The 288,358-nt window shown below is 39.0% G+C and overlaps 2 protein-coding genes across 2 annotated transcripts; one reads left to right on the top strand and one right to left on the bottom strand.

Moving 5' to 3' along the window:
* Nucleotides 1-106,383: 106,383 nt before the first annotated feature.
* On the top strand, nt 106,384-108,557 carry LOC140816611 (probable WRKY transcription factor 53). The gene is given in 4 exon segments (XM_073175994.1): nt 106,384-106,857; nt 107,206-107,322; nt 107,886-108,183; nt 108,185-108,557. Coding segments are annotated over 4 exon segments (813 nt in total). The 5' UTR covers nt 106,384-106,525; the 3' UTR covers nt 108,251-108,557.
* Nucleotides 108,558-213,318: 104,761 nt separating this feature from the next.
* Nucleotides 213,319-216,019, bottom strand: LOC140816125 (transcription factor SPEECHLESS-like). The gene is made up of 3 exons (XM_073175192.1): nt 215,270-216,019; nt 214,204-214,737; nt 213,319-213,384 (listed from the first exon to the last, which is right to left on the bottom strand). The coding sequence occupies exons 1-3, from the start codon at nt 215,660-215,662 to the stop codon at nt 213,319-213,321; spliced, it is 993 nt and encodes a 330-aa protein (XP_073031293.1). The 5' UTR covers nt 215,663-216,019.
* Nucleotides 216,020-288,358: the final 72,339 nt, after the last annotated feature.

The following is a 288,358-nucleotide window of genomic DNA, read 5'->3' as shown; positions in this document are numbered from 1 at the left end:
TTTGGATTGACAGGGTTGTATTCCTTGGTCATGTCATTTCCAGCGAGGGAGTTTCAGTTGACCCGAGCAAGGTGGAAGCGGTATTGAACTGGTCGCGTCCGACGACAGTAGCCGAGATCCGCAGTTTTCTGGGATTGGCTGGGTATTATCGCCGTTTCATTGCCAACTTCTCTCAGATTGCTAAGCCACTCACTCAGCTCACTCGGAAAGATGTTTCATTTGAGTGGACATCAGAATGCGAAGAGAGTTTCTGGGAACTTCGCAGACGTCTGACATCTGCGCCTGTTTTGGCTTTACCGTCTGGATCTGGTGGTTTCAGTGTTTACACCGATGCCTCTTTGCAGGGACTAGGGTGTGTTCTGATGCAGAATGAGCATGTGATTGCTTATGCGTCGAGGCAGTTGAAGCCTCATGAGGAAAACTATCCTGTTCATGATCTGGAATTAGCAGCGATCGTTTTTGCTTTGAAAATCTGGCGCCATTATCTATATGGTGAGCGATTTGAGATCTTCACTGATCATAAGAGTTTGAAGTATCTGTTCACTCAGGCTGAGTTGAACATGCGTCAGCGTCGTTGGATGGATCTACTCAAGGATTACGATTGTGAGATCAAGTATCATCCAGGATCTGCGAATCTCACGGCCGATGCTCTTAGTCACAAGGTGAGGTTATCTGCTCTTCAGACTTGTGCTGTATCTGGGATTATTCAGGATTTCTGTTCGATGGGATTCAATTGTAAGCATCGGAAGGGAACAGAGAGTATCCATATAGCTACTATTTTGTCCGAGCCAGTTTTGTATTCTCGGATTAGAGATGCTCAGATGTCTGATTCTAAGGTTCAGAAATTAGCTCGGTTGGCTGATGGAGATAATACTTCTGGATTCCACTATCAGTCCGAGGGTCTTTTGTGCTTATCTGGTCGTGTTGTTGTACCGGAAGATGACACTTTGAGGGAGGAGATTTTGTCCCAGGCTCATCGTAGCAAGTTGAGTGTTCATCCAGGGAGCAACAAGATGTATAAAGATTTGAGGACTTGATTTTGGTGGAAGGGTATGAAACGTAATGTTTATCAATATGTCTCCAAGTGCCTAGTCTGTCAGCAGGTGAAGGCTGAGTATCGACGACCCGGAGGTTTGTTACAGAATCTTCCTATTCCGGAGTGGAAGTGGGAGCATATCACGATGGACTTCGTGACTCACTTGCCTATGTCTGTGGGGAATAGAGATGCTATCTGGGTGGTAGTGGATCGTCTTACTAAGTCTGCCCATTTTCTTCCGTATAACAGAGATTTCACTTTCGATCGGATGGCACGGTTGTACATTCAGGAGATTGTACGGTTTCATGGTGTGCCCGTGAGTATCGTTAGTGACAGAGATCCTCGATTTACATCTAGATTTTGGGGCAGCTTTCAGCAAGCTTTGGGCACTACCTTGAGTTTGAGTACTGCATATCACCCAGAGACTGACGGTCAGTCAGAGAGGACTATTCGTACTCTTGAGGATATGTTGAGATCTTGTGTGATGGATTTCGGGCCAGCTTGGCAGGATCATCTGCCACTGATAGAGTTTGCATACAACAACAGTTTTCATAGGAGTATTGGTATGTCTCCGTTTGAAGCATTGTATGGTCGACGTTGTCGTACTCCTCTGTTCTGGGAAGAAGTCGGAGAACGACAGGTCGAGGGTCCAGAATTGATTCAGCAGGCCATGGACAAAGTTCTTGTGATCAAACAGCGGATTAAGACTGCTCAGGATCGACAAGCAAGTTATGCGAACACCAAGCGCAGACCTCTTCATTTTGATGCAGGCGAGAAAGTGTTTCTCAAGGTATCACCTTTTCGGAGGATTCTGAGATTTGGACTCAAGGGTAAGCTATCTCCGAGATTCATTGGTCCTTTTGAGATCTTAGAATGTGTGGGAGATTTGGCCTACAGATTAGCTTTGCCACCGTATCTGTCTAGTGTTCACAATGTGTTTCATGTGTCCTTGCTGAGACGATACGTAGCGGATGAGTCTCATGTTTTGCATCCAACAGAAGTTCAGCTGAATCCGGATTTGTCTTTTGTGGAAAGACCGGTTTCGATCTTAGACCGGAAGGATAAGGTACTGCGGAATAAGACTATTCCTCTTGTCTTAGTGCAGTGGCAGCGCCGAGGTACTGAAGAAGCTACTTGGGAACTAGAGAGTCGCATGCGGTCAGAGCATCCAGAGTTGTTCTAGTTGTAGTATTTTCAGTTATGATTGTAATTTCAGTTGTACTTTCAGTTGTAATTCATTCTTAAGTTGAATGTATTGTTGTTCAGAATTGTTATTCTTCAGACTCGATTTCGCGGACGAAATCCTTTTTAGAGGGGGAGAATGTAGTATCCCGATGCCTAATTTGAGTTAATTATTGGATTAATTGTATTTCGGTGGGATCGGAAGGACCGAACCGGGTTCGGATCGTCCGAAGTTGGTTCGGATCGTCCGAAGTGGGTTCGGATGGACCGTTCTGTTCGGAGTCAGACGAGTCATGTCATGTCAGAGTTCGGATCGTCCGATCAGGGTACGGATCGTCCGAAGACAGGTGGCTGGACACGTGGAAGACATGCAGAGTTCGGATCTTCCGAAGTGGATCGGATCTTCCGATCGTTGTCTATAAATAGAAGCGCGAGGCTTCACTTTTCACTCGCCAATTCCGAGAGTTCCAGAGCGTTTTAGTCGTTTCTGATGGGTTTCTAGTCTTTTCCCGAGGTTCGGGCACTAGCGGGGAGCTACTGGTTTTGTAGCGGAGCTGTGCTCTAGTTGGGGGCTAGCGGCATCAGTGGGCTGACTACGGACGCAGGTATAGTTCTGGGTTCCCTTTGAGATTTGGGAGTATCTATTAGTCTAGTTAAGGCTTTTAGATGTGGTTTAGTGATATGGTATCACTTGGATTGTAGGCTTGATTCTAGGGCTGATTGCTAGGATCTACTGGTTTGAGGTACGAAAGTACTATCCGAGATAGCAGGATTGAGTATGCTTTACTATGTGTTGCATGTTTATATGTTGCATTATTATCTGTCATATGATGCATGGTTTATTATGCGGCATTTGCATAATCATGTTGAGCCTGATTATCTTTGAGATAGCCTGTTGAGAGGGTGCTCAGCCCTCGTTTGTTGTGGATGGTTGGACCCCGTTGGCCGACGGTGGTCAGGTCACCGGTATATCCACAGGTTTATTTTGGTATGGGAGCCACCTCCTGGTGCGACGGCGCAGAGTGCTACATACCTTGACGTCATTTACCTGAGCAGTATTTCGATATACCCAGATCCTGGTATCCAGTACATTTTGCATACATGCATGTCATAGTCTTGTATACTCATGCTTTCGGTGCTGAGCGTTTTATGCTCACGTCCTCGGTTTATCTCTGTTTTGGACACCCTATTCGATGGGGCAGGTCTCAGGTTGGGCGGTCCAGGAGGGAGTGGACAGGGAGCTGGCAGAGGTTGACCTGTAGTTGTTGGTATTTGTTCTTGGTATTTAGTTCGATCTGGTTGTTTAAGTATTTTGTACTTACATATTCGATTGGGTTGTATTACTGTTTTTCCGCTGTTTACCTGATTCAGTTTTAAATGTTAATTTTGCATGCTTAAGTTCTGATTAGTAGGTGATTCTGGAACGGGTCACTACATGCATCACAATATACAACGAAATCACCAGTACCTGAAGGTATCGTCAACACTGGAGCACTGGTCAGTCGTTTCTTTAACTTCACAAAGCTAGACTTACCGGCTTTAGATCACACATATGGCGCATTATTTTGAGCTAGCTGTGTAACCGGTTTCGCTATACTGGAGAAATCTTTAATAAATCGTCTATAGTACCCTGCCAAACCCATGAAACTGCGTATTTCTGGTACAGAAGTCGGTCTAGGCCAACTGATCACGGCCTCGACTTTTCTCGGGTCAACAGATATACCGTTTCCATATATGATATGCGATTTGGGTTTCTATCACAAACCAAATCGCACCGCAACCCCGGGATGATCGTGGTAACTTCGTAACGAAATCCATGGAAATGTGATCCCATTTCCATTCAGGAATAGATAAACTCTGAAGTAAACCTCCGGCTTTCTTCCTCTCGGCCTTCACCTGTTGGCAATTCAAGCACTTAGACACAAACTCTGCGATATCTGACTTCATCTGTTTCCACCAGAATTGTGTCTTCAGATCGTGGTACATCTTCCTGCCACAAGGATGAATACTGAACCGACTACAGTGCGCTTCTGACAATATCTGTTGTTTCAAATCTGAAACATCTGGCACTACAAGACGGTTATTTACATACAAAACATGATCATGTACCTGATACTCTGAATTATGCCCTGATCTGACCATCTCAACCGACTTCTGAATATTTTGATCAGTTCTTTGTGCTTCTTTAATGCTCAAAATCAAATCTGGCTCAACTTGAATTGTAGCAAGTCGTAGTGGTCTACTATCTGTATCAAATGATAATCCAGACAAACAACAGTCTTTTATCATATTCGAAACACCTATCGTCGATAAGGATAGGTAACATACCTTTCGACTCAAGGCGTCCGCTGCTGCATTAGACTTTCCTGGATAGTACTTGATCTCGCAATCGAAATCCTTCAATAAATCGATCCATCTACGATGTCTCATGTTCAACTCTGACTGAGAAAACAAATATTTCAGGCTTTTGTGATCAGAGTAGATTTCAAACTTCTCGCCATAGAGATAGTGTCACCAAATCTTTAGTGCAAATACGATGGCCGCCAATTCAAGATCATGAATTGGGTAACGAGACTCGTGTGGCTTCAACTGTCTCGAGGCATAAGCAATGACATGTCCTCGCTGCATCAGAACACATCCTAATCCCCTATGAGATGCATCACAATATACAACGAAATCACCAGTACCTGAAGGTATCGTCAACACTGGAGCATTGGTCAGTCGTTTCTTTAACTTCACAAAGCTAGACTCACAGGCTTTAGATCACACAAATGGCGCATTCTTTTGAGTTAGCTGCGTAACCGGTTTTGCTATACTGGAGAAATCTTTAATAAATCGTCGATAGTACCCTGCCAAACCCATGAAACTGCGTATTTCTGGTACAGAAGTCGGTCTAGGCCAACTGATCACGGCCTCGACTTTGCTCGGGTCAACAGATATACCGTTGCCAAATATGATATGCGATTTGGGTTTCTATCACCACCCAAATCGCATCGCAACCCCGAGATGATCGTGGTAACTTCGTAACAAAATCCATGGAAATGTGATCCCATTTCCATTCAGGAATAGATAAACTCTGAAGTAAACCTCCGGGTTTCTTCCTCTCGGCCTTCACATGTTGGCAATTCAAGCACTTAGACACAAACTCTGCGATATCTGACTTCATCTGTTTCCACCAGAATTGTGTCTTCAGATCGTTGTACATCTTCCTGCCACCAGGATGAATACTGAACCGACTACAGTGCGCTTCTGACATTATCTGTTGTTTCAAATCTGAAACATCTGGCACTACAAGACGGTTATTTACATACAAAACATGATCATGTACCTGATACTCTGAATTATACCCTAATCTGACCATCTCAACTGACTTCTGAATATTTTGATAAGTTCTTTGTGCTTCTTTAATTCTCAAAATCAAATCTGGCTCAACTTGAATTGTAGCAAGTCGTAGTGGTTTACTATCTGTATCAAATACTAATCCAGACAAACAACAATCTTTAATCATATTTGAAACACCTATCGTCGATAAGGATAGGGAACATACCTTTCGACACAAGGCGTCCGCTGCTGCATTAGATTTTCCTGGATAGTACTTGATCTCGCAATCGAAATCCTTCAATAAATCGATCCATCTACGATGTCTCATGTTCAACTCTGACTGAGAAAACAAATATTTCAGGCTTTTGTGATCAGAGTAGATTTCAAACTTCTCGCCATAGAGATAGTGTCACCAAATCTTTAGTGCAAATACGATGGCCGCCAATTCAAGATCATGAATTGGGTAACGAGACTCGTGTGGCTTCAACTGTCTCGAGGCATAAGCAATGACATGTCCTCGATGCATCAGAACACATCCTAATCCCCTATGAGATGCATCACAATATACAACGAAATCACCAGTACCTGAAGGTATCGTCAACACTGGAGCATTGGTCAGTCGTTTCTTTAACTTCACAAAGCTAGACTCACAGGCTTTAGATCACACAAATGGCGCATTCTTTTGAGTTAGCTGCGTAACCGGTTTTGCTATACTGGAGAAATCTTTAATAAATCGTCGATAGTACCCTGCCAAACCCATGAAACTGCGTATTTCTGGTACAGAAGTCGGTCTAGGCCAACTGATCACGGCCTCGACTTTGCTCGGGTCAACAGATATACCGTTGCCAAATATGATATGCGATTTGGGTTTCTATCACCACCCAAATCGCATCGCAACCCCGAGATGATCGTGGTAACTTCGTAACAAAATCCATGGAAATGTGATCCCATTTCCATTCAGGAATAGATAAACTCTGAAGTAAACCTCCGGGTTTCTTCCTCTCGGCCTTCACATGTTGGCAATTCAAGCACTTAGACACAAACTCTGCGATATCTGACTTCATCTGTTTCCACCAGAATTGTGTCTTCAGATCGTTGTACATCTTCCTGCCACCAGGATGAATACTGAACCGACTACAGTGCGCTTCTGACATTATCTGTTGTTTCAAATCTGAAACATCTGGCACTACAAGACGGTTATTTACATACAAAACATGATCATGTACCTGATACTCTGAATTATACCCTAATCTGACCATCTCAACTGACTTCTGAATATTTTGATAAGTTCTTTGTGCTTCTTTAATTCTCAAAATCAAATCTGGCTCAACTTGAATTGTAGCAAGTCGTAGTGGTTTACTATCTGTATCAAATACTAATCCAGACAAACAGCAATCTTTAATCATATTTGAAACACCTATCGTCGATAAGGATAGGGAACATACCTTTCGACACAAGGCGTCCGCTGCTGCATTAGATTTTCCTGGATAGTACTTGATCTCGCAATCGAAATCCTTCAATAAATCGATCCATCTACGATGTCTCATGTTCAACTCTGACTGAGAAAACAAATATTTCAGGCTTTTGTGATCAGAGTAGATTTCAAACTTCTCGCCATAGAGATAGTGTCACCAAATCTTTAGTGCAAATACGATGGCCGCCAATTCAAGATCATGAATTGGGTAACGAGACTCGTGTGGCTTCAACTGTCTCGAGGCATAAGCAATGACATGTCCTCGCTGCATCAGAAAACATAATAATCCCCTGTGAGATGCATCACAATATACAACGAAATCACCAGTACCTGAAAGTATCGTCAACACTGGAGCATTGGTCAGTCGTTTCTTTAACTCCACAAAGCTAAACTCACAGGCTTCAGACCACACAAATGGCGCATTCTTTTGAGTTAGCTGCGTAATCGGTTTCTCTATACTGGAGAAATCTTTAATAAATCGTCGATAGTACCCTGCCAAACCCATGAAACTGCGTATTTATGGTACATAAGTCGGTCTAGGCCAACTGATCATGGCCTCGACTTTTCTCGGGTCAACAGATATACCGTCTCCAGATATGATATGCCCCAAAAAGACAACATGTCTTAGCCAAAACTCACTTTTTACAATTTAGCATACAGTTTCTCATTTCTTAACGTCTGCAACACAATTCTTAAATGTTCGGCATGCTCGATCATACTCTTAGAATATACCAGAATATCATCAATAAAAACAATAACAAACTCATCCAAATACCTCTGAAAGACACGGTTCATAAGTCCCATAAACACCGCTGGAGCATTCGTTAAACCAAAAGGCATGACAATAAATTCGTAATGTCCATACCTAGTTCGGAACGCTGTCTTCGGTATATCAACATCTCGGACTCTCAGCTGGTGATATCTAGATCTCAAATCAATATTTGAATAGACAGACGAACCCTGCAACTGATCAAATAAATCGTCGATACGAGGCAAGGGATACTTGTTCTTTACCGTTGCCTTGTTCAGTTGCCGGTAATCAATACACAATCTCATCGAACCGTCCTTTCTTTCGCACAAATAGTACCGGAGCAACCCAAGGAGATACACTTGGTCTGATGTAACCCTTGGCCAACAAATCTTCGAGCTGTTCTTTCAATTCTTTTAATTCAATAGGCGCCATTCTATAGGGAGCTCGAGATATAGAAACAGTACCTGGAATGAGATCGATGCTAAAATCTACCTCTCGTATTGGAGGTAATCCTGGAATCTCGTCTGGGAATACATCAGCAAATTTGCATACTACTGGCAGATCTGCAAATGCTGGGCTTGATTTCAGTAGATCTACTGAATATACAAGGAACCCCTCTGCTTCTTTCTGCAATAATCTAGTCATCGTCAAAACAGATACTAAGGGAATCCGAGATCTGGAACCCTTATCATAGAATTTCCACTCATCAGCCATTTCTGGTCTGAATCTGACAATCTTCAGGAAACAATCTACAGTGGCTCTGTACTTGGTTAACATGTCGATACCGACAATACAATCAAAATCAGCTAACCCAAGCACAATACAATCTAAATCAATCTCTTGACCCTCGAACTGTAGTATACAATGTCTAACTGAAGTCACAGATATAAGACCACTTCCCAAAGGAGAAGAAATAGACACTACGGCAGATAATGACTCGACAGGCAATGAATGCAACAATGCAAAGAGCTCAGATATAAAAGTATGAGATGCACCCGTATCAATCAATACATAGGCAGGATAACCGCAAAGAAAACAGTTACCTGCTATCACATCATCTGGCGCATCTTGGGCCTGTTCTTCTGTCAGTGCAAATACTCGAGCCTGCTGTCTGGGAGGTTGGCTCATTGTCTGGCTACCTCTGGCTCTGGGCTGTGTCTGTGTAGGAGTGGGCTGAAAGGAATGAACAGATGAAGCTTGCCTCTCAGGCTGAGCTACTGAACCAGATGCTCCTACACTCTGAGCTTGCTGTACCCCTTTCTGTGGACATACTCTGGCGAAATGTCCCTGCTTTCTGCAAATGTTGCATCGCCCCATCACACCCTGACACTACTCGGTGGCATGTCTGCCCCCACATGAACTGCAATACACCCCTGTATACTCTGTACTCTAGCCCGGACCTCTCTGTCGTGATCCGCTGGAACTCGACGAACTGCTCCCTGATCTCTTGAACTGTTTGCCCTTTGCTTTCAACTGATCTTTCCTCCCGCTGCTACTACCACCACTCTCGAATCTGGGAGGGGGTTGAGCTGAAGGTTGTGGCGGTCTCGGAGTCGGAGCAACATAAGAAGTGCTTCGTTTCCTAATAAATCCATCTTCTGCCCCCTTGGCACGGTTCAAGGCCTCTGAAAAGCTGTTCGGTCTACCGGTATTTACCAAGGTAAAGATTTCTGGATTCAGGCCATTGATAAACTGATCCGCAATGGCCTCGTCACTCTCTGCAATGTGAGGAGCAAATTGGAGCAATGACGAAAACTTTGCCACATATTCCTCGATGTTCAGTTGTCCCTGTCTCAAATTGACAAATTCAGCACCTTTATCCTTTCGGCAGGACACGGGAAAGAATCGCTGATAGAACTCCGCTTTAAAGGCTTTCCAAGTGATCTCTGTGCCACGATGCTCCAATGCTCTCTTCATGGTCAGCCACCAGTTCTTTGCCACTTCTTGCAGTTGATGTCCAACCAATTTCACTCGTCGTTCATTAGTGTACTCAAGGGAATCAAATAGCATTTTGATGTCATCGAGCCAGCTTTCACACTCAACTGCACTTTCGGTGCCCTTCAGTGTTGGTGGTCGAAACGACTGAAACCTTTTCAGCAAAGTCTCCATCGGAGTAGCGGTCACATCCATTGGATAATTGGAAGTACTGCCCTGTTCTGGTGCTCGACCTGCTACTGGTTGCGGTACTCGTCGAGGAGGCATCTCTAATTATCAAACGGATTAGTACACAATCTATACAATCTGTCTTAGCCCTCCTCTGATCATATACCTCTGATCCAGAATCGGTTCTGATTCAGTCTTTCCAAATACATGCTGTAATCAACTCAGATAACAAAACAACATGTAATATTGAAAGCAATAAATCATGCTAGCACAAGAAAAGCAAGAAAGAGAATTCAATCTACCCCCGCTCATTCTATTCTCTCTCAGTCTAAAGGATCTATCACTCTGATACCACCTGTTGTGGGGACCCGGGCTCTAACTCAATTCTCTTTGGGATTAATCGGATCTTTGCTAGAAAATGTGGGTCAAAATTTTGCTTTTTACATTAAATCAAATGTATATAAATCATACACAAGATCTTTCGCTATTTTATTTCAACAAACATAAATACATGTCTTGTCTCAGTACATTCATACAAACTAGTGTTCAATACAACTACAGATAATGTGTAAAATCACTAGAAATCTTCTACGCCCGAAATCACCACGCTATCTCGATCTCTCATCCTCGTCAAGTTCTTCTGGACCCTGATCCTGTCCCCCATGTTGTTATGCACACATACAGACACAACAACAGCCGGAAACTCCGGTGAGAACAAATCTCAGTATAAAACATGTGTACATGCATGTCATGTGATTAAATACAACATCATAATACATGAATCAGTAAGTATGACACACTAGTGAATATTGATAAAACAATCATGAATATAATCAATAGTAATACGTCCCATAGTCTATGAAACGTAATCAATATAATTCAAACTCATGTCTTTGGCTCAACTCATACCTAAATCTAGGGATTCCGGTGTGAATAAGACATAACAAGTCTCCCACCTACTCTCCCAATCGTGGTGGCGGTACGTCTTACCCCTAGAATTCGGCCCTGTCTGTATAGAATGTCTACAATCGGAGTCGATCTTCTCCTATGCCTCGATACCACCGAACATCTAGAACTTGGCAAATCTGCCAATGACTCTCCTATCTCACTGCTTGTATATAAATCAATATATAGCACAAACATAGCAAGGTATAGAAATCTAGTATGTGATTTAGGGAAACTCGAATCAAATCTAATTCGAGTTGTATCTTCCCGAATCAACATGAATTATACCTTTCGTCGTACAATCTTTGTCGAGATCGAAGTCTATATCTGTCGAAGCTTGTCTATACCAATCTGAAATAGAAATGTTGAGATATACAATATCAATCTACAACTCAAGCCAATACATATACTAATCAATAATCAATCTCGATACATTTTAACGGCATAACGGCGTAGTTTCTCGATACCGATCAACTCAAATAACATCAAACAATAACAATAATTCACATATCCATCTTAACAAGTCAAAATCCCCAAGAATACAATGTACCATGCTGAAATTTGTATATTCTCAATCACAATACATGCTGAAAATAATAATAACCGCATAACGTATCCGTTTCTTGATCCTGTTGCGAATACAAGTTCTCACTCATCATAAGAACATATAATAGGAATCAAAATCTGATTTCCCCAACATCTCAACTTCAAATCATGCTGAAATGTAACAATACTTACATCCTTAGATAGCCCTTGATGAGAGGAGCAAGAATCTATCCTTGGATTGAAAATCTAATGGATGGATCTTGCAAAAGTAAATTTTTAAGCTTGAAAGACTTTGAAGGAATTCTGAAGCTTTTCCCTTCTTTTCTCTCGGTGATGACCATCTGAAAATGAAGAATCACACCTCAAGTATGCATGTTAAGGACACATGTTTCAATCTTTGTTCAACACGCAAGACCGCGGGTGCACTATCTCAGGGACTGCGGGTGCGCTAAGCTCACGGCATCCTATCCAAAATTTCAGAATAACGACCGCGGGTGCGCTAGCTCTTGCACCGTGGGCGGTCTTGTCTCGGTGCATCCACCGCATGTGCGATCATGTTCTTACCACGGGTGCGATCATGCTACTGTAATTCTTCAACACTTCACGAGAAACGATCGTGGGTGCACTGTTTTTTGGGACCGCGGTGCACTGTCTTTGCTGCCCTAACAATATACTTTGCAACGTCGCTTCTCCTTGTTTGTTCTTCCATTCCCTTATTCACAGTACGTAATAACTCAAAAGTATCAAACTAAAATCGTGGGCATTACACAAAAGCATCTGTATGATCAAAGGTACAATAATGGACGTTGCAGCAAAAATTAAAGCCGAGAGCTTCCTGGAGGCATGTCAGAAAAGTCGAGACACATTTATCAAGGAACGCATTCAAGCTGCAACGATCACATGTGATGAGTCTTGAAGTACGGCCTCAATGCCTCTATAAATACAATCTCAAAACCATCAGCATACTTGCAACACAAGCGTGTGGAAAAAGAAAGGGCACGCTTATTTTCTTACCAGCTTTCAGAAGCAAATAGCCCATAGGGAATACTCAAGTCATATCAGCTTAGTTTAGAATCTTACTTCCCTCAATGTGTGAGAACACCTTCGTGGTGCATTCTTCGTTCAGTTCTCACACACGCACACATACCACCACTCAAATATAGTCTTGCACAAAGACCTTAAACTTGTGAATGTAGACTTTGACACGTAAACGTTAAAGAAGTGTTGGCTGAAAGGTACTGCCTTCAATCTAGGCTAGGAGTTCAGATTAGCCAGTAGTGTATGTCCTAAGCTGACAGGGTTTGTACAAGGTGTTGTATAGATCAAAGTCTTCTACTGGATCCTACTCGAGGTGGTAGAAGGGGTGACGTATGAGCATTTGAAGTCTCCGAACATCCATAAACATATCTTGTGTGCTTAACTGATTAACTGTTGTTTTCAAACTGATTTGATCAGTTCGAGATGTTACCAGTTCAGTTCTTACCATAACTGAACCGATACATCTGAGAACTGATCATATGCTTTCCAGTTATTCAGTTTACATAAGTTAAAATGTTTTCAAATATAACAGCTTTTTCACGAAGGATTAATTCGAGTTTCTTCCGTTTGGTTTAAAACCAAACTTCATTTAATTCATTGGTGTTAACATTCTTAGAACACGAGCTATTACAACTCATTGGAGAATATTTTGTTTGATGCACCTCAAGATACCCAGCAAACGATCCTTCAGTTGGCATCAGAGCTAGTTGTTCTAAGAAGAACATTTGAAGAAAATTGTGTTTTAAATGCTATTTAAAAGTACTTTATATTATTTTCAAAACTATTTGAAAATCTTTATATATCGCACGTGGTTGAGAGGATTGACTCTGCAACTAACATTGTTGCCACTTCTCTCGATTCCGAGCTTTGGGGTTTTAATCAGCCTGCAGGGCTCTAAGCTTTACCTGTTGACCGACGATTTCGGGTTGGGAATAAATCTAGCAAGCGAACTACGTCAAGTTATAGTAAATGGATGATGAGTCCAAGTATCGATCTCACAGAGACTAATATTTAATTACTAGAATTTTTATCACTTAAATTAAGCTAGACAAAATAAATAAAAAGATGATATGTGGATTATTAATCTACAATATTAAAGAAATAATATCAATTAAAACGACGGATTCAGATATCAAGGATGGATTCAAATTCAAATAAATAACTAAGACACACAATGGTACCAAAATCTACTATGTTGACACCTGTTAAAATCCAATTAATTATTTAATTCTTGACAATCATGGTGAAATCTCCAATTTTAGTTTTTAAACGATTCCTAGAGTTAATAAACCTATTTAATTCTAACAGTCCAAGTATTTCTAATTTTGAATTTAATTAGATCTAAATGCATTAAATCTTCGTGCAATTTCAGTTTTCACCTAAACCGCACACTGAAACTGAATATTATTTCTAGTCAGTTTAACCATGTGTTGATGACTTCTTTGTTGCTATATTTAACCAATCATTTTCCGATTCGTGATTAATTAACAGACATGTAAATAGTTGATCAGGCTATTAACAAGAAATATTAAACTAACATAAATCAATAATTAAAATCAAGAAAAATAATATATTGAAAATAAACCAAATATCAAACAAAATATTTTTTGGCCCTATTGTGTTCTTAGCTTAAAGAAAATTATTCCATGAATTCAAAATAGAAGTGAAACGTCATATTTAAGTTCATAGAAGAAAACAAAATTAAGGATGAGTGAAAGGAATTCTCAGTGATTTGTGGCATGTGCTGAGGAATTCCTCATGCTTCTGTCTCTTTCTTTCTCCATGTTGATATATTCATTGTAGTATTATGTTCTCTTCCTTTCTCTCTCCTCTGCCTCCATTTCTGTACGCTTCTCTCATCTGCCTCTCTCTTCTCCTTTCTCCTTTCTCCTTTCTCCTTTCTTCTTTCTTTTCTTCTCTCTCCTCCTCAGTACAACTTCTTTGCCTCCTTCTCTTCCTCCTTTTTCCCTTCACTACTATTCACTTCCGCGCTGATTTTTTTTTCTCTGTTTGCGTCTCCCTTTCACGTCTCTGCCTTTTCTCCTTTTATCCCTACTCAATGGGCTTAATCCTCTAATTCCTTGAAGCACATGTCAATTTCAAAAATTGTAAATATTATTGTAGAGATTTTATTTTTCAAGATCTGGAAAGATTTTCTTCCAAAACTTCAATATTATCAAGAAATAAAAAAAAATATTTTATTTCCTTTCTTTTGATATTTTTTCCTTTGAAATTTTGTAAAATCATCTTCTCTCCTAATTTAGGCATTTTTTCTTCTTCTATTCAAATCTACAATCATTACAAAATTAGGGATGATAATCCTAGATAAGCACAAATATTATAAAATAAAATCCCTAAATTCTATATAAGATTTGGGCTAATCACCTGTCAAGATGCACAACTAAATTGTTCAGTGAACAAGATTTTAGTTGCAAGCCTACCAGTTTAGCTGACAAACAAACGAAGCTTAGCTATGCTGGGATGTTGGATGACTAAAAAGAAGCTTAATCATCTTCAATATACCGCCGCTCCATTGACATATCAGATCAATGTGGTTCAGCATCAGTTGAGTTAATTTGAGTCAGCTCGACCAGTTAGTCGGCAAAGAGATCAAGTTCAAGGCAAATTAGCTGTTCTTCTGGAAAAGAAACTCACGATCACTGCAGCATTTCAAGTGGTGAAGGCAACCGGTTGTTCTCATATCCAGTTCTATCATGCACAAACTGAATGATAACTGATGTTATTTAAAATACTATTGTAGTAGCAATTTTCCTTACAACCGATTGTACTTAAATGTAAAATAAAAGGAAGTTTATTTGATTAAATAAACATCATGTTCATCCAGTTGAGTTTTGGTGTGACTAAATTGATATCTCCAGACTTATTACCTACACTACTTATATTATTAAAATTTGTCCATTCATCTTGAGTTTATTTAAATGTTGCTTTCAAATGAGGTTTTTAATTTGGTTATTGATGGGGAGTTTTCTTTTACCCTCAAACTGAAAATTGTTTTTTTTAAACCCGTTTTTTTAAATTAAGTTCTTGAAGATGAGCTTTTAACGATGTTTAAATATATTATCCCTCGAACCGAAAATATCTTTTATCGTTTTAATTGTTCAAGTTTTGTGATCATCAAAAAGAGGGAGATTGTTGGAACATTTCATGTTCGCAATCTTGTTTTTGATGTTAACAAAACTTGTTACCTTGTTTCTAATGATTTACCCAAGTGCGTAGGAAGCTGGAACTGATCAGGATTCGAATTGATCAGTTAAACGAGCCAAAACGGAAGCTATCAAGACGTAAACTGAAAACACCAACTGATCGGCCAAACTGAATCAGTTCAACTGATTTATCAAAGAACAGTTCAACTGATTGTCTAGAGGATAGGTGGTTCAGCAGTAGAACTTCAGAAGCCCGGCCAGCTGATGAAGAGCCCAGCTGACCAGTTCAACTGAAAGAGTGAAATCAGTTCATCTGACGAGTCAACTGATTTCACCAGCCTAACTCAAGATCAGTTCAGATGACCAGTTAATAGAATCAGTTAGGAATCAATCAGTTGCAAATCAAGACAAGCTTATTTAAATGGATTCTAGTTACGCACCAAAGATACAAAAGCATATCTTATATGCTTAACTGATTAACTGTTATTTTCAAATTGATTTGATCAGTTCGAGGTGTTATCGGTTCAGTTTTTACCATAACTTAACTGATACATCGAGAACTGATTCTATGCTTTTCAGTTATTCAGTTTACATAAGTTAAAATGCTTTCAAATATAACAACTTTCTTCACGGAGGATTACTTCAAGTTTCTTCCGTTTGATTTTAAAACCAAACTCGATTTAATTCATCGGTGTTACCATTCTTAGAACACGAGCTATTGCAGCTCATTGGAGAATATTTTGTTTGATGCACCTCAATGTGCCCAGCAAAATCCTTCACATGTCATTTGTAAATTGTTTTTATTGACAATCACTACAAATTTTAGTTATGAATACTCATTATTTTGCATAATAACAAAAGACACATTGGGAGCAAAACATTCATCGATAATTTTATCATTTTGTTTCCAAAATTTATGAGATAAAACATGTTAAAATATCATCTAATATACTTGTTATTCTTATTGAATAAAATCATCCAAATTGGATTCATTGGATTAATTGGTCAATCACCCTTCTAACTTCTTGTATATTTATTAAAAGTATAATATGATATGATTATACAAAATAGCGATTTTTTTAGAATGACCTACATTTATTAATATTGACATTGAGATATTCTCTCGTTTTCGGGATTATTTGTCGCTTAAAATTAATTGTATAAATTGTTCATCAAGAACATTAATGAAGCTGAACAGTATAACAATCTTATACACATGATCAATATATTTTGAGAATTAAACTTTTAACTTCATGTTCATTTCATAACACTTGGGTCGATCTCAAAATTATTTTTTTAGCTTCTACTTTTTCCCTTCAATGTTATAAACATTGTTTACAAGAATACAAATTGTATCATAAAATCACATTCCTCAAAATAATTGATCATAAGATTCAAATGATTTCCAACATGTTCACAATCTGTTCAAGAGATTCATTGTAGTACATTTGTTTCACGATTATTAACTTTCAGGACATAAAGTTTTGTCTCCAAAACAAAAATCAATATTAAATGAAATCATTCATTATAATCTGCAGACATAATATTTTCATGTCATCCCAAAAATATGATGTATTTATTCTAAAAATCAATGGTTTTAATAGTTGATTGGAGGTAAATTTGACCTTATGATGGTGGTAAAAACTTGATAGGACATAAATAATAATAACAATCTTCTAGATCTTTGATTAAAAAAATCTTCTTATTTATCGATACAATAAATTCTAGCTTCATGGTTAACATTTTTGTGCAATATCAATTGTTTGTCAATTATTTATATAATTTGAACACTCAAGCCAATTGAGTATGACAAACTATAAAATTATTTGTATAAATTATACTTTTGGAGCTCTTCAGCTCTTTTATAAATATTGATTTATAATAAACTATATATATCAAATCAATATTGGCATTGGATTCACAAATCCATATATATCAATATTTATCACTATTTTATTATATTAAATATATATAATCTTTTTTATCGTCAATCAAATGATCTTCTAGACCCTTAATACATCCGTAGCAACATATGATGAAAATATAATTTGGTAGACATCAACGGTGACACTCACTGAAAATTTAGAGTCTGATTTCAGCAAGTGACACTAGTGCAGACGCATGCTTTGAATTTGCCCTGAGCTTGGAATCACAAAGAAGACCTTTAGAAAGAGGTCGGGAGGGTGTCCCGGCGTAGTCCTCCGACGCTCAAGTCAGAGAATGAGGATATAAGTTGAGAGCAGCTAAGGATGCTGCTGAAAAATAATATATAGTGAATATGAATGAGTTGGATGCTCAAACCTGATATTTATAGGAGCGTACATGGGCCTGTCATGGTGTAGTGCCCAAAAATTCAGTACACGTATAACCTATGCATTTATTTAATTATTAGATCAATTATTTACTTTTAAATGAGTTTTGGTCATGCATAATTTATTTAAATGCATTATTATAAATTATTTACGTTTATGGGATGCACGTTAAAATGTCTTTCGAGTTTCATGTTTCAGGCGATTATTCGAGGCGGGATTGAGGAAAAGACCCGGGGACGATTTTTGGCAATTTAAAAGAAGGTATTTTATTTTAAGTTGAGAGTGGGGGTATTTTAAATAATCTAGTGAGTTTTATCATTTTTGAGCCTAAATATTTAATTAGTAATTTTAAGACCTTTAAACTTTCAAAGTCTAGTTTGGTGTGTTATATTTTAATTAAAGAGTTTTATTTAAAAGTTAAGTGTGGGTTAATGTTTTGATTAGTAGACTACTATTTTAATTAAACAAAAGTTAGTTTCCTAATTTATTTAATACACACGCACACACACAAACCCACTTTTACACACACCTGTAACACGCCTAAACACACACACACTCTAGCATTTAAGTTTTATTATTATTTTTGAGAGAGAAGTTAGGGTTCTTGAGAGCATAGGCAGCCGCCCCTTTCCCCCATCATTTCCAGCAATTTCGTTGCATTTTATTCAAGAAAAACGGTGCCACGTTCGTCCCGGATCAAGCCTCTCTCCATCTCCGCTTCGATGTCGTCTTTCGGTAACGTTATCGTCATAAAGGCACGTATAATCTGTTCTTGCTGTGTCGATCAAGTCATATATTGTATTGCGTTGTTTTTATGCATAAAAGTTATGTATGATGCTAGTAGTTTGAGCGGATCATGAATCGGATCAATTTCGAAGGAAAATTGTTAGATCTAAAACCCGTTTTTACTGTTCATGTCAAAACTGCGATTTTTCTGTTCATATTTTTGGAAAACTTTCAACGGCAAAAACGTAGAACTTTTTGATACCTTCGATTTGATATATGGTTCGAAATTTTTGGACAAATATTGAGTGAGTTATGGCGTTTTTCGTGGGACTGCTCAAACTGCGTTTCAGAAAAGTTATGATATTGATAATTCTTGAAGTTTCAGTGTTGCAGGCTTCGTTGGAAACCGACGGGCGATCGTTGCTGCGTATAAGCATGTTAGTATTGAGGTTTGGTGTATTTTTAAGGTTTTGATGTACGTTGTTAGGCATTTGAATTAGTTAAAGTTGTAGGAAAGTGATTGATGCTAATTGCATAATTGGTGTTGCATTGTGTAGTATAGTGCACGTTGTGTTTGAGGTGTTTGGATAAGTTTTGATGCAATATTATGGTGTCCTAAGAAGGGTCATAAGGTGTTAAACTTTGTGCCATTGAGTTGCAATTGGGAGGATAGGCACGTGCATAAGTTTTCTCGCAGGTATCAACATACAGTAGGCACACGGACCCTAACACGGACCCGGGCACGGGGTCCGTGCATTTGTTATTCCTTCAGTGTCAATTTTGCGAGACAGCACGGACCCTTACACGGATGAGGGCACGAGGTCCGTGCCTTTGGGTTTCACCTAGTGTATTTTTCCTCAGTGCCTACACGGATGTCCACCCGGACCCTGACACGGTGTCCGTGCCCCTCCTCCCTTTCAATGTCTTTCTCCAGAGTCTACCCGGACCCCTATACGGACCTCAGCACGGGGTCCGTGTCTCCCCTTTTCTGCACGCACATTTTACAGTACCTACACGGACCCCGAGCCGGACCTGGGCACGGGGTCCGTGTCCTTCATATTTTGGGAAAAATATTATAACACGTTTGAGGTTTGGGGTTATGGTTTAGTGCAAGGATTATCCAGGGTCGTGTTATGGGAAATGTTAGAACGTCCTAAGTATTGATTTGGACTTGAGAGTAAGTATGATTCATACGTTTAAGTTATGCAAATTCATGTTAGTTGGTGCAGCAACGGCCCCGATCGAGGTCCAACGAATCCCTCAACGCCAAGTAAGTATGTTGACGTGCAAAGAAAATATGTCAAGTTTTTGAGGTATGCTAAATGTCTTGTGACCAAATTATGTTAGGATTGGAAAGCGTTAAATTATGAACGGGGACCAATCCGCCCGTTAAATTATGAACGGGTTAGATCATGGTTGGAAAGCGTTAAATTATGAACGGGGAGCAACCAGCCCGTTAAATTATGAACGGGGATTTTATGTATGTGGCAGTGGATACGTCCCTAACAGCCCAGTACTGTGGTGTGTCTGATCAGGCGTTTATTATGTTATGGGTCACTTGCTTTGAAACATGCCTCTACGCAAAATGATGAAGTTATGTATGTTTACGTATGCAGTATGTTTAGGAAAGTTTATGTTGATGGCACGTCTAGTTTTGTATGTACGTATGTTCAAGCTTCAAATTATGTATGTCCTATTTTAAAGTGCATGTGATTTTTATTATGTAGTACTCGTTATTCCAGTTTATACGTGTTGAGTCTTTAGACTCACTAGACTTGATCGATGCAGGTGAGTACGATGAGCAGGAGACAGGAGGTGGCGACCAAGGGGCAGGCTTGGGCTGAGCGGCAGGCTAAACCCGAGGACCGCAAGTTTATGTTTATGCAAACTTTTAAAATACTCTGATGTTTTGATTTGAATGTGAGACGTTTTGAGACAGCGTTCTTTTAGCAAACTCTTATTTGGTGATGGATTATTTTAAAGATATTTTATGTATGTTGGGTGACGACCGTACGGATGTTTTATTTGATTAAAATTTTTAATTTTCCGCAAATTTTAAGTATGAAAAGTACGGTTCGTTACAGTTGGTATCAGAGCGGTGTTCTTGTAAAGGGTTACGCCTACTGCCAGTCGCAAGAAGCTCTCGAAGTCACACCTCAAGTCCGTAAGTTTTAAAGTTTTGAGTTATGCTATGTACTATGCAATAGGTCATGATTTCAGCATGTTTATGTTTTAAAGTTCAAAATTTCGTGCACCTTATGATGTTGGCATTATATTCATGCATGTTGGGTTTACGTGTTGGGCAATTTATTGGAACAGTATACCTCCTAGACGTGTGATCGACCGTGAAACAAGGGATGAGAACAGAGAGCACCGAGTAGAGGACAGGGAACATCGAGATGAGGAGAGGGCCAATCCTCCACACCTCCACCACCAGATATGCAGGCACAGATGCTTGCTGGCATGACGCAATTCTTCGCACAATTTGCGAGGAACCAGACTGTTGCAGGCCCCGAGGAGAGGCCTAGACCGGAGGCAGTATATGAGAGGTTCCGGAGGATGAGCCCGAAGGAGTTTTCGGGTACTACTGACCCGATGGTGGCTGAGGGATGGATCAAGTCCATCGAGGTGATATTTGACTTCATGGAGCTGACGGACGCTGACAGGGTCAGATGTGCTATATTCTTGCTGACAGGGGACGCTAGACTATGGTGGGAGAGCGCGTCAGTGGCAGTCAATCTGCAAGTGCTGCCTTGGAATGGATTCAAAGAAGTTTTCTACTCAAAGTACTTCACTGAGGAAGTACGCTCCCGCCTGACCAGGGAGTTTATGACACTGAGGCAAGGGGATAGCAGCGTGGCAGACTTTGTCAGAAAGTTTGAGAGGGGGTGTTACTTCGTACCCCTCATTTCGAATGATTCCCAGGCAAAGCTGAGGCATTTTATGGACGGTTTGCGGCCGATCTTGCGCCAGGATGTGAGGGTAGCTGGTCCTACTACGTATGCAGTCGCCGTGTCCAGAGCTTTGGCGGCAGAACAGGACCAGCGAGATATAGAGGCGGATAGACAGGGCAAGAGGCCCTACCAGGCACCGCCGTAGCACCACCAGCAGCAGAATCAGAGGCCCCAGTTTAAGAGGCCGTTTCAAGGGCCGCCAGCTAAGAAGCCTTTACATGGACCACCAAGGGGCAAGGGTCCAGTACAGCAGCAAGGGGCGCCTCAGAAACCCGTTAACTTTCCGGTGTGCCCTAAGTGCAACCGTCAGCACTCGGGGCAGTGCTTATATGGATCGGGCAAGTGCTTCAAGTGTGGAGCTAGCGACCACATGCTGAAAGAGTGCCCGCAATGGAAGCAGCCAACCCAGGGCAGGGTATTCGCCATGCACGCACAGGAGGCGGATCCAGACACCACCTTACTGACTGGTAAACTTTCCTACCTAAGCAGTATTATTTTTGCTTTGCATGTGGAATTTTCATTTGGGATTATTAGTGTGCTAGTGTTAGTTTGCATGACTTTAGATATTGAGTTCTGTTGTGTTTTAAGTTACTGTTTGCATGTTGGGGATATAAGTTGGTATTGTGCTAACGCATCTCAGGAAACATTTTTATTAAGAGACTATCCACAACTGCACTGGTAGACTCAGGAGCCACTCACTCTTTCATATCGGAGACGTTTGCTAATCATTTGGACCTCAAGTCCATAGGCCTAGACGGGAACTTTTCAGTGACAGTCCCGTCAGGGGAAGAGCTGTTGGCTACCAATGTGATCAGAGATATCGATCTAGAACTCCATGGCCACCTGGTATATGCAGATTTAATCCTATTGCCGATGCCAGAATTCGACATTATCTTGGGCATGGACTGGCTGACTAAGAATAGAGTTCTGATAGATTTTCAGAAGAGGTCAGTTTTGGTTAGACCGCCGGGCATGGAGCAATTTCTTTTTGAGCCAGCCAGATGGAGAAGCTTTCCTCGCATGATTTCGTGCATGCATGTGAAGAGGTTGATCTCCAAGGGATGTCAGGCCTTCTTGGCTAGTATTATTTCAGCGCCTGACGTGCCCACTCCATCCTTATCAGAGGTGCCAGTAGTCAAAGAATTTCCAGACGTCTTTCTTGATGACGTCACCGGCCTTCCACCAGAGAGAGAGGTGGAGTTTGCAATCGAGCTCGTGCCGGGCATAGCGTCAATCTCCAAGGCGCCATACAGATTAGCTCCAGTTGAGATGTTAGAGCTCAAACAGCAGATTCAGGAGCTCCTCGACAAAGGATTTATCCGCCCTAGTTTCTCACCGTGGGGCGCACCAGTGCTCTTTGTAAAGAAGAAAGATGGGAGCATGAGGCTGTGCATCGATTACCGTGAGCTGAACAAGGTAACGATCAAGAACAAATACCTTTTGCCTAGAATCGAAGACTTGTTCGACCAATTGCAGGGAGCCACCGTGTTCTCTAAGGTAGATCTTCGATCAGGGTACCATCAGCTGAAAGTGAAGGATGCAGATGTCCACAAGACAGCTTTCAGGACCAGATATGGGCATTACGAGTTCTTGGTGATGCCATTTGGATTGACAAATGCTCCAGCGATTTTCATGGATCTCATGAACCAAGTATTTCAGCCGTTCCTCGATCACTTCGTCATAGTATTCATTGACGACATTCTTATATACTCGAAGAGCCATGAGGAGCACAACCAGCACTTGAGGACAGTATTACAGACATTGCAGAGTCGCAAGTTATTTGTGAAATTCAGTAAGTGTGAATTTTGGTTAGAAAATGTAGCATTTTTGGGGCATATAGTATCTAGCAGTGGAATCGAGGTGGATCCAGCGAAAGTAGCGGCTGTCAAGGAATGGGTTGAGCCGAAGAATGCATCTGAAATCCGCAGCTTTTTGGGTTTAGCAGGCTACTACCGTAAGTTTATTAAGGGATTTTCATCCATAGCGGTGCCACTCACTTCCCTCACCAAGAAGAATGCTAAATTCGTGTGGAGTGATGAATGTCAGAAGAGCTTTGATACTCTGAAGCAAGCTCTTATTTCAGCGCCAGTGCTAGCCATGCCGACAGGGCAAGGTGAGTTTGTGCTTTATACCGATGCATCTAAGCTCGGATTAGGCGCAGTGTTGATGCAGCAAGGTCGGGCCATAGCTTATGCTTCCAGACAGTTAAAGGTGCACGAGAAGAACTACCCGACGCACGACCTTGAATTAGCCGCCGTTGTCTTTGCATTGAAGATTTGGAGACATTACTTATACGGTGAGAAATGTCAGATCTTCACCGACCACAAGAGTCTCAAATACTTCTTCACGCAGAAAGAGCTGAATATGAGACAAAGACGATGGTTAGAACTTGTGAAAGATTACGACTGCGAAATTAGCTACCATCCGGGAAAGGCTAATGTTGTCGCAGATGCCTTGAGCAGGAAGGTGGCAGTTGTAGCTCAGTTGTCAGTGCAGAAACCCCTTCAATCTGAGATTCAGAAGTTTGGTCTAGAGATTTATCGTGAGGGCAGAGCTCCTAGACTGTCTAATCTGACAGTCAAATCTGATTTGCTAGACCGAATCCGAGCGGATCAGTTTTCAGATGAGCAGTTACAGAAATGGAGACTGAAAGATGAGGCCAAGGGCAGTGTTCTTTATACAGTGTCAGATGGGATTGTGAGATACAGAGGTAGAATGTGGGTGCCTAGTGTTGGTTCGATCAGACAGGATATTTTGACAGAGGCGCACGCATCTCCGTATTCTATCCACCCGGGAGGTACCAAGATGTATAAGGACCTCCAGATTCTGTATTGGTGGCCAGGAATGAAGCGAGACATCCGTAGATTTGTATCAGAATGTCTCACTTGCCAGCAAGTAAAAGCTGAACATCAGAGGCCAGCAGGATTGGTTAAGCCACTTCCCATTCCCGAGTAGAAGTGGGCGAACATTACTATGGATTTTGTGGTCGGGTTACCGAGATCAGTCAGAGGATCGAACTCCATTTGGGTTATAGTGGACCGACTCACTAAGTCAGCGCATTTTCTGCCAGTGAAGACGACTTTCTCCATGACGCAGTATGCGGATCTTTATATCCGGGAGATCGTCCGGTTGCATGGTTTCCCAGTCTCTATTGTGTCCGACAGGGACCCGAGGTTTACATCGTCCTTCTGGAAGAGCTTACATGCAGCTATGGGGACGAAATTGTTTTTTAGTACAGCTTTTCACGCGCAGACAGATGGCCAGTCTGAGCGAGTGATTCAGATTTTAGAGGACTTGCTAAGAGCATGCATGATTGATTTTCAGGGAGCTTGGGAGTCTAGACTACCTCTAGTGGAGTTCACATACAACAACAGCTTCCAAGCATCTATTGGTATGGCCCCCTATGAGGCACTGTATGGGAGAAAGTGCAGATCACCAGTTCAGTGGGATGAGGTTGGTGAGAGATTAGAGCTTGGGCCAGAAATAGTTCAGCAGACTGCGGACGTGGTGGTCAAGATTCGTGAGAGAATGAAGACTACCCAAAGCCGTCAGAAGAGTTATGCAGATAAGAGGAGGGGAGATCTCGAATTTTCAGTGGGTGATCACGTTTTCGTCAAGATAGCACCCATGAAGGGTGTGATGAGATTTGGAAAAAGAGGCAAGTTGAGTCCGAGGTTTATTGGACCGTTCGAGGTTTTGGACAGAGTTGGGACACTAGCTTATCGTGTAGCCCTTCCGCCGAATCTGGCCGGGGTGCACAATGTGTTCCATATCTCAATGCTGAGAAAATATTTGGCTAATCCTTCTCATGTTCTGAGTTATGAGTCGTTACAGTTGACTCCAGACCTGTCTTATGAGGAGAAACCAGTCCAAATCCTAGACAGACAAGAGCGCAGACTTCGGAACAAGACGACTAAGTTGGTCAAGGTTCAGTGGCTGAATCAATCAGTGGAGGAAGCCACTTGGGAGTCAGAGGCCGACATGAGACTTCGCTACCCGGAGTTGTTCGGTAAGACTTAATTTCGAGGACGAAATTTTTATAAGTGGGGGAGGAACTGTAGTGCCCAAAAATTCAGTACACGTATAACCTATGCATTTATTTAATTATTAGATCAATTATTTACTTTTAAATGAGTTTTGGTCATGCATAATTTATTTAAATGCATTATTTTAAATTATTTACGTTTATGGGATGCACGTTAAAATGTCTTTCGAGTTTCATGTTTCAGGCGATTATTCGAGGCGGGATTGAGGAAAAGACCCGGGGACGATTTTTGGCAATTTAAAAGAAGGTATTTTATTTTAAGTTGAGAGTGGGGGTATTTTAAATAATTTAGTGAGTTTTAGCATTTTTGAGCCTAAATATTTAATTAGTAATTTTAAGACCTTTAAACTTTCAAAGTCTAGTTTGGTGTGTTATATTTTAATTAAAGAGTTTTATTTAAAAGTTAAGTGTGGGTTAATGTTTTGATTAGTAGACTACTATTTTAATTAAACGAAAGTTAGTCTCCTAATTTATTTAATACACACGCACACACACAAACCCACTTTTACACACACCTGTAACACGCCTAAACACACACACACTCTAGCATTCAAGTTTTATTATTATTTTTGAGAGGGCAGTTAGGGTTCTTGAGAGCATAGGCAGCCGCCCCCTTCCCCCATCATTTCCAGCAATTTCGTTGCATTTTATTCAAGAAAAACGGTGCCACGTTCGTCCCGGATCAAGCCTCTCTCCATCTCCGCTTCGGTGTCGTCCTTCGGTAACGTTATCGTCATAAAGGCACGTATAATCTGTTCTTGCTGTGTCGATCAAGTCATATATTGTATTGCATTTTTTTATGCGTAAAGGTTATGTATGATGCTAGTAGTTTGAGCGGATCATGAATCAGATCAATTTCGAAGGAAAATTGTTAGATCTAAAACCCGTTTTTACTGTTCATGTCAAAACTGCGATTTTTCTGTTCATATTTTGGAAAACTTTCAACGGCAAAAACGTAGAACTTTTTGATACCTTCGATTTGATATATGGTTCGAAATTTTTGGACAAATATTGAGTGAGTTATGGCGTTTTTCGTGGGACTGCTCAAACTGCGTTTCAGAAAAGTTACGATATTGATAATTCTTGAAGTTTCAGTGTTGCAGGCTTCGTTGGAAACCGACGGGCGATCGTTGCTGCGTATAAGCATGTTAGTATTGAGGTTTGGTGTATTTTTAAGGTTTTGATGTACGTTGTTAGGCGTTTGAATTAGTTAAAGTTGTAGGAAAGTGATTGATGCTAATTGCATAATTGGTGTTGCATTGTGTAGTATAGTGCACGTTGTGTTTGAGGTGTTTGGATAAGTTTTGATGCAATATTATGGTGTCCTAAGAAGGGTCATAAGGTGTTAAACTTTGTGCCATTGAGTTGCAATTGGGAGGATAGGCACGTGCATAAGTTTTCTCGCAGGTATCAACATACAGTAGGCACACGGACCCTAACACGGACCCGGGCACGGGGTCCGTGCATTTGTTATTCCTTCAGTGTCAATTTTGCGAGACAGCACGGACCCTTACACGGATGAGGGCACGAGGTCCGTGCCTTTGGGTTTCACCTAGTGTATTTTTCCAGTGCCTACACGGATGTCCACCCGGACCCTGACACGGGGTCCGTGCCCCTCCTCCCTTTCAATGTCTTTCTCCAGAGTCTACTCGGACCCCTACACGGACCTCAGCACGGGGTCCGTGTCTCCCCTTTTCTGCACGCACATTTTACAGTACCTACACGGACCCCGAGCCGGACCTGGGCACGGGGTCCGTGTCCTTCATATTTTGGGAAAAATATTATAACACGCTTGAGGTTTGGGGTTATGGTTTAGTGCAAGGATTATCCAGGGTCGTGTTATGGGAAATGTTAGAACGTCCTAAGTATTGATTTGGACTTGAGAGTAAGTATGATTCCTACGTTTAAGTTATGCAAATTCATGTTAGTTGGTGCAGCAACGGCCCCGATCGAGGTCCAACGAATCCCTCAACGCCAAGTAAGTATGTTGACGTGCAAAGAAAATATGTCAAGTTTTTGAGGTATGCTAAATGTCTTGTGACCAAATTATGTTAGGATTGGAAAGCGTTAAATTATGAACGGGGACCAATCCGCCCGTTAAATTATGAACGGGTTAGATCATGGTTGGAAAGCGTTAAATTATGAACGGGGAGCAACCAGCCCGTTAAATTATGAACGGGGATTTTATGTATGTGGCAGTGGATACGTCCCTAACAGCCCAGTACTGTGGTGTGTCTGATCAGGCCTTTATTATGTTATGGGTCACTTGCTTTGAAACATGCCTCTACGCAAAATGATGAAGTTATGTATGTTTACGTATGCAGTATGTTTAGGAAAGTTTATGTTGATGGCACGTCTAGTTTTGTATGTACGTATGTTCAAGCTTCAAATTATGTATGTCCTATTTTAAAGTGCATGTGATTTTTATTATGTAGTACTCGTTATTCCAGTTTATACGTGTTGAGTCTTTAGACTCACTAGACTTGATCGATGCAGGTGAGTACGATGAGCAGGAGACAGGAGGTGGCGACCAAGGGGCAGGCTTGGGCTGAGCGGCAGGCTAAACCCGAGGACCGCAAGTTTATGTTTATGCAAACTTTTAAAATACTCTGATGTTTTGATTTGAATGTGAGACGTTTTGAGACAGCGTTCTTTTAGCAAACTCTTATTTGGTGATGGATTATTTTAAAGATATTTTATATATGTTGGGTGACGACCGTACGGATGTTTTATTTGATTAAAATTTTTAATTTTCCGCAAATTTTAAGTATGAAAAGTACGGTTCGTTACACATGGGCCTTCCATTTGGGCTAGGGATGGGCCGAGGGTTTGAGCCCGATTTTGAGGGTGCCATTTATGGGGTATCACCAGTCTCCCCCTTCCAAGTAAAACTGAATCGTATGTTCAAAGTTTGATTAATTGTGTTGTTACCGATTTACAACATGTGAATTGTGTGTTCTTTCCATGTTGCTCATTAGTCTCCAAAAATTCGGAAGCAAATTAAATAATCTTTCCATTCTGAAGTGCCAGATTTGCGCAGGGCCACTTTTTCCTCATTTTCCCAACACAGAATTTTCTTCGTGCCTCATTCGCTGATACTCACTCACCTACACTTCACCCTCACTTGCTCCCCGGTCTCACCTTTGCAGCAACCCGCGAACAGCCCCTCGCCCTTTGCACAACCTCGCCTCTCCTCACCAGCTGCCGCCCCTCGCACCATTTTCCTGCCTGTGTTCGCCCACGCACGTCCTTGCACACCCTCGCCAGCCGTATCCAACACCAGCCTCGCCGTAGCCTTCCTCGAGTGCCTGCCCTCGCCAGTCCTCACCCTCGCCAATGCCCGTGTCTCGCTCGCGCCACATCTACACGCCGACCCTAGTCTCGCCCACGCAGAGTCCTCTCGCCATCCCCGCCGCCAAAGCCCTTGCCCTTGCCCTCGCCTTCGCAGCACACCTGCGCATCACCCTCCACTCTCCATGTTACCTCTCATCCTCGCCCACTGCCTCGCAAAATCCCTGCGCCAGCACCTTGGATTCGCTCTTGCACCGCGCACATGCGCCCTTGCCATCGCCCATCAGCATCTCGTCGTCACCTCTCCTCGCAACAATCTCCCTCGCCCCTCATTAGCCCTAGCCGCCTCGCACATCCTCCCTCGCCCTTGCCCTCGCCCTCGCCCATATGAGCCTCGTCTCCACACATCATCGCCTCTCCTCGCCTGCCATCGCCTCGCCCCACGTCCTTGGCAGTCCCTCTCCGCGCTCGCTAAGTCATCACGCTCGCCCCTTGAGTGTCTGGCCAGCACGCCTTCGTGTTCTCCCAGCCGCCACGCTCGCTCCCTGCGCACTCGCCTCATACACCATGCTCGTACTCGTCATTCCAGCCTCGCTCTCCGCCAGCACATCCTCAATTGATAGAAAACTCAAAACTATTGTATAAAATCAATGATAATCTGAATTGTGTTAAAAAATTCATCCATATATTGTTACAAAAATAAGAAAGATATGCCAATCTAATTACCTGAACAATTAAGACTCTAAAATAGGAAGGGAATATTTTTCTCGCAGCCAGGCGCGCTCGGGCGCGAGATTCTACCGCTCGAGCGCGGGGTCTTCTGGACAGGTCGCACTCGGGCGGTAAGATATTACCGCTCGGGCGCTGAGTGTTCTGGAAATTACTTCTTGGACAATATGGTTGGCACTCAGGCGGTAGGATTTTACCGCTCGAGCGCGACATGTCCTGCCTTCCTCTTCATTTAACACTCGCACAACAATCCTATGGCCCCCAAGCTCATTTCCATGCATCTTCGAGGCTTGGATCCTTGCTTGCAAGCTCTTCTCGATTGATCATGAGTTGATGCGATGTTTCCTTGAACCTCCGTCCAATCATTTGCACGCCATGCCCGACCAGATTCATATCATACTCCCCGTCTTCAAAAAGAATTGTCCTCAAATCTTGTCTACCAACGAAAAAATGAATCACGTCAAAAATAAAAAGAATCAAATTATCAACGTGCTTACCTTTCAACTCAGTTTTGTAGGTGCTATCATTTGCTCGCTCCATCAACACTGGCAATCCCAACATCACCGTTGCCTTTCCTATTAACTCATGAACCTCATCACATACCAAATAACAAATGACACCAAATAATAACAACAAGATATCATTAAGTATCGCAAAATCAGATTTCTCCCCTTCTTAGACCTAGTTAACACACAAATGAAATCCATACACGTGTACGACCATAGATTACTAGGAATAAGATCTACTTCATGCATCACATAAGAATCTAGCTTATATGTCCTTTTCCATTATGCAATGCACCCTTCACTACACCACTTAACATGCCTCTTCATAAGCAACCAACACATATAATCATGAATTATATAAACGATCAAGCCACAGTTATGTGTCTCAAGAATGCGTCGATCATGAAATGAATATAGACCATATAATTTATTCTCTTTAACCCAATATTTATCATGATAATAGAAATCATTATAACCAACCATGTAATCATCACGACCATCACCAATCAAATATATCTCATGCAAATAGGACACTCTAAATGTACTACCCATGTAATCATTTAACTCATCACATGAATTTAATTCTAATGCACACAAGTCATTGCCAAGCAGGGGCGGATCTAGGATTTTGGCATTGGGGGGGCCACCTTTGCGACGGTTTTCTCTAAAACCGTCGCAATATGGCGACGGTTATAATAAACCGTCGCGGAATTTGCGACGGTTTTTGTAAAACCGTCGCTAAACCGCGACAGTTTCTATATAACCGTCGCTAAAATTTTTTTTTTAAATATTTTGGGGGGCCGTGGTCGCCATATAGCGACGGTTTCCGTCACAACCGTCGCTAAAAAATTTTTTTAAATTTTTTTGGGGGGGCCGTGGCCCCCGTTCGCCCTACACTAAATCCGCCCCTGTTGCCAAGACAAAGTCTCATCAAATATGACAATCTTTGAACACTCAAAATCAATAACATTTGAATTTAATTCATGCAATATATCATCATTCTCAATTTTTTGACACTTAGGCAACAAGGTCAAACAACAGTCATACCTCCTAAATATCACATTTTCAACCCGTTCTCCAAACTCTTGAAAACAAAACAACAAGGACTTATGGTAAGGAAGCAAATCATACCTCACGGTTGTTGCGTTGGCAACTAACCTTACCTCATCACGATTGCACTTGTATTCTCGCGGCTCAAACCTTTGGGTTCTCCCTTCAACAAAACTCGTTTTTATTATCGTCATGACAACTCCAAAATCCTGCAAATAAGTAATAGCAATGCTCGGGATTGAACCAGTTATATCATCACAATGAAAATAAACCACTTTGTACAAAGGTACATGAAATAGTTTATGCAAAAACAAACAACTCTCGACTTCACTCTTTTGGGCCATTAAATTATTTCTCTTTTTCTTTTCTTTGGCCTCTTTTTATTTTTCTTTCCTCTCTTCATTTTTTTCTCTTTTTCTTTCTATAGTCATCTCATTCTTTTGTTCACTATTTCTTTCGACCATATCTTTTCATTTTTCAAAGGCCATTTCACTTTTTAAACGCTCTTTTTCTCGGCCTCATCTCTTTTTCTTTTCGTTAATTGTTCCTCCAATATTTGTTTTGGGGACAATGGAAGTAATACAATCGGTACTTTGTTTAGGACAAATGAGTACCTATTCTTGAAACCATCATGCGTCACTTTCCTATTGTATTGCCAAGGTCTACCCAACAAGATATGACAAGCATGAATTGGCATCACATTACACAATACCTCATCAACATACTTACCAATCGAAAAACGTACCAAAACTTGCTTGTTCACATTCACTTCCGCACAATCATTCAACCATTGTAGCCTATATGGTTGAGGATGTTTTAAAGTAGGTAAATTCAACTTATCCACCATCTCACAACTAGCTACATTGATACAACTTCATTCATATATAATAACATTGCAAATCTTTTAGTTTACAAAGCATCTAGTATGGAACAAGTTACCCCCTCTGATTGGTCTCCTCTTCCTCGGCTTGGGCACTCATGATACACCTAGTCACCAATGCCTCACCTACAACCACCTCATATCCCTCATCAGGATGCTCCAACTCGGGCATCTTATCATCATCTCCATCACTTTGAGATTCATAACCCCCATAGCCATTCGATATAATTACCCTCTTATTAGGACATTGACTAGCAATATGATCAGCCCCTTGACACCTAAAACATTTAATATCTCTAGAACGATTAAGAGGAGTTTCAGATTTACCTTGCACTCCTTGTTTGGGTGCCTCCTGCTTAATGTCTACTTTGGACTTGGCCACCACTTTCCCTTCTTCGCGTTTGACACGTTGGAACGCCAAGATGTTGATGCAATCCCCATTTGAGTGGTGCGGCCAAATCCTCGCCTCTTGAGTGGTTGCTCCATCTTTATTGCCATTTGCACCATCTCATCGAGATTCAAGTAGTGTCTAAGCTCCACTTGATCTTGAATCTCTCTGTTCAAACCACAAAGAAAACGTGTCATCGTCGCCTCACTATCCTTCTCTATATTTGCCCTAATCATGACTACTTTTATCTCTTTATAGTAGTTATCGACACTCTTTACTCCTTGCCTCAAAGTTTGTAGCATCTTAAACATCTCCCTATAGTAGTGATTATGCACAAACCTCTTCCTCATGACCCTTTTCATCTCATCCCAAGTCTCCACGGGTCTATCATTATATCTCATACTAATGGTCACTAGTTGATCCCACCAAATGAGAGCGTAGTCTATAAATTCAACCATCACCAACCTGACCTTCTTTTGTTCGGAGGAGTGGTGACATTCGAACAAAACTCTACCCTCTTTTCCGACTCCAAATATGACTCCGGATCAGATTTCCCATGGAACGATGGAATCTTCATCTTAATACTACCCATGTTACCATCTTTCCTATCATCGTATCTACCCCGTACGGCTCCTCTTCTTCCTCTACCAAATCCTCTACCTCGTCCGTTCCTACACCAATTTTCATTTTGGCTCTCCTCGTCTCCTCCCAAATCATACTCTTCCTCTTCCTCTTCTTCTCCACTACCCAAATCTTTAGCCTTTTAATCTCCACTAGTACTAACTTCAAGCCTACTCATTCTCTCATGTTACGGCTCCAACTCAACCCTTATCATCCTAGTGAAATGTCCAAACAACGCCTCCATTTTAACCTTAGAAAACCCCTGGTTCGAACTATCTCCTACCTCCCTCTCCATTTTCCTTTCATATTTTGTACCTGCAAGAAACATTAGTAGAAAACCAAATATTCCTCACTCAAATTCTCATGGTCACTCCAAAGAAAATTCGCTCGTCTTTCCTCTCTTTTTTTTTTGTCTCACTACAAATACTCACTGGTCATTTCAAAGAAAATTCATTCGCACTCAAGTATGTTCACTTGAATTCAAGAATTACCTCAAAGGTGCTCAAGCTTTGTATCGGTGTATATCAAACAATCATGCTCAACTTGTGAGCAATTGTGATAGACTTACTTTGGACTGCGTAGACAAGAAATTTGAAACAAATAATTTTTTTTTTATTGTGAGAGACACTTGAATATGACTCACAATAGAGAATAAAACAAAATGATGGTGAAATTTCGGAATTTTTGTATTTTTTTTTCAAGGCTAGGTAAAACTCGAAAATCCCAACAAAAAAATTAACTAAAATTCCAGAAATTGACGATGAATGTTAGAACAAAAACTGATCTGAAAAAGAAACGAAAGAATAATAGAACGAAAGATAAATTTACTTGAATTCAATGAGCCAAAGCTCTGATAACAAATTATATGAATCCTCGTACAAAGAAAAGCAAACACGATTAAATATGAATTGCATCCTCAATTCAATAACGAACAAGGATCGTTGTTATGATCTCCCAATCTTTTGATTCAAGCAATGCACGATCTTCACCCCTAAACTACGTGGTTTAGTAATAAACGATCACAAAGAAACAACCGAAACTCAATCGAACCTTCAAAGAACTCGTCTTTGACAATCCGCGTAACTTTGATAAGTTTGATTTTGATTACAAAGCAAAAGCCTTGAAAAAGTTGAGATAAAACTCAAAACCATTGTATAAAATGAATGATAATCTGATTTGTGTTCAAAAATTCGACCATATATTGTTACAAAAATAAAAAAGATACGCCAATCTAATTACCTAAACAATTAGGACTCTAAAATAGGAAGGGAATATTTTTCTCGTAGCAGGGCGTGCTCGGGCGAGAGATTCTCCGCTCGAGCACGGGTCTTCTGTACAGGTCGCGCTCGGGCGGTAAGATGTTGCTGCTCGGGCGCCAAGTGTTTTGGAAAGCACTTCTTGGACAATATGTTTGGTGCTCGGGCGGTAGGATTTCACCGCTCGAGCGCGACGTGTTCTGCCTTCCTCTTCATTTAACACTCACACAATGATCCTATAGCCCCCAAACTCATTTCCATGCATCTTCGAGGCTTGGAACCTTTCTTGTAGGCTCTTCTCGATTGCTCATGAGTTGACGCGATGCTTTCTTGAACCTCCGTCCAATCATTTGCACGCCATGTCCGGCCATATTCATATCATCCTCACCCAGTACGTTGAGAATTTACCTTGCGAATGATTGTGTGGTTTCTGAAGAGCTTTTGGTGGTAAACATTGTTCTTTATTGACAAACTAAATAATTATGAAAATTTTTCTAACACAGTATGACATCGTACCCGTGCTCACTAGCACGCCCTCGTGCTTCGCTCGCCACTCCAGCCCCACACCTCCTCACGCCACAGCTCGCCCTCCTCGCCCCCATCTTCAAGATCCTCTACTATGCTTTAGATAGAAGAAACGAGTACTTCACACAACTTCCATACGTCAAACACTTCACTCTCTTCACTTCAATCTCTTAACTCTCACCACCTCAAACTCATCTACTAGGATCCAACCTTCACCCTCATCACATCAAGCTCTTCTACTAGGCGTCAGCCTTAGTAATAAAACGCTCACCCACTCCTCATCTCGTAACTCCTCTGTTATGCCGGGTCTTAGCCGGAAAAATGAAATATATTTACCACATTGTCTCCCCACATAACTCCTCTGTTTGATATGCATTAGCAGGAAAATAAAAGTTTCACCTCCTCACCCTTGACTCATCTGCTAGGCGATTCCTTAACAGAAAAATAAAACTTCCACCTCCGCAACCTTTGCTCCTCTGCCAGGCGATACCTTAGCAGAAAAATTTAATTTTTCTCATCCCCAATTCTTCTTCGCTACTAGGCGAAGCCCGAATAATATGTAGGCCCCTTAACGCCTAATCGTGATTACTATTCGATTTGATTAGGGTTGATTAATTACAGCGAAAAATGGATAAAATTTGTGAGATCCAACCATCCTCTCAGTACTACTAATCATAGCATTTTCATTTGTGGGATCCATATACAAAATATAGTATGCATATCACAAATAAATCTTAATTACACATCATCATATCAAATCATCAATCTCACCACAACTTACTCAAACTACATCAAGCAAGAGCAAGTAATACAAGTAAATCAACCACACACACACAATTCATTTGTGCCTATTCAAGTGTATAAAAAACTCAATCAAGCATTCCGAGCTATGCTCTGATACCGTACATTGTTGGGCCGTTAACGCCTAATCGTGATTACAATGCAATTTGATTAGGCTTGATTAATTAGAGCGGAGAACATGTAAAGTTTTTCTTTACAAAAATCACAAAACATGTCAAATTTAATTATGATACTCAAAACAATATATAATTAAGTCTCTTCTAAACATATCATATCATAAAATATGCCCACAAATAATCAAAGTCAACTACATACAACAACTCATATCTTCGGGACATGCTCCGGTATATAGATACATATATACACTGGGATAAACAATAAAACCTCAAACATCAACTGTCTCCCTCTTGAAATACCATCTCCGGTCTCCTGATAATTTGGAGTACCTGCCATTGTCCAGACATAAAGACAACAACAGCCCCCATTGGGGATGAGCAAAAGCTCTTTATGAAACAAACATAAATATATACAACATGTATCTACACAATGATATATGATATACAATGCATGTATGTCATGAGGATATCAGGTCAATTGCCCATCCATTGAGCATATATCAGAACCAATCGAATCGCCATCAACTCAATACTTGAGCTGGCACACCGGCCTGAATCAAGTATAAGGGATATCATATGAAAATGTTGGCAAAGCGTCATCTAATCTCAATTCTCAATCAATCAATCATCAATCGGGCCCACAAATGACTATGTTTTAAGGACCACATAATGCCAAACATAGCATCGTGCTCACAAATCGAAGAATCAAACCCAACAATATAAAGGTATCAAAGGATCATAGCTCAACGTGCATGTTATGTATCGATGTATGCATAAAATTATGTGTATTAACAAAAAATTTATTTTATACATCGAATGTTACTCGATAGCAATATACCTTAATTCTTTGTCTCCAGTCAATGTAGCTTTAAGATTTTAGTATAGAATATCAATCTACATCATCAAAATATTCATTCCATTCAATAACTTCATCTAGAATTAACGTTTTAAGTTTCAATTATCTTTTGAAAATTTGCAAATTCATATCAAATTGAAATCATAACATAATTCAATTCTGACTTTGAAAATTAATTTCTTGTCGGTTATTGTATCGCAAATATTGGAATCAAATTCAAAACATGCTATTTCATCAAATTAATATATAAAATTTCTGAAACCAGATGAAACTTACCTCAAAAGAATACTCTCGTCGCGAGGATTCCAAATATATAACTTGTTTCACATTTCAACAATGTTTCGAGGTAGATTCGGACGCTAGAACTCGATTTCCAAACTTTTCTTTCGAAACTTCAAAGAAAAGAACGTTGCTTGTCTGAAATTTCGTCATCATCAAAATTTATATATTGGTATGCGCGCTGGGGCGGTCGAGTAATGGCGGCCCAGTGCGCCAAGCTCTACCCGGATAAATTCAATCGCACCGCGCTTGGGTGGTCAAGAAGTCATGCCCTAGCGCGCCATGCTCTGTCCAACACTGTTGACAACACCATGCTGGGGCGGTAATGAAATCGCGCCCTAGCGCGTCGGGTTCTGTTAAACACACTTGATGTTGCCGTGCTAGGGCGATCAAGAAGTGGCGCCCTAGCACGCCATGTTCTGTCCAGAACGCTAGGTTTCGATTTAGAAAAGGTGGTCGACATGAAAATTGTCGATCTATTGAAAATAGTTTCATTCCATTTGGACTCATACTCATATCATTATACTAAAAACCGAAACACGTGTCTTCTTTCTATTGAAGTTTAGCATATTCTTCTAACACAATTCAATTACTACTACAATCATTCATTATCAACACATAATTCTCTAATCATATAACAATCTCATGAATTATCAATAATAAAGGTATGATTTATGATAATACGATACCCGGTCCTTACATAATATAAGTTCCCCCTCCTCACCTCATGACTACTCCATTAGGCGATGCCTTAGCAGGAAAATAAAACTTCCACCTCCTCACTCTCTGACTCCTCTAATAGGCGATACCTTAGCATGAAAATAAGGGTCTTAGCAGGAAAATTAAACTCTCACCTCATCATCTCATAACTCCTCTTCTAAGCCGGGCCTAAGCAGGAAAAATAAAACTTCAATCCCCTCACCCTCTAACTCCTCTACTAGGCGATGCCTTAGATGAAAAATAAAACTCTCACCTCATCATCACGTAACTCCTCTGCTAAGCTGGGCCTTAGCAGGAAAAATCAAACCTCAACCTCCTCACCCTCTAACTCCTCTGCTAGGCGATGCCTTAGCAAGAAAATAAAACTCCCACCTCATCATCTCGTAACTCCTCTTCTAAACCGGGCCTTAGCAGGAAAAATCAAACTTCAACCTCCTAACCCTCTAACTCCTTTTCTAGACGATGCCTTAGTAGGAAAATAAAACTCTCACCTCATCCTCTCGTAACTCCTCTTCTAAGTCGGGTCTTAGCAGGAAAAAACAAACATCAACCTCCTCACCCTCTAACTCCTCTGCTAGGCTATGCCTTATGAGGAAAATAAAACTCTCACCTCATCATCTTGTAACTCTTCTGCTAAGCTGGTCCGTAGCAGGAAAATGAAACTCTCACCACATCATCTGATAACTCATCTGCTAACCCGGGCCTTAGCAGGAAAAATCAAACCTCAACCTCGTCACCCTCTAACTCCTCTACTAGGCGATTCCTTAGCAGGAAAATAAAACTCTCAACCTCCTCACCCTCTGATTTCTTTGATAGGCGATGCCTTAGCAAGAAAGTAAAACTCTCACCTCATCATCTTGTAACTTTTCTACTAAGCCGAGTCTTAGTAGGAAAAATCAAACTTCAACCTCATCACCCTCTAACTCCTCTACTAAGCCGGTCCATCTTTCACCTCAGCTCTTCTCATAACTTCCTCAGGACCAAGTCACCTACTTCTTTCTTTCGTAATCATGTTAACCTCTACACGCGCTCTTTTTTCCCTCCTTCCTCACTACCCCTTCCTAACACCAACGCGAGTTTTTGGTCCCCACGCAAGACTCTAACTCTTTTTCCCATAGGAAACTTAAGCTTTTGATGACAGGTGGAAGCTACGGCTCTAAAATCCTTTAGAGCTGGCCGTCCCAAGATTCCATTATACGATGATTAAGTTTCTACCACCGCAAAGGTTATCATCTTGGTTACCCACCGAGGATCACTCCCCACGGATGAGGGAAGAACAATTTGACCCAATGGCTAAATGGCCTATCCCGCGAACCCATACAGAGGGTAAGAGACCGGCTCAAACTCAAATCCTTCTACTTTCATTTGATCCAACTTTATCATGAACAAAATATTCACGGAGTTCCATTCTCAATAAAGATCATTGCCACGTCGTAATTGGCAATGGTGGTTGTCACCATCAAGGCATCATTGTGTGGGGCCACAACGACTTGGAGGTCTTCCGGCCCAGAACTGATTATGGGATCTTGTGTTAAGTCCGTATCCCTATATATCTCAAAGTTCCCCAACCTTCTTCCGTGCGCTTTTCGAGCTCACTCGGAGTCTCCATCAGTAGCACCCCTCAAGATCATATGAATCATTCCTCTCGTAGGAGTTTGTCTTCATTTTTCCTCATCGGATCGATAGGCTCAAGAGGGACATCTTGATCTCGTCCTTCTTTTTTTTGTTCCCCGACCCTCTGATCTATCCATGGAGGGCATCAACCTTGCCTAGGGGACGGGCGAGACTTCGGTTGACTCCTGGATGAGGATCATTCTTGTCGTCTAGCAGAGGCAATCTAGCACTGCTCTAAACCCTCTGCGACTTCTCCCACATCTCCTTTGATTCCCTCACCTACATCACCTTGCCACGACTCCTACTCAGAGGAACATGGGACGAGAATTGTCCTTTGCCCCTAGACTTTTCATCCTCTCTCTCTCTCACCCCAGCCTCTCTTCCTACCTCCTCTTTCCGTTCCTTCAACTCTATTTCCCCCAGGCTGCTGCTCCATCCTCTTGTGACGTTCGGCATCTTCTAGATTTACATACTTTTCTGCCCGAGCCAAAAGATAATCATAACTCGATTGAGGTTTCTTGACCAATGATTTGAACAATTCCCCTCCTCTTAGTCCTTGTGTAAATGCACTTATCATGATGTCAGGAGTTGTTGTTGTATCTCCAACACTGCATCATTGAAACGCTGGATAAATTCTCGCAAGGTTTCAGCTTCTTGTTGTTACATCATGAACAAGATCATGTAAATTTTCTGGTGCCTCTTGCTGCTAGAAAATCAGTGCAAGAAAGCCGTGGAAAAATCTTTGAAAGACCGTATAGAGTTGGGTTGTAGCGTATTAACCATTGCAGGGTTGATCTCACCAAAGTGCCCAAAAACACCCTGAACCTAACTCCATTTGGGTACTGATGTAACAAAGCCGCATTCTCGAATATTCCCAAGTGTTATTCTGGGTCAGTACGCCCGTCATACTCTCCCACATTTGATTGTCGAAAACTTGGGTGAAGCCCTTCCTCCAAAATTGCAGGGGAAAAAAGACTCTCTTTCTTGGGTGCTGGAGCTCTGTTTCACAATTGTTATCTCAACATTCTTATCACCTCCACACTTCCCCCATCTCCAGATTCTCCCCAATTGTGAGGGGCCGCGTCTCTTCAACTCTGCTCTGATGGCCCTCAACATTCTCCTCTCGCTTCTGGTGAGTGGCTTGTCCTTCAATAAACATGGACTCTTGGTTCTTCTTCATGGCTTCTTCTACTATCCTGGTGATGAACTGGCCCAATTGTTCCAGAGTCAAGTTCCCTTACATTCTCATCGGGACGAAGCTGTTCGGCCCTCGCTCTAGGACGAGGTTGTTCTGCTCTCGTCTTAGGGCAAGGTTGTTCACGTATCGTCTCCTCAAGAAGAGGCTGCTCGGGTCTTATCGGAGGACATGATGACACTGAATTAGTGCTTATGCTCTCTCTCCGGCCTACCATCTCTACGTCTTAACTCAAATCTTCCCACAGATGGCGCCAAGTGATATTCACTGAAAATTTAGGATCCGATTTCAGCAAGTGACACTAGCCCAGACGCAGTCTTCGAATTTGCCCTGAGCCTGAAATCACGTTGAAGACCGTTATAAGGGGGTCGGGAGGGTGTTCCAACGTAGCTCCTCCGACGCTCAAGTCAGAGACGGAGGATATAAGTGGAGAGCAGCTAAGAGTGCTGCTGAAAAATAATATATAGTGAGTATGAATGAGTTGGACGCTCAAACCTGATATTTATAAAAGTGTACATGGGCCTGTCATGGGCCTTCCATCTGGACTAGGGATGGGTCGGGGGTTTGGGCCTGATCTTGAGGGGCCCATTTGTGGGGTATCAAACGGTCTGCAAAAATTTTATATCTAGCTTGATATATATCAACAAAATCAATTGCGTACTTCATGTATGATATTATAAAAATAGTGATAAGAGAGACCGATTTACATTTAGTACAATAATTAATTAATATGTATATCTCAATATTTCGTGTCAATCTTAGAATTCATATATCACTTCAAATGAGATAATATATTCTTCTTCTTTGAAGAATTAATTGACCAGAGTATATCAACTGTATTCATCGACATTGTCATGTTCATTTTAGAGAATGGATCCCATTAATTAGACAATTTTCAATGTTTGTCTCTGTAAGAAATAACTAATGGGTTAACGGGTCGCCCATGAGGGCTAACCCGACCCGACCCAAATAATTCAAATGTTTGATTTTGAATTATAGGAGGGAGTAGTTATTTTGGTTGGATAATTTTTTCTTAACCTCCACTACACAAATGAAAATGTATTAACTTTTTGGTTCTCGGATAGAATACAAGAGCCGAGACATTTTCATCTTAAAAGCACACAAAAATCATATCACAATTATTAAGCATTTGGATTGTGAAATATCGATTCCTTTCCGTTCGTGATCGGCATCGTGACATTGAAGTGTATTAATATCTCCGGACAAGGTTAGTAATTCAACTACAAAGATCCTAAATTAATGTATGGATTTATTCGATAATCATATACGAGATTCGAGTGTATGATTTCCGTCATTGGTATCATAGCATGTGTTAGTTGATATTCTAACATCATGTGTTTAATATTTTTCCGGTGAACTCATTTGATCCGAGAGTTTTTTTTGTTCATGTTGATTAAATGTGAAAACTGTATGTGAAAATTGATCCGCAAGTTTTTTGTTGGAATTCTGAATTGATTTCCATGAAACGTTGCATGCGGTAGAAATTATAATATATGGGTTACGTTTTTTCTCTCAAAGGATGAAAAAAACAAAATGGAATATTAGTAAAAAAATAAATAAATAAATAAAAAATAAAAATAAACTCACAATTATTTGGCCAAGCGGTGGGTTTGATTTTTTTTAAAGTATGCTGTTGAATTAACTTCATTGCCCAATTCAAGTAATCACCGCATGCACCAAATGACCGCCACGTTTTTTCTAAAATGAAGAAATGGGCTACGTGTGCATGGTAGAATTAATTAGAATAAATGACAACAATCAGTATTGTTTTTCCTTCTCATAAATGAAGAAATGGGCTACATGTCCATGCAGTAGAATGAATTAAAGCAAATGTTTGTTTTTCTTCCCTCAAATGAAGAATGGAAATCATGTCTATCTACATGAGGTCCGAAATAAGAGTATCATGTGTTTAAAAAGATAGTTTGTCAATAATATTGAGAATGAGATATTGTTATGATGAATGAAAATTTTTCATCTTGAATCTTAAATATTAAGATTGGTTTTGTGTCCGATTTAATATTTGCTCTCATCTTATAGATATGGCAAGAATTAAACATACTCTTAGTATCCTTCGGGGAGAAGCTAAAGTTCAAAGAGCCCCGGAACGAATAGCAAAGTTTCACATGTTTAAACATTACAAAATGGATTCCACTCACACCCTTCCTCAACATATTAAAGTTTGGGATAACAAACGATTATATCTTATGCATTTGGGTCATCATTTTGAACATGATGTAATAGTTGGACTATTAAAAGATTCTCTAACTGGACGTTGGAAGAGCATAATCGATGATATACTTAACCAAAGGGGATCAATGATCTTTCTTGATGAGTTGAAGTCATCATTGATTAAAAGATGGGAGAAAGAGGTTGAACTTGAGATGAAGAAGACATTATCTTTACAGATAAATTCTGGAGTTCGTCTTTTGAAGTTCGCTCCATCAGATATGCTCTCGAAGGGAATGACCAAAATGATATCCCGCATGTGTAACCATAAAAAAAAAAAAATAAATTAGATTTTTCTTTAGAAAGATGACTTGTTATTAATGTATGTTTATTTCAATCTTTAATATTTGAGCATGTTATGTGACATATGTAATGTAGTGTGTGTTTTGTCTATGTTTAAATAGAAGTATGCATGTATTGTAAACTTTGATGTTAGTTTATTTTAATACATGTTTATCTACATATGTTTATTTGGAATTTATTGAGATTTTCCAAATTAAGTGGGAGTTTTTAGGTTGGAAGATTTTGAGTTATTCTCACCTAAAATCAATTGATATTTTTTTTGTTACTTAGAAATTAAATTTATAATGATGCAACATTAAGATTGTAGATGATGATTGGGAACTTAGTGAACTTTCGAGTCTATGCCTTATGTTAAATCATTATAGATGTTAATTTTAAGTACAAAACTAAAGTGTACATTTAATGAGCATTAACATGTGTTATCACCTCTAAAATAAACAGACCATGGCATCAAAATCTATCATTGCTGATCTCAACAAGGGTGACAAACTGAATGGTGACAACTATGATACTTGGCGCCATAAGATTGGGTATGTGCTTGATGAGCAAGATGCCTTAGAGGGTATCAACCAAGTCATGGAGGATCCCGGTGTGGGGAACACTGCTCAGCAGAGGAGAGATCAGGAAGCTTACCAGGCATGGAAAAAGAAAGATTCCACTGCTCGTGCTATACTGGTTAGTTCTGTGATTGATGATCTCATCCATGAATGTGAACAACATCTCACTGCTCATGACATTTGGGTGTACTTGAGAGAGAAATATGGAGGTACTACTGTCACTCGTCTGAGGCAATTGACTATCAAGTTTGACACTTACAAGAAACAAGCTGGTCACAGCATCAAACAACATTTGAGAACTATGTCAAACATGATACGTGAATTGACTTCAGCTGGCCATATCCTTTCTGATGAGCAACAGGTTCAAGCTTTGATCCGATCTCTTCCTGAGAAGTGGGAGCATCTGAAAGTCAATCTGACTCACAATGATAGCATTAAGACTTTCTCTGATGCTGCTCGACATGTTGAGCTTGAGGATGAGCGGCTTGGTGCTGCTAAGTCCATAGCAAGTGCTTTTGTGGCTGAATCTAGTTCCAAGAAAGCTCCGGGCTTTAAACGCTTTAAGAACTGGAAGAAAAACTGGAAAGGGAAGAATGTTGTGGAAGGGTCTAAGAAGAACAACTTCAAGCCAAACCAAAAGAACAAGCGTAAGAGGTTTGGGAAGAAGAAAGATAAGAGCAAAATGAAGTGCTTCAATTGCCAAGCATTTGGTCATTTCGCTCGTGAGTGCCCTGAGCCTAAAAAGGTAGCACTTACTAACGCTTTTGTGAGTACTATATGTGTCTCTAGTACTGTTTTACTAACTGAATCTTATCCTGTGTGGATTGTAAACTCAGGAGCAACAGACCATGTAACTAGAGATCGTGAAGCGTTTGTAGATTTTCGTCGAGTTCCTTGTGGCACGAGATGGATATATGTAGGAAATAATGCGAAAGTTGAAGTTAGAGGCATCGGTACTTGCAAACTCGAGTTGCATGGTGGCCGGACTCTTATCTTACATGATGTCCTCTATGCACCAGAGATTCGACGAAATCTAGTATCTGTTGTTGTTCTTTTAAGACTAGGATTCAGTTTGAACTTTAGTTGTGTTCTTGTTCGTATCTACTATGGTAATATGTATTATGGTTGTGGACATCTTAGGAATGGTTTTATCGTGTTGGATTGCGACAGACAAATGTTTAACTATTATGTTGATCGTTGTGTTTCGTTAAATGTTTGTTCATCTAGTAATGCAAATGTGGATGCTTACACTTGGCATGCTAGATTAGGTCACATTGGAAAAGACAGGATGAATCGACTAATCAAATTAGAACTGTTAGGTTCTATGTCCAAACTTGATTTGTTGGATTGTGAACACTGTCTTGCTGGTAAAATGACACGAAAACCATTTGGAAAAGCAATTAGGGCAGAATTTCCATTGAAATTGATTCATTCAGACATATGTGGTCCAATGAATGTGAAGGCTAGACATGGAGCTTCTTACTTTATTACATTTATAGACGATTTCACTCGTTATGGTCATGTCTATTTGATTTCACATAAATCTGAAGCATTGGAATGTTTTAGACGTTATGCAAATGTAGTAGAAAATCAAATGGATAAGACAATAAAGGCCTTGAGAACTGACAGAGGCCGTGAATATCTGTCTGATCAATTCAAGGATCTATGTAATGAAAAAGGAATAATTAGACAATTGACAATTCCTTACACACCTCAGCAAAATGGTGTTGCTGAAAGAAGGAATAGAACATTGTTAGACATGACAAGGTCCATGATGGCACAAGCTAATTTGCCTATTTCCTTTTGGGGAGATGCTTTATTAACTGCTGCCTATATACTAAACAAGGTGCCTTCAAAGTCAGTTCCTTCCACGCCATATGAACTATGGACTGGTAGGAAACCAGACCTAAGTAACCTTATACCTTGGGGGTCAGCTGCATATATTTATGACTCAACAAGTAAATATGGAAAATTGGGTCCTCGAGGAAAGAAATGTATTTTTGTAAGATACTCTGAGCATTCTAAGGGTTACGTGTTCATTGGTGAACAAGAAGACGGAAGCATTACTGAGATTGAATCACGAAATGTAAAATTTCTGGAGAATGACTTTCCTAAGAAAGGTGAAATAAAGGGGAATGAACCTTTATTTGAGTTATCTAATTCAGATAATGAGTTGTTGCCAAATGAATCATCAAAAGCTCAAGTTGATGAATTATTGTTTGATTCCAATGGGAGAAATCCTAATAACAATGATTCATTTGATCCGAGTGGGATTAATTCCAATGGGAACAATCATGATCACAATGGTTCATGTGATCCTAGTGGGAGCAATCCTGATCATTTTGATTCATCTGATCCCCAACTTCGAAAGAGTAATAGGAAAGGTATGCCCAAACGTCACTATGAGATTGAAGGGCATGCTTATGTCATATCCGCAATAGATGATGAAGAGCCTAAAAACATAGGTGAGGCTTTATCTTGTCCTTCAAGGGACAAATGGATGAATGCAATGGATGAAGAAATGGATTCAATGAAATCAAACCAAGTTTGGGAACGAGTTGAACTTCCAAAGGGACGTAAAGCTATTGGGAACAAATGGGTTCTCAAAATTAAACGAAAGTCTGATGGAAGTATAGAGAGGTATAAGGCTCGACTAGTGGCAAAAGGTTATACTCAACAAGAGGGTATTGATTACGAAGAAACCTTTTCACCAGTGGTGAGATTTACTTCTATTCGTTTATTATTGGCCATAGTTGCTAATTTGGATTTAGAATTATATCAAATGGATGTAAAGACCGCTTTCCTCAACGGAGAACTTGAGGAAGAAATCTACATGGAACAACCAGTAGGTTTCGTTGTTAAAGGTCAAGAAAACAAAGTTTGTAAATTGAATAGATCAATTTATGGCCTTAAGCAGTTTTCTAGACAATGGTATTTGAGATTTCACAGAGCAATAATCTCATATAACTTCATTATGATAGATGAAGACCATTGTGTATATGTGAAAAGATCCAATAAAAGGTTTGTGATTCTATCTCTTTATGTCGATGACATATTGTTAGCTGGGAATGACAAGGAGTATATAGAAACCATTAAGAAATGGTTGTCCTCAAATTTTGAGATGAAGGATATGGGTGAGGCAGATTACATCCTAGGTGTTAAAATTCACAGAGATCGTTCTAAGAGACTTCTTGCACTGTCTCAAGAATCTTACATTAAAAAGATTCTAGAACGATTTAGAATGTCAAATTGCAAACCCATTGACACTCCTGTGGCCAAAGGTGAAAGCTTAAGTCGTGAAATGTGCCCAAACACTTCTGAAGAAATCCATGAGATGTCTAAAGTGCCATATTCTAGTGCTGTTGGGAGTTTAATGTATGCAATGATGTGTACTCGTCCCGATATTTGTTATGCCGTGGTTCTGGTCAGCAGGTATCAATCTAATCCAGGAAGAAGACACTGGAGTGCAGTTAAAAGGATTCTAAGATACCTAAAAGGCACTACAGATTACTTCCTTTGTTATCAATGAAAAGATTTAACATTGAAAGGATACACAGATGCTGATTGGGGTGGTGATTTAGATGAACGTAAATCAACTTCTGGTTATGCTTTCTTGCTAAATGATGGATGCATCTCATGGAGAAGCAAGAAACAAACTTGTGTATCACTATCCACGATGGAAGCAGAATTTGTGGCATGTGCTTTTGCAGTGCAAGAAAGTGTTTGGTTAAAGAGATTCCTATGTCATTTGGGTATCGTAAGCAGTCCAGTGGGAGCTTTAACGATTTATTGTGATAGTCAATCGGCAATTGCTTACACAAAAGACCCCAAATACCATGGAAAAACCAAACACATTGACACGAAGTACAACTTTATCAGAGATATAGTTGAAAAGAAAGAAGTGATTTTGAAATATATTCCTACACGCATGATGGTGGCTGATCCATTTACTAAGCCAATACCAAGAGACATATTTATAGATCATATTAGATCTCTTGGACTACGTAGGATATGATTGTAACAAAACACATGTATTTAAGACATTGAACTCATTATTATAATGATGTTTTCATTATGTGTAATGTGTACACTTTATGAATTGTTAATCTGAAAATTGAACGTATGTCTGACAAGTTGAGATTGGCTCTCTCACACGAGCAATCACCTCTGGTGTTGAGAAACATGCAGAGATGAGACGATATTGGTTTTGTTGAGAACAAATCCATACATATGTTGCCTTGGTATAAATTACCAAGATGAGATTACTTATAAAGATTTTATTGTAATCGAAATGGATATTCCCACAATCCATTTAACTTGTCTTATAGCCAGATTAGAGTTTTCTTTATATTGATACATGTTGGAGGATAAGTAAAAAGAAAACTCAAGTTAAGTGTTGAGATGCACTTGAACTAAGATCTGTACGATGCGAATATTTTTTTTGTGACATACATTTTAAAGAGGAAGAAACGTATCGTAGCACGTGTTTCATACCGCGTGTGCTGGAGTGACCATTTGGATAATGATTATTCGAGTCCCAGATCATTGTGTGAGATCCATAGGTTTATTTATATATATAAACCTAAACTTATACCCTTAAGACTTTCAACTGTCTCTTTAATATTATTTTAGTGATGCTACTTTAGCATGATACCAATAGCTATGGATGATTCGGTAATGCGGTACATGTCTAAGAAAGCAGCTAAAATAAAAATTGAAAGATTCTAGTGGGAAAGGAAGATTTATTTTGACACTTATTTTGTATTCACAAGCCGGCTAATTATGTTTAACTTAGTTGTTAGAACATAATTGTGAATGCATACAGATATGAATAATTTTGAATCAAGTATGCTCTTTTAAATATTATTTTGGGACAAGAGATACGTTGATTAGTGTAATAAAATAAATCTGAGGTATAACGAGTAAAATGTCCTCATAAATATGTTTTGAATTGAGCTGCTATATGTCCTTAACCGGTGTATGGCTCTGAGCTCTTATTTAATATGCTCGTTGGTCACACGATCCATTTGCTTGTATGAAATTGGTGATATATGAATGTGATAAGTCTAGGCAAGACGTCTAGCCCTCATGTGCGAGTGGGAGATGTAAGAAATAACTAATGGGTTAACGGGTCGCCCATGAGGGCTAACCCGACCCGACCCAAATAATTCAAATGTTTGATTTTGAATTATAGGAGGGAGTAGTTATTTTGGTTGGATAATTTTTTCTTAACCTCCACTACACAAATGAAAATGTATTAACTTTTTGGTTCTCGGATAGAATACAAGAGCCGAGACATTTTCATCTTAAAAGCACACAAAAATCATATCACAATTATTAAGCATTTGGATTGTGAAATATCGATTCCTTTCCGTTCGTGATCGGCATCGTGACATTGAAGTGTATTAATATCTCCGGACAAGGTTAGTAATTCAACTACAAAGATCCTAAATTAATGTATGGATTTATTCGATAATCATATACGAGATTCGAGTGTATGATTTCCGTCAGTCTCTCTAAAATAAGAAAAACTATTATCGAATTACATATTCAATTAATGCAATACTTCATGCAATGTATTGATTTGTTAGATTTACAAAAGTTATAAATTATTGTTTGGCATAAAAAAATTATGTGAATCAACCCATGCCAAATTTCTAAATTTAATTGAATCTATCAATTCATTATAAAATTCAAGGCATGTTGGAGAAGTAAACAAGAAAGCCGAGAATAATCCAAAAAAATTATTTTAATAATTAAATAAATAAAATGAATCAAAATCATCATAAATCAACACACTGCTATCATCGTTAGTAAGCTACCTTCATTGCGTTTCTCAATATAAACGATAATATCAATTCATTGTGTTTATCATTTTTTTCAGTTGATGGCATTACGGGCATACTACCGCACATTCATAGTTCTCCATCAGTAGCCTGTGCAGTTCCATATTGAACGTTAAGTCACTATGAATAAAAATATTGATAAATAATATATCATGCTTCGAGCATTAATAAAAAAAAAATATATTTTTTGAATCAATTTCAATTCAATATTCTTTGATATATCTTAGATCTTTAATCACTTTATTTAAGAATGTACACAATTTTAGATCTTATATTGATACTCTCTAAAAAAATTGTGATAAATTTCTCAATTCATAAGATAGTCAAAAAATCATTCAACGAAAAGAACGTTAAATTAATTTTACTAAAGAATATTACCAAATTTTGGATCTTATCTTAATATTCTTCATGAATAGTAACAAATAATTTTCTTTGATAAATAATTTTTTTATAAATACAGATACAAATTGACATAAATCTATCTCTTTCAATAATATTAATTGATATTACATCTTATATCATATTTCAATCATGAATATATTCAGTTTCTCGATATGCTAAATCACATATATTTATCATGGATATATTTAATTCTCAATATATTAAATCATAATTATGAATCTTTTTAAATTCTCATATATTTGATCTTATATCAATTTTTAATCATGAATTTCTATCAACATAAATATTCTGCTACTTTATAGCATCAACACCATGTTATTTCATCAACACCAATGTATCAATAATTATCACTGTATTACTTCTAGAGCATTGTTGGGTACAATAATTGTTTTTGCTCGGTAGAGCGATCGAACTGTGATTCTTGTGTTGTTGTGAGATTTAAAATATTTGAGTTACACCACTATCACCAATATAGCCTTTGGTAAAGCGGCAAGCGCTCGGTCCTATAATTAGTATCAGAGCCAAGGTAACGGGTTAGATTCCCATTGATTGCAAAGAGTGCAATTATAGGGAGGGAGATTATTGGGTGCAATAATTTTTCTTTCTTGGTAGAGCGATCGAATCGTGGTACTTGTGCTGTTGTGCGGTTTAAAAGATTTGAGTTGTCCTATTATCACCAGCTATAGCTTTTGGTAAAACGACAAGCGCTCGATCCTACAATCATCTAAGAATATCTTATAAAATTGAGAATTGACAACACGTTATTCTATTCCAATATCATCAATAGAATGAGAATTATTTTCATTTTCATTTTCTTACAGCATCGTGCAGATAACATTTTATAAACTATAAGAGAATCATAAAAGAATAGAGAGAAAAGTAGAAAAAATTCATGAGATAAGATTGCATGAGTCCATATTTGGGTGCCTATTTTCATTGAACTCAATCACTCTATAAATAGAGAAAAATTTAAAAATAAAATTTTTTACAGATATTTTTTTATCATATTTATCTAGAGCACAGATCTAATTAAACAACAATAATCAACTATAAAAAAAAGTATTTTATAACATTGCTTTGCATTTTTATCCTAATATTTTACATTACTACCGCTAATGATTACTTTCTTTTTGTCATTTTGATTCATCCTCAAATTTATATTTTTGCATAATCTATTATCATTATTATTATTATTATTATTATTATTATTATTATTATTAGAATCCATAAATATGTTTATTTTGTATAAACATGTTTATTATGTATAATAAATAATAATTTACTTGACTTTAATTTTGGATATATTTTTATATTTCATCTCGAGAATTGTAGGAATAAGAGCATTTCACGTCAAAATAGCGCAGCTCCAATTCCCTCAGTGCCATATTTGGCGCAGCTGGAATCCCTGGGCCAATTTGGCGCAGGAAAAGTTAATTTTTTTAATATGTTTTTTTGTTTTTTTAATTATAAATATTTATATTACAAATTATAAATATTATTTAAATAATAATAGATGTTATTATTATATTAATTTAATAATTAGATATATTTAAATAATATTTATTCTATTATTTTAATAATTAGATATTTAATAATAAAAATTAAATATTAAATTATATAAATTTATAAATATATTTTAAAATATATTATAATTAAACATCTAACACACAAATTTATTGAATAATATTTAAACATTCAAGTACATAGTTAAAATAAAGAGTGAGTCTCATATGAGACCCTCTCATATGAGACCGTCTCATGGATCATAATCTGTGAGACGGGTCAACCCTATCCATATTCCCAATAAAAAGTAATACTCTTATCATAAAAAGTAATACTTTTTATGGGTGACCCAAATAAGAGATCCGTTTCACAAATACGACCCGTGAAACCGTCTCACACAAGTTTTTGCCTAAAATAAAAAGACGAATTCGAATCAGATAATTTAAATACAAATATAATAAAAGATAAACAAACTAAATCATCAATAATTTAAAAATCGGATTCGGGTCTGTATCCATATCTCCAAAATTACCAAAATATTTTCCAAATGTAATATTATCGCAATTATTAAAAATATAATATTAAATATATCCAATATAAAATGTAATTAAAATTATATCACTATATTTAAAAAATATACATTTAATAACTGTAATGCCCGGAAATTTAATCCTAGTAATTATATAATTATTGATATATAATTTGATATGATTATGAAAGGATTAATCGGGACACGAAAATAAGACTACATGTCAAATTCGAGGAAGTTGGGCAGAGAGTGTGGCGCCCGAGCGGTGGTTTTTGACCGCCCGAGCGCCAATGTTCAACAGAAATGTGTCTCGGGCAGAAGATGTGGCGCCCGAGCGGTAGAATATTACCGCCCGAGCGCCAAGGGTGCAAGTGAAAATGCTTGGGCAGAAACTTCCGCGCTCGAGCGGTAGTTTCTTACCGCCCGAGCGCGAGTCATGCAAAATGTAGGATTGCCACTTGGGTTGTATGAGCGACGTGTGTGTATATATATATATATATATATATATATATATATATATATATATACATATCAGAATTTCTTCTTAGAAAGGAAAGAGGAAAGAACGAGAGCTTCCGGAAAAGTTACGCTCAATTTGATTTGGTGGAAAATCCGTCCGTCTGATTTTGAATCCGACTTCAGTACTGTATTCCTATCAACGTAGGCTACAACTGGACGTAAGTTTTTCTACGTTTTGACATGTTTTGAAATTAGACTATTGTCAGAATTGAATAGGATTCATATATGATGTTCTTGTCATGTTAGACATCATAGAATCGAAGTCAGATTGAGAAACAGACTGATTATGGAATTGTTATGATTTTTGGATTCGATTTGACTGAGAATTCATATCATAATTGTGTTGTTATTGAAATTATGACTGGTATCGACATTGATTATGAGTTCTGGTATTATATCTGTGATGTTTGAATTGACGGGGTTATCGAGACTGTGTTATTATACCGTCGAAACATCAGTTGATTGATATTGAACAGATTCGGTAGTGATTTTGATTATATCGTTATATCGTCGATATGGATTAGATTGTATCTCAAGTGTCATCGATCAGATTATGTGTTTTGATTTGAGTATTGATCAGAACAGGTTCTGAATTGAATTGTTTATTGATATTATATCTGTTCGATATTGTGATTACCAGATTGAGAATGGACCGAGATAGAGTCGGGACTTCTTCTTCTTCTGAGCGAGAAGATAAAGGTATAAATTAATGTTGAGTTGGGATTGCACAACTCGAGTGAGGTTTGACTCGAGTTTCCCTAAATCACATACTTTACTTATTGCATTGATATTTGCATTGAGTTGATTGATATTCTTGTTCTCTTGAATTATAGATAACAGGTGTTAGACGAGTAATCTTGTAACAGAAGTGCCTGATAGTGGTAGGATTACCACGGGCACATTGCACGATGTCATGAGATATTGTATTGGCGGAAGTGCCATAGTCTGTCAATGGATAATTGGCTATCGATGTGGATAGAATTATAACTCCTTCTATTACTGGTGATCAGTATTGTATCGATGTGGATAGAATTATAATTTCTTCTATTACTGTTGATCGATGTTATATCGATGTGGATAGAATTGGAGTTCTTCTATTACTGGTGATCGATACTCTACTGATGTGGATAGAAACAGAGTTTCTTCTATTACTGGTGATCGATACTATATCGACGTGGATAGAACTGGAGTCTTTTCTATTACTGTTGGTCGATATGGAATGCCAATGTCTGGAAACAGGGATCCCTAGGCTAGGATTGAGTCTAGTCTAAAACGTAGAGTCACGAGTTTGAGTGACAGTTATATCGATTGATATTGATGGATGTTGAATTATGTTCCTGATGTTGGTACATGCTTAGAATGGAATTTATTCTTGATATTGAATTATGTTCCGGAGTAGGGGACATGTATAGAATATGATTTATTCTTGTTATGGATTTATATCATGATTTTGATATATGATATGATTTTTGATATATGCTTTTATATTGTTTATATGATAGCATGTATACATGATTTATACTGGGATATTTATATCTCACCGGAGTTATCCGGCTGTTGTCTTGTTTTGTATGTGTGCATGGCAACAGGTGGGCTAGGATCAGGGTCAAGAAGAGAACGAGGCTGGACTAGATAGCGTGGAGATCCGGGTTTTAAAGCAACTTAGGATTCAGCACTGACTTGTAGTTGAACCTAGTCAGGATTATTGTAGATTATACAATAATTGTATGTTATGTTTAATATGTAATTTGAATTTAATTACATTACGTTTCCGCTGTATAATTTAAGAAAAAAAAATTTAGACCCTGTTTATACTAATTGATTAATTAGTCGTATTTATGATTTAGAACGTGATTAGCGTCCGGGTCCCCACAACAGGTGGTATTAGAGCATTAGGTTTCAGAGCTGTAGGTCCTTGAACTATAGGTTCATTAGCACTGAGATAGAGAAGAGTGAGCGGGGTAGAATGAGTTTTCTTTCCTTACATGTGATTGCTAGCATGTGATTGATTATAATGTGGAATTACATTGTGTATGCTAGCATGATATTATGTTTTACTGCCTGGACTTATATGGCATATGATTGAATATAATGTTGGAACTACATTGTATATGTTATGATTTCAGTATGTTTTTACTGGATATTAAGCTACATGTTACCTGAATATCTGAGTTGATTTGGTAATATGTATTACTTGAAACTGGAACAGAACCAATTCTTAATCATAGGTAAGCTGATCAGGATTGGGATTGAGACGGATTTGTCTCTTGTTACTACTAACGTCTGTGATTATCAGATATTCCTCCTAGAAGGATTCCAGAAAGGGGTAGTACATCGTATGATCAGATGGATGTGTCTGAAACTCTGATGGAAACACAGATGATAAGGTTTCAGTCGTTTCAAACCCCGATTTTGAGGGGTGTTGAGGCACCAGCTGATTGTGAGACTTGGCTGGAGGAGATTGAAATGCTGTTTGAATTTCTGGGATTCACAGATGAGTGCAGAATTAAATTGGTTGGGAATCAAATACGGGAAGTCGCTAGGAGTTGGTGGCTGATAACCCGGGAAGCCATAGCACAGCGTGGTTTCACGATTACGTGGAAACTTTTCAAAGTGGAATTTTATCAAAGGTTTGTACCTCTATCATATCGAGAGGACAAAAGTGCAGAATTTGCAAATTTGAGGCAGGGTCCATTGAAGATTGATGAATATTTGGCCCATTTCTTTACCTTGTTAAAGTTTGGTCCGCAAGTGGCTAGAAATGATACAGCTGTAGCTGATCAGTTTATCAAGGGCTTGAATCCAGAAATACGCACCTTGGTAAATGTGAAACAACCGAGTAATTTTACTGATACTCTGAATCGAGCCAGAAGAGCAGAAACCGTTCTAATGAGACAAAAGGAAGCTTCATATGTTCTTCCAACACCGATACCACAACAACTGCCTTCCAGAATCGAGATTGGCAATAGCAGTGGTGGAAAGAAAGAGATGTTGAAAGTTCAAAAGAAGCAATTCAAGAAGTTTAGGAGCGGTTCATCTAGCTCTAGCGGTTCTAGTCCGAGTTATACTGGCATCTATTGCAGAAATTGCGGGGGAAGACATTCCACGGAGCAATGTCATGGGGTGACCAGTAGATGCCGTGTTTGTAAACAGCAAGGACATTTTGCTAGAGTGTATCCACGGAAAAGCTTCTGGAGATCTGATAGAGAAGAACCATCTGGTTGTAAGGACCAGGAGACAGACCCAGGACAGACTGGATGAGATTGTAACAGGTAACTGTTCTTTTATGATTATGTTGCATATGTATTGATGTATACTAATGCATTCTTTACGATTATCTTTGACTGAGGTGCATTGATATATGTTGTACCTGTTGGGTCTGTATTACTGTAGTATTGACTTTTATACCTTTTGGGGAAAAGAATTGATATTAGTGATATTCTGTGATATATCATATACTGCAGTAAGTTGAGAATAAGATTGAATTAGACTAACTTGTACTTGTATTGTCTGATGATGACTACGTGATTGATATTGATATATCGAGCAAGTACAGAGCTATTATAGAGTCTTGCCAGGAAATGGTAAGATTTGGACCTGAAATGGCCAAAGAATGAGTGATATACGGTAAGGATTCCTGATTTTGAATTACTTGAAATCCGTATTATATAACATTCGATGATTATCGAAAGGAATGGAGTAATTCCTTATGTATTCAGTTGATGACTAAAGATGAGCCTATCAGGGATTGATTTACTAGTAGCAGGAAGTTTGCTATAGGCTGGCAGATGAGATTTCAGGTTAGTCCTGTATCAGGGAGAGTGACTTCGGCCTTGATGTGATTCCAGGTATTGGTTTCATTTGAGAATTTCTTATAGACTGATATTGATTGAATTGAGAGAATTGAGATATCAGTTGAAAGAATTACTGCCTGAAAGTTAGAGTTACATCTAAGTATATGTTTCTCTGTAAAGTACTTCAGTTCCAATCATGGGTTGATAAATCCTGTGCTCGGAAGTGTTCTGATGATTTTATGCTCGTTTTATCTATGATCTTTTGATATATTCGTAGCATATGATTGATTGAATCGAACAGTTGACATTTATATTGAATATTCGGGGTACTGAGAGTGCTGTATACAGAATTGTTTGGATATGAATTGGGATGGTAACAGATTGTATTCAGAGTCTGTGATATCTGAAGATAGTATACTGATTGATTGTAGCACTGTGAGACCATGGTCAGTGGCTGAGAACGACATTGAATATAGCAGAATTTTCGAAATGTCAGAAATTGCATTCTATGCAGTTATTAAATCAGTATTGTGTATTGATATTCTGAATCTGATCTGATATTGTTATCATTCTGAATCCGTGTTTGATACCGATTGTTATGAACCGTTGAGCTTACATACAGTTCAGTCGAGTCAGAACTGATTTTGAAGATTAAAGCAGTTCAGAAGTTTGATCAGACTGTCCAGAATTTGTTTTGGATAGTCAGAACCGAATACCAGGTAGGTATTTTCTTTAATTTATATTATTAACTGATTTGTTTATGTCAGATGTTCGAATTAGAAATGACAGGTATTGTCAGATGCACACAATAGTAGATTCAATACTATTCTGGTAACAGAAAATGTGTGATAATTCGAATAGACAGTTTTGAAGTAAACAGATGAAAATCAGTTATGTCAGAATTTTTATTCAAATGTCTAAATCGTTGACAAATAAAGACAGACAGATAGAAGCTTTTAGATTACTGATCTTTATTATTGATTTCTAAATAGAAATGGGAGTACATTTCTATGGATTGTGTGATGACACTACTGAAATCTTGCCAAGATAGTAATTGTGATTGAACGATTGTTCAAATTTGTATAGGTTCTATTGTACAGGATGATGTACAAATATGACCAGACGACTGAGAGATATGTCAGAAAAGGGGTCAGATTGTATCGAATGCCAAAATTGATTATATCAGACCGTGATTTTCGTTTGATTTTATACTTTTGGCTGAGTGTATAACATGATTTTTCATCTATGATTTATAGATTGACGGATAGACGGAGTGAACTATCCTGATACTGGAGGATATCCAGGAAATGTAGTGCTGGACTATAGCACTAGTTGTCATGATTTGTTGTCACTTGTAAATCATTGTACAATAATAGCTATCAGATGAATATCTAAATAACTTTAGTCGAGGTATTGTACAACGAGAACTGCAGATTTCCTTCGTATGGGAATGATATGGCAGTGATGCCTAAGATTGGATTTGACAAGATCAGAAATCTGATAAGAAAGATGAAACTGATTCAGAAGAAATCGAGGATAGCTCAGAATACAGAGACTGAATATACCAACGTCGGATGATGACTGTTGGTATTTGAAGCCGAAGATGGAGTATGTCTGTGACAGGGATTAACAGATAATGAGATTGATTGTGTTGAGTTATCGATTGGTATACACGGATGTTGTATAGCCATGGTTCTGAGATTTATTTTATCACGAATGATGTTGTTGATATGAGCTTATTGCAGTTCTGTACATCTCCTTCCGGTATCTGATTTGAGATATGATCTGATTATCTGTATAACACGAGTTGAGTGTTTGTGATTTTGGAGACGAAATCATATCTTAGGAGGGGAGAAATGTAATGCCCGAAAATTTAATCCTAGTAATCTATAATTATTGATATATAATTTGATATGATTATGAAAGGATTAATCGGGACACGAAAATAAGACTACATGTCAAATTCGAGGAAGTTGGGCAGAGAGTGTGGCGCCCGAGCGGTGGTTTTTGACCGCCCGAGCGCCAATGTTCAACAGAAATGTGTCTCGGGCAGAAGATGTGGCGCCCGAGCGGTAGAATATTACCGCCCGAGCGCCAAGGGTGCAAGTGAAAATGCTTGGGCAGAAACTTCCGCGCTCGAGCGGTAGTTTCTTACCGCCCGAGCGCGAGTCATGCAAAATGTAGGATTGCCACTTGGGTTGTATGAGCGACGTGTGTGTGTGTGTATATATATATATATATATATATATATATATATGATTTGGTGGAAAATCCGTCCGTCTGATTTTGAATCCGACTTCAGTACTGTATTCCTATCAACGTAGGCTACAACTGGACGTAAGTTTTTCTACGTTTTGACATGTTTTGAAATTAGACTATTGTCAGAATTGAATAGGATTCATATTTGATGTTCTTGTCATGTTAGACATCATAGAATCGAAGTCAGATTGAGAAACAGACTGATTATAGAATTGTTATGATTTTTGGATTCGATTTGACTGAGAATTCATATCATAATTGTGTTGTTATTGAAATTATGACTGGTATCGACATTGATTATGAGTTCTGGTATTATATCTGTGATGTTTGAATTGACGGGGTTATCGAGACTGTGTTGTTATACCGTCGAAACATCAGTTGATTGATATTGAACAGATTCGGTAGTGATTTTTATTATATCGTGATATCGTCGATATGGATTAGATTTTATCTCAAGTGACATCGATCAGATTATGTGTTTTGATTTGAGTATTGATCAGAACAGGTTCTGAATTGAATTGTTTATTGATATTATATCTGTTCGATATTGTGATTACCAGATTGAGAATGGACCGAGATAGAGTCGGGACTTCTTCTTCTTCTGAGCGAGAAGATAAAGGTATAAATTAATGTTGAGTTGGGATTGCACAACTCGAGTGAGGTTTGACTCGAGTTTCCCTAAATCACATACTTTACTTGTAAGGCTCGAGAATTATCAGCTGTTATGGATGTGAGATTCACAAGTTGGAGAATGCATGACATTTAAATTGAAATTGTGAGGTTTGGGCCGAAGCCACACCGCACCCGCGGTGTTAGAGATACAGCACCCGCGGTACATTGAGAAGAAATTAGTGAAATTGTGCGAACAGACACCGCAGGTGTTAGCACGACCGCAACCGCGGTGTGAGACCGCACCCGCGGTCATGCAAGGACCGCACCCGCGGTCTAAGTGTTACACTTTAAAATGAATTTGCCGTGAGCACAGCGCACCCTCGCTCTTGAGTCACCGCACCCGCAGTTTGCATGCGAAAATGCCACCTTTGAATTTCGTGTTGACACATGGCTTGGGGTATATAAGCTTGCATTGGCACCTCATCTATTCTCCATTTCAGCAGCCGAGAAGCAAGAGCAAGTGGAGAGAGTTCACTTCTTTATAGTCTTTGCACTTGAGATTTTGAGTGGTTTTGTGTTCCGATTTTAATTTCGAGGCCGGATTCATGATCCTTGCAACGAGGGCTAGCTAAGGATGTAAGTTCTTATATTTCCAGCATGTTTCGAAATTCATATGCTGGGGAAATTATGTTTTGAGTTGAGAAATGTGCTCTTGGTATATCGAGCATCGTAGATTCGTTATCAGATTGATTTTCGGATATCGTATGCTATGGGTTCGATTTTCAAGCATGTGTGGATCGAGTAGATACAGATTTCAGCATGTATATTGATGTGTTGATGAGATTAGAAATGAATTATGATAGATTATCATTGTTTGAGTTGAGCGGTATCGAAGAATTACGCCATTAAGCCGTCGAATTATGTTGAAACCGATATCAGTCTTGTATATTGAATTGTTTGAGATGTATATTGATAGAGTACACATTGATTATGCCATTTCAGATTTATATTGGCTACTTGGTATTCGAGACTTCGACTACGACACAGACAGTGCGACGAAAGGTATAATTCATATGGTCACGGGATTGCACAACTCGATTCAGATTTGATACGAGTTTCCCTAAATCACATACTAGATTGTTATTACATTTGATTATGTAATGCCTTGTTTATTGATTTATATTCGAGTCCTGAGATAGGAGAGATTGGCAGACTTGCCAAAACTAGACGTTTCGGTGTATCGACGCATAGAAACAGATTTGCTATATGTGTAGACCCTCGATACAGAGTTGACCGAAGTCTAGGAATAAGACGTACCGTTGCCCCGAGTGGCTGGGTAGGTGACAGACCGTCTTATTCACACCGAGATCCCTAGATTAGAAAAGAGTCGAGTCAAGATTTGAATGTTGAATACAGATTTGTATTCTACTACATGTTTAGATTTATATTCATGTTACTTGATTTATGTTATGTATTTGTACATGATTTATGACATTGCATGCATCCATGTTTTATACTGGGATATGTTCTCACCGGAGTTATCCGGCTGTTGTCGTGTCTGTATGTGTGCATGGCAACAGGTGGGGCAGGATCGGGGTCACGAGCTAGATGAGAGATGATGATAGCGTGGAGATCTCGGGCATTGTAGATTACTAGTGTTTTCTTATGAAACCTGTACTACTTATGTTTGTAGTTGTCATTCGAACACTAGTGTATGTTTGTACGAACAGACTTGTATGTACATTACGTTGTTTAATTTCTATTGAGATATGTTATGCTTTAGTTAATACATTTAAATTAATGTTAAAAGCAAAATTTTGACCCACATTTTCGAACAAAGATCCAATTAAATCCCAAAAGAATACAGTTAGAGCCCGGGTCCCCACAACAGGTGGTATCAGAGCAGTAGGTTCTGTAGACTGAATCAGAACCGATTCTTGATCAGAGGTTATGATCAGAGGAGGGCTGAGACAGATGATATTGATTATGTACTAATCAGTTTGATAATCAGATTTATGCCGCCTAGACGAGTGCCACAGCCAGAGCAGGGTAGCACATCAGGTGTACAGATAGATGTTACCGCTACACCGATGGAGACTTTATTGAAGAGATTCCAGTCTTTCCATCCGCCTACCCTGAAGGGCACAGAGAGTGCAGTGGAGTGCGAGAGCTGGCTTGATGATATCGAGATGTTGTTTGAGTCTTTGGCATATACTGATGAGCGACGTGTGAAACTGATAGGGCATCAGATGCAGGAGGTTGCCAAGAGCTGGTGGTTGACTACGAAGAGAGCCTTGGAGCACCGAGGTATTGATATCACATGGAAAGTCTTCAAGGATGAATTCTATCAGCGCTTCTTTCCCGTCTCCTACAGGAAAGATAAAGGAGCTGAATTTGCGAATCTGAGGCAGGGACAGTGGAACATTGAGGAGTATGTGGCTAAATTTTCTGCATTGCTACGATTTGCACCGCATGTGGCCGGGAACGACGAGGCAGTGGCCGATCAGTTCATCAACGGGCTGAATCCCGATGTCTTTACTTTGGTGAACACGGGCCAGCCTAGTACTTTTTCAGAGGCACTGAACCGAGCGAAGGGAGCCGAGGCTGGCTTGATCAGGCAGCGAGGGGCTTCCTACGGTGTTCAGGGGCAGAGACCGCCACAGCCTACTACCGTACAGTTTCCACCACCTCCTCCTCGTTTTGACAGCGGAGCTAGTGGTAGTGGTAAGAAGGAATTTCTGAAGGCTAAAGGCAAACAGTTTAAGAAATCTGGGAGTAGTTCATCGAGTTCGAGTGGATCTCGACAGAGAGGTCAGGGGTCAGAGTATAGTGGCGCATACTGTGGTTCGTGCGGAGGGCGACATGCGACGGAGCAGTGTCAAGGAGTTCTGGGACGCTGCAACATCTGTAGGCAACAGGGACATTTCGCCAGAGTTTGTCCCCAGAGAGGTGCACAACGATTCCAGAGCACCGGATCATCAGCACCAGCGCCACAGATGGAGAGACAGGCATCTTTTGTGCACTCCTTCCAGCCACCCTCTACACAGACCCAGCAGAGACCAGGAGGTAGTCAGACGGTGAGTCAGCCTACCAGACAGCAGGCACGTGTTTTTGCCCTGACAGAGGAGCAGGCGCAGGAGGCGCCAGATGACGTCATTGAAGGTAACTATTTTCTTTGCGGTTATCCTGCATATGTGTTGATAGACACAGGGGCATCTCATACATTCATATCTGAACATTTTGCATTGAGACATTCATTGCCTGTTGAGTCGTTGTCGACAGTAGTGTCTATAGCTTCTCCGTTGGGAAGTGGTTTGATATCTGTGACTACTGTTAGACACTGTATGCTTCAGTTTGAAGGGCATGAGATCGATCTTGATTGTGTAGTACTTGGCTTAGCTGATTTTGATTGTATAGTTGGTATAGATATGTTGACCAAGTACAGGGCCACTGTAGATTGTTTCCACAAGATTGTCAGATTCAGACCCGATATGACAGATGAGTGGAAATTCTACGGCAAGGGTTCCAGATCTCGGATTCCCTTAGTATCTGCTCTGACTATGAGTAGATTGCTTCAGAGAGGAGCAGAGGGCTTTCTTGTATATTCAGTAGATTTACTGAAGTCGAGCCCAGCATTGGCAGATTTGCCAGTGGTTTGCGAGTTTGCAGATGTTTTTCCTGATGAGATTTCAGGGTTGCCTCCAGTTCGAGAGGTTGATTTCAGCATAGATCTTATGCCCGGTTCTGTTCCTATTTCGAGAGCTCCGTATAAGATGGCACCGATAGAGCTGAAAGAATTGAAAGCACAGTTGGAAGATCTCCTGTCCAAGGGATACATTAGACCGAGTGTATCACCTTGGGGTGCTCCGGTGCTATTTGTTCGAAAGAAAGATGGTTCGATGCGACTGTGTATTGATTATAGGCAGTTGAACAAGGCAACAGTGAAGAACAAGTATCCTCTGCCTCGCATCGACGATCTGTTTGATCAGTTACAGGGATCTTCTGTATACTCGAAGATTGATTTGAGATCAGGGTATCATCAGCTCAGAGTTCGAGATGTTGATATTCCGAAGACTGCATTCCGAACTAGGTATGGACATTACGAGTTTGTTGTTATGCCTTTCGGTTTGACGAATGCACCTGCGGTGTTTATGAGTTTGATGAACCGCATTTTTCAGAGATATTTAGATGAGTTTGTAATTGTGTTTATTGACGACATTTTGGTGTATTCGAAGAATTTGTCTTAGCATGCAGATCACCTGAGAATTGTATTGAAGACTTTAAGAAAAGAGCAGTTGTATGCCAAACTGTCCAAGTGTGAATTCTGGTTGCGACAGGTTGTCTTCTTGGGGCATATTATATCTGGAGAGGGTATTGCGGTAGATCTGAGTAAAGTTGAGGCTGTGATCAGTTGGTCGAGACCGACTTCTGTGCCTGAGATACGCAGTTTCATGGGTCTAGCCGGGTATTATCGACGTTTTATCCGAGATTTCTCCAGTATAGCGAAGCCTATCACTCAGTTGACCCAGAAGAATATGCCGTTTGTGTGGTCTGAAGATTGTGAAGCTAGTTTTGTAGAGCTGAAGAAGAGGCTGACTAGTGCGCCTGTCTTGACGATTCCTGCAGGTACAGGTGAGTTCGTTGTATACTGTGACGCGTCTCACAGAGGGTTAGGATGTGTTCTTATGCAGCGAGGGCACGTGATAGCATACGCCTCTAGACAGCTGAAGCCGCACGAGACTCGTTATCCGATTCATGATCTTGAATTGGCGGCGATTGTGTTTGCACTTAAGATCTGGCGTCATTATCTGTATGGCGAGAAATTTGAGATCTATTCCGATCATAAGAGCCTGAAATATCTCTTTTCTCAGTCAGAGTTGAACATGAGGCAGCGACGATGGCTTGATCTGCTGAAAGATTTTGATTGCGAGATCAAATACCATCCAGGGAAGTCGAATGCAGCGGCAGACGCCTTAAGTCGAAAGGTATGTTCTTTGTCCTTGTCGACTATAGGTGTATCGAATTTAGTGGAAGATTGTTGCTTGTCTGGATTGACATTTGATACAGAGAGTAGACCGCTGCAACTTGCTGCGATTCAGATTGAGCCAGATCTGATTTCGAGGATCAAAGAAGCACAGAGAACTGATCCGAGCGTGCAGAGATCGATTGATATGGTCAGAGCTGGTCATATATCAGAATATCAGGTTAGAGATTCTGTTCTGTATGTGAATAACCGCTTAGTAGTGCCAGAGATTTCAGATTTGAGACGACAGATCATGTCGGAGGCACACTGTAGTCGGTTCAGCATTCATCCTGGTGGCAGGAAGATGTATAACGACTTGAAGACACAATTCTGGTGGAAGCAGATGAAGACAGACATTGCAGAATTTGTGTCTAAGTGCCTGAATTGCCAGCAGGTGAAGGCAGAGAGAAAGAAGCCCGGAGGTTTACTTCAGAGTTTGTCTGTTCCTGAATGGAAATGGGACCACATTTCCATGGACTTCGTGACGAAGTTACCTCGATCTTCGCGGGGCTGTGACGCAATTTGGGTAGTGATAGACAGACTGACCAAATCAGCTTGCTTTATTCCGTACAGGATGACCTATCGACACGATCAGATGGCAGAGTTGTATGTCAGAGAGGTCGTCAGATTGCATGGTGTGCCGAAGTCGATCGTATCAGATCGGGATCCACGATTCACTTCTCACTTTTGGCACAGCCTGCAGCAGGCTTTGGGTACGACTTTACACCTGAGCACTGCTTATCATCCCCAGACGGACGGACAGTCAGAGCGGACTATCCAGACTTTAGAGGATATGCTGAGAGCTGTAGTACTAGACTTTGGTACTAGTTGGCAGGATTCATTGCCGTTGTGTGAGTTTTCATACAACAACAGCTATCAGACGAGCATAGAGATGGCACCGTTCGAAGCTTTATACGGAAAGAAGTGCAGATCTCCGTTGTACTGGGATGATATTTCTGAGGTACCAGAGTTGGGGCCTGATATGATTCGTGCGATGACTGAGAAAGTGAAGATCATTCAGAAGAGAATGAAGATGGCACAGGATAGACAAGCGAAGTACGCCAATATTAGACGCAGACCGTTAGTATTCGAACAGGGAGACAGAGTATTTCTGAAGATTTTACCTTTCAGAGGCGTTGTCAGATTTGGCAAGCGAGGAAAGTTGTCTCCTAGATACGTCGGTCCGTATGAGATTCTTGAGAAGATTGGCGATCGAGCTTACAGACTTGCTCTTCCTCCTTCATTGTCCGGTATACATGATGTTTTTCATGTATCGATGTTGCGCAAATATATGCCAGATGATTCTCATGTCATTCAACCTGACGAAGCCGAGCTGGATCAGACCTTGAGCTACGTTGAAAGACCGATACAGATTCTTGATCGGAAAGAAAAGAAGCTCAGGACGAAGACTATTCTGTTAGTGAAGATTCAATGGAGTCGTCATGGCATCGAGGAAGCAACTTGGGAGACAGAGTCTGAGATGAGACAGAGACATCCCGAGTTATTTTTATGATGTGAGTCTTTCTTCCCGTTGTGACTGTACAGTTTTGTATATACTTGCATTATTATTTGCTCATGAGTTCGAGGACGAACTCTCGTCTAAGAGGGGGAGAAATGTAAGGCTCGAGAATTATCAGCTGTTATGGATGTGAGATTCACAAGTTGGAGAATGCATGACATTTAAATTGAAATTGTGAGGTTTGGGCCGAAGCCACACCGCACCCGCGGTGTTAGAGATACAGCACCCGCGGTACATTGAGAAGAAATTAGTGAAATTGTGCGAACAGACACCGCACCCGCGGTGTTAGCACGACCGCAACCGCGGTGTGAGACCGCACCCGCGGTCATGCAAGGACCGAACCCGCGGTCTAAGTGTTACACTTTAAAATGAATTTGCCGTGAGCACAGCGCACCCTCGCTCTTGAGTCACCGCACCCGCGGTTTGCATGCGAAAATGCCACCTTTGAATTTCGTGTTGACACATGGCTTGGGGTATATAAGCTTGCATTGGCACCTCATTTATTCTCCATTTCAGCAGCCGAGAAGCAAGAGCAAGGGGAGAGAGTTCACTTCTTTATAGTCTTTGCACTTGAGATTTTGAGTGGTTTTGTGTTCCGATTTTAATTTCGAGGCCGGATTCATGATCCTTGCAACGAGGGCTAGCTAAGGATGTAAGTTCTTATATTTCCAGCATGTTTCGAAATTCATATGCTGGGGAAATTATGTTTTGAGTTGAGAAATGTGCTCTTGGTATATCGAGCATCGTAGATTCGTTATCAGATTGATTTTCGGATATCGTATGCTATGGGTTCGATTTTCCAGCATGTGTTGGATCGAGTAGATACAGATTTCAGCATGTATATTGATGTGTTGATGAGATTAGAAATGAATTATGATAGATTATCATTGTTTGAGTTGAGCGGTATCGAAGAATTACGCCATTAAGCCGTCGAATTATGTTGAAACCGATATCAGTCTTGTATATTGAATTGTTTGAGATGTATATTGATAGAGTACACATTGATTATGCCATTTCAGATTTATATTGGCTACTTGGTATTCGAGACTTCGACTACGACACAGACAGTGCGACGAAAGGTATAATTCATGTGGTCACGGGATTGCACAACTCGATTCAGATTTGATACGAGTTTCCCTAAATCACATACTAGATTGTTATTACATTTGATTATGTAATGCCTTGTTTATTGATTTATATTCGAGTCCTGAGATAGGAGAGATTGGCAGACTTGCCAAAACTAGACGTTTCGGTGTATCGACGCATAGAAACAGATTTGCTATATGTGTAGACCCTCGATACAGAGTTGACCGAAGTCTAGGAATAAGACGTACCGTTGCCCCGAGTGGCTGGGTAGGTGACAGACCGTCTTATTCACACCGGGATCCCTAGATTAGAAAAGAGTCGAGTCAAGATTTGAATGTTGAATACAGATTTGTATTCTACTACATGTTTAGATTTATATTCATGTTACTTGATTTATGTTATGCATTTGTACATGATTTATGACATTGCATGCATCCATGTTTTATACTGGGATATGTTCTCACCGGAGTTATCCGGCTGTTGTCGTGTCTGTATGTGTGCATGACAACAGGTGGGGCAGGATCGGGGTCACGAGCTAGATGAGAGATGATGATAGCGTCGAGATCTCGGGCATTGCAGATTACTAGTGTTTTCTTATGAAACCTGTACTACTTATGTTTGTAGTTGTCATTCGAACACTAGTGTATGTTTGTACGAACAGACTTGTATGTACATTACGTTGTTTAATTTCTATTGAGATATGTTATGCTTTAGTTAATACATTTAAATTAATGTTAAAAGCAAAATTTTGACCCACATTTTCGAACAAAGATCCAATTAAATCCCAAAAGAATAGAGTTAGAGCCCGGGTCCCCACATTACTTATTGCATTGATATTTGCATTGAGTTGATTGATATACTTGTTCTTTTGAATTATAGATAACAGGTGTTAGACGAGTAATCTTGTGACAGAAGTGCCTGATAGTGGTAGGATTACCACGGGCACATTGCACGATGTCATGAGATATTGTATTGGCGGAAGTACCATAGTCTGTCAATGGATAATTGGCTATCGATGTGGATAGAATTATAGCTCCTTCTATTACTGGTGATCAGTATTGTATCAATGTGGATAGAATTATAACTTCTTCTATTACTGTTGATCGATGTTATATTGATGTGGATAGAATTGGAGTTCTTCTATTACTGGTGATCGATACTCTACTGATGTGGATAGAAACAGAGCTTCTTCTATTACTGGTGATCGATACTATATCGACGTGGATAGAACTGGAGTCTTTTCTATTACTGTTGGTCGATATGGAATGCCAATGTCTGGAAACCGGGATCCCTAGGCTAGGATTGAGTCTAGTCTAAAACGTAGAGTCACGAGTTTGAGTGACAGTTATATCGATTGATATTGATGGATGTTGAATTATGTTCCTGATGTTGGTACATGCTTAGAATGAAATTTATTCTTGATATTGAATTATGTTCCGGAGTAGGGGACATGTATAGAATATGATTTATTCTTGTTATGGATTTATATCATGATTTTGATATATGATATGATTTTTGATTTATGCTTTTATATTGTTTATATGATAGCATGTATACATGATTTATACTGGGATATTTATATCTCACCGGAGTTATCCGGCTGTTGTCTTGTTTTGTATTTGTGCATGGCAACAGGTGGGCTAGGATCAGGGTCAAGAAGAGAACGAGGCTGGACTAGATAGCGTGGAGATCCGGGCTTTGAAGCAACTTAGGATTCAGCACTGACTTGTAGTTGAATCTAGTCGGATTATTGTAGATTATACAATAATTGTATGTTATGTTTAATATGTTATTTAAATTTAATTACATTACGTTTCCGCTGTATAATTTAAGAAAAAAAAAATTAGACCCTGTTTATACTAATTGATTAATTAGTCGTATTTATGATTTAGAACGTGATTAGCGTCCGGGTCCCCACAACAACTAATAAAAAAATTAAATAAATAAAATAATAAAGAATATTCCGATAATATTTTTTTTAGAGTAAGATTTGAAGTATATTGGTTGAGATTTAATATTGTATTTGGTGCAGAAATTACATTATTTATCAAAGTGTACAAACTTTGATAAAATATATAAATAAAACTATATATAATTTTGAATTTGTTATCTCGTTAAATTTATTATTTATTTGAGAAAATGTTATTTATTTTAAATCATTATATTTTTGTAAAGTAGAACTAAAAATAAATAAATTCAGAAAAATACTATATTTTTATTAGATTGATATTTCAAAAGAATTATTCAGTTATGTTGATATAAATTATATGAATAAATCATTAAAGTTTTGATATTTTTTGCAATAATATAAAGACAAACCATTCTTTATTGATATAGTGATACTGGAGTTAGTTTATGATTAAAAAAAAATTAGTTTGAATAATAGATTTTTAAGGGGAAAAAGTTGATAACTTTGTTGTGTATTTATTATATATAAAATTTGTATTGATAATTTATACCAACTCTAGTACCGAAAAACAAGAATACATATGTCGCATACATAATTTAATAAGTTAATTAATTTAAATAGATTAAATGATGTATCAACATGTTTAATTTATTTAAATATTTATTTTATGAGATTTAATTTTATTTCTCGAGCCGAGTTTTTCAGACGAATATTCGATGCTTAGCCGGGGATGGGAGATCAGAAACGATTAAAAGGATAAAATTAAATGTTATATTTTTATTTTAAGTCAAGAAATTAGTTAATCTAAATAATTTATGAATTTTAGCATTTTTAAATCAAATTTAAATTATTAAATGAATTAAAAGATTTTAAGGAACTTATTAGCAAATTTCAAAAATCGGGAGATTTAATTCTTGAGCATGATTTTTAATATTTTATTAATAATTTTATTTCTTAATTAATTTTTTTAGTTAGTATTTAATTAAATTGCAAAGATTTTTTTTTTTAAAAAAAAGGGTTAAAACTAATGCACACACACAAGAATTTTAGGGTTCTACGCTTCCAAGCAGCCACCACCCTTCCCCACGCCTACTTGCATATTTTGGTGATTTTTCGCAAGTTTTGACAAGGAAAATATTTAGCAATCGTTCTACTTTCATCTTTTACGTTCCCTCGCGCCGGTATTCGTTTATTCGAGCGTTTATATGCAAAGTATTGGAATATTTTATATTTGCAATCTTGATTTTGATAATAATAAAATTTTTATTTTGTTTCTAATGATTTATCTAAGTGCGCAGGAAGCTGGAACAGATCAGACGTCGAACTGAAAGCCGGAACAGATCAGACGTCTCACTGAAAGCTGGAACAGATCAGACGTCGAACTGATCAATTATCAAGCAAAAAATGAAGCTATCAAGACGCAAACTGAAAATGTCAACTGATCGACCAAACTGAATCAGTTCAACTTATATAGCAAAGAGCAGTTCAACTGATTGTCCATCTGATAGACAGTTCAGCAGAAGACCTTCAGGAGCCCGGCCAACTGATGAGTAGTTCAGCTGACTAGTTCAACTGAAGCAGCGAAATCAGTTCAGCTGACGAGCCAACTGATTTCACCGAACCAGTTCAAGATCAGTTCAACTGACCAGTTCTAGAACATTAGTTAGGACTCAATCAGTTTGCAGAACACGACAAGCTTATTCAATAGAATCCAGCTGTGCACACTGAGGAAAAGTTATTGTACGATCAAAGGTACAATAATGGACGTTGCAGCAAAGATTAAACACAAAATGATCCAGCGTAGATGTCGGAAAAGTCGAGACACAAATCTCAAGGAACACATTCAAGATGCAATGGATACAATTATTGAGTCTCACTGTACGATCGATTTTCCGTCTATAAACAGAAGATCAGTGAAAACCAATACATTATGAGGAGAACAAGTTTGTGAAGATACAAAAGAAAAAGGGCACACATATTGCTTATCAGCCCAGAGGGAACACTTCATCGTATTATCAGCTTAGATTAGAAGCACAATTCCCTCAGTGTTTGAGAACACCTTTCGGGTTGTTTTCAGATATCAGTTCTCACATACACACACCACCACCACCCAAAAATATAGTCTTGCACAAAGACAATAAACTTGTATATGTAGTCTTTGACACACAGACATTAAACAAGTGTTGACTGGAACGTGCTGTCTTCAGTCTATTCTAGGAGTTCAGTTAGGAAGTTGGGTAAGTCCTAAGCTGGGTGGGTTATTACACTTGTTGTAATAAATAAAAGTCTTCTAGTGTATCCTACCCGAGGAGGTAGAAGAGGTGACGTAGAAGCAGTTGAAGTCTCCGAACATCCATAAACATATCTTGTGTATTTAATTGTTTAACTAATGTTTACAAACTGATTTGATCAGTTAGAGTATCCGTAAGTTCAATTTTCACCATAACTGGACCGATATATGTCACAATTGATTCCCTTTATTTCAGTTATTCAGTTACACATGATATAAAATATATCAGCGTTTCTTAACGAAAGATTACTTCAAGTGTTTTTCTCTTGATTTTGTATCAAACTCGATTTAATTCATCGGTGTAAATATTCTTAGAACATGAGCTATTGCAGCAAATTGATTTATTGTGTTCAAAGCATCTCAAGGTGCCCAGCACATGATCCATCAATTGGTATCAGAGCAAGTTGTTCGAAGATGGACATTTGAAAACTGATATGTTAAAATATGTTTCAAAATGCTATTTATAATGGATTTCAAAATCCTCTTAAATATTTTATGTGCTTGCCATGAGAAGAGAGAAGGTTCTTGGCTCTTTCAGTAACGTTCTAGCCACTTCTCTCGACTCATTAATTTTAATGTTTTAGCAGCTTGCAGGGTTTTGAGTTCAACTGACAGCAGAACAACTAAACTGTTCTTTGGACAAGATTTCAGTTGCAATTCTACCAGTTCAACTGATCAACAGATGAAACCCAACTACCAGTCGAAACTGATGAGTTAAGTGGAGCTTAATCATCAGAAGTCGAACTGATCAATTATCAAGCAAAAAATGAAGCTATCAAGACGCAAACTGAAAATGTCAACTGATCGACCAAACTGAATCAGTTCAACTTATATAGCAAAGAGCAGTTCAACTGATTGTCCAGCTGATAGACAGTTCAGCAGAAAACCTTCAGGAGCCCGGCCAACTGATGAGTAGTTCAGCTGACTAGTTCAACTGAAGCAGCGAAATCAGTTCAGCTGACGAGTCAACTGATTTCACCGAACCAGTTCAAGATCAGTTCAACTGACCAGTTCTAGAACATTAGTTAGGACTCAATCAGTTTGCAGAACACGACAAGCTTATTCAATAGAATCCAGCTGTGCACACTGAGGAAAAGTTATTGTACGATCAAAGGTACAATAATGGACGTTGCTGCAAAGATTAAACACAAAATGATCCAGCGTAGATGTCGGAAAAGTCGAGACACAAATCTCAAGGAACACATTCAAGATGCAATGGATACAATTATTGAGTCTCACTGTACGATCGGTTTTCCGTCTATAAACAGAAGATCAGTGAAAACCAATACATTATGAGAAGAACAACTTTGTGAAGATACAAAAGAAAAAGGGCACACATATTGCTTATCAGCCCAGAGGGAACACTTCATCGTATTATCAGCTTAGATTAGAAGCACAATTCCCTCAGTGTTTGAGAACACCTTTCGGGTTGTTTTCAGATATCAGTTCTCACACACACACACCACCACCACCCAAAAATATAGTCTTGCACAAAGACAATAAACTTGTGTATGTAGTCTTTGACACACAGACATTAAACAAGTGTTGACTGGAACGTGCTGTCTTCAGTCTATTCTAGGAGTTCAGTTAGGAAGTTTACACTTGTTGTAATTAATAAAAGTCTTCTAGTGTATCCTACCCGAGGAGGTAGAAGAGGTGACGTAGAAGCAGTTGAAGTCTCCGAACATCCATAAACATATCTTGTGTATTTAATTGTTTGACTACTGTTTACAAACTGATTTGATCAGTTAGAGTATCCGTAAGTTCAATTTTCACCATAACTGGACCGATATATGTCACAATTGATTCCCTTTATTTCAGTTATTCAGTTACACATGATATAAAATATATCAGCGTTTCTTAACGAAAGATTACTTCAAGTGTTTTTCTCTTGATTTTATATCAAACTCGATTTAATTCATCGGTGTAAATATTCTTAGAACATGAGCTATTGCAGCAAATTGATTTATTGTGTTCAAAGCATCTCAAGGTGCCCAGCACATGATCCATCAATTGGTATCAGAGCAAGTTGTTCGAAGATGGACATTTGAAAACTGATATGTTAAAATATGTTTCAAAATGCTATTTATAATGGATTTCAAAATCCTCTTAAATATTTTATGTGCTTGCCATGAGAAGAGAGAAGGTTCTTGGCTCTTTCAGTAACGTTCTAGCCACTTCTCTCGACTCATTAATTTTAATGTTTTAGCAGCTTGCAGGGTTTTGAGTTCAACTGACAGCAGAACAACTAAACTGTTCTTTGGACAAGATTTCAGTTGCAATTCTACCAGTTCAACTGATCAACAGATGAAACCCAACTACCAGTCGAAACTGATGAGTTAAGTGGAGCTTAATCATCAGAAGTCGAACTGATCAATTATCAAGCAAAAAATGAAGCTATCAAGACGCAAACTGAAAATGTCAACTGATCGACCAAACTGAATCAGTTCAACTTATATAGCAAAGAGCAGTTCAACTGATTGTCCAGCTGATAGACAGTTCAGCAGAAAACCTTCAGGAGCCCGGCCAACTGATGAGTAGTTCAGCTGACTAGTTCAACTGAAGCAGCGAAATCAGTTCAGCTGACGAGTCAACTGATTTCACCGAACCAGTTCAAGATCAGTTCAACTGACCAGTTCTAGAACATTAGTTAGGACTCAATCAGTTTGCAGAACACGACAAGCTTATTCAATAGAATCCAGCTGTGCACACTGAGGAAAAGTTATTGTACGATCAAAGGTACAATAATGGACGTTGCTGCAAAGATTAAACACAAAATGATCCAGCGTAGATGTCGGAAAAGTCGAGACACAAATCTCAAGGAACACATTCAAGATGCAATGGATACAATTATTGAGTCTCACTGTACGATCGGTTTTCCGTCTATAAACAGAAGATCAGTGAAAACCAATACATTATGAGAAGAACAACTTTGTGAAGATACAAAAGAAAAAGGGCACACATATTGCTTATCAGCCCAGAGGGAACACTTCATCGTATTATCAGCTTAGATTAGAAGCACAATTCCCTCAGTGTTTGAGAACACCTTTCGGGTTGTTTTCAGATATCAGTTCTCACACACACACACCACCACCACCCAAAAATATAGTCTTGCACAAAGACAATAAACTTGTGTATGTAGTCTTTGACACACAGACATTAAACAAGTGTTGACTGGAACGTGCTGTCTTCAGTCTATTCTAGGAGTTCAGTTAGGAAGTTTACACTTGTTGTAATTAATAAAAGTCTTCTAGTGTATCCTACCCGAGGAGGTAGAAGAGGTGACGTAGAAGCAGTTGAAGTCTCCGAACATCCATAAACATATCTTGTGTATTTAATTGTTTGACTACTGTTTACAAACTGATTTGATCAGTTAGAGTATCCGTAAGTTCAATTTTCACCATAACTGGACCGATATATGTCACAATTGATTCCCTTTATTTCAGTTATTCAGTTACACATGATATAAAATATATCAGCGTTTCTTAACGAAAGATTACTTCAAGTGTTTTTCTCTTGATTTTATATCAAACTCGATTTAATTCATCGGTGTAAATATTCTTAGAACATGAGCTATTGCAGCAAATTGATTTATTGTGTTCAAAGCATCTCAAGGTGCCCAGCACATGATCCATCAATTGGTATCAGAGCAAGTTGTTCGAAGATGGACATTTGAAAACTGATATGTTAAAATATGTTTCAAAATGCTATTTATAATGGATTTCAAAATCCTCTTAAATATTTTATGTGCTTGCCATGAGAAGAGAGAAGGTTCTTGGCTCTTTCAGTAACGTTCTAGCCACTTCTCTCGACTCATTAATTTTAATGTTTTAGCAGCTTGCAGGGTTTTGAGTTCAACTGACAGCAGAACAACTAAACTGTTCTTTGGACAAGATTTCAGTTGCAATTCTACCAGTTCAACTGATCAACAGATGAAACCCAACTACCAGTCGAAACTGATGAGTTAAGTGGAGCTTAATCATCAGAAGTCGAACTGATCAATTATCAAGCAAAAAATGAAGCTATCAAGACGCAAACTGAAAATGTCAACTGATCGACCAAACTGAATCAGTTCAACTTATATAGCAAAGAGCAGTTCAACTGATTGTCCAGCTGATAGACAGTTCAGCAGAAAACCTTCAGGAGCCCGGCCAACTGATGAGTAGTTCAGCTGACTAGTTCAACTGAAGCAGCGAAATCAGTTCAGCTGACGAGTCAACTGATTTCACCGAACCAGTTCAAGATCAGTTCAACTGACCAGTTCTAGAACATTAGTTAGGACTCAATCAGTTTGCAGAACACGACAAGCTTATTCAATAGAATCCAGCTGTGCACACTGAGGAAAAGTTATTGTACGATCAAAGGTACAATAATGGACGTTGCTGCAAAGATTAAACACAAAATGATCCAGCGTAGATGTCGGAAAAGTCGAGACACAAATCTCAAGGAACACATTCAAGATGCAATGGATACAATTATTGAGTCTCACTGTACGATCGGTTTTCCGTCTATAAACAGAAGATCAGTGAAAACCAATACATTATGAGAAGAACAACTTTGTGAAGATACAAAAGAAAAAGGGCACACATATTGCTTATCAGCCCAGAGGGAACACTTCATCGTATTATCAGCTTAGATTAGAAGCACAATTCCCTCAGTGTTTGAGAACACCTTTCGGGTTGTTTTCAGATATCAGTTCTCACACACACACACCACCACCACCCAAAAATATAGTCTTGCACAAAGACAATAAACTTGTGTATGTAGTCTTTGACACACAGACATTAAACAAGTGTTGACTGGAACGTGCTGTCTTCAGTCTATTCTAGGAGTTCAGTTAGGAAGTTTACACTTGTTGTAATTAATAAAAGTCTTCTAGTGTATCCTACCCGAGGAGGTAGAAGAGGTGACGTAGAAGCAGTTGAAGTCTCCGAACATCCATAAACATATCTTGTGTATTTAATTGTTTGACTACTGTTTACAAACTGATTTGATCAGTTAGAGTATCCGTAAGTTCAATTTTCACCATAACTGGACCGATATATGTCACAATTGATTCCCTTTATTTCAGTTATTCAGTTACACATGATATAAAATATATCAGCGTTTCTTAACGAAAGATTACTTCAAGTGTTTTTCTCTTGATTTTATATCAAACTCGATTTAATTCATCGGTGTAAATATTCTTAGAACATGAGCTATTGCAGCAAATTGATTTATTGTGTTCAAAGCATCTCAAGGTGCCCAGCACATGATCCATCAATTGGTATCAGAGCAAGTTGTTCGAAGATGGACATTTGAAAACTGATATGTTAAAATATGTTTCAAAATGCTATTTATAATGGATTTCAAAATCCTCTTAAATATTTTATGTGCTTGCCATGAGAAGAGAGAAGGTTCTTGGCTCTTTCAGTAACGTTCTAGCCACTTCTCTCGACTCATTAATTTTAATGTTTTAGCAGCTTGCAGGGTTTTGAGTTCAACTGACAGCAGAACAACTAAACTGTTCTTTAGACAAGATTTCTGTAGTAGCCCGAATTCCAAATTGGGTAATTAACGGAGTATTGGTGATTAAGAAGGTTTAATGTGTAATTTTGACCGAGTCATGATCGGACGGACCGAAGATGGTTCGGAAGCACCGAAGAGGTCGGAAGGTCCGAAGTGAGTTCGGTGGATCCGATCATTAGGTGTCAAGAGTTGATCGACACGTGGGAGTTCGGACGTTCCGAAGTGTAGGTTCGGTGGATCCGATCATGAGGTGTCAAGAGCAGCTGGACACGTGCATGTTCGGACGGTCCGAAGTGTATGATCGGAGGATCCGATCATGAGCTGTCAAGAGCCAATGGACACGTAGCGTTCGGACGTTCCGAAGTGTTGTTCGGAGGATCCGAACATGGCCTATAAATAGTGCTCGAATTCCTCATTTTGGTATTGCCATTTCTTGAGATTGAGTCTTTAGTGAGAGATTTGGAAGGTTTCTAGGGTAGTTGTTGGTCGAGCGATAGCCAGGAGCTGCCAGGAGTGGTAGCGTAGCGGCGTCTGAGTTACGAGGCAATCGACATCAAAGGGCTGTCGACGGACGAAGGTAAACCCTAAACCTTTGGTAGTACTAGGGAGTACTGGTTTTGCTAGTCGAGCATAGTAGTATTGATTGAGTATGCTTTTGATGCGTAGGCTTGTGCTAGACCTGATTAGCGGTGTTGCGTAAGGCTAGGCTTGCTGTGATAGAGGTACGAAAGTACTATCCGAGATATCCTGGTTGAGTATACATTCTTATATGTGTTGCATGATTATGTGGTGCATTGATATATGTCATATGATGCATGCTATTATGTCACGTTTATTACTGCACGTTGCATTTCATGTTGAGCCGTATCTTCTTCGAGATAGCCTTTACTGTTGAGCTGTATCTCTTTCGAGATACGCTATATCTTGGGGCCGCTCAGCCCTGTCTTGTGGACGCATGGACACCGAGAGTACACAGTGGCCGACGGGTCGGGAGGGCTTCGGTGGTCCGGGACATTTTAGGTCCACGTCTGTCTTGTAGTGGATGCAGTGACCCAGAGGTGTACCGCGCGGCACTATCCACTTGGCGCCTCTAGACTGAGCATTGTTGAGATCCTTTTGTGACTCCTGTTTCTTGACTACCCCGGTATCATGATCATAGCATGTGCATTTCATATAGGTCTGTATACTCATACTTTTGTACTGGGCGTTCTTATCGCTCACGTCCTCGGTTTTGTTTATTCTTGGACACCCCATTCCCACGGGGCAGGCCTCAGGTTGGACAGCTCAGGAGGAGCAGGAGGAGGACGTTGAGTAGCTGGTTGGTTTAGTTTATCGGTATTGTTTTGATTCGATATGGTTGTATTGGATATTTTATTTGGAGTTATTCTAGACTTCGATTGGGTTGTATAACCATTATTTTGTTGACTTTTCCGCTGTTATCTCTGATTATTGTTAATTAGGTTAATTGCATGCTTAGTTCTTGCCTAGTAGGTGATTCTGGAACGGGTCACTACATTTATGGTATCAGAGCATGCATACGATTTTGGGATATAGATTCTGTTTTGGGATTTCCGTTGACCAATTTACTAGTTTCCCCATTCTATGTTGTAGCAATGGCTGACCACTTTGGTGACGGGAGTAGTCAGGGGAGTGTAGGTCGTTGGGGTGACCAGGACGATCGTAGACGTCATTCTTTCTGTTTCTACTCCGATGGGTCATTCGGTGTTAGCGAAGCGTCTAGTGATGGGTTGTCCTTTAGATTTTGAGGGTAACGATGTTGTTATTTCGTTTTGTTCATTCTCTAAGCCTGATTTCGAGGACGAAATCGTTTTAAGGGGGGGAGAATGTAGTAGCCCGAATTCCAAATTGGGTAATTAACGGAGTATTGGTGATTAAGAAGGTTTAATGTGTAATTTTGACCGAGTCATGATCGGACGGACCGAAGATGGTTCGGAAGCACCGAAGAGGTCGGAAGGTCCGAAGTGAGTTCGGTGGATCCGATCATTAGGTGTCAAGAGTTGATCGACACGTGGGAGTTCGGACGTTCCGAAGTGTAGGTTCGGTGGATCCGATCATGAGGTGTCAAGAGCAGCTGGACACGTGCATGTTCGGACGGTCCGAAGTGTATGATCGGAGGATCCGATCATGAGCTGTCAAGAGCCAATGGACACGTAGCGTTCGGACGTTCCGAAGTGTTGTTCGGAGGATCCGAACATGGCCTATAAATAGTGCTCGAATTCCTCATTTTGGTATTGCCATTTCTTGAGATTGAGTCTTTAGTGAGAGATTTGGAAGGTTTCTAGGGTAGTTGTTGGTCGAGCGATAGCCAGGAGCTGCCAGGAGTGGTAGCGTAGCGGCGTCTGAGTTACGAGGCAATCGACATCAAAGGGCTGTCGACGGACGAAGGTAAACCCTAAACCTTTGGTAGTACTAGGGAGTACTGGTTTTGCTAGTCGAGCATAGTAGTATTGATTGAGTATGCTTTTGATGCGTAGGCTTGTGCTAGACCTGATTAGCGGTGTTGCGTAAGGCTAGGCTTGCTGTGATAGAGGTACGAAAGTACTATCCGAGATATCCTGGTTGAGTATACATTCTTATATGTGTTGCATGATTATGTGGTGCATTGATATATGTCATATGATGCATGCTATTATGTCACGTTTATTACTGCACGTTGCATTTCATGTTGAGCCGTATCTTCTTCGAGATAGCCTTTACTGTTGAGCTGTATCTCTTTCGAGATAAGCTATATCTTGGGGCCGCTCAGCCCTGTCTTGTGGACGCATGGACACCGAGAGTACACAGTGGCCGACGGGTCGGGAGGGCTTCGGTGGTCCGGGACATTTTAGGTCCACGTCTGTCTTGTAGTGGATGCAGTGACCCAGAGGTGTACCGCGCGGCACTATCCACTTGGCGCCTCTAGACTGAGCATTGTTGAGATCCTTTTGTGACTCCTGTTTCTTGACTACCCCGGTATCATGATCATAGCATGTGCATTTCATATAGGTCTGTATACTCATACTTTTGTACTGGGCGTTCTTATCGCTCACGTCCTCGGTTTTGTTTATTCTTGGACACCCCATTCCCACGGGGCAGGCCTCAGGTTGGACAGCTCAGGAGGAGCAGGAGGAGGACGTTGAGTAGCTGGTTGGTTTAGTTTATCGGTATTGTTTTGATTCGATATGGTTGTATTGGATATTTTATTTGGAGTTATTCTAGACTTCGATTGGGTTGTATAACCATTATTTTGTTGACTTTTCCGCTGTTATCTCTGATTATTGTTAATTAGGTTAATTGCATGCTTAGTTCTTGCCTAGTAGGTGATTCTGGAACGGGTCACTACATTTATGGTATCAGAGCATGCATACGATTTTGGGATATAGATTCTGTTTTGGGATTTCCGTTGACCAATTTACTAGTTTCCCCATTCTATGTTGTAGCAATGGCTGACCACTTTGGTGACGGGAGTAGTCAGGGGAGTGTAGGTCGTTGGGGTGACCAGGACGATCGTAGACGTCATTCTTTCTGTTTCTACTCCGATGGGTCATTCGGTGTTAGCGAAGCGTCTAGTGATGGGTTGTCCTTTAGATTTTGAGGGTAACGATGTTGTTATTTCGTTTTGTTCATTCTCTAAGCCTGATTTCGAGGACGAAATCGTTTTAAGGGGGGGAGAATGTAGTAGCCCGAATTCCAAATTGGGTAATTAACGGAGTATTGGTGATTAAGAAGGTTTAATGTGTAATTTTGACCGAGTCATGATCGGACGGACCGAAGATGGTTCGGAAGCACCGAAGAGGTCGGAAGGTCCGAAGTGAGTTCGGTGGATCCGATCATTAGGTGTCAAGAGTTGATCGACACGTGGGAGTTCGGACGTTCCGAAGTGTAGGTTCGGTGGATCCGATCATGAGGTGTCAAGAGCAGCTGGACACGTGCATGTTCGGACGGTCCGAAGTGTATGATCGGAGGATCCGATCATGAGCTGTCAAGAGCCAATGGACACGTAGCGTTCGGACGTTCCGAAGTGTTGTTCGGAGGATCCGAACATGGCCTATAAATAGTGCTCGAATTCCTCATTTTGGTATTGCCATTTCTTGAGATTGAGTCTTTAGTGAGAGATTTGGAAGGTTTCTAGGGTAGTTGTTGGTCGAGCGATAGCCAGGAGCTGCCAGGAGTGGTAGCGTAGCGGCGTCTGAGTTACGAGGCAATCGACATCAAAGGGCTGTCGACGGACGAAGGTAAACCCTAAACCTTTGGTAGTACTAGGGAGTACTGGTTTTGCTAGTCGAGCATAGTAGTATTGATTGAGTATGCTTTTGATGCGTAGGCTTGTGCTAGACCTGATTAGCGGTGTTGCGTAAGGCTAGGCTTGCTGTGATAGAGGTACGAAAGTACTATCCGAGATATCCTGGTTGAGTATACATTCTTATATGTGTTGCATGATTATGTGGTGCATTGATATATGTCATATGATGCATGCTATTATGTCACGTTTATTACTGCACGTTGCATTTCATGTTGAGCCGTATCTTCTTCGAGATAGCCTTTACTGTTGAGCTGTATCTCTTTCGAGATAAGCTATATCTTGGGGCCGCTCAGCCCTGTCTTGTGGACGCATGGACACCGAGAGTACACAGTGGCCGACGGGTCGGGAGGGCTTCGGTGGTCCGGGACATTTTAGGTCCACGTCTGTCTTGTAGTGGATGCAGTGACCCAGAGGTGTACCGCGCGGCACTATCCACTTGGCGCCTCTAGACTGAGCATTGTTGAGATCCTTTTGTGACTCCTGTTTCTTGACTACCCCGGTATCATGATCATAGCATGTGCATTTCATATAGGTCTGTATACTCATACTTTTGTACTGGGCGTTCTTATCGCTCACGTCCTCGGTTTTGTTTATTCTTGGACACCCCATTCCCACGGGGCAGGCCTCAGGTTGGACAGCTCAGGAGGAGCAGGAGGAGGACGTTGAGTAGCTGGTTGGTTTAGTTTATCGGTATTGTTTTGATTCGATATGGTTGTATTGGATATTTTATTTGGAGTTATTCTAGACTTCGATTGGGTTGTATAACCATTATTTTGTTGACTTTTCCGCTGTTATCTCTGATTATTGTTAATTAGGTTAATTGCATGCTTAGTTCTTGCCTAGTAGGTGATTCTGGAACGGGTCACTACAATTTCAGTTGCAATTCTACCAGTTCAACTGATCAACAGATGAAACCCAACTACCAGCCGAAACTGATGAGTTAAGTGGAGCTTAATCATCAGAAGTGCCGCCACATCATTGTTAAATCAAATCAATATAGATGATCAATGTGGTTCAGCATCAGTTGAGTCCAGTTTGATTCAACTCAACAGTTAGCTAGACAAAGATCAAGTCGAAGGTAAATTAGCTGCTCTTTTGACAAAAGAGACTTAAGATCGATGAAGCATTCAAGGAAACCAATTGTTAGTATATCAAGTTCTACTATGTATAAACTGACTGATATTTGATGTTATTTAATATTTGCTATTGTAGTAGTAATTTCTCTTACACATGTTGGTGCGCTTAAATGTCTTGACCAAACTGCTTGAATGTCAAATGATGTTAAAACTTCATTAATCTCATAAATTATTATATTTTTGTGGAGAAGTTTTCTATTCAGTTAGTGAGGGGGAGCTTTATTTCCCTCGAACTAAAATATTGTTTTCAAATTGTTTTATTCAGTTGTTGAGGGGGAGCTTTTTGTTTTCTGCTATTCCTCGAACTGAAAAACTCTTTTTAAAACTTTTTTATTCTCACAAAGAGGTAGAATCAGTCTTTTGTAAAATCGCTTTAACTATTCAAGTTTTGTGATCATAAAAAAGGAAGAGATAGTTGGAACATTTCATGTTCGCAATCTTGATTTTGATAATAACAAAACTTGTTATTTTGTTTCTATTTATTTACCTAAGTGCACAGAAAGCTAGAACTGATCAGGCGTCGAATTGATCAGTTATCAAGCAAAAACTGAAGCTATCAAGTTGCAAACTAAAAATGCCATCTGATAGACCAAACTGAATCAGTTCAACTTATATATCAAATACCAGTTCAACTGATTGTCCAGCTGATAGGAAGTTCAGCAGAAGACCTTCATAATTCAGGGCAGCTGATGAAGATTTCAGCTGACCAGTTCGACTGAAGCAGCGAAATCAGTTCAGCTGACGAGCCAACTGATTTCATCGAACCAGTTCAAGATCAGTTCAACTGAATAGTTCAAGAACATCAGTTAGGAATCAATCAATTTGCAGAACACGACAAGATTATTCAATGGAATCATGAGAAAAGTTATTGTACGATCAAAGGTACAATAATGGACGTTGCAGCAAAGCTTAAAGACAAAATATTCCAGCGTAGAGGTCGGAATAGTCGAGACACAAATCTCAAGGAACACATTCAAGCTATAACAGATACAATTATTGAGTATAAATTGAAGATCAGTGAAAACCATTACATTATGAGAAGAACAAGTGTGTGAAGATGCAAAAGAAAAAGGGCACGCATATTGCTTATCAGCTTACAAGAAGCAATCACCCCAAAGGAAACACTTCATTGTGTTATCAGTTTAGATTAGAAGCACAATTCCCTCAGTGTATGAGAACACTTTTCGGGTTGTTTTCAGATATCAGTTCTCACACACACACCACCACCACCACCCAAAAATATAGTCTTGCACAAAGACAATAAACTTGTGTATGTAGTCTTTGACACACAGACATTAAACAAATGTTGACTGGAAGGTGCTGTCTTCAGTCTAGTCTAGGAATTCAGTTAGGCAGTTGGGTAAGTCCTAAGCTGGGTGGGTTATTATACTTGTTGTAATTCATCAATGCGTTCTAGTGTATCCTACCCGAAGAGGTAGAACGAGTGACATAGGAGCAGTTGAATTCTTCGAACATCCATAAACATATCTTGTATATTTAATTGTTTAAATATTGTTTTCGAACTGTTTTGATTAGTTAGATTATCCATAAGTTCAGTTTTCACCATAACTAAACTGATATATGTCACAACTGATTCCTTTTATTTTAAGTTATTCAGTTACACATAATATAAAATATATCAGTGTTTCTCAACGAAAGAATACTTCGAGTGTTTTCCGCTTGATTTTATATCAAACTCGATTTAATTCATCGGTGTAAAATTTCTTAGAACAAGAGCTATTGCAGCTCATTGATTTATTGTGTTCAAATCACCTCAAAGTGCCAAGCACATGATCCATCAATTGGTATCAGAGCAACTTGTTCTAAGAAGGACATTTGAAAACTGATATTTTAAAATATGTTTCAAAATGTTATTTAAAATGGATTTCAAAATCATCTTAAATATTTTATGTGTTTTTCATGAGAAGAAAGAAGGTTCTTGGCTCTGCAACTAACGTTGTAGCCACTTCTCTCGACTCATTAACTTTAACGTTTTAGGATCTTGCAAGGTTTTGAGTTCAACTGACAGCATAACAACTAAACTGTTCTGTGGACAAAATTTCTGTTGAAAGTCTACCAATTCAACTGATCAACAGAAGAAACCAAACTACCAGCTGAAACTAATGAGTTAAGTGGAGCTTAATCATCAGAATTTCATCCGCTTCATTATCATATCAAATCAATATACTTTATCAATGCGGTTCAGCATCAGTTGAGCCCAGTTTGAGTCCTCTCGACTAGTTAGCTAGCAAGAGATCAAGTCCAAGGCAAATTAGCTGCTCTTCTGACAAAAGAGACTTAAGATCGATGAAGCATTCAAAGCATTCAAGGCAACCAGTTGTTCTACTATGTATAAACTGACTGATATTTGATGTTATTTAATATTTGCTATTGTAGTAGCAATTTCTCTCACACATGTTGGTGCGCTTAAATGTATAAAAAATATGCATATTTGATTAAATAAACACCATGTTTATCCAGTTAGTTTTTCCTGTAATTGGAATGCTATTTTAAGAATTGTTGTCTAAACTGCTGGAATGTCAAATGATGCTAAAACTTCATTAATCGTATAAATGATTATATTTATATATATATATATATATATATATATATATATATATATATATCTATATATATATATATTTTTGGGGGTGGGGGGGTGGGTTTCTATTCAGTTAGTAAGGGGAAGCTTTGTTTCCCTCGTACTAAAAAATGGTTTTCAAATTGTTTTATTTAGTTGTTGAGGGGGGTTTTCTTTTTGCTATCCCTCGAACTGGAAAAATCTTTTTAAAATTTTTAAAACTTTTTGGTTCTCACAAAGAAGGAGAATCAGTTTTTTTGTAAAATCTCTTTAACCCTTCAAGTTTTGTGATCATTAAAAAGGGGGAGATTATTGGAACATTTAATGTTCGCAATCTTGATTTTGATAATAACAAAACTTTTTATTCTGTTTCTAATGAGTTACCTAAGAGTGCAGGAAGCTGGAACTGATCAGGCGTCGAACTGATTAGTTATCAAGCCAAAAATGAAGTTATCAAGACGTAAACTAAAAATGTCAACTGATCGATCAAACTGAATCAGTTCAACTGATATATCAAAGACCAATTCAACTGATTGTACAGCTGATAGGCAGTTCAGTAGAATACCTTCAGAAGCCTGGAGAGCTGATGAAGAGTTAAACTGATGAAGACTTCAGCTTACCAGTTCAACCGAAGTAACGAAATCAGTTCAGCTGACGAGCCAACTGGATTCACCGAACAAGTTCAAGATCAGTTCAACTGGCCAGTTCAAGAACATCAGTTGGGAATAAATCAGTTTGCAGAACACGACAAGCATATTCAATTGAATTCAGCTGTGCACACTGAGGAAAAGTTATTGTACGATCAAAGAAACAATAATGGACGTTACAGCAAAGCTTAAAGACAAAATGTTCCAGCGTAGATGTCGGAAAAGTTGAGACGCAAATCTCAAGGAACACATTCAAGCTGCAACAGATACAATTATTGAGTCTCACTATACGATTGGTTTTCCGCCTTTTTTCCACCCTTATCTTATAACACCGATGAAATATTGAACACCGATTAACAAAATCAAGTTTTACGTGAAATCTAGCGGAAAACACTCGAAATATTCCTTTCTAGAAACCAATTAAATATTTTGTAAAGCATTTAAAATATATGCAAATTGAATGAGTAAAAATATTTTCGTTGAAGCATTTTATCAAACACTTTGTATGCAATATTTTGGTATTTGGAGAACACATAAAATGCTTCAACAACGCTTCTTTAAAAACAGTGGAAAAAATAAGTAAATGCAATAAATAATAGACACGAATTTGTTTATGAATGTTCGGAGACTTTAAATGCTCCTACGTCACCCCTTCTTGCCCTTGGGAGTGATTCACTAGAAGACTTTGATTTATACTACTCTTTGTATAAACCCATTCCGGAAGGGCATCACCCAACTAGAAATCCTAGCACTCAAGATTATAGCTAGGCAGTACCTCACAATCAGTGAAACGTCCTCATCTTTTATTTCTTTAAAAGTACTAGTAAATTTTTTATTTTTTTTTAAAACCCTCATAATTTCGGTCATTGCATGCCCATGTTCATAAAATAATCTTGCACCATTTTAAAATAAATCATCCAACTAGTATTTGAAAATTGAAAGGGAAAAGTCAAACCAGACATCGTAAAACGTTTTACCAAACCTAAAAAGCAGTAAATGTTGAAAAGTATAGCCCATACTAAACTCTCAAAAACCTCTCAAAGCATAAATAAATAGTCTTAAAATCTTTAACATAAAACTTAAATCATAATGCGGAAAATGTAGCGCTGGTCCTCGGGTTGTGTGCACCTTCAGTCCAGTCTAATCATCCGTCAAGTCCTCCTACATCAATATCTGCATCCATCACACCTAGTGAGTCTAAAGACTCAACACACCATAATCTTGATAACGAGTAATACATAATACAGTCAACATATAACAGTGAAAAATACTTTTAAGTAAAAATAACATTTCATGATATGCATAACTTTAACATTTTCCTCAACATGACATAAAATTCCTTTTGACATAATCATAACATTTTTCCTCTTTCTTTATCCTTTGTTGAATTCAGATCGTTAATTGTGACTTTCCTCACATGACATGACATGACGATGGATCCATCAGTAATATAACCACAGTACTGGGCGGCGGGGGACACCAGCAACACTCTCACCGGTCAACTGGGCCCTGGCCTAACAGGAATCGAATAGAAATACGATCGTCGGGGCTCCGAATGGGCTTCTCCCCTCACGACATTCATATCCTTACCTCAAAACCTCATAACCTCTTAACCTCTTGTTCGTAATAATGGAAACACGATCGTCGGGCTCCCACTGGGACCATCACCCTCACGATATCGCCACTATTAACGAACTAGTCACAATCACTTCACTTCCTTCAACGTATTTCATTCACATCACTTATTTAAAAATCGTGCATAACATAACATTTTCATTTTGAAACCAAGCATGCAACATGTATTTTAAATGTCTTCTTAAATCATGAAAATTCCTTAGCCATTTAAAAATCATAATTTAATCATGAGAAATTCATAAACATTTCAAAATCATCATAATAACATAAAAACAGCATTTCGGGCACTGCCATGACCTAAACTAATTTCCAGTTGTAAAATGACCGTTTTACCCCTGGCTTCGACATTTTACGTATTCGACTTTTTTCTTGATTTTATGACTCTAACACGTCCCAAATAATTATTTAAGCTTACGTGAATTTTTCCGTAATTTTATTTGGCTTAAAACTTAGACTTTTTCAATTATCTTTTCTTAATTATTTTAACGGTGTTTTAATCCCGAAAAATACCAAACTTTAATATCAAATTCCTAAATTCTAAATTTAGTCTTTTTATATTATTTTAGCCCTTATGGACCACGACTCGACCACCGTGAGTCGTTTTCCAAAAATTCTTTATTTTAAAACTCGTTTTGACACCTAAACTTCGACCCCGAGCCATCTCTTAATTTTATCGAGTAACGCCGAACCATATCGAGCTAAAAGGTGCCCAACATGTTATTTTAGCCTACTGGACACTAAGTTTGTCTAGACAAGTCTCAAAACCCAAAAACGAAACCACCCAAGTCGCACCTTATCCGGCCGAGAGTTTGCATAAGCTAGGACTCTACGTTTGAGCACTCATGGACTAAACCATCGCTCCAGACCTCGAACCACCCCCTAGGACACCTACCTAGGACCTTAAGGACTTTCCCCAGCCAGCCCAGCCCTTGAGCCCTATGACGAGCCCTCAACCCGCTGGAAGCTTACACCCCCACGCGCATGCAGCTGCGCTTTCCTCGGGTAGAGTCCTAGCTCGGCTAGGACTCTTGCCCAGCCCCTTAGCGTGAGTCCTAACGTGGCTAGGACTCCCCCCACGACTCCCCCATGATCTTGGCTAGCCTCTGGGATGAGCCGACCGAGCCCCAACCCAAGCATGACAAAAACCGAACCCCTTTTTATTCAAGACAGCAAAATTTCAGAGTTTGTGTTCTCTTTCCTCTTGGCCGAGATTTTGTGATGTATTTAGTGAGTGTGGGTGGCCCTATATCATGTAAAAGCAATACTAAATCGTGTACTAAGGCCATGGCAGCCCCTGGACCCAAACAAAACAGATTTCAAGCAACGCAATCCGAATCATGCAAGCGATGGAGAAAACCGAATTTTCTGAAAATTTTATCATGATGATCATGCATAATAAATCTCAAACATAATATGGTATAATGGATGAGCAAGGGAGATTAGGGTGTGTCTTTGCGTAGTATACGCTCGAATTTACGTTGACGACGAAGAACGGAGGGACGACCAAGGCTTGTTCTTGCTGAAACCCACGAAAAATCCTTCCAAAAGCTAGACGGTGCGGCCGAGAGTGGTCTTTTACTTTTTCAGAATAATAGTGGCCGAATTTTGTAGGTTTAAAGTGTAGGTTTATGTTATGAATTGCACTTTATATAGTAATTAAGTCCCTAAGTAGGCTTTAGGCCCATTGAGCCTCAAAATTCAAGCCCATTAGCTTAATTAAGATTAATAAAATTTTAACCAAAGTTTTCTTTTAATAAAAATTTGAATTTATTAACCGGGTTGCTAAAAAGCTCGATTTTTATTTGAAAAACCAACACCGATAAAATTTACGTCCCGGCGTATAAAATCATCTCAAAACCCCTTATTTTCGAAAATGCTAAAAAAATATCGACCATCTTTTAAATAACTAAAAATAATTATTTAATAAAATATTTTACATTTTCTTCAGCCCTCGGTCCCCGTTCCTCGATCGTCAATTGAATATCCCTTAAATATCATTTTATGCATGAAGACAATTAAATCTCATTTAGCAAGTAAACATGTAAGTCACATAATTAATTAGCAATTAAAATTAATTAATTACTCATTTTTCGTATTTCCTAGATTTGCATGCAGTTGGATTACGTCGTCTTATTTTGGACCTTACAATTCTTCCCCCCTTAAATAAAATTTCGTCCTCGAAATTAGAACTTACCGAATAACTCTGGATAGCGACCTTTCAAGTCCCTCTCGGTTTCCCAAGTAGCTTCCTCTTCCGAGTGATTCAGCAACTTGACCTTGACCATTGGAATGACTTTGTTTCGCAATCGCCTTTCTTTTCTAGCCAGAATCTGGACAGGTATTTCCTCATAAGTCATGTTTGGAGTTAGTTGAAGAGGTTCATAATTAAGCACATGCGACGGATTCGACATGTACTTCCGTAGCATCGATATGTGGAACACATTGTGAACTCCAGAAAGTGCGGGTGGCAGTGCCACTCTATATGCTAGTGTCCCAATCCTCTCCAAAATCTCGAACGGACCAATAAATCTTGGACTAAGCTTGCCTCTCTTGCCAAAGCGCATAACACCCTTCATAGGTGCTATTTTCACAAACACGTGGTCGCCCACTGCAAACTCTAAGTCCCTTCGCCTCTTGTCCGCATAACTCTTTTGTCGGCTTTGTGCAGTCTTCATTCTATCACGAATTTTGACTACAAGCTCAGCCGTCTCTTCAATCATATCCGGACCAATATCTCTTCTTTCCCCAACCTCGTCCCAATGAATAGGAGATCTACACTTTCTCCCATATATCGCCTCAAAAGGAGCCATCCCAATTGACGATTGGAAACTATTATTGTAGGTGAACTCCACTAGAGGTAACTTTGGTTCCCAACTGCCTTGGAAGTCAATAACACAGGCTCGCAGTAGATCCTCCAATATCTGAATAACTCTCTCTGACTGGCCATTGGTCTGAGGATGGAATGCTTGTACTGAATAGCAACTTGGTCCCCATCGCTGCATGCAGACTCTTCCAAAAAGATGAAGTAAAACGCGGGTCTCTGTCAGAAACAATAGACACTGGAATCCCATGCAGACGAACTATCTCACGAATATACAACTCTGCATACTGAACCATGGTGAATGTCGTCTTAATAGGAAGAAAATGCGCTGATTTCGTAAGACGATCAACTATCACCCAAATGGCATTCAGTCCTCTAACAGTCTTAGGCAATCCCACAACAAAGTCCATGGTGATATTTTCCCATTTCCACTCGGGAATAGGGAGTGGCTTCAATTTTCCCGCTGGCCTCTGATGCTCTGCCTTGACTTGCTGACAAGTCAAACACTCGGATACATATTTCAGAATGTCCCTCTTCATCCCGGGCCACCAATATAACAACTGCAAATCCCTATACATCTTGGTACTGCCCGGATGATTGGATTATGGTGTGTCATGGGCTTCCCTCATAATAAGATTTCTCAAGGAATCGTCACTAGGAACCCATATACGGTCACGATAACGGACCAAACCATCCACTACTGAATATAGATTCCGGCCCTTGGCCTCATCTCTAGCTCTCGACTTTTGCAACTGCTCATCAGTGGACTGTCCATTGCGGATTTGATCTCTCAATGTCGACTGGACTGATATCGTGGAAAGATTAGGGGCCTCGCCCCTGGCATATACTGCAAGCTCAAATCGCTGTATCTCGGACTGCAACGATCTTTGGAGGGATAATTGAGCGATAACTGCTGCCTTTCTACTCAATGCATCTGCCACTACATTAGCTTTTCCCGGATGGTAGCTAATTTCACAGTCATAGTCCTTTACCAATTCAAGCCATCTGCGCTGTCTCATATTCAACTCCTTTTGGGTGAAGAAGTATTTCAAGCTTTTATGATCGGTGAATATCTTGCACTTCTCCCCATAAAGGTAGTGTCTCCAAATTTTCAGTGCAAAGACTACTGCTGCAAGCTCAAGATCATGAGTAGGGTAGTTCTTTTCATGAATTTTCAATTGTCTTGACGCATAGGCGATAACTCGGTCATTTTGCATAAGAACTGCGCCCAAACCAAGCTTAGAAGCATCGGTATAAAGAACATAATCCCCTTGCCCTGATGGCATTGATAACACTGGCGCTGATATCAAGGCTTGCTTCAACTTGTCAAAACTGTCTTGGCACTCGGGTCCCCAAATAAATTTCGCATTCTTCTTAGTCAAGGCGGTCATAGGTACCGCTATAGATGAGAACCTCTGAATAAACTTGCGATAATAACCAGCTAGTCCCAAGAAACTACGAATCTCGGTGACGCTTTTCGGTACTGGCCACTCTTTCACTGCCTCCACTTTACTTGGATCGACCTCCACTCCACTACTGGAAATGATGTGGCCTAAGAATGCCACTCTATCAAGCCAAAACTCGCACTTACTGAACTTTGCATAAAGCTTCCTGTCTTGCAGTACTTGCAGTGCTGTCCTCAAATGGCGACTATGCTCATCTCTACTCTTGGAATAGATCAATATGTCATCAATGAAGACAATAATAAACTGATCCAGATACGGCTGAGATACGCGATTCATGAGATCCATGAAGATCGCTGGCGCATTGGTCAACCCGAATGGCATGACCATAAACTCATAGTGCCCATATCTTGTGCGAAATGCCGTCTTGTGAACATCAGACTCCTTAACTTTCAATTGATGGTATCCCGATCGCAGATCAATTTTAGAAAATATCGAAGCTCCTTGCAATTGGTCGAATAAATCCTCAATTCTTGGCAGTGGATACTTATTTTTTATAGTGACCCTATTGAGCTCCCGATAATCGATGCAAAGACGCATGCTACCATCTTTCTTTTTCACAAATAGTACCGGAGCGCCCCATGGAGAGTAACTAGGGCGAATGAAACCCTTGTCTAGCAGTTCTTGAATTTGATCTTTCAATTCTTTCATTTCAGCGGGTGCTAGACGATAAGGTGCTTTAGATATAGGAACAGTGCCCGGCATGAGATCAATAGAGAATTCCACCTCACGATCGGGTGGAATGCCAGAAACGTCTTCGGGAAAGACGCTAGGAAAGTCTCTCACAACATCAACATCCTCTAACCTCTGGCTGATGGATTCATGTGTAGTGGTGACACATGGTAGATACGCCTGGCATCCATGCTTAATAAGCTTCCTCGCACAAAGACAAGAGATAATGTGCGGCATTTGCTTGTTTCTCGCCGCCTCGAAAACAAAAGATTTACCACTGGGTGGCCTAATAGATACTGACCGCTGACGAAAATCAATCGAATCTCCATTCGCTGATAACCAATCCATCCCAAGTATAATATCGAATTCGGGCATAGGAAGCACGATAAGATCTGCCCGAACAACATCTCTGAATAAACGCAGCTCCAGATTCTTAACAATCTTAGACGTGAGCATCTGATCACCGGAAGGAATAGTAACTTTGAAACCCAAACCCATAACTTGAGGAGTAATATTCAGTCTTTTGATGAAGGTTTCTGATATGAAAGAGTGTGTAGCTCCTGAATCTAGCAAAGCATAGGTAGCTACACCTAGAATGATGATCCTCCCTGCGGTGAAAAATGTCCTTTAAATCTGTTCGTGTCGAAACTTAAGGATTTACTATCATTGATTCCCAAGGTTGGACGAAGATTTCGTGTTGAACTTAAACATTTCTAGGAAGATTTGCACTTTAGTCCCTTAACTTTTGGAATTTTGCAAAATTGACCCATAATTTCGAATTATTGCAATTAAGTCCTTATATTGTTCGAAGTTTTGATTTAATCTTTGATGTTCGAGAATTGCATTTTGATCCTTAAGAATTCAGAATTTTGCATTTTGGTCCCTTAAATTCGAGTTATTGCATCTTAACCCCTTAAATTTCCGAAAATTGCACATTGGCCCCCGAATTAATTCGAAACCCCTCTTCAAGATTTTCTTTAATTTTGGCTCTAAAACTTTTTATTTGGAATCATAACATCCTTCACATAAAATAAGGCACAAAATTCAAATCATTTCTCTATGGTTTCTAGAATCATTGCTTAAGTCCAACTAAGTAGAACATGCAACCTAATTTATTCTAGGTTGAAACTTAATCACAGTTCAATCTTAATAACCAATTTAACATTTCATGCAGAAATAAGCAATATAAAAATGTTAAATGACTAGGTTACCCGTGATGAGTGTAGTGTCTGCCTCTCCTTCAGCTTCCTCGGCGTTCATCACATAAGCTCGGGCCGTAGTGGCTGCTAACATCTTTGGGCAGTCATTGGCTATGTGTCCATCCTCTTTGCAGAAGAAACATTTACGAGATCCCCATTCGCATTTGCCAAGATGAAAACGGTTGCACTGCTTGCAAGGTTGCCTCTCAGTAGGCTTTGGTGCTCCCGGATTCTGTGGCTTCGGTGGCACTGGCTTCTTAACTTGACCTTGGGGCTTTTGAGGCCCTTGAGGTCTAGGAGGTCCCGCATACGGCTTCTTGCCAGGCTGATTATTATTCTGATGCTGTTGCCTCTTCCGCTGTAGCTCAAAGTCAATATCCCTCAAGGATTGCTCAGCCCGATATGCACATGTAACTGCCGTAGCGTAATTCCCCGGATTCATCATCATAACTTTATCCCGAACAGTAGGTCGTAGGCCATCCATGAAATGCCTAAGCTTTTCCTCCGCATCTCCCGCAATAAGGGGCACAAAATGTCAGCCCCTATCGAACTTCTTCACAAAGTCGGCAACAGGTACGTCTCCCTGACGGAGAGTCATGAATTCCCTCTTTATCCGACTTCGGACATCCGCTGTAAAGTATTTCTCATAAAATTTCGTCTTGAACTGAGCCCATGTGAGTGTAGCAAGGTCAACACCATGCTCGGCTCCTTCCCACCATAAAGAAGCATCATCCCTCAGCAGATAAGTAGTGCACCTCACACGGTCGGCATCTCCCATGTCTAGATAGCAGAAATGCACCTCTAGCGAACGGATCCAACTCTCAGCAGCAAATGGATCGGTGGTGCCAGAAAATTCCTTTGGCCCTAGCCTCCGGAACTGCTCATAAATATCCTGCTGTGGCCTAGGTGGCGGCTGCTGCTGCTGCATCTGCTGTAACTGCAGCTGTAACTGCTGCTGTTGCAACTGTTGCTGCTGTATCTGTTGCTCAAAGAGACGAGTCATGCCTTCTAATGCACGAGTAGCAGGATCCCCCGGTGGGGGTGGTGGTGGTGGTGGTGCATTTCTTTGACTGTTACCCCGACGGTTAACACTGCTCTCGGCTTGACTCTCATGACCAGGTGCGCGTCTAGGAGGCATTATATTTAGAATGTTTTCCAAATTCTAACGTAACCAGCATGCGTTTAAATCTAAGTTTTCTAATCATGCGACAATTCCTAACTTAAGTAGCAAATTAAGCATGCGAAGCATAAATACTCAAAAAGCTAATAAACATGCATCATAAACATAAGATCCACAACTTCATGCAGGTTAAATCATAAAATCACATAAAGCGAGTAAAACTTACAACTTAGAGGCTTGACGACTGATCTTCCCGGCGCTGATGGTGGCACAACCCTATACAGGAACCACGGCTCTGATACCAACTGAAACGTCCTCATCTTTTATTCCTTTAAAAGTACTAGTAAATTTTTTTTTTTTAAAACCCTCATAATTTCGGTCATTGCATGCCCATGTTCATAAAATAATCTTGCACCATTTTAAAATAAATCATCCAACTAGTATTTGAAAATTGAAAGGGAAAAGTCAAACCAGACATCGTAAAACGTTTTACCAAACCTAAAAAGCAGTAAATGTTGAAAATTATAGCCCATACTAAACTCTCAAAAACCTCTCAAAGCATAAATAAATAGTTTTAAAATCTTTAACATAAAACTTAAATCATAATGCGGAAAATGTAGCACTGGTCCTCGGGTTGTGTGCATCTTCAGTCCAGTCTAATCATCCGTCAAGTCCTCCTACATCAACATCTACATCCATCACACCTAGTGAGTCTAAAGACTCAACACACCATAATCTTGATAACGAGTAATACATAATACAGTAAACATATAACAGTGAAAAATACTTTTAAGTAAAAATAACATTTCATGATATGCATAACTTTAACATTTTCCTCAACATGACATAAAATTCCTTTTGACATAATCATAACATTTTTCCTCTTTCTTTATCCTTTGTTGAATTCAGATCGTTAATTTTGACTTTCCTCACATGACATGACATGACGATGGATCCATCAGTAATATAACCACAGTACTGGGCGGCGGGGGACACCAGCAACACTCTCACCGGTCAACTGGGCCCTGGCCTAACATTAATCGAATAGAAATACGATCGTCGTGGCTCCCAATAGGCTTCTCCCCTCACGAAATTCCTATCCTTACCTCAAAACCTCATTACCTCTTAACCTCTTGTTCGTAATAATGGAAACACGATCGTCGGGCTCCCACTAGGACCATCACCCTCACGATATCGCCACTATTAACGAACTAGTCACAATCACTTCACTTCCTTCAACGTATTTCATTCACATCACTTATTAAAAATCGTGCATAACATAACATTTTCATTTTGAAACCAAGCATGCAACATGTATTTTAAATGTCTTCTTAAATCATGAAAATTCCTTAGCCATTTAAAAATCATAATTTAATCATGAGAAATTCATAAACATTTCAAAATCATCATAATAACATAAAAACAGCATTTCGGGCACTGCCATGACCTAAACTAATTTCCAGGTGTAAAATGATCGTTTTACCCCTGACTTCGACATTTTATGTTTTCGACTTTTTTCTTGATTTTATGACTCTTACACGTCCCAAATAATTATTTAAGCTTACGTGAATTTTTCCATAATTTTATTTGGCTTAAAACTTAGACTTTTTCAATTATCTTTTCTTAATTATTTTAACGGTGTTTTAATCCCGAAAAATACCAAACTTTAATATAAAATTCCTAAATTCTAAATTTAGTCTTTTTATATTATTTTAGCCCTTATGGACCACGACTCGACCCCCGTGAGTCATTTTCCAAAAATTCTTTATTTTAAAACTCGTTTTGACACCTAAACTTCGACCCCGAGCCATCTCTTAATTTTATCGAGTTACCCCCGAACCATATCGAGCCAAAAGGTGCCCAACATGTTATTTTAGCCTACTGGACACTACGTTTGTCGAGACAAGTCTCAAAACCCAAAAACAAAACCACCCAAGTCGCACCTTATCCGGCCGAGAGTTTGCATAAGCTAGGACTCTACGTTTGAGCACTCATGGACTAAACCATCGCTCCAGACCTCGAACCACCCCCTAGGACACCTACCTAGGACCTTAAGGACTTGCCCCAGCCCAGCCCAGCCCCTGAGTCCTATGTCGAGCCCTCAACCCGCTGGAAGCTTACACCCCCACGCGCATGCAGCTGCGCTTTCCTCGGGTAGAGTCCTAGCTCGGCTAGGACTCTTGTCCAGCCCCTTAGCGTGAGTCCTAACGTGGCTAGGACTCCCCCCACGACTCCCCCATGATCTTGGCTAGCCTCTGGGACGAGCCGACCGAGCCCCAACCCAAGCATGACAAAAACCGAACCCGTTTTTATTCAAGACAGCAAAATTTCAGAGTTTGTGTTCTCTTTCCTCTTGGCCGAGAGTTTGTGATGTATTTAGTGAGTGTGGGTGGCCCTATATCATGTAAAAGCAATACTAAATCATGTACTAAGGCCATGGCAGCCCCTGGACCCAAACAAAACAGATTTCAAGCAACGCAATCCGAATCATGCAAGCGATGGAGAAAACCGAATTTTCTGAAAATTTTATCATGATGATCATGCATAATAAATCTCAAACATAATATGGTATAATGGATGAGCAAGGGAGATTTGGGTGTGCCTTTGCGTAGTATACGCTCGAATTTACGTTGACGACGAAGAACGGAGGGACGACCAAGGCTTGCTCTTGCTGAAACCCACGAAAAATCCTTCCAAAAGCTAGAGGGTGCGGCCGAGAGTGGTATTTTACTTTTTCAGAATAATAGTGGCCGAATTTTGTAGGTTTAAAGTGTAGGGTTATGTTATGAATTACACTTTATATAGTAATTAAGTCCCTAAGTAGGCTTTAGGCCCATTGAGCCTCAAAATTCAAGCCCATTAGCTTAATTAAGATTAATAAAATTTTAACCAAAGTTTTCTTTTAATAAAAATTTGAATTTATTAACCGGGTTGCTAAAAGCTCGATTTTTTATTTGAAAAACCAACACCGATAAAATTTACGTCCCGGCGTATAAAATCATCTCAAAACCCCTTATTTTCGAAAATGCTAAAAAAATATCGACCATCTTTTAAATAACTAAAAATAATTATTTAATAAAATATTTTACATTTTCTTCAGCCCCCGTTCCTCGATCGTCACTTGAATATCCCTTAAGTATCATTTTATGCATGAAGACAATTAAATCTCATTTAGCAAGTAAACATGTAAGTCACATAATTAATTAGCAATTAAAATAAATTAATTACTCATTTTTCGTATTTCCTAAAATTGCATGCAGTTGGATTACGTCGTCTTATTTTTGGACCTTACAATCAGCATATTGTTTAATGTCTCATATACAAATGACTACAAACACAATGTTTTATGTCTCTGTGTAAGACTCAATCAAATAATGTTTGAAGTTCAACTCTTTTATATATGTGTGAGTGATTGTATGTGAGGAATTTATTATTTATAGTGTACATCTCAAATGTATCCTCACAAAAGGGCTTGTGCTCTCAACTAGCTGATTTCTTCATGCTAATTGCCCATTTTTTTAATCCTCTTCAAAAGCTCTTGTTTGATCTTCTATATGTTGTATTCATAGGCCACATTAATGATATATACGTTAGATACAAGCTTATGACCGTTTCGAAAGTTTCTGTACTGTTTCTGAAATTTCAACCGTCAAACTCGTCTTGCTAGACATTTTTCCGACTGGTCAACTCTGGTCAACTCAACAGGTCGTTCACTTCAACTGGTCAGTAGCTGGTCTGGTTCAGTTCAGTTGGTCAACTGCTGGTTCGGTCCAGTTCAGTTGGTCTGGTTCAGTTTCAGTTGGTCAACAGCTCGTTCAGTTCAGTTGGTCAGCTGCTAGTTCAGTTCAGTTGGTCAGCTGCTGGTTCAGGTCAGTTGGTCAGCTTTTGGTTCAGTTTAGTTCAGCTGGTCAGCTGCTGATTCAGTTCATTTCAGCTAGTGTGCCGAAATCAGCCTAGCTGATTTCCGTTTGTACTGAACCAGTAGCGTCATCATCATTTATCAGCATCTTAAACTTTGATTCAGATTTTGACTTCAGAATATGATTTGTAGATCATCGTCTTATCTTTCCAACGCATACTGAATCGCTTAATTCTAATAACCGAGCTGAGATTTATGACCAAAATACCGCATATACTCATACCCAACTGATTGTTGTTTTCGTGCAATAAGTTCGGTAATTCATCGATCTGTTAGACCTTGATAACATCCGAATTTGCCCAACTGACGTGATATACGATTTATTCCAAATTGAGTTTTCTGATAATCTAAGTTGGCGGATTGTCATTTGGATGATCTAGTTGAGAGATAAAATCAAAATACCGAAACTTGCCAGAAATTCGGTTTGTGCAGAATTCGGTTTCAGTTTGCTTCTTGTTTTAATAACTTCACACTTGAGTAAATATATTAGAAACACAACAATAAGTTTTTTTAACATCAAAATCAAGATTGTGAACATGAAATGTTCCAACAATTTTATTTGCGGAAAACTAGCAATGATCCTCGGGTTGTGTGTACCTTCAGTCTAGTTAGTTCAACCATCAAGACATCCATCAATATCAACATCATGTACACCTGCATCGATCACACTTAGTGAATCTATTGACTCAACAAAACTTAATTGTAATAGAAAATAATACATATACATTCACAAGCAACAATGAAAATACTTTTTAAGAAAATAGCTTTTCAGTAACATAAACTTTAAACATTTTCCTTTCAACATATCATATCATATTTTCTTTCATCATATACGTATATGTTTCCTTTTTATTGAATTCAAATATCCATTGTGACTTTCGTATTAGCTGTAAGTCGATGGATCCATCTACACATAACAACGGTACCAGGAGGCGGGAACATTAGAGATACTCTCACACATCAACTGGGTCTTTGCCTTACATATTATCATATCATCTTATTATTCACAATTAATTCACTTCCTTCAACCTTTCATATTTCCATCACTTATAAAAGTTCATCCATTTATAAATCATTTTTTTAAACCAAGCACACAACATGTCTTTTAGCATTAAAGTTTCATCATAAAAGTCCATAAATATTTGAAACAAACATTTTAACATTCATTACAACATTCACTGCTATGACGTCTAAAATTTCCTGCTGTAGAATGACAGTTTTGACCCTGAAACCCTAACTTTCCCAATTTATCCTTAGACATTAAAAAGACGACCCAAATCTCTCCAAACTTAGCATAACGCCTTAAAATAAACCCATAAATATTTTTTAGATGTAAACTTAAGCTCCTCTACTAATTTTCCAATTTGTTTTTAAACTTAGACGTACATCCCGGTTTTGACCCTTATCAACTCGAAACTTAATCAAACTTGAACCAAAGCTTACTAACACTAACCATACCCTATGCAACCCAAATAAAACCATTTAAGACCTTTGATCAAGCCTAGGAAGTCTATTGAATTTTTTTGCTCATTCGAACCAATCCCTAGTTTGAGCCAACCCTTAGTCCCTTCGACTCGAGCCATTAAACACCATATCCAGACCCTAGCTGACCATCGTAGGACCATGAATGACCACTAGAGATCCTACTGGACCGAGCTTGAGATGCCTAGAACCCACAGCCACTCAACCCGCGACCCGAGCTTCTCGTCTCCGCCATAGGCTTCTCACCAAGCCTTCCTTGAGCCATCTAGGACCATGACTAGACCCTAATAGGACCCCTGATCATGTCCTTACAGCAGCTAATGGCCTACTTCTTACTAGGACCCAAAACGCAAACCCTACCCCCCTTTGATCTCAATTTGCGTTCAATATTTTTCCCTACCAATACAACCCTTAAAACATGCACCTAAGGATCCTTAAACATGTTGAAAAACATCTCTTCCCATAGCTCTACCATGGCAGTCCCTTTGTACATCATAAACAAGAGTTTTAAAATAAGAAAACTCTAGTTTTGTTCATATTACGCCATAAAAAAGAAAATAGACAAAGTATATCATGTTTTTCATGTAATCATGTATCAAAGCATATAATATGATGTGAAAGATGAGTTAAGGAAGGTTAAGACATGACTTTGCGTTTATTACGCACGAAAAATAACTTGTGATGCGAGGGACGTTGGCGGAGAGACGGGGGAAGAAGCTTGCTGAATCTTCTTCAAACCTTGCGTGAATTCCTCTTGAAAACGTGTAGTGTGTCTGTGTTTTATGTGCTGATGGAAGAGTTCTAGTATTCCTAGGTTGAATGGTGTGTGTTTTGAATAGAATGAAAGAGTTTGGAAGCTTGATTATTTGATATAAAAATACATGGTACAAGTTTAGGCCCATTAACATAGTATAATAGGCTCATTATATGGTAATTAAAATATTTTGTTTTCATAATATAAAAATATGAATTTCACCATCTTCACCTCAAGCCCATCTACTAGGCAATAGCCATTGTAGGAAATATATGAATAACCATACCCATCTCAAACTCCATTACTAGGCCTTAGGCATATTAAAAAAACATAAGCTTCATTGTCACCAACTCAAGCCACCCTACAAGATCCCACTTTAGTAGGAAAAAGATAAGCATCATCATCTCAAACTCTTCTACCTAGGTTGAGCCTTTCTAGGAAAATTGTAACTTCTTACACTCTCTACCTTAACTCCTCTACCTAAGCCGAACCTAAGTAGGTAAATTATGAATTTCACTCTCTCTACCTCAAGCTCGCTACTAGGCCTTAGCCATAGTAGGAAAATATGAACTTAACTCTCTACAGCTCAAGCTCCTCTACTAGGCTCCCTCCTTAGTATGAAAAAATAAGTTCACCCTCCTCACGTAAAACCCCTCTATCTAGGGTGAGCCTTGGCAGAAAATGCAAGTTCTTACCATCCTCACCTTAACACCTATACCTAGGCCGAACCTAAATAGAAATGTTATGAATTTCATCATCTTTACCTCAAGCTTCTCTACTAAGCGTTATCCATTGTACATTCATTTGCCTGTTAAAGTATTTTTTGAATTGTTCTAATCTTTCAGTTGGCTTCTTTCCATAAGTATTTTTTTAGGCAACCGAAATTGAAATCGAGAATACAAAGTTCAGTTTCTAACCAAATTGAATTATTTTAAAGATAAGAAATTTGTTGTGAGTGTTTATTCAAACCCCCCACTTTCTAAACACTTCCACCGATCTTGTCAACATTCTTTTTTTTCTTCTTTACAAATATTAATAGAGTTCCAAAACGAGATACTTGGTTTGATATAGCTTTTTTCCAGTAAGTCTTATAATATTTTTTGTTATTTTTTTGAATTCTTTCAACTCTGGTGGAGCCAAACGATATGCTGCTCTAGAAATAGGATTTGTCCATGAAATCAATTCTATGTTAAGATCTATTTCATTTTGAGGCGGAAAGCCTAGAATCTCGACAGGAAATGCATCAAGAAAATTGTAGTAGCCCGAATTCCAAATTGGGTAATTAACGGATTAATGGTGATTAAGAAGGTTTAATGTGTAATTTTGGCTATGGTCATGATCGGACGGACCGAAGAGGGTTCGGAAGCACCGAAGAGTTCGGACGATCCGAAGTGTAGTTCGGTGAATCCGATCATAGGTGTCAAGTGTTGATCGACACGTCATTTTCCATGCATGTTCGGACGGTCCGAAGTGTATGATCGGAGGATCCGATCATGAGCTGTCAAGAGCCAATGGACACGTAGCGTTCGGACGTTCCGAAGTGTTGTTCGGAGGATCCGAACATGGCCTATAAATAGTGCTCGGATTTCTCATTTTTGACTTGCCAATTTCTTGAGTTTTCTCTCATTTTGGAGAGTTTGGAAGGTTTCTAGGGTTAGTTGTTGGTCGAGCGATAGCCAAGAGCTGCCAGGAGTAGTAGCGTAGCGGCGCCTGAGTTACGAGGCAATCGACATCAAAGGGCTGTCGACGGACGAAGGTAAACCCTAAACCTTTGGTAGTACTAGGGAGTACTGGTTTTGCTAGTCGAGCATGGTAGTATTGATTGAGTATGCTTTTGATGCGTAGGCTTGTTCTAGACCTGATTAGCGGTGTTGCGTAAGGCTAGGCTTGCTGTGATAGAGGTACGAAAGTACTATCCGAGATATCCTGGTTGAGTATACATTCTTATATGTGTTGCATGATTATGTGGTGCATTGATATATGTCATATGATGCATGCTATTATGTCACGTTTATTACTGCACGTTGCATTTCATGTTGAGCCGTACCTCCTTCGAGATAGCCTTTACTGTTGAGCTGTATCTCTTTCGAGATAAGCTATATCTTGGGGCCGCTCAGCCCTGTCTTGTGGACGCATGGACACCGAGAGTACACAGTGGCCGACGGGTCGGGAGGGCTTCGGTGGTCCGGGACATTTTAGGTCCACGTCTGTCTTGTAGTGGATGCAGTGACCCAGAGGTGTACCGCGCGGCACTATCCACTTGGCGCCTCTAGACTGAGCATTCTTGAGATCTTTTTGTGACTCCTGTTTCTTGACTACCCCGGTATCATGATCATAGCATGTGCATTTCATATAGGTCTGTATACTCATACTTTTGTACTGGGCGTTCTTATCGCTCACGTCCTCGGTTTTGTTTATTCTTGGACACCCCATTCCCACGGGGCAGGCATCAGGTTGGACAGCTCAGGAGGAGCAGGAGGAGGACGTTGAGTAGCTGGTTGGTTTAGTTTATCGGTATTGTTTTGATTCGATATGGTTGTACTGGATATTTCATTTTGAGTTAGTCTAGACTTCGATTTCGATTGGGTTGTATAATTATTTTGTTGACTTTTCCGCTGTTATCTCAAAAATCCTTGACACCATGAATATTTGAAACTTTCAATCTTTTTTCTTATGTTGCATCAAGAGCATAGATCATGAATCCTTCATTACCTGTTGACAACAGTCCTAACAGAATGTGAGCCTGTGAATCATTATTATAAAAGTTCCATTTTCTTACATAATGCAGTTTGATTATGAAAACTATATGAAAACAATCCTCAATAGCTCTATAATTTATCAGTGTATTCATACCCAGAATACAATAGAAATCATATATAGCTACTTTGATTAGATTAGTTATCATAATGTTATCACCAAATCTAATCATACAATTCAAGAATGTATCATGAGACATCAAATATATACCGCCAAAAATAGATGTAGACGCAATATCTAACAACGGAATAGTATTAATCTCATACTCATCAACAAATACAGCGAATAAAAATGCATTGCATGAGATACTCTTGTGTCGATCAATATACTCGTATGATTAAAAAAAAAACATTGCAATCACAAGTCGTGGTGCATCTTAAGACTGATCCGAGTCAAAATATGGACTGGAGCTTGACGTGCCTTGAAAACTAACGAAAAACTGCTCAGGCAAATGACGTCAAGGTATGTAGCACTCTGCGCCGTCGCACCAGGAGGTGGCTCCCATACCATAAACCTGTGGATATACCGGTATCCTGACCACCGTCGGCCAACGGGGTCCAACCATCCACAACAACCGAGGGCTGAGCACCCTCTGAACAGGCTATCTCAAAAGATAAACAGGCCCAACATGATTATGCAAATGCCGCATAATAAACCATGCATCATATGTCAGATAATAATGCAACACATAAACATGCAACACATAGTAAAGCATACTCAACCAGGATATCTCGGATAGTACTTCCGTACCTCAAACCAGTAGATCCTAGTAATCAGCCCTAGAATCAAGCCTACAATCCAAGTGATACCATATCACTAAACCACATCTAAAAGCCTTAACTAGACTAATAGATACTTCCAAATCTCAAGGGAACCTAGAACCATACCTGCGTCCGTAGTCAGCCCACTGATGCCGCTAGCTCCCAACTAGAGCACAGCTCCGCTACAAAGCCAGTAGCTCCCTGCTAGTGCCCGAACCTCGGGAAAAGCTAGAAACCCATCAGAAACGACTAAAACGCTCTGGAACTCTCGGAATTGGTAATTGAAAAGTGAAGCCTCGCGCCTCTATTTATAGACGACGATCGGACGATCCGATCCACTTCGGAAGATCCGATCCTGTGCACTTCGGACGATCCGATCCACTTCGGACGTTCCGAACTCTGCATGTCTTCCACGTGTCCAGCCACCTGTCTTCGGACGATCCGAACCTCTTCGGACGATCCGAACCCTGACACGGTCTACTGTTGACAAGACTCGGTCTGACACCGAACCGAACGGTCCATCCGAACCCACTTCGGACGATCCGAACCTCTTCGGACGGTCCGATCCTGGTTCGTTCCTTCCGAACTCGCAGAATATAATTAATCCAATAATTACTCAATTTAGGCATCGGGATACTACAAAAACTGCTCCTGATATAACATTGTTGGCTATGTTAGCATGGATTGTGTTTAAGATCCATGACAAAACTATGTTATTGAATCTCTGCCATACATGATACTTGGAATCCATTAATAAATCCAAATTTGTTCTTCACACTAAGTTTGATGTGCCTAACATGAATATATTGTCGGTAATTGTGATCTCAAGTGGTTTAGATACTATAATCATACTTGGATGATATGAGGGATTCAAAACAAGGGGGTCTAAAACATCCAACAATTTCTATGCAGTTTTTGTTGTTTCCCCAATGGTGTTGCGTTCAGCATGGTCACGTACATGTTAGCATAAAGATAGTACCATAATATTAAATCCAATTGTCCTAGATTGATATGGACATGTTTTCGACATCACATCATCAAATTAAAATTGGATCATTAGATGTAGCGCGAAGATACTAGTCTGTGCTAGCATCGCATTAACTGTTTAGCGCGCGGAAGGTGTTATGGTCACCAATATAAATTATTTGATACCATGTTAAAAAGAAAAGAAAAAGATTGTAAAAATTTTGGTACTCATGAATGAATTACAAGACTTATTCTAGTAACCATCCCTATTCCTGTGATTAAATGCCAAATATTCTTTCAATCATGATTACAGTTGTACGCAATTGCATTATTACAGTTTAACTATCTAAATTCTAATGAAAGTCGCTGCAACTACATTAAAAAGTCGTGTTTAACATCATAAATCACACGACTTTTTTTACAGTAGTTTCCTAATGTTTGACTTTTGTGTCTGCATCCAACGTTACACGGCACACAAACAACGCGTAACGAGGTCTGAAGGACGACTCTCTTAAAATCATTATTATCAGTTAAATAGATTTTATTTTTTTACTTTATTTCTAGTTATATGTGCTCCATTTGTGAATAAATTTGAAACATATACGACATATGAAATGAAGTGTAGATAACACAAAATGAAGTGTAAATATCACATCTCTTGATTAAATGAGCATAATATTTATCTTCTCATACGTTCTTACTGATTTGTATCATTTGATGTGAAAGATATGATTTTACAGTTGTTGTGTCGTTTAATTATTTGAACCTAGTTCTAGGTAAAGTTAAAAATATTTACACCATGCTTGGATTTTAATCTATTATCATCTAATCCTTGATTATTCATCGCCCATCCAACAAGTTAAATAATATATCCATAGAGTGATACTAGTGGTCAATTAAAAATATTCAATCCAAATATACTATATAAGCTTAATTATAAGGCAAAAATTTGTGTGAGACGGTCTCACGGGTCGTATTTGTGAGACGTATCTCTTATTTGGTCACCCATAAAAAAGTATTATTTTTTATGCTAAGAGTATTATTTTTTATTGTGAATATGAGTATGGTTGACCCGTCTCACAGATTATGATCCGTGAGACGGTCTCACATGAGACTCACTCTAATTATAAATAGGTTAAAAAAAAAAGTTTGAACAAATAATTAGATTTGACTTTCAACGAGTAATTTGATGTAGATGGGAGGCTTCACTTTTAAGTCAACAACGGTGATTTAGTTACTAAAAACGTACCGTGTTAATTAGGTGTATATTGGAACATTCAAATAATTAATGAGCACTGACCATACTCATATATGATGAGTAATGCATAAAATAATTAATTTACTAACGAGTCGTGTGGTTTTAGGAAAATGGAAAAAGAATTTTTTTACAACATTGGCATAGATGTATGTATGTGATCAATTAAAAAAAATTGAATTTAAAATTATGAAAATCAAATATTTCAAATGAGTTGATCCTAATGCACTCTTAAAGATTCTCAACAATGGATGTAAAGAAAGTTTTAGAGTCGATATTTATAACATTTGATCATTTCAATTTTAGATGAAAGTTTTGAATTCGAGATTTAATTATAACAATAAGTATCCCTCTTAAAAATAACAAAGAACTGAATTTAGACGAAAATGTCTATATTGTGTAGTTAGAGGAGTCAACATTTGACTACACTGCTTCACACAATTTCCGTTTACCAAAGACCAGTCTTAAAAAACAAACTCGCTTTAATTTCCGAGTTGGTCAAACCCAACTATTCTTTGGTCGTCTTCTTCTCTTCTTCTTCATTCCTCGTGCCATTCCCTCGGTTTCTCCATTCAAACCAATTGTGTTTACACACACACACACACTTAATATATATATATATGTTTTCATACTTTTTATTATTTTCTAATATCTTTTAATTATTTATGATCGAGCCATTTGAAAAGGCAAGAAATTTGTGAGGAATTTGCATGCTGAAAAAACGATGGAGAATTTTCTGTCAGACGTGGACAAGAGAAATCTAGTTCAGGAACTGAGTCAAGGGAGAGAGATGGCCAAGCAGCTCCACATTCATCTGCTGCAATCTTCTTCGCCTGAAGCTGGCCAAGTCTTGCTTAACCAAATCTCGAACTCTTTCGAACAGGCTCTATCCTTGATTAATCATGGCGGCGTTGGTGGAAGCTGCGAGCCGGTGACTGGGGGTGGTGTGCTGGACATGTTAGTGGCTGATCCTCCTCCCCAGTCACTCACCGGAAGCCCTCCCATCGATGATGTTTCGGATCATGAATCCAAGGATCAAGCTAACATGAGGAAAAGGTATTTATTTATTCAATCAATCAAACTTGGCCTAATTTTGATTTTGGTAATATAATTAATCAATAGACGTACAAAAACTCTATTTCTTTGGAAAATTTTAGTTCAGATGTCGGCGTGTCTACTCATGGGACGGACAAATCAATAACAAAATATTCAGCGTCGAAAAAAACTAAAATTAAGCAAAACTAATATATGGCAAAACTTAAATCTGACTAAATATTAAAGAATCAAAACTAAAATTTGACAAAGTTACATAAATTTTTTCATTAATTTTTATTTTGTATTTGGCACAATTGATATTTTTGATATATGGCCTCATAACATGAATATAATGTTAATTTTGAGCAGAAGGTGGACGACGAAAATGGAAGTGTGTGGTGCGACAGGGATCGAAAGACATCTAGACGACGGCTATGGCTGGAGGAAGTACGGGCAAAAAGACATTCTAGGAGCTAAATTTCCGAGGTATATTAATATGCTCGCAAACTTATATGAGTGTTTTACGGAACAATTTTAAGAAGGATTTTCAACTTGACCCGACTCATTAAAAAAATATTTTTTGTATAAAAAATTTTTTATTTGAATATATGGATCAGATCAATCTGTGAAACCGTATAACAAAAGGCTTACTAGTAAATATATGTCCTATATATGTTTTCTTAATTCTGATCCCAATCATAATCACTAATTTCAAAATAATAATAAAAAGAATTAACTCACTGAACCTTGGGTGGTTTAATGAGTAGACTAACGAGACATGAGGGTATTCTTTTCTTTCCCAATTTCAACCAAATATCTGCCCAATTTCTACTTCATTCTTTATTACTCATCGTGGGTACCATGATTGTCTTTGCCACAGAACAATTCTTATGTGATGTTTGAGTTCATCGATCGTAACATTTCGTAGCGCGACAAACTCTCAGTCTTACAACATATATTTGATTTCGCCACATATTTCGTTCATCGACATTTTAAAATAAATCAAGACCGACAACATACATGATGTAGATTTCGAATATATATTACAGGGGTTACTACAGATGCACGCACAGGTACAGGCAGGGCTGTTTGGCAACGAAACAAATTCAACGATCCGACTATGATCCGAATATATTAGATATCACGTATTGTGGGATCCACACGTGCGACCCGGCTGGGATTAATCCAAGTCCTAACGACCCACCAATCCCAATTACCAGTGCACAAACTCAGTTGGAGACACTTTCACTACACCAAAACAATCACCAATTCCTACCCCAACCCCAGCAACATTTTTTCGACGTCTTCCAAACAAGCCTTAAGATTATATCACAAGATTCACGTACTTTTAACTTCTCTTCTTCATCAAATATTCAACCCCAAAGTTTTACCACCAGCGATCATGGACAAGTAATTCACAATTTGCAAGTTTCGGAATCGGAGGATGCCCGTAGAATTGTTCCGAGCTCGACTATTTCCGGTGTCAATTCCCCTACTTTTGACGTCGATTTCCCACTTGTTTCGCCATATGAATTCGGATCGAGTTTCAGCTTTGAACATCATGGAAAATAGAAAATAAATAATAGATCATAAATTATCTATTTAAATTTGAAGATTTTCTATTGTCGAATGGTTAGTCTTTGGAGTTTATGTTCAAATGAAAGTTGTAACATATTTACATGTAACAATTTTGAAAGATCGAGGACATGGTTTAATGTAGTGTCTCTATATATATATATATATATATTAATAATCATATTTATTTAAAACCAAATAATTACTTAACGATATTTTTCTTACTTTTTTTTTAATTGTAGATATATTAATTTTTAAAATCTAAATATAAAACGAATATAAATTAACCCAGAAGCCCATTCTTTTACATTCAAAAATAGCCCAACTTTAGTTCTTTGTTTCATTGTAGAAATAGTTTCAAGGCTTAGTGACCGGCCAATACATTCTTCTCCGGTTTAGTTGATGGACAAGGTATCTACTACCCAAAATGAGGATACCATAATTTTCGAAAAATTAAAATACAATGCAATATATATAGCGTAGTTTAGTGCATAGGATATATATAAGATAAATGTGGGATATATAATATAAAGAAAAGTAAGATGGTAGGATAAAATATTGAATATTTGATAAGAGTGATTGAATATGTCTATTGAATTATAACAACAATATTAATCTTGCTATAATAAACTTTTATTTTTGCTTTGGAATCAAGATTCCCTGAACGTTAAGATGGGGATGGTGGTCGGGTATCGGGTACGCAATCAGGTCATTTATTTTTTCAAAAATGTAGGGTTCAGGTTTGTACTTGACCGATTTTTTTTGAGTTATTGTGGGAACTTTTCAAGTTCGCAATCGTGATTTTGATAATAACAAAACTTGTTAATTGTGTTACTAATGATCTACCTTAGTGTGCAGCATCTAGGATCACTCACGAGATGTTTACATCACAAAACTAAAGACCCAACTGATCGCAAAAAATGAATCAGTCTAACTGGTTACGTCAATTGAGCAGTCCAGCTGATTGTCCAGTTGATAGGTCATTCAGCAGGAAAACCTCAGAAACCTGGCCAGCCGAAGGAGTGTTCAACTGATGAAGAAACCAAGCTGATCAGTTCAACTGAACGAGCGTGAAATCAGTTCAACTAACGAGTCAACTGATTTCACCAGCCCAACTGAAAGATCAGATCAACTAACCAGTTCGAAGCATCAGTTATAATCTTTCAGTTATGAATGAAGACAAACTCTTTCAAGTGGAATCCAGCTGTACGTTAAGGTACAAAGCTGTTATCCAGTCAAAGGACAATAATAGACATTCATCAGTGCATTAAAGACAAACGTTTCAGAAGGACAGTCGAAAAGTCGAGACACAAAGTCCAAGAAACGAATTCAAGACGCAACGGGTACAATAAATGAGACTCATTGTACGATCAGTTTTCCCGCCTATATAAAGAGAAGATCAGTGAAGACTCAAACATATACAAAGCAAGAGAGAAAAAAAAAAGGCACGCTTCAAAGTCAAATCAGCTTAAAAGAAGCATTCAGCCCAGTCGAGGGAACTCTTTACAGAGATATCAGCTTAGATTAGAAAAGTATTTCCCTCAGTGTTTGAGAACATCTTTGTTCAGTTCTCACACACACAAACACTCTCAACCACTCAAATACAGTCTTTCACAAAGACGTTAAACTTGTGTATGTAGTCTTTCTCACATAGACATTAAAGAAGTGTTGACTGGAAGGTGCTGACTTCAGTCTAAGTCTAGGAGTTCAGTTTAGGCAGTGGGTAAGTCCTAGCTGAGTGGGTTTGTATAAAGAGTTGTATAAATCAAAGATTTCTAGTGGATCCTACCCGAGTCGGTATAAGGGGTGACGTAGGAGCAGTTAAAGTCTCTGAACATCCATAAAAATATCTTGTATATTTAATTGTCTAACTATTGTTTTCAAACTGTTTGGATCAGTTAAAGTATCCATCAGTTCAGTTGTTACTATAACTTATTTGATGAATGCAAAAACGAATCTATCTCTTTTCGGTTATTCAGTTTACATAGATAAAATGCTTAATAATATAACAGTCTTCTTCACGAATGATAACTTCGAGTTTCTTCCGCTTGGTTTTTAACCAAACTCGATTTAATTCATCGGTGTTAATATTCTTAGAACACGAGCTATTGCAGCTCATTGGACAATATTTTGTTTGAAACATCCAAAGACGCTGAGCAAACAATCCTTCAATTGGTATCAGAGCAGATTCAGCGGCTGTGCTGGAGGAAGAACTATTCTTGTTCGGCAGAGGTGCAGTCGTCTTGCGAGCCACAAACTCGTAATCGACATCATTAGAATCATCCCCCGAGGAGTTTTCAGGATCAGCAAGGGAGGGACGGCTTGTCCCTTCTCCTTTGCGATGAAATCGCTTTGAGGTGGTCAAATCATGGTTATACCCTGCTTGTCTTTTGGAACGGCGAACCTACTGTTGCGGAGGTTTGAACACTTGAATTATTGGTGGATTATCAATATCAAAAGCATTTCCCGGTTCGCCTGGAGCGATTACATCCAGTGGTGTGGGTTGATCTGCTACAGGAACAATTTCCATGGAGGGTTCTATAGGGGATATTGAGGCAGATGTTGGTGAAGGAGCAGCAACACTTTCATTGTATCCCATCTCACTTCGTATATCGTAACGATCATACCCCTTTCCTGCCATTGATTTTAAATCAAGGATTAAGCAATGAAAGTGGGAGAAAACATATTATAGAACCCAACTCCGAAATTTCCTAGGAGAAATTAGCGAGGGTTTGCAGCACAGTAGGAAGGGAGAGAATGTGAGTTAGTCGGTGTAAACAGATGATAATTATGAGATTACAGTGTAACATTAACATCCCACATCAGTAATTGATTGATTCCAAAAAAAAAAAAAACAAACGAGTAAATAAAATAACCGTTACTCCCTAAAGAAGTATATCGCGATAGCTATGTGCAATTTGTTTTTCAAAATAGGTCCAGAGATAAAACCCACATCGAATCAAAACGCCACTTAACATTAAGGATCACATGAATTCAGTTTCCTGCAAAAATTTGATTGAAAATGTATTTGTTGAGATACAAGTGACCTTTTGAGCCACTTCGCAATGTTATGTTTATGCATGAATTATGGATGCCAAACAACAGAATGAACCATAGATAAAAACATGAGAGTAAATAAGAGATATGTTTACAGATGAAGTGTTGTCACATAAGTTGGAAATATCTCCTGACAACACGTACAATTCCAAAAACAGATTAGATTATCTTCACACTCAGACACTTAATAACATTTTTAAACTAGAAGTGGAAGCTCCCACACTAGAAGAACAGTCTTCATTGGACTCCTCTAGATAGCTTTTTCCATTATCTTCTGTTTCTGTGTTAAGTTTAGAAGGGGTAGCTTCCACACTAAAAGCACAGCCTTCATTGGGCTATCTTAGGTAGCTTTTTCCATTTTTCCTTCTAATTACAGACCCATCACTTTTTTTTTTCAATTTTAGTTAGTCTCCTTGTCATATTGGTTAGGGTCAAGAGTCCAATCGTCAAGTTCTTTTTGTGACCAAGTTCACATGTACAAGTGCGAAGTTTTAAAAGATAACACGGAATTGTAGGTGCATCAGAAAATTATGCTACACAGTTTCAACACATCATATCACAGTATGAATGTAATGCAGACTGTCTAAGTCCTAGAAATATGTATGCAGATGAGATGTTGTCCGAGATGTTGTAACATCTGAGACAACATCCAAGAATGATTAGGCAGAACATATGTTGAGAGATTTCCGAAGGCCAAGAAATCAGATTATTGCCAAGATAAAAACAGCCTCCAGAAGTGCTTTTTCTATCATCTAAATCCCCAGCCCAATCAGCATCAGAAAATCCTACCAGGTTTGAGTTGGTTTCGTGAGTATACCATAATCCTAATTCAATTGTTCCTGCTATGTAACGTAAAATACGTTTAACAGCTCTCAAATGAGAAATTTTAGGATTAGATTGATATCTAGCACATAAGCAAACACTAAACATGATGTCAGGGTGACTGGCAGTCAAATACAGGAGGCTACCTATGATGCTGCGATATAAGGTGTTATCAACATTTTCAGCAACATCATCTTTGCACAATTTCTCACTCGAGCCGATAGGAGTTTTCATGTGTTTTGGGCTTTCATTTGCAAATTTCTTAATCAAATTCTTAGCATACTTGCTTTGGCACAAGAACATGCCATCATGCATTTGTTTAATTTGCAAACCAAGAAAGAAATTTAGCTCATCAACCATGCTCATTTCAAATGTAGATGACATGCACTCAACGAAATCATTAGCATGCATTTGAGAGGAAGAACCAAATATTATATCATCAACATAGACTTGAAAAATAAGAATCTCACCTTTGGACTTCTGAATGAAAAGAGTTTTGTCTACCTCACCTCGTTTGAAGCCAATTTCGAGGAGATATTCAGTCAATCTCCCATACCATGCTCGTGGTGCTTGCTTCAAGCCATAAAGTGCCTTCTTCAACTTGTAGACATGATCCAAACGGTGTGGATCCTCAAAACCCTTAGGTTTTTTAACATACACTTCTTCACTCAAAATACCATTCAAAAATGCACTTTTAACATCCATTTGAAAAATTTTGATTTTCATGTAGCATGCAATGGCTAGTAGTAGTGTGACTGAATCAATACGGGCCACAGGAGCAAAGGTTTCATCAAAGTCAATCCACTCGACCTGTGTGTACACTTGAGCAACCAATCTTGCTTTGTTTCTAATGATGTTTCCCGACTCATCGGTTTTATTTTTGAAAATTCATTTTGTACCAACTATGTTACCATGGTCAGGAGGTGGAACCAAGTCCCACACATCGTTTCGAACAAATTGCTCAAGCTCATCATGCATAGCATTAATCCAAAACTCATCTTTAAAGCTTCATCAGCATTTTTAGGCTCAATATTGGATATAAAACATGAAAATCTAACATGTGAGTATGTAGAACTCATACAAATCAGTCCAGCCATTTTTCGGTAATCAATCTCTTCTTTCTTCCGAGTTTGAACTTCTCCACGCATGTTTCCAATTATTTGAGATGATGTATGGTTTTTCTGAATTTTGCTTGGTATACACGATCCATCATCTACTGTATTATCATCGCAATGAGGTTCTTCAGATTCAGTGTCTTCAGTGTCACATGTTGTGCCAGATGTTGCAACATCTGGCACAACATGTGACACTGAAGACACATCTGGGGCAACATCTGCATTTTCCAGTGAGATTGGATTGTCCAGTAGGTTTTCAACGTCATCTTCAGCAGTTTTCCTCTTGAGATCTGCACAATCATCAAACACCACATTAATGGATTCCATAATAGTCCTAGTTCTTAGATTAAACATGCGATAAGCTCGACTATTAGTGGCATATCCCATAAACAGACACTTGTCGCTCTTTGAATCAAACTTCGCAAGTTGATCCCTGTCATTCAAAGTGTAACAAACACAACCAAAAACATGAAAATATTTAAGGTTAGGCTTCTTTCCCATAATGATTTCGTACGAAGTCATGGTTGAATCATTTCCTGTATTAAGGGCTTCTACCCAAAAACGCTTTGAAATATTCTTTGAAGCTATCATCACCCTTGCCATTTCTTGCAGAGTCCTGTTCTTGCGTTCGGTAATGCCATTTTGCTGTGGTGTTTTTGGTGCTGAAAATTCGTGTGAAATACCTTTCCTGTCACAGAGGGATGAGAAGGATATGTTTTCAAATTCTTTACCGTGATCCGTTCTGATCCTTCTCACCTTTAAATTATGGAAGTTTGAGATTCTTGTGAGCAATTGTTTAAACACATCATAAGTGTCCGATTTCTCCCTAATAAAGCTCACCCATGAAAACCGTGAGAAATCATCAACACACACAAAGGAATACTTCTTACATCCAATGCTTTCTACTTCCATGGGACCCATAAGATCCATGTGCAATAATTCCAGACAGCATGTTGTCCCAGATGTTGGCAACACTGGGTGCGACACGCGTGTCTGTTTTCCTTTTTGACAATCTCCGCACACATATGATATTCCAGATGCAAGATTAGGCGGCATACCTCGTACAGCATCGTACGTGCTCAAGTTCTTTAAGGTTTTGAAATTTGCATATCCGAGTTTTTGATGCCAAAGGTAAAGTTCGGTAATTTGCACTTGTTTGCACGAAAGTTCCTCACTTATTTGATAGCAATTATCCGAAGACCTTGTACCTGTCATAATGCACTTGTTAGATTCATTAAAAACTTCACAAGTATGTTTATCAAACTTAACAAGAAAATTATCATCACACAATTGGCTTATGCTTATCAAATTTGAGTTTAATCCTTCAACATGAAGCACATTGTGGTAGTCCTTCAACTTTCAAAGTGCCCTTTCCAACAATTTTTCCTTCAGCTCCCCCTCCATATGTCACTTTGCCACAATTTTGTTCAACATAATCGATGAGATGTTCTTTTGAACCTGTCATGTGGCGTGAGCTTCCACTATCAAAGTATCAATGACCTGCAGTATTAGTTTTCAATGAAGTATAGACAACATTACAGTGAGTTTTTACCTTTGGGACCCAAATTTGTCTTACTGTAGGTCGATGGTGGGAGGTGTTGTGAGAAATGTTGGACAACATTCGGAGCAACATCCAACTCGACTTTTGATTCAAGCGATCATCTTTGAGTTTAAAACAGTAGGGCCTGATATGACCAGGCTCAAAGCAGTAATGACATACATACCTGTGTTTTCATTTCTTAGAAATTTGTGCAGCATGTTGTCTTTTTGAAGAAGAACTTTTGATTGGTGAATTGGATTGTGGTTGTGGAGAGGTGTCAGCTTTTCCCTTCACGAAAACAGTGGGCTTGGAGGATTCACCTATCTCAAATATACTGTCTTTGAACCCTAAGCCTTTCTTGTTATCTCTTCCCATCAAAAGTATGGATTCAAGCTTGGATGTGCTTGAGTTAAACTTGGACAAGGTTTCAGTTGTGTTTTGAAGTTCTTCATTGATCTTACCAAGTTCCAGATCTTTTTTACTCAAAATTACTTCAAGTTTGGCAACTACAGCTTTTAGTTCAACGTTCTCTTTCATGAGGCTTGAGTTCAACTTGTTTCTTTTGGTCCAATATTCGAACAGCTCTTCATAAAGCTTTTGCACACTCTCCAGAGTGAGTTCTCCACAATCAGCTTCTGATTCATCATCTCCGCTCAAATTCCCAGACGTTGTGGATTTTAAACATACTGAATTTTTGCAGATGTTGTGGCTAGGTGTGGCAACACCTAGGGCAACACCTGAAGGGTTCACCTGCAGCCAGCGATTTTCTATAAACAGTGCATTCAAGGAGGTTTGATTTTCTTCATCAGTGGGTTTCTCCTCAACATCGGATTCTTCATCGCTTAGAGACACATTGTAGCCTTTGTTTTCTCGCAATCGGTTAGCACATTCATTGGCATAGTGTCCAAAGCCCTTGCACTCTCTACACTGTACTGAATCATACTTTTTTAATTGTATTGTCCCTTGCCTCCATTCCTCGGTTGAAATTGTTGCTTGGCAGGGAACCTTTGTGACTTTTCAGATGTAGGAAGACTAGAGAGTTTAGATGCTTGTGCATATTTCTTCTTGTCTCGGATTCTTTTCAAGTAATCACCAAATTTTTTTGTGATAAATGAGATAGAATCCTCGCAGAGATCAGAATCATTGACTTCTTGAGATATTTGAAGGAGTTCATTGTAGGAGTCATTTGAAGCTTGGAGTGCAATTTTCTTCCCTTTATCCTTCTTCTGCATGTCTAGGTTCATTTCGAAAGTACGTAATGAACTGATAAGGTCCTCCAATGCCATCTTAGAAGTGTCCTTGGCCTCATCTATTGCGCAAATTTTTATGTTGAATCTTTCAGGTAAAGAACGAATGATTTGCTAACTAGACGCTCATTGGAGATAGACTCTCCAACACTGAATGCCTCATTAGCAATTTCTCGTAGTCGGCGATCGTACTAGAGTATGTTCTCAGATTCTTCCATCCTCATCATCTCGAATTTGGAAGTAAGCATCCTTGATCTGGTTCGTCGCACACTCTCAGATTCTTCACAATGACTTTGGAGGATATCCCATGCACTTTTAGCCGAAGTACAGTTTGTGATCAAACTAAACATGTTCATGTCAACCGATGTGAATATAGCATTTAATGTCTTTGAGTTTTGGTTAGAATTTTGTACTTCATCAGCAGTCCAGTCAGTTTCAGGTTTTGGCCGTTTGTCACCTTCTCATCTAACATGACTGGTGGAGTCCATCCATTGATGACACGCTGCCATGCCCGTTCATCTAGAGATTTTATGTAGTACTTTATTTTGACCTTCCATAGTCTGTAATTGATGCCATCGAGAACTGGTGGTCGAAGTGCTGCGCTTGCAAACAAAGTGTCCATTTGATTAGTTCTGTCAAACAAAAACAAAAACCAGAATCAGCACTTAGTATATCAAGAGAAGGCTCTGATACCACTTGTAAGGATTATTTTGTCCGACAGCTATCCAAAATAATGAAAATATCAGAATAAGATTAAAAATAGTAAATTTGTGTTTTGTCAGAATTAAATGTTGTGCCACATGTAACATCTCGGACAACATCTACATGCAGCGGAAAATTAACTTTTATAACACAAATTGACCCGAAATAAATAGATGGACGAGATTAAATATGCACAAATATAAATACGTGTGCGGTGTCTTATGGCAAAAATTAATCACTAGAAAAATCAATTGTTTACAAAAAAAATTAACACTAGTGATTATGACAAAAATCAATTTCCTCAACAAGTTGAGAAAATAAAGATTTCTAAAAAAAAATAACCAGAATAAAAACTAAAACAAGAAAGAAAAACTAGATCCGGGAAACCACTATCACTCAGACGCAATCTTTAGTCAACATCGTTACGGATGTTGTCTATAGATGTTGGCAACATTCAGCACAACACGGGAATCACCACTTCAAACAGCAACGGATTCGAGAACACTTTTACTCTGCAAATCTCTCCTTCGTGTGTGTATGTATGGTCGATATCGAAGCAGCCTATATCAATGACATTTTCATCTTATTTATAGGTGAAGAATCATATCTCCACAAGGAAACCTAAAACAGAAGGAAAGTAGGAGTTTTATTAGGAATAAACTCTTTTTAAATATTAATATCATATCTTTTGAATTAAGATCTCATTATCTAAGGAAGGCAAAATCATATTAAATATTTGCTCAATCAAATCAACAAGGAAAACTCTATTAGAGAAATAAATAAAATATATCATTTAATAACGTATTTCCCTTCAATATAAATTAAAAATCAAATAATATGTATGTAGATGTACATATATATATATAATTAGATTTGGGATTTTTTAATAAAAAATTTGAACCAAACAATTTTTTTTATATGGTCGATTTAAAAAAATCCAAATCATGATAGACTAAAATTCGTTTGATTTGGTTTCTGTATACTCCACCCATATTAAATATAAAAAAATGTTCACCTTTTTCTTTTACAAAATACATGCCACTTTCATATGAAAAAATACTCAAAATTAACCCAAAAAAAATAAAAATTAAAGCATAGCTTTGGGGCTTGAAATTAATTCCCTCGACCCTCCGTATCATCAAACCACCGTGGAAAGCATAATTATACTTTTAAAAATTTCTCCAGCAAAAGAGCAAAGAAATTCCCGTGATTAAGTAGAATTACCAACTCCAAAATTGGTCAAACACTTTGGAAAGTTATTATAAAAAAAAATTAAAGTCAAATAAAATCATTGTAATGAAAATTACTATATTTTTTAAGGAATAAAAATTAACTTTAAAAAAGGAAAAAAAATTAATTAAAATTAAGGAGAAATTTTATGGAGAACTAAAGAGGAGACAAAACTGTGGTCCGTTGTGTCTCTATTCACGCGGCTTTCGGCTTAGAATTAAATTGAAATAATATGCTATGCATTATAAGTTGGACCATTTTCCCTGATTGGTTTTGATTTTAATTGGGTTGTCATGAATTAAGAAACGATAAAAATAAGGACCACAATTAAACAGAAAAGTGTTAAATTCTTAGACAACTCCAAAATGCGACGCAAAAGGCTACTTTTGCACCAAGGGACTTGCTATTCTATGTTCACGTGATATTTCGAATTCAAACTTGTTCAAACATTAATACTTTTTATATAATATAATTATATATTAATTGAACATATTTCGAGTACTTACTTTCGAGCAATAACTCAGATAACTAACGAACATGTTTAATCTTTTAAGCCTAACTTGATCAAAAATATTTAAAATATTCAAGTTTTGGGTCGATATGATGCTCAAATACATCTTTCGATAAAATTTGAAGCCAAAAAAATTATTCGTATTAGATTCAATTTGGTGCATTCGCCTATAACTTGGACCGGCCGTCTTGCTAAACTCTCGGTTGGAGGGGTTTTCCCTGGAAAATTCAGGCTTCCTGTCACCTTGTTTTCGTATCATATAATTCGCAAGGAAATTTAAGGATCCATGATGAATTGACAAGAAATATTCACACCATGTCAATCTTATATGCTGATGAATCAAAATTAATAATTCAACATTGTTAAACAAATTAGGTGGAAAATAATATAATTTCCATAAACATTAAAAAAAAATATCATTTTTTATTTATTATCCGATAAACTTTTGTCTAAGGATAGTGTAATTAGGAATACAACCAAAACCTCATATCGAAAACACATGAGTAAAATCATTAGTTAATAAGATGAAATAATATCACCATTATTAAAATATGATTTATTTTGGGTAAAGTTCAAAATCAAATCCTTGATAACATGTTCCATCCGTGGATAATAATGGCGTACTATTGTTGAGATATGCGAGTTTAATTCCATAACAAATGGCATCAGAGTCGGATTTAGATCGAGTTATGTGGTGGAATCCTCGATACGTAAAAAATGAGGTGAGAGGTCTTAGTATATCTCTGATAAGCTCTATAAACAGGTGATGCTCTAAACATTTCATGTAAGATGTACGCTTCAACGCAATGATGAAGAGTGAACTCGATTGTAGTGTATGATCCTCCAAGTGGAGAGAAGGGACTGATGAGCTTAAGAAGAGATGTAGGCTATGAAAATAATGGTGTTCCTTTGGTTGAAGAGAGAATTATTGAGAATGCAATCAATGACTCATACTTAAAATTCATGTGGAAGATTATGAGTTAATAGGATGGAACGATATCTCCATTAATACAAGAATTTTTTGGTAAAATTCAAAAAAAAATTCATGAGAGCTTAATTCTAAAGTGGAAATCATATAATTATAGAGATATGTGAAAAAGCAAATTTATTAATATTTAGGCTCAAAATAGACAATTTCATATGTTTGAGATTTGCAATTCTTTAGATAGTTTTGTTATTAATGTGTTTTTTTAGTTTATTTTAGAAAAAAATGGGGTTACTCTTTTTTTAGGAAGGGTTGGTTACTCGTATTTACCTGTAATGAAATAGTAAATTAGATTCGGTATGATAAAATAGTAATACTTGCCTTTTTAGTTTTACTATTTAAATTCGCCAAGAAATGATTTGATCCAACAAGTGTAGGTGCTATTTATTGAAGGTATATTTATGGTGTCATTTTAATATTTAATTATTATTAATATCGAATTGTACCGGAACCTTGTTTATCTCAAGCTTTTTTCGTGTTATTACTATTGATGACGTCATATTTCTTTAAAAAATATTGGATCATATTAAAGGTTATATTTTTTTTAAGAAAGGCGAGTTTTACTTCTCTCTCTAAAAAAATGTATACTTTTTGACATATAGATTGTTTGCAATCATTAAAAAAAATTATTGATTTTGGTTTAAAAAATCATATTTATAAGTTTCTTAAACCCAAATTTTGTTTTACTTTCTATTTTATTTAACTGAAATCTAAAAACGGCTAGAATGATGATTCGTTCTAAAAAAAAATTGTTTCTAATGGCAAGTTATTATTAGAATCAATTATTTATCAAACACTGTCAACTTCTTCTTTTTTTCAGTTTTTTATTTTTGTTTTCACACACAACTCGCTTTTGATTATAATATTTTCACATATTTTCACGATCTATAAATTAATTTACTTATTTGAAATACAATTTATTGCAAACACTCCCTAAGAAAAGGTGGATTAAAAAGTTTTGCTTAATAAGATTTTTTTTTTTAATTCCAATAATTTCTAAGTCAAATTTATACAACGTATTTTTTTGATTTTTATGTTTTAAAAACATCTCCTAATTTAATTTTGAATCATTACATCAACAAAAATTACCACGACTGTCGGGTCGGATACTTCACTAATGGGGAACGAGGAAAACGGAAGTTACGGTAGAGTTTATTAAGAAAAAAAGAGTGAATGTAATTTATTTTTTTATCCTTTGTTTAAAATTTGTTTAAAAATTAATTTTTTCATTAGTGTATTTTAATTTTATATATAATAAAATTTATAATTTAATTAAATAAAAAAAATTTACTCGACTCAATTTTTCTCGACTCTTCATAAAAAATCTTTTTCTTCTCAACCTTCCATCCTCTCATTTTTTTTACTAACAATTAACAATGAGTCTACAAGTTATTCTTCTGCAACAAATCCAAAAAAAAAATCACGAATTGATAAAAAATTTATTTTGAGATATGAAATTTATTGGGTCTCGTCAGTGTTCACGATCTAAGGTAAAAAACTTCACCCTGGGTCGTGAAGCAATGGGTCGTGAAGCAACCCAACTTTGGGTGGTGACGCACTTTGTGGAGACCCGGACGCTGATCTTTTTCTTAATCTTCTTTGGGATTTAATTATCAGTTCTGATAAACAGGGTTTAAAAATTTTTCTTTTTAAAATGTCAAGTGCGGAAGGTAATGGAATCTAAATAATATACATTTCTGTATAAAAACTACATTTCAGTATAAAAAGAGAATACTGTACAAACTAGGTCTAAGGTTCAGTTACTAAATTCAAGTAATAAAACCAAGTCTACAACAAGTCCGGAATCACCACGCTAACTCGTCTTCTCTCATCATCTTCTTGACCCCGATCCAGCCCCACCTGTTGTCATGCACACATACAAAACAAGACAACAGCCGGATAACTCCGGTGAGAATAAATCCCAGTATAAAACATGGTAAGCATGTATAGAAACAACGTAAATCATGAATTATTCTATCATGAATAAACTAAAAGCAATAGGTTTCATAATCTATGAAATCAAATCAAATAAGCATGCAACACAAATCAGTTAAACATGCTACTCAAATCAAATCATAAAAACATGCTATCATAACTGAAATCAATAGCAATGGGTTTCATAGTCTATGAAACCACATCCATAAACGCATGCAGTTTTAGTCAAATCATGTCTAGACTCGACTGAAAGCAATAGCAATGGGTTTCATAGTCTATGAAACCACATCCATAAACGCATGCAGTTCTAGTCAAATCTTGTCTAGACTCGACTCCATGCTGACTCTAGGGATCCCGGTGTGAATAAGACGTCAATGGTTGTCACCTACCCTCCCACTCGGGGTGACTGTACGTCTTATTCCTAGACTTCGGTCTGAGCTGTATCGACGGCTGCAATAGGAGTCAGAGCTGCTCCTAAGCTGAGATACACCGAACATCTAGAGGTATGACTGTCTGTCAAGACTCTCCTATATGAAATGCAATGCATATAAATCTATAAACAGAGCAGTAGCATATCAGCATATAAACAAAGCATATTCATATCAGAATATAACAATAATCTAGTATGTGATTTTATTGAGAAACTCAAAAAGGATCTTATTTGAGTTGTGTCTTCCCGAATATCACATGAATTATACCTTTGTCGTCCGGGTCTGACGAAGACGATGATCTGTATTCAAATCTGTCCATATCAATCTGAAATGACAATATCGAATACGCTGTATCAGTGAATAATTCAATACACAATCTGTTCTGATCAATACTCAACTCAGTACATAATCTGATCAATATCTGAACAAGACACAATTCAATTCGTATCATCGACATCACAATATAATCGAAATCATATCTGAATCTGATCAATCTAAATCACTACTGAATCTGATCAATATCAATCTACTGATGTTTCGACGGCATAACGATACAATCTGCATAACCCCGTCAATCTGAACATCCCAAATATAATACCAGAACTCATAATCTCAATATCGGTATATTCAAAATCAGTAATACACAATTCTGATATCAAAATCTCAGTCAATATCTTTCGAAAATCATAACAATTACAGAAATAGTCTATTCTTTAATCTGACTTCAATTACATAATATCTACGGTAGCAGAAACATCATATCCGAATCATATTCAATTCTAGCAACATCATATTTTCAAAACATCTCAAAACGTAACAAAACTTACGTCCTTGTGTAGCTCTTGGTGAGAGGAGCTCAAAACCGAAATCGGATTTAAATTCTGATAGACGGTTCACACGGAATCACAATTTTAAAGAAAATAAAAGCTTGAGAATTTCCATGGAAGCTTTCGGTTTTCCTCATGCAATTCTGAATTTTTAAAGTGCACAATGACACGTTCAAGGGGTGACCAAGAAAAGTGTCCCACTCAATTTTTCATATTTGCACTTTAGTCCCTCAACTTTTTACTAATTGCATATTGGCCCCCGCTCAATCTTTTTAATTCAATTCAATCCTAAATAATTCCATTTCAATCCTAAATAATTGCAAACATCTTGGAATATAATTCAACACTCCAAAAGTTTCCAATTACATACCCTCGGATTAAAATAATATCATCTTTATTATCTCGGGCCTTACATTTCTCCCCTTCTTAGATTTGAGTTCGTCCTCGAACTCATAAACAATCAATTCAGAGATATCAGAAGAAATGCATAACAGAGTTTAAACCAAAACTCTCATCTCACTGAATCCATGGGGAAATCTCTTTCTTATATTAACTTCTGATTCCAAATCTGAACTAAGCCTTCTTGAAGTATACTATCATAATACTTCTTAAATTAACTCTGACAGAATAAATCTGGCCATGTTGGTTAAACAACATCCGTATAGACCGATCATAATTCATCACATATCAGTACCATCTGCTGTTATCAAATCTGTTTATCTCAATCAAGGACATATACCATCTTCAGCTTCAAATACCAATCGTCATCATCCGACGTTGGTTTCTTAAGTCTGTCTATTCTGAACTATCTTAATAGCTATTGTCATACAGTAATTCATACAGTGACAATAAGTCATAACAACTAGTGCTAACATCCAGCACTAAAGTTGTACCAAAATCTTCTAATATCTGGATAATACATTCTGACGGTCTGTCAATCTGTAAAACCACCTAAAAGAGAGCTCGTGATATACTCTGTCACACGTACCAAATCAATCAATTCACAATCTGATATAATCTACTGTGGCATTATGATCTTTCTGACCACTTCTCTGACACCGATCTGTGTCATTTGGTCATGTTTGTAAATTATCTGGTACAAACTAATAGATATAGATTGAACAATCTGTCAATCATAATCATATCATAACACAATCTGGAAAGTATTGCCATGATCTATTTACGAAATTCATCGAAATATACTTCCCATGTCTATTCAGAACTATACAATTCTGTAATAAATCATTTGATTTCTATCGTTCTGTCTTTTCTGTTAGAGATTCAGATATATCAATACAATTTCTGCCAACATTTCAATACAATTTCTGTCATAACTGATCTCATCTGTATATATCACAACTGTCTGTTCGAATATCCTACATTCTCAGTCACAAACATGAAAACTGAAGTCACTACAGCGCATTTCTGACACTATCTGTGATTTCAACTTCGAACTATTCGGCGTAACAATCAGTTAATAATAAAAATTACAGAAGAAATACCTACCTGGTATTCGGCTCTGACTATCAATATCAATTCTGAAACATTCTGATACCACAAGATAATCAGTCTCATATTTATTACTCGACTCTGATTACTGAAATCTAGTTCTGAACATTCTGATCATATTCCTGAATTACTGTAACTCTCGAATTCAACTCTGATTCGGTTGGAGCTGTATATACTCTCCGTGATTCACAATAATCTGTAGCATATACGGATTCAAAACAACAGTAATATCAAATCAGAAACGAAGTATCAATATCCTATACAGATCTAGCGAGTTCAGTGAACTCATAAAACAAGGATTTCTGGTAAATATCTTCATGTCATTCTGATCAACTGTTATATCTCATCTGCAAATAAAATATGCTCCCCAAAACAATATAAGATGTCTCACATACTGATTTAGAACAATAACAATATTCAGCAGATATAAAGCAACAGTCGAATAAGATAATCTGTCAAATCAGACATAATAATTTCTGACATTTCTGAAATTTCTGACATCGGTATCATTCTCAATCACTGATCCCAATCTCATCTGTATCAAAATCAATCGGTATACTAACTTCAGATATTGCATATTCTGAATACAATCTGTTTCAAGCAAGATTCTTATCTGAATAATTTTTGTATACCATCATTACAGTTATCAGAATATTCAATACGATCTTCAAATATTCGGTTCAATCAATCAGATGCTGCAAATATATATCAAAATCTCATAGATATAACAAGCATAGAATCATCAGAACATCTCTGAAGATACTGAAATACGCCAAAGAGCAATACTAAATCATATGTAACTCCTGGTCGATACTCTTCTACTGATCTTTCAATTCTTTCTGTATCATTCTGTACATTCAATATCATTCTGTACTGAATTCTAAAACAACAATCAGTATCTGATCTGAATTCAATTCTGAAATCTATCTTTCTGATATAAAGCAATTCTAAAATCTTATCTGGCAACATCAGCCACTTCATACCTCATTGGCAAATCTGCCAATGCTAGGCTCGATTTCAGTGGATCTACTGAATACATAAGGATGCAATCTGCTCCTTTCTGTACTAATCGAGTCATATACAATACAGATATCAGAGGAATTCTAAATCTAGAATCCTTATCGTGGTATCTCCACTGATCAGTCCTCTCTGGTCTGAATCTTACCAATTCTGGAACAAATTCTGTTGTGAATTCTGGATCTGTGTTTTCAATTGAACTATGTCTACAATCTTCGGGAACTCTTCTGGGGACAGACTTTAGCCAAGTGTCCCGGCTGTCCACAAATATTGCATCTACCAGTCACTCCCTGGCATTGCTCGGTGGAATGTCTCCCTCCGTAACTCCTGCAATACACTTCAGTATGGCTTGGACCAGAAACGCTAGAGCTAGATGAACCACTTCCCATCTTCTTGAATGGCTTCTTCCGAGCTTTCAGCAAATCTTGCTTTTCACTCGTACTGCCTCGATCAAATCGAAGAAGAGATTACTGTGTCTGGGGTTGCTTCACACACAACCTCCCTAGCTGTCTAATCAGACTCGCCTCAGCTCTCTTTGCTCTACTCAAAATATCAGCAAAATGGTAAGGTCGCAACTACTTCCGAATTCAACCCTCTGATGAACTGATTCGCTACAGCTTCATCATTCCCAGCTATCTGAGGAGCAAAATGCAGTAGAGTAGAGAATTTGGCGGTATATTCATCAATATTCAACTGACCTTGGCTCAAATTCTCAAACTCTGCTTTTTTGTCCTCTCGGTACGAGGCTGAGAAAAATCGTCGAAAAAATTCAGTTCTGAATATTTCCCACGAAATCACTGTACCTCTCTGTTCCCACATTCTTCTACTGGTAATCCACCAATTCCTGGCGGCTTCTCGTAACTGATAAGGTACCATTTTAACTCTCTGTTCGTCTGTACAATCAAGTAAATCGAACAGTATTTCTATATCATCAAACCAGTTCTGGCAATATTCGGACGTCTCGATACCATTCAGAATCGGCGGCTGCAATAACTGAAATTCTTTCATCTTTCTTTCTAACTGAGTTTCTGATGCATCTATCTATTCAGACGAAGTACTATCCCTCTCTGGAATTCTCCGAGGCGGTATATCTAATATCAAACCGATTAGTACACAGTCTATACAATCTGTCTCAGCCCTCCTCTGATTATATACCTCTGATCGAGACTCAGTTCTGATTCAGGCTTAACAATTATGATAGGATCGGTTAACTCAACGTGAAAGTGTTTAGAAGGGGGGGGGGGGGTTGAATAAACACTTGCTAGATTAAAACTTCTTCGAAAGGTTGGGTACAGTTTTGTTACAAACTGACTCAAGTATCTCGTCGGTCGATAACAATCAGTTAAACTGAATAAAACAGTTGCGGAAAACTAACTGACTGAAAGATAGAATGAATAACTGAAAGTAAATAACACAGGAAATGTTTCTGGATGTTCGGAGACTTGAATAACTCCTACGTCACCCCTTCTATCACAAAGATAGGATATTCACTAAAAGACTTTGATCAAATACAATAACATGTACTGACCCACTTCAGTTTGGACTTATCTATTGCCAAAACTGAAACTCTTAGTTAACAACTCTTTTACAGATCACAACTGATCTTAGCACAACTTGTACAATTTATCAAAGATTACAAAGTGCTTTTTCTAGCTCAAAACGTAGCCTGAATGCTACTGATAAAACTGATAAGCTTGAGCTTTGATTTGACGAAGTTGAGAGAATATTTTCGCAGAGTAACAGCAAGTAAAATGAGTAGTTCAGAATCGGTAGTTCTTCAGCTGCTCTCTTCGACTATTTATAGGCTTCTGTCAACGGTAACATTTATTTGAATAACAGCCGTTGTTTGCCACGTCAATATTCCCTGATAGATCGTACACTGCAACTTCTGAAATGCGGCGATCCACTACCAGTTCGCAGAAGACTGTACTATTTGTCGGTTGTCGTTTTCACTTTATGACGTGTACAGCTGAAAGATCAGCTGATAACAAATCAGTTGGCGAGAATGAACTGGCGAGAATATCTGCTGAAATATCAGTTAAGCTAGGTTCAGTTAAGTCGATCAGTTGGTAGCTTTTAGTTGCTGAATTCAGTTGAGTCTTTTGTCAAACGCCGGAATTAAGTTTCCAACAATTTCCCCTCTTTATGGTGTTTTGACAAAACTTGGAATAAATAACTGAATTCTGCATAGTAGATAAAATAAGATCAACAACTGAAATAATAGAAATCTGATACAATCAATACTGCTGTACTACTAAGAATTCTTCTGCTCTTCCCCCTTTTTGTCAAACTGCTCCATCTTGTCAGATAGCTTGCGAACGTGAGAAGAAAGAACCGTGACAGAGCATGACATATTTTCAATAGCAGTAGACAGTGTGACTTGCAGTAGATCAAATTTCCGAGACATAAGCGATTCCACATTGTTGACGCGTTGATTAATGAGTTCTTGAGTGGCAGTCAGACCGGATATGATACCTCTATTTTTCTGAATGTCACTGACTGCAAAAGAAAGAGCGGTAACAGCAGATTCGATGGCCTTCAGTCTTTTGATGGATTCCTGAGTATCGTCTAACTTCACACTGTGCGAAAGTTGCGTATTTTGAATTTTGGAATCCTCCGCCGCATCGCTGTCTCCCATGATTTCTGCAAAACTTCTTCCTCAGCACTAGCTGCATGGATGAGTTTGTGGATAGATTCTGTGGAGGAAAATATTGTGACAATGTAACCGGCTCCTCTCCTGATTAATGAAAATATTTATTATGTTTTATCGTCGTTGTTCTTTTATCTCTGCCTGCAATGATTTGTTAGAAACATAACCATAAGAACAATACAAACACTTGCTGACATCAGTTAAGAGTTCATAAGAATAAGCAACTCACTTAAATATTCAGTAAAACAACAATAAAGCTTAATCAACAAATTACGAACAATGATCATTAATTAAGATAAATCAATTAATCCAAGTATATTGCGGAAGTGAGAAAACTTAGTCTCAGCCAGTGGCTTGGTGAAGATATCAGCTGCTTGTTGTTCAGTTGAGACGTATTCCAGTCTGATTTCCTTCTTGAGAGCATGATCTCTGATGAAGTGATGTCTGACATCTATGTGTTTGGTTCGAGAGTGAAGAACTGGATTGTAGGTTATAGCAATTGTGCTTGTGTTGTCACAAAATATAGGTGATTCTTTAGCATCAACTCCATAATCTCTCAGTTGTTGCTGAATCCAGAGCAGTTGGGCACAACAGCTTCCAGCAGCAAGATATTCTGCTTCAGTTGTGGAAGTTGCTATGGATGTTTGCTTTTTGCTGAACCAAGAAATCAGTCGGTCTCCTAGAAACTGACATGATCCACTTGTACTTTTTCGATCAAGTTTACATCCTGCATAGTCTGCATCTGAATAACCAACTAAATTGAAAGATGAGTCTTTAGAATACCATAACCCAACATTTTGTGTGCCTTTAAGATATTTCAAAATACGTTTGGCAGCAGCAAAATGGGATTGCTTAGGATTTGCCTGAAATCTAGCACACATACAGACAGCAAACACAATATCAGGACGACTAGCAGTTAGATACAATAATGAACCTATTAAACCTCTGTAAAGCGTCATCTCAACTGATATTCCCCCTTGATCAGTGTCTAGTTTAACTGATGAGCTCATGGGAGTGCTTGCAGCTGAACACGATTCCATGCCAAATTTCTTTAGTAATTCCTTTGTATATTTTGTTTGACTGATGAAGGTGCCTGAATCCAATTGTTTCACTTGTAATCCAAGAAAGAATGTCAGTTCACCCATCATGCTCATTTCGAATTTTTCCTGCATCAACTTAGCAAATTTCTCACATAATTTGGGGTTAGTTGACCCAAATATGATATCATCAACATAAATTTGAACAAGTAAGATATGATCATTCTTAGAAAATTTGAACAACGTCTTATCAACTGATCCAACAGAAAAATCATGATCAGTTAGAAATTTTGAAAGAGTTTCGTACCAAGCTCTTGGAGCTTGTTTAAGACCATATAAGGCTTTGTTCAAATGATAGACATGATCAGGAAGGTGATGATTAACAAAACCTGGAGGTTGTTCAACAAAGAGTTCTTCCTGCAACTGTCCATTCAGAAATGCGCTTTTAACATCCATCTGGTACACTTTGAAATTTTTGAATGATGCATAGGCCAGGAATATTCTTATTGCTTCCAGTCTTGCAACTGGTGCATATGTCTCATCATAATCAATTCCTTCTTCCTGCCTGTATCCTTGTGCAACTAGCCTTGCTTTGTTGCACACAACTGAACCATCCTCGTTCAGTTTGTTCCTGTATACCCATTTTGTACCTATAACAGTTTTGGAAATTGGTCTTGGAACTAAGTTCCAGACATTATTATGGATAAACTGATTTAGCTCTTCTTGCATAGCATTTATCCAGTTAGGATCAGCAAGAGCTTCATCAGTTTTCTTTGGTTCCAGTTGAGATACAAAAGCTGAATGAATGAATAAGTTAAGCATTTGATTTCTCGTTCTTACCGGATCAGATGGATTACCTATCACCAATTCTGGAGGATGTGATTTCTTCCATCTGAGTTCAGCATTTGTTGATTCCAAATTGGTAACTGCTTCAGTAGGTAACTGATTGGTTTCAGTTTCAGTTGGAGCTGTTTCAGTTGGCAACTGAATCTCATTTGTTTGTTCTACTAACTGATTAGCTTCCAATTCAACAGCCTGATCTAATATCTCAGGTTCAGGTGTTTGGAGATTGCTTTGATTAATATGAGTATCTTCTTCATCATCATCCTCCAAACTGATATCTGTAAATCTGTCAGCTAGCTCAACTGTATCAGTTGGCTTATCAGTTAGTACAGTTTCATCAAAAACAACATGAATAGATTCTTCAACATTTAAAGTGTTTTTGTTGAAGACTCTGTAAGCTTTACTTACTGATGAATAACCAAGAAATATTCCTTCTGCAGATTTAGCATCAAAAGCTTTTAAATGAGTTTTACCATTGTCGAGTATAAAACATCTGCAGCCGAATATTTTAAAGTAAGAAACCACACTTTTTCTTCAATGCCAGATCTCATACGGTGTTTTCAAATGATTCTTATTAATCATTGATCTGTTTTGAGTGTAACACGCAGTGTTCACTGCTTCTGCCCAAAACCTTTGAGAGATACTAGAATCAGCAAGCATTGTTCTAGCAGCTTCCTTAAGTGTTCGATTTCTCCTTTCAGTTACACCATTTTGCTGAGGAGTTCTTGCTGCTGAGAGCTCATGTTTGATTCCAGTATTCTCTAAATAGTTTGAAAGAATTTTATTGATAAATTCAGTTCCTCGATCGGATCTGATTCTGTCAATTCCAACTGATTTTTCATTTGATAATCTTTTGAAAAGCTTGATCAGTTGAGCAGCAGTTTGGTCTTTGGTCTTGAGAAAAATGACCCAAGTGAATCTAGAAAAATCATCTACAACCACCAAGGTGTATTTCATTCCCCCTAAGCTCATCACCGGTATTGGACCAAAGAGATCCATATGTAATAGTTCTAAGCATCGGGAAGAAGATTTACGACCCTTGTTCTTAAAAGAAGATTTTATTTGTTTGCCAAACTGACATGCTGAGCAAATTTTGTCTTTTGTAAAATCCATTTTGGGCAGCCCAGTCACAAGATCATGTTTACTCAAATATGCAATAGATTTGAAATTCAAGTGGTTTAACCTCTTATGCCATAACCAGTTTTTCGAAGATTTTGAGGCAATAAGACATACTGGTGCATAAGGTTGATCATTCCAGCTGACTTTGTATGTGTTTCCACATCTTTTGCCAGTTAGAATGACCTCATCAGTTGAGTTTTTGACTGAGCAAATAAGTTTGTCAAATTGAACTGAAAATCCATTATCGCATAACTGACTGATGCTTATCAGATTATACTTGAGATTTTCAACTAATAAAACATCATTAATGATAAAATTACCATGGATAAGCTTACCCTTACCCACAGTTGTACCTTTCGAGTTGTCTCCAAAACTAATCTTTGGACCATCGTATTTGATCAGTTTGGATAGCAGTTTTGAATCACCTGTCATGTGTCTTGAGCATCCACTGTCCAGATACCAAACTGAATCTTCAGTTGTACCTGTTACCTGCATTCACATACAAAATAAGATTGTGGTACCCTTTGTTTATTTGGGTCCAAAGTTGATTAGTCCTTTAGGAATCCAAACTTGGATCAGTCTGACTGACCGTCCAGTTGCTGTATTCCATATGGTCTTTCTCGTTTTGTGTGTGCTTTGTGTGTGATGCATAGGTGAATCAATATGTGATTTTGCCTTTCCCAACTGATTGTTCGGCCGATATCGTTTCTGAACAGGCTTACAGTTATAGTAGTTGGAGTATTCATTTGAAAATCGTTTTGAAATTCTTTTCGATGTTTGACCACGAAAGTCAGTTGAAATTTTTGGACTATATCCAATACCATACCTATTTGCCTTGTTCTTGTTCTCAAAGGGCGGTTCAATCAGTTTACTTGGTTCAAGCTGTTCTTGTTCCACGACTGATTTGACAAAGCGAATGAATTTTCCTTTGTCCATATTCAGTTGTGGCTGAGTATCATTGGAAGACATCTCACTTTGACTACTGAACCCTAGTCCAGTCTTGTCAGCAACTGATTTTTGCGAATTCTGAATATCAGTTAGAGCTGCTGAAGATTTATTCCAAGCCTGAATGAGCTCGTTGTGCTTTGCATTTTCAAGCATCAATTTTTGAATCAACAATTGATTCCTGCTCTTTTCAGCATTGAGCTCAGCAATTTCCCTTTTTAGACTCAACATATCAACTGACTGATCAGTTTTAGTATTGTTGTCCAAGGGATCATCTTGCTTTGCTCTGGCTTTATCAAATGATAGAGCAAGCTTTTGATACTCGCTGACCATGTCATGAAGAGTCGAAATAAGCTCTTCTCTAGTGAAATCAGTTGAGCTAAAGTCGAATACCTGCTGATTGTCTGATTGATCTTCTGTCTCATCAGCCATCAGACACTTGACTTCTTCCTCTTCTTCACTAGAACTGTATGAAGTTTCAGCTTCTGACTCATCACTGTCAGTCTCTGCCCATTTGGCTTTGCTTTCTTCAGCTACTAGCACTTCATGCTTCTTTTTATAGGTTTTCCTTTCATCCTTAGGTCTCCTTTTGTGCTCATATGATTTCTTTTTCCGTTCAGTTGAGACTTGACTGTCCTTCTTTGGTTTTGGGCAGTCAGCAATGAAATGTCCTGGCTTTCCACAGTTATAGCAAGCGTTTGAATCTTCTCTGGAGTTATTTCTTTGGTAGCTCTTCTGAAAATTTCCCTGATTCTTCCTCATGAATCTACCAAACTTTCTGATAAACAATGACATAGCATCATTGCTCAATTGATCTGCAGCTTTTTCAACTGAACCAGTTGGTTCTGTTCTTATAGCAGTTAGAGCAGTAGTTGATGAAGGTGTTGATGGTTCTGCTTCTCCTCGAGTTTGTAACTCAAACTCATAAGCTTTCAGATCAGCAAACAAATCATGAATTTCAACTTTGTTCAAGTCTTTTGATTCCCTCATGGCCATTGTCTTGACATCCCATTCCCTGGGAAGTCCTCTGATAATCTTGAGAGCCACTTCTTTATTTGTATACACTTTTCCAAGTGCATTTAGTTCATTTATGATTCCACTGGTTCTTTCATCATATTCAAGCATTGATTCTCCAGCTTTCATTTTGATGTTGTCAAACTTCTGTACAGCAACAGAAAGTTTGTTTTCCTTTGTTTGCTCATTTCCCTCGCATAACTGAATCAGCTTTTCCCATATCTCTTTTCCTGTCTTGCACATCTTGATCTTACTGAACGTTATCTTGTCCAGTGTTTTATACAGTATGTCCTTGGCTACATTGTCAAGGTTTGCTTTTCTTTTATCTTCAGCAGTCCACTCATCTCTGGGTTTTTCAATTCTATGAGGTGCCCCTTCGGTGATGGCAACTGCTGTATTTGCTTTCAAAATTTTCATTGGCCCGTCAGTTATGACGTACCACATATCATCATCTTGTGCAGCTAAATGAGCCTGCATTCTGATTTTCCAGTCATCAAAGTCTTCCCTGGAAAACATAGGAATTTTGTTGAAAGAAGACATACTGAATCAGTTGAGAGAATATGTTCTACGACAAGATAAACTTCGCTCTGATACCACTTGATAGGATCGGTTAACTCAACGTGAAAGTGTTTAGAAGGGGGGGGGGGTTGAATAAACACTTGCTAGATTAAAACTTCTTCGAAAGGTTGGGTACAGTTTTGTTACAAACTGACTCAAGTATCTCGTCGGTCGATAACAATCAGTTAAACTGAATAAAACAGTTGCGGAAAACTAAATGACTGAAAGATAGAATGAATAACTGAAAGTAAATAACACAGGAAATGTTTCTGGATGTTCGGAGACTTGAATAACTCCTACGTCACCCCTTCTATCACAAAGATAGGATATTCACTAAAAGACTTTGATCAAATACAATAACGTGTACTGACCCACTTCAGTTTGGACTTATCTATTGCCAAAACTTAAACTCTTAGTTAACAACTCTTTTACAGATCACAACTGATCTTAGCACAACTTGTACAATTTATCAAAGATTACAAAGTGCTTTTTCTAGCTCAAAACGTAGCCTGAATGCTACTGATAAAACTGATAAGCTTGAGCTTTGATTTGACGAAGTTGAGAGAATATTTTCGCAGAGTAACAGCAAGTAAAATGAGTAGTTCAGAATCGGTAGTTCTTCAGCTGCTCTCTTCGACTATTTATAGGCTTCTGTCAACGGTAACATTTATTTGAATAACAGCCGTTGTTTGCCACGTCAATATTCCCTGATAGATCGTACACTGCAACTTCTGAAATGCGGCGATCCACTACCAGTTCGCAGAAGACTGTACTATTTGTCGGTTGTCGTTTTCACTTTATGACGTGTACAGCTGAAAGATCAGCTGATAACAAATCAGTTGGCGAGAATGAACTGGCGAGAATATCTGCTGAAATATCAGTTAAGCTAGGTTCAGTTAAGTCGATCAGTTGGTAGCTTTTAGTTGCTGAATTCAGTTGAGTCTTTTGTCAAACGCCGGAATTAAGTTTCCAACAAATTACATGCTGCAATCAACTCAGATACAAACATGTAATAGGGAAAGCAATAAATCATGCTAGCACCCATAATGTAATTCAACATTATAATAAATCTCATGCTAGCAATCACGTGCAAGGAAGAAAGTTCAATCTACCCCGCTCATTCTCTACTATCTCAGTCTAAAAGATCTATCAGTTCTGACTATCTCAATCTAAAGGATCTATCGCTCTGATACCACCTGTTGTGGAGACCCGGACGCTGATCTTTTTCTTAATCTTTTTTGGGATTTAATTATCAGTTCTGATAAACAGGGTCTAAAAATTTTTCTGTTTAAAATGTCAAGTGCGGAAGGTAATGGAATCTAATTAATATACATCTCTGTATAAAAACTACATTTCAGTATAAAAAGACAATGCTGTACAAACTAGGTCTAGGTTCAGTTACTAAATTCAAGTAAAAAAACCAAGTCTACAACAAGTCCGGAATCACCACGCTAACTCGTCTTCTCTCATCATCTTCTTGACCCCGATCCAGCCCCACCTGTTGTCATGCACACATACAAAACAAGACAACAGCCGGATAACTCCGGTGAGAATAAATCCCAGTATAAAACATGGTAAGCATGCATAGAAACAACGTAAATCATGAATTATTCTATCATGAATAAACTAAAAGCAATAGGTTTCATAATCTATGAAATCAAATCAAATAAGCATGCAACACAAATCAGTTAAACATGCTACTCAAATCAAATCATAAAAACATGCTATCATAACTGAAAGCAATAGCAATGGGTTTCATAGTCTATGAAACCGCATCCATAAACGCATGCAGTTCTAGTCAAATCATGTCTAGACTCGACTCCATGCTGACTCTAGGGATCCCGGTGTGAATAAGACGTCAATGGTTGTCACCTACCCTCCCACTCGGGGTGACTGTACGTCTTATTTCTAGACTTCGGTCTGAGCTGTATCGACGGCTGCAATAGGAGTCAGAGCTGCTCCTAAGCTGAGATACACCGAACATCTAGAGGTATGACTGTCTGTCAAGACTCTCCTATATGAAATGCAATGCATATAAATCTATAAACAGAGCAGTAGCATATCAACATATAAACAAAGCATATTCATATCAGAATATAACAATAATCTAGTATGTGATTTTATTGGGAAACTCAAATAGGATCTTATTTGAGTTGTGTCTTCCCGAATATCACATGAATTATACCTTTGTCGTCCGGGTCTGACGAAGACGATGATCTGTATTCAAATCTGTCCATATCAATCTGAAATGACAATATCGAATACGCTGTGTCAGTGAATAATTCAATACACAATCTGTTCTGATCAATACTCAACTCAGTACATAATCTGATCAATATCTGAACAAGACACAATTCAATTCGTATCATCGACATCACAATATAATAGAAATCATATCTGAATCTGATCAATCTAAATCACTACTGAATCTGATCAATATCAATCTACTGATGTTTCGACGGCATAACGATACAATCTGCATAACCCCGTCAATCTGAACATCCCAAATATAATACCAGAACTCATAATCTCAATATCGGTATATTCAAAATCAGCAATACACAATTCTGATATCAAAATCTCAGTCAATATCTTTCGAAAATCATAACAATTACAGAAATAGTCTATTCTTTAATCTGACTTCAATTACATAATATCTACGGTAGCAGAAACAACATATCTGAATCATATTCAATTCTAGCAACATCATATTTTCAAAACATCTCAAAACGTAACAAAACTTACGTCCTTGTGTAGCTCTTGGTGAGAGGAGCTCAAAACCGAAATCGGATTTAAATTCTGATAGACGGTTCACACGGAATCGAAATTTTAAAGAAAATAAAAGCTAGAGAATTTCCATGGAAGCTTTCGGTTTTCCTCATGCAATTCTGAATTTTTAAAGTGCACAATGACACGTTCAAGGGGTGACCAAGACAAGTGTCCCACTCAATTTTTCATATTTGCACTTTAGTCCCTCAACTTTTTACTAATTGCAAATTGGCCCCCGCTCAATCTTTTTAATTCAATTCAATCCTAAAAAATTCCATTTCAATCCTAAATAATTGCAAACATCTTGGAATATAATTCAACACTCCAAAAGTTTCCAATTACATACCCTCGGATTAAAATAATATCATCTTTATTATCTCGAGCCTTACACACTTGGTGCTTCACGGACCCCAGTTGGGTGGTGAAGCACTTGTCCGTGAAGCACTTGGTACTTCACGACCCAAGACCCAGGGTCGTGGGCTTCACGACTCACCCGGGGTCGTGACGTGAAGACTTCACGACCCATTAATTTTAGTTTTTACAATTAATAACTTTTGTTTTGTTTTAAATTTGTACAACTAATAATATTTTTGTTTGTTTTTTTTATTGCTTTACTTTCTCGCTAAACTTGTAAGGAATCAATTTTTTGAATGCAAGTTAACTTTAGGATAAAGATGTGTTAAATCTGTAAGAATATTGTATCATTTTTAAATGAGAAAGAAATAGAATATTTGGTGTAGTACACTCAATTTGGTAATTTAATTTTATATGCTAAACATTATAACAATTCCAATCCAAACAATGTGTTGAACCCAAAAATCAGTACACGTATAACACATGCACTTATTTAATTGTTAAATTATTTATTTAAAGTTTAAATTGAGTTTTTCGTCATGCATGATTTATTCAAATGCATTATTTTAAATTATTCGTGTTTATGTGATGCACAATAAAATATTTTTCGAGTTTCATGTTCAGGCGATTATTCGAGGAAAGGTCCGATGAAGATTCTTGGCAATTTTAAAATGTGATATTTTATTCTAAGTTGAGAATAGGGTGTTTTAAATAATTTATCTGGTTTTAGAATTTTAAGTGCCTAATTTATTGATTAGGTGATTTGTATGACGATAACTTTTAAATATTTAGCACTTGTGCAAATTATTTTAAATTAAGGGATCTTTATTAAGTTTGAGGAGTTTAGTATTTTAATTAGTTATTAATTATGTAATTAAGCAATTTATTTTTCTAATTAACATCTCTAATCCCCTCCCCACTACCCAACTCACGCTACACACACACTACACGTTTTACACACTTTTACACCCACCAAGAGCCGTATAACACACACACACACATTCAGACTTCTATTTATTTTATTTTGTTAAAGAGAAAAACCTATGGTTCTTTGCTACAGAGCAGCCGCCCCTCCCCTTCAACATTTCCAACGATTTTCATGTGCTTTAGTGCAAGAAAAATCGAGCCACCATCGTCCCTGACCGAGGTATCGCCGGTTCGGTAAATTTTAATACCAAAAAGCACGTATATTCTGTTATTTCTGCATTTATCTCGTTATATTATGCGTTTTATTGTTATTTATACATAAAAATACATATGTGATGTGTAGAAGTTTGAGCAATTATGTTTAGATCACTTTTGAAACCATTTTTGGATCTAAAATCACGTTCTTGAAGTCTTTTTAAATACTACGATTTTTCGGTAGTGATTATCAGAAAACATTCATCATGAAAATTGTATAACTTTTCGATAATTTTGATTTGACAATAAATTCGAAATATTTGGATAAAAATTGAGTGAGTTATGGCGTTATTCGTGAGACTGCTCAAACTGTGTACTTCAGAAAATTATGTATTGATGCGTTCTTGAAGTTTTATTGTTGCGGGCTTCGTGGGAGATCCACGGACGATCGTTGCTGCGTATAGGTATGCCTAGTATGATGTTGGGTTTGTATTTGGTATGCCGGTTAGTGTCGATAGACTCTTTAATTCACTAGAAGGCGCAGGGATCAATTTGGTGTCAAATTCCATGTTTTGAGTTGTATTGTGTCGTAGGTTGGATATCGTTGCTTTGGGGTGTTGGTACGAGGTTGGTTCAAAGTTAGGGTATACTAGGATGGGTCTCGGAGTGTCGGTTCATGGTCCGTACAACCGAGTCTAGAACAATAAGCATCGCATGTATTAAATTTTCGTGAGTTTCCAATTACCGCAGGTACACAGACCCTTACACGGGGTCCGTGCCTTTTTATCCTTCGAAATGTTATTTTTGCGAGCCAACACGGACCCCCACATGTATTAGGGCACGGGGTCCGTGCCTGTGTTTTCTTCGAAGTGTCAAATTCTAGAGCCTACACGGACCCTTAGACGGACCTAGGCACGGGGTGCGTGTCTTTTCTCCTTTCCGAGTATTACTTTTGTGCACCTACACGGACCCAGGCACGGGGTCCGTGTACTTCAGATTTTGAGGAATTTTATTGTGTCTTTGGAGTTTCATATCTTGGGTTAGTACGATGGTTTAAATGAGGTCAAGTCCCGAGTGTTTTAGAATGTCTTAAGTTATTTATTGAATTCGGTGGTGAGCATGTATGCCTACGTCTAAGCTATGCAAGTTAAGTATTTAAAATTCATGTTAGTATGTGCAGCAACGGCCCCAAATGAAATCCAACGAATCCCTCAACGCAAAGTAAGTATGTTGACGTGCAAGAAAATATTTTAAAGTTTTTGAAGTATGCTAAATGTCTTGTGACCAAATTTATGTTTATGATTGGAAATCGTTAAATTATGAACGGGGACCAATCCGCCCGTTAAATTATGAACGGGGATCTCATGTATGTGGCAGTGGATTTTTCCCTGTTAGCCTAGTACTGTGGTTTAGTCTGATCAAGCGAAATATGTTATAGGTCACTTGTTTTGAAACATGCCTCTACGCAAAATGATGAAGTTTATGTATGTTCAAGTATGTACAAGTATGCAAGCATGTTTATGAAAATTTTCACGTTATGGCACATCTATGTTATGTATGTATGTTCAAGTTTATTGCAAGTTCAAGTTTAAGTATGTACGCTCTATTTTAAAGTTGCATGTAGTTTTATTACGTATTATTCGTTACTTCTAGTTTATACGTGTTGAGTCTTTAGACTCAATAGACTTGATCGATGCAGGTGAGAATGATTATGAGGAGACTATGGGTGGTGACCAAGGGGCAGGCTTGGACTGAGCAGGAGGTTAGACTCGAGGACTGCACAAGTTTTTAGTTTTGGGAAATGTTCAAATACTCTTGTCAAACTTTAATTTTTAGATCTTTCGTTGCAACAGATTTTGAGACGTACAGTTTACTTTATCAAACTTTAGATGTTCATGATTCATTTAAGAAAATTTTTAATTCTTCCGCAAAATTTAAGTTGTAAAAAGTACGGTACGTTACAGTTGGTATCAGAGCGGTGTTCTTGTAAAGGGTTATGCCTACTGCCAGTCACAAGAAGCTCACGAAGTCACACCTCGAGTCTGTAAGTTTTAAGGTTTCAAATTTATGTTATGTATAAGAATTAAGTTCTGATTTCAGCATGTGCATATTTTAAAGTTCAAGTATGGGCATCTTATGTTTTCTATATCATGTTCATGCATGTGGGGTTTACGTATTGGGTAAATTATTGGAACAGTATGCCTCCTAGACGTGTGATCGACCGTGAAGCAAGGGTTGAGGACGGAGAGCCTCGAGAGGAGAGAAGAGACGCTCCTCCACCTCCACCTCCGGATATGCAGGCACAGATGCTTGCAGGTATGACGCAATTCTTTGGACATTTTGCGAGGAACCAGACTGTAGTAGACGCAGGGGAGAGGCCCAGACCGGAGGCAGTGTATAAGAGGTTCATGAGAATGAACCCAAAGGAGTTTTCGGGGACCACCGACCCGATGATAGCTGAAGGATGGATTAAGTCCATCGAAGTAATCTTCGATTTCATGGAGCTGACAGACGCAGATCGGGTCAGGTGTGCCACTTTTCTTCTAAGGGGATGCCAGATTATGGTGGGAGAGTGCGTCAGTGGCAGTCGATTTGCAAGTGTTGCCTTGTAATGGATTTAAAGAGGTATTCTAATCCAAGTACTTCACTGAGGAAGTACGCTCTCGCCTAACCAGGGAATTCATGACACTGCGACAAGGAGACAGTAGTGTTGCAGAGTTTGTTAGGAAGTTTGAGAGGGGGTGTCACTTTGTGCCCCTGATAGCTAATGACGCACAGAGCAAGTTGAGGCATTTTATGGATGAGTTACGACCGGTCTTGCACCGTGACGTCCGAGTGACTGGTCCTACTACCTACACAGTTGCCGTGTCAAGAGCTTTGGTGGCAGAACAAGATCAGAGAGATATCGAGGAAGACATGCAGGGGAAGAGGCCCTATCAGGCTCCAGCGCAGCAACGACCTTAGTTTAAGAAACCGTTTCAGGGGCCGCCAGGGAAGAAGCCATATCAGGGACCGCCAAAGGGCAAGGGTCCAATTCAGCAGCAAAGGGCGTCTAAGAAGCCAGTTGCTTTCCCAGTGTGCCCAAAGTGCAACCGCCAGCACCCGGGACCATGCTTATACGGATCAGGCAAATGCTTTAAATGTGGAGCCAGTGACCACATGTTGAAGGAGTGCCCACAGTGGAGGTAGTCGACTCAGGGCAACGTATTCGCCATGCATGCACAAGAGGCGAACCCAGACACGACACTGTTGACTGGTAACTTATTTAATTCAGTACAGTATTAAAATTTTCCTTGCTTGTTTGTTGTGACTTGGGATTATTAGGATGCTAGTTGACGTTTTTGGAGTCCTTGTTTGCTTGAGGTTAATGTTAGAAATTTTGGGGATATAAATTTTGTGTTGTGCTAATGTCTCTCAATAAATATTTTCATTAAGAGAATAGCTACTCAGGCCCTGATAGATTTCGAGGCCACCCATTCATTTATCTCGGAGACGTTCGCAAGTCACTTGGATATCAAGACCATTGGACTCGATGTGAATTATTCAGTAACAGTCCCATCAGGGGAAGAGTTGTCAGCTACTAGTGTGGTCAGAGACATTGATCTGGAATTGCACGGCCACCTAGTGTATGTTTATTTGATTATCTTGCCAATGACAGAGTTTGACATTATTTTAGGAATGGACTGGCTGACGAAGAATAGGGTCTTGATTGACTTCCAGAAGAGATCAGTGCTAGTAAGACCTTCGGGTATGGAGCAGTTTCTCTTTGAGCCAGCTAGATGGAGGAGTTTCCCTTACATGATTTCTTGCATGCAGGCGCAGAGACTCATTTTGTAATGCCCGAGATTATATATCATGTTAATCCGTGATTATTGATTTTGTGTTGATATGATTATGAAGGGGCCAACCGAGACACGAAATGAGATCGTATGTGATGAATTATGGGCGAGGACATTACCCCTCGCGCATATGCGCGGTACTGATGCGCGCGTATGCGCGAGGCACGTCAAGGACCTGGCGCATATGCATGAGACAGGATGCGCTTATGCGCGAGGAGATGTGTTTTAAAATGTTAAGTCCAGAGAACCTCGCGCATATGCGCGGAAGAAGTGCGCGCATATGCGCGAGCGGCCGAGAAGGGAAATGTTGAGACCCGTAGGTCTCGTGCATATGCACAAGTTGAGGTCGCGCATATGCGCGAGACGTGTTGTGTTAAGGTGAAGCCATTTGCCCCTCACCATGCATGATATATATATTTACAAACTTCATTTCTTCAGAAACGTCAGAAGGATACAAGCAAGGGGCTAGGGAGAATTTGTAGAGTCTTGATACTAGAATTTGAATTAACGAAGATCCGCCCGTTCGATTTTGAATCCGAGTACAATACTGTGTTCCTATCGACGCAGGCTTCATACAGACGTAATTTTATTATGTTTCTGATATGTTGTGAAATTATGATATTTTCAGAATCGGATATGATTCATATATGGTGTTCTTGATATAGTAGACATCGTATAATCGAAACTGGATCGAAGAAATGTTATCGTATGCGATTGTTAATGATTTTCCATACTATATGGGAGGTAGAATATACAGATTTGGTATTGACATGATGTGTTGATTGATTATGAGTTGTTGAGATGAGCCGTAATTTTTTTATATTGCTGGCATATCAAGATTATGCTGTTATGCCGTCGACATGTATCGAGATTGCATATTGATATTCTTACGTTGAGTTGGACGTTGATATAGTACGTATCAAATATGTTATTTCAGATTGGTACTGAAGGTTTCGAAGATTGAGATTGATTTCATCCAACCGAACACCGAACAAAGAAAGGTATAAATCAATGTTGAACCGGGCTATATGACTCGAGTCAGATTGGACTGGAGTTTCCCTAAACCACATACTAGATTGTTTATGCTTCGGTGTGCTTTACTCTGTCTATTGAATTATAGAAATGCACTTGAGATAGATGAGTCATTGGCAGAGTTGCCAAGTTACTAGATGTTCGGTGGTATCGATGTGCGTAGGAGAAGATTGATTCCTATTGTAGATATTCGATACCGAGAGGATCGAAGTCTAGGAATAAGACGTACTGCCACCCCGATTGGGAGAGTAGGTGGGAGATTTGTTACGTCTTATTCACTCCGGGATCCCTAGACTTAGATGTGAGTCGAGTCAACAGTTTTATCTGTATTCACTAATGTGTCATAAATTATGATTCATATTCTTTGATACATGGTTTATGATTTTTTATATGAGTTTATGCATTGCATGTATACATATTTTATACTAGGTTTTATTCTCACCGGAGTTCCGGCTGTTGTCGTGTTTGTATGTGTGCATGGCAACAGGTGGGACAAGATCAGCATCGAGAAAAGCTTGAACGAGTGATGATTAGCGTGGTGATCCGGGCTTAGATATGAAACCGGTGGTTTGTTCATAGACTTGTAGTAAAGAACAATAAACACTAGTTTTGTGAATTGTATTTGGAATAAATTTGTATGTGGATCATGTGTTGTAGACTTTACCTTTGATCTTGTATAATAAAGAAGTTTAACTTATTGTATGCTTGTATATATTTTGGCTAGTAATGCTTTGATATGATAAGAATTTTTTTTTTTCAAGTAGCATACACAATTGATCCAATTAGTCCCAAAGAACGATTAAGAAGAAGAGTTAGCACCCGGGTCTCCACAACAGGTGGTATCAGAGCTGTAGATCCCATAGCCTGCTAGCATGAAAGCATGTTTTGTTGCTGTGAAAATACATGTTTGCTTGATATCTGATTTGATTTATAGCATGTATTCGTAAAGAATGAATCAGAACCGATTCTGGATCAAAAGTAAGATGATCAGAGGAGTACTGAGACATGTTTTATGTGTTAGAAGACTAATTCTTTTGATAATCAGATGTGCCTCCTCGAAGAGCAGCAGTCAGGGCGCCAGAATAGGGCAGTACATCCAATGATCCGATGGATGTAATGGCTACACCGATGGAAACCTTGCTGAAACGGTTTCAATCCTTCAGACCACCGACACTGAAAGGCACCGAGAATTCTGTGGACTGTGAAAGCTGGTTAGATGATATCGAGATGTTGTTTGAGTCCCTCGACTATACAGATGAACGAAGAGTGAAACTTATCGGGCATCAATTAAAAGATCTGCAAAGAATTGGTGGATTACAACCAAGAGAGCATTGGAACAGAGAGGTACAGAAGTTACTTGGAAATTTTTTAAAACTGAGTTTTATCAGCGTTTCTTTCCAGTGTCATACCGGAAGGACAAGGGGGCTTGAGGCAAGGGCAGTTGAACATTGAAGAGTATGTTGCCAAATTCTCTACATTGCTACGTTTTGCGCCGCATGTGGCCGAGAATGATGAAGCCGGAGCTGATTAGTTTATCAACGGCTTAAATCCTGAAATTTTTACTTTGGTGAATACGGGACGACCAAAAAACTTTGCTGACGCTTTGAACAGGGCGAAAGGTGCTGAAGCTGGTTTGATTAAGCAGCGAGGAGCATCGTATGTTGCTCAAACCCCGAGACCTCAACAGCCTACCGCACAGTTTTCACAACCTCCTCGTAGATTCGAAGTGGTGGTAGCAGCAGTGGTAAGAAATATTGGTTGAAAGCCAGAGGGAAACAGTTCAAGAAATCTGGCAGTAGTTCATTCAGCTTCAATGGCCCGAGATAGAGTGGTCCTATTCATAGTTACACCGGTTGTATTTCACTACTTGCAGTGGAAGACATCCCACAGAGCAGTGCAAAGGAGTGGCGGGTAGATGCAATGTCTGCAAACAACCGGGACATTTCACTAGGGTCTGCCCACAGAGAGGCGCAAAACGATCTCAGAGTGTGGGATCATCTGGTTCAGTAGCTCAGGCGGAGAGACAGGCATCTTCTATACATTCTTTTCATGCCGCACATGCGCCGTCCCAGTCAAGACCAGGAGGAAGCCAGACGACGAGCCAACCTCCGAAACAACAGGCCTGTGTGTTTGCATTGACTGAAGAACAGGCTCAAGATGCACCTGATGATGTTATTGCAAGTAATTGTTTTCTCTATGGTTACCCTGCTTATGTATTGATAGGATACTGGTGCATCCCATACATTTATAGCTGAACGATTTGCATTGATGCATGCCTTGCCTGTTGAGTCATTATCCACTGTAGTCTCAGTTTCTTCTCCTTTGGGGAGTGGTTTGATATCAGTGACTTCTGTTAGAAATTGTATGCTACAGTTCGAGGATAATGAGATTGAGTTAGATTGCATTGTACTTGGGTTGTCTGATTTTGACTGTATTATCGGTATTGATATGTTGACCAAGTACAGAGCTACTGTAGACTGTTTTCACAAGATTGTCAGATTCAGACCGAAGATGGCTGATGAGTGGAAATTCTACGGTAAGTGTTCCAGATCTCGGATTCCTTTGATATCGGTATTATCTATGACACGATTATTACAGAAAGGAGCAGAAGGATTCTTGGTATATTCAGTAGATGTACTGAAAACGAGCCCTTCATTGGCAGATTTGCCAGTGGTGTGTGAGTTCGCTGACGTTTTTCCTGATGAGATTCCAGGGTTACCTCCAGCTCGAGAGATAGATTTTAGCATTGAATTCATACTAGGTACAGTTCCTATATCCAGAGCTCCGTACATAATGGCTCCAATTGAACTAAAATAATTAAAGATTTAGTTAGAAGATCTTTTGGCCAAGAGATACATCAGACCGAGTGTTTCTCCTTGGGGCGCTCCGATACTATTTTTTCAAAAGAAAGACAGTTTCATGAGGCTCTGCATTGATTACCGACAACTGAACAAGGCGACGGTAAAGAACAAATACCCTTTGCCTCGAATAGATGATTTATTTGATCAGTTGCATGGTTCTTTTGTATATTCCAAGATCGATCTGAGATCTGGATATCATCAGCTGGGATTCAGAGATTCCGATATACCGAAGACAACATTCAAAACCAAGTATGGACATTATGAGTTTATTGTCATGCCATTTGGTTTGACGAATACTCCAGCTGTATTTATGGGTCTGATGAACTGTGTCTTTCAGAAGTATTTAGATGATTTCGTGATTATATTTATCGATGATATTCTAATATATTCAAAGAATATGATTGAGCATGCTGAGTATTTGAGAACTGTGTTGCAAATTCTGAGACCTGAGAAATTATATGCTAAACTGTCAAATTATGAGTTTTGGTGACAGGTTGTATTTCTGGGTCATGTCATATCCGGAGACGATATATCAGTTGATCCCAGCAAGGTTGAAGCAGTGATTTGTGGCCGAGACCGACATCCGTACCAGAGATCCGTAGTTTTATGGGTTTGGCAGGATACTATCGACGATTTATTAAAGATTTCTCCAGTATTGCGAAGCCGATTACACAGGTGACTCAGAATAATGCTCCGTTTGTTTGGTCTAAGGAATGTGAGACCAGTTTTCTTGAACCGAGGAAGAGATTTACCAGTGCAACGATACTGACTATTCCCTCATGTACTAGTGATTTCGTTGTTTATTGTGATGCTTCTCACAGAGGATTGGGTTGTGTGTTGATGCAACGAGGGCATGTGATTGCTTATGCTTCGAGGTAGCTGAAGACACACGAGACTCGTTACCTAGTTCATGATCTTGAATTGGTGGCCATTGTTTTTGCATTGAAGATATGGCGACACTATTTATACGGTGAGAAGTTCGAGATTTATTCTGATCACAAAAGCTTAAAATATCTGTTTTCACAGTCTGAGTTGAATATGAGGCATCGAAGATGGCTTGATTTATTGAAGGATTTCGATTGTGAAATCAAATACTATCCAGCAAAGTCCAATGCCGCAGCTGATGCATTAAGTCGTAAGGTATGTTCTTTATCCTTATCGACTATTGGAATTTCGAATTTGATAGAAGATTGCTGTTTGTATGGGTTAGTATTTGAGACAGAGCGTAGAACATTGCGATTATATGTTGTTCAAGTAGAACCAGAGCTGATTTTGAAAATTAAAGCGGCTCAGAAAGTTGATCAGAATATTCAGAAGTCGATTGAGATGGTCAGATCAGGGCATCAATCTGAATACCAGGTTCATGATCTTGTGTTATATTTGAATAACCGTCTTGTGGTGCCATATATTTTAGACTTGAAGGAACAGATTTTAACACAAGCACAGTGTACTTGGTTTAGTGTTCATCCTGGTGGTTGAAAGATGTACAATGATATGAAGAAAATGTTTTGGTGGAAACAGATAAAGTCAGACATTGCAGAGTTTGTGTCTAGATGTTTGAATTTCCAACAGGTGAAAGCAGAAAGGAAGAAACCCGGGGGTTTATTACAGATCTTGTCGATTCCCGAATGGAAATGAGATCATATTTCCATGGATTTCGTTACGAAACTACCACGTTCTTCTTGAGGGTGTGATGTGATTTGGGTCGTGATTGACAGATTGACCAAATCAGCATGCTTTATTCCATACAGAATGACGTACAGATGTGACCATATGGCAGAGATCTATGTCCGAGAGGTGGTCAGATTACATAGTGTGCTGAAGTCCATTGTATCAGATCGTTACTCACATTTCTAGCATAGTTTACAGCAGGCTCTAGGTACGAAGTTACATCTGAGTACCACATATCATCCACAGACAGACGGACAATCAGAGCGGACTATCCAGATATTGGAGGATATGCTTAGAGCTATAGTGCTAGATTTTGGCACTATTTGGCAAGATTCATTAACTCTTTGTGAATTTTCGTACAACAATAGCTATCAGAAGAGCATAGAAATGACACCATTTGAAGCGTTGTACGGCAAGAAGTGTAGATCTCCTTTGTATTGGGATGATATCTCTGAGGTACCTGATATTGGGCCTGATATGATTCGAGATATGACGGAAAAAGTAAAGCTGATTCAGCAGAAATTGAAGACGGCTCAAGATCGACAAGCCAAATATGCGAATATTCGACGTAGACCGTTAGAGTTTGAACAGGGAGATAGAATATTCTTAAATATTTTTCCGTTTAGAGGCATTGTAAGATTTGGCAAGCGAGGAAAATTGTCTCCTCGTTATATCGGTCCGTATGAGATTCTAGAAAAGATAGGTGATCGTGCCTATCGACTTGCTCTTCCGCCTTCTCTATCCGGAATACATGATGTTTTTCATGTATCAATGTTGCGGAAGTATCTCCCTGATGCTTCACATATTGTTCATCCAGATGAGGCAGAACTTGACGACACTCTGAGTTATATTGAAAAACCGATTCAGATTCTTGATCGTAAAGAAAAACAGCTCAGAATGAAGACTATTCCACTTGTGAATATTCAGTGCAGTCGACATGCTATTGAGGAAGCTACCTGGGAGACTGAGTCAGATATGAGACAGAGATTCCCAGAGCTATTTCACTTATGTGAGTTTCTATTCAGTTTCTGTTATACCTTCTTATTGATATATTTTGATTGCCTGTGATTTCGAGGACAAAATCATATCTTAGGGGGGAGAAATGTAATGCCCGAGATTATATATCATGTTAATCCATGATTATTGATTGTGAGTTGATATGATTATGAAGGGGCCAACCGAGACACGAAATGAGATTGTATGTGATGAATTATGTGCGAGGACAGTACCCCTTGTGCATATGCACGACACTGATGCGCGCATATGCGCGAGGCAGGACCAAGACCTCGCGCATATGCGCGAGGAGATGTGTTTTAAAATGTTAAATCCAGAGAACCTCGCACATATGCGCGGAAGAAGTGCGCGCATATGCGCGAGCTGCCGAGAAGGAAAATGTCGAGACACGTAGGTCTCGCGCATATGCGCCGGTTGAGGTCGCGCATATGCGCGAGATGTGTTGTGTTAAGGTGAAGCAATTTGCCCCTCACCATGCATGATATATATTTACAAACTTTATTTCTTCAGAAACGTCAGAAGGAAACAAGTAAGGGGCTAGGGAAAATTTGTAGAGTCTTGATACTAGAATTTGCATTTTGGAAGATCCGCTCGTTCGATTTTGAATCTGATTACAATACTGTGTTCCTATCGATGCAGGCTTCACACTGACGTAAGTGTTTTATGTTTCTGATATGTTGTGATATTATGATATTTTCAGAATTTGATATGACTCATATATGGTGTTCTTGATATAGTAGACATCGTATAATCGAAACCGGATCGAAGAAATGTTATCGTATGCGATTTTCATCAATTTTCCATACTATATGTGAGGTAGAATATACAGATTTGGTATTGACATGATGTGTTGATTGATTATGAGTTGTTGAGATGGGCCGTATCTTGTTTATATTGCTGGCATATCAAGATTACGCTGTTATTCCGTCGAAATGTATCGAGATTGCATATTGATATTCTTACGTTGAGTTGGACGTTGATATAGTACGTATCAAATATGTTATTTCAGATTGGTACTGAAGGTTTCGAAGATTGAGATTGATTTCATCCAACCAAACACCGAAAAAAGAAATGTATAAATCAATGTTGAACCGAGAGATATGACTCGAGTCAGATTGGACTAGTGTTTCCCTAAACCACATACTAGATTGTTTATGCTTCAATGTGCTTTACTTTGTCTATTGAATTATAGGTATGCACTTGAGATAGATGAGTCATTGGCAGAGTTTCCAAGTTACTAGATGTTCGGTGGTATCGATGTGCGTAGGAGAAGATTGACTCCTATTGTAGATATTATTCGATACAGAGAGGACCGAAGTCTAGGAATAAGACGCACCGCCGCCCCGATTGAGAGAGTATGTGGGAGATTTGTTACGTCTTATTCACACCGGGATCCCTAGACTTAGATGTGAGTCGAGTCAAGAGCTTATCTATATTCACTAATGTGTGATAAATTATGATTCATTTTCTTTGATACATGGTTTATGCTTTTTTATATGAGTTTATGCATTGTATGTATACATGATTTATATTGGGATTTATTCTCATCGGAGTTTCCGGCTGTTGTCGTGTTTGTATGTGTGCATGGCAATAGCATCGAGAAAAGATTGAACGAGTGATGATTAGCGTGGTGATCCGGGCTTAGATATGAAACTGGTGGTTTATTCCTAGACTTGTAGTAAAGAACAACAAACACTAGTTATGTGAATTGTATTTGGAATAAATTTGTACGTGGATCATGTGTTGTAGACTTTACCTTTGATCTTGTATAATAAAGAAGTTTAACTTATTGTATGCTTGTATATATTTTGGCTATTAATGCTTTGATATGATAAGAAATTTTTTTTTATCAAGTAGCATACACAATTGATCAATTAGTCCCAAAGAACGATTAACAAGAATAGTTAGCACTCGGGTCCCCACACATTTCCAGAATCATTTCAAAAGCTGACATACCCACTCTGTCACTATCAGATGTGCCAGTAGTCAGAGACTTCCCAGACGTCTTTCCTGACGACGTCACAGGTCTCCCACCAGAGAGAGAGGTGGAGTTTACAATCGATCTTAAGCCATGCACTGTGCCAATCTCTAAGGCACCGTACCGATTATCTCCAGCTGAGATGTTAGAACTCAAGCAGCAGATTCAGGAGCTTCTCGACAAGGAATTCATCCGCCCCAGTTTCTTATCGTGGGGCGCACCAGTGCTCTTTGTGAAAAAGAAGGAATTACCGAGAATTGCACAAGGTAACGATCAAGAACAAATACCCACTTCCTAGGATCGAGGATTGGTCAATACAAATGAGCGACTACTTGGCCACAGTGATCTCTAAGATAGATCTTCGATCAGGGTATCACCAGCTGAAGGTGAAAGACGCATATGAATATAAGATAGCCTTCAGAACCAGATATGGGCATTACGAGTTCTTAGTGATGCCCTTTGGACTGAGAATGCTCTAACAATTTTCATGGATCTCATGAACCGAGTATTCCAGCCTTACTTAGACCAATTCATCATAGTGTTCATTGACGATATTCTCATTTACTCGAAGAGCCATGAGGAGCACAACCAGCACTTGAGGACAGTCTCTTAGAGTCGCTAACTATTTGCGAAGTTCAGTAAGTGTGAATTTTGGTTGGAGAAGGTAGCGTTTTTGGGTCATATTATATCTAGCAGCGGGATTGAGGTGGACCCAGATAAGGTAGCGGCAGTTAGAGAATGGGTTGAGCCGAAGAATGCATCAAAAATCCGTAGCTTTTTGGGTTTAGCCGGTTACTACCGTAAGTTCATTCAGGGGTTTTCCTCCATAGCAGTGCCACTCACTTCGTTGACCAAGAAGAATGCTAAGTTCGTGTGGAGTGGCGAGTGTCAGAAGAGCTTCGATACTTTGAAGCAAGCTCTTCTTTCAGCGCCAGTGCTAGCCATGCTAACAGGGCAAGGTGAATTTGTGCTATACACCGATGCATCTAAGCTCGGGTTAGGCGCGGTATTGATGCAGCAGGGTCGGGTTATAGCTTATGCTTCCAGACAGTTGAAGGTGCATGAGAAGAACTATCCGACTCACGATCTAGGATTAGCTGCTGCTGTCTTTACATTGAAGATTTGGAGACAATACTTGTATGGTGAGAAATGCCAGATTTTCACTGATCACAAGAGTCTCAAGTATTTCTTCACGCAGAAAGAACTAAACATGAGACAGAGACGGTGGTTAGAGCTAGTGAAAGAATACGACTGCGAAATTAGCTACCACCCGGGGAAAGACAATGTTGTCGCAGACGCTTTGAGCAGAAAAGTCGCCGTTGTAGAACAATTGTCAGTGCAGATACCTCTTGAGATTCAAAGGTTTGATTTAGAAGTTTATCGCAAGGGCAGAGCTCCAAGGCTGTCTAACCTGACAGTCCAATCTTCCTTGCTAGACCCTATTCGTACGGGCTAGCCTTCAGACGAGCAGTTGTAAAAATGGAGGCTGAAGGATGAAGCCAAGGGCAATGTACTCTACACAGTGTCAGATGGTTTTGTGAGATACAGAGGTAGAATATGGGTGCCTAGTGTTGATTCGATCAGAGAGGATATTCTGACAGAGGCACATGCATATCCGTATTCCATTCACCCAGGAGGGACCGAAATGTACAAAGACTTGCAGAATTTGTATTGGTGACCAGGCATGAAGCGAGACATCCGCAGATTTGTGTCTGAATGCCTCACTTGTCAGCAGGTGAAGGCAGAGCATCAGAGGCCAGCAGGATTACTTAAGCCACTCCCCATCCCAGAGTGGAAATGTGAGAATATCCCATGGACTTTGTAGTTGGTTTACCGAGGTCAGTCAAAGGATTTAATTCTATTTGGGTTAGAGTGGATCGACTAAATAACTCGGCACACTTCTTGCCAGTAAAGACGAAGTTCTTCGTGACGCAGTATGCGGAGCTCTATATCAAGGAGATAGTTCGATTGCATGAGATCTCAGTTTCAATTCTGTCTGACAGGGACCCGAGGTTTACATCGTCCTTCGCATGCAACCATGGGGATGAAGTTTCTACTTAGTACAGCTTTTCACCCGCAGACAGATGGCCAATCTGAGCGAGTGATTCAGATTTTAGAGGATCTATTGCGAGCCTGTATGATCGATTTCCAGGGGACTTGGGAACCTAAGCTACCTCTAGTGGATTTTACATACAACAACAGTTTATAAGCATCTATAGGTATGGCTCGCTACGAGGCATTTTATGGAAGAAAGTGCAGATCGCCGGTTCATTGGGATGAAATCGGTGAAAGAGCGGAACTTGGTCCAGAGATAGTTCAGCAGACTGCAGATGTGGTGGTCAAGATTCGAGACAGAATGAAGACCGCTCAGAGTCGTCAAAAGAGCTATGCTGATAAGAGAAGAAGAGACCTTGAGTTTGCCGTAGGTGATCACGTTTTCGTGCACATAGCACCTATGAAGGGTGTGATGCGATTTGGGAAAAGAGGCAAGCTCAGTCCGAGATTCATTGGACCGTTCTAGATCTTGACAGAGTTGGGACGCTAGCTTATCGTGTAGCATTGCCGCCGAATCTGGCCGGTGTACACAATGTGTTCCACGTCTCGATGTTAAGGAAGTATCTAGCTAATCCTTCACATGTTCTGGTCTATGAGCCGTTGCAACTTGCTCCAGATCTGTCATATGAGGAAAGACCCGTCCAAATCCTAGACAGACAGGAACGCAGACTTCGGAACAAATTGACCAAGTTGGTCAAAGTCCGGTGGTTGAATCAATCAGTAGAGGAAGCCACTTGGGAGACCGAGGCATATATGAGGATTCGCTACCCGGAGTTGTTCGGTAAGATATAATTTCGAGGACGAAATTTATAAAAGTGGGGGAGGAACTGTAGAACCCAAAAATCAGTACACGTATAAGCCGTGTACTTATTTAATTGGTAAATTATTTACTTAAAGTTTAAAATGAGTTTTTATCCATGCATGATTTATTTAAATGTATTATTTTAAATTACTCATGTTTATGTGATGCACGGTAAATATTTTTCGAGATTTTTGTTCAGGTGATTATTCGAGGCGAGATCGAGGAAAAGACCGGTGACGATTCTTGGCAATTTAAAAATGTGATATTTTATTTTAAGTTGAGAATGGGGCGTTTTAAATTATTTATCTGGTTTTAGAATTTAAAGAGCCTAATTTATTGATTAGGTGATTTGTATAATGATAAATTTTAAATATTTAGCACTTGTGCAAATTATTTTAAATTAAGGGATCTTTATTAAAGTTTGAGGAGTGTTAGGATTTTAATTAGTTGTTAATTATGTAATCAAGCAATTTATTTTCCTAATTAACATCCCTAATCTCCTCCCCACTACACAACTCACGCTACACACACACTACACGTTTTACACCCACCAAGAGCCGTATAACACACACACATACAGATTTTTATTTATTTTATTTTTTTAAAGAGCAAAACCTAGGGTTCTTTGCTATAGAGCAGCCGCCCCTCCCCTTTTGCATTCCAGCAATTTTCGTGTGCTTTAGTGCAAGAAAAATCGAGCCACCATCGTCTCGGATCGACCCTCACTCCGTCTCCGCTTCGGTATCGCCGGTTCGGTAAATTTTAATACCAAAAGGCACGTATATTTTGTTATTTCTGTATCGATCTCGTTATATTATGTGTTGTGTTGTTATTTATGCGTAAAAATACATGTGTGATGTGTAGAAGTTTGAGCAATTATGTTTAGATCACTTTTGAAACCATTTTTGGATCTAAAATCACGTTTTTGCTATCTTTTTAAATACTGCGGTTTTTCAGTCGTGATTCTGAGAAAACTTTCAACATGAAAATTTTAGAACTTTTTGATACCTTCGATTTGACAGTAAATTCTAAATATTTGGATAAAAATTGAGTGAGTTATGGCGTTTTTTGTGAGACTGCTCAAACTGCGTTCTTCAGAAAATTATGTATTGATGTGTTCTCGAAGTTTTATTATTGCAGGCTTCGTTGGGGATCGACGGGCGATCGTTGTTGCATATAGGTATGCCTAGTATGAAGTTGGGTTGGTATTTGGTATGCCGGTTAGTGTCGATAGGCACTTAAATTCACTAGAATGCGTAGGGATCAATTTGGTGTCAAATTCCATGTTTTGAGTTGTATTGTGTCGTAGGTTGGATATCGTTGCTTTGAGGTGTTGGTACGAGGTTGTTTCAATGTTAGGGTATACTAGGATGGGTCTCGGGGTGTCGGTTCATGGTCCGTACAACCGAGTCTAGAACGATAAGCATCGCATGTATTAAATTTCGTGAGTTTCCAATTACCGCAGGTACACGGACCCTTACATGGGGTTCGTGCCTTTGTATCCTTCAAAATGCCATTTTGCGAGCCAACACGGACCGCCACACGGATCAGGGCACGGGGTCCGTGCCTTTGTTTTCTTCGAAGTGTCAAATTCCAGAGCCTACATGGACCCTTAGACGGACCCAGGCACGGGGTCCGTGTCCTCTCTCCTTTCCGAGTATTACTTTTGCGCACCTATACGGAGCCATACACGGACCCAGGCACGGGGTCGTGAACTTCATATTTTGAGGAATTTTATTGTGTCTTTGGAGTTTCATGACTTGGGTAAGTACGATGATTTAAATGAGGTCAAGTCCCGAGTGTTTTAGAATGTCTTAAGTTATTTATTGAATTCGGTGGTGAGCATGTATGCCTACGTCTAAGCTATGCAAGTTAAGTATTTAAAATTCATGATAGTATGTGCAGCAGCGGCCCCAAATGAAATCCAATGAATCCCTCAACGCCAAGTAAGTATGTAGACATGCAAGAAAATATTTTCAAGTTTTTGATGTATGCTAAATGTCTTGCGACCAATTTATGTTTAGGATTGGAACGCGTTAAATTATGAACGAGGACCAATCCGTCTGTTAAATTATGAACGGGTTTAGATCAGGATTGGAAAGCGTTAAATTATGAAAGGGACCAATCCGCCCGTTAAATTATGAACGGGGATCTCATGTATGTGGTAGTGGATTTTTTCCTGTCAGCCGAGTACTGTGGTTTAGTCTGATATGGCGAAATATGTTATGGGTCACTTGCTTTGAAACACGCCTCTATGCAAAATGATGAAGTTTATTATGTTCAAGTATGTACAAGTATGCAAGCATGTTTATGAAAAGATTTCACGTTATAGCACGTCTATGTTATGTATGTATGTTCAAGTTATATTGCAAGTTCAAGTTTACGTATGTACGCTCTATTTTGAAGTTGCATGTGGTTTTATTACGTATTATTCGTTACTTCCAGTTTATACGTGTTCAGTCTTTAGACCCGAACGCTAATCATTTTCTTAATCGTGATTGGGACTAATTAATCAATTATAATAAACAGGGTCTAAAATTTCTTTTTTTAAAATGCGGAAGGTAATGGAATCAAACTCCTATACATAACAGTATAAAAGTATAACTCTGATCAAATATACAATCATACACATCTCAGGTTCAACAACTAAGTATCAAGTGTTTAAACCCTATCTCTAGTCCAAGTCCGTAGTCTCCACTCTAACTCGATCTTTCTTCATCTCTATGACCCTGAACCTGTCCCACCTGTTGTCATGCACACATACAGACAAGGCAACAGCCGGATAACTCCGGTGAGATATAAATATCCCAGTATAAACAATGTATCAATGCAATCATATAAAACATATATAAAAGCATAATAATCATTAAAAGCATGTATCTAATCTGACTACATGAATTAATACAAATCTGTATTTAAAACAATGTCTTGTTATCTTATCTCAACTTATTTATAATCTAGGGATCCCAATCTAATTTAGACTTTGGTATGCTGTATCGAATGTCTACAATAGACGTCGATCTACATCTAAGCTCATCAATACACCGTAAGTCTAGAGTCTTCGCGGCTCTGACAAAGACTCGGCGGTTCTGCCCTAGCTAGGCTGATCTGCCCTAGACCTCAAACTCTGACTCTGCTCTAAGTCAATAGATTAACATATCAATCTGATAATCTGCAAATATCAATGCAATAAAATAAAGTATGTGATTTAGGGAAACTCCAGTCAAACCTAACTCGAGTTGTGCAATCCCGAATAAACATTTATTAATACCTTTCTTGATGTCGCTCTGATACAATCGAAGTCTCGATTCAAAGTCTGTCACTGTTCAATCTGGCAATGACAATATTAATATTCTGTATCAATATTATATTTAAATCAAATTCTGACGGTACAATGGTACAATTTTGTAATACCGGTAATACCATATCAGTGTATGCCAATTCTAATAACTTATACTCAACCACCGTACAAATCTGACATCACATCTCAGTCAATTTAACTCTGAAATTCATAACAATTCCATAATCAATCTGTTTCTTAATCTGACTTCGATTCTATGATGTCTATTATGTCAAAAACACCATATATGAATCGTATCTGATTCTGGACATAGCATAATTTCAAATCTTAACAAAACGTAACAAAACTTACGTCCTGTTGTAGCTATCGTTGCTAGGAACACGGTGCCGTACTCGGATTTAAAATCAGACGGACGGATCTTTCACAAAAGGCGTAAGGAGTTTTCACACAATTATTCTGACCTTTTCTCGTTATTTCTCCTTCTTTATTCTGAAGGAACGATTTATATATATCAAGTTTGCATGTAATCCGAAACGTGGCTTCTTTTCTTAAAATTGGGTCGGCGCTCGAGCGGTGCTAAACTACCGCTCGAGCGCGGCAGTCTCTGTCCAAGCATTTCCAAATTGCACCTTGGCGCTCGGGCGGTCATAAACTACCGCCCAGGCGCCACTTCTTCTGCCTGTAACAAGTATTGGATGAACACTGGCGCTCGGGCGGTCAAAAACTACCGCTCGGACGCCAGACTCTCTGTCCCCAAGTTATGTAAATCATATGCTTGGCCCAATTTGATCTCGTAATGGCCCGACCATAATCACATTAATTCAACTTCAATAATCTCATGTTAATATAATTAAAACCTCATATTAACAGAATCAAGATCTTGGCCCTTACAGGTTGTCACCTCGTTGTCCTTAGAACAGTCCATGCATCTGACCTGGGCACTTTCTATGGACAGGCTCCATGGCCCGGGACGTCCCGGACACTATCCATCACCCGTGACATCTCGGGGTATCATCATTTACTGTTTTGTCAAAAACTATAATTTGATGTAACTTAAATATTTCAAATCGTACTACTGTCCAAGTGCTCACGCTCGTATTTATTGCAACCATTTTTGACACTTCAAAAACAATATTGAGAGGGACTTATTTATATATTCTATAGATAGGTCCCGAGAAATGGTAAACGTTTAGAATGTCTTTAAATTAGGGGGCAATAAAGCGTAATACTATTATTACAACATGCTAAAGATATAAAAAGCGCACTAGCCAAATCACTTTGTCCCTATAAATTAACCACAGTAAGCGTGCTTTTGAGATTGCGACTTATATTGTGTACACACGGATGCGGGCTATGAAAATCATGGGGGTGACCAGGCGTGATGGCTAAAAAAAGTGCAATCGTACAAATTTTATTTTCACTAGATTTCGATCCTTTAGTTATAAGTAGTGAAAACAATTTATATAAACATATTAATTTATTTGATATTTTAGGTAATTATGCACAATGTGTGTTCGATTAGTGATTTATTTGATTTGGGTAGAATGATTTGATTTGAAAGAATATTTGAAGTGTGTATTACAAATTTCATAGACTCATGTTATATGGATGTATTTTAAATTTATCGTGATTACTATTAAAAACGTTTAACTTCAGATAAAATGATTTCGAAATCCATTCATGATGCACTTGGATCGAAGGATTTGAAGTCATGATTTCAAATCTATTTGATTGTCTAGATGAATTAATGTTTATTGAATCCACTCATTATTTAATTTATGTAGATTTAATAATAATTATTATAGATTTTAAATACTCCTAAGATGTGTGTCATTTCAAATTCATTATTCAAATCATTTTCTATATCAAATCACTCCTCCAAATCAAATATATTGAATTTTTATGTAGATTTCAAATACATACATCAAGATGAGTGTGATTTGAAATTTATTTATAAAACATTGCTCAAATCAAATACTTTCGTTATCTTAACTTTTGTTGAAGCGTACTATATATTTTAATATAGTTATTAGCCGATTCAACTAGTGTAAAATAAGGATAAAGATCGCTTGAGCTTTTATTAGAAAGGATATGGAGATATTCATTTATACTATATGGGGGTAATGATTTGATGGTACAATGAACAAACCTCTATCGCAATTTCTGAGTGATTATCACATATCGAGTGGAATAGTCCACGATAATGGCTCCATTAGTCCTTTGACCCGAGACAACGTGGAAACTCTATGTACTGGCATGTATCTGTTTATCGACTTTAATGAGGAACATAAGGTGACGAGGTTTTGTGTAGTTTCGAAATATACATAAGCCAACGATTGTAGTCGGGGATTCGCCGCTCACCTACAGAAGAAGATATCATATGTGATCCGATCGGGGTTATATTGAGTTCACAATTAATAATTTAGTAAATTTAGAATATATTAATTTAATAATAAATTAGTAGTAGTGATTACTAATTATAAGATTATCATATTCTACATTTTCATTATTTAATATTTCCATCTAGTATTTTCTCTTGCAATATATCATACTTAATTAAATTATTATTAGCTTTTGATAATGTATAATATACATATATTATACTCAAGGATGCCCTCGACCGCGACTCCACTTCTCTGCCTCGTAGCCTCTAGCTATCACACCACTAAAATTCAGGTTATCAAATCTCGACACAAAGTCCGTGTGAATTTCTTGTGAAAGGAAATAATGTTTTCAAGTTTTCGACTAACATAATTAATTATTTCCTGATATATTTCCCTTGTTGTTTTGATTGACTAAATATTTGTTTTGATTTTGCCTTCCTTAGCTAATGAGATATTAAAAGGTTTGGTAAATTGATAAGATATGATTTTAATGTTTAGAAAGAGTTTATTCCTAATAAAACTCTTACTTTCCTTGCTTAATAGGTTTCCTTATGAGATAAGGCTCTCATCTATAAAAAGGAAAACCTAGGACGATGGAGGGGGCGGTCTTCCACTCATAGTCATACGCATACCTTGCACGATCAAAAGTTCAGAGAAAATCCCTATCAACGACTGCTGCTTTGAAGACTGCCGATAACAAGTGTTGCCTTGAATGTTGAAAGCATCCGAAGACAACATCTGTGCAGACGTTGGCTGAAGATTGCTTCTCTTAGATTTACTGATTGGGAACACTGTTTTGCTTTCTTGTTCACGTTTTAATATCGTTGGTTATTTGTTTTAGAAAGCTTTATTTTTCTCAACTTGTTGAGGAAATTAATTTTTGTCATAATCACTAGTGTTAGGTTTTTGTAAACGATTGATTTTTCTAGTGATTAATTTTTGCCATAAGGCACCGCACAAGTATTTATACTTGTGCATATTTTAATCTTGTCCATCTAATTATTTAAAGTGAATTTGTGTTATTAATTTTCCGCTGCATGTAGATGTTGTCCGAGATGTCGTAACATCTGGCACAACACCTAATTCTGATAAAACATAAATCTACTGTTTTACATCCTATTCTGATATTTTAATTATTTTCGATATCTGTCGGACAAAATAATCTCAACAAGTGGTATCAGAGCCTACTCTTGATATACTAAGTGCTGATTCTGGTTTTTGTTTTGTTTGACAGAAATATTTAATGGACATCACGTTTGCAAGTGCAGCACTTCGACCACCAGTCCTTGATGGTACTAATTACAGCTTATGGAAGGTCAATATACGATACTACATAAAATCCCTAGATGAACGGGCATGGCAGCGCGTCATCAACGGATGGACTCCACCGGTCGCAACAGATCAAGAGGGGGACAATCGACCAAAACCTGAAAATGACTGGACTGCTGACGAAGTGCAAAACTCAAATCATAACTCGAAGGCTTTGAATGCTATATTTACATCGGTTGATATGAACATGTTCAGTTTAATCACAAACTGTACTTCGGCTAAAAAAGCATGGGATATCCTTCAATGTCATTGTGAAGGATCTGAGAGTGTGAGACGAACCAGATTAAGGATGCTTACTTCCAAATTCGAGATGATGAGGATGGAGGAATCTGAAAGCATACTTGAGTATGATCGTCGTCTACGGGAAATTGCTAATGAGGCATTTAGTGCTGGAGAATCAATCTCCAGTGAGCATCTAGTAAGCAAAATTCTTCGTTCTCTGCCTGAAAGATTCAATATAAAAATCTGTGCAATAGATTAAGCTAAGGACACGTCCAAAATGTGAGTGGAAGATCTTATCAGCTCACTACGCACGTTTGAGATGAATCTGGACATGCAAAGGAAGGATAAAGGGAAGACAATTGCACTTCAAGCCTCTAATGAATCCTACAATGAACTTCTACAAATATCTCAGGAAGTCAATGATTCCGATCTCTGCGAGGATTCTATATCTCTTATTACAAAGAAATTTGGGGATTACTTGAAAAGAATCCGGGAAAAGAAAAAGGATGCACAACCCTCTAAATATTATAGTCTTCCTGAAAAGCCACAAAGGTCTCCTGCAATGTTACCCACTCAAACTAGGAACGAAGGCAAGGGACAACTCATACCAAGGAAGTTTGATTCAGTGCAGTGTAGAGAATGCCAAGGATTCGGTCACTATGCCAATGAGTGTGCAAACAGATTACGCAAGAACAAAGGGTACAATGCATCCCTTAGCGATGAAGAAACTGATCCTGAGGAGAAGTCCATTGATGAAGACAATCAAACCTCCCTGACTGCACTACTGACAGAAACCAGCTGGCTACAAGTGAATCCTGCAGGTGTTGCCCTAGGTGTTGCTACACCTGGCTACAGCATCTGTGAAAAATCAGTCTATTTCAACTCTACAGTTTCTGGAAACTTGAATGAAGATAATCAGGAGGTTGATGGTGAAGAACTTACTCTTGAAAGTGTCCAGGAGCTTTATGAAGAACTGTTTGAAGATTGGACCAAAAGAAACAAGCTTAATGCGAATCTGGTAAAAGAAAATGCTGAACTAAAATCAGTGGTGAAAGAAAATGCTGATCTAAAAGCAGTGGTTGCTAAACTGGAGGTAATTTTGAGCAAAAAGGACTTGGAACTAGGAAAGACCAGATAAGATCTTCAAAAAGCAACTGAAACCTTGTCCAAATTTAACACAAGCTCATCCAAGCTTGAATCCATTCTCCTGATGGGAAGAGATGACAAGAAAGGCCTAGGGTTCAAGGACAATGTGCATGAAACAGGTGAATCTTCCAAACCTACTGTTTTTGTGAAAGGAGAAGCTGACACATCTTCACAACCTCAATCCAAGTCTCCCATCAAAAGCTCTTCTCAAATAAAACAACCTTCTGCACAAATTTCTAAGAGACGAAAACGAAGGTATGTATGTCACTACTGTTTTAAGCCTGGTCATATCAGGCCATACTGCTTTAAACTCAGGGATGATCGCATAAATCAGAAGTCAAGCCAGATGTTGCCCCGAATGTTGTCTAACACTCTTCGCAACACCTCCTACCATCAACCTACAGTAACACAAATTTGGGTTCCAAAGGTAAAAACTCACTGCAAAGTTGTCTACACTTTATTAAAAACTAACACTGCAGGTCATTAGTACTTTGATAGTGGTAGCTCACGTCACATGACGGGGTCTAATGAACATCTGATCGAGTATGTTGAGCAAAAGTGTGGTAGAGTGACCTATGGAGGGGGAGCAAAAGGAAGAATTGTAGGAAAGGGTACACTAAATGTTGAAGGACTGCCAAAACTTCACAATGTGCTCCATGTTGAAGGATTGGATTCAAATTTGATAAGCATAAGCCAACTATGTGATGATAATTTGTTTGTTAAATTTGATAAACATAACTGTGAAGTCTTTGATGAATCGAATGTGTGTGTTATGACAGGCACAAGGTCCTCGGACAATTGCTACCAAATAGGAGAAGACCTGTCATGCAAACATGTGAAAATCACTGAACTTGACCTTTGGCATCAAAAACTTGGACATGCAAACTTCAAAACCCTGAAAAACTTGAGTAAGTACGATGCAGTAAGAGGTATACCTAATCTCTCCTCCGGTATACCATATGTGTGCGGTGACTGCCAAAAGGGTAAACAGACTCACGTGTCGCATCCTGTGTTGCCAACACCTGGGACAACACGGTGTCTGGAATTGCTACACATGGATCTTATGGGTCCTATGGAAGTTGAGAGCCTCGGAGGTAAGAAATACTCTTTCGTATGTGTTGATGACTTCTCACGTTTTGCATGGGTTAATTTTATTAAAGAAAAGTCAGATACATTTGATGTATTCAAAAACTTGATCTGTAATGCCCGGTTACTCGTACAAATGATTAGTAATACGTTTATGTCATTATTAGATAGCTAATTAGCTCATTATGTTTTACATATTGATTGATGTATTGATATTGAGATTGAACATGACTTTTATATTGTTTATGGTGCATTGAGAATGAATATGTTTTAAAATAGTGATAGTAAGAGGTGTACATAGAAATAGTGTAATAGAAGTTGTGGGAAATGAGATGTAAATATGGTAGTTCGTACGGGTTTTAGCATAATGATTTGAATATTGATCCAAATTGAGTGAGGCCATAACCATTAGAAAGCTAAGATATAATGCTACAACTTTCAAGTTTTGAGTTTTGTCCAAATCATTGTGGAAGACAAGCCAAAAGCGCCCTGAAGTATGTCGTGTTTACCGTCATTCCTTCACTGACACATGTTAGGAGAATGGGCATAACGTTTTACTCAGACCTCCAAATGACCTAAAATTTGGGGAGCCTAAAGCCAAGACATAGGGCTACAACTTTGTAGTTTACGACTTTTCCAGATTATGAAGGGAAGAGCCGTGTCTGGAGCGATTTCTGATGAATCAGTGTGCAGAGCCGAAACTGGCTCGCCCTAGCGGTTCAAAATGTCCGCCCTAGCGAGCTTGTGCAGAAATAAAATGTATAGGGCCGAAACTTGCTCGCCCTAGCGGTCAAAAGTGTCCGCCCTAGCGAACCTGTGCAGAAATAAAATGTGTAGGACCGAGATTTACTCGCCCTAGCGGTAAAAAGCGTCCGCCCTAGCGAACCTGCTGTATAAAAAGATAAGTATCGACTTTCTGAACCATTTCCATCAGCTTCCTTCCTTTCTTCTTCAGCAAAACACGAAATAAATCAAGAAAACTTCCTCCCAAAGCTCCCTTCTTCCTTTCCTTCAACATTTTGAAGATAGATCTTAGTTCTCCATCACTAGAACATCATAGGGGTGTAAGTTTTCTTCCTTTTTAGTTATCCTACATGTATAGGAGTGATTTTCAGCTAGCTTATACAATAGTGACTGAATTATTGGTATATTTGACAGTATAGGAGCGTGAAACACCGTCTCAAACCAGTGTTATTAAGCTTGGACTGTAAGTTGGCATGTTCTTGAAGTAATATATGAGTAATATTATGATTTCAAATACTTCTCATTGATTATTGTTATATGTACATTGTTAGTATCTTATTGATGAAAACATAGCACCATATTCCATTGTTATGTATTAAATATGTAAGGAACTCATGAATATTGATGATGGGTGCTATGTCATGAACAAGAACATGAACATGAAAAGAAAAGGATTGATTTACATGTTATAGAGCTTGTTGACATCATGGGTGGTTTTAAGTCCACCAAAGCTATTGGCCAATATATGTTCATGGGGCGTGGGGATGCCAAAGGTTGCTCCCTGACGTCCAACACAGTAGTAGCTATATAATAAAGCAAGCACGGTAGTACAAGTCAACTAATGAGGCTCAAGTACAAAAATGAACATTGAATATATGCTACGGTATGACATGTTTTTAAGATTCATTGTTGATCACGACTTGATATGTATGTTCCTTCGATGCATATTGATACGTACAAGTGCCAACTTATTGAGTTTATAAACTCACGTAGCTCATGTATTACAGGATCAGGTAGTGAAGATGCGTAGGATGCCGGTTCGCCAATGGATGCTAGTGACGTGCCTGACCTCGACAAGAACCGGGCTTCTTATTGTATAGCTTCCGCATATGTATTATAATGAATTGAATGTCAGGGTTTGAAACAAGTTTTACAATGTTTATGTCTAGGGGTATGATGGTACAGAATATGTTTGTGTGTAAGAATACGATTATATATATATGGGTTGATGTTGTTGCTTGAGTTGAGTTTGTGTCTATGTATATATGAATGTTGTTGCTTGGTTTGGGCTTATACAAAATATAGGGACATCATGCCAAAATTTTTACAAACCGTCAAAGTGATGCCCCTTGTTTGATTTGATTCATAATATAGTTATATCATTCAAACCTTATTTTGATTATGGTAATTATGCTAAGTATAGAGTAAGGGTTATATCATTCAAACCTTATTTTGATTATGGTAATTATGCTAAGTATAGAGTAAGGGTGTGACAATTTAAATGGTATCAGAGCCCACGGTTCTTCGACAGGGAAGACACTGCAATTCATCCACATAGAGAACTCGGCAAGTAAGTAGCTTTGTATCTCATAGTTTATGCTAAGTTATGTGTCTATGTATCCTACATGTAGGTTAAGATAAGCGACGATGCCACCGAAACGTAAAGTACATGAAGGAGAGTCATCTAAGGGCAAGGCCCCAGCAGTCGAAGGTGAGGGCAGTGCGCTACGACCTGTAGATGACTTTGCTCAATTACTCCCAACAACAAGCAAAAGTCCATGGCGAACAAATCCAGCAGCTACTGGAGATGCAACGGACTACTCATGAACAGGCACAAGCTCAAGCCATAGTACACAGACATGTGCCTGTTCAGACAGACGTATATGATCGTTTTAGACGTTTGAATCCTCCAGAATTCATGGGAAGCACCGATCCAGCAGTAGCAGAAGAGTGGATTAAGTCATTGGAGTCCATCTTCTCCTACCTTCATATGGATGATTCTGACCAAGTAACTTGTGTCATATTTCTCTTAACAAAACATGCAAGAATATGGTGGGAAAGTGCAAAAGTGGCATTACCGGTTGGACCATTGACATGGGGAACTTTCAAAGCTGTGTTTTACAACAAATATTTCAGTAAAGACGTACGAGCCAAGAAAGCCAGTAATTTCCTAAATCTGAAGCAAGGGACCATGTCAATGACGGAATACATACAACAATTTGAGGCCGGAGTCCAATATGTACCATATATTGCACAAGATGACACCAGTAAGGGCAAACATTTCATGCGAGGACTTCGCTCGGAAATTAAAAGAGATGTACAAATGTCAAAAGTTGCTACGTATGGGGAGATAGTAGAAAGAGCACTTATGGCAGAACAAGATGAACAAGACATTGACATAGATAGGCAACAACGAAGGCAGCAGTACTTTCAGAAGAGCCAAGGAACAGGACAAGGCAAAAAGACTGATAGCAGGGGTACTAGACCAGAGGAACCACGTGGCAAGGGTCCCCCTCCACGTAAAGAACAGGACAGACCACCATGTCCTAAATGTGGAAAACTCCATGGCGGGGAATGTATGCAAGGTTCTAATGTCTGTTATCGTTGCAAAAAGCCAGGGCATCTCGCCAAGAATTGTCCAGGAAGTTCTGAGAAAGTACAGGGACGCCTTTTCTCCATGAGCAAGGAAGAAGTGGATGCGGATACGTCGATGATCACTGGTATGTTCTTGATTTCTGGTATTACTGCTATTGTTTTACTAGATTCAGGAGCCACACATTCTTTTATTTCGGAATCGTTTGTAAAGAGGCTGGGCATTACATCAAGTACAACAGAGACACAACTCGCCATAGCCTTACCTTCCGGGCAAGAATTACAGACAGATCAGATTGTGCGAGGGTGTCCAATATATGTCCAAGGCCATCAACTGTATGTTGACTTGATAGTTTTAAGAATGACTGATTTTGATGTGATATTGGGAATGGATTGGCTCTCAAAGTACAGAGTTTCTATTGACTGTGGCCTGAAGATGATCAAGTTTGCACCAGTAGGAGCTGAACCATTCACAGTAGCAAGTGCAGGTATATCCTTACCTCTTCGGATTATCTCTTGTATGAAGGCTTGTAAATTATTACAGAAGGGGTGTCAAGGATATTTAACATCTGTTTTAGTTATTGATCCACCAGTTCATGAACTAGAAGATACAGATGTTGTTTGTGAGTTTCCAGAGGTATTTCCTGATGATGTAACAGGCTTACCCCCAGATAGAGAGATCGAATTTGTGATTGATATTGTGACAGAAACTCATCTGATCTCAAAAGCTCCTTATCGATTGGCTCCTACAGAAATGAAAGAATTGAAGGAACAGTTACAGGAGTTACTTGATAAAGGGTTTATTAGACCGAGCTTTTCACCGTGGGGTGCACCTGTTTTGTTTGTGAAGAAGAAAGACGGTATCCTTCGTCTATGCATTGATTATCGAGAGTTGAACAAAGTGACAATCAAAAATAAGTATCCACTCCCTAGAATTGATTATTTGTTTGATCAACTACAAGAAGCTGCTATCTTTTCGAAGATTGATTTACGATCAGGCTACCATCAATTAAAAGTGAAATCAGATGATATTTCTAAGACTGCCTTCCGAACCAGGTACGGGCATTATGAATTTCTTTTAATGCCATTTGGACTAAAAAATGCACCAGCTGCTTTCATGGATTAAATGAACAGAATTTTCAAGCAATTTCTAGACAAGTTCGTGATTGTGTTTATAGATGATATTCTCATCTACTCACGAACTGTAGAGGAGCATCGGGAACATTTGCAATTAGTTTTTCAGACTTTGAAAGATAAACATTTGTATGCCAAATGGAAGAAATGTGAATTTTGGCTTGAACAAGTATCATTCTTGGGTCATATCATTTCAAAAGAAGGCATATCAGTGGATCCAAGTAAGATTGAAGCTGTTAATAACTGGCTACGACCTACCACTGTTACCGAGGTACGTAGTTTCCTTGGGCTAGCTGGTTATTACCGGCGGTTTATAGCGGGATTTTCTAAGATAGCATTGCCTTTGACTGCTTTAACCCGAAAGAATGTGCAATTTGTATGGGACGAAGCATGTGATCGTAGTTTCCAAGAGTTAAATGCAAAATTGACATCAGCACCAGTCCTTGCTATACCAGAAGGACCAGGAGATTTTGTGGTATACAGTGATGCTTCAAAACAAGGTTTAGGAGCAGTTTTAATGCAACACGGGAAGGTGATTGCTTATGCCTCAAGACAGTTAAAGGAATATGAAAAGAACTATCCCACACATGACTTAGAACTGGCAGCAGTGGTATTTGCGATGAAAATATGGCGCCATTATCTGTATGGCGAACGGTGTGAAATATCTACGGACCACAAGAGTCTGAAATATTTATTCACGCAAAAAGAACTGAATATGAGACAACGACGTTGGTTGGAATTGGTGAAAGATTACGATTGTGTTATTAATTATCATCCAGGCAAAGCCAATGTTGTTGCAGATGCGTTAAGTCGAAAGTCCAGTTCTGTTGCTGCAATGCAAGTACAAGAACAAATTTTATGGGATTTGCAGAACTTGAAGCTTGATGTTATTCCAAAGGGATCTGCAATCAAATTATCATCCCTTATGGTTCGACCAACACTTGCAGACAGGATCAAGGTCGAACAAAACACAGATAATGAATTACAGCAATTGAGACAGCGAGATGAAGATAAAGAACCTTCAAACTTTGAATTGAATGGGGAAGGAATATGGACATATCGAGGGAGACTGTGTGTACCAAAACAAGGAACGACCAGAACCGACATTCTTATTGATGCTCATGCTACTCCATATTCGATCCATCCAGGAGGCATGAAAATGTACAAGGATTTGAAACCATTATTTTGGTGGCCAGGTATGAAAAAGGACATTGCTCAATTTGTTGCACAATGTCTAACTTGTCAACAGGTCAAGATTGAACATCAAAGACCAGCAGGGCTCCTGAAACCGCTACCCATTCCTGAGTGGAAATGGGAACATATCACAATGGATTTCATCCTTGGTTTGCCAAGAACACAAAGAGGATTCAATGCTATATGGGTTATTGTGGATCGAATTACGAAATCAGCTCACTTTCTTTCGGTGAAGACCACATACACGATGAATCAATATACTGAAGAATACATCAAGGAGATAGTGAGGCTTCATGGCATCCCAGTGTCCATTGTATCTGATAGAGATCCAAAATTTACATCTGCATTTTGGAAAAGCTTGCATCATGCTATGGGAACTCGATTGTCATTCAGCACAGCATTCCACCCTCAAACTGATGGACAATCAGAACGAGTAAATCAGATCTTAGAAGATATATTGAGGGCCTATACTATTGACTTTCCAGGTAGTTGGGAAAGTAAACTACCGTTGGCTGAGTTTACATATAACAATAGCTATCAGTCAAGTATTGGAATGGCACCATATACTGCATTATATGGTAGAAAATGTCGATCTCCAGTACATTGGGATGAAGTAGGAGAACGAAAGTTATTAGGCCCCGAATTGGTACGACAGACAGCTGAATTGGTAACCAAGATCAGAGAAAGAATGCACACTGCACAGAGTCGACAGAAAAGCTATGCTGATGTGCGACGTCATCGATTGGAATTTCAGATTGGTGACCATGTATTTGTAAAGATATCACCATTGAAGGGAATTTTACGTTTTGGCAAGAAAGGAAAATTGAGTCCAAGATATATCGGTCTATTTGAAATCTTGGAAAGAATAGGAGACAGAGCCTACCGAGTTGCATTACCACCGAGTTTATCAAACGTTCATAACGTTTTTCATGTTTCCTTGCTATGAAAGTATTTGGCCAATCCTTCTCACGTTCTTCATTACGAACCATTGGAGCTTGCATCGAATCTCTCGTATGAAGATCGGCCGGTACAAATCCTCGATGGGAAATCAAAAGTGTTACGAGGCAAAGAAATACCCTTGGTGAAACTGTTATGGCGAAATCATGCAATCGAAGAAGCAACCTGGGAACGAGAAGACGAGATTCAACAGAGATATCCTGAACTATATGGTACGTCAAATTTCGAGGACGAAATTCTTTGAAGGAGGGGAGAATTACATAGAAATAGTGTAATAGAAGTTGTGGGAAATGAGATGTAAATATGGTAGTTCGTACGGGTTTTAGCATAATGATTTGAATATTGATCCAAATTGAGTGAGGCCATAACCATTAGAAAGCTAAGATATAATGCTACAACTTTCAAGTTTTGAGTTTTGTCCAAATCATTGTGGAAGACAAGCCAAAAGCGCCCCGAAGTGTGTCGTGTTTACCGTCATTCCTTCACTGACACATGTTAGGAGAATGGGCATAACGTTTTACTCAGACCTCCAAATGACCTGAAATTTGGGGAGCTTAAAGCCAAGACATAGGGCTACAACTTTGTAGTTTACGACTTTTCCAGATTATGAAGGGAAGAGCCGTGTCTGGAGCGATTTCTGATGAATCAGTGTGCAGAGCCGAAACTGGCTCGCCCTAACGGTCCAAAATGTCCGCCCTAGCGAGCCTGTGCAGAAATAAAATGTATAGGGCCGAAACTTGCTCGCCCTAGCGGTCAAAAGTGTCCGCCCTAGCGAACCTGTGCAGAAATAAAATGTGTAGGACCGAGATTTTCTCGCCCTAGCGGTAAAAAGCGTCCGCCCTAGCGAACCTGCTGTATAAAAAGATAAGTATCGACTTTCTAAACCATTTCCATCAGCTTCCTTCCTTTCTTCTTCAGCAAAACACGAAATAAATCAAGAAAACTTCCTCCCAAAGCTCCCTTCTTCCTTTCCTTCAAAATTTTGAAGATAGATCTTAGTTCTCCATCACTAGAACATCATAGGGGTGTAAGTTTTCTTCCTTTTTAGTTATCCTACATGTATAGGAGTGATTTTCAGCTAGCTTATACAATAGTGACTGAATTATTGGTATATTTGACAGTATAGGAGCGTGAAACACCGTCTCAAACCAGTGTTATTAAGCTTGGACTGTAAGTTGGCATGTTCTTGAAGTAATACATGAGTAATATTATGATTTCAAATACTTCTCATTGATTATTGTTATATGTACATTGTTAGTATCTTATTGATGAAAACATAGCACCATATTCCATTGTTATGTATTAAATATGTAAGGAACTCATGAATATTGATGATGGATGCTATGTCATGAACAAGAACATGAACATGAAAAGAAAAGGATTGATTTACATGTTATAGAGCTTGTTGACATCATGGGTGGTTTTAAGTCCACCAAAGCTATTGGCCAATATATGTTCATGGGGCGTGGGGATGCCAAAGGTTGCTCCCTGACGTCCAACACAGTAGTAGCTATATAATAAAGCAAGCACGGTAGTACAAGTCAACTAATGAGGCTCAAGTACAAAAATGAACATTGAATATATGCTACGGTATGACATGTTATTAAGATTCATTGTTGATCACGACTTGATATGTATGTTCCTTCGATGCATATTGATACGTACAAGTGCCAACTTATTGAGTTTATAAACTCACGTAGCTCATGTATTACAGGATCAGGTAGTGAAGATGCGTAGGATGCCGGTTCGCCAATGGATGCTAGTGACGTGCCTGACCTCGACAAGAACCGGGCTTCTTATTGTATAGCTTCCGCATATGTATTATAATGAATTGAATGTCAGGGTTTGAAACAAGTTTTACAATGTTTATGTCTAGGGGTATGATGGTACAGAATATGTTTGTGTGTAAGAATACGATTATATATATATGGGTTGATGTTGTTGCTTGAGTTGAGTTTGTGTCTATGTATATATGAATGTTGTTGCTTGGTTTGGGCTTATACAAAATATAGGGACATCATGCCAAAATTTTTACAAACCGTCAAAGTGATGCCCCTTGTTTGATTTGATTCATAATATAGTTATATCATTCAAACCTTATTTTGATTATGGTAATTATGCTAAGTATAGAGTAAGGGTTATATCATTCAAACCTTATTTTGATTATGGTAATTATGCTAAGTATAGAGTAAGGGTGTGACATGATCACTAGAATCACTAATCTCCACAGTCTGAAGGTAAGAAGGATCAAGACTGATCATGGTAAAGAATTTTAAAATCGCTCATTCTCATCATTCTGTGACAGAAAAGGTATTTCTCATGAATTCTCAGCACCAAAAACACCACAACAGAATGGGATTGCTGAACGTAAGAACAGGACTTTGCAAGAAATGGCAAGAGTAATGCTAACTTCTAAGAACCTTGCAAAGCGTTTTTGGGCAGAAGCCCTTAACACAGCATGTCATATTTCAAATAGGGTATATCTAAGGAGTGGATCAACCATGACTTCTTATGAAATTATTATGGGAAAGAAACCTAACCTTAGATACTTTCATGTTTTTGGGTGTGTATGCTACACTTTGAATGACAGGGATCAACTGGCTAAGTTCGACTCCAAGAGTGATAAGTGTCTGTTTCTCGGATATGCCACTAATAGCGTGCTTATCGTATGTTTAATCTTAGAACAAGAACGATTATGAAATCAATTAATGTTGTTTTTGATGACCATGCAGATCTTAAGAAGAAAACTGCAGAAGATGATGTTGAAGATCTGTTGGAGACTCAATTAATACCGCTGGATAAGACAGATGTTGCTCCAGATGTTGCAACATCCAGCACAACATCTGACACTGATGTCAACGGTTCACAGGAAAATGCTCACAGCGATAATGAGGTAGTCGATGATGGACCGAGTATTCCAAGCAAGATCCAGAAGAACCGCCCGTCTTCTCAAATCATCGGAGGAATAAGGGAAGATATCCAGACCAGGAAGAAGGACAGAGTTGACTATCGAAAAATGGTTGGACTCGTGTGCATGAGTACCATGTACTCGCAGGTTAGATTTTCATGCTTTGTGTCTCAAATTGAACCTAAAAATGTTATGGAAGCATTAAAAGATGAATTTTGGACTAATGCTATGCATGATGAGCTTGAAGAGTTTGTTCGAAATGATGTGTGGACTCTAGTTCCATCTCCTGACCATGGCAATGTGATTGGCACAAAGTGGGTGTTTAAAAATAAAACTGATGAGTCAGGAAACATCATTCGAAATAAAGCAAGGTTGGTTGCTCAAGGGTACACACAGGTTGAGGGGGTTGACTTCGATGAGACCTTTGCTCCTGTTGCACGCATTGAGTCAATTCGACTTTTGCTTGCCATTGCTTGTTACATGAAAATAAAACTGTTTCAAATGGATGTCAAAAGTGCCTTCTTGAACGGGTTCTTGAGTGAAGAAGTACATGTGAGACAGCCTAAAGGATTCGAGGATCCACATAAACCGAATCATGTGTACAAGTTGAAAAAGGCTCTCTATGGCCTGAAACAAGCACCCCGTGCATGGTATGGGAGATTGACTGACTATCTTCTCGACATTGGATTTACACGAGGTGAGGTAGATAAAACTCTCTTCATTCAAAAGGCCCAAGGTGAGATACTTATCTGTCAGATCTATGTAGATGATATAATCTTTGGTGCATCATCACAAAAGCATGCTAATGACTTTGTTGAGTGCATGTCATCGACGTTTGAAATGAGCATGGTTGGTGAGCTAAATTTCTTTCTGGGTTTACAAATAAAACAAATGCATGACGGCATTTTTTTGTGCCAAAGCAAGTACTCTAAAAGTTTGATCAAGAAATTTGCAAATGAAAACATCAAACACATGAAAACTCCTATGGGATCAAATGAAAAATTATCCAAAGATGTTGCGGGTGAAGATGTTGACAACACCTTGTACCGTAGCATCATAGGGAGTCTCCTATACTTGACGGCCAGTCGTCCTGACATCATGTTTAGTGTTTGCCTATGTGCTAGATATCAATCCAATCCTAAAACTTCTCATTTTAAAGCTGTTAAACGTATTCTACGTTACATAGCAGGAACAATTGAATTAGGATTATGGTATACTCACGAAACCAACTCAAACCTGGTAGGATTTTCCGATGCTGATTGGGCTGGGGATCTAGATGATAGAAAAAGTACTTCTGGGGGGTGTTTCTACCTTGGCAATAACTTGATTTCCTGGCATAGTCGAAAACAGAATTGTGTATCTTTATCCACTGCTGAATCCGAATATGTGGCAGTTGGAAATGCGTGCACCCAACTTTTGTGGATGAATCAAATGATAGAAGATTATGGACTTAAAAGTGAATCTTTAATGGTGTACTGTGATAACTCTAGTGCAATTAACATTTCAAAAAATCCAGTACAACACTCTTGAACAAAGCACATTGACATAAGGCATCATTTTATTCGAGACCTAGTAGAAAAAGGATTGATTAGAATTGATTTTGTTGATACAAATAACCAATTGGCTGACATATTCACAAAAGCATTGGACTTTGAGAGATTCTCCAATCTTAGGAAATCTCTCAACATGTGTTCTATTTGATCATTGATAGATGTTACCCCAGATGTTACGACATCTCGGAAAACACTTAACTTGCATGAGCATATTTAGGATTTAGGCATACTACACTGCATTCATACTGTGACATGTTGTGTTGAAACAATGTAGCATAGTTTTCTGATGCTCTTACAATTCCTAGTTATCTCTGAAATCTTCACATCTATACATCTGAACTCAGTCACAACGAACTTGATGATTGGTCACTTGACTCTAACTAATGTGACAAGTCTCCTCAGAAAAATTGAAAATTAAAAAGATGAGTCTGTGGTTAGAAGGAAAGATGGAAAAAGCTACCTAAAAGAGCCCAATGAAGGCTGTGCTTTTAGTGTGGGAGCTGCCCCTTCTAAAAATTACCACAGCAATAGGAGAGAATGGAAAAGGCTACCTAGGGGAGTCCAATGAAGACCGTTCTCCTAGTGTGGGAGCTACCACTCCTATGCTCAGAAAACTGCTAAGTCACCAAGTGTGAAGATAATCAAATTTTGGGAATTGTGTGTGCTGTCAGGAGATGTTGCCAACATTTGTGACAACACTTCATCTGTAAACATATCTCATATCAGCTCTCATGACTCTATTTCTGTTACATTCCGTTTTAAGCATAATTAGGGCATGCATAAACATATTTCCGTGAATATTGACGTGCCACAAAGATATAGATCATTCGACAAAAGAAAATTCGTTGAAAATCCAGATTGTGCGAAACTCTTGAATTTACGTGATGCTCGATGTCTAGTGGTGCAAAAATCGATGTGGGTTACTTCTGGAAATTTTTGAATCAATTTTATGCGAAAAATTATCTCTGTAATAAATTAAAGGGGTTAACGGCTAATTTCCGTGGTATTTCATCTTTATTACCGTTAGACTTATAGGTAGTTACCTTGCGTATTAATTGTGATTATTAGCATCACCACTCCTCACTCTCTTTACAACCACTATTCTCGAAACCCTAAGCAATTGCACCAACGCTTTCGTATCTTCCTCTGCAATTCCTTTCATCTCTCTATCTGACTTGCAATTTATCATCAAATGGCAGGCAACGGTTTTGATCCCCTGGACATCCGGAGTGAAATGGGGCACACAGAAAATGTTGCCGCTACTGAAACAACATCTGCTACGACACCTGCTGTCGATTTGTCGCTACCACTGGTGCTTACGACTGAAGAACCAGTCCCTTTGGAGGTAATTGCACCAGGCGAACCTGGAAATGCCTTTGATGTAGAGAATCCACCAATTATCCAAGTGTTCGATCCTCCGCGTCAACCCGTTCGTCGATCCAAGAGACAGGCAGGGTATAATCCTGACCTCACACCAGGGAAACGGTTTCGGTACAAAGGGCAACCATCCACTCGTCCATTGTTAATTGACCCTGCAGAGACTTCGGGAGATGACTCCGCTGATGGGGACTACGAATTGGTTGCTCGTAAAAAACCTGCACCCCGAGTTACTGTTGTCTCGTCATCCTCGTCTTCCACCCAGGATGATATTGATTCTATCTCTGAGGTTGTCACGTCTCCCACACTACCCTCTCAGAATCCTGTTGCTGACAGTGAGGTTGAAATTTCGTTGGCCCAATTTATGGCAAATTTGAAAAATTAGAAGGGAAAGGCTCCTTCAACCTCTAGTGCTCACCATATCGCTACAAGTCCAACTGCATCTAGCCCGTCTAAGGGTGCCTCTGCTGACGAAGCGGTTTCTGGTGGTGCCAGACACGCCAATGACTCTGCACCTATGGATGTTGCCCCGGATGTTGAAGACACTGAGGACGACATTGATCTATCTGCCTATGATTTGGCCACTTGCTACAACAACATGTTTTACTCTGAGATAGCATTCTCAAATTGGCCTCTCTATGAAAATCGAGAGTTTGTTGCGGAGCGAAATGTGGATGTGGAAGCATTTTACCGGTACAATTTAATTGAGTTTCTCAAGTCTAGGGGTCTGTTCTCTACATGCTCCTCTGTTCTCCCCTACTGTCATAAGGCTATCCTTGAATTTTATGGTAATCTTACCTTAAGTGTTGGGGATCCAAGATCGGCAAAATTTGGACAAGTTTTTGTCCGCAACAGGGTGTACAACTTCACAGCCGATGTAATCAATTCACACTATGGTACACCTGCTGCTGCCGAAGGCCCGCCTCCGGATTTAGGTGAGGTAATTTCTGTCCTCACTGGTGGCATGGTCAGCAAGTTTCCTCTCCATCCACACAAGGTCTCAGCTGCTACCCTTACTTCACTCTATTCGGTGCTGCACAAGATTGCCATCCATAATTGGAACCCGACTACAAATACCACTGTTGTCACCAAGGCTCAGGCACTGACTCTCTTCTGAGGTTGGGAATTCAACTTTAAACTTTGGCCGCCTGGTGTTTAACACAGTGTTGCAGTATGCTAATGGTGGTTTGAAGTCATCCAAGCTCCCATTTCCATCCCTTATTTATGGAATCTTGGTGTCACAGAGGTTTGTTAAGAACATTACAGTGTTAGAGTAGGTGCCCGTCGAGCCAAGTGTTGGCCGAGTGTTCACAATGAAACTCTATGTATAAGCAATCTTTATTTTAGTAATATTTGAAATTATTATTTTGGCACATCTTTATCTGTATACCCATGCTAGTTGCATAGATAAAGCCCTTGAATATACAAATAGTAGAAAGAATATGAGATGCTCATATGATGAGTATCATGAAACTCATATTTGTAATACTGTAATGCCAAGAATTATAGAATTGATAAATCAAGATTGTTAATCTTCGTTAATGTAAGACTCGAAAGATATGAGAATGCATGACATGCAATGAGGGAAGAAAGATTTGAGAAACCAGGTGTTGCATGATCAGAAAGCTAGAATTTAGAAGTTTGCACGACCGCACCCGCGGTGCTAGCACGACCGCACCCGCGGTGCATGTGCAGAAAATGAAGTACAAATCCCGTAGACACACCGCACCCGCGGTATTAGACGGAGCGCACCCGCGCTGATGACACCGCACCCGCGGTCTTGCAAGAAGCGCACCCGCGGTATGAGCTGCCGAGAGAATGGCTAGGATCACTGCTTGAGCGCACCCGCGCTCCTTACACTCACCGCACCCGCGGTCTTACGTGCAACAAGAAAAACTATGCCACGTTTTATTCGGTTGCATGCAGTATATATATGATAGTTACACGTGGTTTCTCTCAGAATTTCAGAAAAGGGTCGAAGGTTGGAGAGGAAAAATCCTTACGCCTTTTAGATTGTGATTTCGAAGAATCCGTGCATCAGAATTCGAATCCGAACGCAGTATCGAACTCCTCTCGACTCGAGCTACACAAGGACGTAAGTTTTATAACGTTTTGAGATGTTTTGTAATTATGATGTTGTCAGAATTGAATATGAATCAGATATGACGTTTCTGCTACCGTAAATATTGTATAATCGAAGTCAGATTGAAGAACAAATTGTTTCTGTATTTGTTATGAATTTCAGAGTTGATTTGACTGAGATTTCATGTCAGATTTGTATTGTTATTGAGATTATGACTGATATTGTTATTGATTACGAAGTCTGATATTATATCTGTGATGTTTAGACTGACGGGGTTATCGAGACAGTATTGTTATGCCGTCGAAACATCAGTTAAATTAGATTGTTCAGATTCAGATATGAATTCGATTATATTGTGATATCATTGATATGAGTCAGATTGTATAGTGTTCAGATATTGATCAGATTATGCACTGAATTGAGTATTGATCAGAACAGATTGTGAATTGAGTTAGTCATTGATACTATGTATTCGATATTGTCTTTCAGATTGGATATAGACAGATTTGACTTCGAGACTTCGTCTTCGTCAGACCGGGACGACAAAGGTATAATTCATGTGATATCTGGGAAAATATAACTCAAATCAGATCTCATTTGAGTTTCCCAATAAAATCACATACTTGATTATTGTTTATCTTTTGATATAATTGTGATTTGTTTATAGACTTTATATTCAAATCCTTTGAAATGAACATGCTTTGTTTATAGATTGTTATACATTGCATTTGAGATAGGAAAGTTTGACAGATAGTCAGACTTCTAGACGTTCGGTGTATCGTTACATAGGAGCAGACACCCTCCTATTGTAGATTATTCGATACAGATATGACCGAAGTCTAGGAGTAAGACGTACGTCACCCCGATTGGGAGGGTAGGTGACAGACAGTGACGTCTTATTCACCCCGGGATCCCTAGAGATATAGTTGAGTCGAGTCTAGACATGATTTGACTAGAACTGCATGTGGTTATGAATGTGGTTTCATAGACTATGAAACCCATGTTTATTGCTTTCAGTCATGACAGCATGTTTATATGACTTGATTTAAATTGCATGTGTATCTGAATTGGGTTGCATGCTTATTTTGATTTGATTTCATAGATTGTGAAATCTATTACTTTTGAATATGTTCATGATAGCATGTTTTATGATTTAGATTGTTTCTGTACATGCTTACCATGTTTTATACTGGGATTTGTTCTCACCGGAGTTATCCGGCTGTTGTTGTGTCTGTATGTGTGCATGGCAACAGGTGGGGCAGGATCTGGGTCTCGAGCTAGATGAGAGATTGATGATAGCGTGGAGATCTCGGGCGTTGAAGATTTCTAGTGTTTGCTTATTAGACTTGTACTACTGATATTTGTAGTTGGTATTTAAACACTAGCGTATGAATGTACTAGACAGACTTGTATGTACATTATGTTGTCTAATTAATATAGAGACATGTTATGCTTTAATTATACATTTGAATTCATGTTAAAAGCAAAAATTTGACCCACATTTTCGAGCAAAGATCCAATAAATCCCAAAAGAATTGAGTTAGAGCCCGGGTCCCCACAACAGGTGGTATCAGAGCTATAGATCCTTTAGACTGAGATAGTCAGAACTGATAGAATTTATAGATTGAGTTAGAAGGGAATGAGCGGGGTAGATTGAATTTTCTTCCTTGCATGTGATTGCTAGCATGAGATTTATGTCAATGTTGACTTACATGATGTGTGCTAGCATGGTTTATCGCTTTCCCTAGTACATGTTGTATTATATCTGAATTGATTTCAGCATGTAAATACCAAGCCTGAATCAGAATCGATTCCAGATCAGAGGTATATGTTCAGAAGAGGGCTAAGATAGATTGTATAGATTGCGTACTAATCTGTTTGATATTCAGATATACCGCCTAGGAGAATTCCAGAAAGGGGCAGTACTTCGACTGAACAGATAGATGTATCAGAGACTCCGATAGAAACGCATATGAAGAGATTTCAGTCGTTTCAACCGCCGATTCTAAAAGGAACTGAGACGTCAGTAGATTGTGAGAATTGGCTTGAGGAGACAGAAATGGTGTTTGAATTCCTTGATTTCACAGATGAGTGTAGAGTTAACCTGATTGAGAACCAATTGCAAGAGACTGCAAGAAGATGGTGGTTACTAACCAAAGGAGCTTTAGAACAAAACCGTTCAGTGATTTCGTGGAAGATTTTTAAATTTGAATTCTATCAAAGATTCTTCCCTACATCGTACAGACAGGATAGAAGTGCAGAATTTGCAAACCTGAGACAGAATCAGATGAGTATTGATGAGTATTTGGCTCAGTTCTTCACCTTATTACATTTTGCCCCTCTTGTGGCTAGGAATGATGATGCGATGTCTAGCCAGTTCATTCAGGGATTGAATCCAGAAATACGTACATTGGTGAGTGTGAAGCAATCGAATAGTTTTGCTGATACATTGAACAGAGCCAAAAGAGCAGAAACGGTTCTGATAGGACAACAGGGAGCATCGTTTGATCTTCCAGCACTGAATCCACAACAACTGCCTTCCAGAGTTGAGATTGGCAGTAGCAGTGGTAAAAAGAAAGAACCATTGAAGATCGAAAAGAAACAGTTTAAGAAATTAGGAGGTGGACAGAGTAGTTCATCTAGCTCCAGTGTTTCCAGTCCGAGTTATACTGGAGTATACTGCAGAACTTGCGGAGGAAGACATTCCACAGAACACTGTCAAGGAGTACTTAGTAGATGCAATGTCTGTAAACAGCCGGGACACTTTGCGAGAGTTTGTCCTCAAAGAAGTTCCCGAAGATTTTAGGGAACAAAATTGTTAAAGAATCACGACTGAGAAGTAGCTTCAGAACGCATAACAGGTACTATTCTTTTATGATTATGATGCATATGTATTGATATATATACTAATGCATTTTATATGATTACATTTGATGGGGTAGCATGGAGATATGATGTATCTGTTGGGTTTGTTTGTACTGAAGTATTGATGTCCTTTCTTGTGGAGGAAATGATGATATCAGAAATTTCTGTATATATTGTATACTACAGTGAGATGAGAATGAAATAGAAATAGATTGTGATGTACTTGTGTTTCTGATTTGAATGCATTATTGATATGCATATGCTGAACAAGTACAGACATATTGTAGAATTTTTTCCGAAAATGGTAAGAGTCAGATCAGAGATGACTGATCAGTGGAAATACCACGATAAGGATGTTAGATTTAGAATTCCTTTGATATCTGTATTGTATATGTGACTCGATTAATGCAGAAAGGAGCAGATTGCATCCTTCTGTATTCAGTAGATCTACTGAGATCGAGCCTAGCATTGGCAGATTTGCCAGTGATATACGAGTTGGCTGATATTGCCAGATAAGATTTCAGATTGCTTTATATCAGAAAGATAGATTGCAGAATTGAATTAAGATCAGATATTAATTGTATGGTAGATTCAGTACAGAATGATATTGAATATCAAGAATGATACAGAACGAATTGAACGATTTGAAAGATTAACAGCAGAATACTGAACAGGAGTTACATTGGAGTAATGTTTCTCTTTGGCATGTCTCAGTATGTTTAGAGATATTCTGAAGATTTATACTCGTTATATCTATGATATATGGATATATTTGCAGTGTCTGGTTGATTGACTCGAGTAGTTGGAAATTATACTGAATATTTAAAGATTTTGTTGAATATTCTGAGAATTGTGAGTATTGTATACAGAAATTATTCAGATAAGAATTCCGCTTGAAACAGATTGTATTTAGAATATGCGATATCTGAAGTTAGTATACAGATAGATTTTGATACAGTTGAGACAGAGATCAGTAACTGAGAACGAGACTGATGTCAGAAAGACCAGAAAGTTCAGAAATATCAGAAATTTCAGAAATGTATTTTTTCTGATTGGGCAGATTATTTGATTCGACTGTTGCTTTATATCTGCTGGGTATTGTTATTATTCTAAATCAGTATTTGAGATATTTTTATATCGTTTTGGGGGAGCATATTTTATTTGCAGATGAGATATAACAGTTGATCAGAATGACATGAAGACATGTTTGATTAATCAGAAGCAATCTTATTGCCAGAGATTACCTTTTATGAGTTCCTTGAACTCACTAAATCTGTATAGGTTACTGCTATTTCGTATCTGATTGGATATTACTGTTGTTTTGAATCCGTATATGATACAGATTGTTGTGAACCGTTGAGATTATATACAGTTCAATTGTATCAGAGTTAATTTAAAGAATTACAGCAGTTCAGAAATGAGATCAGAATGTGTCAGAGTGTTTCAGAATTGTATAACAGAATTGACATTGAGAGTCAGAGCCGAATACCAAGTAGGTATTTCTTCTTTGATTTATATTATTAACTGATTGTTTGTGCCGAATAGTTCGAATCAGATATCACAGATAGTGTCAGACATGCACGTTAGTGGATTCAGTTGTTATTCGGATAACAGACAGTTTGGATATAAACAGATTAAATCAGTTAGAATAGAATTGGTACGGAAATGTTGGCAGAAATCATACTGATATGTTTGAATCGCTAACAGAAAAGACAGAAAGATAAATATCAAAAGATTATTATAGAATTTGTATATTTCTAAATAGAAATGGGAGTACATTTCTATGGCTGTTGTAATGAAATTGCCGCCATTTACTTCAGATGGTAAGATAATATGATTATGATTGACAGATTGATCAATCTATATCTATTAGTTTGTACCAGATAACGTACAAACAAAAACCAGATGACACAGATTGATGTCAGAGGAATGATCAGAATCAACAGAATGTTGAGATAGAGTATATCAGAATGTGATTTTCTGGTTGATTTTGTACTCGTGACAGAGTATATCATGAGTTTCTTCTCAGACTATGTTACAAATTGGCAGACAGTCAGAATATATTTTATCCAGATATTGGAGGATTTTGGTAGAATTATAGAGTGCTAGATGTTAGCACTAATTGATATGACTTATTATCACTGCGTGACAATACCTATCAGCCTACCAGATGGGTAATGAGATAGTTAGAGTCAGGACCGTATACAGTGAATACTACCGATTTCTATTTCTCTTGAAGAAATTTGAAGGAAGATAAAGATAGTTCAGAAAGAACAAATGTCATAAACCAACGTCGGATGATGACGATTGGTATTTAAAGATAAAGATTGAGTATATCCTTGATTGGGATAAACAGATGGGAGAACAATTAATGGTATTGTTTTATTATAAACTGTAATTGGTTTATACGGATGTTGTATAACCAATATGGCAAGATTGATTCTGTCAGAGTTAGTTTAAGAAGTATTATGATAGGATACTTCATGAATTCTTATTCCAGACTGGAATCAGAGAGTTAAGTTCGAGTTGAACTCGAGTATACATTTCTTCTCGTATAGCTGAATTGATTACTTGAGAGTTCGAGAACGAACTCAGATCTAAGAGGGGGAGAAATGTAATGCCCAAGAATTATAGAATTGATAAACCAAGATTGTTAATCTTCGTTAATGTAAGACTCGAAAGATATGAGAATGCATGACATGCAATGAGGGAAGAAAGATTTGAGAAACCAGGTGTTGCATGAACAGAAAGCTAGAATTTAGAAGTTTGCACGACCGCACCCGCGGTGCATGTGCAGAAAATGAAGTACAAATCCCGTAGACACACCGCACCCGCGGTATTAGACGGAGCGCACCCGCGCTGATGACACCGCACCCGCGGTCTTGCAAGAAGCGCACCCGCGGTATGAGCTGCCGAGAGAATGGCTAGGATCACCGTTTGAGCGCACCCGCGCTCCTTACACTCACCGCACCCGCGGTCTTACGTGCAACAAGAAAAACTATGCCACGTTTTATTCGGTTGCATGCAGTATATGTATGATAGTTACACGTGGTTTCTCTCAGAATTTCAGAAAAGGGTCGAAGGTTGGAGAGGAAAAATCCTTACGCCTTTTAGATTGTGATTTCGAAGAATCCGTGCATCAGAATTCGAATCCGAACGCAGTATCGAACTCCTCTCGACTCGAGCTACACAAGGACGTAAGTTTTATTACGTTTTGAGATGTTTTGTAATTATGATGTTGTCAGAATTGAATATGAATCAGATATGACGTTTCTGCTACCGTAAATATTGTATAATCGAAGTCAGATTGAAGAACAAATTGTTTCTGTATTTGTTATGAATTTCAGAGTTGATTTGACTGAGATTTCATGTCAGATTTGTATTGTTATTGAGATTATGACTGATATTGTTATTGATTACGAAGTCTGATATTATATCTGTGATGTTTAGACTGACGGGGTTATCGAGACAGTATTGTTATGCCGTCGAAACATCAGTTAAATTAGATTGTTCAGATTCAGATATGAATTCGATTATATTGTGATATCATTGATATGAGTCAGATTGTATAGTGTTCAGATATTGATCAGATTATGCACTGAATTGAGTATTGATCAGAACAGATTGTGAATTGAGTTAGTCATTGATACTATGTATTCGATATTGTCTTTCAGATTGGATATGGACAGATTTGACTTCGAGACTTCGTCTTCGTCAGACCGGGACGACAAAGGTATAATTCATGTGATATCTGGGAAAATATAACTCAAATCAGATCTCATTTGAGTTTCCCAATAAAATCACATACTTGATTATTGTTTATCTTTTGATATAATTGTGATTTGTTTATAGACTTTATATTCAAATCCTTTAAAATGAACATGCTTTGTTTACAGATTGTTATACATTGCATTTGAGATAGGAAAGTTTGACAGATAGTCAGACTTCTAGACGTTCGGTGTATTGTTACATAGGAGCAGACACCCTCCTATTGTAGATTATTCGATACAGATATGATCGAAGTCTAGGAGTAAGACGTACGTCAACCCGATTGGGAGGGTAGGTGACAGACAGTGACGTCTTATTCACCCCGGGATCCCTAGAGATATAGTTGAGTCGAGTCTAGACATGATTTGACTAGAACTGCATGTGGTTATGAATGTGGTTTCATAGACTATGAAACCCATGTTTATTGCTTTCAGTCATGACAGCATGTTTATATGACTTGATTTAAATTGCATGTGTATCTGAATTGGGTTGCATGCTTATTTTGATTTGATTTCATAGATTGTGAAATCTATTACTTTTGAATATGTTCATGATAGCATGTTTTATGATTTAGATTGTTTCTGTACATGCTTACCATGTTTTATACTGGGATTTGTTCTCACTGGAGTTATCCGGCTGTTGTCGTGTCTGTATGTGTGCATGGCAACAGGTGGGGCAGGATCTGGGTCTCGAGCTAGATGAGAGATTGATGATAGCGTGGAGATCTCGGGCGTTGAAGATTTCTAGTGTTTGCTTATTAGACTTGTACTACTGATATTTGTAGTTGGTATTTAAACACTAGCGTATGAATGTACTAGACAGACTTGTATGTACATTATGTTGTCTAATTAATATAGAGACATGTTATGCTTTAATTATACATTTGAATTCATGTTAAAAGCAAAAATTTGACTCACATTTCGAGCAAAGATCCAATAAATCCCAAAAGAATTGAGTTAGAGCCCGGGTCCCCACAAATACTGTATATTCTAAACGGTTCCTAGTCGATTCAGCCGCCACTAAGAAGGATATAGGCCGCTCGAGTTAGAGACTAGTATCTGCGATGTGAGTACCATGTTTCATTGGTAGGGGACATTGTGATGTCCGAGCATGCAGATAGGTGCTCCTGGTAGAGTGCACTGAACAACCCTCCATAAAGGACTTTCCAAGTGGTTCTCACTTATCGAGTGGAAACGTCCTAGTTTATGGTTGTACACCATTAGTCCTTATGACCCGGGACAACATTGAGACTCTATGTGCTAGCGTTTCACTTTGACTTGTTTACCGACTCTCATGGGGTCATCAGGTGGCAAGGTTGGGTGTTATGTCGAAACATATAGGAGTCGGTGCATTGTAGTCGGGGATTCACCGCTTACCTTCGGGTATGGATATCCTATGTGTTATCATGTGTATGTAGGTTGAAATCTCTGGCCAGAGTATGGTGGTAATTATGAAAGGGGTTTCATAGATTACACCATCGATGCAACTACGACATGACACATAGTATCGATTCATTGACAACTCTCGATAAACCAATGGTTGTCGAATCGGTCGGGATATATGAGTTGAAGGGACCGTACTGTACGCTAACCATAATTGAATGGTTCTTGCAGGCACTATCATTTGATACATAGGGAATCATGTAAGCGATGTTGCTAGGCGTTTAACATGGTTGGTTGGGTATTATCAGACTTGAGTTCTGACGTTCTTGTTATCAAAGGGTTGATAAGTAAGAATGGAGCAATTGGGGTATGCTCATATAAGGACATGTTTAGTCCGAATCACATGGAGATGTGAACCCACGGCTAGTTGTATCAATAAACCATTGAGGGCCACACAAGTACTAGCTTTCTAGATCCCGTTGAGAAGTAAAAATAGTTCAATGTGTTGAACGGCTTATAAAAGAGTTTATAAGCGTAAGAAAAATAGAAGTATGACTTCTATAAAGGAGAAATAGTTCAATGTGTTGAACGACTTATAAATGAGTTTATAAGTGTAAAGAAAAATAAAAGTATGACTTCTATTAGAGAAATGTAAATTTTAATTTATGGAAGTGTTCCTAAATTAAAATTTGGCCAAATAAATAATGTATTTGAAAATTGTGATTTTCATAAACATTATTATGGACTAAATTAAATTAATTCAAGTGTTGAATTAATTAAACACTAGTGGGCCTAGTAGAGTCCAAATAATTAAATTAATTCAAGTGTTGGATTAATTAAATAACATTGGGCCTTGTAGAGCCCAATTGAAAATAATTATTTAACTAGTGGACTTGAGTAAAATCAAGTAAAGTCTAATTGGGCTCAAATGGGTTTGAGACAATTTAAATAAAAGTCCATGGGCTTTGTAATTGTTACAAACCCAAATAGAAAGGCATGCAAGGGAGTTGAAAGGGTGGGAGACAACTTTTTGTATAACCAAAGCTTGGCATGCAACTTTTTTACTTTAACTTTTCCCACAACCAAAAAAAATGTCTCTCCTTCTCTCCTAGCATGAATAGTGGCCGAAAATACTATTCATCCTCTCCAATTTTTTGTTCTTCAATTTTTGGAGAAACAATACACTTCTCAATGAAAAATGCTCTAATTTTTCTAGTGCAAAATTAGAGTGGTTCTAGCTAGTTGGTGGTGGGCTTAATATTTGAGCAAGGTGGGCTCAAAGGGAAGCTTGAAGATTGTCTTGCCATTCAAGAGCTAAGGTGTTTACACCTTAGTTGGAGCCATCATCAATCTTTTAAGATTGATAGGTAAATTTCTAAACACACTATGAATGTCATTTTTTGTGTTTTTGTATTTGCTACACAAGATATGAGGTGGCCGAATTTTTCCTTGTAAAATTTAAAAATTTTTAACTTTCGTTGCGCTTCCGGCCACCGTAACCGGTCCCCTTTCAAGTGGTATCAGAGCCAGGTTACGTTTTTGTGTATCATTTACAAGATATTATATTGAGGTCGATTTTTAACCGCATGAGAATGAAATGTTGCAAAAAAATTCAAGGTTTGATGGGGATTTTTTCGGGCAGCATGTTGCTGCCCGTGTCGAGCAGCTCGGGCTGCCCGAGGGGCTGCCCGTTTCGGGCAGGGCTGCCCGAACAGCCCCTTGTTTTTAAATAAAAAAAAATTTTGGTGGCCGGAATCCCGCGACGGAGCTCCGGCGACGGCGATGACGACTAGGGTTTTCAAAAGGTGTTTTGAAATATCAAAGTGTCATGGGCCTTGAGTTGTTGGGCCATTGGATGGCTAACATATTTGTGAATTTTAAATGGGCAAAACGTTTTTGGTGAAAAATGAATTTTTGGGCCCTTAAGTTTAAAATTACAAAAGTTGCAAATATTTTCTCATGAAATATTTATTTTAAGTTGGACTTTAAATATTTATAGTAAATGGTGATTTACAAGAAATTCGGTTATAAATAAATTAATTTGAAAGTAGACAAAGGTGTTTGTATACTTTGTTAATTTAGTTTATAATCGTGGCGGTTAGTGATTGGATCAAGATATATAATATTGGATCAATTAATTATTGTGATAATTAATTGATGGTGTATGATATGTGATATTATGCATGAAGGATGATCAAAAACCCAAGCCCAATTTGCTAGGTGTATGCTAGGATATTTTGTGTTGAATGATTGTAATAATTATCAATTTATAAAGTGGGCTTGGTTTATGGCCCGTTCCCACTCCATGAGATGTATCCCTATTTGTCATGGATATTTATTTGTAAATATTAGTATAGTGGATGATCAAGATTGGAAGATGGTGGCCATGATGATTATGAAGATCGAAGACATGTAAATATTGGAAGCTAATGTAATAGTTGCATTGCATCCCGTGCATTTACCCTATGATTGGACCTAGGCCCGTGTTTAGCTCACACGGTCCGTTAGTATTGGGGCGATTGATCATCCTTGTTTTGTTTACTGTTTATAATATATGCATGATATGTTATAAATAATGAGTATGTGCGTTATTATTATGATAATAACAAAGTTGCATGAATCCGGCAAACATACGATCAAACATGGCGAGCTTTTAAATAAAATTAATGATGAGACCTTTCAAAATTAAAAACCCTCATTTTGAATAAGATTCAAAATTAATATCAAGCCCGAAAAGGGGAATTATAAATTTGTTTATAATTTCCTTGTCTTCCATCGACAATGGGTGCATGATGAACGCTACCCGTACTCGGGGCTCGGCTCATATTATTGGGGGAGCTTTGGGTGCCGGAAAGCTGTGACATCCATTGACATGGTGATGTGAACTACGTGGAACTCCCATGATTTCGGCTCATATTATTGGGGGAACTCATGGCGACCGTCCATTAAGGTTCAACATCGATGGGTAAGGCTTGACACGTGAAGATGAACGACGTCATATTATTGGGTCCTAATCAAACGTGAGACAAACGTTTACGTTAAGGGTTGCATTGTGATGCAATTGGAAACTACCTTTTAGGAATTGTGATTGGCTGATATTATTCGGGATCATAATTCGCTAATTGGACCTTACGTACCTACTGAGGAAAGGAGTTTCCCGTTTTCACTAGAGGGTAGTGAAAGATGTCAAAACAGTGGGAGCAAATATTTATGAAGTAAAAGTCCAAACTTCATATCTTACTAAATATTTTAAAATAGTCATCAACATTTATCTATTTTTACTTTTCAGTACAAATTGACAATTTCTTCGATTCGCAATCCGATATCTGTAATACTCGACAAACACATATTAACCGGACCTAATTACCTCACTTGGCTAAGAAACCTGAAAATCGTCTTGAATTCGGAAAGGGTAGCATATACACTGACTGAGTCGCCCCCTGTTGAGTCTCCGACTGACTGCAATCCTGAGGAATTGCAGGCTTACAAGGAATGGTGTGACCATGACTTGATAGCCAGGTGTTATATGCTGACTTCTATGAATGATGAGCTGCAGAGGCGTTTTGAAGGTGCAAAGAATGCTGCTGACATTCATAAGCACCTCAAAGAGCTCTTTGGTGAGCAGACTCGGCCTCTTAGGCATGCTACCGTCAAGGAGCTGATCACTATGCGCATGCGAGATGGGGCCTCAGTCCATGAGCATGGCCTGAAGTTGATTGGGCTCGTGGATAAGCTCGTTGGCATGGATATGATCTTGCCTTCGAAGTTGACCACCGACGTGTTGCTCTTATCGCTGCCTAGCTCATTTGATCCTTTTGTGGTGAACTTCAACATGAACAAGATGGAGCCGACCCTTGAAGAGTTGGTGAACATGCTTGTTACGTTTGAATCCACCATCAGGAAAGAGAAGTTGGTTCTTTATGTGGGTTCTTCATCTGGTACGAAGATTGATGATCCACATGGGAAGGGAAAGAAGAGTTCTTTCCAACGTCCCAAGAAGAACGTGCCCTTGATGAGGCAATCTCCGAATCCCGTTGTGGCAGCCACACCAGTTAGGGCTGACAAGACTAGTGATGTTTGTCATCACTGCAAGAAGCCTGGACATTGGAGGCGTAATTGCAAAAAATATCTTGCCCAGAAAAGTTCTGGAAATGATATGTTCTACATTGAAGTAAACATTTCAATTAACTCTACTTCTTGGGTATTGGATACCAAATGTTGAGAACATCTCTGTAATGTGTTGCAGGTGATGGGAAGAAGTAAGAGGATTTGAGAAGTTGAGACCTTCTTGAGGATAGGCAATGGAGCAAGAGTTGCTGCCAAAACCTTAAGAAATGTTTACTTATTGTTGAACAATGATTTTAAGTTATTTTTTTTAAGAGATGTTTTGTTTGTACCTTTTTGGTGAAAACAATGTTTCCATTTCTATGGTGATAAAAATGGATATTCTTGTTTATTTAGCAAAGATGTTTGCAACATTTACAAGAATGAATGTTTAATTGGTACTTGAGAACTCGAAAACGATCTCTATAACTTAAAATTGAAAGATATTCCATTAAATGTCCATTCAAAGGCAGACACCATATGAGATATGGATGGGTAAACCTCCCAAATATTCTTATCTTAGAATATGGGAGCCCTGCTTATGAGAAGCAGGTAGTGGGAGATAAATTGGATAGTCGATCCATTTTATGTTACTTTGTGGAATATCTAAAGAATTAAGTTGGATATTATTTCTATCATCCCCAAGAAACAAAAGTGTTTGTTTCTAGGAATGCAACCTTTTTGGAAAAGGAATTTCTATTGGATAGAAAATGGGAGATGATAGAACTCGAAGAGGTTCGAGAGACACCCATAATTATAGAACCCACACCCGAAGATCCAAGTGAGGAGATACAAGCTCCTAGAAAATCCGAGAGAGTCTCGAGACCACCTATGAGGTATGGTCTGCTTCTTGAAGAGGGCCATGATGAGCCTAACCATGGATGTGATCCAAGGACCTTCAAGGAAGCATTATCTTATGCCGATTCATCCAAGTGGCTTGAAGCGATGGAATCTGAGATGAATTCCATGCATTCGAACCAAGTGTGGAATCTCGTGGATCCACCTGAGGGAATTGTTCCCATAGGGTGTAAATGGATTTACAAGAGGAAACTTGGGGCGGATGGGAAGGTATTGACCTTCAAGGCGCGATTGGTGGCAAAAGGATATACTCAAAGACAAGGAGTTGACTTTGAGGAAACCTTTTCACCAGTTGCAATGTTCAAGTCTATAAGGATATTGCTAGCCATAGCTGCATAGTATGACTATGAGATATGGCAGATGGATGTCAAGACAGCCTTTCTTAATGGTGATATTAAGGAAGAGATTTACATGTCTCAAACCTGGAGGGTTTACATCTATCGGAAGTGAGCATATGGTATGCAAACTTCAAAGATCTATTTATGGTCTAAAGCAGGCATCTAGGAGTTGGAACCTCAGATTCGATAGTACAATCAAAGAGTTTGGTTTTACTAAGAATCCTGAGGAACCCTGTGTGTATAAGAAGGTCAGTGGGAGTGTTGTGACATTCCTGGTGTTTTATGTTGATGACATTCTAATCATTGGGAATGATGTAGGAATGTTGCAATCAACTAAGATATGGTTAGCGAGTAAGTTCTCGATGCAGGACTTGGGTGAAGCATCTTTTGTATTGGGATACAGATCTATAGAGATAGATCGAAAAGATTGCTTGGTCTCACCCAGTCCACATACATTGATACCATCGTGAAGCGGTTCTCGATGGATAAGTCCAAGAGAGGACACCTACCAATGTGTCATGGCGTGTCCCTATCCAAGTCTATGTCTCCCAAGACTGATGCAGAGATAGCGGCGATGACAGGCATTCCTTATGCATCTACGATTGGTAGCATCATGTATGGGATGATATCTACACGTCTTGACGTGGCTTTCGCACTAAGTGTAGTGAGTAGATATCAATCGAACCCTGGTCTTCCACACTGGAAAGCTGTGAAAGACACCCTCAAGTAGTTGAGAAGGACCAATAAATTGTTCTTGGTCTATGGGCGGAGAACTAAAATTGGAAGGCCATACCGACTCTAGCTTCTAAAGCGATATCGATGACTCGAAGTCAACCTCTGGGTTTGTATTCATGCTCAATGGTGCTGCTGTCTCTTGGAAGAGTTCCAAGCAAGACAATACTACGGATTCCAGCACAGAGGCCGAATACAGTGCTGCATTAGATGCAGCAAGGGAGGCTGTTTGGATAAGGAATTTCGTCCAAGAGTTGGGCGTTATTCCTAATGGAGTTGCTCCTATCCCGGTGTTGTGTGACAACACGGGAGCTTTAGCTCAAGCAAAGGAGCCAAGGTCTCATCAGAAGTCCAAACATGTATTGAGAAAGTACCACATCCTCGGAGAGATTGTGGAAAGTAGAGAAGTGTCTTTTGACATAGTCGGCTCCGCAGATAATGTTGTTGATCCACTAGCTAAGCCTTTACCTGGACCATTATTCGACAAGCATCGCGAATCAATGGGTTTAAAGCATATGGGTAGTTGGCTCTAGTGCAAGTGGGAGATTGTTAGAGTAGGTGCCCGTCGAGCCAAGTGTTGGCCGAGTGTTCACAATGAAACTCTATGTATAAGCAATCTTTATTTTAGTAATATTTGAAATTATTATTTTGGCACATAGTATCGATTTATTGACAACTCTCGATAAACCAATGGTTGTCGAATCGGTCGGGATATATGAGTTGAAGGGACCGTACTGTACGCTAACCATAATTGAATGTTTCTTGCAGGCACTATCATTTGATACCTAGAGAATCATGTAAGCGATGTTGCTAGGCGTTTAACATGGTTGGTTGGGTACTATCAGACTTGAGTTCTGACGTTCTTGTTATCAAAGGGTTGATAAGTAAGAATGAAGCAATAGGGGTATGCTCATATAAGGACATGTTTGGTCCGAATCACATGGAGATGTGAACCCACGGCTAGTTGTATCAATGAACCATTGAGGGCCACACAAGTACTAGCTTTCTAGATCCCGTTGAGAAGTAAAAATAGTTCAGTGTGTTGAACGGCTTATAAAAGAGTTTATAAGCGTAAGAAAAATAGAAGTATGAATTCTATAAAGGAGAAATAGTTCAATGTGTGGAACGACTTATAAATGAGTTTATAAGTGTAAAGAAAAATAAAAGTATGACTTCTATTAGAGAAATGTAAATTTTAATTTATGGAAGTGTTCCTAAATTAAAATTTGGCCAAATAAATAATGTATTTGAAAATTGTGATTTTCATAAACATTATTATGGACTAAATTAAATTAATTCAAGTGTTGAATTAATTAAACACTAGTGGGCCTAGTAGAGTCCAAATAATTAAATGAATTCAAGTGTTGGATTAATTAAATAACATTGGGCCTTCTAGAGCCCAATTGGAAATAATTATTTAACTAGTGGACTTGAGTAAAATCAAGTAAAGTCTAATTGGGCTCAAATGGGTTTGAGACAATTTAAATAAAAGTCCATGGGCTTTGTAATTGTTACAAACCCAAATAGAAAGGCATGCAAGGGAGTTGAAAGGTTGGGAGACAACTTTTTGTATAACCAAAGCTTGGCATGTAACTTTTTTACTTTAACTTTTCCCACAACCAAAAAAAATGTCTCTCCTTCTCTCCTAGCATTAATAGTGGCCGAAAATACTACTCATCCTCTCCAATTTTTTGTTCTTCAATTGTTGCAGAAACAATACACTTCTCAATGAAAAATGCTCTAATTTTTCTAGTGCAAAATTAGAGTGGTTCTAGCTAGTTGGTGGTGAGCTTAATATTTGAGCAAGGTGGGCTCAAAGGGAAGCTTGAAGATTGTCTTGCCATTCAAGAGCTAAGGTGTTTACACCTTAGTTGGAACCATCATCAATCTTTTAAGATTGATAGGTAAATTTCTAAACACACTATGAATGTCATTTTTTGTGTTTTTGTATTTGCTACACAAGATATGAGGTGGCCGAATTTTTCCTTGTAAAATTTAAAATTTTTAACTTCCGTTGCGCTTCCGGCCACCGTAACCGGTCCCCTTTCATACAGAACCTTTATCCTTGCCCACTGACCCGCTCAAGATTGCCTCTGCACTTATGCACAGCAAGAGGAAGGTTGATCTTCCATGGAGTGCCTCTGCCTCGGTACCTCCGGCTACTGGTCCTTCTCAGCCTTCCGCCTCCAACACTGTACCTCCTACCACTGGTCCGTCTGCACCTACCAACGCTACTCCATCCTTGTCTGATTATGTGAAAATCTCAGTCACTGGTGCCCAGATGTTTCTCGATCATGCCCTGAAGAAGGTTGCCCAAGCCAAAGCTGATTTGGCTTTCTATGAGGATTTGGCTATTACCATCCAAGCACTGCTGGCAGTTGGAGTCTTTCATGGACAAAAAGGGGGAGATGATGCTGGTCCCTCTGGCACTAAAGATGAAACTGATACAGAAGATGATAGTGAGGATGATGAGGATGATGAATAATTGGTGTTTGTGTATTCAGTTTGGATCTTCTGCTTTTGTTATTATTCTGTTCTTATAGTGCCAGTCCCAGTTTTATGTTTTGACTATCTCAGTGAGTCTGCCTACCAAGGGTTGTGCAGGTGCTGCTTTAAATGTCTTTCTTATTCAGGGGGAGACAAACGTGCTTGAACTCAGGGGGAGTTAAAATGAACTAAGAATGATAAATGGGTTTGATCTCATTTTGTCCAAGAAAGGCAAAAAGGGGGAGATTGAAGGGAAATAATGTTTTCAAGTTTTCGACTAACATAATTAATTATTTCCCTGATATATTTCCCTTGTTGTTTTGATTGACTAAATATTTGTTTTGATTTTGCCTTCTGTAATGCCTGAAGTAAATATCACAAGTTGTTGATTTAGTAATGTGAGATTACTAAATAATTAATGAATTTTAAAGAATGAAATACGACATATCTTGATCATATGAAGTCCAAATGATTTGAAATTTGGATATACCGTAGAAAACTCAAAGATATAGAAGTTTCATGTTTTGAGTTTTGAAAAATTTGATTGTTTGGCTGGTCCAAAGAGATATACCGGTGTTAAAATGTTAAATATTATATATTATATTATATTATATTATTTTATTTTATTAATATAATATAATATAATATTAAAAAAAAAAGAAAAGAAAAGATGAAAAATATGAAACTCACGTGAGTTTCATTCAATTTTGGCAGAAGACAATTGTTCAGAGAGCTGAGAGGAGAGAGGAAAAGAATATACAGTTTTAAATTTTCTTTTTGATTTTGTGACTTATCGGTTTATCCAATCGACGAACCGACTTCAGTTTTGGGATCGTTGATACGAGGTCTTCGATTTGAGGTATAAATTTTATAGTTTTGGTGATGTTTGAAATTCGTCGATTTCTGGAATAAATCCGATAAATTGTTAAATCATACTGAAATTGAAGATTGTTGACTAGTGTATGATTTTAACGAAGTAGAGAAGATTATAGTGGTGTTATTTTGAATTATTTCTAATTTATTTTAATTAGAGATTTTTAATCGTTGGGCTGAGATTGGAGAGTTGTTTGTCAGTTATTATTAATTCTGATTATATATTCGGAGTCTACGAAGTATAGGCTACACGTTGATATAAAGTTTTCGTAATTTGACGGATGTTGTAAAATAGCCTATTATTTGAAGTTAATTAATTATGGTGTATTTGATAGTAGTATTGTGAATTAAATACACCAGAATATTAAAATGTTGAGCGATAATAATTTATAATCGAGTTTTATATTTTGTTGAATAAATTGTTGCTGGGCTATTTGATGTGATATATTGAGGCTGTTATGATTATGTTGATACGGTGACAATGATCTGATAATTGTTGTTGAATTATTTAGATACAACACAAGCCTCAGGATCAAAGAAATAGCCAGATTATATATATACACTCGATTATCAGGTACGTGTTGACGTACGAGCATATGTTGTTATTGTTTAGTATTGATGAATACTATTGTGTTGAACGATGATAAATCACTGGATTGGGTGATTTTATATTATATATGTTGTTGTTTATTATTGTCGATGTTGTTGGCTGTCGTTGTTGGGAGACGTCACGTTGATGTTGTTCGTTCAACGATATTGCTGTCGTCGGAGTTGGGGTGCGACGTATCGTTGATGTTATTCGTTCGACGATATTGTTGTCGCCGGTGTTGGGGTGCGACGTATCGTCGATGTTATTATTCGTTCGACGATATTGCTGTCGCCGGTGTTGGGGTGCGACGTATCGTCGATGTTGTTGTTCGTTCGACGATATTGCTGTCGCCGGAGTTGGGGTGCGACGTATCGTCGATGTTATTGCTGCAGTGTGTTGTTGTTGAGATTGTTGTTGGCTGATTTTCCAGAAACGGCAAAGGGGGTATTTCTATTATGATTTCAGTTATATTTTATGTTGTTAATATAACTGTTATGTATTACGATGATGATTGTTGTAGATGCTCACCCTTTGAGGGCTGTTTCTGTTGGGCAGGTTACAGGACTATGCGTGAGACAGGATAGTGGTGAAGGACTAGGTGTGTCTAGTCAAACAGTCCTGTAGTTGATAGTAGATAGAGACAGTATAGCTTATTGTCTTATTTGAGTTGTATGTGTGTATTTATTATACTGTTTATGCTACACTGACGTAGATAGTGTGGTGATTGCATTATTTTGTCGTATATGCATTATATTATTACGTCGTCGAAAAGAAAATTTTTATGCATATGACGTCACATGTTGTATGATTACGTGGCGAGGTTTGGGGCGCCACATTTGGTGGTATCAGAGCATATGTTAGATGTCTGGGATGGTTAAGAGTTGGGTTTGTGATGAGGGAGTTGGATGACGATATTATTTGCGTATGTCTGTGCATTTGACTTGTTATTGATGATTTCTCGATGTGATTGATTGTTCTTTAGTTGCGTGTGCTTTCGTACGAAAGGTGTAATGATGAATACTGGATTGTAATTGTTAAATGTTATGATTAACAATTTGATTTCCAGTGATGGCAGCTAGAGAACAGGTACATCCACGTGAGGAAACAGACGAGGTTGACAGTGGGTTTGGACAGATGAATCCATTGCCACCTCCTCCTATGGGACAGGCACCTGCAGATCAGCCTTTATTACCTGGTGAGTTGACTTTGGCACAGTTCAGCAGTTATTTTCCGCCGAGATTTGATAGTTCTGAGACTGGTGAGCGAGCAGAGGAGTGGATTGAGAGGATAGAGCAGATATTTGTGACCGCTCCGTGTGCTAGGTCTGCTTGGTTACGATTGGCTACATTTCAGCTTTCGAGGAATGTACTATTGTGGTGGCAGACGACTGAGGCCGGATTGAGAGCTCAGGGCCGTACTGTTGATTGGGATACATTTCGATCTCGTTTTCTTGATAAATATTTTTTTATAGCAGCCAGACAAAAGAAAGAGAGAGAATTCGAGGATTTGAGACAAGGCAGTATGTCTGTTGCTGAGTATGAGTCTCGGTATTCTGCATTGCTGAAATATGTGCCACATATTGCTACAAATGTTCATGCTAAGATGAGGCACTTCTTGAAAGGGTTGAAGTTAGAGTTATTTGATCGTGTGCAATCAAATAACCCGGTATCATTTGAGGATGCAGTGACGAGGGCTGAGATGGCTGAGTTAGTTATGCAGGAGTATGGGGCTCAGGGACGATTATCAGAGCCGACTAGGGAGTCATTGCGACCTCAGGGACAGTCTTTTAAATATCAGAAGGGTTCATCCTCTTCTTCAGCATCATCTGGGAAGCGTCGATTTGATTCACGACGTGTTGAGAGTCGTGGGGGCAGTTCTCAGTCTGTTCAGGGGCAGAGAGGAGAGTCCAGAGCAGTGAGATGTTATCGTTGTGGGGGACCTCATTTGATCAGAGAGTGTACACAGACCGAGATCACCTGTTTTGAGTGTGGCGGTGTTGGTCATCTGGCGAGACAATTGAAAGGGGATCGGTTACGGTGACCGGAAGCGCAACGGAAGTTAAAAATTTTTAATTTTTCATACAAAAAATTCGGCCACCACAATGTTTTGTGCAACAAATACAATAAACACCAAAATGTCATACATAGGGTGTTTTAGAAGATATTACCTATCAACCTCTTGAGGTTGATGATGGCTCCAACTTTGTTGTCAAGCAACAAAGCTCTTGAATGGCATGAAGATCTACAAGCTCTCCAAGATCTTGAATCTTTCCTTCAAATTAGGCCCACCACCAACTAGCTAGAACCCTTCATATTTTGCACTAGAAAAATATGAAGATTTTTCAAAGAGAAGTGTATATTTTCTCCTCAACAATTGAAGAAGAAAAATGAGAGAAAACTTGAGAGAGAAAGGGGAGGAATTTCGGCCATGAGGATGCAAGAATGAGGGAGGGGAGACTTGTCTTGGTAGTGGAAAAAGTTGTCCCAAAAAGTTGCATGCCATGCCTTGAAAACTCAAAAAGTAGTCTCCCAACCTTTCACCTCCCATGCATGCATATTATATGGTTTTTAATCAAATTAAAAACCATGGACTAAATTTAATTATCTCAAACACATTTGAGACTAATTAAACATTACTTGAATTTACTCAAGTCCCACTAGTTAAATAATTATTTTAATTGAGCTCTTCAAGACTCAATATTATTTAATTAATTCAACACTTGGATTAATTTAATTATTTGGACTCTACTAGGTCCACTAGTGTTTAATTAATTCAACACTTGAATTAATTTAATTTAGTCCATAATAATGTTTATGAAAATCACAATTTTCAATTACATTATTCACTTGGCCAATTTTAATTTAGGAACACTTCCTTAAATTAAAATTTACATTTCTCTCATAGAAGTCATACTTCTATTTTTCTTTACACTTATAAACTCATTTATAAGTCGTTCAACGCATTGAAATATTTTTCTCCTTTATAGAAGTCATACTTCTAATTTTCCCTACGCTTATAAACTCCTTTATAAGCCGTTCAACACATTGAACTATTTTTACTTCTCAACGGGATCTAGAAAGCTAGCACTTGTGTGGCCCTCAATGGTTCATTGATACGACTAGCCGTGGGTTCACATCTTCATGTGATTCGGACTAAACATGTCCTTATGCGAGCATACCCCAATTGCCCCATTCTTACTTATCAACACCTTGATAACAAGAACGTCAGAACTCAAGTCTGATAGTACCCAACCAATCATGTTAAACGCCTAGCAGCATCGCTTACATGATTCCCTAGGTATCAAATGATAGTGCCTGCAAGAACCATTCAATTATGGTTAGCGTACAGTACGGTCCCTTCAACTCATATATCCCGATCGATTCGACAACCATTGGTTTATCGAGAGTTGTCAATGAATCGATACTATGTGTCATGTCGTAGTTGCATCGATGGTGTAATCTATGAAACCCCTTTCATAATTACCACCATACTCTGATCAGAGATTTCAACCCACATATACATGAAAAACACATAGGATATCCATACCCGTAGGTAAGCGGTGAATCCCCGACTACAATGCATCGACTCCTATATGTTTCGCCGTAACACCCAACCTTGCCACCTAATGACCCCATAAGAGTCGGTAAACAAGTCAAAGTGAAACGCTAGCACATAGAGTCTCAATGTTGTCCCGGGTCATAAGGACTAATTCTGTACAACCATAAACCAGGACTTTTCCACTCGATAAGTGAGAACCACTTGGAAAGTCCTTTTATGGAGGGTTGTTCAGTGCACTCTACAAGGAGCACCTATCTGCATGTTCGGACATCACAATGTCCCCTACCAATGAAACATGGTACTCACATCGCAGATACTAGTCTCTAACTCGAGCGGCCTATATCCTTCTTAGTGGCGGCTGAATCGACTAGGAACCGTTTAGAATATACAGTATTACAAATATGAGTTTCATGATACTCATCATATGAGCATCTCATATTCTTTCTACTATTTGTATATTCAAGGGCTTTATCTATGCAGCTAGCATGGGTATACAGATAAAGATTTGCCAAAATAATAATTTCAAATATTATTAAAATAAAGACTGCTTATACATAGAGTTTCATTGTGAACACTCGGCCAACACTTGGCTCGACGGGCACCTACTCTAACAATCTCCCACTTGCACTAGAGCCAACTACCCATATGCATAAAACCCATTGATTCGCGATGCTTGTCGAATAATGGTCCAGGTAAAGGCTTAGCTAGTGGATCAACAACATAATCTGCGGAGCCGACTTTGTCAATAGACACTACTCTTCTTTCCACAATCTCTCCGAGGATGTGGTACTTTCTCAATACTAGTTTGGATTTCTGATGAGACCTTGGCTCCTTTGCTTGAGCTAAAGCTCCCGTGTTGTCACACAACACCGGGACAGGAGCAACTCCATTAGGAATGACGCCCAACTCTTGGACGAAATTCCTTATCCAAACACCCTCCCTTGCTGCATCTGATGCAGCAATGTATTCGGCCTCTGTGCTGGAATCCGTGATATTGTCTCGCTTGGAACTCTTCCAAGAGACAGCAGTACCATAGAGCATGAATACAAAACCAGAGGTTGACTTCGAGTCATCGATATCGCTTTGGAAGCTAGAGTCGGTATAGCCTTCCAATTTTAGTTCTCCACCCCATAGACCAAGAACAATTTATTGGTCCTTCTCAACTACTTGAGGATGTCTTTCACAGCTTTCCAGTGTGAAAGACCAGGGTTCGATTGATATCTACTCACTACACTTAGTGCGAAAGCCACGCCAAGACGTGTAGATATCATCCCATACATGATGCTACCAATTTCCGAAGCATACGGAATGCGTGTCATCGCCACTATCTCTGCATCAGTCTTGGAAGACAGACTTGGATAGAGACACGCCATGACACATTGGTAGGTGTCCTCCCTTGGACTCATCCATCGAGAACGGCTTCACGATGGTATCAATGTATGTGGACTGGGTGAGACTAAGCAATCTTCTCGATCTATCTCTATAGATCTGTATTCCCAATACAAAAGATGCTTCACCCAAGTCCTGCATCGAGAACTTACTCGCTAACAATATCTTAGTTGATTGCAACATTCCTACATCATTCCCAATGAGTAGAATGTCATCAACATACAACACCAGGAATGTCTCAACACTCCCACTGACCTTCTTATACACACAGGGTCCCTCAGGATTCTTATAAATCAAACTCTTTGATTGTACTATCGAATCTAAGGTTCCAACTCCTTGATGCCTTCTTTAGACCATAAATAGATCTCTGAAGTTTGCATACCATATGCTCACTTCCGATAGATGTAAACCCTTCAGGTTAAGACATGTAAATAACTTTCTTAAAATCCCCATTAAGAAAGTTTGTCTTGTCATCCATCTGCCATATCTCACAGTCATACCATGCAGCTATGGCTAGCAAAATCCTTATGGACTTGAACATTGTGACTGGGAAAAGGCTTCCTCAAAGTCAACTCCTTGTCTTTGAGTACATCCTTTTGCCACCAATCGCGCCTTGAAGGTCAATACCTTCCCATCCGCCCCAAGTCCCTATGGGAACAGTTCCCTCAGGTGGATCCACAAGATCCTACACTTGGTTCGAATGCATGGAATTCATCTCAGATTCCATTGCTTCAAGCCACTTGGATGAATCGGCATCAGATAACGCTTCCTTGAAGGTCCTTGGATCACATCCATGGTTAGGCTCATCATGGCTCTCTTCAAGAAGCAGACCATACCTCATAGGTGGTCTCGAGACTCTCTCGGATCTTCTAGGAGCTTGTATCTCCTCTCTTGGCTCTTCGGGTGTGGGTTCTATAATTGTGGGTTTCTCTCGAACCTCTTCGAGTTCTATCATTTCCCCTTTTCTATCCAATAGAAAATTCCTTTTCCAAAAAGGTTGCATTCCTAGAAACAAACACCTTTGTTTCTTGGGGATGATAGAAATGATATCCAACTTAATTCCTTGGATATCCCACAAAGTAATATAAAATGGATCAACTATCCAATTTATCTCCCACTACCTGCTTCATAAGCAGGGCACCCCCATATTCTAAAATAAGAATACTTACGAGGCTTACCCATCCATATCTCATATGGTGTGTGCCTTTTAATGGACATTTAGTGGAATATCTTTTAATTTAAGTTATAGAGATCGTTTTCAAGTTCATTAGTACCAATCAAACATTCATTCATGTAAATGTTGCAAACACTTTTGCAAAATAAACAAGAATATCCATCTTTATCACCATAGAAATGGAAACAATGTTTTTTTTACAAAATTAGGTACAAACAAAACATCTCATAAAATTAACTTAAACTTTTGTTCAATAATAAGTAAACATATTCAATAGCCTTGGCAGCAACTCTTGCTCCATTGCCCATCCTCTAGAAGGTCACACCTTCCTTAAGCATTCTACTTCTTCCCATCACCTGTAACCCATTACAGAGATGTGAATCACAACCGGTATCTAATACCCAAGAAGTAGAGTTAATTGAAATGTTTACTTAAATTCAGAACATACCGTTTCCAGAACACTTCTGGGCCAGATATTCCTTGCAATTTCGCCTCCAATGTCCAGGCATCTTGCAGTGATGACAAACATCACTAGTCTTGTCAGCCCTAACTGGTGTGGCTGCCACAACGGGATTCGGAGATTGCCTAAACAAGGGCACGTTCTTCTTGGGACGTTGGAAAGAACGCTTCTTTCCATTCCCATGTGAATCAATCTTCGTACCAGATGAAGAACCCACATAAAGAACCAACTTCTCTTTCTTGATGGTGGATTCAAACGTAACAAGCATGTTTACCAACTCCTCAAGGGTTGGTTCCATCTTGTTTATGTTGAAGTTCACCACAAAAGGATCAAATGAGCTAGGCAATGATAACAGCAACACGTCGGTGGTCAACTCCGAAGGCAAGATCAAATCCATGCCAACGAGCTTGTCCACGAGCCCGATCACTTTTAGGCCATGCTCATGGACCGAGGCCCCATCTCGCATGCGCAAAGTGATCAGCTCCTTGACGGTAGCATGCCTGAGAGGACGCGTTTGCTCACCAAAGAGCTCTTTGAGGTGCAAATGAATGTCAGCAGCATTCTTTGCACCCTCAAAACGCCTCTGCAGCTCATCGTTCATAGAAGTCAGCATATAACACCTGGCTATCAAGTCATGGTCACACCATTCCTTGTAAGCCTGCAATTCCTCAGGAGTGCAGTCAGTCGGAGCCTCAACAGGGGGCGACTGAGTCAGTGTATATGTTACCCTTTCCGAATTCAAGACTATTTTCAAATTTCTTAGCCAAGTGAGGTAATTAGGTCCAGTTAATATGTGTTTGTCGAGTATTACAGATATCGAATTGCGCATCGAAGACATTGTTGATTTGTACTGAAAAGTAAAACAGATAAATGTTGATGACTATTTTAAATATTTAGTAAGATATGAAGTTTGGACTTTTACTTCATAAATATTTGCTCCCACTGTTTTGACATCTTTCACTACCCTCTAGTGAAAACGGGAAACTCCTTTCCTCAGTAGGTACGTAAGGTCCAATTAGCGAATTATGATCCCGAATAATATCAGCCAATCACAATTCCTAAAAGGTAGTTTCCAATTGCATCACAATGCAACCCTCTACGTAAACTTTTGTCTCACGTTTGATTAGGACCCAATAATATGACGTCGTTCATCTTTACGTGTCAAGCCTAACCCATCGATATTGAACCTTAATGGACGGTCGCCATGAGTTCCCTCAATAATATGAGCCGAAATCATGGGAGTTCCACGTAGTTCACATCACTATGTCAATGGATGTCACAGCTTTCCGGCACTAAGGGCCCCCCCAATAATATGAGCCGAGCCCCGAGTACGGGTAGCGTTCATCATGCACCCATTGTCGATGGAAGACAAGGAAATTATAACCAATTTTATAATTCCCCTTTTCGGGCTTGATATTAATTTTGAATCTTATTCAAAATGAGGGTTTTTAGTTTTGAAAGGTCTCATCATTAATTTTTATTTTAAAAGCTCGCCATGTTTGATCGTATGTTTGCCGGATTCATGCAACTTTGTTATTATCATAATAATAACGCACATACTCATTATTTATAACATATCATGCATATATTATAAACAGTAAACAAACAAGGATGATCAATCGCCCCAATACTAATGGACCGTGTGAGCTAAACACGGGCCTAGGTCCAATCCTAGGGTAAATGCACGGGATGCAAATGCAACTATTACATTAGCTTCCAATATTTACATGTCTTCGATCTTCATAATCATCATGGCCACCATCTTCCAATCTTGATCACCCACTATACTAATATTTACAAATAAATATCCATGGCAAATAGGGATACATCTCATGGGGTGGGAACGGGCCATAAACCAAGCCCACTTTAAATTTGATAATTATTACAATCATTCAACATCAAATATCCTAGCATACACCTAGCAAATTGGGCTTGGGCTTTTGATCATCCTTCATGCATAATATCACATATCATACACCATCAATTAATTATCACAATAATTAATTGATCCAATATTATATATCTTGATCCAATCACTAACCGCCACGATTATAAACTAAATTAACAAAGTATACAAACACCTTTGTCTACTTTCAAATTAATTTATTTATAACCGAATTTCTTGTAAATCACCATTTACTATAAATAATTAAAGTCCAACTTAAATTATTTATTTCATGAGAAAAATTTGCAACTTTTGTAATTTTAAACTTAAGGGCCCAAAAACTTATTTTTCACCAAAAACATTTTGGCCCATTTAAAATCACAAACATGTTAGCCATCCCATGGCCCAACAACTCAAGGCCCATGACACTTTGATATTCCAAAATACTTTTGGAAACCCTAGCCGTCATCGCCGTCGCCGGAGCTCCGTCGCCGGATTCCGGCCAACTTAACCAAAAATTTTTTTTTTTTTTTTTTTTTTTTAAAATGTTGGGGCTGTTGGGCTGCCCTAGCTGCCCGTTTCGGGCAGCCCCTCGGGCAGCCCAAGCTGCCCGAAATGGGCAGCAACTAGCTGCCCAAAAACAGCCCCGAAAATGCCTTGAATCGTTGCAAAAATTTTGTTCTCATGCGGTTAGAAATCGATCTCAACATAATATCTTGTATTTGCTACACAAAAACGTAACCATAGCTCGGATACCACTTGAAAGGGGATCGGTTACGGTGACCGGAAGCGCAACGGAAGTTAAAATTTTTTAATTTTTCATACAAAAAATTCGGCCACCACAATGTTTTGTGCAACAAATACAATAAACACCAAAATGTCATACATAGGGTGTTTTAGAAGATATTACCTATCAACCTCTTGAGGTTGATGATGGCTCCAACTTTGTTGTCAAGCAACAAAGCTCTTGAATGGCATGAAGATCTACAAGCTCTCCAAGATCTTGAATCTTTCCTTCAAATTAGGCCCACCACCAACTAGCTAGAACCCTTCATATTTTGCACTAGAAAAATATGAAGATTTTTCAAAGAGAAGTGTATATTTTCTCCTCAACAATTGAAGAAGAAAAATGAGAGAAAACTTGAGAGAGAAAGGGGAGGAATTTCGGCCATGAGGATGCAAGAATGAGGGAGGGGAGACTTGTCTTGGTAGTGGAAAAAGTTGTCCCAAAAAGTTGCATGCCATGCCTTGAAAACTCAAAAAGTAGTCTCCCAACCTTTCACCTCCCATGCATGCATATTATATGGTTTTTAATCAAATTAAAAACCATGGACTAAATTTAATTATCTCAAACACATTTGAGACTAATTAAACATTACTTGAATTTACTCAAGTCCCACTAGTTAAATAATTATTTTAATTGAGCTCTTCAAGACTCAATATTATTTAATTAATTCAACACTTGGATTAATTTAATTATTTGGACTCTACTAGGTCCACTAGTGTTTAATTAATTCAACACTTGAATTAATTTAATTTAGTCCATAATAATGTTTATGAAAATCACAATTTTCAATTACATTATTCACTTGGCCAATTTTAATTTAGGAACACTTCCTTAAATTAAAATTTACATTTCTCTCATAGAAGTCATACTTCTATTTTTCTTTACACTTATAAACTCATTTATAAGTCGTTCAACGCATTGAAATATTTTTCTCCTTTATAGAAGTCATACTTCTAATTTTCCCTACGCTTATAAACTCCTTTATAAGCCGTTCAACACATTGAACTATTTTTACTTCTCAACGGGATCTAGAAAGCTAGCACTTGTGTGGCCCTCAATGGTTCATTGATACGACTAGCCGTGGGTTCACATCTTCATGTGATTCGGACTAAACATGTCCTTATGCGAGCATACCCCAATTGCCCCATTCTTACTTATCAACACCTTGATAACAAGAACGTCAGAACTCAAGTCTGATAGTACCCAACCAATCATGTTAAACGCCTAGCAGCATCGCTTACATGATTCCCTAGGTATCAAATGATAGTGCCTGCAAGAACCATTCAATTATGGTTAGCGTACAGTACGGTCCCTTCAACTCATATATCCCGATCGATTCGACAACCATTGGTTTATCGAGAGTTGTCAATGAATCGATACTATGTGTCATGTCGTAGTTGCATCGATGGTGTAATCTATGAAACCCCTTTCATAATTACCACCATACTCTGATCAGAGATTTCAACCCACATATACATGAAAAACACATAGGATATCCATACCCGTAGGTAAGCGGTGAATCCCCGACTACAATGCATCGACTCCTATATGTTTCGCCGTAACACCCAACCTTGCCACCTAATGACCCCATAAGAGTCGGTAAACAAGTCAAAGTGAAACGCTAGCACATAGAGTCTCAATGTTGTCCCGGGTCATAAGGACTAATTCTGTACAACCATAAACCAGGACTTTTCCACTCGATAAGTGAGAACCACTTGGAAAGTCCTTTTATGGAGGGTTGTTCAGTGCACTCTACAAGGAGCACCTATCTGCATGTTCGGACATCACAATGTCCCCTACCAATGAAACATGGTACTCACATCGCAGATACTAGTCTCTAACTCGAGCGGCCTATATCCTTCTTAGTGGCGGCTGAATCGACTAGGAACCGTTTAGAATATACAGTATTACAAATATGAGTTTCATGATACTCATCATATGAGCATCTCATATTCTTTCTACTATTTGTATATTCAAGGGCTTTATCTATGCAGCTAGCATGGGTATACAGATAAAGATTTGCCAAAATAATAATTTCAAATATTATTAAAATAAAGACTGCTTATACATAGAGTTTCATTGTGAACACTCGGCCAACACTTGGCTCGACGGGCACCTACTCTAACAACAATGTCCTAGTCGTGAGGGACAGCGAGAGCCTAGGAGTGCTAGAGGTAGATCCTCAGAGAGAGGAGGACGACAGCCTCAGCAGTTTACACCACGACCTTCTGGAGGACAGCCACGTATGCAGGGAGCTGGTCCGCCTCAGGCACAGGTGTATGCTTTGACACGAGAGCAGGCAGAGGAGGCACGAGAGGAGATGATAGCGGGTAAGTGTTATTTATGTTCTTATCCTGCTTATATTCTTATTGATACTGGTGCCTCGCATACATTTATATCGAATAGGTTTGTGGTTGAGCATCATATGCGCTCGTCTCCATTGTCTATGCCTTTTTCTGTTTCGACACTTTCTGGAGTTGATATATCAGTTGTATCGATGATATCAGATGGTATTATTTCTTATGAGGGCTATGAGCTGAGATCTGATATGATTATTCTAGATATGACTGATTTTGATTGTATTGTGGGAATTAATGTGCTGAGGAGATATTGTGCGATTGTTGATTGTTATCAGCGGGTAGTATATTTTTATACAGATGAGAAAGAGCGTTGGACATTTTATGGGAAGGGTTCTCGTCCCCGTGTTCCATTGGTATCTGCCATCCGGATGTCTCGGTTATTAGAGCATGGGCATGAGGGTTATCTTATTTATGCTGTAGATGTGACAGAGAAGAAGAAAGAGGTGGGAATAGAGGACATACCTATAGTTGCTGAGTTTGCCGATGTATTTCCTGATGAGATTCCAGGCTTCCCACCAGCTCGTGAGGTGGAGTTTGGGATCGAGTTGATGCCAGGTACTTCCCCTATTTCTCGTACTCCTTACAGAATGGCACCAGCAGAGTTGAGAGAATTGAAAGCCCAGTTGCAGGACTTGCTGGACAAGGGATACATTCGCCCTAGTATATCGCCTTGGGGTGCACCAGTCTTATTTGTGAGAAAGAAAGATGGAACGATGTGGCTTTGTATTGACTATCGACAGCTGAATAAGGTAACGATTAAGAATAAATATCCCCTCCCTCGTATTGATGATTTGTTTGATCAGTTGCAGGGAACCTCAGTATATTCGAAGATTGATTTGAGATCAGGATATCATCAGATACGAGTTAGAGAGGAGGATATTCAGAAGACAGCATTCAGGACCAGATATGGGCATTACGAGTTTTTAGTTATGCCGTTTGGGTTGACGAATGCTCCAGCTGTGTTCATGAGTTTGATGAATAGGGTATTTCAGCCTTATATCGATCGATTTGTTATTGTGTTTATTGATGATATATTGATATATTCCAGGAGTGAGGCTGAGCATGTTGGGCATTTGCGTTCAGTGTTACAGGTGCTGCGGGATAAACAGTTGTATGCCAAACTCAGTAAATGTGAGTTTTGGTTGGATCGAGTGGTCTTCTTGGGTCATGTTATATCGAGAGATGGGATTTCTGTTGATCCAACGAAGGTCGAAGCCGTGTTACAATGGTCTTCACCTACATCTGTACCTGAGATTCGTAGTTTCTTGGGTTTAGCAGGTTATTATCGTCGATTTATCGAGGGATTTTCAAAGATTGCTAGACCTTTGACACAGCTGACCCAGAAAGGTGTGCGATTTCAGTGGTCTGAAGCATGTGAGAGGAGTTTTCAGGAGTTGAAACACCGACTGACGACTGCACCGGTGTTATCAATCCCTACAGAAAATGAGAGGTTTGTTGTTTATACTGATGCATCATTACATGGTTTGGGATGTGTTTTGATGCAGGATCGACATATTGTGGCATATGCTTCGAGACAACTGAAACCACACGAAACAAGGTACCCTGTGCATGACTTGGAGTTGGCAGCCATTATCTTCGCCTTGAAGATATGGCGACATTATTTAAACGGTACCTCGTTTACGATTTATACTGATCATAAGAGCTTGAGATTTTTGTTTACTCAGACAGAGTTGAATATGAGACAGAGGCGATGGTTAGATTTGATGAAGGATTATGATTGTGAGATTGAATATCATCCTGGTCGAGCCAATCTTACAGCTGATGCATTGAGCCGTAAAGTGAGTTGTACTGCAGAGGATGTCAGTCGCTTATCAGCTATGATGATGTCTTGTTGTTCCTTGGGATATGATTTTGATATCTCGACGACTCCTATCCAGGTATCTACCTTATTAGCTGAACCTGATATATATGGTTGTATTCGTGATGCACAGATGACAGATGAGAGAGTTCAGCGATGGAGGGAGTTAGTGTCTCAGAAACAAGATACTCGTTTTAGAGTGGCTGATGATGGCAGTTTGAGGATGAATGATAGATGGGTAGTTCCTGATATATTTGAGTTGCGCCAGGGCCTGTTGCGGCGTGCACATTGTAGTCGATATTCTATCCACCCTGGTGGCAAGAAGATGTATAAGGATCTACGTTCTCAGTTTTGGTGGAAGGGAATGAAACGTGATGTGATTGATTTTGTATGTCGATGTCTTAATTGTCAATAGATCAAAGCTGAGAGGAGAAGGCCCGGAGGTGAATTGAGAAGTTTAGAAGTACCGACTTGGAAATGGGAGCACATATCGATGGATTTTGTGACTCATTTGCCAAGAAGCACTGGAACTATTGATGCTATTTGGGTGATTGTTGATCGATTGACGAAAGTTACACATTTTATACCCTATAGCATGAGTAGTACGTACTTGACAATGGCACAGTTGTATATACGAGAGATCGTACGGTTGCATGGGATTCCAGTGTCTATTATTTCTGATAGAGATCCTCGATTTACTTCTCATTTTTGGGAAGGATTGCAGACTGCGATGGGGACAGAGTTGAGATTGAGTACAGCTTATCATCCTCAGACAGATGGTCAGACTGAGCGTACTATTCAGACGCTGGAGGATATGTTGCGTGCTTATGTCATGGATTTTAAATCTGGTTGGCAGTCATCTATTCCATTGGTGGAGTTTGCGTATAACAATAGTTATCAGAGTAGTATTCAGATGGCTCCATTTGAGGCATTGTATGGGAGACGTTGTAGATCTCCGTTATACTGGGATGATGTTGATCGAGCTGCGGTTACCGGTCCTGATATGATTCATGAGATGGAACAAAAAGTCAAATTGATACAGCAACGATTGAAAGCAGCTCAAGATAGACAGGCCGCCTATGCAAATAAAAGACGAAGACCCTTAGAGTTTCAGCAGGGCGATCGAGTATTTTTGAAAGTTTCTCCTTTTCGTGGCACAGTACGATTTGGTATGAAAGGAAAGTTGGCACCGAGATATGTTGGACCGTATGAGATATTGAAGTGGATAGGCACTTTGGCTTATCGATTGGCTCTACCTCCATCTTTATCTGGTATTCATGATGTGTTTCATGTGTCGATGTTGCGGAAGTATGAGCCAGACCCTTCACATGTGTTGGATATTTCTGAGGTTCAGTTAGATCCTGATGTGTCTTATGTTGAGAGACCAGTTTGTATTTTGGATCGATCTGAACGGAAGCTTCGTAGTAAACTTATACCGATGGTGAAGGTTCAGTGGGAGCATAGAGGTGTCGAAGAGGCCACTTGGGAGACAGAGCGCCATATGATAGAGCTCTACCCCTACTTATTCTGATGGTATGACGTATCTGTTATTTATGCATTTTATTACTGTTGTTGATTAATTTCGGGGTCGAAATTCATTTAAGGGGGGTAGAAATGTAATGCCTGAAGTAAATATCACAAGTTGTTGATTTAGTAATGTGAGATTACTAAATAATTAATGAATTTTAAAGAATGAAATACGACATATCTTGATCATATGAAGTCCAAATGATTTGAAATTTGGATATACCGTAGAAAACTCAAAGATATAGAAGTTTTATGTTTTGAGTTTTGAAAAATTTGATTGTTTGGCTGGTCCAAAGAGATATACCGATGTTAAAATGTTAAATATTATATATTATATTATATTATATTATTTTATTTTATTAATATAATATGATATAATATTAAAAAAAAAAAAAGAAAAGAAAAGATGATAAATATGAAACTCACGTGAGTTTCATTCAATTTTGGCAGAAGATAATTGTTCAGAGAGCCGAGAGGAGAGAGGAAAAGAATATACAGTTTTAAATTTTCTTTTTGATTTTGTGACTTATCGGTTTATCCAATCGACGAACCGACTTCAGTTTTGGGATCGTTGATACGAGGTCTTCGATTTGAGGTATAAATTTTATAGTTTTGGTGATGTTTGAAATTCGTCGATTTCTGGAATAAATCCGATAAAATGTTAAATCATACTGAAATTGAAGATTGTTGACTAGTGTATGATTTTAACGAAGTAGAGAAGATTATAGTGGTGTTATTTTGAATTATTTCTAATTTATTTTAATTAGAGATTTTTAATCGTTGGGCTGAGATTGGAGAGTTGTTTGTAAGTTATTATTAATTCTGATTATATATTCGGAGTCTACGAAGTATAGGCTACACGTTGATATAAAGTTTTCGTAATTTGACGGATGTTGTAAAATAGCCTATTATTTGAAGTTAATTAATTATGGTGTATTTGATAGTAGTATTGTGAATTAAATACACCAGAATATTAAAATGTTGAGCGATAATAATTTATAATCGAGTTTTATATTTTGTTGAATAAATTGTTGCTAGGCTATTTGATGTGATATATTGAGGCTGTTATGATTATGTTGATACGGTGACAATGATCTGATAATTGTTGTTGAATTATTTAGATACAACACAAGCCTCAGGATCAAAGAAATAGCCAGATTATATATATACACTCGATTATCAGGTACGTGTTGACGTACGAGCATATGTTGTTATTGTTTAGTATTGATGAATACTATTGTGTTGAACGATGATAAATCACTGGATTGGGTGATTTTATATTATATATGTTGTTGTTTATTATTGTCGATGTTGTTGGCTGTCGTTGTTGGGAGACGTCACGTTGATGTTGTTCGTTCAACGATATTGCTGTCGCCGGAGTTGGGGTGCGACGTAGCGTGGATGTTATTCGTTCGACGATATTGCTGTCGCCGGTGTTGGGGTGCGACGTATCGTCGATGTTATTATTCGTTCGACGATATTGCTGTCGCCGGTGTTGGGGTGCGACGTATCGTCGATGTTGTTGTTCGTTCGACGATATTGCTGTCGCCGGAGTTGGGGTGCGACGTATCGTCGATGTTATTGCTGCAGTGTGTTGTTGTTGAGATTGTTGTTGGCTGATTTTCCAGAAACGGCAAAGGGGGTATTTCTATTATGATTTCAGTTATATTTTATGTTGTTAATATAACTGTTATGTATTACGATGATGATTGTTGTATATGCTCACCCTTTGAGGGCTGTTTTTGTTGGGCAGGTTACAGGACTATGCGTGAGACAGGATAGTGGTGAAGGACTAGGTGTGTCTAGTCAAACAGTCCTGTAGTTGATAGTAGATAGAGACAGTATAGCTTATTGTCTTATTTGAGTTGTATGTGTGTATTTATTATACTGTTTATGCTACACTGACGTAGATAGTGTGGTGATTGCATTATTTTGTCGTATATGCATTATATTATTACGTCGTCGAAAAGAAAATTTTTATGCATATGATGTCACATGTTGTATGATTACGTGGCGAGGTTTGGGGCGCCACACCTTCCTTAGCTAATGAGATATTAAAAGATTTGGTAAATTGATAAGATATGATTTTAATGTTTAAAAAGAGTTTATTCCTAATAAAACTCTTACTTTCCTTGCTTAATAGGTTTCCTTATGAGATAAGGCTCTCATCTATAAAAAGGAAAACCTAGGACGATGGAGGGGGCGGTCTTCCACTCATAGTCATACGCATACCTTGCACGATCAAAAGTTCAGAGAAAATCCCTATCAACGACTGCTGCTTTGAAGACTGCCGATAACAAGTGTTGCCTTGAATGTTGAAAGCATCCGAAGACAACATCTGTGCAGACGTTGGCTGAAGATTGCTTCTCTTAGATTTACTGATTGGGAACACTGTTTTGCTTTCTTGTTCACGTTTTAATATCGTTGGTTATTTGTTTTAGAAAGTTTTATTTTTCTCAACTTGTTGAGGAAATTAATTTTTGTCATAATCACTAGTGTTAGGTTTTTGTAAACGATTGATTTTTCTAGTGATTAATTTTTGCCATAAGGCACCGCACAAGTATTTATACTTGTGCATATTTTAATCTTGTCCATCTAATTATTTAAAGTGAATTTGTGTTATTAATTTTCCGCTGCATGTAGATGTTGTCCGAGATGTCGTAACATCTGGCACAACACCTAATTCTGATAAAACATAAATCTACTGTTTTACATCCTATTCTGATATTTTAATTATTTTCGATATCTGTCGGACAAAATAATCCCAACATCTAGCTAGTGCAATATAATCGAGGAACAAAACATCTGATCATGGACCTGATTAGAAGGTTGAAGAGCGTTCATAGGGAGATACAAGAAAGTCTCTACTTAAAATCCAGAATAGTTTGAAGCCGATGTTAAAACGAGAATGTAAACATTTTAACATCTAATTATTTGTTTAATTAAAATCTTACAACACCCAAGAAGTTGTGGACGTCAAAACAATTTTTTTTTTAAATACCGCTGTATTTTGGGTATGAGAAAACGGTACTCCAACTAAAAGTAAGTACTTCAAATCCAAAGTTGACATAAGATTGATTAATCAATAAATCTACAACAATATGAGTACGTGCCTGTCCATTTTTTTTTCCCACTTACATCCTCTTTATTAATTCATGAATTCTTAACTAATGGAATCTAACTATATAGCTTTCACAGTCTAATATCTTATAAAATGGTAGTACATAGCCTCATTAACTTGAATTTTGCTAATTAACTAAACCATCTTCGTGGAAAAACAAGAAATTATCGCCTTTCATCGATCGTCCTCCTGTTTCTAAGGCAAACAATAACTAGTTCGACGGGCCACTGTTAGCTGAATGTCTGTTGAATTTGATGAGCCAATTCTTCTGCACTAAGTTGACACCCAATTCCAATCTGTTCATCAAAGTCGCACAAATTTACTGATTATCATTAGTCTTACGTTGACCCATGCATGCAATAACTTGGCATTATTAATGTTCGGTGGGTAAATATTGTCAAAGGGTTTGAACTAAATACACGTCGAAAATACTGGAGAATTACTGAAAACCGTTTTATATTTTTGGTGTTGAAAGTTCAATGTAGCTCGACATGTCCAAATCTCAATTCTCACGCAGTACAGAAGGGATTTGAACGAAGGGATACTAGATGTATTTTCGCAAGTTAAATTATAAAATATATTTTTGAAAATTTATATAAAATTTAAAATTTTTTTATTGGAGATTAACACAATCCTAACACACACACAAACAAAAACACACACACACACACACACACACACATATATATATATATATATAGTTTTGTTAGGATACCCACCAATCATGCTCATTTTTGTGCTTATTAGTGAGGTGACACTTTCCTATAAGATAATATGATTGATCATATTCAATAAGTGAATGTCACTTCATTGATGATTACAAGATGAACACTGACACAGTGGCGAAGCCACGGTCCTTGCCACCCGGGCTAAAGCTCGGGTGGTCCTAAATTTTTTTTAAAAATTTATATGTAACTTTTTGTATAATTTTAGATAAATTTTATATTAACTCGGGTAGATCAATTTAAAATATTAAAAGATTTAAGATTTTAAAATTCTAGCCCGGGAAGAATCGTATTCTTGGCTCCACCACTGCACTGACATATAAAATATATATATATATATATATATATATATATATATATATATGAATGAAAATCAACTGAAACTGTTACCTTAATAGTAAAAGAATTCAGCACTATCGTTTCATCAACCACGCTGATGCTCACTTCGAGAATTTCTAGTGCAAGCTCTTCAAGGGCCGAAATAATCTTCAGCACCTGGCCCGGAACTCGACGCGACACCGTATTGAGCAGCAGATTCGGGCCCGAAAACTTGACCTCAACTTCAGCCACAGCAGATTTTGAACATGCCATAAGTTCATTAACACTGTCGTTAATGGAAGAAGTCGAGGAATTACACGGAGACCGATCGACCGGGCTCGGTAGAGAGGCCGGATTCAGGTAAAACGGTTGATGAGTGCGCGTGATATTGGGCTTGTAAGAGCTGCTTGGCTGAGGGGTCCTCGGGCTTATAGGGAAGCCTATTCTCGGGCTTAATGGCGGGATTCGCGGGCTGACAGGACAGGGTCTCGGGCTTAGTACTTCGTTGTAGGCTCTTCTTTGCTTCTTGGCTTCGAGGGATAGGAGAACTTGTTTTAGCTCATGTATATAATCCACTACTCCTCCAATTATCGATGCTTGATCACCCTATTAGATGGAAGATAATATGGATTCAAAATCCACAAATTTTATACGGCCATAAAAATGTACAAATCCAATGATTTTTTATTCAAAATTAAAGCTAAATTTTGTAGATTCAACTAATTGTTTTCATAAACTTAACGCAACATGTTTGTATGATCAATAAAAATATAGGTATAAACGTTTTATATTTGGGAAAAAAATATTGTACTTGGTCCTTAACTTAGTCCTATTTTAGTTTTAATGCAATGACTTTTCATCTTTTGCAATTTCAATTTGTAATTTCTCGTCATAGTGGTAATATTTATAATACTAGAAACGTCGGCAATAATCGACGTTGCATCAGCCATCACTTACAAACATGCAAAAAAATCAAAGTTGTAGCACACAGTACTATGTGTAATTTGATTAATTAGATACATGTTATTTAAAAATCCTTTTGATAAAAAAATTATATCTTCTATAAATTTTATATTCTAAAAAAATATAGATTTTATCAAAATATATTAGAAAAAAATAAATATATAAGAAGACGTACCCTTTTGACATAAAAGCAAGGCATCAGAGAACGAAGCACGGAGAGATGGTCATTCATCTGCTTCCTGCGGTTCCTCTCCACAGTAATATGAGTCGTTCTTTGCTGTCCTTCTTCGACCTGAATTTCAGAACCAGAATTCATCTTTTGCCTCTTGATTTTTGGTGAAAACACAGCAGCTAATCCCGTTTCAGCCTCTGAATTTTCATGGAAAGCACTAGTCAATGGAGAATAAGTACTAGAAGATGTTTGAAATTCAAAGCTTTCATTACTCTCTTCCAAAGCTTCAAGAATACTGAAAATATCGTCAGCAGAAGCCGCGCCAGAAAAATTAACATTATCCCATGTTTCAGATTCCCCGAAACAATCAGATAAAGCAGTACTCTCGCCACCCATCGTTAATTCGACAAAATACAAAGATTCAAGAAGAGATGGAACTTATATGTTTGAGCAGTCAAGAAACGAGAAGAAAACAAAATCCAGAAACTAGTATTACAAGAAGTATTGCATGAAGGACACAGAAAATTTTCAGTTGAGCAGATCTGAAAAGGACCGAACTAGCATCACCGTGCATGAAAAGGTTTGAGAGGGACGGATACATTTCTTTTCATGTGGATTGTTTTGAAGTGACGAACTTTAGATTTCGGGGTGAAGAGAAGTGGGGCTGCGAAAAACTACATGGAGATGTTATAAGAGAGCGACGTTGGAGAGAATAAGGTTAATAGGCAAAGGGAAGAATGTGGAGTAGCATGATGGGATTCAACGAGAGAGGAAGATATATATATATATATATATATATATATATATATATATATATATATATATATATATATATATATATATATATATATATATATATATGAAAATTGGAATTTTGACGATGCATATATTTGTTTTTTTTGTAATTTTGGTTATCTGTTTGGCATGTTATTGATGTTGTACTTCACAAGTCAACATTACATTAGAGTACATCCATACTACATTCGGCTACACGTTAGAAATATTGTTAAAATTGGAAAAGAAACAAACAAAAATAGTTGTCTGAACTAAATCACATATAGACAAATGTATAGAAAAAAAAGGATTTTCCAATTAAATACTAGGAAATAATCACAAAAGTTGATAGTCATAATTTAACATGTTTTGACTTTTAGTCGATCAAACAAGGGACGCCAGCCTTAGCTTTTTCTTGAAGTACCCATGCTGTCATGCTGAGATGACTCATCCTAACTTCCTAAGATGCTGCAAAAAGAATCTTAATTGTTTGTCTAACGGTTTGCATCCCTGCAAAAGGAAGCAGAATCCAGGACGTCTATGTTCTTTTTGCTTGAGGTTTACTGCGTGCATTGGAACTGATGATCAAATGATTTCACCACTGTGAACTTCAGAAATGGTCATCAATTTGGAGAGCAAGTTGAAACTATACACAGTAAATGAATACTGCCATTTTTGATAAAATTAGCCAATAATTGAATTGTGAACAGAAAGAAAGGAGGTAGGAGGGGATGACGGAAATGGAGCACTGAGCGCAATGTCTGCTAGAATAATGGGATCCAATCTAATTGGCTTTCAATGCTCACCCACGCCATTTTCGTGCCAATCTTTATTATTTCCTCATATTTATTGACCTATCACACACACACACACACACACACACACACACACACACACATATATATAAACTTGTGTGATACGGTCTCGTGAGACAGATATCTTATTTGGGTCATTCATGAAAACATATTACTTTTTATTCTGAATATCGGCAGTGTTGACCCGCCGTCTCACGGATAAATATTCGTGAGTCTGCACTACAACAAAAACGACTTTCCGCAGCGCGTATATGGGCTTTCCGTAGCGCGCATTGCCAGCTGCAAAGTTCCAAGCCGTTAAAAGTTCAGGATTATCCACGGCGTACACGTGCACGCTGTTTATACTATTATCAACAGCGTGCACGTGTACGCTGTTCATACAACGTTTCGCAGCGTGCCATGTACGCCGCTAATAGGCATAAAAAAATAAAATATTAGCGACGGTTTTTGATAAAATGTCGCTTATTGGCGACGAATAAAATCCACTAACCGTCGCTAATTTAGCGACGGTCTTTAAATTTAGTGACCTTTAATAATTTCGCGACGGTTACTAAACCGTCGCTAAATTTTGCGTAAAAATAAAAAAAAATTTACTTTTACAATTTAATAATTTTTTATAAAATTTACTTTTACAATTTACTATAATAATAATACTAATGATTATAATTAACAATTAAAAAATTAACAAAAAATTGAAACAAAAACATGTATCTAAATCGAAACTAAAATCGTATAAGTGGAGAAAATTTTAAGTGTTTGAAGTGGTGGGAGGAACGGATATAAATAGTGAATATGCGATTTTTTAGCGACGGTTTTATAATAAATCGTCGCCGATGTATATTTATTAGCGACGGTTACTGACAACTGTCGCCGATTTAGAATCGGCGACGACTTTCTTGAAATCGTCGCTAAATTTGGCGTCAAAATCGTCACCTTTTTTAATTAGCGACGAGTTTAGTCACAAACCGTCGCTAATTTAAAAAATTTGAACTATTTTTCCGCAGCGTGCTAATAATATGCAGGCCGTGAATAATATTATTGACGGCGTGCGATTAATGTACGCCGTTAATGTCTGAACACGATTTTTTTAAAAAAAATGATTTACTATCCGCAGCGTGCTTTCAATGCACGCCGTCCATAGGAATATATGCAGCGTGCTTTAATGCACGCCGTTAATAGTATGAAGTTAGTATCAGCAGCGTGCTTTGAATGTACGCCGTCCATAGTAATATCCGCAGCGTGCTTTGAATGCACGCTGCGGATAGTAATATCCGCAGCGTTCTTTTAATACACGCCGTTAATAGTATGAAGTTAGTATCCGCAGCGTGCTTTGAATGCACGCCGTCGATAGTAATATCCGCAGCGTGCTTTTAATGCACGCCGTTAATAGTATCAAGTGCAATACTATTAACAGCGCACATATGGGTGCACGCCGTGAAAAGTAGTATTCGCAGCGTGCTTTTAATGCATGCTGTTGATGACGTGCTGCAGAAAATCATTTTTCTTGTAGTGCCGTCTCACAAGAGACCTCCAAATTATGCGCTGAATGTATTACGATTCTCATAGCTAACTCATATCAATCTCCTATATTTTTATACTCTAAGGGGTGAGGCTGTAATCAGCAATAACATGAATCATGTATGTTTAGAATATATATTCATATCATTTGTTCATAAAATTAATTGCTTCAAACTTGAAGATTTCAAGAATCATAATTTAAACATAGAAAATGCATGTTGGTTGTTTTAAAATCACACTTCACAAGTTAAAATTGAAATCTTACTTTCAGTAATATGCTTAATAGACTCTCAGTTGGTGTTTGAGAGGCATGTCCTTGTTATTGAAATGATGCTAAAAAATTGACACTAATTAGCTCAAAAATAAGGCTACTTCTTGGTCAAATTTTAGAGGTGATATGTTCAAAATTTTGTGTAATAATGATTCAGGATTTCATGTTTTAATTATGGGATAAAATCTAACTGTTATCCTCTAATTTACTTTTATTATCTGCCTTAACTTTGAATTAATATGTCCGTTACAAGATTTGAAATGGATGCTTACTACTGAAATGGATTGCTGAAATGGCCCGCTGAAAATTTCCATGCTGAAATTGAAGGTTACCCTAGTGAAATCAATAGCTATCCTGAAATTGCTAGTTTTGCTAAAATTTGTGGTTCTCATATCTCTGTCTCTTTATGAGAAGTTTTATACTCGAAATTTGATTCTTCTCGTTTCTAAAAAATATAAGGATATCTCCTGTGTATGTCTTCTTATAGTTCCCATGTAGCTCGACGCTCTGTATGGTTGGACTATTGGACCTTGTCGTATGGTATATATAGACCTTAGTCTCAAAATTCTATCTATCGTGTCAACTATACAGATTGGGATTTCTTCGTACCGTAGGTTCTTCTTCAGATTATCTTAGACTACAAGGGTCCCATTTCAAGTACATTACCTGGATCAGATACGTATCTCTATAGTTGTAATACAAGGAAAATTACATGAATTCTAGACAACATGGATCATAAGTCAATTGGTAAGCTAGTACACCTGCTTTTTTTAGTTTTTCAAATGGTGCCACATATCTTGGATTTTTGGTTTTGTTGAATCGAATCAGGTCTTTCATCTGAAAGATCTTTAAGTATAAATTTCCACAACTTCGAATGTTAATAGTTTCCTTTTTAGTTCTGCCCAACTATTATAACGAGATTTGGCTACCTTGAGTCTTTCCATAATTATTTTAATTTTATCCACAATAACTTGAAGGAGTTCAGGGGTGATCGACACATTCTCTCATAAAGATCTTTATAAGATAAAAAGTCATACCAAACTATTATAGAAGCTGTTGTTATGGGAAAATTCTACTAGAGGTAGATGATTACTCTAGTTTGAGATGAAATATAACACACATGCCTGCAAAATGTCTTTGATTGTCTGAATAGTGCTCTCGGTCTTTCCGTCAGTCTGTGGATGGTATGTTGTACTAAACGTTACCTTCGTGCCCATAACCTCTTAGAAACTTTTCAAAATATAGATGCAAATCTCGATCTCTGTCAGAGAGAATGCTGATCGGTAATATATGAAATTTCACTATATTATCTATGTAGAGGATTGTCAATTTGTCCAAATTGTAGTTCATGCGTATGAGTAGGAATTGTGCAGATTGTAGTCCAAATATTGGACTTTCTCTTTTTTTTATTTGAGTTCTGCTAGCAACATTTGGTATGATGCCTTCAAAATAAGTTTGTCCCGGGTGTTAAGTTAATGTCAAATTCAATTTCTCGATTTGGGGGTGCTTCATACAGATATTCAGGAAAAACATTTCTGCATTCTCGAACTACTGAAATGTCTTCTATTCTGATTGCAGCCCTTTCGTAACCTCATCATCATTACAAGATAAACATTTTCACCACCTTTCATGGCTTTCCACATTTGAGAAGCGTAAAGAAGAGTCTTCCGCTCTTTAGCCTCTCCATGGAATAAAAGTTTCTCTTGGTCTGGAACTTTGAGGGTCACCGCCTTTCCCCGATAGTCCACTAGAACATGATTCTTTTTTAATCAATACATTCCAAGAATAACAACAAATTCTACCATGTGTATTTGGATTAGTTCTACATTTAAATCGTGGTTTCCTATAATAATGGTGATGTTTCTATATAAAGTACGAGTTTCTGATGTTCGATTTGCAGGATTTGTTACTACATGATTTTTTTAAATTATCAGGTCTAACTTTTCACTTTTAACAAATCTCTTAACCACAAATGAATGTGTAGCATCAACAAGCATCTTGCTGACAAAAATGGTACTTGCCGCAAATTTATTTGAATTGTAAACCTCGTTTCGAGTCAAAATATATACTCAGGCATTTGGTTTGTCTTCCTTTGATTTGTTTGGAGTTGTGCCTCTTATTGGACCATTCTTCATATTCGGTAAAGGTAGTGGGCAATGTGGTTGTAACGCCCCGAAAATTTAAAGGTCACGCGAACCACGTGCATTTGAATTATTAAATTATCCTGTATTTTAATTAAATGTTTTAATTGCATTAATTAATTATGTTGTGCATATTACATGTTTAAAATATATTTTTTACATTGTTGCATAAAAATGTATTTTTAAAGGTTATTCGAGTTGCGATCGAGGAACGGAGACCGATGGCTGCAAAATAGACAATGTTTTTATTAAATGATTATTTTTAATTATTTAAAAATATGGTCGATGCTTTTTAGTATTTTTGAAAATAAAGGGTTTTGAGGTGATTTTATACGCCGGGACGTAAATTTTATCGATGTTGGGTTTTTAACAAAAATGCGAGCTTTTGGCAACCCGGCTAGTAAATTCACATATTTAATTAAAGAAAAACTTTGTTATTATTTTATTAAATCCTAATTAAAGCTAATGGGCTTAAATTTTGTGGCTTAATAGGCCTAAAGCCTACTTAGTAAATAAATTAGTATATAAAGTATTAATTGATCACAAAACCCTACACTTGTTACTCAAACAATCGGCCACCCTATATTAATTTCTGAAAACTCTCCCAATCACTCTCTACACACACACGGCACTTCACTCAAATTGTTGGGGAGCAATTCGTAAGGTTCAAGCTCAAGAGCAAGCCAAAGTCGTCTCTCGTTCTTCGTCGTCAACGAACTTTCGTGCGTATATAACGCAAAGACACACCTTAATCTCCCTTTTCTCATCCATCATGTCATATTATTGTTTGAATTGTGTATGCATGAGAACATGATTTAATTTTCAGAAAATTTCGGTTATGGCATGTTCAAATGATGAAACATGTTCTTTTTGAATCCAAAACTTGTTTATTGTTTGATAAAGGGGCTGCCATGAATTAGGATTTAAATAAGCATGTATTTCCATAAGTTTAAAGGCCTAAAAACGCAACCAATGACAGCAAACCAGTAAAGTGCATGCAACCAGGGAACACTTTTCGGTTATAGAGTTTCAAGGGCTCGATATCATGGGTTAAGGGTGCTAGGCTTGGTCTCGGCATGTGCAGGGCTAGCTAGGGTCTTGGAATGAGTCAGGGAAGAGTCCTAGCCACGCTAGGACTCTCAAACCAGGAGGTGGGAGGAGTCCTCACCAAGAAGGATTCCACCCGAGAAGCATGGGAGAGATGCGCAGGTTGTTGCCATGGTGCAGGGAAGAGAGGGGCTCGGTTTGGGGCTGGGCTAGGGGTCCATCAGGGTCTTAGGATGAGGGGCAGTGGTCGGGCTAGGGGCTGGGTCTCAGCTGGCTCGAAGGAGAGGTGGAACCCGTGAGAGAACAAAGTAGCGCAGAGCTTCTGGTTGGCTTCAGGCGGCTCATGCGCGTGGTCCAGGGGCTGGGCTTGGTCTGGGCAGGGGCTGGGCGTGGTCCAGGGTAGGTTAGGGTGATGAGAGGCCAAGTGGTTCACGGCTGGAGGAGTCCTAGGGTGGCTAGGAGTCCTAGAAGAAGAACATGAAACTTACGCACACACAGCACATGCAAATGAGTCTACTGTCCTGCAAGTTTTTGGGCGGGCCATGGGTGGTTTTTGGGGCTGGGCTTGAACAGTAGGGTCCCTAGATTGGTTGGCTAGGTTTTAGCTCAAGGTGGCTCGGGCGTGGCTCGAGTAAATTAGAAGATGGCTCAGTGCGTTCGGTAGGGTGTCATATTTCGAAATTAAAGAACTAAAAAAAATGATCCAAGGGTCCACGGGGGTGGCTCATGACTTGGAAGGGTGGAATAAATCTTAAAAATGCTATGTTTAAAATTTGGGATCAAAATAACGAGTTTTGGATTTATTCAGAATTTAATCGCCGCACGAAACGCTAATTAGCGAGTTAATTGAAACGCCTAGTTTTAAGCTTTATAAAATCATGAAAACTTAGGTTTAAGCTTAAATAATTATTATATATCTAAGTTTTTAATTTGAGAATTTTATATGAAATTTTAGTTTAATTCGGGATTAAAACGCATTAAAACGTTATATTTAAAGATAAATTTAAGAGTCATCGAATTAAGCTAAATAAAAATATGAGAAAATTCATGTAAGCTTAAATAATTATTTGGGACATGTTAGAGTCATGAAATCAAGAAAATAGTCGAAAACGCAAATTATCGAGTCCAGGGGTAAAACGGTCTTTTTACACCGGAAAATTAGTAAAGGTCATGGCAGTGTCCGAAATGCTGTTTTTATGATATTACGATTATTTTTAATGTTTATGAAATGTTCATGATTAAATTATGATTTTTAAATGTCTATTTGATATTTATGATTGAGGGAAGGCATTTAAAATACATGTTACATGCTTGGTTTCAAAATGAAAATGTAAATATTATTCACGATTTTTATAAAGTGATGTGAATGAAAAATGTTGAAGGAAGTGAAGTGATTGTGACTAATTCGTTAATGGTTGCGACGTCGTGAGGGTTATGGTCCCAGTGGGAGCCCGGCGATCGTGTTTCCGTCATTGCGAATATGAGGTTATGAGGTTTGAGGTAAGAATGGGAATATCGTGAGGCAAGAAGGCCCCAGATGGAGCCCATTTATGGGAAAAGACCCCATAGGGAGCCCCGACGATCGTATTTCTATTCGATCATGTTAGGCCAATGCTCAGTTGACCGGTGAGAGTGTCGCTGATGTCCCCGCCGCCCAGTACTGTGGTTTTATATAGATGGATCCATCGTCATGTCATATCATGTTGAGGAAAGTCACAATTAACGATCTGAATTCAACAAATGAAAAAGGAAAATATTTATGATCATGAAAAATGTTTATGTCATGCCGTGTTAAGGAAAAAAGAAAAAGGTTAAGGTTTATGAAATACATCATGAAAATATTTATGAAAATGTTTATGTTTAAATTTATGCATCTTCATGAAAACGATATTTTAAGTACAATTATTTTTCATTATTTTATGTTGACTGTATTACGTATTACTCGTTATAAAGATTATGGTGTGTTGAGTCTTTAGACTCGGTGTGATGGATGCAGGTGGTATTGAGGGAGGACTTGATGGGTGATACTACTGGACTGAAGGTGCACACAACCCGAGGACCAGCGCTACATTTTCCGCATTATGCTTTATGATTTAAGTTAAAGATTTTTAAGATTATTTATGCTTTTGAGAGATTTTTGAGAGGTTTAGTATGGGCATTACTTTTTAAATTATTTTTTTTAGGTTTGGTAAAACGGTAGACGATTTTACTTTACGACTATTTCACCTGATTTTCAAAATACTAGATGGTTGGTATTCTATTTTAAAAGGGTAGAATATTTTATAAAAATATTTTCGTGTGATATATGCACATGGTCGAAAATTGATTGTTAAAAAAAAAAATTCTAGTACTTTTAAAGCAATAAAAAGGGCAGACGTTTCAGTTGATATCAGAGCCAGGTTCCTGTAAAGGGTTGTGCCACCATCAGCGCCGGGAAGATCAGTCGTCAAGTGTAATAGCCGAGCCCAGTGTACGGTACGATTTAAGTTTCGTTTGTTATTTGGGATATTTGATTAGATGTTCAGAGTTGTATTTTTGGGCTATAGTATTGTTAGTTTTATTGTCTTGAGGTGTTAGTTGATGTTGGTTGTTCGTTTCAGAGTTTCGGATCGATTTTAGTTGCATTGGAGGTGATCTTGGCCGTGACCTTAGTGCACCCGCGGTAGTGCAAGGAGTGCACCCGCGGTCGACTGTTCCAGTTTTTGTGTTGGAGGGCCGTAGCATCACCGCACCCGCGGTGATGCAGTGACCGCACCCGCGGTGTGTAGCGCACCCGCGGTGCTTGCAGTACCGCACCCGCGGTGTCTGTGGTTCAGGATTTTTGTGGACTGCCGAAAGCTCAGCGCACCCGCGGTCCTTGTGTTGGCGCACCCGCGGTGAAGGTATGGGCGAGATATTTAGTCGATTTTGGAGTGGTTGGCCATCACTTTTCCTTTTTCTTTCCTTCTCATTTTCGCATTTCTCTCCATTGCAAGGGTTTTTGGTCATTTCTTTCACTTCCTATCTTCGATTCAAGCGTTTGTTTGGAATTTCGACTTGAGTTCGACGTTCTCCTTGGTGCTAGGAAGCTTGGGTAAGTTTTTGGTGCGATTCTGTTAAGGTTGTAAATTAAGAGTTGTTTAGGTTGGTTGTTTATGTGGATTTATGGATTATTTAGCTTGTAATCTTGGATATTTAGTTGATATTGGTGTTATTTGTGGATTATTTGTTGTAGGTGGTGATCAAGCGCTAAGTTGAGGTGTTTGTTGTGGTTTGTAAGTGGAAATTCATTCCTTTTGCTCATATGATTTTATATGTATGTGTTTCAAAGAGTTTATTGTGTTATTCCCTTTCATTTGATCCATAGTATGTATTGTTATATGTATTGGAGGCATTGTATGTCTCATTATTGATTAAAGGGAATACAAAGAGATATATAGAGTTCAAAGTGATTGTTAAAACCAGAGAAGAGTTTAAATGTTTTCGGATTGATAAATACATAGTCAGAGATTGCATGCAATATTAGATGATCATCGCCCAGAGGCTTATATCCCTCAGAGTTATCGGTATTTATATCGATTTGGGATACGAGCAACCCCAGAGCAGAGATACTATTGATATCAATCCCCAGAGCAAAAGAGAAATACCATCATATTTTATGCTATTGCTATATTATTGATATTCAGAGTTTACAGTTCAGAGTTGATGGTATTTATGATTTCAAAGAGATGTTTTACAGAGTTATTGTTCATTGTTATATAAGAGTTCCACTTGCTGAGATTTATTCTCATTTCAGTTATTTTCATGTGATGCAGATCAGAGTGGTGCCTCGGGACGTTGACTGTAGATCGGGGGTCATATGCATACACCGTTGGAAGGAGGATTTTGGCATGATCATAGGAATGATGTTTTGTTTTTGTTATGTCATTTAAATGATCATGTATTTATTTTGTAAAGATATTTGATGAAATGTATTTTGAAACTCCTTCCGTATATTTTAAAGAGAAAATTTTATTTCCGCTGCGTATTTATTTTAAAAGAGGATCGGGGTGTCACATTTAGTGGTATCAGAGCGGTGTTCTTCGGACCAATGCATATGACTTCGTCTACTTTCAACTGTCCGGGTATGTTTTCTTTGCATCTATCTATTGTTATGTATTGATTGGTATCTTGTGAGCATTGTAGAGTAGAGGATGCCTCCTAAGCGTAAGGCGTCAGAGGGGGAGGATAGTTCGTCCTCGAGAGTTGTCGACGAGTTCGGCAAGTTACTGAAGGAGCAGGCTAAGGTTCACAGTGAGCAGATCCAGCAGTTGCTTAGACTGCAAGGAGCAGGCCAGGGCAGAGACCAAGGTAGGGGGCAGGTTGCTCCAGTAGCAGTTGGTTCTGATGCTATCTTTTCTGCGTTTAAGAGGATGGATCCACCCGAGTTTCCAGGCAGCTCCGATCCTTTAGCTGCAGTAGAGTGGGTCAAGGCTTTGGAGGCGATTTTTGATCATCTCCACTATGAGGACAGAGACCGTATCAGTTGTGCTGTTTTCATGCTGGTTAAAGCTGCACGTTTGTGGTGGAATGCGACCAAGGTTGGCATTGATGTTTCTACTTTGAAGTGGTCTGAGTTTACTGAGCTTTTCTACGACAAGTACTTTCCTGATGCACTACGAGCGAGGAAGGTCACAGAGTTCTTGGAGCTTCGTCAGGGGAGCTTGAATGTGGACGAGTATATTCTCAAGTTCGAGGAGGGTTGCCTTTTTGCTCCGTACATTGCTACCAGTGATAAAGATAAAGGTGCTCACTTCATTCGAGGCCTTAGAGCGGAGATCAGGCGTGATATCAATATGTCCAAGGCTGTGACTTTCAAGGAGATTGTGTCCAAGGCGTTGCTAGCAGAGCAGGACGAGAAGGATATCGCCAGGGAGAGACAGGCGAGGCACCAGGCTAATGTTCAAAGAGGCCAGAGTTCAGGTCAGCGTGGCAGAGATCGATTCAAGGGGAAGGGCAAGGTGGATCAGAGTCCTAGGCCACCGTCAGTGCCAGTTGCTCCGTCTGATTCTGAGAGATCTTTGTGTCCCAAGTGTAGCAGACCCTGTAGTGACCCGTTCCAGAATCACCTACTAATCAAAAACTAAGCATGCAATTAACCTAATTAACAATAATCAGAGATAACAGCGGAAAAGTCAACAACAATACCGATTATACAACCCAAACGAACTCTAGAACAACTCAAAATAAGGTAAAGAATATCTGGTACAACCATATCGAATCAAATGATACCGAAACTAAACCAACCGGCTACTCAACGTCCTCCTCCTGCTCCTCCGGAACCATCCAACCTGAGACCTGCCCCGTGGGAATGGGGTGTCCAAGATAAACAAAACCGAGGACGTGAGCGATAAGAACGCCCAGTACAAAAGTATGAGTATACAGACCTATATGAAATGCACATGCTATGATCATGATACCGGGGTAGTCAAGAAACAGGAGTCACAAAAGGATCTCAACAATGCTCAGTCTAGAGGCGCCAAGTGGATAGTGCCGCGCGGTCCAACCTCTGGGTCACTGCATCCACTACAAGACAGACGTGGACCTAAAATGTCCCGGACCACCGAAGCCCTCCCGACCCGTCGGCCACTGTGTACTCTCGGTGTCCATGCGTCCACAAGACAGGGCTGAGCGGCCCCAAGATATAGCTTATCTCGAAAGAGATACAGCTCAACAGCAAAGGCTATCTCGAAGGAGATACGGCTCAACATGAAATGCAATATGCATCATAACTCGTGACATAATAGCATGCATCAAATGACATATATCAATGCACCACATAATCATGCAACACATATATGAATGTATACTCAACCAGGATATCTCGGATAGTACTTTCGTACCTCTATCACAGCAATCCTAATCCACTGGAACCACCAGACAACAGGTCTAATCCAAGCCTATTCATCAAGTGAAAACCATCACTAAGCTTATCTACCAGACTTAACTAGATAATCCTGAGATAAATACTGATAAAATTCCAAACCTTCGTCCGTCGCTAGCCCGCTGATGCCGCTAGCTCCCAACTAGAGCACAGCTCTGCTACAAGACCAGCAGCTCCCCGCTAGTGCCCAAATCTCGGAACAAGACTAGAACCTGTCAGAAACGACTGAAATGCTATGGAACTCTCTGAATTGGCGAGTCAAAAATGAGGAAATCCGACCACTATTTATAGGCCATGTTCGGATCCTCCGAACACCACTTCGGAACGTCCGAACGCTACGTGTCCACTGGCTCTTGACAGCTCATGATCGGATCCTCCGATCATACACTTCGGACCGTCCGAACATGCACGTGTCCAGCTGCTCTTGACACCTCATGATCGGATCCACCGAACCTACACTTCGGAACGTCCGAACTCCCACGTGTCGATCAACTCTTGACACCTAATGATCGGATCCACCGAACTCACTTCGGACCTTACGAACTCTTCGGTGCTTCCGAACCATCTTCGGTCCGTCCGATCATGACTCGGTCAAAATTACACCTTAAACCTTCTTAATCACCATTAATCCGTTAATTACCCAATTTGGAATTCGGGCTACTACATTCTCCCCCCCTTAAAACGATTTCGTCCTCGAAATCTAGGCAAGAGAATAGAACACCATTGTAATACACTGCAAATATTCTTCATTACAACTGTATAACAATTACATCCCAGGCTGATCCTGGTTCAGCGCAAAAACCTGACCTTGGGCACGAGGTCGAAGATTCGAACTACCCACTGCCTGACCCTGTCTCCTCTGCTGAACAGTCGTCTGGGATCCAGAACCAGATCCTGCTCCACCTCGCAGCTGAGGACAATTCTTCTTGAGATGACCCATCTCTCCGCACTGAAAACAAGCTCCTGCGGCTACTCGGCATTGCTCCGATGGATGGTTCTTCCCACAATGCACACAAGCATCCTTCTTCTCACCAAAGCGAACATCACCGCTAGACCTTGATCCAGATCTAGAAGAAGAAGAACCAGATTTCTTGAAAGACTGAGGTCGAGGGCTCAAAGTATGCGAAGGTCTAGAAGAAAAAATAGCCCTACCACGCTGGAGACTGATCTCTGCCTGGCGACACCGGTTCACCAACCCATCGTAAGAAGTAGGATTATCACAGACGGTGACACGATCAAAAATCTCCTGGTTAAGGCCCTGAAGGAAATGATCGTACTTGGCTTCAGAACTGCCACTGATATGCGGCGCAAAGGGTAACAACTCGAAGAATTTCTGCTGATACTCATCAACAGACATACTACCCTGCTTCAGATTCAGGAGCTCAATCGTCTTGGCCTGGCGAAGGGCTGGAGGAAAGTACAGCTGCATGAACGCTGCACGGAAATCGACCCAAGTCGCTCTACCCTGCGACTGAACTATCGGCGCAGAAGTCGATCGCCACCACCTGCGAGCACGACCCTCGAGAAGAAAACTAAGGGTCTCCATCTTCTGCTCATCGGTGCACTGGAATGCGCGGAAACAACTCTCCATGCGCTCTAACCAATCCTCCGCATCATCGGGAGTCTCACCGCCAACTAAAGGCTTAGGCCCCATCTGCATGAAACGATGCATATCGAAACGCCTAGGACCATCCCGACGATGACGATGCTCACGATGACGTCTACGATCGTCCTGGTCGCCCCAACGACCTACACTTCCCTGACTACTCTCATCACCAAAGTGGTCAGCCATCGCTACAACATAGAATGGGGAAACTAGTAAATTGGTCAACGGAAATCCCAAAACAGAAATCTATATCCCAAAATCGTACGCATGCTCTGATACCATAAATGTAGTGACCCGTTCCAGAATCACCTACTAATCAAAAACTAAGCATGCAATTAACCTAATTAACAATAATCAGAGATAACAGCGGAAAAGTCAACAACAATACCGATTATACAACCCAAACGAACTCTAGAACAACTCAAAATAAGGTAAAGAATATCTGGTACAACCATATCGAATCAAATGATACCGAAACTAAACCAACCGGCTACTCAACGTCCTCCTCCTGCTCCTCCGGAACCATCCAACCTGAGACCTGCCCCGTGGGAATGGGGTGTCCAAGATAAACAAAACCGAGGACGTGAGCGATAAGAACGCCCAGTACAAAAGTATGAGTATACAGACCTATATGAAATGCACATGCTATGATCATGATACCGGGGTAGTCAAGAAACAGGAGTCACAAAAGGATCTCAACAATGCTCAGTCTAGAGGCGCCAAGTGGATAGTGCCGCGCGGTCCAACCTCTGGGTCACTGCATCCACTACAAGACAGACGTGGACCTAAAATGTCCCGGACCACCGAAGCCCTCCCGACCCGTCGGCCACTGTGTACTCTCGGTGTCCATGCGTCCACAAGACAGGGCTGAGCGGCCCCAAGATATAGCTTATCTCGAAAGAGATACAGCTCAACAGCAAAGGCTATCTCGAAGGAGATACGGCTCAACATGAAATGCAATATGCATCATAACTCGTGACATAATAGCATGCATCAAATGACATATATCAATGCACCACATAATCATGCAACACATATATGAATGTATACTCAACCAGGATATCTCGGATAGTACTTTCGTACCTCTATCACAGCAATCCTAATCCACTGGAACCACCAGACAACAGGTCTAATCCAAGCCTATTCATCAAGTGAAAACCATCACTAAGCTTATCTACCAGACTTAACTAGATAATCCTGAGATAAATACTGATAAAATTCCAAACCTTCGTCCGTCGCTAGCCCGCTGATGCCGCTAGCTCCCAACTAGAGCACAGCTCTGCTACAAGACCAGCAGCTCCCCGCTAGTGCCCAAATCTCGGAACAAGACTAGAACCTGTCAGAAACGACTGAAATGCTATGGAACTCTCTGAATTGGCGAGTCAAAAATGAGGAAATCCGACCACTATTTATAGGCCATGTTCGGATCCTCCGAACACCACTTCGGAACGTCCGAACGCTACGTGTCCACTGGCTCTTGACAGCTCATGATCGGATCCTCCGATCATACACTTCGGACCGTCCGAACATGCACGTGTCCAGCTGCTCTTGACACCTCATGATCGGATCCACCGAACCTACACTTCGGAACGTCCGAACTCCCACGTGTCGATCAACTCTTGACACCTAATGATCGGATCCACCGAACTCACTTCGGACCTTACGAACTCTTCGGTGCTTCCGAACCATCTTCGGTCCGTCCGATCATGACTCGGTCAAAATTACACCTTAAACCTTCTTAATCACCATTAATCCGTTAATTACCCAATTTGGAATTCGGGCTACTACAGACCCCATCGTGGAGAGTGTAGATTTGGCTCTCGTTCTTGTTATCGTTGTGGCATGCCAGGCCATATTTCCAGAGATTGTCCTAGGGGAGCTAGCCAGGAGAAGGTGCAGGGTCGTATCTTTTCGATGACTAAGGAAGATGTTGACCAGGGAGGAGTTCTCGCCAGCTCAGGTACTTCGCTGGTCCTTCCTTTTATTTCGTGTCTTGATGCTGAGAGGCTATTGTGTAGAGGTTGTGATGTTTTTCTAGCATCTGTTGTGGATATGGATAGACTGATTAAGTTGAATATTGATGATATTGATGTGGTGAGGGAGTTTGCGAATGTGTTTGAGGATGATGTTCCGGGTTTGCCGCCGGATAGAGATGTAGAGTTTGTTATTGATCTTGCTCCAGGTACGGTTCCTATTTCTAAGGCTCCGTATAGGATGGCTCCTACCGAGATGAAAGAGTTGAAGACGCAGTTGCAGGATCTTCTAGATAAGGGTTTCATTCGTCCGAGTTCTTCGCCTTGGGGAGCTCCGGTTCTATTTGTTAAGAAGAAGGACGGGTCTTTGCGTCTGTGTATCGATTACAGAGAGCTCAACAAAGTGACGATCAAGAACAAGTATCCGTTGCCACGGATTGACGATCTATTTGACCAACTCCAGGGTGCCACTGTTTTCTCGAAGATTGATCTTCGGTCTGGCTACTATCAGTTGAAGGTTAGGGAGTCTGATATCCCTAAGACGGCTTTCAGGACCAGGTATGGTCACTATGAGTTTCTCGTGATGTCTTTTGGTTTGACCAATGCCCCTTCTGTTTTCATGGACCTGATGAACCGTGTGTTCAAGCCGTATTTGGATAGCTTCGTCATTGTCTTTATCGACGATATATTGATCTATTCCAAGACCAGAGAGCTTCATTCAGAGCATCTCAGAGTTGTTCTCCAGTTGCTGAGAGAGCGGAGGTTGTTTGCTAAGTTGAAGAAGTGTGAGTTTTGGCTGGATCAGATTTCTTTTCTAGGCCATGTCGTTTCGAGGGATGGCATTGCTGTTGATCCGATGAAGATAGAGGCGATTCAGAAGTGGCCTATTCCTACGACTGTTTCAGAGGTACGCAGTTTCCTTGGTTTGGCGGGTTTTTATCGTCGTTTTATTTCGGATTTTTCCAAGATTGCCCTGCCATTGTCCAATCTGACAAGGAAGACTGTGAAGTTCGAGTGGTCTATAGATTGCCAGAGCGCATTTCAGGAGTTGAAGGATAGATTGACGTCAGCTCCTATTCTCGCATTGCCCAGTGGTTCAGAGGATTTTGTGGTCTTTACCGATGCGTCGAAGAAGGGTCTCGGTGCAGTGTTGATGCAGAGAGGTAAGGTCATTGCCTATGCTTCTCGCCAGTTGAAGGATTATGAGAAGAATTATCCGACGCACGATTTGGAGCTAGCAGCTGTGGTTTTCGCCCTTAAGATTTGGAGACATTATCTGTATGGCGAAAAGTGTGAGATCTTCACAGACCACAAGAGTTTGAAGTATCTGTTCTCGCAGAAAGAGCTCAATATGCGGCAGAGGAGGTGGTTAGAGCTTGTCAAGGATTACGATGTAACTATCAGTTATCACCCAGGGAAGGCGAATGTTGTGGCTGATGCTTTAAGCCGCAAGTCGAGTGTTTCATTGAGTTCTTTGATTCAGAGACCGTTACTGATGGATTTGCAGAGAGAGGATATTGATCTGGTGATTCCAGGCACCATTGCTCGTCTTTCAGCGTTAGTTATTCGATCTTCATTGACGGACAGGATTCGTAGAGAGCAGTCGACTGATGTTCAGTTGACAGAGTTGAGAGATAGAGCAGAGATTAGAGGTAATTCAGAGTTCGCCTTGAATGGTGATGGTTTGGTGACTTTCAGAGGTCGTATTTGTGTTCCTTCTGGCGACGATATTCGTAGAGATATTCTGACAGAGGCTCATACCGCGCCGTATTCGATTCATCCAGGCAGTACGAAGATGTATCAGGATCTTCGTCGACTCTACTGGTGGCCAGGTATGAAGAAGGATGTTGCCGTGTTCATTTCTCAGTGCCTTACTTGTCAGCAGGTGAAGATTGAGCACCAGAGACCTGCTGGGACATTGTTGTCGTTGCCGATTCCTCAGTGGAAGTGGGAGCATATTACGATGGATTTCGTGACTGGTCTTCCCAGAGTGCGGAGAGGTTTCAATTCTATTTGGGTTATCGTTGATAGATTGACTAAGTCAGCGCACTTTCTTCCAGTCAAGACGACGTATTCGATGAACCAGTATGCCGAGGACTACATAGCAGAGATTGTCAGACTTCATGGTGTTCCTGTGTCGATCGTGTCTGATCGTGACCCCAGATTTACTTCAGAGTTTTGGAAGAGTTTGCACAGAGCTATGGGTTCGCGATTAGCGTTCAGTACAGCCTATCATCCTCAGAGTGATGGTCAGTCAGAGAGAGTCATTCAGATTCTTGAGGATATGCTCAGAGCGTGTACTATAGACTTTCCAGGTAGCTGGGATTCTTTGTTGCCTTTGGCTGAGTTCACTTATAATAATAGCTACCAGGCGACGATTGGCATGGCACCGTATGAGGCACTTTATGGAAGGAAGTGCAGGTCTCCCTTGTATTGGGACGAGGTTGGTGAGAGGAAGATGTTGGGACCAGAGTTGGTCCAGCAGACTGCTGATGTTGTTGCTGTTATCAGAGAAAGGATGAAGACTGCCCAGTCCAGACAGAAGAGCTATGCAGATGTTCGTCGCAGACCTTTGCAGTTCGAGATTGGCGACCACGTGTTTCTGAAGATAGCACCTCTCAAGGGTGTGATGAGATTTGGTAAGAAGGGCAAGTTGAGTCCTAGATTTATTGGTCCATTCGAGATTTTGGACAGAGTTGGTGACAGAGCCTACAGATTAGCCCTACCTCCAGATCTTGACAGAGTTCATAATGTGTTTCACGTTTCGATGCTCAGGAAGTATGTTGCAGATCCTTCCCATGTTCTACGCCATGAGCCATTGGACTTGACGCCGAATTTGACATATCAAGAGATTCCGATTCAGATTTTGGATCGCACAGTTAGAGTTCTGAGGAACAAAGAGATAGGCATTGTCAAAGTTCTTTGGAGGAACCATTTGTTAGAGGAGGCTACGTGGGAACCAGAGGATGAGATGAGAGAGAAGTATCCTGAGTTGTTCGTGCCGTGACGTCAATTTCGCGGACGAAATTCCCTTAAGGGGGGGAGATTGTAATAGCCGAGCCCAGTGTACGGTACGATTTAAGTTTCGTTTGTTATTTGGGATATTTGATTAGATGTTCAGAGTTGTATTTTTGGGCTATAGTATTGTTAGTTTTATTGTCTTGAGGTGTTAGTTGATGTTGGTTGTTCGTTTCAGAGTTTCGGATCGATTTTAGTTGCATTGGAGGTGATCTTGGCCGTGACCTTAGTGCACCCGCGGTAGTGCAAGGAGTGCACCCGCGGTCGACTGTTCCAGTTTTTGTGTTGGAGGGCCGTAGCATCACCGCACCCGCGGTGATGCAGTGACCGCACCCGCGGTGTGTAGCGCACCCGCGGTGCTTGCAGTACCGCACCCGCGGTGTCTGTGGTTCAGGATTTTTGTGGACTGCCGAAAGCTCAGCGCACCCGCGGTCCTTGTGTTGGCGCACCCGCGGTGAAGGTATGGGCGAGATATTTAGTCGATTTTGGAGTGGTTGGCCATCACTTTTCCTTTTTCTTTCCTTCTCATTTTCGCATTTCTCTCCATTGCAAGGGTTTTTGGTCATTTCTTTCACTTCCTATCTTCGATTCAAGCGTTTGTTTGGAATTTCGACTTGAGTTCGACGTTCTCCTTGGTGCTAGGAAGCTTGGGTAAGTTTTTGGTGCGATTCTGTTAAGGTTGTAAATTAAGAGTTGTTTAGGTTGGTTGTTTATGTGGATTTATGGATTATTTAGCTTGTAATCTTGGATATTTAGTTGATATTGGTGTTATTTGTGGATTATTTGTTGTAGGTGGTGATCAAGGGCTAAGTTGAGGTGTTTGTTGTGGTTTGTAAGTGGAAATTCATTCCTTTTGCTCACATGATTTTATATGTATGTGTTTCAAAGAGTTTATTGTGTTATTCCCTTTCATTTGATCCATAGTATGTATTGTTATATGTATTGGAGGCATTGTATGTCTCATTATTGATTAAAGGGAATACAAAGAGATATATAGAGTTCAAAGTGATTGTTAAAACCAGAGAAGAGTTTAAATGTTTTCGGATTGATAAATACATAGTCAGAGATTGCATGCAATATTAGATGATCATCGCCTAGAGGCTTATATCCCTCAGAGTTATCGGTATTTATATCGATTTGGGATACGAGCAACCCCAGAGCAGAGATACTATTGATATCAATCCCCAGAGCAAAAGAGAAATACCATCATATTTTATGCTATTGCTATATTATTGATATTCAGAGTTTACAGTTCAGAGTTGATGGTATTTATGATTTCAAAGAGATGTTTTACAGAGTTATTGTTCATTGTTATATAAGAGTTCCACTTGCTGAGATTTATTCTCATTTCAGTTATTTTCATGTGATGCAGATCAGAGTGGTGCCTCGGGACGTTGACTGTAGATCGGGGGTCATATGCATACACCGTTGGAAGGAGGATTTTGGCATGATCATAGGAATGATGTTTTGTTTTTGTTATGTCATTTAAATGATCATGTATTTATTTTGTAAAGATATTTGATGAAATGTATTTTGAAACTCCTTCCGTATATTTTAAAGAGAAAATTTTATTTCCGCTGCGTATTTATTTTAAAAGAGGATCGGGGTGTCACATCAAGCCTCAAACTTGTAAGTTTTACATGCTTCATGATATTACCTGCATAATTATATGAATTATATGTTCACGTCACATGTTTAATAGAAATATGATGATATATGTTTTATATGCATTAGAATTTTTATACGTGATACGATATGAATTAAGAAATTATTTGATTTCAACGCATGTTGGTTTGTGGTGGAAATGGACGATATTGATTTTTGGGTTTTAGTATCGACGTTCTATTTTTGGGCTATAAGTTAATTGTGAATATTATGAATACTTTGGGACACGTAGATTTTCTAAGAAAATATTTATGATTCATGGTTATTAGTCGAATTAGAATTACTCGTAAGTAATAATTATTCGAGGACTGTGATTATCTTGGGAAGTAAGAAAATTAGTAAATTGGGATTTTAAGTTTGATGAAAGGTAAGATTGGTTTTAGGAATTGATTTTTGGGTAAATAAGTGTAAATTTTTGAAATTTTGCTATGGGAAACCTATAGAAGGAAATTAAGAATGCCAAGAATTTATGGGTTAATCATAGGATTTTTGAAATTAAGGACCAATTAAGATAATTTTTGAGAAAATTAAGAATTTATTTTTGTAATTAGTAAGGAATTTGGGCACTAATTTAGCAATAAGCGAGAAACGAATGGGTTAAATACTAAGAATTTTTGATGATTTAGACTTTTAATAATATTTGGGACCTTGGGATATCTTGGTTATAGTGTTATAAGGAATGTTGTTCTTGGGTTTTTAAGGGTGAATCGATAATAGGCTTGAAAAATCTAAGAATTTGAAGGTGCGTTTGGGATTTTAAGATTTAAATTGATAAGTTGATGAATATTTTGAGGTATAAAATAAGGAAAATAATATACGATAAGCGTGGTCATCCATATTTTTATCTGAGGAATCGTAAGAAAAATTGAAATTCGAGGTTGTAATAGTATAGCACTAAGTCATTTGACTATTTTTAAGATGCGATTTAAAAATAAGGATTTAGGAAAAAAAAAAATTAATTGGGATCAAGGAGACGTAAGGATCTTCTAGAACTTAAGTTTGATCAGAGTAGTGCAGCGAAAGCATGGATTTTCGGGATACTAAAACTAAGTCTAAACTTTTGATTATCGAGGTTAAGCGAATTTCGAGGACGAAATTCAATTTAAGGGGGGAAGATTGTAACGCCCCGAAAATTTAAAGGCCACGCGAACCACGTGCATTTGAATTATTAAATTCTCCTGTATTTTAATTAAATGTTTTAATTGCATTAATTAATTATATTGTGCATATTTACATGTTTAAAATATATTTTCTACATTGTCGCATAAAAATGTATTTTTAAAGGTTATTCGAGTTGCGATCGAGGAACGGAGACCGATGGCTGCAAAATAGACAATGTTTTTATTAAATGATTATTTTTAATTATTTAAAAATATGGTCGATGTTTTTTAGTATTTTTGAAAATAAAGGGTTTTGAGGTGATTTTATACGCCGGGACATAAATTTTATCGATGTTGGGTTTTTAACAAAAATGCGAGCTTTTGGCAACCAGACTAGTAAATTCACATATTTAATTAAAGAAAAACTTTGTTATTATTTTATTAAATCCTAATTAAAGCTAATGGGCTTAAATTTTGTGGCTTAATAGGCCTAAAGCCTACTTAGTAAATAAATTAGTATATAAAGTATTAATTGATCACAAAACCCTACACTTGTTACTTAAACAATCGGCCACCCTGTATTAATTTCTGAAAACTCTCCCAATCACTCTCTACACACACACACACATGGCACTTCACTCATATTGTTGGGGAGCAATTCGTAAGGTTCAAGCTCAAGAGCAAGCCAAAGTCGTCTTCCGTTCTTCGTCGTCAACGAACTTTCGTGCGTATATAACGCAAAGGCACACCTTAATCTCCCTTTTCTCATCCATCATGTCATATTATTGTTTGAATTGTGTATGCATGAGAACATGATTTAATTTTCAGAAAATTTCGGTTGTGGCATGTTCGAATGATGAAACATGTTCTTTTTGAATCCAAAACTTGTTTATTGTTTGATAAAGGGGCTGCCATGAATTAGGATATAAATAAGCATGTATTTCCATAAGTTTAAAGGCCTAAAAACGCAACCAAAGACATCAAACCAGTAACGTGCATGCAACCTGGGAACACTTTTCGGTTATAGAGTTTCAAGGGCTCGATATCATGGATTAAGGGTGCTAGGCTTGGTCTCGGCATGTGCAGGGCTAGCTAGGGTCTTGGTATGAGTCAGGGAAGAGTCCTAGCCACGCTAGGACTCTCAAACCAGGAGGTAGGAGGAGTCCTCACCAAGAAGGATTCCACCCGAGAAGCATGGGAGAGATGCGCAGGTTGTTGCCGTGGTGCAGGGAAGAGAGGGGCTCGGTTTGGGGCTGGGCTAGGGGTCCATCAGGGTCTTAGGATGAGGGGCAGTGGTCGGGCTAGGGGCTGGGTCTCAGCTGGCTCGAAGGAGAGGTGGAACCCGTGAGAGAACAAAGTAGCGCCGAGCTTCTGGTTGGCTTCAGGCAGCTCATGCGCGTGGTCCAGGGGCTGGGCTGTTAGAGTAGATGCCCTGCAAGCCAACGGTTGGCTAGATAATTTATTGACTCAAGTGTAATAAACAATCTTTATTTTAATATAATTTACTTTTTAATGGTTTCGTTATACTTTATCTGTATACCCATGCAAGCAGCATAGATAAAGTCCTTGATTATGCTTTAATACAAATGAATCGTAATTCGATGTTGAAACTCATTTGTAAACACTGCATATTCTAAATTCGTTCCTAGTCGATTCAGCCGCCTAAAACATGGATAAAGGCCGCTTGAGCTCGAGACTAGCATCTGTGATGTTGTGTACTGTGTTTCTTGGTAAGGGCATAGAGATGTCCAAACATACAGATGGGTAGTCATATGATGATTATACCGAACAACCCTCCCTCGGACTTTCCAAGTGGTTATCATTCATCGAGAGGATAAGTCCGTGGTTATGATTGTACACCATTAGTCGTTACGACCCGGGACAACACTGAGGCTCTATATGCTAGGGCTGTGCTTTGACTCGTTTATCGGCTCCAGGAGAGTCATCAGGTGGCGAGGTTGGGTATAGTTGCGACACATATCGGAGCCAGTGCATTGTAGTCGGGGATTCACCGCTCACCTGCGGGTGTGGATATCCTATGTGATCTAATGAAATAATAGTGCATGGAATCTCTGGCCAGAGTATGAGATGTACATTGGAGAAGGAGTTCTCCAATAGTACACGCGATGCAACTATTATAGTTATCACATAGTTATCGAATTAATATGCAACCCTCGATGAACCAATGGTTGTAGATTCGATCGGGATATATGAGATGAAGGGACCGTACTGTACGTTAATCATAATCTACTGGTTCTTGCAGGCACTATCAGTGATACCTAGGGGATCATGGGGCAATGCTACTAGACGCTCTTACCATGATCCGATGGGTGATATCAGAAATGAGTTCTGACATTCTTGATCAAGGTGTTGATGAAAAGAATGGGGCTAACTAGGGTAAGCCCGAATAAAGGATTATGTCCTGAATCACAAAGAGTTGTGAACCCACGGCTAGCTGTATCCCTGAACCATTGAGGGTCACACAAGCACTGGATCGTTTGTTCCCGTTGAGAGAATAAATTCAAGCAGTTGAATTTATATTATGATATAGTAAATTCAAGGAGTTGAATTTATGATAATTAAATTTTGAGAAAATAAATTCAAAGAGTTGGATTTATGAGATAGTAAATTCAAGAAGTTGAATTTATGAAATTTGGAGAAAATAAATTCAAGGAGTTGAATTTATAAAATTTGATAATTTAATTTATTAAACTCAAAAGTTGGGTTTATTGAATATTAAATTTTGGAGGTGATAAAAATTCAAGGAGTTGAATTTGTAATTTAAATAATAAATTCAAATGTTGAATTTATAATGTATTTAATTTATTAAGCTCAAAAGTTGAGTTTATTAATTAATAAATTAAATATGGTGGGTAGTATGTTCTATGGGCTTGTAGGAGTACAAGTCCAACATAATAAATAATTAAAATTTTAATGAGCTTTGATTAAATTAATTAAACTAGTTGGACTAGCCCAATTAATCAAATCAAGCCCATTAATGTTAATTATGTAATTATGTTATTATTTAATTATAAATAATAAATGCAAACAAAACCCTAGCCCACCACATAAAAAACTCACGTGAAACCCCTTTTCACATGTTGAAAAAATTCGGCCAATTTTGAAAAGAAAAAGAAATATTGAGCCGTCTCTCCATTTGTCTCTTCTACGCAAAATCTCTTCCATATTTACTAGTGCAATCTGGAAGAGAACATACGATTCAGTCGTGGACCTAATTAGAAGGAAAGAAAGGATTTCATCGAAGAAAGTTCGTAGGGATTCATCAAGAGCTAATCCGTTTATACCGGATTAGTTGGAGCCACGTGATTAATTCGTAAAGATATAATTACTAAACATCCTATGTATGTTTGATTATGAAAATCAAACGTGCGCCCAAATCAAATATATTTTGATCGTCAAAATAAAATAAAAATTTTAAACTTCCGCTGCGTTTGGGCATGTAGAAAACTGGGAACCAACAGTGGTATCAGAGCTAGGTTCTCTATATCGTATGATTTTAAATCATATAGAATAATTTATTTCTAACCACACAAGAAAATTTTTCAGAAAATTTAGCACTAAGAAAATTTTATTTTTCCAGAAAAAAAAAAAAATTAAATCTGCCCGGAACTGTTCCGGGCAGTCCGTGCGCGCAGGGCCGCGCACGGCAGCGCGCAGGCCTGCGCGCACCGCTTGAGCGCAGGCGCCGGACGCCTGCGCGCACAGCGCTAGCGCAGGCGTCGGATGCCTGCGCGCGGTGTCGGCGTGCCTGGGCGCGTTCTGCGCGCACACGGCCGCTGCCGCTGCCCGAAACGTTCGGGCAGCGGGCGGGCAGTGGGCGGGCGGCTACCCGGGAACGTCTCGGGAAGCGCGCTGAATAATGGGCTTGAATTGTTTGGGCCTAGGGTGCGATTTTCTGATTTTTCAAATGTTTGGGTAAAATTGATATTTTTGAAAATTAGTTCAATTTTTATTTTGGAAATTAATTTTTTTAAAATTAATAATTTTCTTGTGAAATAAATGATTAGAATATGATTTTAATTATTTATGGTAAAAATGAGTTTTTTACAAGAAATCAATTATTATTGATTTAATTGGAAATTAAATAAAGGGGTTTATTTAATTTATTAAATTCTTTAATAATTGTGGTGGTTTGTGAAAAATTATTAGATATATGATTTATCAATTAATTAAATTGTTTAATTAAATTGATGTTAATATTTGATATTAAATGCATGAAGGATGATCGAGAGCCTTGATCAATGTGTTAGGTGTATGTTAGGATATTTTACTGTTATTTTATTCATTTTTATAATATTTGATATTATTAAAGTGAGCCTGGTTTATGGCCCGTTCCCACCCCTATGAGATGTATCCCTTATGTGCCATGGCTATTCAAATATAATAATTAGAAATAGTGGGAGATCAAGACTGGAAGATGGTGGGCCCGATGATCAAGACGAAGACATGTAAAATATTGGAAGCTTTTGTAATAAGTTGCATTTGCATCCCTGCATTCACCTAGGTTTGGACCTGGATCCATGTATGGCTCACATGGATCTAATAGTGTTGGCGATCGATCATCCTTATTTTATTGTTGAATGTCATATTATGATATATGCGATATATAGTAGTATGCATGTATGTATATTATTAGATAATATAGTTGCATGAATCCGGCAAACATACAAACTCGTGGCACGTGATTTTTAAAATTAAAATGATGAGACAATTTTAAAATTAAAATCCCTCATTTTGAATAAGATTCAAAATTTATATCAAACCGAAAAAGTAAAAATTAAAGGATTTTAATTTTTCCTTGCCTTCCATCAACCGTGGTTGCATGTTGATCGCTACCCGCGGACAGTGTCTGACTCATATTATTGGGGAGGCCTGTACGCCGGAAAGCTGTGACTTCCACCGGACATATGATGTGAATTGAGTGGAACTCCCATGACTTCGGCTCATATTATTGGGGGAACTCATGGCGACCGTCTACTACAATTCAATATTGATGGATTGGTTTGACACGCGAAAATAAACGACGTCATATTATTGGGTCCTTATTAAACGTGAGGCAAAACACGCAGAGGTTGCATATGGATGCAATTGGACTCTACCTTTTAGAAATTATAATTGGCTGATATTATTCGGGATTATAATTGGCTAATTGGACTCTACGTGCCTACTAAGGAAATACAATTTCCCTTTTTCATCAGAGGGTGGTGGAAATGTCAAAATAGTGGGAGGGAATTTATAAAATAAAAATCCATATTTTATATCTTAAAATTATTTTAAAATAATCAGCAACAATTATTCTGTTTCCATATCAGTATATTTTTCGATTTCGTCACATAATCCAATTTTGTTATTAACAAGCTAACCGAATCTAATTTTCAAGACTGGTTGGGAAAATTGTTCTGAATTCGGAGAAAATGACATACACACTAATGTCAGTCTTGTTGAATTGACAATGCATGCAAGATGGTAGGACCGTAGTATACATGCTAAAGTATAACATGCTCGCTTCTATGTCAAATGAACTGTAGGGACAGTTTGAGGAAATGTTGAATGTTGCTGACATTCGAATAAACATGCAAGAGTTGCATGGTACATTAAACTCGTACAGTGATGCACACCATTTTAAAAGCTCATGACTACATGCATGCAAGATGGGGCTCTGGCCCATGAGCGTGGTGTACATATGATTGGGCTTATTGAAAATGTGGTGGGCCTGGAATATGTGATTCCTAACGAGTTAGTTGATGACATCAATTTGTTGTCTTTCTCCTCCTCATTTGACGGGGTTATGGTGAACTTCAATTTGAATAAGATAGATGATAGCCTTGATGAGCTAGTCAATACGCTTATAATTTATGAGATCACCATAAAACATGGAATTGTTGTTTTTCTTATGGCCCTCTCGTCAGACGAAAATGGTCCACAAGGTAAGGGAAAGAAATGTTCTGCCCTTCACAAGAAAAACAATCCCAATAAGAAGCAAACTCTGAAAGACACTTAAAAGGCCTACAAAGCCCGATAAGTTAGAACATATTTATTTCATTGCAAGAAGTCCAGACATAAGAAATTATATGCACCAGAAATGTTCTGGAAATGATAGGTAAATGTCAAAGTAAACATTATTTCAACAAAAACAAAAGAAAGTTAGATGATCCACACTAGGGGTGCAAACGAACCGAATCGAGCCGAATAATAGTAAAAAAGTCAAGCTCGAATTCGGCTCGAAATAGGTATATTCGAGTTCGAGCTCGATTCGAAGTTCGATAATTTCAAATATTTGGGCTCGAGCTCGGCTCGAAATGAAGTTCGAGTTCGAGTTCGGCTCGAAATATTCGAATATATTCGTGAACTATTCGAATTATTGCAAGGATATTAAGGTTTGAAAGCTCGAAATGCTCGAAATATTCGAAATGTATATATATATATATATATAATTATATTATATTAATAAAATATTAAGGCTCGCGAACTATTCGCGAGCTATCGAACAAAATAATTTGGGCTCGAGTTCGGCTCGAAAAAAGTTCGAACGTGTTCGAGTTCGGCTCAAATTCGATAAGTTCGAATACGAATCGAATATTTATCGAGCCGGCTCGAAAAACTCGCGAACATGTTCGGTTCGTTTGCAGCCATAATCCACACACAAATATGGCACGCTAGACTAGATCATATTTCCTAAAGAAAGATGCACAAGCTAGTGGGAGAAAACATGTTTGACTTGTCAGACGTAAATTCTCTACCTACTTGTAAGTCCTGTCTAAAAGGAAAATTGACCAAGACCCCATTCAATGGAAACGTGGAACGTGCGCATGGTCTACTGGATTTGATCCACATAGACGTTTGTGGCCCGCTAAGTGTTAGCACAAAATATGGGCAATCATACTTCATTATCCTTACTGATGACCATTCGAGGTATGGGTATGTTTATTTGATGAAACACAAATCTGAAGCATTTGAAAAGTTCAAAGAGTTCAGATCTGAAGTATAAAATCAGCTGGAAAGAAGTATTAAGGCATTTCGATCTGATCGAAGTGGAGAATACTTGAGTGCTGAATTTTTGGGTTATCTAAAAGAGAATGTGATTCTCACAGTGGACTCCACCAGCAACACCACAATTGAACGGTGTTTCTGAACATTGTAAGCGAACCTTGTTGGACATGGTTCGATCAATGATGAGATTCACTGAATTGCCTACATCGTTTTGGGGCTTTGCGCTTGAAACTGCGGCAATGTTGTTGAATAATGTTTATACTAAAGGAGTGGATAAAACACCATATGAGATATGGATGGGAAAACTTCCAAATATTCTTACATGAGAATAAGGGGATGTCCTGCTTACGTGAAGCAGACAGTGGGAGACAAATTGGATAGTAGATCCACTTTGTGCTACTTTGTAGGATATCCAAATAATTCTGTTGGATATTATTTCTATCATCCCAATGAAGCAAAATGTTTGTTTCAAGAAATGCCACCTTTTGGAAAGAGAATTTCTATTAGATAGAAAATGCAAGATGTTAGAACTTGAAGAAATTCAAGATACTCCCTCAACTATAGTAGTTGAACCTAATCCCCAACAACCAGTAGTTGAAGTACAAGCTCCTAGAAGGTCTGATAGGGTTATGAGACCACCTGCAAGATATACGCTTCTTCATGAACAAGGAAATGTTGAGTCTTGTGTTGGATGTGATCCAATAAATTTCAAAGAAGCAATATCTGATACTGATTCAACCAAATGGCTTGAATCCATGCAGTATGGATTCTATATATTCAAACCAAGTCTGGACATTGGTGGATCAACCTGAGGGAATCTTTCCTATAGGGTGCAAATGGATCTACAAAAGAAAGCTTGGGGTGAATGGGAAGGTAGTGACCTTCAAAGCAAAGCTGGTTGCAAAAGATTATACTCAAAGGCAAAAGTTGACTATGAGGAAATTTTTTCACCAGTTGCTATGTTTAAGTCCATTAGAATACTACTAGCCATGGCAGCATGGTATGACTATGAGATATGACAAATGGATGTAAAGACTGCTTTCCTCAATGGAGACATCAAAGAAGAAACTTATATGTCTCAACCTGAGGGATACACATCAGTAGGAAGTGAGCATAAGGTATGCAAACTTCAGAGATCAATATATGGTCTCAAGCAGGCGTCAAGGAGTTGGAACCTCAGATTTGATAGCACTATCAAAGAGTTTGGTTTTGCTAATAATCCTGAGGAACCGTGCATGTACAAGAAGGTTAGTGGGAGTGTAGTGACATTCCTAGTACTTTATGTTGATGATATCCTGCTCATTGGGAATGATGTAGGATTATTGCAATCAACTAAATTATGGTTGGCCTGTAAATTCTCCATGAAAGACATGGGTGAAGCATCCTACGTATTGGGAATACAAATCTATAGAGATAGATCAAAGAGGATGCTTGGACTCACCCAATCCACCTATATCTATACCATTATAAAACGATTCTCTATGGAAGAGTCCAAGAGAGGATACTTACCAATGTATCATGGTATTACTCTATCTAAAGCTTTGTGTCCCAAAACTGATGAAGAGATAGAGATGATGACACGTATTCCATATGCGTCAACTATTGGTAGTATCATGTATGGTATGATATCGACACGTCATGATGTTGCTTACGCTTTGAGTGTTACAAGCAGATATCAGGCAAACCCTGGTCCAATGCATTGGAAGGCCGTGAAAGATATTCTTAAGTGCTTGAGAAGGACTAAGAATTTGTTCATGGTCTATGGGTGGAGAATTGAAATTGGAAGGCTACACAGATTCTAGCTTCCAATGTGACATAGATGATTCGAAATCGACCTCTGGTCTTGTATTCATGCTATATGGTGTGGTTGTCTCTTGGAAAGGTTCCAAGCAAGACACTGTTGCGGATTCCACCACTGAAGCTGAATACATTGTTGCATCTGATGCATCCAAAGAGGCAGTTTGGATGAGGAATTTTGTCCAAGTGTTGGGCGTTATTCCTAATGGAGTTGATCCAGTCCCGTTGTACTGGCACAACACTGGTGCCATTGCGCAAGCAAAGGAACCAAGGTCTCATCAGCGATCCAAACATGTACTGAGGAAGATCCACATCGTACGAGAGATAGTGGGAAGAGGAGACATATCAGTTGAAAGATTCCCCTCTGCAGATAATGTTGCTGATCCACTTACAAAGCCCTTGCCAGGACCATTGTTTGAAAAGCATCGCAAAGCAATGGAATTAAGGGTAGTTGGCTCTAGGGCAAGTGGGAGATTGTTAGAGTAGATGCCCTGCAAGCCAACGGTTGGCTAGAGAATTTATTGACTCAAGTGTAATAAACAATCTTTATTTTAATATAATTTACTTTTTAATGGTTTCGTTATACTTTATCTGTATACCCATGCAAGCAGCATAGATAAAGTCCTTGATTATGCTTTAATACAAATGAATCGTAATTCGATGTTGAAACTCATTTGTAAACACTGCATATTCTAAATTCGTTCCTAGTCGATTCAGCCGCCTAAAACATGGATAAAGGCCGCTTGAGCTCGAGACTAGCATCTGTGATGTTGTGTACTGCGTTTCTTGGTAAGGGCATAGAGATGTCCAAACATACAGATGGGTAGTCATATGATGATTATACCGAACAACCCTCCCTCGGACTTTCCAAGTGATTATCATTCATCGAGAGGATAAGTCCGTGGTTATGATTGTACACCATTAGTCCTTACGACCCGGGACAACACTGAGGCTCTATATGCTAGGGCTCTGCTTTGACTCGTTTACCGGCTCCAGGAGAGTCATCAGGTGGCGAGGTTGGGTATAGTTGCGACACATATAGGAGCCAGTGCATTGTAGTCGGGGATTCACCGCTCACCTGCGGGTGTGGATATCCTATGTGATCTAATGAAATAATAGTGCATGGAATCTCTGGCCAGAGTATGAGATGTACATTGGAGAAGGAGTTCTCCAATAGTACACGCGATACCACTATTATAGTTATCACATAGTTATCGAATTAATATGCAACCCTCGATGAACCAATGGTTGTAGATTCGATCGTGATATATGAGATGAAGGGACCGTACTGTATGTTAATCATAATCTACTGGTTCTTGCAGGCACTATCAGTGATACCTAGGGGATCATGGGGCGATGCTACTAGACGCTCTTACCATGATCCGATGGGTGATATCAGAAATGAGTTCTGACATTCTTGATCAAGGTGTTGATGAAAAGAATGGGGCTAACTAGGGTAAGCCCGAATAAAGGATTATGTCCTGAATCACAAAGAGTTGTGAACCCACGGCAAGCTGTATCCCTGAACCATTGAGGGTCACACAAGCACTGGATCGTTTGTTCCCGTTGAGAGAATAAATTCAAGCAGTTGAATTTATATTATGATATAGTAAATTCAAGGAGTTGAATTTATGATAATTAAATTTTGAGAAAATAAATTCAAAGAGTTGGATTTATGAGATAGTAAATTCAAGAAGTTGAATTTATGAAATTTGGAGAAAATAAATTCAAGGAGTTGAATTTATAAAATTTGATAATTTAATTTATTAAACTCAAAAGTTGGGTTTATTGAATATTAAATTTTGGAGGTGATAAAAATTCAAGGAGTTGAATTTGTAATTTAAATAATAAATTCAAATGTTGAATTTATAATGTATTTAATTTATTAAGCTCAAAAGTTGAGTTTATCAATTAATAAATTAAATATGGTGGGTAGTATGTTCTATGGGCTTGTAGGAGTACAAGTCCAACATAATAAATAATTAAAGTTTTAATGAGCTTTGATTAAATTAATTAAACTAGTTGGACTAGCTCAATTAATCAAATCAAACCCATTAATGTTAATTATGTAATTATGTTATTATTTAATTATAAATAATAAATGCAAACAAAACCCTAGCCCACCACATATAAAACTCACGTGAAACCCCTTTTCACATGTTGAAAAAATTCGGCCAATTTTGAAAAGAAAAAGAAATATTGAGCCGTCTCTCCATTTGTCTCTTCTACGCAAAATCTCTTCCATATTTACTAGTGCAATCTGGAAGAGGAACATACGATTCAGTCGTGGACCTAATTAGAAGGAAAGAAAGGATTTCATCCAAGAAAGTTCGTAGGGATTCATCAAGAGCTAATCCGTTTATACCGGATTAGTTGGAGCCACGTGATTAATTCACAAAGGTATAATTACTAAACATCCTATGTATGTTTGACTATGAAAATCATACGAACGCCCAAATCAAATATATTTTGATCGTCAAAATAAAATAAAAATTTTAAACTTCCGCTGCGTTTGGGCGTGTAGAAAACCGGGAACCAACATGGGCTTGGTCTGGTCAGGGGCTGGGCGTGGTCCAGGGTAGGTTAGGTTGATGAGAGGCCAAGTGGTTCACGGCTGGAGGTGTCCTAGGGTGGCTAGGAGTCCTAGAAGAACATGAAACTCACGCACACACAACACATGCAAATGAGTCTACTGTCCAGCAAGTTTTTGTGCTGGCCATGGGTGGTTTTTGGGGCTGGGCTTGAACAGTAGGGTCCCTAGATTGGTTGGCTAGGTTTTAGCTCAAGGTGGCTCGGGCGTTGCTCGAGTAAATTAGAAGATGGCTCGGTGCGTTAGGTAGGGTGTCATATTTCGAAATTAAAGAACTAAAAAAAATGATCCAAGGGTCCACGGGGTGGATCATGACTTGGAAGGGTGGAATAAATCTTAAAAATGCTATGTTTAAAATTTGGGATCAAAATAACGAGTTTTGAATTTATTCAGAATTTAATCGCCGCACGAAACGCTAATTAGCGAGTTAATTGAAACACCTAGTTTTAAGCTTTATAAAATCATGAAAAATTAGGTTTAAGCTTAAATAATTATTATATGCCTAAGTTTTTAATTTGGGAATTTTATATGAAATTTTGGTTTAATTCGGGATTAAAACGCATTAAAAAGTTATATTTAAAGATAAATTTAAGAGTCATCGAATTAAGCTAAATAAAAATATGAGAAAATTCATGTAAGCTTAAATAATTATTTGGGACATGTTAGAGTCATGAAATGAAGAAAATAGTCGAAAACGCAAATTGTCGAGTCCAGGGGTAAAACGGTCTTTTTACACCAGAAAATTAGTAAAGGTCATGGCAGTGTCCGAAATGCTGTTTTTATGATATTACGATTATTTTTAATGTTTATGAAATGTTCATGATAAAATTATGATTTTTAAATGTCTATTTGATATTTATGATTGAGGGAAGACATTTAAAATACATGTTACATGTTTGGTTTCAAAATGAAAATGTAAATATTATTTACGATTTTTATAAAGTGATGTGAATGAAAAATGTTGAAGGAAGTGAAGTGATTGTGACTAATTCGTTAATGGTGGCGACGTCGTGAGGGTTATGGTCCCAGTGGGAGCCCAACGTACGTGTTTCCGTCATTGCGAATATGAGATTATGAGGTTTGAGGTAAGAATGGGAATATCGTAAGGGGAGAAGGCCCCAGAAGGAGCCCATTTATGAGAAAAGGCCCCAGTGGGGGCCCCGACGATCGTATTTCTATTCGATCATGTTAGGCCAAGGCTCAGTTGACCGGTGAGAGTGTCGCTGATGTCCCCGCAGCCTAGTATTGTGGTTTTATATAGATGGATCTATCGTCATGTCATGTTGAGGAAAGTCACAATTAACGATCTGAATTCAACAAAGGAAAAAGAAAATGTTTATGATCATGAAAAATGTTTATGTCATGCCATGTTGAGGAAAAATGAAAAATGTTAAGGTTTATGAAATGCATCATGAAAGTATTTATGAAAATGTTTATGTTTAAATTTATACATCTTCATGAAAACGATATTTTAAGTACATTTATTTTTCACCATTATATGTGGACTGTATTACGTATTACTCGTTATAAAGATTATGGTGTGTTGAGTCTTTAGACTCACTAGGTGTGATGGATGCAGGTGGTATTGAGGGAGGACTTGATGGGTGATACTACTGGACTGAAGGTGCACACAACCCGAGGACCAGCGCTACATTTTCCGCATTATGCTTTATGATTTAAGTTAAAGATTTTTAAGATTATTTATTTATGCTTTTGAGAGATTTTTGAGAGGTTTAGTATGGGCATTACTTTTCAAATTATTGCTTTTTAGGTTTGGTAAAACAGTAGACGATTTTACTTTACGACTATTTCACCTGATTTTCAAAATGCTAGATGGTTGGTATTTTATTTTAAAAGGGTAGAATATTTTATAAAAATATTTTCGTGTGATATATGCACATGGTCGAAAATTGAGTATTAAAAAAAAATTTCTAGTACTTTTAAAGTAATAAAAAGAGTAGACGTTTCAGTGATGGTTCCATTGTTCTACAATGGAAGCGAGCTTCAGTGTTCTTGTAACCTTCACCATTGTGAGTGAACCCACAAGTTTGACACTTGGCTCTCTACTTTCCTGATTAAGAAGAAGTGTGTAATTTTTTTGGTTATTGACGAGCTGATTGCCAAAATATTTAGGCCTCTTGAACTATTGGACCGATTGTTGGTGTGGAATAGGATGAGGACGTTTAAGGTCGTTCCCATCTTCATGCTTCTTGATGTCATTTTTGGCCCGATAGCAACCTCACCAATTATGTTACGCTCGATAAAATCAAGAGCAGACTAAATTCAGTCGTTCAATCCATTATGGAAGCGATGAATCTTCAAGACTGTTTGTCATGATCCTAAGGGAGTAAGTTTCCAATGAGTGGAACTTGGATGAATACTCTACTACCGACATATCTGGTGCTTGGGCCAAGTTTTCAAACACTGGCACCTTCAGAACTTGAACTTCTGTTGGGAAGTATTGCTTTAAAAAGCTTCATGACACCTTTTATAGATGATAGGTTTCATTCCTAATGTAGACGATCAGACTCTTTCCCACCATTTAGCTTCTTTGTCCACGAAGATAAATGTAATAACCTCCACCCTGATTTCCTTCGGAACCTCAAGCAGTTGAAGATGGTTCTCTACTTCATTCATCCAGTTCTGTTCAACCCCAAGGTCAGAGCTCCCATCAAAGTTTAGGATTTTTGCATGACGGAGGGACTCATAGTGGTTCTAAGTCCCATTCTGAGTTGGATGCTGCAGTGGTAGTGGCGTCTGATTAGAAATGGGGTTCGCTAACCCTTCAAGAGTTTTAACCACGACATTTGCTATAACCATAAGGTCATCATGACTGAGGCCTCTCTATGGTGGTTGCGGGTTCCTCGATTTCTTTCAGCCTCAATTGTCATCATTTTTGTTGTTAGTGTAATGTGGGCTACAATTAATTTTTGGTGGTCTTCCTATCATTTCCAAAAAAGGACAATTTCTAAGGTTATTGCAAAGAAGAAATAAAAATAAGCGTTCAATTATTCAAAATTATATGATGAAATCAAAAGACGAAATCAACGGATAGATCAAATGAATTTTATTGATTTTTTTAAAAAAAAATTATTACAGCAATGTGGAAGAAATTAATGATATGATCAAAATCCAACACAACAGATAGTATTTGCTGGACATAAGTTGAAAGTTTGGACAAAATTAAAAATTAGCCCAAAATTCGACTGTCATATAACAGGGTAAATTTTTTTCTTAAATGCTCTCAGTCATTTACATTAAGTATGAAAAGTTTGGTATAAATATGAGGAGTTGTGCGGAAAAGAAAATTCCATATAATTTTGTACAAATGATTTTTTTTAAAGAAAATTCAAGATATCTACATGAAAAAAAATTTATTTTTTGGGTCTTCGATAGTTCATCTTACAAGCTTAGGTTCTTCTTGAAAAGAGATTTTCGTCGATATTTTGTAATAGCCAAGATCCTTCCAAAATTATGGTCGTTTCTTGGTGAAACACCTTAAGTCTAAGGTTTTGTCGTTGTTCTCACAGCGTGTCCAATTCAATTGAACTCAGTTTAACGACTCTGTTGATGTCTTGCTCTCCTGGAACAAGGTCTACTGAATCAAACTCTCATGGAATCAAGTTATGTTGAATTTAGTCAGACTGAATTCTGTTATGGTGAATTTACTTTTTCTGATTCCAAACATGCTGAAACCTTCCCTGCTGCATCTAACTCCACTGAAACCAACATGATTTATTGACTACAAATATGGTTTTCCAAACTTATTTTCCCTACTTCAAGCTATTGGTCTATCTTATTATTATGATATTTGTATAGTTTGAAATTATTCATGCCGGATTATGAAAACTTGTGTGCTCTAATACCGCTTCAATGTCAATCCCTAGACCCGAAGCGAGTGAGACTAGTTTTGTTCTTGAATTATATATTCGAAAACAAGTCTCGGAAGTAAAAATTTAAGAAACTGATACATTAATTCATAATATCGAAATACATTATCTTTACAACATTCAAATCAATAACAGAAATAACAAAATATCTAAAAAATGCAGTAGATTAACATAATAAAAATTAAACAACAGGATTAATCGAATCCTTTTCACCAGCCCTAGAAACGGGTTTGCTCATATCCTTCGGTCTCTTATTCACTCTTATCTCAGAGAGGGTGATCAGGTGAATGATATGGTCGTTACTCAGTAAACAGGGAAATTAATACTTCAAGCCTTTAAAATTGTTTTTCAACGAAAATCTCAATATTATCACAATAACGGATATAAAAAAATATTCTGATTTACAGAATAAACATGGGTAAAAAATATGCACGGATTGTATTATGAATTTCATGGTTAACTAATACGGGTCTCATATATTTTTATCCTCTAAACAGTTATGCCGAAATCAGGAATAACATGAATCGGGTATATTCAGAATATATATTTCTATTTTTTTTTCATAAACTCGAGTGCTTCAAAAATGTGTATTTCAAGAATCATATTTGAAACATACAAGGTACATGCTGGTTGTTTTTAAATCACATATCACAAGTTAAAATCGAAAGTCATTTACAGGTTAATAAAATTTCAGTTGGTTTTCGAAAAGGATTTGTTCTTTCTACTGGAATGCTGCTTGAAAATGGACACTAAGAAATTTGTGGATCTTAATGTAAATCTGTGTTTGATCATCTTTTAATAAGCATTGGTTAAATCCTCAAATTACCCTTCTGACATGCAAACGCCACTTGTTGGTAATTGTGAGTATATGAGTGGTGGAGATGAACATTGTACGTGATGGAGTGGGAAGTCCTTTATCTTTGAATAAAGATTTAAAAAAAAAAACTTCCATTTTTTTTTTGAAAAAAACTTCACTTTTTGGTTTAAGGAAAATAGAATCAACTTTTAATATTCAGATACATGAAAGATTCTGTAATGTCCGGAAATTTAATCCCAGTAATCGGTAATTATTGATTTATAATTGATATGATTACGAAAGGATTAATCGGGACACGAAAACAAGACTACATGTGAACTTCAAGGGATTTGGACAGAATGTCTCGCGCCCGAGCGGTAGTTATTGACCGCCCGAGCGCGAGAGGATAATAAAATGAGGATTTGGGCAGAATGTATGGCGCCCGAGCGCCAATGGGTCATGAGAAAATCCTCGGGCAGAAACCTCCGCGCTCGAGCGGTCGTTTCTTACCGCCCGAGCGCGAGTCATGCACAACGCGAATTTGCCACTTGGTCTTGTGTGCAACGTTGATACACACACACACACACACATATATATATATATATATATATATATATATATATATATGTACAAATGTTAATTATCAGATGAAAATCGTGATTTGAAGGGAAAGCTTACTTCTTGATTTTAGAATTCGATTTGTGAGAAATCCGTCCGTTGGATTTTGAATCCGACTTCAGTACTGAGTTCCTATCAACGTAGGCTACAACTGGACGTAAGTTTTGCTACGTTTTGACATGTTTTGAAAATATGATATTGTCAGAATTGAATAGAATTCATATATGATGTTCTTGTCATGTTAGACATCATAGAATTGAAGTCAGATTGAGAAACAGACCGTTTATGTAATTGTTATGATTTTTAGATTCGATTTGACTGAGAATTCATATCATAACTGTATGGTTATTGAGATTATGACTGGTATCGACATTGATTATGAATTCGGGTATTATATCTGTGATGTTAGGACCGACGGGGTTATCGAGACTGTATTGTTATACCGTCGAAACATCAGTTAATTGATATTGATCGGATTCAGTAGCGATTTCGATTATATCGTGATATTGTCGATATGGATTAGATTGTATCTTGATTTGATATCGATCAGCATATATTTCGATTTGAATATTGATCAGAACAGGTATTGAATTGAGTTGTATATTGATATTATATCTGTTCGGTATGGTTATTACCAGATTGAGAATGGACCGAGATAGAGTCGGGAATTCTTCTTCTTCTTCTGAGCGAGGAGATAAAGGTATAAATTAATGTCGAGTTGGGATTGAACAACTCGAGTGAGGTTTGACTCGAGTTTCCCTAAATCACATACTTTATTTTATTGCATGGATATTTGCATTAAATTGACTTATGTACTTGTTCTCTTGATATTAGATAACAGGTATTAGACAAGTTATCTTGTGACAGAAGTGCCGGATATTGGTGGTATCGCCACGGCACATTGCACGATGTCTCAAGATAGGATGCTAGCGATAGAGCTACAGTCCTTGACGGTTAGGTCAGGACACTGGATGTTTGGTTATATCGAGTAATGGAATCTATTACGGAATTCGATATAGGAACACCATATTTGGTTATATCGAGTAAAGGGTATTGGAATTCTTCTATTACGGAATTCGATATAGGAATACCAGGGCACTGGTTATATCGAGTAATAGAGATTATGGTTCCATCCTTTACGGAATTCGATATAGGAATACCACATCTGGAAACCGGGATCCCTAGACTAGGATTGAGTCTAGTCTGAATGATGTAGCTACGAGTATTGTCGACAGTTTGATATTGATTATGTTCCTGATATTGGTACATGTTTAGAATAGGAATTATTCTTGATATTGATTATGTTCCTGATATTGGTACATGTTTAGAATAGGAATTATTCTTGATATTGAATTATGTTCCTGATATTGGTACATGTTTAGAATAGGAATTATTCTTGATATTGATTTATGTTCCTGATATTGGTACATGCTTAGAATAGGATTTATTCTAGATATTGAATTATGTTCCTGATTAGGGTACCTGTTTAGAATATGATTTATGCTTGTTATTGATTTATATCATGATGTTGATATAGGATATGATTTTTGTTATATGCTCTTATATGATTGCATGTATACATGATTTATACTGGGATATTTATATCTCACCGGAGTTATCCGGCTGTTGTCTTGTCTGTATGTGTGCATGGCAACAGGTGGGATAGGAGCGGGGTCAAGAAGAGAACGAGGCTGGACTAGATAGCGTGGAGATCCGGGCTTCAGAAGCAACTTAGGATTCAGCACTGATATGTAGTTGAACCTAGTTGGATTATTGTAGATGACATCAGATTTGTATGTTCATGTTTAACATGTAATTGGATTTTAATTACATTACGTTTCCGCTTTGCATTTTAGAAGAAAAATTTTTAGACCCTGTTTATTATGAATGATTAAATATTCTTAAAGACGATTAAGGAATGGATTAGCGTCCGGGTCCCCACAGATTCGTTGTGATTTAAAATAATAAATTAATTAATGGCAAGGGAATGCTCGAAATGTGTTTTAATATCTAGAAAATCACATATCACAGATGCAAATTGCATTAACATATCGATGTCTTAATAAAAAGTAATTACAACGTTTATCTACCCAAATTAACTAAATAATATCGTGTAACCTTTTTGATCTTACTCATTTAATCTTATTGATAATAATAATAACTATACATTAATTATACATAAAAACTTTTGTTAGAAGATCTTTTATATTATTTTTTATGTCAAAAGTATTACTTATTCCTCGTCTCACGGATAAAGATCTGTAAAATGTCTCACAAAAAATATATTATTATATCGACATCACCCAAGAATTAAGCAATAAAGCTATGTGCACCGATACACAATTTTAGATTCTTGGTGAAATTTGAGGTTCTCACATCACGCGTCGATCAAACACTCTCTTAATAAGTTCAATTATTATACTCTAATATATCGTATAAGAGATTTTAATCATCTAATTAGTCAAAATTTAGTTTTAGTGTAATTGTTTTTTTGGCACATTTAGTTCAATTTTCATAGTAGTATTGTTTGTCGACATGTTACCGAATATTTCTGATATACATAGGACATTGATAATGTATCTATTTCATGTGAACATTTCAATTTTCAGCTGAAACTGCTAATATATATTTTGCCAAATAGTGCTGACATGGGGCTTCAAATTGTATATAATGTACAAAAAAAAAAAAGTGGTATATATACTTGGATTAAACGTTTATTTATTAGATAATACAAGTTTATGCAAAGTGTATACACCAAGTTACAAGTTCTGGAATTTATCTTGTAGAGGTATCGACAACGAATCCGATCGAGATGGTGGTGTGTTTTTGACTTTTGATTTACAAGTTCCATTATTCTACTATTTCGAGTGTAAAGATCAAGGATACCATATCTTCTAATCACAATGTTGTATATAGAATTTTTTCTCTCCTTTTTGAGAGACGTATGTTTTTCTCTCCTTGTTGAGATCGAGTTCCTCGTTTTCCCTGTATTTTCATTAATTACAGATCTTACACAAATAATTATCTCCAAAGTAAATATCTCCTTGGAACGGTTCATGGAGAACTTGACTCTGTCAAAGGATGAGGATGAGGATGAGGAAATTATCATTGAGGAAAACACTATCCCCAGCGAAGGCTCTGACCCGGAACTTTGCTTGATTGGACGATTCCTTATAGATCGGTCCATAAATTTCAATGCCATGAAGAATCGAATGGCCAGTATATGGAGACCAGGTAAGGAGATCTGTATAAAAGAACTAGAGGGCAACTTATATTTATTCCAGCTTTTTCACAAAATTGACATAAAGTGAATCCAAGAGGGTGGTCCCTGGTCATTCGACAACCATCTTCTTGTTTTGCATAAATTGGAATCGGGAGAAATACCATCTTTATGATCGCCTTCCACAAGGTGGTTTTCTGGGTTCAAGTGTTTGATTTACCAATTGGGTTTATGTCAGAAAATATTGAAAATTACTTGGAGACTTTATTGGTAAGTTTGTTGCATACGATATCAGTAATAATTCTTCTATATGGCGCACCTTTATGAGAATTCGGGTTACAATTGTTGCTACCAAGTCACTGAAGCACTTTAAGAAAATCCGAAAACAAGGAGGAGACTGGATGATTGTAAATTTGAAGTATGAACGATTAACTCAATTCCGATTTATTTGTGGTTTACTTGGTCATACGGATAGGTTCTGTGAAAAGATTTTCAAAACCCTTGAAGATGATATTAAAAAAGAATGGGGAGTCTGGCTCCGTGCACCGATAAGGAGAAATGCAAATACAGAGGGAAGTAGATGGCCTCGTGATGATGAGTCCTTCGGTATGCTTGGAAATATTGATGAAGGGGCTCAGCCAAGGTCATAGACATCGCTGCAGTTTGAATGATGATGCCAATATGGAAAGAAATTTGAGTGGCGCGATGAATGGGAAACGACTGACAATTATGGATGTGGTTGTCAATCAGCGGCAAAACATGACGAATATTAAGGAGGATTTTCAGGATGCTTCTCAAAATAATCCAAATCAAATCAACATGCATGACTCGTAGGACTACATAACGGAAATAATTGAGGAGTGCAAGCGAAGGTGTGGGCCTGAATGTTCCATAGATATATGGGCCCCTATGAATTTGGATCCTCAAACACAAGAAGCTGTGGCCCAACAAATGACAACAATAATGAATAACCCAACAAACTCTTTTTTATCGGCAGGCTCTGGGTCCCAGGCCTGCCAGGACCCATGATAATCTTAAGTTGGAACTGCAGAGGATTGGGCAACCCTAGAGCCGTTCCTGTCTTACATGAGTTAATCAAAACTCACAATCTTTATATTATCTTCTTATTTGAAACTCTTGTCCATGCCCAAAAGTTAGAAGACATGCGTATAAAGATTGGTTATGAAGGTTGTTTTGCTGTAAACCAAGACGGACGTAGCGAGGGAATTGGCATATTTTGGAGATGCTCTTCTACCTGCCAGATGCTTACTTTTTCAAATAATCATGCGGATATGGAAGTTGTGAATAATGCTGCAAACTGTTGGCGGTTGACTGGATTTTATGGATATTAAGAGAGACATAGAAGAAGAGAATTGTAAGGCTCGAGAATTATCAGTATCATTGATGTTAGACTTGTAGAAGTAAGAATGCATGAATTATGGGATTTTGAGCGAGCAGGGCCGAAGCCACACCGCACCCGCGGTGCTAGGAGATACAGCACCCGCGGTGCATTGACAGAAAGTTGATGGATTTGTGCGAAGCAAGACCGCACCCGCGGTGCTAACAAGACCGCACCCGCGGTGGTGAGACCGCACCCGCGGTCGAGGAATTTTCAAAAATAAAATCCTGCCGAAACATGAGCGCACCCGCGGTGCTGGGGTGACCGCACCTGCGGTGTTGCATGCGAAGTGCCACCTTTGAATTTTACGATGACACATGGCAGGTTGTATATATATTTGGCAATGACACTTCACTTCTTCCCTTCCAGCAAGAAAGAACCGAGACAAAGCCATCAAGTTCCTCAAGCTTTCTTCCTAGTAAACTTTGAATTGTGAAATATCTAGCTACCCGATTTTAATTCCGAGGCCGGATTTGTGATCCTTGCAACAAGAGCTAGCTAGGAATGTAAGTATTATTCATTTCCAGCATGTTTCGAAATATATGTGTTGGAGAAATTATGATTTTGTTGAAGATATGTGTTCTTGAGATTATGAGCATGGTATATTCGCTACCGGATCGAATTATGGATGTTATACGTGATGGTCTCGAAATTTCAGCATGTATTATGTTAAAGATTGTACAGATTTCAGCTTATGTATTGAGGCGTTGATGAGATTATGAGTTGATTGTGATTGAGTATGTTATTGTGGGGTTATCGATATCGAAGAAGTACGCCGTTATGCCGTCAGTTTGTACCGAGACTGATTATTGATTATTCCAAGACTTGGTTGAATTGTGTTTTGATATAAAACATTTGTATATTGTCATTTCAAATTAGTCTTGACAGAGTGACATTCCGACTTCAAGATCTCGACAGAGATTGTGCGACGAAAGGTATAATTCACGTGGTCACGGGATTGCACAACTCGATTTAGATTTGATACGAGTTTCCCTAAATCACATACTAGAGTATTTTTACGTTTGATTATGTAATGTCTTGTTTATTGATTTATATTCGAGTCCTGAGATAGGAGATATTGGCAGATTGGCCAAAACTAGACGTTTCGGTGTATCGACGCATAGGAGTAGATTTACTCTATGTGCAGACCTTCGATAGAGAGTTGACCGAAGTCTAGGAATAAGACGTACCATTGCCCCGAGTGGTTGGGTAGGTGACAGACCGTCTTATTCACACCGGGATCCCTAGATTAGAAATGAATCGAGTCAAGAATTAGATGTTGAATACAGATTTGTATTCCTTTACATGTTTTAGATTCTAATTCATGTTAGTTGATATATGTTATGCTTTTGTACTTGATCTAGTTACATTGCATGCATCCATGTTTTATACTGGGATATGTTCTCACCGGAGTTATCCGGCTGTTGTCGTGTCTGTATGTGTGCATGGCAACAGGTGGGGCAGGATCTGGGTCTCGAGGAAGATGAGAGATTGGTGATAGCATGGAGATCTCGGGCGTTGAAGATTTCTAGTGTTTCCTACTGGACTTGTATCACTTACGTTTGTAGTTGATATTTGAACACTAGTATATGTTTGTATTAAACAGATCTGTATGTACATTAGGTTGTTTACTTAATATAAAGATATGTCATGCTTTAATAATACATTTGAATTGATGTTGAAAGCAAATTTTTGACCCACATTTTCGAACAAAGATCCAATTAAATCCCAAAAGAATTGAGTTAGAGCCCGAGTCCCCACAACAGGTGGTATCAGAGCTGTAGGTTCTGTAGATTGAGATAGAATAGAATGAGCGGGGTAGATCGAGTCATCTTCCTTGCTTTTGATGTGCTAGCATGATTTATTGATTTCTCTATTATATTTTGTTGTATTATCTGAATTGATTTACAGCATATACTTGTCAAGCCTGAATCAGAACCGATTCTCGATCAGAGGTTATGATCAGAGGAGGGCTGAGACAGCTTGCATAATTTGTGTACTAATCAGTTTGATAATCAGATTTATGCCGCCTAGACGTATCCCACAGCCAGAGCAGGGTAGCACATCAGGTGCACAGATGGATGTTACCGCTACGCCGATGGAGACCTTATTGAAGAGATTTCAGTCTTTCCATCCTCCTACACTGAGGGGCACAGAGAGTGCAGTAGAGTGCGAGAGCTGGCTTGATGATATCGAGATGTTGTTTGAGTCTTTAGCATATACTGATGAGCGACGTGTGAAATTGATAGGGCATCAGATGCAAGAGGTTGCCAAGAGCTGGTGGTTGACTACGAAGAGAGCCTTGGAGCACCGAGACATTGATATCACGTGGAAAGTCTTCAAGGATAAGTTCTACCAGCGCTTTTTCCCCGTTTCCTACCGAAAAGATAAAGGAGCTGAATTTGCGAATCTGAGACAGGGACAGTGGAATATTGAGGAGTATGTTGCTAAATTTTTTGCGTTGCTTCGATTTGCACCGCATGTGGCAGGGAACGACGAGGCAGTGGCCGATCAGTTCATCAATGGGTTGAATCCAGATGTTTTTACTTTGGTGAACACGGGACGGCCTAATACTTTTTTAGAGGCACTGAACAGAGCTAAGGGAGCAGAGGCTGGCTTGATCAGGCAGCGAGGGGCTTCCTACGGTGTTCAGGGACAGAGACCGCCACAGCCTACCGCCGTTCAGTTTCCACCACTTCCTCCTCGTTTTGACAGTGGAGCTAGTGGTAGTGGCAAGAAGGAATTTCTGAAGGCTAAGGGCAGGCAGTTTAAGAAATCCGGGAGCAGTTCATCGAGTTCGAGTGGATCTCGACAGAGAGGTCAGGGGTCAGATTACAGTGGCATGTACTGTAGTTCGTGCGGAGGGCGACATGCCACGGAGCAGTGTCAAGGAGTTATGGGACGTTGCAACATCTTTAGGCAACAGGGACACTTTGCCAGAGTTTGTCCCCAGAGAGGTGCACAACGATTCCAGAGTACAAGGTCATCAGCACCAGTGCCACAGATGGAGAGGCAGACATCCTCTGTACACTCCTTTTAGCCACCCTCTACACAGACCCAGCAGAGACCAGGAGGTAGTCAGACAGTGAGTCAACCTCCCAGACAGCAGGCTAGGGTATTTGCCCTGACAGAGGAGCAGGCGCAGGAGGCGCCAGATGACGTCATTGCAGGTAACTGTTTTCTTTGCGGTTATCCTGCATATGTATTGATAGACACAGGTGCATCACATACATTTATATCCGAACATTTTGCATTGAGACATTCATTGCCTGTTGAGTCTTTGTCGACAGTAGTGTCTATAGCTTCTCCGTTGGGAAGTGGTTTAATATCTGTGACTACTGTGAGACACTGTATGCTTCAGTTTGAGGGGCATGAGATTGATTTAGACTGTGTAGTACTTGGTTTAGCTGATTTGATTGTATAGTTGGTATAGACATGTTGACCAAGTACAGGGCTACTGTAGATTGTTTCCACAAGATTGTCAGATTCAGACCCGAAATGACAGATGAGTGGAAATTCTACGGAAAGGGTTCCAGATCTCGGATTCCCTTAGTATCTGCTCTGACTATGAGTAGATTGCTTCAGAGAGGAGCAGAGGGCTTTCTCGTATATTCAGTAGATCTACTGAAGTCGAGCCCAGCATTGGCAGATCTGCCAGTAGTTTGCGAGTTTGCAGATGTTTTTCCTGAAGAGATTCAGGAGTTGCCTCCAGTTCGAGAGGTTGATTTTAGCATAGAGCTTGTGCGAGGCAGTGTTCGTATCTCGAGAGCTCCGTATAGGATGGCACCGATAGAGCTGAAAGAATTGAAAGCGCAGTTGGAAGATCTTCTGTCCAAGGGATATATCAGACCCAGTGTATCTCCTTGGGGTGCTCCGGTGCTTTTCGTTAGAAAGAAAGATGGTTCGATGCGACTGTGTATTGATTACAGACAGTTGAACAAGGCAACAGTGAAGAACAAGTATCCTTTGCCTCGCATCGACGATTTGTTTGATCAGTTACAGGGATCTTCTGTATACTCGAAGATTGATTTGAGATCAGGGTATAATCAGCTCCGAGTTAGAGACGTTGATATTCCGAAGACTGCATTCCGAACCAGGTATGGACACTACGAGTTTATGGTTATGCCTTTTGGTTTGACGAATGCACCAGCGGTATTTATGAGTTTGATGAACCGCATCTTTCAGAGATATTTAGATGATTTTGTGATTGTATTTATTGATGATATTTTGGTATATTCGAAGAGTCTGATTGAGCATGCAGAGCATTTGAGAATTGTATTGCAGACTTTGAGAAAAGAGCAGTTATACGCCAAATTGTCCAAGTGCGAATTCTGGCTGAAACAGGTTGTCTTCTTGGGGCACATTATATCTGGAGATGGTATTGCGGTAGATCCGAGTAAAGTTGAGGCTGTGATCAGTTGGCCAAGACCGACTTCTGTACCTGAGATATGCAGTTTCATGGGTCTAGCCGGGTATTATCGTCGTTTTATCCGAGATTTCTCCAGTATAGCGAAGCCTATCACCCAGTTGACACAGAAGAACATGCCATTTGTGTGGTCCGAAGATTGTGAAGCCAGTTTTGTAGAGCTGAAGAAGAGGCTGACTAGTGCGCCTGTCTTGACGATTCCTTCAGGTACAGGTGAGTTCGTTGTATATTGTGACACATCTCACAGAGGGCTAGGATGTGTTCTTATGCAGCGAGGGCACGTGATAGCGTATGCCTCTAGACAGCTGAAGCCGCACGAGATCCGTTATCCGATTCATGATCTTGAATTGGCGGCGATTGTTTTTGCACTCAAGATCTGGCGCCATTATCTGTATGGCGAGAAATTTGAGATCTATTCCGATCATAAAAGCCTGAAGTACCTCTTTTCTCAGTCAGAGCTGAACATGAGGCAGCGACGATGGCTTGATCTACTGAAAGATTTTGATTGCGAGATCAAGTACTATCCAGGGAAGTCGAATGCAGCGGCAGACGCCTTGAGTCGAAAGGTATGTGCTCTTTCCTTATCGACAGTAGGTGTATCGAATTTAGTAGAGGATTGTTGCTTGTCTGGGTTGACATTTGATACAGAGAGTAGACCGTTGCGACTTGCTGCGATTCAGATTGAGCCAGATTTGATTTTGAAAGTCAAAGAGGCGCAGAGAACTGATCCGAGAATTCAGAGATCGATTGATATGGTCAGAGCTGGTCATATATCAGAGTATCAGGTTAGAGATTCTATTCTGTATGTGAATAACCGCCTAGTAGTGCCAGAGATTTCAGATTTGAGACGATAGATCATGTCAGAGGCACACTGTAGTCGGTTCAGCATTCATCCTGGTGGCAGGAAGATGTACAATGACTTGAAGACGCAATTCTGGTGGAAGCAGATGAAGACAGATATTGCAGAATTTGTGTCTAAATGTTTGAATTGTCAGCAGGTGAAGGCAGAAAGAAAGAAGCCCGGAGGTTTACTTCAGAGTTTGTCTGTTCCTGAATGGAAATGGGATCACGTTTCCATGGATTTCGTGACGAAGTTACCTCGATCTTCGCGGGGCTGTGACGCGATTTGGGTTGTGATAGACAGATTGACCAAATCAGCGTGTTTTATTCCGTACAGAATGACCTATCGACACGATCAGACGGCAGAATTGTATGTCAAAGAGGTCGTCAGATTTCACGGTGTGCCGAAGTCGATCGTATCAGATCGTGATCCATGATTCACTTCTCAGTTTTGGCACAGTTTGCAGCAGGCTTTAGGTACGACTTTACACCTAAGCACTGCTTATCATCCTCAGACAGACGGACAGTCAGAGCGGACTATCCAGACTTTAGAGGACATGTTGAGAGCTGTAGTACTAGATTTTGGTACTAGTTGGCAAGATTCATTGCCGTTGTGTGAATTTTCATACAACAGCAGCTATCAGACTAGCATTGAGATGGCACCGTTCGAAGCTTTATACGGAAAGAAGTGCAGATCTCCGCTGTACTGGGATGATATCTTTGAGGTACAAGAGTTGGGGCCTGATATGATTCGTGAGATGACCGAGAAAGTGAAGATCATTCAGAAGCGAATGAAGACAGCGCAGGATAGGCAAGCGAAGTACGCCAATGTCAGACGCAGACCGTTAGTATTTGGGCAAGGAGACAGAGTATTTTTGAAGATTTCACCTTTCAGATTTGGCAAGCGTGGAAAGTTGTCTCCTAGATACGTCGGTCCGTATGAGATTCTTGAGAAGATTGGCGATCGAGCTTATAGACTTGCTCTTCCTCCTTCATTATCTGGGATACATGACGTATTTCGTGTATCGATGCTGCGTAGATATATGCCAGACAGTTCTCATGTCATTCAGCCTGACGAAGCCGAGTTAGATCAGACTTTGAGCTATGTTGAGCGACCGATACAGATTCTTGATCGGAAAGAGAAACAGCTTAGAACCAAGACCATTCCGCTTGTGAAGGTTCAGTGGAGTCGTCATGGCATCGAGGAAGCGACTTGGGAAACAGAGTCTAAGATGAGACAGAGGCATCCCGAGCTATTCAGTTGATGTAAGTATTGTAGTGACCCGTTCCAGAATCACCTACTAATCAGAACTTAAGCATGCAATTAACTTAATAAAACTGAATCAGATAAACAGCGGAAAAAACAACATATACAGCCCGATCGAATCAGTAAGTACGAATACTAAAACAACCAAATCAAACTAAATCCCAAGAATAAAATACCAGCAACTACAGGTCAACCCCTGCTAGCTCCCTGTCCTCTCCCTCCTGGACCGTCCAACCTGAGACCTGCCCCATCGAATAGGGTGTCCAAAACAGAGATAAACCGAGGACGTGAGCATAAAACGCTCAGTACCGAAAGAATGAGTATACAAGACTATGACATGCATGTATGCAAAATGTACTGGATACCAGGGTCTGGGTATAACGAAAAACTGCTCAGGCAAATGACGTCAAGGTATGTAGCACTCTGCGCCGTCGCACCAGGAGGTGGCTCCCATACCATAAACCTGTGGATATACCGGTATCCTGACCACCGTCGGCCAACGGGGTCCAACCATCCACAACAACCGAGGGCTGAGCACCCTCTGAACAGGCTATCTCAAAAGATAAACAGGCCCAACATGATTATGCAAATGCCGCATAATAAACCATGCATCATATGTCAGATAATAATGCAACACATAAACATGCAACACATAGTAAAGCATACTCAACCAGGATATCTCGGATAGTACTTCCGTACCTCAAACCAGTAGATCCTAGTAATCAGCCCTAGAATCAAGCCTACAATCCAAGTGATACCATATCACTAAACCACATCTAAAAGCCTTAACTAGACTAATAGATACTTCCAAATCTCAAGGGAACCTAGAACCATACCTGCGTCCGTAGTCAGCCCACTGATGCCGCTAGCTCCCAACTAGAGCACAGCTCCGCTACAAAGCCAGTAGCTCCCTGCTAGTGCCCGAACCTCGGGAAAAGCTAGAAACCCATCAGAAACGACTAAAACGCTCTGGAACTCTCGGAATTGGTAATTGAAAAGTGAAGCCTCGCGCCTCTATTTATAGACGACGATCGGACGATCCGATCCACTTCGGAAGATCCGATCCTGTGCACTTCGGACGATCCGATCCACTTCGGACGTTCCGAACTCTGCATGTCTTCCACGTGTCCAGCCACCTGTCTTCGGACGATCCGAACCTCTTCGGACGATCCGAACCCTGACACGGTCTACTGTTGACAAGACTCGGTCTGACACCGAACCGAACGGTCCATCCGAACCCACTTCGGACGATCCGAACCTCTTCGGACGGTCCGATCCTGGTTCGTTCCTTCCGAACTCGCAGAATATAATTAATCCAATAATTACTCAATTTAGGCATCGGGATACTACATTCTCCCCCTCTAAAAAGGATTTCGTCCGCGAAATCGAGTCTGAAGAATAACAATTCTGAACAATCAATACATTCATCTCAAGAATGAATTACAAATTGAAAGCCCAACTGAAATTACAATCATAACTGAAAATGCTACAACTAGAACAACTCAGGATGCTCTGACCGCATGCGACTCTCTAGTTCCCAAGTAGCTTCTTCAGTACCTCGGCGCTGCCACTGCACTAAGACAAGAGGAATAGTCTTATTCCGCAGTACCTTATCCTTCCGGTCTAAGATCGAAACCGGTCTTTCTACAAAAGACAAATCCGGATTCAACTGAACTTCTGTCGGATGCAAAACATGGGACTCATCCGCTACGTATCGTCTCAACAAGGACACATGAAACACATTGTGAACACTAGACAGATACGGTGGCAAGGCTAATCTGTAGGCCAAATCTCCCACACATTCCAAGATCTCAAAAGGACCAATGAATCTCGGAGATAGCTTACCCTTGAGTCCAAATCTCAGAATCCTCCGAAAAGGTGATACCTTGAGAAACACTTTCTCGCCTGCATCAAAATGAAGAGGCCTGCGCTTGGTGTTCGCATAACTCGCTTGTCGATCCTGAGCAGTCTTAATCCGCTGCTTGATCACAAGAACTTTATCCTTGGCCTGCTGAATCAATTCTGGACCCTCGACCTGTCGTTCTCCGACTTCCTCCCAGAACAGAGGAGTACGACAACGTCGACCATACAACGCTTCAAACGGAGACATACCAATACTCCTATGAAAGCTGTTGTTGTATGCAAACTCTATCAGTGGCAAATGATCCTGCCAAGCTGGCCCGAAGTCCATCACACAAGACCTCAACATATCCTCAAGCGTACGAATAGTCCTCTCTGACTGTCCGTCAGTCTCTGGGTGATACGCAGTACTCAAACTCAAAGTAGTGCCCAAAGCTTGCTGAAAGCTACCCCAAAATCTAGACGTAAATCGAGGATCTCTGTCACTAACGATACTCACAGGCACACCATGAAACCGTACAATCTCCTGAATGTACAACCGTGCCATCCGATCGAAAGTGAAATCTCTGTTATACGGAAGAAAATGGGCAGACTTGGTAAGCCGATCTACTACAACCCAGATAGCATCTCTATTCCCCACAGACATAGGCAAGTGAGTCACGAAGTCCATCGTGATATGCTCCCACTTCCACTCCGGAATAGGAAGATTCTGCAACAAACCTCCAGGTCGTCGATACTCTGCCTTTACCTGCTGACAGACCAGGCACTTGGAGACATACTGATAAACATTGCGTTTCATACCTTTCCACCAAAATCGAGTCCTTAAATCTTTATACATCTTGTTGCTCCCCGGATGAACACTCAACTTGCTACGATGAGCCTGGGACAAAATCTCCTCCCTCAAAGTGTCATCCTCCGGTACAACAACACGACCAGATAAGCACAAAAGACCCTGAGACTGATAGTGGAAACCAGAAGTATTATCTCCATCAGCCAACCGAGCTAATTTCTGAACCTTAGAATCAGACATCTGAGCATCTCTAATCCGAGAGTACAACACTGGTTCAGACAAAATAGTAGCCACACGGATACTCTCTGATCCCTTCCGATGCTTATAATTGAATCCCATCGAACAGAAATCCTGAATAATCCCAGATACAGCACAAGTCTGAAGAGCAGACAATCTCACCTTGCGACTAAGAGCATCAGCCGTGAGATTCGCAGATCCTGGATGATACTTGATCTCACAATCATAATCCTTGAGTAGATCCATCCAGCGACGCTGACGCATGTTCAACTCTGCCTGAGTGAACAGATACTTCAAACTCTTATGATCGGTGAAAATCTCAAATCGCTCACCATACAGATAATGGCGCCAGATTTTCAAAGCAAAAACGATCGCTGCTAATTCCAGATCATGAACAGGATAGTTCTCCTCATGAGGCTTCAACTGCCTCGACGCATAAGCAATCACATGCTCATTCTGCATCAAAACACACCCTAGACCCTGCAAAGAGGCGTCGGTGTAAACACTAAAACCACCAGATCCAGCCGGTAAGGCCAAAACAGGCGCAGATGTCAACCGTCTGCGAAGCTCCAAGAAACTCTCTTCGCACTCTGATGTCCACTCAAATGAAACATCTTTCCGAGTGAGCTGAGTAAGTGGCTTAGCAATCTGAGAGAAGTTGACAATGAAGCGGCGATAATACCCAGCCAATCCCAGAAAACTGCGGATCTCGGCTACTGTCGTCGGACGCGACCAGTTCAATACCGCCTCCACCTTGCTCGGGTCAACTGAAACTCCCTCGCTAGAAATAACATGACCAAGGAATACAACCCTGTCAATCCAAAACTCGCATTTACTCAACTTCGCATAAAGCTGATTCTCGCGAAGTATCTGTAAAATAATTCTCAAGTGTTGTACGTGTTCTCGCTGATCACGCGAATAGATTAAGATATCATCTATGAACACCACAACAAATTTATCCAAGAAGTCTCGAAATACCCGATTCATCAGATCCATAAAAACTGCTGGTGCATTCGTCACCCCAAAAGGCATAACCAGAAACTCATAATGCCCATACCGGGTCCTGAATGCAGTCTTTGATATATCTCCCTGATGAACTCGAAGTTGATGATAACCAGACCTTAAATCGATCTTGGAATACACAGAGGTACCTTGCAGTTGATCAAATAAATCATCAATCCGTGGCAACGGATACTTATTCTTTATCGTAGCACGATTCAACTGCCGATAATCTATGCAGAGCCGCATAGAACCATCCTTCTTTTTGACAAAAAGAACTGGTGCTCCCCACGGGGACACACTGGGTCGAATATACCCCTTGTCAAGAAGATCCTGCAACTGCTGTTTCAATTCTTGCATCTCTGATGGAGCTAAACGATAAGGAGCTCTGGAGATTGGTGCCGTGCCTGGCACTAAATCAATGCTGAAATCCACTTCCCGAACTGGAGGAAAACCAGGAATCTCCTCGGGAAAAACATCCGGAAAATCGCAAACCACTGGAATGTCACTGACCCCGACACTGTCTGCGGACGAATCAATAGCATAGATAAGGTAGCCTTCCCCGCCCGACTCTAAGGCACGACAGGCTTTCAGAGCAGAAACCACAGGCATCGGGGGTCGCGCTCCCTCTCCATAGAAAAACCAACTGTCGCCCTCCACTGGACGAAACTGCACGAACTTCTGGTAACAGTCCACAGTAGCTCTATACACAGTCAGCACATCTATTCCCAGAATGCAATCAAAATCCTCCATCGCAAGAATCATCAAATTAGCAGTTAAGATATTACCCTCAAACTCTAGAGGACAACCCATCACTAGACGTTTAGCTAACACCGAATGACCCATCGGTGTGGAAACAGATACCACAATGTCCAAAGAAGTGAAAGGTAAAGCATGACGCTTAGCAAACCTCGCAGATATAAATGAATGCGATGCACCAGTATCAATGAGAACGTAAGCAGGTAATCCACATAAATTACAAATACCTGCAATAACTCTCTCGTTCTCCTCAGCAGCCTGATCCTGGTTAAGAGCAAAGACCTGCCCTTGAGTACGCGGTCGGAGGTTAGAGCCCTGAGTAGACTGTCCCTGCTGTGGCCTCTGATGAACTGAAGCCTGAGAACCAGATCCTGATCCTCCACCCATCTGTGGACAATCTCTCTTCATGTGGCCCATCTCACCGCACCTGAAACAAGCACCCGCAACTCTGCGACAACGCTCTGTCGGATGGTCCTTCCCGCAATGCTGACACGGGCCCTTCTTCTTCCCAAAATGGTGAACTCCTCCAGATCCAGAGGAAGAAGAAGTAGATCCAGCCTTCTTAAATGATTGGGCACGGGGACCCAAAGAACTAGTAGGACGAGCAGACTGCATGGCTCGACCCCTCAGCAAACTGCCCTCTGCCTGGCGACAACGGTTCACAAGGCCCTCATACGACGTCGGATCATCACAGACCACGACCCGATCATAAATCTCCTGATTGAGGCCCTGAAGAAAATGATTATACTTGGCCACCGCATTGTCACTGACGTGCGGAACATATGGGAGCAACTCAAAGAACTTCTGCTGATACTCATCAACAGACAAACTCCCCTGCTTCAGATTGATCAACTCAATCGCCTTGGTCTGCAGAAGAGCTGGCGGAAAGTAAAGCAGCATGAAAGCAGCTCGGAAATCGGCCCAAAGAACTCGGCCCTGACGCTGAACTATCGGTGCAGAGGTAGACCTCCACCACTTACGTGCACCGCCCTCCAGCAAGAAATCAAGGGTATCCATCTGCTGCTCCGCCGAGCACTGGAAAGACTTGAAACAGCTCTCCATCCTCTCAAGCCAGTTCTCCGCAACATCCGGAGTCTCGCCGCCCGAAAGAGGTTTCGGCCCCATCTGCAAGAACCTATGCATACTGAAACTCCGAGGCTCATCTCGTCGGTGTGGACGACGTTCCCGATGCTCTCGACGACGCTCCCGATCGTCGCGGTCTCCCCAGCGTCCCACGCTGCCATGACTACTAGCATCGTCGTCAAAACCAGACATCTCTACAAAAAGTCACCAGAGATTAGACCCAAAAGAACAGTTCTAAATCCCAAAATCTTAATGCATGCTCTGATACCATAAATGTAGTGACCCGTTCCAGAATCACCTACTAATCAGAACTTAAGCATGCAATTAACTTAATAAAACTGAATCAGATAAACAGCGGAAAAAACAACATATACAGCCCGATCGAATCAGTAAGTACGAATACTAAAACAACCAAATCAAACTAAATCCCAAGAATAAAATACCAGCAACTACAGGTCAACCCCTGCTAGCTCCCTGTCCTCTCCCTCCTGGACCGTCCAACCTGAGACCTGCCCCATCGAATAGGGTGTCCAAAACAGAGATAAACCGAGGACGTGAGCATAAAACGCTCAGTACCGAAAGAATGAGTATACAAGACTATGACATGCATGTATGCAAAATGTACTGGATACCAGGGTCTGGGTATAACGAAAAACTGCTCAGGCAAATGACGTCAAGGTATGTAGCACTCTGCGCCGTCGCACCAGGAGGTGGCTCCCATACCATAAACCTGTGGATATACCGGTATCCTGACCACCGTCGGCCAACGGGGTCCAACCATCCACAACAACCGAGGGCTGAGCACCCTCTGAACAGGCTATCTCAAAAGATAAACAGGCCCAACATGATTATGCAAATGCCGCATAATAAACCATGCATCATATGTCAGATAATAATGCAACACATAAACATGCAACACATAGTAAAGCATACTCAACCAGGATATCTCGGATAGTACTTCCGTACCTCAAACCAGTAGATCCTAGTAATCAGCCCTAGAATCAAGCCTACAATCCAAGTGATACCATATCACTAAACCACATCTAAAAGCCTTAACTAGACTAATAGATACTTCCAAATCTCAAGGGAACCTAGAACCATACCTGCGTCCGTAGTCAGCCCACTGATGCCGCTAGCTCCCAACTAGAGCACAGCTCCGCTACAAAGCCAGTAGCTCCCTGCTAGTGCCCGAACCTCGGGAAAAGCTAGAAACCCATCAGAAACGACTAAAACGCTCTGGAACTCTCGGAATTGGTAATTGAAAAGTGAAGCCTCGCGCCTCTATTTATAGACGACGATCGGACGATCCGATCCACTTCGGAAGATCCGATCCTGTGCACTTCGGACGATCCGATCCACTTCGGACGTTCCGAACTCTGCATGTCTTCCACGTGTCCAGCCACCTGTCTTCGGACGATCCGAACCTCTTCGGACGATCCGAACCCTGACACGGTCTACTGTTGACAAGACTCGGTCTGACACCGAACCGAACGGTCCATCCGAACCCACTTCGGACGATCCGAACCTCTTCGGACGGTCCGATCCTGGTTCGTTCCTTCCGAACTCGCAGAATATAATTAATCCAATAATTACTCAATTTAGGCATCGGGATACTACAAGTATTTTGCTAGTTTGATTTTACTGCTTTTGTATATACTTGCATGAGTAATTGTTTACGAGTTCGAGGACAAACTTCTCTTTAAGAGGGGGAGAAATGTAAGGCTCAAGAATTATCAGTATCATTGATGTTAGACTTGTAGAAGTAAGAATGCATGAATTATGGGATTTTGAGCGAGCAGGGCCGAAGCCACACCACACCCGCGGTGCTAGGAGATACAGCACCCGCGGTGCATTGACAGAAAGTTGATGGATTTGTGCGAAGCAAGACCGCACCCGCGGTGCTAACAAGACCACACCCGCGGTGGTGAGACCGCACCCGCGGTCATGCAGGGACCGCACCCGCGGTCGAGGAATTTTCAAAAATAAAATCCTGCCGAAACATAAGCGCACCCGCGGTGATGGGGTGACCGCACCTGCGGTGTTGCATGCGAAGTGCCACCTTTGAATTTTACGATGACACATGGCAGGTTGTATATATATTTGGCAATGACACTTCACTTCTTCCCTTCCAGCAAGAAAGAACCGAGACAAAGCCATCAAGTTCCTCAAGCTTTCTTCCTAGTAAACTTTGAATTGTGAAAGATCTAGCTACCCGATTTTAATTCCGAGGCCGGATTTGTGATCCTTGCAACAAGAGCTAGCTAGGAATGTAAGTATTATTCATTTCCAGCATGTTTCGAAATATATGTGTTGGAGAAATTATGATTTTGTTGAAGATATGTGTTCTTGAGATTATGAGCATGGTATATTCGCTACCGGATCGAATTATGGATGTTATACGTGATGGTCTCGAAATTTCAGCATGTATTATGTTAAAGATTGTACAGATTTCAGCTTATGTATTGAGGTGTTGATGAGATTATGAGTTGATTGTGATTGAGTATGTTATTGTGGGGTTATCGATATTGAAGAAGTACGCCGTTATGCCGTCAGTTTGTACCGAGACTGATTATTGATTATTGCAAGACTTGGTTGAGTTGTGTTTTGATATAAAACATTTGTATATTGTCATTTCAGATTAGTCTTGACAGAGTGACATTCCGACTTCAAGATCTCGACAGAGATTGTGCGACGAAAGGTATAATTCATGTGGTCACGGGATTGCACAACTCGATTCAGATTTGATACGAGTTTCCCTAAATCACATACTAGAGTATTATTACGTTTGATTATGTAATGTCTTGTTTATTGATTTATATTCGAGTCCTGAGATAGGAGATATTGGCAGATTGGCCAAAACTAGACGTTTCGGTGTATCGACGCATAGGAGTAGATTTACTCTATGTGCAGACCTTCGATAGAGAGTTGACCGAAGTCTAGGAATAAGACGTACCGTTGCCCCGAGTGGTTGGGTAGGTGACAGACCGTCTTATTCACACCGGGATCCCTAGATTAGAAATGAATCGAGTCAAGAATTAGATGTTGAATACAGATTTGTATTCCTTTACATGTTTTAGATTTTAATTCATGTTAGTTGATATATGTTATGCTTTTGTACTTGATCTAGTTACATTGCATGCATCCATGTTTTATACTGGGATATGTTCTCACCGGAGTTATCCGGCTGTTGTCGTGTCTGTATGTGTGCATGGCAACAGGTGGGGCAGGATCTGGGTCTCGAGGAAGATGAGAGATTGGTGATAGCGTGGAGATCTCGGGCGTTGAAGATTTCTAGTGTTTCCTACTGGACTTGTATCACTTACGTTTGTAGTTGATATTTGAACACTAGTATATGTTTGTATTAAACAGATCTGTATGTACATTAGGTTGTTTACTTAATATAAAGACATGTCATGCTTTAATTATACATTTGAATTGATGTTGAAAGCAAATTTTTGACCCACATTTCCGAACAAAGATCCAATTAAATCCCAAAAGAATTGAGTTAGAGCCCGGGTCCCCACAAGAATCATGGCATCTGCTTCGCGCCATTGCTGCTGTATCTAACTTGCCATGGTGTGTTATTGGAGATTTCAATGATTTGCTGCATACTGAGGATAAAAGAGGTTTGGTGGCCCTCCCAGAATGGTTATTCAGAGGGTATCGAGACACTATTAATGAGTGTGCGCTTCAAGAACTCAAACTACATGGGTATTCATTCACATGGTCCCGATGCAGGGGTAAGCCAAATGCCATTGAAGAACGTCTTGATCGTGCTTTTGCAATTCAGATTGGATGAATCTATTCCCAGAGGCCCAACTAATTAACCTTGTTGCATCTATTTCGGATCACTCACCAATGCTACTCAAAATTGAACCTCCTGAAATCTTTCATCGTATAAGAAGGTTTCGGTTTGAAAACAAATGGTTGAGGGAACTAGGATTTCAAGACTTGGTCCAAGATAGTTGGGAGACAGGAGTAAGCCAAGATCTGCTACCGAGACTTCAATTATGCTCTGAATTATTGTCCTCTTGGAGGAGACAGAATCTGGCAGCGTTCAAAGGAAGCATAACAAGATATAAACAAAAGTTGGAACGACTTCGAAATTGTCATGATCAAGAGTCAGTGGAGGAATACAGTATAATAAGAAACAAGATGATTGATATCTTAGTGCAAGAAGAAGATCATTGGCGCCAGCGAGCTAAGTCTTATTGGCTGAGTGAAGGGGATTTGAACACAAAGTTCTTTCACTCACACGCAAATGCAAGGAGAAGGATGAATAAAATCAACAAATTGCAGGATGAAGATGGCATCTGGTACGATGATTTGACAAACTTATCTCAGATTACAAAGCAGTATTTTGTTGATATTTACTCAGCTAGTAATGGCCACTATGATCCTGTATTGAATGTGGTCAACAATACTATCTTAGTAGATGATAATGCCTCATTAGTTGCACCGTATACTCTCGAAGAATTCAAAGAAGCCGTGTTTCAAATGCATCCCGATAAATCCCCCGGACCAGATGGCTTTAACCCTATTTTCTATCAAAACTTTTGGCACTTGGTGGGTCATGATGTTTACAGTACATGCAAGCAGTGGATGGAGACAACTTCTTTTCCATCAAGACTAAGTGACACCAATATAATCTTGATCCCAAAATGTGAGACACCAACATCGATGAAAGACTTCCGTCCAATTTCTCTCTGTAATGTACTTTACAGAATTAAAGCAAAAGTGCTTGCCAACAGATTAAAGAGAGTTCTCCCAAAAGCAATATCCGTACATCAATCGGCTTTTATGCAAGGAAGGTCTATAACAGATAATATTCTTGTTGCTTTTGAGATTCTGCACCATATGAAACAAAAAAAGAAATGTAAGTTGGGTAGTGTGGCATTGAAAGTGGATATCAGTAAAGCGTATGATATAGTAGATTGGGGATATCTTAAAGGCATACTGATCAAAATGGGGTTTGACGCACAATGGGTTCAGCTTATTATGGCGTGTATAACCTCTGTTCGCTACTCTGTTTTGCTGAATAATCAAGAGATTGGCCCTATCCAACCCTAGTGTGGTCTTCGACAAGGTGATCCACTATCACCTTACTTATTTATTTATGTGCTGAGGGACTTTCGGCTTTGATTTTTCAGGCAGAAAGACAAGGAATGCTTCATGGCTATAAGATATGTCGAGGAGCGCCAAAGGCGTCTCACCTTTTATTTGTAGATGATAGCTTCTTTTTCATTCGATCCCCAACTGATGAAGCTTGAACAATGCGGAATATACTTACAGCATACCAAGAGGCATCTGGGCAAGGCATAAACTTTGGTAAATCAAGTATCTACTATAGTGGTAATGTTCACCTTGATATAAAAAAAATGATATTTCATCAATTCTTCAGGTGACATCTACACTAGTTACTGGAAAATATCTTGGATTGCCATCACTGATTGGGCGAAGGAAAAAAAGTGATATTCAGCTACCTAAAGGAGAGGATTTGGTCACACATTCAATCTTGGAGGGACAAACCACTAACCAAAGCAGGCCATGAGATACTTATAAAGGCTGTGGCACAAGCTATACCAGTTGATAGGTGACTCAGCAGGAAAACCTCAGAAGTCTGGCCAGTCGAAGGAGTGTTCAACTGATGAAGAAACCCAGTTGATCAGTCTAACTGAACGAGTGAGAAATCAGTTCAACTGACGAGTCAACTGATTTCACCAGCCCAAGTGAAAGATCAGTTCAAACTGACCAATTCGAAGTATCATTTAGAATCCTTCAGTTATGGTAGATGATAAATTCCTTCGAGTGGATGCCAGCTGTGCAAGAAGGTACAAAGCCATTATCCAGTCAAGGACAATAACGGACGTTGCATCAGAGCATTAAAGACAAAACACTTCATAGGGACAGTCAAAAAGACGAGACACATAGTCAAGAAGCCGATTCAAATGCAACGGATACAATAAATGAGTCTCATTGTACGATCAGCTTCCTCCTCCTATATAAAGAGAAGAGCGGTGAAGACTCAAATAACAGAGGGAGCACATATACAATACTAGAGAGAAAAGGGAATGCTCAGTTGAATATCAGCTTTCAAAAGCACTTAAGCCTAGAGGGAATTCTTCATCATTGTATCATATTAGTTTAGAAGCTACTTTCCCTCAATCTGAGAACATTCTTGTTCAGTTCTCACACACATATTTACTTTCAAAACCACCCAAAACAGTCTTGCACAAAGACGTTAAACTTGTGTATGTAGTCTTCCTCACATAGACGTTAAATAAGTGTTGACTGGAAGTTGCTGTTTTCAGTCTTAGCTAGGAGTTCAGTTTAGGCAGTGGATAATTCCTAGCTGAGTGGGCTTGTAGATTTATTTGTATAATTCAAAGTCCTCTAGTGGATCCTATCCGTGGAGATAGAAGGGGTGACATAGGAGCAGTTGAATTCTGATGCGAACACGGGTGGTCAAGCCCCAAGGAAAGCATGAGACCCTTTAGAGTTGCCAGAGAGACCAATCACGAGGAGACGCCTGAAGAGGTTCAAAGAAGCAGTGAATGGGCTTATGAGCAAGTACTGGAGCCAAAGGATTATTATTCAAGCAATATATGTTGAAGGATCCCGAGAGACTTGCGCCCGGGCGGATATAAGTTACCGCCCGAGCGGGTACAATGCATCTTGAAAAAAAAAATTCGAGAGCCTCGCGCCCGGACGCACCAAAGTTACCGCCCGAGCGCGACCCACAGAAAAGTGATCGTCGAAGACCTTCCGCCCGGGCGAACATAAATACCCGCCCGAGCAGGTACTTTTCCGAGAAAATAATTCGTTCCTTATTTAGAGTTTTGAATTGTTTGGTAACTAGGTTTTGATATCCTTTTCATATGTAAAGATACTATGGACGAAATTTTACACACAATTCAGATTATTAGTGATATTTTATCAAGGTTTTGAGTTTTTTCTCAAACTTTTCAAAGCTTTGCTTTGTGTTCATCAAAAATCAAACTTATCAAGATTCGTTCTTGTGGCGTTTGTCGATTGATTTCATACAGATTGTCAAGGACAAGTTCTTTGAAGGTTCGTCTGTTTTCCAATTTTTTATCATGAATATTTGTTGCTAAGTTTCATAATTTAGAGGCGAATATCACAAAACCATACTTAATTCAAAAGATCGGAACAACACGAATTCTTCGTTTGTTATTGAATTGAGGGCACAATTCTTATTTAATCGTGTTTGCTATTCGTTCGTACAAAGATTCACATCATTTGGTATCAGAGCTTAGGTTCATTGAATTCAAGTAAGTTATCGTCTTATTATCTCGTTCTATTGTCAGATCTGTTATCGTTTTGTTCCTTTTCAGATCTAATCTTTTAGTATATCGTTCTTCGTCAGTTTCAGAAATTTTGGTGATTTTTTGGTTGGGATTTTCGAGAAAGTACTCAGCAACTTAAAAAAAAAAGTACCAAAAATCCAAAAATTCACCAATATTTTTTTTGGTATTTTGTTCTACTCTTTTTTGTGAGTCATATACACTTGTTTCACACAGTCAAAAAAAATAATTAATTAATTATATACCTTCGAATTTCTTGTCTACGCACTCCAAGTGAGTCGGTCACAATTGTTCACGAGTTTGAACTTGATTGTTTGATATACACAAATACAAAGCTTGAGCACCCTTTCGAGAATACTATCAGATTTGAGTAACATTACTTGAGTGCGAATGAATTTTCTTTGGAGTGACTAGTGAGTATTTGTTGTAAGAAAAAAAAATAAGAGAGGAAAGGCGAGTGAATTTTCTTTGGAGTGACCGTGAGAATTTGGGTGAGGACTATTTTGTTTTCTACTAACGTTTTCTTGCAGTTACAAATCTGAGATTAAATGGAGAGGGAGGTAGGAGATAATTCGAACCAAGGGTTGTCTAAGGTTCAAATGGAGGCGTTGTTTGGGCATTTTAGTAGGATGATGAGGAATGAGTTAGAGCCCTTACATGAGAGGTTGGATAAACTTGAGGTTCGCACTAGTGAAGTAAAGTCTAAGCCTAAAGATTTGGGTAGGAAAGAGGAAGAGGAAGAATATGATTTGGGAGGAGATGAGGAGAGCCAAAATGAAAATTGGGGTAAGAATGGAAGAGGTAGAGGAATTGGTAGAGGAAGAGGAGAAGCCGTACGAGGTAGATATGATGGGAATATGGAAGATGGTAACATGGGTAGCATTAAGATGAAAATTCCATCGTTCCATGGGAAATCTGACCCGGAGGCATATTTAGAATGTGAAAACTGGGTAGAGTTTGTGTTTGAATGTCACCACTACTCCAAACAAAAGAAAGTTAGGTTGGCGGTGGTTGAGTTTCTAGATTATGCTCTCATTTGGTGGGATCAATTAGTGACCACTAGAAGGAGGTATAATGAGAGACCCATTGAATATTGTGATGAGATGAAGATGGTAATGAGGAAGAGGTTTGTGCCCAATCACTACTATAGGGAGATGTTTAAGAAGTTACAAACTTTGAGACAAGGGTTAAAGAGTGTTGAGGACTACTATAAGGAGATGGAGGTAGTCATGAATAGGGAAAATATCGATGAGGATAGTGAAGCGACCATGGCACGTTTTCTTTGTGGTTTGAACAGGGAGATACAAGATCAAGTGGAGCTTAGGCACTACTTGGATCTAGACGAGATGGTGCAAATGGCCATAAAAGTGGAGCAACAACTCAAGAGGCGAGGAGTTGGCCGCACCAATCAAAGTGGGAGTTCGTCATCTTCTTGAAAGGGATCGATTTTAGGTGACCGAAAACGCAACGGAAGCAACAAAAATTCAAAAAATCACATGAAAAATTCGGCCACCTAGTACTAGGTGTAGCATATACAAAATCTCAACTTTGTCATACATAGGGTGTTGAGAAATAGTTACCTATCAACCTCTTGAGGTTGACGATGGCTCCAACTAAGATGTAAACACCTTAGCTCTTCAATGGCAAGACAATCTTCAAGCTTCCCTTTGAGCCCACCTTGCTCAAATATTAAGCTCACCACCAACAAGTTAGAACCACTCTAATTTTGCACTAGAAAAATTAGAGCATTTTTCTTTGAGAAGTGTTTTCTTTCCTCAAATATTGAAGAAGAAAAATGAGAGAAAAACTTGGAGAAGAATACATGCAAATTTCGGCCATATCATTCAAAAAAGGATGAGGGAAGACTTGTCTTGGTTGTGGGAAAAGGTGTGAATTCCAAAGGCATGCCATGCCTTGGATGTTGCAAAAGTTGTCTCCCAACTTTTCACCTCCCATGCATGCAAGTCTTATTTGATTTTTAACAATTAAAAATCCATGGACTTATTTTAATTATCTCAAACATATTTGAGACTAATTAAACATTACTTGAATTTACTCAAGTCACTAGTTGAATAATTATTTTAATATTGGGCTCTACAAGACCCAATATAATTTAATTAATTCAACAATTGAATTAATTTAATTATTTGGACTCTACTAAGCCCACTAGTGTTTAATTAATTTAACACTTAAATTAATTTAATTTAGTCCATAATAATGTTTATGAAAATCATAATTTTCAAATACATTATTTATTTGGCCAACTTTTAATCTAGAAATACTTCCACAAATTAAAAGTCACATTTCTCTCATAGAAGTCATACTTCTATTTTATTTATGCTTATAAACTCATTTACAAGCCGTTCAACACATTGAACAATTTTACTTCTCAACGGGATCTAGAAAGCTAGTACTTGTGTGGCCCTCAATGGTTCATTGATACAACTAGCCGTGGGTTCACATCTCCATGTGATTCGGAATAAACATGTCCTTATATGAGCATACCCCAATTGCTCCATTCTTCAATATCAACTCCTTGATAACAAGAACGTCAGAACTCAAGTCTGATAGTACCCAACCAATCATGTTAAACGCCTAGAAGCATCGCTTACATGATTCCATAGGTATCAAATGATAGTGCCTGCAAGAACCATTCAATTATGGTTAGCGTACAGTACGGTCCCTTCAACTCATATATCCCGACCGATTCGAAAACCATTGGTTTATCGAGAGTTGTCAATGAATCAATACTGTGTGTCATGTTGTAGTTGCATCGATGGTGTAATCCATGAAACCCCTTTCATAATTACCACCATACTCTGATCAGAGATTTCAACCTACATATACATGAGAACACATAGGATATCCATACCCGAAGGTATGCGGTGAATCCCCGACTACAATGCATCGACTCCTATATGTTTCGACAGAACACCCAACCTTGCCACCTGATGACCCCATGAGAGTCGGTAAATAAGTCAAAAGTAATTCTAGCACATAGAGTCTCAAAGTTGTCCCGGGTCATAAGGACTAATGGTATACAACCATAAACTAGGACTTTTCCACTCGATAAGTGAGAACCACTTGGAAAATCCTTTATGGAGGGTTGTTCAGTGCATTCTACCAGGAGCACCTATCTGCATGCTCGGAAATCACAATGTCCCCTACCAATGAAACATGGTACTCACATCGCAGATACTAGTCTCTAACTCGAGCGGCCTATATCCTTCTTAGCGGCGGCTGAATCGACTAGGAACTGTTTAGAATATACAGTATTCCAAATATGAGTTTCATGATACTCATCATATGAGCATCTCATATTCTTTCTACTATTTGTGTATTCAAAGACTTTATCTATGCAACTAGCATGGTATACAGATAAAGAAGTGCTAAAATAATAATTTCAAAATATTATTAAAATAAAGATCGTTTATACATAGAGTTTCATTGTGAACACTCGGCCAACATTTGTTCGACGGGCACCTACTCTAACAATCTCCCACTTGCACTAGAGCCAACTACCCATATGCTTCAAACCCATCGATTCGCGATGCTTCTCGAACAATGGTCTAGGTAAAGGCTTAGTTAGCGGATCAACAACATTATTTGCGGAGTCGACTTTGTCAATCATGACATCTCCTCTTTCCACGATCTCTCTGAGGATGTGGTACTTTCTCAATACGTGTTTGGACTTCTGATGAGACCTCGGATCCTTTGCTTGAGCAATGGCACCCGTGTTGTCACAAAACACCGGGACAGGAACAATTCCATTAGGAATGACGCCCAACTCTTGGACGAAATTCCTTATCCAAACAGCCTCCTTTGCTGCAGCTGATGCAGCAATGTATTCTGCCTCAGTGGTGGAATCCGCTGTACTGTCTTGCTTGGAACTCTTCCAAGAGACAGCAGCACCATTGAGCATGAATATGAATCCAGAGGTTGACTTTGAGTCATCAATATCGCTTTGGAAGCTAGAGTCGGTATAGCCTTCCAATTTTAGATCTCCACCCCCATAGACCAAGAACAATTTATCGGTCCTCCTCAAATACTTGAGGATGTCTTTCACAGCTTTCCAATGTGGAAGACCAGGGTTCGATTGATATCTACTCACTACACTTAGTGCGAAGGCTACGTCAGGACGTGTAGATATCATCCCATACATGATGCTAGCAATTGCAGATACATATGGAATGCTTGTCATCGCCGCTATCTCTGCATCAGTCTTGGGAGACATAGACTTGGATAGGGACACGCCATGACACATTGGTAGATGTCCTCTCTTGGACTCATCCATCGAGAACCGCTTCAGGATGATATCAATGTATGTGGACTGGGTGAGATCAAGCAATCTCTTTGATCTATCTCTATAGATCTGTATTCCCAATACAAAAGATGCTTCACCCAAGTCTTGCATCGAGAACTTACTTGCCAACCATATCTTAGTTGATTGCAACATTCCTACATCATTCCCAATGAGTAGAATGTCATCAACATACAGCACCAGGAATGTCACAGCACTCCTACTAACCTTCTTATACACACAGGGTTCCTCAGGATTCTTAGTAAAATCAAACTCTTTGATTGTACTATCGAATCTAAGGTTCCAACTCCTAGATGCCTGCTTTAGACCATAAATAGATCTTTGAAGTTTGCATACCATATGCTCACTCCCGACAGATGTGAACCCTTCGGGTTGAGACATGTAAATCTCTTCCTTAATATCTCCATTAAGAAAGGCTGTCTTAACATCCATCTTCCATATCTCATAGTCATACCATGCAGCTATGGCTAGCAAAATCCTTATGGACTTGAACATTGCAACTGGAGAAAAGGTTTCCTCAAAGTCAACTCCTTGTCTTTGAGTATATCATTTTTCCACCAATCGCACCTTGAAGGTCAATCCCTTCCCATCCGCCCCAAGTTTCCTCTTGTAAATCCATTTACGCCCTGTGGGAACAATTACCTCAGGTGGATCCACAAGATTCCACACTTGGTTCGAATGCATGGAATTCATCTCAGATTCCATAGCTTCAAGCCACTTGGATGAATCGGCATCAGATAATGCTTCTTTGAAGGTCCTTGGATCACATCCATGGATAGGCTCATCATGGCCCTCTTCAAGAAGCAGACCATACCTCACAGGTGGTCTCGAGACTCTCTCGGATCTTCTAGGAGCTTGTATCTCCTCTCTTGGCTCTTCGGGTGTGGGTTCCATAACTGTGGGTGTCTCTCGAACCTCTTCGAGTTCTATCATCTCCCCTTTTCTATCCAATAGAAATTATTTTTCCAAAAAGGTTGCATTCCTAGAAACAAACACCTTTGTTTCTTGGGGATGATAGAAGTAATATCCAACGGAATTCTTTGGATATCCCACAAAGTAACATAAAATGGATCGACTATCCAATTTATCTCCCACTACCAGCTTCACATAAGCAGGGCACCCCCATATTCTAAGATAAGAATATTTGGGTGGCTTACCCATCCATATCTCATATGGAGTTTGTCAACTGCCTTTGAATGGACATTGTTCAACAATAGTGCTGCTGTCTCAAGCGCATATCCGCAAATGGATAACGGCAACTCTGTGAACCCCATCATAGACCGAACCATGTCCATCAAAGTCCGGTTACGACGCTCCGAAACACCATTCAACTGTGGTGAAGCGGGCGGAGTCCACTGCGAGAGAATCCAATTCTCCCTAAGATACTCTTGGAACTCAGCACTCAAGTATTCACCACCTCGATCCGATCGAAGTGTCTTGATGCTTCGTCCCAATTGCTTCTCTACTTCACTTCTGAATTCTTTGAACCTTTCAAAGGCTTCATACTTGTATTTCATCAAATACACATACCCATACCTCGAAAAGTCATCGGTAAAGGTGATGAAGTAGGCATGTCCATGCTTAGTGGTGATGCTATGCGGACCGCACACATCGGTATGGATCAAATCCAATAACCCTTTGGCTCGCTCCACATGGCCCTTAAAGGAAATTTTGGTCATCTTTCCTTTTAGACAGGATTCACAAGTCGTGAGAGCATTAATATCAGAAACATGTTGTAATAGCCAAGCCTGGTGTACGGTACGGTTTAAGTTTTCGTATGTTATTAGACTTATTGGTTGGGTTTAGTATAATGTTGGTGATTAAGAGTTGTGATTATGGGTTATAGTATGGTTGGTTATCATTTTGTGGCTTTGTTGATGCTCATTGTTGGTAGTTGTTTTGTATCAGCGTTTCGGTTCGATTTTAGTTGCATTAGATTTTGTCTTGGCCGTGACCAGACCGCACCCGCGGTCCTTTCAGCAGCGCACCCGCGGTCTTGATTTCAGCATTTTGGGTAGAAATGACGTAGACACACCGCACCGGCGGTGTAGAGGGCACCGCACCCGCAGTAATGTTAGCACCGCACCCGCGGTCGTAATTTTCAAAATTTTGGTTGTGATGCCGTGAGCTTAGCGCACCCGCGGTAGAGGTAAGAGCGCACCCGCGGTCGAGCACAGTAAAAGCGTATTTTCGGATTTCAAGTGATATAAGGCATGATTTGGTTCACTTTACCCATTTCTTTTCTCCCTCTTCTCGTTTCTTCTCTCAAAGGGTGACCTAGGGTTCCATTTTTTTTCAATTACTTTCTTTGATTCAAGCTCCTTGTTGGATTTTTGAGTTGAGATCGAAGTTCTTCTTGGTTCTAGGAAGCTAAGGTAAGCTTTTGGTATGATTATTCTTGGTTTTTGGGTGAGAGATGATATGGGTTTGTTGATTTTGTTGGTTTTATGGGTTAATTGACATGGGTTTTTGGTTATTGAGATGTTGATGGTGAATTCATGGTTTATTGTTGTAGGATTTGTTCCAAGAGTATAGAATCAAGAGATTTCAAGTGTAGTAAGTGGAATTTCATTCTTGTGCTCACATGATACTATATGTATTGTTTTTCAATGGTTTTAATGTGTTATTCCCTTCATTCGATTCATGTTTATGTATTGATACATTTGTTATGTATATTGGAGGCATTTTATGTCTCAATTATTGAAAAAGGAATACAAGTGAAAAGAGTTCGCAAAGTGTTTGTTGAAATGCCAAAGAGAGAATTCAAATTGATTTATTGGATTGATAGATACATAGTCAGAGATTGCATGCAATTAGTTGATCAATGACCATAGGCTTATATCCCTCAGAGTTGTCGATTTATATCGATGGGATATAGGTACAGAGACAGAAATACTATATAGATATCAATCCAATACAGAGAAAAGAGAAATACCATCTTATTGTTATGCTATGCTTTATTATCCATATTTCAGAGTTGATTGTATTTACGTTTTTAAAGCTATGATTTTCAGAGTATGATATGTACATTGCTATGTAAGAGTTTCACTTGCTGAGTTTTATACTCATTTCAGTTTATTCATGTGATGCAGATAAGAGCGATGGGCCGGATCGTTGATTGTGGGCCGGAGTCATATGCATATAGAGAAGGAAGGAAGGAGTTATTTTGGTGGCATTTTGGGCATGATCATAGGAATGATATTTTGTATTTTTGTTATATCATTTGAATAATCATGTATTTATTTTGGATATAAATATTTTATGGAAATGTATTTTGAATCCTTCCTCTCTTCAAGTAAAAATTTTAAATTCCGCTGTATTTTATTTATTACGGGTCGAGGTGTCACACATGTCCACTCCCACTAGCTTGTTCATTCTTCTTAGGGAAATATGTCCTAATCGAGCATGCCATAATTGTGCCGTATTTAGAGTATCTTGTTTGCGCTTGTTTGTTATTGTTATAGCTTGGACATTGTTAAGTCGAATATCTTTTAATTTTAAGGTGTAGAGATCGTTTTCTAGTTCTCCGGTACCAATTAAACATTCGTTCTTGTAAATGTTGCAAACACCTTTGCTAAATAAACAAGAAAATCCATCTTTATCAAGCATAGAAATGGAAATAATGTTTTTCACCAAGTCTGGTACAAACAAAACATCTCTTAAAACAAACTTAAAATCATTGTTCAAATGCAAGTAAACATCTCCTACAGCCTTGGCAGCAACCCTTGCTCCATTGCCCATCCTCAAGAAGGTCTTACCTTCCCTGAGCCTCCTACTTCTTCCCATCACCTGCAAATCATTACAGAGATGTGAGCCACAGCCGGTATCCAATACCCAAGAAGTAGAGTTAATTGAAATGTTTACTTCAATGTAGAACATACCGTTTCCAGAACTCTTCTGGGCAAGATATTCCCTGCAGTTACGCCTCCAATGTCCAGGCTTCTTGCAGTGATGACAGATTTCAACAGTCTTGTCAGCCTTCACTGGTGTGGCTGCCACAACGGGACCCGGAGTCTGCCTCTTCAAGGGCACGTTCTTCTTGGGACATTGGAAAGAACGCTTCTTTCTCTTCCCACGTGGATCGGTCTTCGTACCAGATGAAGAACCCACATAAAGAACCGACTTCTCTTTCTTGATTGTAGACTCAAAAGTCACAAGCATGTTCACCAACTCCTCAAGGGTCGGCTCCATCTTGTTCATGTTGCAGTTCACCACAAAAGGATCAAATGAGCTAGGCAGCGATAACAGCAACACGTCGGTGGTCAACTCCGAAGGCAACATCAAATCCATGCCAACCAGCTTGTCCACGAGCCCAATCAACTTTAGGCCATGCTCATGGACCGAGGCCCCATCTCGCATGTGCAAAGTGATTAGTTCCTTGATGGTAGCATGCCTAAGAGGCCGAGTCTGCTCACCAAAGAGCTCCTTGAGGTGCAAATGAATGTCAGCAACACTCTTTGCACCCTCAAAACGCCTCTGCAGCTCATCATTCATAGAAGCCTGCATATAACACTCGGCCTTCAAGTCATGGTCACACCAATCCTTGTAGGTCTGCAATTCCTCAGGAGTGCAGGCAGTCGGAGCCTTATCAGGGGGCGACTCATTCAATGTATATGCAATCTTTTCCGAGTTCAAGACGATTTTCAGATTTCTTAGCCAAGTGAGGTAATTAGGTCCGGTTAATATGTGTTTTTCGAGTATGGCAGAAAGCGGATTGCGAATTGAAGACATTGTCAAATAGTACTGAAAAGTAAACAGATAAATGTTAATGACTATTTTAAAATATTTAGTAAGATATAAAGTATGGACTTTAACTTTATAAATGTTTACTCCCACTGTTTTGACATCTTTCACTACCCTCTAGTGAAAACGGGAAACTCCTTTCCTCAGTAGGTACGCAAGGTCCAATTAGCGAATTATGATCCCGAATAATATCAGCCAATAAAAATTTCTAAAAGGTAGTTTCCAATTGCATCACAATGCAACTCTCTACGTAAACGTTTGTCTCACGTTTGATTAGGACCCAATAATATGACGTCGTTCATGTTCACGTGTCAAGCCTTACCCATCGATGTTGAACCTTAATGGACGGTCGCCATGAGTTCCCCCAATAATATGAGCCGAAATCATGGGAGTTCCACGTAGTTCACATCACCATGTCAATGGATGTCACAGCTTTCCGGCACCCAGGGCCCCCCAATAATATGATCCGAGCCCCGAGTACGGGTAGCGTTCATCATGCACCCATTGTCGATGGAAGACATGGAAATTATAAACAAATTTATAATTTCTCTTTTCGGGCTTGATATTAATTTTGAATCTTATTCAAAATGAGGGTTTTTAATTTTTAAAGGTCTCATCATTAATTTTATTTAAAAGCTCGCCATGTTTGATCGTATGTTTGTCGGATTCATGCAACTTTGTTATTATCATAATAATAACGCACATACTCATTATTTATAATATATCATGCATATATTATAAACAGTAAACAAAACAAGGATGATCAATCGCCCCAATACTAATGGCTCGTGTGAGCTAAACACGGGCCGAGGTCCAATCCTAGGGAAATGCATGGGATGAAACTGCAACTATTACATTAGCTTCCAATATTTACATGTCTTCGATCTTCATAATCATCATGGCCACCATCTTCCAATCTTGATCTTCCACTATACTAATATTTACAAATAAATATCTATGGCAAATAGGGATACATCTCATGGGGTGGGAACGGGCCATAAACCAAGCCCACTTTAAATTTGATAATTATTACAATCATTCAACACAAAATATCCTAGCATACACCTAGCAAATTGGGCTTGGGCTTTTGATCATCCTTCATGCATAATATCACATATCATACATCATCAATTAATTATCACAATAATTAATTGATCCAATATTATATATCTTGATCCAATCACTGACCGCCACGATTATAAACTAAAATAACAAAGTATACAAACACCTTTTTCTACTTTCTAATTAATTTATTTATAATCTAATTTCTTATAAATCACAATTTACTATA

The sequence above is a fragment of the Primulina eburnea genome, chromosome 16 (genome assembly GCF_022965805.1).
Source record: "Primulina eburnea isolate SZY01 chromosome 16, ASM2296580v1, whole genome shotgun sequence".
Lineage (NCBI taxonomy): Eukaryota > Viridiplantae > Streptophyta > Magnoliopsida > Lamiales > Gesneriaceae > Primulina > Primulina eburnea.
Note: the sequence above shows the minus strand (reverse complement) of the source record. Positions and strands in the feature narration are given on the sequence as shown.

Coding starts and splice junctions, on each gene's coding strand:
- LOC140816125 (XM_073175192.1), bottom strand. CDS start 215,662: ATGGGTGGCGAGAGTACTGCTTTATCTGATTGTTTCGGGGAATCTGAA. Junction 214,738..215,269: donor CTTGCTTTTATGTCAAAAGG/GTACGTCTTCTT, acceptor TCCATCTAATAG/GGTGATCAAGCATCGATAAT. Junction 213,385..214,203: donor TGAATTCTTTTACTATTAAG/GTAACAGTTTCA, acceptor TTTGATGAACAG/ATTGGAATTGGGTGTCAACT.